The sequence below is a fragment of the Dromiciops gliroides genome, chromosome 3 (genome assembly GCF_019393635.1).
Source record: "Dromiciops gliroides isolate mDroGli1 chromosome 3, mDroGli1.pri, whole genome shotgun sequence".
NCBI classification, from domain to species: Eukaryota; Metazoa; Chordata; class Mammalia; order Microbiotheria; family Microbiotheriidae; genus Dromiciops; species Dromiciops gliroides.
The window spans coordinates 260,184,818-260,395,076 of record NC_057863.1 but is presented as its reverse complement, the minus strand read 5'-3'; the positions used below and the strand labels follow the sequence as shown (position 1 = coordinate 260,395,076).

General features: G+C 37.1%; 3 protein-coding genes and 2 pseudogenes across 6 annotated transcripts; 3 read left to right on the top strand and 2 right to left on the bottom strand.

Annotated features, from left to right (window-relative positions):
- The first annotated feature begins 1,630 nt into the window (after window positions 1-1,630).
- On the top strand, window positions 1,631-23,192 carry NDUFV3 (NADH:ubiquinone oxidoreductase subunit V3). The gene is made up of 4 exons (XM_043992730.1): window positions 1,631-1,845; window positions 2,839-2,959; window positions 18,460-19,419; window positions 22,950-23,192. The coding sequence occupies exons 1-4, from the start codon at window positions 1,798-1,800 to the stop codon at window positions 23,099-23,101; spliced, it is 1,281 nt and encodes a 426-aa protein (XP_043848665.1). The 5' UTR covers window positions 1,631-1,797; the 3' UTR covers window positions 23,102-23,192.
- An 88-nt stretch (window positions 23,193-23,280) lies between these two features.
- On the top strand, window positions 23,281-191,840 carry PKNOX1 (PBX/knotted 1 homeobox 1). 4 transcript variants are annotated; one of them, XM_043992727.1, is made up of 12 exons: window positions 37,370-37,460; window positions 101,131-101,255; window positions 113,221-113,330; window positions 135,760-135,887; window positions 142,863-143,034; window positions 150,051-150,221; window positions 153,577-153,676; window positions 155,324-155,421; window positions 170,972-171,100; window positions 174,994-175,070; window positions 179,847-180,019; window positions 189,587-191,840. In XM_043992727.1, exons 3-12 carry the CDS (start codon window positions 113,280-113,282, stop codon window positions 189,796-189,798), a joined length of 1,311 nt encoding a protein of 436 aa, XP_043848662.1. In that variant the 5' UTR covers window positions 37,370-37,460; window positions 101,131-101,255; window positions 113,221-113,279; the 3' UTR covers window positions 189,799-191,840. The 4 variants fall into 4 exon arrangements, with proteins under 4 accessions (XP_043848661.1, XP_043848663.1, XP_043848662.1 ...); XM_043992728.1 differs by lacking the exon at window positions 101,131-101,255 and having other exon boundaries at window positions 37,362-37,460; XM_043992726.1 differs by lacking the exons at window positions 37,370-37,460; window positions 101,131-101,255; window positions 113,221-113,330 and adding an exon at window positions 23,281-23,539.
- Window positions 70,123-70,587, bottom strand: LOC122746783 (annotated as a pseudogene).
- On the bottom strand, window positions 82,942-83,170 carry LOC122746784 (annotated as a pseudogene).
- Window positions 191,841-205,859: 14,019 nt separating the features above from the next.
- Window positions 205,860-206,261, top strand: LOC122750822 (40S ribosomal protein S12-like). Its single transcript, XM_043997643.1, has one exon. The coding sequence runs from the start codon at window positions 205,863-205,865 to the stop codon at window positions 206,259-206,261; it is 399 nt and encodes a 132-aa protein (XP_043853578.1). The 5' UTR covers window positions 205,860-205,862.
- The last annotated feature ends 3,998 nt before the right edge of the window (window positions 206,262-210,259 follow it).

Genomic DNA, 210,259 nt, shown 5'->3' with positions numbered 1-210,259 from the left:
TTTTGGTCACATGAGTTCACTGTGTTGCTTGGTTTTGCTTTTTTGTTATTGTTCTTTTTTTTTTTTTTTTTTTTGGTCGGGGCAATGAGGGTTAAGTGACTTGCCCAGGGTCACACAGCTAGTGTCAAGTGTCTGAGACCGGCTTTGAACTCCCGTCTTCTTGAATCCAGGGCCAGTGCTTTATCCACTGAGCACCACCTAGCTGCCCCTGTTATTGTTCTTTTAAAGGGAAGGATTACTGGGTGGGGTATGGGCAGGAGAGATGCATTTGTAATTGACTGTGATGTAAATTTCTAAAAGTTATCAATAAAACAAAATCTAAATAATTAAAAATGTACCTTTTAAAAACTTGGAACTTGTAGTTAGTGTTAGTTGGTATCCATAAAATATTAAAAGAATCAGAGGATGTCTACAAGAGCACTGAGGTGTATGTTCTACACATTTGTAGAATGACACAGAAAAGTGAACAAAAATGGGGTTCTCCATCAGTGGAGGTAGTATTCACACCATATGAAATCTTGGAGCCCTACTTCAAGTGACCATAGTGTACACAAAGCATTCTTCTAGGTGAGGAGGGGTGGGGGAAGCAGACAATTTAAGTGAAAAAAAAAATACTAAATAAGTGGAGTTCTCCAGTTTGTTTGGTCTTGGGGGCAGGGAAGAAAGGCCCATAGAAATCAGAAGTGATGTTTATTTAGCTTTTTAAGATTTTGAAAAAGACATTATACCCTCTCCCACTGGAATTGACTCCCAACAACCATGGCATAAGGTAAGGTGCTGCTAAAAGCATCTTCCCCCTGCCCCCAGTTACATGTAAAAATAATTTTCAACATTTGTTTTTATAAGATTTTGAGTTCTAAATTTTTCTCCCTCTCTCCCCTCCCCATTCCTCAAGACAGCAACCAATATGATATAGGTTATATCTGTAGGTATATATACATATGTATATATGTACAATCATGTTAAACATATTTCCACAATAGTCATATTATGAAAGAAGAAACAGAACAAAAGGGAGAAAACCTCAAGGAAAAAAACACAAAAAGTGAAAATAGTATGCTTCGATCTGCATTCAGATCCCACAGTTCTTTTTCTGGGTGTGTATACCATTTTCCACCATGAGTCTTTTGAAATTGTCTTGGATCACTGTATTGCTGAGAAGAGCTAAGTAGACAGACAGCTGATCCTCTCACAATGTCGCTGTTGCTGTGTTCAATGTTCTCTTCGTTCTGCTGTCTTCAGTCAGCATCAGTCCACTTAAGTCTTTCCAGGTTTTTCTGAAATTGGTCTGCTCATCATTTCTATAGCACAAAAATATTCCATATACCACAACTTGTTCAGCCATTCCCAGTTGATAGGCATCCCCTCAATTTCCAGTTCTGCTAAAGGTATTTCTTAACTATACCTTCGTTTTTGTTTTTGTGGGTTTTTTTAACCAGAGATTGACTGATTTCAGAGACTGTCTACGTCCCACTTGTGTCCCCAGCACAAACCAAACCTGGGACTACCTGGCTGTCAAGGCAACCAGCTAGCCTTTCTTTGGGGGAGGGGTTAGTCGTGCGATTCGACACGCAGAAGGGGGTGGAGCTTCCCTCCCAAGGACTCTGAGCTGTCACGTGCTCCCCCCCACGCCCCACCCCGGAGGCAGGCGGACTGTGTCCCCGCCCCCGTTTTGGAATTGGCCAGACGTCCTCGCACCTAGGCGAGCGGAAGCGAGCTCGAGGTGTAGCTGTCGGGGCGCCCCTCTAACGTCCTCTGGACGGGTTAACCTCGGCTAGTCCCCCCAACTTTAAAGCCATGGCCTTTTCCTGTATTCTGGGACTGGGCCGAGGGGCGGTACTGAAGGTAAGGTCGAGAGGGGCTTGTGCAGAAAGAGGGATCCGTTTGAGGCTCCGAGCGGGGAGCCCCGCAGGGGATCCTTTGGTTTAGGCTGGGGCCGAGTCTTCTACGGGGCGCGTCGGGACTGGAGGGAGAGGGGAAGGGGGGAGAAGCCATTTTAGTAGTTCCTGTGCGCATGTGCTGCGGGTGAAGAAGGGCGCCCTCTGCCAGAGGAGATGTCACGTGAGTTGTCTTGCCGGAATCTGTAACTGTGTCCGCTAATTCGACTTTGACTCTTTTGACTCTTCCATTAAAAGGAGAATGAATTCCACCTAAATCAGGGCAAGAACAAAATTTTCCCAGCCTATTTTACATCCTTTTCTTTAATCACAGGAGTTTCGTGTAGTTTACAGGCAGCTTTGTCAGTCCAATTAGCTCATGATGATTTATGTGATTAAAATAGCTTTTATCTTCTGTTTAGCAAGGGGAGAAACTGAAGTCAGGTTCGGTTAAATCAGTTTACCCAAGGTAACAACAGCCAGTCTTTGGCAACAACACACCTTGTTTTACAACAAGCCAGTGAAAAAGAAGAATGTGTTTGCCCAAAAGAGCCTACTATAAAATGTGAATATTGTGTCAGTAAAATCTGGGCTCTTAAGTATACACGTAAAATGGTTTGTTAATAGGGGAAAGGAATAAAATATAAGATAGCTGTCAAATCACAGACAATAATTTGGTTTAGAGCTTATAAATTTTTACAGAACACCAGCTGGGAGCTTTTTTGAACCATTCATATTTTCTGTATAGAAAGCCACTTTACTCTTGATTTTCTAATTCACTTAAGTTAAAAGCAGAAAGAAGTGATACTATTTTGAAGGTGAACCTTAGGTTTTTGTCAGTAAAAAGATATGTTTAAAAGTTCCTCCTTATACTCAGGGAGTACAAAACACCAATAATAGCCAGAGTAAATGAAATTAATTGACTGAAATTGTATTAAGAATTACCTATACTTTTTTTCAGCCCATACAACTAAAACCATGGGGGCTTCGAGAATTTGCTTCAACAGTTTTTCTCTCTACAAAATCAGGAGGCAATGAAAAGGAAAAACAAAAGAAGTCTAAAACGCAACAGCCACCACAAAGTAAGCCTTTTATGGTAATAAAAGGAAGATTCTACAAAGTAAATAAGTCTTTATGCCATGCATAAAATAGTCATTTTAAAAGTAGCATTAAGTTATGAATCTTCATTTTCTGTATATTATTGTCCATGTTTTAAAGTCAGACATAAAATCTTAACTGAAATTTAAGACCATACAAGTCAGCGATATATTGATTTCCCATTCAGCTTTTAGCACTGTTCTGAATCGTTTCTATGTATTCTAAGTGTAATATTATTGTATATTACAACATAATATGTGTTATGCCATCATTTATTATGGAATTCCATTTTACTATGAACTAGGCCTCTGGTTAGCCTGCTTTTTTTTTCTTCTAATCTTGAAATATTTGTGTCCTTCAAACCTCATGTGCCATTTTTTTCATTATTAGCCACTTCTCATTAACATATATAATATTCTGTGGAGGATTTTGTGGTATTTTTGTAGTGTGAGGATAAAATAATCTTGTGATTCTTTTTTTGGTTAGTCTCATTATACTATCTCCTCTTGGTTCCTTCACCTGCAGTTTATTGTAGTATATGTTTTAAAGACATTGGTCGAAACTTAATTTCTCTCATACTGCTTTCCAGTTTTCCCAGCAGATTTTCTTGTCATGATTTATTAAGCATTTACTATGTGTCAGGCACCATGCTGTGTGCTGAGTATGCCAAGAAAGGCAAAAAAAAAAAAATGGTCCCTGCTCTTAAGGAACTTATATTTTAGTAGGGGAGACAACATGCTAACAACTATGTAGATACAAGATGCAGAATATGAAGGTACAGAAGTTAATCTCAGAGAGAAGGCACATTAAAGTTGGGGAGATTGTGCTAAATCTTGAAGGAAGCTGGGGAACCTAGTAAGTGGACCAGAGATAGAGCATTCCAGGCATGAAAAACAAGTGAAAAGGCATGGGATTGGGAGACAGTGTAATTTGTGAGGAACATCAAGTAGCTGTAAGGGGATATGGGGTAGGAAGTAAAGTGTAAGAAGACTTTGGAAAGGTAGCAAAGAGACCACGTTATGGAGGGCTTCAAATGAGAGTGTTTTATATTTGATACTAGAGGTAAAAGGAAGCCAGTGGAAATTTACTAATGACTAGACAAGGTTAGTGACTTTGTCAGATCTGCACTTTCCGAAAATTTCTTTGGTAGCTGAGTGAAGGAAGGATTGGAGTGGATAGAGACTTGAGGTAGGGAGAACAACCAAAAGTCTATCTATGGCAGTAGTCCTGGTATGAGGGGATGAGAGATGAGGGCTTACACCAAGGTGTGGAGGCTATTTAAGCAGAAAGTATAGGTTTTAATCTTTGTGAAGGTAGAAGCAATACAGTAAGTATTATTTAGTCTGATGCAAATTTCAGGGTTTTGTTGGAGTGAGTGGGGTGGGGCTAGGGGTAGGTGGGCACTAAGCAACTTGCCTTTGTTCCTGCAATTATCTTGGCTGGCATTTGAAAGCTATTGCCTTTTACTTCTCTTCTTCCAGATTGTCCTTTCATTATGCCATATTTGTATTCCAGCTCTGTTCTCTCCCTTTTCATTTCTTTGGGGATTCTTAGTATTTTGCATACATGTTTTTCTAATCTTCTAATTATTTATGCCATTAGGCCATAAATTTTGACATCATCTTTTGAAAAGAGAAAATTTCTTTTGTAACCATTCTGGAAATTTTTAAATATCTTTTTTTGTTTGTTTTTTTGTTTTGTTTTGTTTTTGTTACAGCTAATAAGTGTCAAGTGTCTGAGGCCAGATTTGAACTCAGGTACTCCTGAATCCAAGGCAGGTGCTTTATCCACTGTGCCACCTAGCCGCCCCTCTTTAAATATCTTTTTTGAAAATTTTTTTTTCCTCTTTTGAACCATTCTGGAAAATCCTGTTGTGCTTTCCTTCTTTTTTGTGATTCCATAGTTTTGAACCATCTGGTATTGGTTCAATTTTCTTTGTCTTGTAATGCATGTCACACAGCTAGTAAGTGTCAAGTGTCTGAGGCTGGATTTGAACTCAGGTCCTCCTGAATCGAGGGCCAGTGGTTTATCCACTGTGCCACCTACCTGCCCCTCATAATCCTTTTGATGTTACTTATCCTTATTTTATTATCTTCTATGTTAATTTGTCTGCTTGTACTGTAGTTTTTAAAAAATAATTTTTATTGATAGCTTTCGTTTTTATATCACTTACATTTTCTCCATGTCCTTCCAATTCCTGCTCTTCCAGAGATCCATCTTTTATAGCAATATTTTTTAAAGAAAGGGAATAGGAGAAAAATAAGGCTATTTTGATCAGTTTGAAAAAAAAATTCTGAAAATGATGCAATGTGCCACACTCATGCACTTCGCACATCAGTAAAGGAGATATGCCTTTTCATTTGGAACATATTTATTATTTGCAACATTTATTTTTAAATTGTACTGTGATTGTTCTTTCCATTTACATTGTTGTAGTCATTGTGTGTAAATCTTTCTCATCCTTCTCTCTTCATCTTATTTAGTGTTTCTTACAGCATAATAGAATTTCATTACATTCAGGTACCACTTTTTTTTTAGCCATTCCCCAGTTGATGAGCATTTACTTTGTTTCCAATTCTTTGCTACCACGATAAATGTGATAAATATTTTGGTGTTTGTAGGAACTGTTCTCTTATCAGTAACCTTCTAGTAGGGTTGTCTCTGGGTCAGTGACATTTTATTCAATTTAATTACATAGTTTTGTTGTTTTCTAAAATGATTATACTGATTCACAGTTATATCAACAAGTGTGCCAAGTGCACTAGTGTGCCAAGTACACCAGTGTGCCTGTCTTCCTATAACCCAACACTAACTATTCCCATCTATTGTTTTTGCCAATTTTCTGGGGTATAAGGTGACAGTCTTTCAGGGTTTTAAAACAATTTCCATTAATTTTATTCTTTGGGAGTATTTTTTCATGTCTGTTAATAGTTTGAAATTCTTTTAAGAACTTTTTGTTCATATCTTTTGTTGGTTTTGTTCAGTTGTTTTTCAGTTGTGTCCAACTCTTTGTGACTCCATTTGAGGTTTTCTTGGTAAAGGTACTGAAGTGGTTTGCCATTTCCTTCTCTAGCTCATTTTACAGATGAGGAAACTGAGGCAAATAGGGCTAAGTGACTTACCCTGGGTCACATAGCTAGTAAATGTTTGAGGCCAGATTTGAACTAAGGAAGATAAGTCTTCTGACTCCAGGCTTTGCCAGCACTCTATGCTCTATACCAGGGCTTCTTAAAACACTTTCCTTTTTGGCCCAAGAAATTTCTGACTCCAAGTATATAAGTATCTAAAATAAATATACATAAACTTTTACTGATGCCAAATTTTTGTGATCCCACATTTTTACTTGACCCTAAATGGGATCACAACCCACAGTTTAAGAAGCTTTGCACTATAGCACCTAGCTGCCCTTTGACTACTTATCTATTCAGGAATGGTTGTGTTCCATATTCTTAAATGAAATTTTTCCCTCAAATCTTTGGTGGTTTTAGCCATTTTCTCCTTTTATTCATTCTGTCACTCACAGTCTGACTTCTCGCCTTATGATGCTATGAATGCTGACTGGAGTGTAAATTTCTTGTCTTCTTCCCACACTGGGCAGTTTACTTGTCATTGGTCTATATACTGGTATCATTCACTTCCTGAAGTAGATTCTAGGTGGGGACAGAACTAGCCCCAGGTAGATTCCAGACACCTTTCCTTTAGGTTTAGTGTAGCCTGCTCCTTCCCATTGATCCCCTGCCTCTTCCATCTCTGATTGTGGTTCTTTCCTTTTCTGGCTTGTCTGAATCAGGGGAGGATCAGTGTTCTACTTAGAGCCTCTGTAGCTTTGGGGTTCTGTAACTCTAGGGGTCTCCCCAGGCAAAAGGAAATTCAGTTATCCCTTATTCAAATTCCATTTCCTACCCCCAGTCCTTCCCTGGGGTATGCTGGCAGGGTCTGTGTAACTGAGGGGAAAATACTGGAGTTGTGGATCAGTTACCCTACAAAAACAGATGCTACTGATGGGGGCATGGAGTACTGAGTGCCTTAAGGATTAGTTCTCCATTGTTAATTGATATTGGGCTTCTTGGTGGGGTGTGTGTTTTGGAGGGGGGTGATTTAGTAAGAATAGGAGAATATGGCCTCTGCCATTTTATTGGTCACATAACTAACTTTTTTTTTTTTTTTGGTAAGGCAATTGGGGTTAAGTGACTTGCCTAGGGTCACACAGCTAGTAAGTGTTAAGTGTCTGAGGCCGGATTTGAGCTCAGGTCCTCCTGAATCCAGGGCCAGTGCTCTATCTACTGTGCCATTTAGCTGCCCCCAGCATTTTTTTTCTTTAAACAAATACCAGGTTCTTTGATTATTACAGCCATCTAGTGTAATTTGAGATCTGGTCTTTTTTTTATTCCCCATGCCATTCTGCCTGGATGCTTTCCCCAGTGCTACCAAAAACTATCTTCCTGTGCTGACAGATCCAAAAAAAAATTGACCCTCTGTGATTTTTTTATTGCCTTGCATTCATTATGGTACTGTTCTTCAATTTTTGTTGAATTCATCATGGAAGAGAGCTAGACAATTACTGCTTCCTCTTCTCTATTTATGCCTGGATCTCTTTTTCCCTGATGTTATTAGAAAAGTCTGTAATATTTCTCTATTATGAATAAATACTATTTTTTATTTTTTGATAGATTCAGCTTAGCAATATATGGAAAGGTCCATAATAAATAAAATGTATGCTTGTACGTTTATATGCTTATATTTATTGTTATTAATATAATCTCTTAAATTTCTAGTTTTCCTATCGTTGAACTAACCCTGTATTCTTGCTATAAATTCATTCTGATCATAGTAGATAATCCTTTATTCAATATTTTTGCATTAATATATATTAGAGTTAGTGGCTTACAATATCTTTTTCTGATTTATTGCTCCCTATAGATATCGAGGCTTTATTTGTTTGATATAAGAAAATTGATGATACATTCTTCATATTTTTCTGAACAATTTATATAGTATTAAAGCATGCTATTCTTTAAAAGCTTTATAGAATTCCATTTTTTAACTCAATTTTACAAAAAGATTCACATTTTTTTGTTCCTACTTTCTTCTTCCCAAGCAAGGAAAAAAAACCTGTTAAACATGCAAAATGTGTTTGTCAGTCAAAACAAATTTCTGCATTGGCTGTTACCAAAAAATATATACCTCAATCTTTCCCTGAATCCATCACCTCTCCATCGCTTAGTGGTTGGCATGCTTAATTAATCATGAGGCCTTTGGAATTGTGTTGATTAGCGGTCCCAAAGTTGTTTTTCCTTTAAAAAGTATTGTATAAATTGTTCTTTCTCTCTGTTCTGTTCACTTCACATTGAATTAGTTCATACAGATCTTTCCAGGTTTCTCTGAAACCATTTCCTTCATCCGTTTCTTTAAAAACAGCCATATTCCTTTCCCCTCATATATCCTAACTTATTCAACCATTTCCCAATTAATGAACACTCCTTCAGTTTCTACTTCTTTGCCAATACAAAAAAAGGCTACTATAAATATTTTTTAAATCATTTATTTATTTTAACATTTTTTTAAATGTTGAGTTCCACATTCTCTTTCTTTAGCCTTTCCTCCACCCATTGAGAGCAAGCAATATGTTATCAATTATATATGTAAATCATGTAAAACATTTTCATATTTGCCTTGTTGCAAGAAAAATAAAGTAAAAAAAATCCTCAGAGTTCATCAGTTCTTTCTCTGGAGATGGATAGCATTTTTCTTCATGGGTTCTTTGGAATTATCTTAGACCATTGTCTTGATCAGAGTATAGAGCTAAATCTTTCACAGTTGATCATCCTTACAATATTGCTATTACTGTGTATAATGTTCTGGTTCTCCTCACTTCACTTTTCATCAGTTCATATGTCATCCCATGTTTTCCTGAAATCATCCTGCTTGTCATTTCTTATAGCACAGTAACATTCCATCACAATTATATACCATAACCAGTTAACCATTCTCCAGTTGATGGGTATCCACTTAATTTCTGTTTCTTTGCCACCACAAAAAGAATTAGTGTAGATATTTTTTTGTTCATATGAATCCTTTCCCTCTTTTTTTGATCTATTTGGGGTAAGGACACAGCAGTATTGCTTGGGCAAAGAGTATATACGATTTGATAGGTTTGGGGACATAGTCTTAAATTACTTTCCAGACTGGCTATAACAGTTCCACCAGCAGTACACTAATCCGTCTATTTTTTAAAAAAATTTTTTAATCTGCCTATTTTTTCATTGCCTCTCCAGCATCTGCCATTTACCTCAGCCAATCTGATGGGTATGAGATGGAGATTTAAGGTTGTTTTAATTTTAATTTCTCTAATTATTGCCATTTTTTCATTAGCATGTCTTATTGATAACTTGGATTTCTTCCTCTGAAAACTGCCTGTTCGTATCCTTTGACCATTATCATTTGGGGAATGGTTCTTATTCTTATAAATTTGAATAAACTCTTTCTATATTTGAGAAATGAGACTTTTATCAGAGAAACTTATTGCAAAGAGTCTTTCCCAGTTTCCAGCTTTTAAAATTTTATTAGCTACGTTGGTTTTGCTTGTGCAAAAACTTTTACATTTTATCAAAATAGTACATTTTACTTCCTGTTATACTCTGTTTAGTCATGAACTCTCTTCTTCCACTTTCCATAGATCCAACAGTTAATTTCTTCCATGTTCTAATTTATGAAGTCACCCTTTATGTCTAAATCATGAACTTATTTGGAGCTTATCTTGATAAAGGGTGTGAGATATTGTTCTGTACTTGGGTTCTTCCAAATTGCACTCCAGTTTTCCCAGCACTTATTGTTGAATAGTGAGTTTTTGTCCCAATAGCTGGGATCTTTAGGTTTATCAAACACTAGATTATTGTGCTCATTTGCTTCTGTATATTATGTACTTAATCTGTTGCATTTGTTTGGGACAAAATTGCCTCAGCTTACCCAAATAACTCAAGGAGACCACCAGGTCAAGCAGAGGCAGATTTATTACATTCTCATGAGAACAGGCAACCCCATGCCAGGGATGAGGAGTGTGCTAATGGGCTCATGAATTGGGTTTTTATGGAAGTTTTTGGGGGGGCTCCCCTCGTGCACAGGGTGAGCTCACAATCTAACATCCAATCCTGTCTCACCCAGGGTGCGTGTTCAGCTCGTGATCAGGGTATGAATGCATGCTCAGCTATGTCTGAGCGCTGGGGGGAAAGGGGAGGGGGAAAAGGTCAAACCATGGGAGGGGTGAAACTACCCCAAACCACTCCACCTGGGTAAGGAGGGGCAAGGGGGAAGGAGGGAGTGATGGTACCAGGATCTGATACCAGGGGGAGTTAGGACTTAGGAATGCAAAAAGGGAGAGGTAGTATCTGGGTGGGGTCCGCACTAGCAAGAGACATCTTCTCCTGCTTGGTAGCAACAGCATAACTAACCCATAACAAGGACTGGGGTTTGGAATGTAGGCAAGGGGGGAAAAGAGGTACCAGGGTACATCAGGTTCAGTAAGGCGAAATACATGATTTCTGCTATTAGCAATGGAATAAAACATGAACAGAATAATCTAACAATAACAGGGACTGGGGGCTGGGTACTTTCCAGACCCCTATCTCAGAATCTGAATTGACTCAAGTCCACCTGTCCCGTACACATTGATCCACCTCTCTCTTTCCAACCCAGTACTAAATTGTTTTGATCATTACAGTTTTTTAGTATATTGTGAGATCTGCTACTGTTAGGTCCCCTTCCTTCTTAGTTTTAAAAAAAATTATTAATCTCCTTAATATTCTTGACATTTTGTTCTTCCAGATGAATTCTATTATTTTTTCCACTTCTATAAAATAATCCTTTGGTAGTTTGATAGGTATAACTGAATAAGTAAATTAATTTGGGTAGTATTATTATTTGTTGTATTGGTTTGGTCTGTCATTGAGGGGATTAATATTTCTTCAATTATTTAGGTGTCTTTTTTCAGATAAATAATGTTTTAGAATTGTGTTTATAAACATTCTATGTGTTTTGGGGCAGATAGATTTTTTTTTTATGAGATATTTTATTTTTTCCGTTACATGTAAAGATAGTTCTCAACTTTTGTTTATACATGCTTTACAATTTCAGATTTTTCTCCCTCCCTCCCCTCCCTCCCCCCTCCCCTAGACAGCAGGTAATCTGGTATAGGTTATATCTATATATCTCTATACGTATACATATAGATATATATATATATACACACACATATATATATACACATAATAACATTAATCCTATTTCTGCATTAATCCTGTTACAAGAGAAAGAATCAGAGCAGTGATGCGAAACCTCAAAATAGAGAAAAAAAAAACAACAGCACCCAAAACAAAAGAAATAATATGGTTCAATCAGCATCTATAATCCACAGTTCTTTCTTTCTTTTTTTTTTCTTGGATTTGGAGATCCTCTTCTATCATGAGTTCCCTGGAACTCTTCTGTACCATTGCATTGGTGAGAAGAATATAGTCCATCACAGTAGGTCAACACTCAATGTTGATGATACTGTATACAATGTTCTTCTGGTTCTGCTCATCTCACTCATCATCAGGTCACGTAAGACCCTCCAGGTTTCTCTGAACTCTTCCTGCTCATCATTTCTTACAGCATAATAGTATTCCATTGTATTCATATACCACAACTTGTCCAGCCATTCCCCAATTGATGGGCACCCCCTCAACTTCCAATTCCTTGCTACCACGTAAAGAGCAGCTATAAATATTTTTGTACATGTGGGTCCCTTTCCCCCTTCCATGATTTCTTTGGGCAAAAGACCTAAAAGTGGGATTGCTGGGTCAAAGGGTATGCACAGCTTTATCGCCCTTTGGGCATAATTCCAAATTGCTCTCCAGAATGGTTGGATCAGCTCACAGCTCCACCAACAATTTATTAAGTGTTCCAATTTTCCCACAGCCTCTCCAACATTTATTATCTTCCTTTTTTGTCATTTTAGCCAATCTGATAGGTGTCAGGTGGTACCTCAGAGTTGTTTTTATTTGCATCTCTCTAATCATTAGAGATTTAGAGCATTTTTTCATATGGGAATAGATAGCTTTGGTTTCTTCATCAGAAAACTGCCTGTTCATATCCTTTGACCATTTCTCAATTGGGGAATGACTTGGATTCTTATAAATTTGATTTAATTCCCTATATATTTTAGAGATGAGGCCTTTATCAGAAGCACTGGCCTCAAAAATTGTTTCCCAGCTTTCTGCCTCCCTTCCAATTTTGGATGCATTGCTTCTGTTTGTACAAAAATTTTTTAATTTAATAAAATCAAAATCATCCACTTTGCATTTTATAATATACTCTATCTCATGTTTGGTCAAAAGCAGATAGATTTTTGAGTATTTTTATTGCCTGTAGTTATTTTAAATGTAATTTATCTTTCTATTTCTGCTTGCTCAATTTTGTTGGTAATATATAACAGTACTGATGATTTGTGTAGGTTTGTTTTATATCTTATAACTTTGCCGTAGTTAATTGTTTTATGCTTTTTTTTTTAAGTGAGGCAATTGGGGTTAAGTGACTTGCCCAGGGTCACACAGCTAGTAAGTGTTAAGTGTCTGAGGCTAGATTTGAACTCAGGTACTCCTGACTCCAGGGCTGGTGCTCTATCCACTGCACCACCTAGCTGCCCCCGTAGTTAATTGTTTTAATGAATGTTTTAGTTGACTCTAGGGAATTGTGTTCATAAGTGTTCTATTTGTTTCTAGGTGGATAGATTTCCAAGTGTTTTATTGTCTGTAGTTTTTTGGGTTTTTTTTAATGTAATTTCTCTTTCTATTTCTTCCTCTTGGATTTTGTTGGAAATATATAGCAGTGCTGATGATTTGTGTGGGTTTATTTTATATCCTATAACTTTGCTGAAGTTATTTGTTTCAGTGCTTGTTTTAGTTGACTCTAGGGTTCTCTACATAAACCATTATGTCAACTACAAAAACAGATTATTGGTTTCTCCTTCCTTATGCTTATTCACTAAATTTCTTTTTTTTTTTAATCTTCTTGTTATGACTAGCGTTTCTAGCACTGTATTGAATAGTAGTGTTAATAATATATTTCCTTGCTTTGCCCCTGATCTTATTGGAAAGGCCTCTAACTTATCCCCAGTGCAGAAAATTCTGGAACTTGGAATTAGATAGTATTTATCATATTTAAAAAAAAAAAGCTTCTGTGCTTTCCAGTGTTTTGAACAATAATGAGTATTGTGTATAATCAAAAGTTTTTTCAGCATCTATTCAAATAATCATTTGGTTTTTGTTGTTTTCTTTTTATTTGGCCAATTATGTATACTTTTCCCAACATTAGAGTAGTCTTGAATTCCTGGTATAAATCCAGGCTACTCATAATGTATAATCTTTGTGTTATATTGCTGTAGTCTCCTTGCTAATATTTTATTGAATATTTTTGCATCAGTGGCCAAGAAAAGGCAGGGACTTGCCTGAATTCTCTGAAATTCCCTTCCAAATAACTTTGAATTATGCCTCAAAATGAATTCTGGAGCAGCAGAACCCAAGGAGTGAAACAATTTCTGAGGCCAAGACAACTTAGAAGGTTGACAGAAAAGATCTGTTGCAGCAGGATGAGAGTGGAACACACTCCAGAGCAGAATGGGCCAGTGCAGGCTACATCCCAGAAAACCAGCAGCAGGCCTTGAGGGAACTGAATCAGCAGTAGCTGCAGTTTCCAGAGCCTCAGTCAATAGATAGCAAGGGGGTCAGACAGAAGGAGATTAAAGTGGTACCTCTGCTTGTACTGGATACAGGACTATTGCATTGCTCCTACTTGGATCCAGGTTGCAGTCTTGGGTTGCAGTGCCAGGGCAAGGAAGAGCACTAGCACACTAGAGCTTATGGCTACAGGGGGTCGGTCCCTGGTCACAGTTTCAGGGTGGAAAAGAATTCTTGAGGTCATTCACAGACCAGAGCACATTCCAACGATAGCAGTGAACACATCTCTCCTTAAATCATACCATTTCCCCAAAACTGAAAACTTAGACACCTTCAGAACTATCTCTGAGAGCAGCAGCAAGAAAGGTGTGATACTTGGAACAGTTACCCTGCCACCCAAAGAGCAGAGCTCCACTTTAGTCAAGAAATAAGCTGGGAAAATGAGGAAACAACAAAAAAGGAATCTGACCATAGAAAGTTACTATGGTGACAGGGAAGATAGAAAAGTCAAAACTGCTACATCCTCAGCCTCAAAGAAAAATATGAGTTGGTCTCAGGCCCAAAATATTCCTGGAGGAGCTCAAAAAAGGATTTTTAAAATCAAGTAAGAAAGGTAGAGGAAAAATTGGAAAAAAATGAAAATGAAGCAAGAAAATCATGAAAAAAAGAATCAACAGCTTGGTAAAGGAAGCACACAAAAAATATACTGAAGAAAATAACACCTTAAAAATGGAATAGGTTAAATGGTATGAGAAAATCCACTGAAAAGAACTTAAACTCCTTAAAAAAAAGAATTGGCCAAATTGAAAAAAAAAAATTTATATACACACACACACAAATTCACTGAGAGTTCCTTAAAGAGCAGAACTGACCAGATGGAAAAAGAGGTACAAAAATTCACTGAACTCTTTAAAAAATAGAATTGACTAAATGGAAAAGGAAGCATAAAAGCTTAATGAAGAAAATAATGTCTTAAAAATTAGAATTGGGCAAATGGAAGCTAATGACTCCATGAGACATCAAGAAACAATAAAACTTTCAAGGAAGGTGAAGATGTTCTGCATTATTGCACAAGTATGACATATTGAATTGCTTGATCTCATAGGGAGGGTTGAAGAGGGAAGGAGGAAGAAAAATTTAGAACACAGAATTAGCTCAAGAAACAATAAAAATAGAAAAAAAATTTAAGCAAAAAAAAATAGAAAAATAAAAAAATGTGAACTATCTCACTGGAAAAACAACTGACCTGGAAAATAGATCGAGGAGAGATAATTTAAGAATTATTGAACTACCTGAAAACCATGATTAAAAAAAGAGCCCAGACATCATCTTTCAAGAAATTATTAAGGAAGACTACCCTCTAGAACCAGAAAGGCAAAATAGAAATTAAAAGAATCCACCATTTACCTTCTGAAAGAGATTCCAAAATGAAAACTCCCAGGAATATTAATCAAATTCTGGGGCTCCCAGGTCAAGGAGAAAATTGCATACAGCCAGAAAGAAACATTTCAGATATTATGGAGCCATAGTTGGGATAATACAAGATTTAGCAGCTTCTACATTAAAGGATCAGAGGGTTTGGAATATGATATTCTGAAGGGCAAAAGAGCTAGGATTACAACAAGAATCACCTACCTAGCAAAACTGAGTATATTTCTTCTGGGGGCAGGGAATGGATATTCAATCATAAATAGGAGTTTCAAGCATTCCTGATGAAAAGACCAGAGTTAAATAGAAAATTTGACATTATAACACAAGACTGAAAAGAAGCATAAAGAAGTAAACAAGAAAGAGAAATCATAAGGGATTTATTAAGGTTAAACTGTTTACATTCCCGCATGGAAAGATGATGTTTGTATGTCCTAAGAATTTTCTCATTATTAAGGCACTGGGGGTGGGGAGGTGGGGAGGTGGACTTTCCATACCATGCCACCCATCCTTGGCTTGATCATGGAATCTGTGTCAGCATTCTCTCAGTTATGCCAGTAAGCTCTATAGCTGGTAAAAAAAAGTAGTGGATATTAATTTAAAGTTTGAGGGCCCTTCTAATAGAATCTATATTCCTATATAACTTATTACAAAATATGGGCTAATACATTTCTTATTCTTATACCTATTATTAGATGCCTGGTTAAATATGTATTACTAGATGAATATATTGAAATAATTAATAATTATTACCCATTATAGAATCATAATAAACTGATTCAATTTGAGTAGGGGTCCTCAATGAATCATCTTTCACTACACCCAAAGGACTATAAAGCTGTGCATACCCTTTGACCCAACAATATCGCTAATAAGTCTGTATCCCAAAGAGCTCAAAGAAAAGGGAAAAGGACATACATGTATAAAAATATTTATAGCAACTCTTTGTCGTGTCAAAGAATTGGAAATTAAGGAGAAGCCCATCAATTGGAGAATGGCTGAACAAGGTGTGGTATATGGTTGCAATGGAATACAAGCAGGATGGTTTCAGAAAAACTTGGGATAACTTATATGAACCAATATAAAGTGAAGCAGAACCAAGAGATCACTGAACACAGTAACAGCAATATTGTAAAGATGATCAACATTAAGACTTTGCTACTCTGATCAAGACGGTGATCCAAGATAATTCCAAAGGATCCATGAAGAAAAATGCTATCCATCTTCAGAGTACAGAACTGATAAACTCTGAGTCCACATAGAAGCATGCTTTTTTTTGCTTTATTTTTCTTTTTGTGTATATGCATGTTTTCTTTTGCAACTTGGAAATATTTCGTATGATTTCACATGTGCAATCCCTAAATTGCTTGCCTTTTCAAGGTGTGATGGAGGAGAGGGAAAACATTTTGAAGCCAAAAGTTTTAAAAATCAGTGTTTAAAATTTTTTTAATGTAATTGGGAAACATTTAGCAAAATAAAATAGTATGTGTTTGTATATTACATATATGTATACATACATACACATATATTTAAAAACCAACCAAATGAATAAATCCTATTTTTTAAAATCTTACCTCCCTGTTTGATCCTTGAAGAAATTTTATATTTATTCTGGAGAAATACTTTTCTCCCCTCTCTGTATTAGAATGTTAGCCCTTCGTTTTTTAGTCCTTTCCAATTCCTCAAATGTTTATAGCTTTCTAGGTTTCTCACGTTTCTTGTGTTTGCATTTCAAAGATTCCCCACTCTGCTCTAATTTTTTCACAGGAATATGGGAAAGTCCACTATCCTAGTAAAAATCCATTTTCCTATCTCTAGAATTATACTTGGTTTTCCTGGTTGAATTGTTTGTAGTTGTAATATTTTATCTTTTTGCCTTGGAATATGATTTTTCTTTTCTTTCTGGTACCCAGGTTTCTTGTTACATGAAATTTCTCTCTGCTGGTAATGGTTTTTTTTCTTCGACTTGGAAGTTCTTGATTTTGGCTATGACATACTTGGGCATTTTCAATTTATGGTTTCTTTTGAGAGGTGATTTATGAATTTTTCCCTTTCTTTTTTTTCAGTTTTTTCCTCTGATTCTAATAGATATGGACAGTTTCATTCATAATTTCTCAAAATAATGGTATTACAGTCATAGTCCTCATAAGTTTGATGCTTCTTTATCTCTCATTGACCTGTTTTCTGGGTCTTTTTTTTTAACATATCTTAGTTTTCTTCATTTTTTTCCAGTCATTTAACCTTATTTTACTATTATTTTTTAATTCTCTGTAAGAATACATTCCTTATATATTAGTTTTCATTTTTTTAGTCATTTTAACTTATTCTATTGTATTTTAATTCATATGACTTTATTATTTTTATTCTCATGGAGCCATTGAGTTCAGTTAGTTTCATTTCATTTTTCACAGTTGATTTCTTGGCTGAGATTTTATATTTCCTGTTGTCGACTATTTTTTTTTCCCCTTTCACTTTTTTCCTCCTGAGCTCTGATTTCATTTCTTTATCCCATGCTTCAATTTTCCTTTTTTTTTTTTGGTGGGGCAATTGGGGTTAAGTGACTTGCCCAGGGTCACACAGCTAGTGTCAAGTGTCTGAAGCTGAATGTGAACTCAGGTCCTCCTGAATCCAGGGCCCAAGCTTTATCCACTGCGCCACCTTCATCCTTCAATTTTCTTAGCAATTCAAAGAAGTCTTTGTGGTCAGGCCATTTTTTTCTTCTTCTGAGGCTCTGCTTCTTTTTGTAGGCTTATACTTTTCTGAGTTTTCTTTTTGTAAAATTGTCCTCTGACCCCATAATATTTCTTCAATATTTACTTATATTTTACTGTAGTGGAGTAAAGTGTATGGGTGGTTGACTAGGCACTTACTAATTAACTCATAATTAACTGTTCATTGTTACTATTTGGTATAAGTATACTAATCACTAAGCCTTTTTTCTTTCCACTGCTAAAGAAAAATATTTCAGTGAAATCTGCTATTGTGTAGTATGTAGTCATAAATTGTGTTTTTTGCTATTCCTTTTTATTTATGTTGAAAAAGATTTCCGTTGATTTTTTTTGTTATGGAGGCAGTCCTTTAGATATACCCAAATGAATATAATAACATGTAATAAAAACATTAGGGTGAAAAGTAAACTTCCTGATTATGCTATACATGTGTCCTGACCTCTGAGCAATATAGATATTAGTCTGATATCTAAATAAATGTTTTAAACTGACTTTCATGGGTTATATACATCTGAGCCCACTGGGCTATGGTTTAGTTTACATTAAAAAAATTAAAAACCATATTAACATAAGAAATATATTGGAAAGATTAATATTCCTTTTTATGCAATTTCCTAGATGTAGTGGCACCAAAAGGAGGGGTCAACCCAAGAGCTGAATTTCCTAAAAAATTATCATCACCTAATTCTTATCCATCAGCTGTGAATAAAGGCAAGACCAGAGTTGTTAATATTAACTCTGATGACATCAAACAACAGACAGCTGGAGAAATCAGTAAACTTTTGCCAGGAAAGACTGTAGTAGAGTTCCCTCAAAAAGTTTCAACTTCTTCACTCAGAGCAAAAGATACTTTAGTAACCCACCAACAGACCAAGAAAACAGCTGAAGTTGATTTATCTTCCTCTTCATCTGACTCAGATTCTGATAGAGAAGATAGTGTCTCAGAAATTGTCTTGAAACCTCAGATTGCACTCAAAACCAAAGAAGTGTTTCCACAATGGGAAACTTTTGAGACTAAGACCCAGAGACCTTTGAAATTAACCGAGAAGACCCAGTTCCAGAAAGCACACATGGACTCTACACATGTGGAGAAACCTCATCAATCAGAGATGAAATTGACTGTTGAACAATCAGAAGCCTATAAAGAGCCTAAAATAACCAAATCAGAAGTAGTAGAATCTTTTAGAGAGCAAAGTATAAAAGAAGCACAGATGCAGAAATCTATATTTAAGTTGAATGAAATGACTAAAGAAAACCAAAAGTTAGTTGAAATTCATAGAAAGTTATCTGACCAAATGGAAGGAGGATCATCAACCCAGTTAGATGTAGGAACAAAATTGTTGATAGTGAAGAAGGAACACAGGGAAGAGAAACCAACAGCTGTTGATTTTACAGCAGATCATTTTGAGAACAAAGATGTTTTGGAGGAACAGGTACCCACCCTCCATTTGGAAGCACCACCTCCTCGGACCCAAGAAGACATTTTAGAGGAAAATATGCCAGCAGTAAACACTGATACAAAGGAAGAAGTCTTTCAAGGGTTGGCAGTGAAGTTGAAAAATCAAGGCATCATACCGGGTACAATTTTAATTTGATTCAAAGCATTATGTCATTGAGGGGATTTCATGATCAAAAGGATTTTTTAAAATTTATAAATAATTATGTTAACTACTTTAGTTGCATTCTGTTACCAAAATATGGCTTCTTAGAATGTCTTTGGTTAGCAGATTTAATCATCTATTGCCATAAATCTTATATTTTGGACAGATCTACAATGTTTTTAATGTATGTTTCCATTTGGAGAGGAAAGGTGACAATAGTAGTCTGGATTGTATAGCAAATATAATTTTTGAACATTAATAGCTTTCTTCTCTGACTTAACTTTCAGGTGTAGGACATAGTCATATGTTTTGTCATGTCATGTCATGTCATGTCATGTGACTGATCAACTTGTTGAACAATATCATTTAAGGACTGGATGGTGTTTGGTTCCATTAACTGTTGTGTATGCTAACTAGTTCAAAGTATATTTCACCTAAGCTAGTATAGCAGTGGATAGAGTGCCTCACCTGAAGTCAGAAAGACCTGAAGGGATCCTTATTAGATGTGTGATCATTGGCAAGTAACTTAACTTCTGTCTGCCTTTGTTTTCCCACTTGTAGGAGGATAATGACAACACCTACCTCAAGTTTGTTGTGAGGATCAAATGAGATGTTTGTAAAACACTTTTCAAACCTTAAAACGTTATATAAATGCCATCTATTTTAATCTCATAACACCCCTGAAAAGGAAAAAAAGAGAGGGATCTCAATTCTAAAAGGTTCAAGACCTGTGGTTGCAGATTACAGGGTGTTAGTGTACTCTATGCTTTATTGCTTTCTCTGGTTTACTACAGAAACACCATTGGAAACTTGATTTTTTTTCCCCTAAGATTTATTTTTATATTAAAAAAATTTGGATAAAATATTTTTAAATAGAGCCAAATGGTTAGGAACAGCTTTCTTGCTCTTGCTTAAAACTTTTTTTTTCCCTTTGAGCATGAAACTGGAAAGCTTCCTATAACTTTAGGTATGTGTACTACTTTAAAAAAGAATTTCAGGATGAGGTGTTTAATACAGTACTTGCTTGGATTGTATGTTATACTGTTCTGTGTGTGTGTACATACATATGTACATATACTGCTCTCTTGCTCTTTATCTAAATAGCCCTAAGTACTGCCCTTTTATATTACTCTAAAATACAATATTTACTAATAAGATTTTTTGCTTCCTCTATATATAGCTTAGTTTAAAAAATCTCTTCTTGCCCACTAATTTATATGTTATCTAGGATATTTCTTTTGTAGATTGTAACATGTTTACTAAATTTACATATTTTCTGTGCTGTTAGGGTTTTTTTTAACTTATTCTAACATTATTATGCAAATAGTGCAATTAGCTTACAGAACATTACAGGATTACAAAAATAATATTTTCTGATGCTTCTGTTTTAATCCATCCTCTGAATTGGACAGGAATATTAGAAACTATGGAATTAAGATTAGTTATATTGCATGAGTTTGCTGTGTTTTTTTTAATTAGCAAAAATTTTGTTGGAAGAGGAGAGGAAATTTATGTAAAGAAGATTCTTTGAGGATATATGTTCCTTGTAAGAACTCTTTTCTCCCCATCTTAAATCTAAAGAAGACATGAAAATTTAAAGGGGGAAAATATGTAGCATTGACTTTCATAGTAATAAGGTTTTTTAATAATTGTGAGTATTTCAAAATGACAAAGCTATATTAAAGCATTGTTTGAGGATTTAACTATGCAGTAGTAAAGACACTGGGTCTATTTAGTTAATGTTAAATGCCTTTTAAACAAAGCAGTACTTTAGGAACAAAGATTGTAATATCTGGGTTGAGGCAATGTGGTATAATAATAGATCGGGAGCACTGGAGTAAAAGTTGATAGGAATCTGAATTCAAATCTTGTGGACTCTAGGCCAGAGGTGTCCAACCAAAGTATCAGGGGGTACTAGGGCCATAAAATCCCAGGACTAGAACCAGATTAAAATGTAATTGAGGATATTTAACAAAATAAATGAAAATACAACATAAATAATGTTAATTTGTGGTTTTCAAAGTCAATATGTGGGCCCTGAGTGTAGCTTATTTTTTAGTTTAACACAGGCAGTTCACTTACTGAGCTTCTGTTTCTACATCATTGTGTTGTTTAGGATCAAATGTGAGACTATATGCAAGGCACTTTGTAAATCTTGAAGTGCTATGTAAAAAAGTCAGGAATTGGGGCAGCTAGGTGGCACAATTGATAAAGCACCAGCCCTGGATTCAGGAGGACCTGAGTTCAAATCTGGCCTCAGACACTTGACACTTACTTACTAGCTCTGTGACCCTGGGCAAGTCACTTAACCCTCATTGCCCCGCCAAAACAAAACAAAACAAAAAGTCAGAAATTATTTTTACAAAGATAGGTTTCTTGGTTTCAAGAAATAGAAATGGAAGAGAAAATTTTGATGAACTCATTAGTCTCAGATACCCAGAATCATTAATAGCTGTAGTTTAAACAAAAAAGATAATGTATCATATCATATAACTTTGGTTTATTCTCATTTTATGTGGCATGCTCAAATTCTGGAAAGCATGTTATTTCTCAGATTTCAGTGGATTTGCAAGTAGCAACAAGTAATTTAAATATTTAGTTGAATGAAGGTATGAAAACATTAAGTGATTCCTATGTGCTATGCACTGGGGACATAAATAGAAAAGTGAGACAGTCTGTTCTCATTAAGTTCATGTTCTAATAGGGAAGACAGTACATATGGAAAGTTTCGGCTTCATAAGATAAAACTTTGTTGGGAGGGGGTGTATTATTTAAAATGTTTTTGTCAAATTGTATTCAGATATTTCACTGTGTACTTCCATTTTTTTTTAATGAGAAAATAGTTATATTCTATAGAATTTTAAAACTATTTGCAAAAGCAAAGAACACAGGCAAATTCAGTGACTTTATTGTTAAGACTAGTGATGTTAAAGAAAAAACTGATTAAATTATTATATCTGTTATTGTAGTTATAACCTAGAAACTGTTTTAAAAACAGTTTACTGATGAAACTTATCTAAATGTTCTGTACTCATTGAGATTAGGAGAAAAATAGTTCACCTTTTGTTGGCTTTTTAAAAAATACTCCACTGTTGCTTTATCTGCATTTTTAAGCCTGTCTGCCTTTTCAAAGCATGCTAAAAGTGCATCTCTCCATTTTCTTGGCTAGTGTAGGAATAATGCAGCCAAATGTTACTAGTAACATATATGGTTATTATTAATAAGGCAAAATTTAATGATATAATCCAGTCATAAATATTTTATCTTTGAAATGTTTCTATTTTTAAAAATATAAGATTAATTTCATTTTGCTTTGGTCAGTTGTTGCTTTTTAAACTAAGTAAGCATTCTTTTAAAAAAAATTAGTAATTTTAAATTACATTGTACTAGATTAGGTATTTGGAAAATGTTTTAACATCTAAGTGGCTGAATACTTGTTTATTGACTTATCCAAATAGTAATTGATTCTTCTATTCTTAACTCACTAGCTTTATTTTTCTTCTGCAGAGACTGAAAATGCTGAGCCATTTGATAATACTACATACAAGAACCTTCAACACCATAACTACAACACTTACACCTTCTTAGATTTTAACCTGGATCTTTTGAAATTTAGGTTGCCTCAGCCATCCTCAGGACGAGAGTCACCTAGACACTGAGTGTAAAGTTAAAAGAAAACTTTCAAGTTTCTCTGTGATTCAACTTGTTGCTGCATTTTCTCCTCCATAAATAAAGCCAATTCAACAGAAACTTGTATGAATATTTTATTTTGCCTCACTTAATCTTTTAAAATTAATAACAGTCTGGGCACCCACTAGCTGCACACTAGGGTGGCTTCTCATGAGAAGAAAATAAAGCTTTTGTCACTTTGCTGCTGAGTTCCTGAGAATTATTGAGAAGAGGATGGATTTTTCCTTCACAATTGGAGGTCCCATCGAGATGTAAGGAGCTGGGGGGTCCCTCCCTCCACGTTCCAGCACTCCCAGCACTCTTCGCCAGCAATGGTTGGAGCCCGGAGGGGGCCACCCCCAACTCCTGAGTCCAGGGAACTCAGCAGGGATGTCGAAAACGCAGGGTGGAGCATGCTCACCAAGGGGGTAAGAATTTATCAAAACAGGGACTGCTATGGGGAGGAAGGAAAAGCTAGTGCTCTGGTTTGTTAGGCTTATGGTGGGGAGTCACTGCTATCTGTCTTTTGCAGGGGTATTGGGTGAATTTATGAATGAAAGCTTACCTCCCAGGATTGTGAGGATAGAGCAAAATGTTATTGGGGTTTAGTATAATGTTTTGTTTCCGGGGGGGAAAGCCAAGAGAGAGATCCCTGAATTTCATCTCATGAGAAGAGAGCATGGTGCAGAGGTGTGGCTCTCTGGGATGCCTTTCTCCCTGAGTAGGAGACGAGCAGGCATTTGTGTGTGTGTGTGTGTGTGTGTGTGTGTGTGGTGGTCCAGTGGGGTCATCATCTGACTGAAGGGGTACCTTGTTGGGGGAGGACCATCCCCCACTGGTGGTGGACCCCACCAGTGATGAAAAAGGGGAGGGTCCATTCACGTTAGGGACTAGGGTATAAAACAGGGCCTGCAAGCCCCCTTTCTGGGCACCCACTAGCTGCACACTAGGGTGCCTCCTCATGAGAAGAAAATAAAGAGCCTTTGTCACCTCAAATAAAAAAATAAAATTAATAACAGTCTTATCTGTGATTATTAAGAGTTTACATTTCTTTGAAAATTTTTGGGACAGCTAGGTGGCACAGTGGATAAAGCACTAACCCTGGACTCAAGGGGACCTGAGTTCAAATCTGGCCTCAGAGACTTGACACAGACTGTGTGACCCTGGGCAAGTCACTTAACCCTCATTGCCCTGCGAAAAAAGAAATAAGAAAATAAAAGATGAATAGCATAAAATGTCACACCTTCTAGAGACATTTGTCTTTTGATATGTCTTACTAAGTTTTAAACTAAAAGAAGAAAACTAATTGGATATAAGGCATTAACCAGATGCTTGTGGGAATGGTGTTTAGGAAACAGCAAGGCATTCCTAGAGTTCCAGAAAGCATAACTTAAAATCAATTAAGCTTTGCCTATGTTTAAATTCAGTTTCATTTCTTGAATTTGCAATGATTTTTTAATTAAACAGTTCCTGTTTTAAGAAGATACAGATACACCTAGGTTATAGACAAATAGTAGGACATATGAATTCAGTTTTAAACATACTGAATTTGAGATGTCTTTAGGACAGTCAGTTTGGAACATCCAACAGATAATTGAGGGTGCAGAACTGAAGCTTGGGAGAGATGTGACCGAATATTTACAATATAATCTGAGTCGTCTGCATATAGGTTTAAATTTAAAAAGAGGGCTTTGGTCAGTTAGGTAAGAGGAGAAACTGGAGAGAAGTCATAAAAACTAAAAGAATAGAGTCCAAGAGAAGGTGGTCAGTGGTGTCAAATGTAGTAGATAGGAAAGATGAGGACTGAGAAGAGTATCAGATTTAGCAATTAAGAGATTGCTGGTAACTTTAAAGAGAGCAGATTTAGTTAAGTGATAAAGTCATAAGCTAGATTGCAAAAGGTTTTAAGAAAATAAGAACTTTGGGGACAAGAACTCACTATTTGACAAAAATTGCTGGGAAAACTGGAAAACAGTATGGCAGAAACTAGATATAGACCAACATCTCACACCAAATATACCAAGATAAGGTCAAAATGGGTAAATGATTTAGACATAAAGGGTGATCCCATGATCAAAGTGGGGGGAAGCATGGGAAAGTTTACCTGTCATATCTATAGAGAAGAAAAGAATTTAGTACCAAACATGAGATGAGGTTTACAAAATATGAAATGGATCATTTTGATTATATTAAAAAGATTTTGCACAAAAAAACCCCAATGCAACCAAGCTGAAAAGGAAAGCAGAAAACCAGTCAGGGGCAGAATTTTACAGCAAGTATCTTTGATAAAAGCCTCATTTCTCAAATTATATAGAGAACTGAGTAAAATTTGTAAAAATACAGGTCATTCTCCAATAGATAAATGGTCAAAGGATATGAACGGGCAGTTTTCAGGTGAAGTAATAAAAAATGCTCTGAATCACTATTGATTAGAGAAATGCACATTCAAACAACTCTGAGGTATTACCTCACAGTTGTCAGATTGGCTAATATGACAGAAAATGAAAATGATAAATGTTGGAGAGGATATAGGGAAAATTGGGGCACTAATGCACTGCTGAAGTTGTGAACTGATCTAATCATTCTGGAGAGCAGTTTGGAACTATTCCCAAAGGGCTATATAACTACATATCCTTTGATCCAGCAATACCTCTATTAGGTCTGTATCCCAAAAAGATAAAGGAAAAAAGGGAGGAGGGAAGGACCTATTTGTATAAAAATATAGCAGCTTTTTTTGTTGGCAAAGAATTGGAAATTGAGAGGATAGTGATGAAAAAGTTGAGTTTTCTTTTAAAAAAAGTTGTTTTCTTCCACAACATGACTAACATGGAAATGTTTTATAAGATTGCACATGTATAATCTATATTAGATTACTTACCATCTCAGGGAAGTGGGGAGGAGAGAAAAGGTTGAGAATTTGGAACGCAGAGTTATAAAAATGGATGTTAAATGTTCTCACATGCAATTGGTGAAAAATAAAATGTTATTTAAAAACCAAAATACATACGCTTACAAAAAAAAAGTAGAGACTTTATAGACAGTCTTTTTAAGGAATTTTGCTGAATAAGAGGAGTGATACAGAATCCTAACTTGAGGGGATGATAGAGTCTACTAAAGGTTTTTTCTCTTTTTTTTTTTTTTTGTGGGGCAATGAGGGTTAAGTGACTTGCCCAGGGTCACACAGCTAGTAAGTGTCAAGTGTCTGAAGTCAGACTTGAACTCGGGTACTCCTGAATCTAGGGCTGGTGCTTTATCCACTGAACTACCTAGCTGCCCCCTACTAGAGGTTTTTTTTAAGAATGTGAAAGGCTTGGGTATTTTGAAGGCAACAGGGAAAGATCCAATAGATAGAGAGAGGTTGAAGATTCAAGAGGGGTTATGGTTGACAGTGTGTTCTTGTGGCAAAAGAAAAGAAAATGAGAGCAAAGGCCTGTGGAATGGGGTTAGTTTTGGTGAAGAGGACTACCATATGGTTAGGGTCTAGAAGAAAGGAAGACAGTCAGAGATGACATCAAGGGGTTTTGAGATAAATACTAAAGTTCTTCAACTTGTCTGACCACTTCTTAATCTATGCTGCTTCACATCACTCCAGTGAACTATAGCCAATATGGCCGAATAGAGCAGACTCCCCAGTTTACATATACTACAAAAAAACCCTGAATTTATACCAGACCAAATAATGATTAAGAAATCAAATTAGAAACTACAATAAGTGATTTCTTTTTGGACAATAGGAACAGGAGCGACTAGCAAAGTGAGTGCCCAGATATGCAAAAACAAAAAAACCCCAGCCTCACAGTTCAGCGAAAGACAGAGCAGAGCCCAGTGACTGGGCAGCAGCCATAGTGGCAGGGCAGTTCTTAGACTGGGCCATGCCAGATTCATAGCTTCCAAGGTCACTGGCCTCTGACTTGACATGCCAGAAAGTTTCCTAAGGATTCATCACAACCTCAAAGATTCAATGGGGATTAATCCCATGAGGTAGAAGTCAAGCACAGGAATTCAGGGTGAGAACAAGCAGGGCAGATAATCTGACCTCTCCCACAAAAGCACAACTTGGTGGAACCTGACCTTGGCACAAAGATCCAAGACAGGAACTCTAGCTGGAGAGATGAGTAAATTAAATTTAAAATAGTGTAAAAATTACTGTAGATCCATGACTCCATGAGTTAGGAAGAAATTAAGATTTTAAAAATAAAATGCAAGAGCTTGTAGTCAAAACAAACCAAAAATCTGACCTGAAAAAAAGTAAAAAATAATTTAAGCATCATCAAAATCTTTGAAAACAAAAGCCTGGCTACTATATTGAGGTGGGGGTGGGGGGGAAGGGTGGTGCAGAATCATAAATGAAAATTGCTCAGATTTATTAGAACCAAAGGACAAAGTGAATATAGAAATAATACACCCAACAAAACAGTTGATGGAGGGGACGAGGGGGACATGAAACCTTTGCAGCAAGTTTCTCTGATACAGGTCTCATTTCCAGAATATATGAGGAATTAATGCAGATTCAAAAGAATAAAGGCATTTCTCCAATTGATAAATTATCAAAGGATATGAACAAGCTGTTTTCTTTTTTTTCTATTTAGAATTTTATTTTCCAAAGTACATGTAAAAACAAATTTTGACATCAATTTTTTTAAATTTTGTATTCCAACTTCTCTTCCTCCCTCCCTCCTGACCCCCCCACCCCTAAGAACTCAAGCAATTCAATATAAGTTATACATGAGTAGTCCTGCTAAGCATCTCCACATTAGCTAGATTGTGAAAGAAAACAGACAAAACCCAAAACTTCAGATTAAGGAACTATCAAAAAAATTATGCTTCAGTCTGTTTTTAGATACCATCAGTTCTTTCTCTGCAGATGAATTGCAATTTTCATAAGTCCTTCAGAGTTATATTGGATCATTGCATTGCTGAAAATAATCACATCCTTCACAGCAGATCATCTTGCACTATTGCTATTATTTTGTATATAGTACATTTCACTCTGCTTCAGTTCATGTAGGTCTTTTCAGGTTTTTCTGATAGCATCCTGTTCATCATAAAAATTATATTCAATAATGGAAAATAGAAAGAGATTAAAAACCAACTGGAGGGGGCAGCTAGGTGGCGCAGTGGATAAAGCACTGGCCTTGGATTCAGGAGTACCTGAGTTCAAATCCAGCCTCAGACACTTGACACTTAACTAGCTGTGTGACCCTGGGCAAGTCACTTAACCCCCATTGCCCTGCAAAAATTAAAAAAAAACAACTGGAAATTAGATAATCTAATACTAAAAAACCAAGTGGGTCAAAGAACAAATCATAGAAACAATGATTTCATTAAAGAAAATGACATTGATGAGACATGTCAAAATTTAAGGAATATATCCAAAGTATTTCTTAGGGGAAAATTTATATCCCTAACTGCTTGCATCATTAAAATAGAGAAAAAGCAGATCAATGAATTTTGTATGCAACTAAAAAAACTAGGAAATGAACAAATGAATAATCCCCAACTAAACACCAAGTTAGAAATCCTGAAAATCAAAGGAGAGATGAATAACATTGAAAGCAGGAAAACTATTGAATTAATAAAACTAGAAGCTTGTTTTTATTTTTAAAAAACCAATTAAATAGATAAACTTGGTTTATTTGAGCCAAAAAAAGGGAAAGAAGAAAACCAAATTACTAGTATCAAAAATGAAAGGGTTGAACTCACCACTAATGAAGAGGAAATTAAGACAATTATTAGGAACTATTTTGCCCAATTATATGCCAATAAATTTGACAATCTAAATGAAATGGATGAATATCTACAAAAATATAAATTACTCAAATTAGCAGAAGAAACAAAATATTTAAATAACCCAATTTTTGGAAAAGAAATTGAACAAACCATTGATGAATTGCCTAAGAAAAAATGCCCAGGGCCAGATGGATTCACAAGTGAATTCTACCAAACATTTTTGAAACAATTATCTCTGGTAAAATGCCTCATTTCTCAATTATATAGAGAACTGAGTAAGATTTATAAAAATACAAGTCATTCCCCAATTGATAAATGGTCAAAGGATATGAACAGGCAGTTTTCGGACAAAGAAATCAAAGCTACCTATAGTCATATGAAATAATACTCTAAATCACTATTGATCAGGGAAAAGCAAATTCAAACAACTCTGAGGTACCACCTCATACCTGTCAGATTGACTAATATGACAGAAAATGAAAATTATAAATGTTGGAGAGGATATGGGAAAATTGGGACACTAATGCACTGTTGAAGTTGTGAATTTATCCAACCATTCTGGAGAGCAATTTGGAACTATTCCCAAAGGGAATAGTTATAATAACTGCATATCCTTTGATCCAGTAATACATACATATACACTCACATATATTTTATAATCAACATTTTTATTTAAAGTTTTGAGTTCCAAATTCTATCCTTCCCTCCTTGAGGTGGTAAGCAGTCAGATATAGGTTATATATATGCAAATATGTAAAACTTTACTATATTGGTAATTTTGTATACCTGAAATTCTGCTTTTTCATTGAAGTCCCATTTTTTCCTCTGAAAGATTATGATGAGTTTTGCTGGATGCGTGATTCTTGGTTGTAATCCCAATTCCTTTGCCCTCTGGAATATCATATTCCATGCCCTCCTGTTCTTTAATGTAGAAGCTGCTAGATCTTGTGCTATCCTGACTGGGGCTCCACAGTACTTGAATTCTTTCTTTTTGGCAGCTTGCAATATTTTCTCCTTTACTTGGGAGCTTTGGAATTTGGCTATAATGTTCCTAGGAGTTTTCCTTTTGGGATCTCTTTCAGGAGGTGATTGGTGGATTCTTTCAATTTCTATTTTACCTTCCACTTCTAGAATATCAGGGCAATTTTCCCTGACAATTTCTTGGAAGATGATGTCTAAGCTCTTTTCTTGATCATAGTTTTCAGGTAGACCAATAATTTTCAAATGATCTCTCCTGGACCTATTTTCCAGGTTAGCAGTTTTTCCAAGAAAATATTTCATCTTGCCTTCTATTTTTTTTAGTCATTTGGATTTGCTTTATTGTGTCTTGGTTTCTCAGTCATTTTGTATAAAAAAAAATTTGAGTAAAAGAAAAAAAGAAAGTGAAAAATAGCATGCTTCAGTCTGTGTTCAATCAATACCAGTTATTTCTTTGGAGGTGGATGGTATGCTTCATCATTAGTCTTTTTTTTTTTTTTAGGCAATGGGGGTTAAGTGACTTGCCCAGGGTCACACAGCTAGTGTCAAGTGTCTGAAGCCAGATTTGAACTCAGGTACTCCTGAATCCAGGGCCAGTGCTTTAACCACTGCGCCATCTAGCTGCCCCCATCATTAGTCTTTTGGTATTGGATGACAACAATATTTTAAAACCAAAGAAACATTAGGAACTCTGATCAATATAATGACCAACCATAATTCCAAAGGACTAGGTGACAGACTCAGAGTACAAAATGAGACATATTCTTTTGACATGACCAATACATAAATTTGTTTTGCTTGACAATACATATTTTTAACAAGTGGTTTTTGTTGTTGTTCTCATTTGGGATGGGTTTGAGGTGGGAAGAAGGAGGATTTTTGCTGATTGAAAAAAAAAATACTAGGGGCAGCTAGGTGGCACAGTGGATAGAGCGCCAGCCCTGGAGTCAGGAGGACGTAAGTTCAAATCCGGTCTCAGACACTTAACACTTACTAGCTGTGTGACCCTGGGCAAGTCACTTAACCCCAAATGCCTCACCAAAACAAACAAACAAAAAAAACTAGTAAGTAGTCTACAACAACATATTAGAAAGATTATACACTTTGGCCAGGAAAATGTTATACTAGGAAAATGGGGTTGATTTACTACCAGGAAGATTATGAACATAATAAATCATATTAATGATATAAATGACAAAATCTATATGATTAGATTGAAAGTTGCAAAGACTTGGAAAAATCAAGCACTCATTTTGATAAAAAATTTAGAAAGTATAAAAATAAATAAGCCTTTCCTTGATATAATAAACAATATCTTCCTAAATCGAAAACCAAAGATTATATTTAATGGAGAAAAATTAAAGGCCTTGCTGTAGTAATGCCAAGAAAGAGAAACTGAGGAAATAAGCATAGGCAAAATGTAAATTATTAAGTTTTTTGTAACATTATAATATGATAGCACACTTCGAGAACTCTATAGTCAAGTAAAATTAATTGAAATAATTAGTAACTCCACCAAAATTGGATGACATAAGTTCATATAAATCCTCAGTATTCATATATACATATATATGCATGTGTGTATATCCATAAACACATGTGTATCTGTGATAAATCCAGCAAAATATAGCATGAAGAGCTGGAAGGATAAATTCCATGCAAAATAACTATAGATACTATAACATATTTGGGAGTGTGACCACCGAGATTTGCCCAGGAACTTTATGAATCTAACTATCAAACATTCTTTGCAGGAATTTAGATAAATCTAAATAATTGGAGAAACACTGATTACTTATGGATAGATTGAGCCAATTTAAGAACAATTAAAATACTACCTAAATTTGTATATTTAATACTGTATCAGTCAAGCTACCAAAATAACATTTTATTAACCTATTAAAATATTAATGAAATTCATATGGAAGAATGGATAAATCAAGTAACTAAAGTATAATAATAAAATAAACTATATCAAATCTCAATAGTATTATACAGTAGTAATAATTAAAATGATTTGGTTCTGCTTAAAATAGGTTGATTGCTGTGTCAGATTAAGATCTACAGCATACAGAAGCAAAGAAAAAAATTAGTTTTTGATAAATACAAAGACTGTATGAAAGACTCACTATTTGGTTCTGGTAGTTATTAGGTTTAGACCAACCACTTATACCAGACATCAGGATGAGCTATAAATGAATACATGACCTAGATTAAAAAGTTACATTATAAACAAGTCAGAAGAACAAGGAAAAAATTTCCTTTTAGAGTCATGTATAGGGGGAAAGTTGGGGACTAACAAGTTATCACAGGATATAAAATGGAAAATTATCAGTATAAAACATTGAAATTTCATTTTTTGACAAACAAATCTAAAATGGTAAATATTAGAAAGGAAGCAAGTAACTAGGAAAAAATCTTTTAACAAATTTCTCTGATAAAAATCTCATATAAAAGATATACAAAGAACTAGTTCACATTTATAAGACTAAGAGCCATTTCTCAATAGATGAATGGTCGAAGTATGAACAGGCCATTTTCAAAGGAAAAAATCCATCCTATCAACAAGATATGAAAAAATGATATAAATAATTAATGGAAAAATGCAAATTGAAGCAACTTTGATGTTTTAACCTCACCTGTTAGGCTGGCAAAGATGATAAAAGAGGAAAATGGTGAATATTAGTGGGGTTGTTAGAAAACATACACATGTGCATATAAAGACATCAGGTTATTTGATTTAGCCAATTTTTATGCACTTAGTGTTTTAAAATAATGCTTTCTAGAAAAGTCTAAGCAAATGTCACAAAATTTAATTCATCTTACTTTTCCTTGGTTCAGACTAAAAGCATCATAATCCATCTTCAACTCAAAACTAATCAATGTAAAAATGTTTTAGCAGGATTTGCCTCATATGATAATGAATTGCACTGATAGGTTTCCTGGGACATGTCTTGAATTGGTCCTCATTAAGAATGAAGGATGGGGGGGCGGCTAGGTGGCGCAGTGGATAAAGCACCGGCCCTGGATTCAGGAGTACCTGAGTTCAAATCCGGCCTCAGACACTTGACACTTACTAGCTGTGTGACCATGGGCAAGTCACTTAACCCCCATTGCCCTGCAAAAAAAAAAAAAAAAAAAGAATGAAGGATGGGGGCGCAGTGGATAAGGCACTGGTCCAGGATTCAGGAGGACATGAGTTCCAGTTTGGCACTATCTGTGTAACTCTGGGAAAGTCACTTAACCCTCATTGCCCTGTGAAAAAAAAAAAGAGAAAAGAAAAGAAAAAAATAAAGAATGAAGGATGACCACCACCATCAACACCTGTGCAGCCATTCCAGAAGCCAATTTTGAACTATTTTCAGAAAGTTACCAGTCTGTAGTATGATCCTTCTATAATACAAGTGGTCCTATGGGCCAAAGAGATCAAAGAAAGAGGAAAACAACCCAAAGGCACAAAAACAGCAGCTCTTTTTGTAGTGATAAAGAACCAGAAACTGAGGGGGCATCCATGAATTGGGGAATGGTTGAACAAATTATAGTAAATGAATGTAATGATCATTGTGTTTTAAGAAACAATAAAAGAGAACTTTTCAGAGAAACTTGGGAAGATCTGTGTGAACTGAGCAGAATCAGAAGAACAATTTATGCAATAACCACAACGTTGTAAAGATAATTGCAAGGCCTAAGAACCGAACTCAATGCAATGACCAACCAGGATCACAGTGGACTAACAATGAAGTATGGTATCTACCTCCTGATAGAAAGGTGACATACTCAGGGTGTAAAGTAAGAGGTATTTTTTTGGATATGGCCAATACATAAATTTTGTTTTGCCTGATTAAGAATATTTATTATAATGGGTTTTTTTATGAGGCAGGGAGGTGGGAGAGAGATGGGTTTTCCCAAGTGAAAAATTTTTAAAATATATAAATGTATAAAAAGACATAGCTCAACAAAAGTGGTTTCCATTGTGTTGGAGTAGATCCAGTATAGAGTTCAAGTTGAAGCTCTATTACTCATAAATGGTGATGTCCTCCAGGTTCGCTGTTTACTGGTTGTATCCAGTTTAGAAATACTGAAGAGTTTCCTAAAAGAGATTAGTAACCTCTCAGCCTGAGAATACACATTAAAAAAGATCCAAGTGGATAAAGAATGTATATTGCCTAGACTATGACATGGGTTTTTTTGTTTGTTTGTTTGTTTTTTGGTGGGGCAATGAGGGTTAAGTGATTTTCCCAGGGTCACACAGCTAGTAAGTGTTAAGTGTCTGAGGCCAAATTAGAACTCAGGTCCTCCTGAATTCAGGGCCAGTGCTTTATCCACTGTGCTACCTAGCTGCCCCGACTATGATATGTTTTTATGGACAAACTACAACATTTGTTCATCATCATGTGTAACTGAAACACTTTTCATGAACAATTATGTGGGGTAAGAGTTGAACAGGAGGAGAGCAATTTGTACAGTCTTTGAGAAATTGCAAAGCAACTTTAATGGTCCAAACTTCTCCTAGAAACAAAGTTTCTTCTTTTTAATAGTAACATTCTTTTAGCGTTGCTGCATGGAAATGAAATGTGGGATACAAGAGTTCCTGAAGAATAACATTTTTTTAAAAGAATAACATTTTATTTATATATAAGTCTTACAAAATACTTTATAAATATTACTCAGAAAGCAGTGGAGAGATATATGGTAGGTATAAGCACATAGCAACAAATAACCAATAAAGAACTCCAAAGAACAATAATAAAAACTGTCATCAAGGAAATGTATGCTAGGGAAAGAAGATGAGCTGGTCACATAGTGGGACCAAGTCATTAGTAATGGAATTAGAGGGCTCCACAGAAAATCATTGTAGTATCAAGCCAAAGTAACGATAGCTTCCCCCTAATTGTGAATTTATGGGAGGATACAGATAAAGTACTGAACAAGATGGGCAGGCATTTGTGTAATCTGCACCCTTGGAAGGAACTTTCAAATTAGTGAGATCATATATGCATTTGATCATTTGGGGAAACAAAATATTGCCCTTTGTTTCAAGAAAATTAACTTCATAATTACAAGCATAGAGTTTTCGATGGTCTTCTGCTCTCTCTGCCTACTCATCCTGGCTTACTATTTCTTGGCGTTTTACTCCTTCTTAAAGTGTAGCGCTGCTTCAAGGACACACTGTTCATGCTACATCATGGCCCAGGGGGTGAATTGGGCTTCTTCTCAGCCTGCCTGGCTTGTGAGTAATCACAGCCCAAGCATAGAGTTTTGTTTTGTTTTGTTTTTGTTTTTTTGCAGGGCAATAAGAATTAAGTGACTTGCCCAAAGTCACACAGCTAGTAAGTGTCAAGTGTCTGAGGCCGGATTTGAACTCAGGTCCTTCTGAATCCAGGGCTGGTGCTTTATCCACTGTGCCATCTAGCTGCCCCAAGCATAGAGTTTTAATGTGGTTAGGTGGCTAGATGGCACAGTGGATTGAGTGCTCATCCTGAAATCAGGAAGATCTGAGTTCAAATTCTTAGACACTTAACTAGCTGTGTGACTCTGAGCAAGTCACTTAACCTCTGTTGGCCTCAGTTTCCTCAAATGTAGTAGTAGTAGTAGTAGTAGTAGCAGCAGCAGTAGTAGCAGTAGTAGCAGTAGGCCTCCACCAGTCACAGACGACCATGGATCAGTGCCTTGAAGAGCCACAGGCCACAGTGTGGCTCTGCAGTCCAATATGGGAGCCGAAGCTCCTGAGTGGCTTATAACGGGTAACTGCCTCATCCTGTGTTGTATCTACCCCATGAGGAGTAGCTGTAAAGTGGCAATAATATTAGCACTTACCTTCCAGGTGTGTTGTGAGAAAAGATGCTGGTTTCTTTCCTTTCATTATAAACCCAAGATGAATTCACAATGTAACATGAAAACAAAAAAAGTTAATCCTATCTTGGATATAGTTTCTAAGCTATAAAACTAGGTAAAGGGGCAGCTAGGTAGCACAGTGGATAGAGCACCAGCCCTGGATTCAGGAGGAACTGAGTTCAAATCTGGCCTCAGACACTTGACACGTACTAGCTATGTGACCCTGGGCAAGTCACTTAACCCCAGTTGCCTCCCCAAAAAATAATAAAATAAAACTAGGTAAAGATAGTCCAGTTATACTCTATATATACACACCACCTATAGAGTGTTTCTGGATTCCACCATTTAGCAAAGACATGGGCTGGATGGTGAAGGACCTTGAGTTCATGAGTTCATGAGACAACTTATTGGAAGAACTGAGGAAGGCTTAGTTTGATGAGAAGACTTAAAGTAAACTGATAGCTATTCTCAAGTATTTAAAGGTTTATAGCCTGTAAACGGTAATAGACTTATTCTTCTTGATCCTAGTAGATAGATATAGGAATAATGGGCAGAAATTTTAAAGAGGGAAATTGTGGCTTCAGGTAAGGAAACGTTTCCTAACAATTTAGTGTCATTCAGAAATGGAACGGGTTGCATTTCCACAGGGTGTTCTTCCTCATCGGAGATCTTTAAGCAAAGACTGGACCATTTGTCCCATAAAGGGGATTCTTTTTTCAGGTACAGGTTGGACAAGATGGCCATTTAGGCCCATTTCAATTCTCAATCTCTCAAGAAGAAATGCAGCCCAAAGTTAGAACCGAAAGGTTCGCAAAGCTCCTCTAGAATTTTGTCTTGGTGGTCTTGTTCAAAATCACCTTAGCGATTACTTTGCAGTCAACTCGAACCTTTAATTTTTTTTTAAGTGAGGCAATTGGGGTTAAGTGACTTGCCCAGGGTCACACAGCTAGTAAGTGTTAAGTGTCTGAGGCCGGATTTGAACTCAGGTACTACTGACTCCAGGGCCGGTGCTTTATCCACTGTGCCACCTAGCTGCCCCCGAACCTTTAATTTTTAAGGAATCTACAATAATTTGTAAAAGGTTGCTCGGTTAATAAGCATTGCAACTTGGGCTGGGAAGAGAAGAAAACTAACCGATTTTTTTCAATAGGGTGAAATTCTGTGTTTGGGGGGAAAGCACTATATTGGTAGTAGTCCCTCCTCTCTAGTCCCCCTCCTCCCGTTTGAGGAAGAAGGTTTCATCCACCTAAAGATCTTCTCTCTACGGTTTTGCATAAACCTGCAAGGTAGCCAGGAGATTACGATTAAGAAAGGAAGGGGACTGAGGCGATTGGGTAAAAGAAGCGGTGGAAGAGGACTTTAAGTATCCACCCAAACAAACACATTTTCAAAACCTTCCGAACTTTGGCCAGACAGGGAGTGGGCGTGGCCAAAGTCTCCTCCCTCACTGCGCAGCAAAAAAAAAAGATGGGGGTGTGGCCTGTTCATCTTAAGCATGGAGGCGGAGGGGGGAGGGGCAGGAGAGCCTAGAAAGGAAAGGATGCGTTCAGAACTCCCTCCCAGTCCGCCCCTTCTCCTGGAGTCCCCACCCCCTGCACGTAGACTCACGGGGTGGGAGGAGCGCCTTCTGCGAGGGCCCCGCCTCTTCTTTGAATATTGATAAGGTGAGCGTCGGCGTAGCCCTCCTTCCATTGAATGAGGCTGTGTCGCGTGGCCCGGCGTCGGCGTGACGGTTGGACGCGGGTGCGGCACTGCGGGTCCCGATTGCTGCAGCCGCTTGTCAGTGTGATGAAGATTGGCACCCAGGTAAGCTGTCACTCAACCGCTCCGCCGCCGCCGCCGCCGCCGCCGCCGCTCTCCGCCGTCCCTATCAATCACACCGGCCTCCCTGCCGCCGCCCCACTGCTGCCGCCCAGGTCGTTCGTGGGGAGAAGAGATGCCACATAAACCGCGCCCAAGGGCATGGAGCAGGGACGGGGAAGGGGAGGGGGGCCGCGTTTGAATGCAGGAAGGATCGGAAAGGCGGGGGGAAGAGAAGGCAGAGGGAGGTGGTCCACCCTGCAATCTTGATAGGGTTTAAACAGTATTTGTTTTAATACGTGAGCTTATGGAGGAGGAAATTTCTGGAAGGAGCCGCCGCGCTGGGCCCCGCTGAGAGGCGCGCGCTCCTAAACCGTCCCTTGTGGAGCACTGCGCGCGCTCCTGCACGGGGCGGGGAAAAGGGGGAGGCGGACGGCAGGGGAGGGGTGGGCAGAGCCGGGGAGGGGGCATAGGGAGGCGCGCTCGTCCGCGCCGCGGGGTGTGGAGCTCGGCGGGAGGGAGCTGGGGAAGGAGGAGGGGACGAGGGAGGGGAGGCCGAGGGAGCCGGGGTGGAAGCGGGCGGCAGCTGGTCGCCGCCTCCAGCCGAGCGGTCTTCGCCGCGTCCGCTGGGGGGTGCGCGGGCCTGAGGGGGGGGGTGGGTCTTTTTGAAGGTGTTGGGGAGCAAAACCATTTAAAGGGACTGGTTGGGCCAGAAGTTCCGTTCCTTTTACTTCCGTTGACCCAGTTTGGTGCAGTCTTTTAGGCTTTGGGAGGTTTTTTTTGGGGGGGGGGCAGGGAGGAAAGGAAGCTGGAGGACAGCGAGGGCAGTGGGGAGAAGAGAGGTTGTGTAATGGTGGAAGGAAGAGTTGAAGATGGCGGCTCCTCCTGCTCTTAGGATGGGGGCAGGGAAAGCCCTGGAAGAAGGAGTAGCGGGGTGGGAATCACCTCCCTGGCTTGTGTACGGACGGGTGATTTGGGTGCACCAGTTTTGTGAGGATTTTTTCCCCCTTCAGCTGTGATAGTGGTTATGGGTAGGAGTCACCATCACAGTATCTGGCATATAGCAGGCTTTCCGACCCTTGCCATGGGACAGATTTCAGTTTAGTTTGCCTTGTCTGTGGCCTTCCCCCTCTTAGCTTAGGCCATTAGCTTCCACGTGCACCATCATGGGATGTGCAATTTGTTCCCATCACTAAAGCTTTGCACTAGATGGGAAGCTGTTTACTAAAATGTGTTAATCACAACAATAATAGAAATATGCCAAGCCCTTGAATGGATCATAAACATTGAAACTTCATCGCATCCTTCATGATTGCATAATCCCTATTCTCCAGATACTTTTTTTTTTTTTTTTTTTTTACCAAGGCAGATCATTAAAAACGAAGAATAATTTTCAAAAGCTCTTGTACCTCGTGCCTCACAAGTTGCAATAGGCCCCTTAAAGCTCAGGTATTAGAATTCAGGAAACTAGTCACTAATCAGTGGAAATATAGACCCGACTGGAGGGAAAGTTATTGATCTATAGTTATGATTCCAAATAGAATCTGGTAATTTTCATCTTTGTAAGGCTGATTCATTTAAACATTTTAGGAACCTGCTGTGCAGTGATAATAGCTGAGATATTGCATTTTATGAAGTTTGTAAAGTGGTTTGCATAGATCTCCGTTATACCTAACATGTGGAGTAGGCACCACAAGTATTTGTATCCCCTTTTTACAGGTAAGAAAACTGAGCTCAGATAATAGGTTAAGTGACTTGAGCTACCACTTACTACTAATAAATGTGGCAGATAGGATTTAAAACCATGGTGCCTTCCTTATTCCCAAGTTTAACGCTCTTTGGAAACTTCAGCCTTTTCCAGCCTCTCTCCAAGGCCAACCTCTCCACATTTGCCCTCAATCTCAACATCCTTTTCTTCTTTAGCTGAATTTGACTCCATTATCGTTCTTTGGCTCTCCAGTATTCACCTTATCTATTGATTTCTTCTCTACTCTACAAACCTGCTAATATCTCCGGTCTTAAATTCCTCACTAGACTATCAGCCCTGCAAATTGTTAATTCTGTTTAACTCCTTGAACCATATATGTGCTGCCTCCACTTTATGTGCTCTCACTTGTCAATTTATTAGTCTGGCTTCCTAACTCATCCATTCAACAGAAACTTTTAAAATTCACAGTCTCTTAATTTTTTTTGAATACATTTTTATTGATATATTTCATTTTAAAATTTGTTTACTGTATCCTTCTCTGCCCAGAGTCCTCCCTTGCATCATAAGGATCAGGACTCAGGACTGGACCCGTGATTCTCTCTACCAATGCAGATTGGCATCTTCTCAGTAACTTTATATTTTTAGTGAGTCAAGTGACTTTAATGAAAAAAAGAAGAAAAAAAATTGTAAAACTAGGCATCATATCAAAAAGGTTGGATATATGCAGTGTTCTGCACTTATGGTCTCCTCTGCTAAAAATTTTTTTAAAAATAGCAAAGGAGTCTTTTTATAACTCTTCTTTGATAACCAAGAGTGGTCAGTTGTTCTTACCATTTCTACTGTCATTGTTTATATTGTTTTCCTAGTTCTGTTTTTGTCCCTCTGAATCAGTTCACTGAAGTCTTTCCATCATTTTCTGAGGAGCAACATTAAGTTTCCATGAAGTAGTGACTTCTAAATTGCAAAATATGATGACTTTATCTTGGTTCTTATCCTTCTTCACTTATTAACAACAGCTGACACTGATTGTTATCTCCTATGGGATACTATCTCCTCTCTAGGTTTTTGAGGTGATTCCTTCTCTCCTTATTGCCCTCCCCTATCCCTCTTACTCTTTCCCCTTCCTACCCAGGCTCCCCCCCTCCCCCATATTGTTAGAGTTTATCATTCCTTTCATGACTCACTTACAGATGTTCTCCAAGACTCTATCCTAGGACTCTTTATCTACACTTTTCTGTTGGTGACCTCATTAGCTCCCATAGATTTAATGATTTTTATGCAGAGGAACTCCAGACTTAGATTATGCAACCTAGTCTCTTTCCTGAATTCCAGTCCAGTCCATTATTACTATCTGCTCCAGAACAGAACTTATCCTCCCCCCATCCACCACTCCCTCCACAGTATTTAAAGCTTCTGAGAGGTCTAGAAGGTTGATTGAAAAAAGGCCTGAGGGGGCTGCTAGGTGGTGCAGTGGATAAAGCACTGGCCTTGGATTCAGCAGGACCTGAGTTCAAATCCAGCCTCAGACACTTGACACTTACTAGCTGTGTGACTCTGGGCAAGTCACTTAACCCACATTGCCCTGCCAAAAAAAAGAGAAAAGGCCTGAGGTCATTAACTGATTATTAGTAATTTCAGTAGAGTTTCAATCTAGTGAGTTAAGAAGTCAGATGTCATGGGGTAGAGAGGGAAAGAGGTGGTCAGGAGGTAGAAAAAAGGGATACCTCAGTTTGACAGTGAAAAGGAGTAAAAATTGAGGAAAAGTCGAGATTTGAAAGGTTCGGGGTAGTTCTGAGCATATTAGTAGGAAACAAAGAGGGAAGGAGCTAGATTATTCCCCTTTTCCTCTCAAAAAAAGGCTTACTGATTTTTGAAAATAACTGGCATTTCTCAGTGGTCACCTCAAAAATGGGAAGTATCCCCTGTAACAAAGAAAAAGAAAAATTGGTCATGTCTGATAAAATATACTTCAATCTTCTAGTTGAATTTTTCAGGAATGCAGCTCACTATTAGAGACAGCATTTTTTTTAATTGGTGTGATACATCTTCCATTAAGGAGGTAGTTTGATGTTTTTATCCTCAACTCAAGAACCACCAGATCAGAAGAACAAGAAAAAAGAGGATTGTACATGAAATTATGAATCTCTTAAGTACAGCTTGCTTTACTTTTTAATCATATAATAAATTCAACATGTAACTTTCCAAGCTGTTTTACTTGGCTGTGTTTCATTCTGGCCTTCCTTCTGTTCTCTTCAGCGCATTCAAAAAAAGTTTCAAGAATCCTTTTTTCCTTTTTTTTTTTTTTTTTTGAGGTAAGGATAGGAAGCAACCCTTACAGCAAATCCCTCCCCCCTCCAAAAAAAGAAAACAAAAATTCATCTAATAAATATGCATGGTCCAGCAAAATAAATTCCCATGTTGACCATGTCAAAAATGACTTTTATTCTGCCCCCTTGAAACTGTTGCCTCTCTGTCAGGAGGTGGGTAATATAGTTCATTTTCTGTCCTCAGGAATCATGGTTGATTATTGCATTGATCAGAGACCTTAAATCTTTCAAATATTTTTTTCTGTATAGTGTTATTATTCTATAACTATATTGTTCTTTTCATTCTCATTTTACACTGCAAGGAAGACTCATGTCTTCCTAGATTTCTCTTAAACTTATTTTTGTCATTTTTTGTGGCACATTCATTCATATTTCATTACATTCAAATTCCATAATTTGTCAAGTAGATAATATGAGGTAGAAGACAGCAATTGATCTTCATATTGAAAGTCAGGAAAAAACATGGCTAGAGCCTTCAGAATTCCTTGATCCACATAAATCTCTGGAAGTGGCCAAAAATTTGTAGATCATACATAAATTGTACATCAAAGACATGTAAGATGCATTTATATACATAGATACATTTATGTGTATTGTGTGTATGTGTGTACATATAACAACGTTTATGAATTAAGTTTGCATCAATATGGGCAGGTTTGTGGTGCTCCAAAACAATTACAATAGTTAACATCAAAAATTGCTGATCAAAGATCACCATAACAGATATGAAAAAGTTTGAAATATTGTAAGAATTACCAAAATGTGACAGACATGACATGAGCACATGCTGTTGGAAAAATGGTACCAATAGACTTGCTCAATGCAGGGTTGTCACAGACCTTCAATTTGTAAAAAATACAATCTGTTTAGTGCAATAAAATGAGTTATGCTTGTAGTATTATGGAAAAATTTTTATAGGAATGAATTTTTTTAGATGTGCCTTTTCTACTTTAATGCAATAGAAACAACTTTATTAAATGTTTTTATTGTTTGAACATATTTAGACAGGGTCTTGCATATTGTGTTTTTCTTTTAACACAGAAATTGTCTAGAAAAATGTGCTAGTAAACTTATTAGTAACATGATCTTGTGGTAGAAGCATTGATTTTGGAAGAAGGAATACAGTTTCAGTTCTAGATTCTATTCTTTCCACAAGCATTTCAGTACTTAAGATGCCAGGAACTGTGTTAATTAAGGTTGAGAATTCAAAGACAGAATCCATATAGCTCCTGCTGTTAAGGAGCTTATGTTTTCCTAGAAGCAATTCTACTCACTTGATATGAACCTTTCCCCCAGTTTCCTCCTGTTAAGGGCTAAAATTCTAGCTAGTCTGTCTAAAATATCTAAGGAGTGGTCGCCAATAAATTATAAGCTTTAGCAAGAGTTAGATTTTTAAGCATTTATTAAGGAGAATAAGAATTTGGTAAAGAGAGAGAAAGGCCTAGATTCCTATCTATTAAAGGGAGAGCACATTTCTAGCTACGCTCTCCACCAGAGTCCAAAGGAAAGAGCCCAAGACAGAGCCCCCGTCTCTTCCTTCTTCCTCCCACAAGCAGATGTCACTTCCTGACGCCAAAGAAAAGACTCCTGGTCTTGCCCTCAAAGACCTTCGCTTCATGGACGGAACTCTTCTACAGTAAGTCTCCAGCAGGTGGCGTCATTCCAATCGTTACACTCCTTAAAAATGAAGATGAGAAGCAGCTTATAAGGATATTTCAAGCAAAAAATTATATGTGTTTGGAATAATGTCAAGTTATAGGCAGCTGGCTATATGGATTTAAATATTTTAGGGTGTAAATGAATTGTATATCTTGGTTCTTTCCCTTTAATGTTTGCATAAAAAAAATAGCTTTTTTAAAACTATGGATGCCAGAAATTTGGTATATTTTTAGTTTCCCCAAAGTACAGGAATTAGGCATCAATACTTCACTTACCCAGATGTCATTTAACTGTCATCTCTTTGGAACTAAAGCAGATGCCTACAAAATATACATAATGATATTTACACTATTTCTTATAGGAAAAATTCCTCCCCCCAGGCTCTTAACTAGAAACTGTTTACTATTATTTTACACAGAATTCTAATAATTTTTGTTTGGTTTTTCAGATGAGACAAATTAGTTGGGGTCAGATGTGCTGACTGCATTAAGTGACTTCTGGCAACAGCATGACTGATAAAAAGGCAGATCAGAGAGCAGGAAATATTGGAGTGCTAGGCCTAGAGTCCTCTCACATTTATTGCTTGTGTGACCACAGGCAAGTCTCTTAATTTCTGAGCCTTAGTTTCCTTGCCTGTAAAATGAACAGGTTGGACTAGTAGGCCTTTATTGTTTCTTTTAGCTCTAAATCTATGATCCTAACTGTAAAAACAAAGTAGAAGCCTGGAAAAAGCAGGAGGAACCATATTTATTTCCCAGATAGTGGCCACCTAGGGATCAACTCCTATTGACCATCCCAACAGCTGTCAAGGAACTAGCCCTCTTCTTTCTTACACTGCTCTAGTAGAGGTCCTCATTATCTTGCACTTGATTATTGCAGTAGTCTGCTGGTGTGTCTCCTTGAGACAGTCTCTCCTCATTCCAGGCCATCTTCCACTCATCTGTCAAAGTGTTCTTCCTAAAGTGTGTCTGACCATGTCACCTTACTATTTAGTGACTACTTGTCACTTCCAAGATCAAATATGAAATCCTTTGTTTGGCATTCAAAGACCTTCATAGCCTAACACCCACCCTCTGCCCTTTTCAGCTTTCTTACACTTTACACTCCATCGTGTATTTTGTGATTCTGTTACACATTTCTCCTTGTTCCTCCAGTAAGACTTCTGACTCTGGGCATTTTTATTGACTGTTTTCCATATTTTAGAATGCTTTCCCTCTTCATTTCCACTTCTTGGATTCCCTGATTTCTTTCAAGTTCTAACTAAAATGGTATCTTTTACAGGAAGACTTTCCTGAATCCCCTTAATTCTAGTTTCTTCCTTCTGTTACTTATTTCTGGTTTATCCTGTATGTAGCTTATTTGCTCATTGTCTCCATTAAACTGTGAACTCCTTAAGGGCAGGGACCATCTTTTGCCTTTCAGCACTTAGCACAGTTTTGGCACATAGTAGATACTTGTATGTTGTTCAGTTGTGTCTCTTTGTGACTCCATATGGGATTTTCTTAGCAAAGATATTGGAGTAGTTTGCCATTGCTTTCTTAAGCTCATTTTATAGATGAGGAAACAGGCAAACCAGGGTTAAGTGATTTGCCCAGGGTAATACAGCTAGTAAGTGTCTGAGGCCAGATTTGAATTCAGGAAGGTGATTCCAGGCTGGGCACTCAATCCACTGCACAACCTAGCTGCCCCCAGTAGATGCTTAATAGATGTTCATTAACCGTTTGTTATTTCTGATCTTTCCTTCCTCTTTTACCTGCAGTCTTTGAGTACTGTTAGAAATTCCAGGCCTGGGGCAGCTAGATGGCGAAGTGGTTAAAGCACCGGCCCTGGAGTCAGGAGTACCTGAGTTCAAATCCGGCCTCAGACACTTGACATTTACTAGCTGTGTGACCCTGGGCAAGTCACTTAACCACCATTGCCTGCAAAAAAAAAAAAACAAAAACAAAAAAGAAAAAGAAATTCCAGGCCTTTCTATCTCCCCTGCAGCTGAATTTTACATGTGTTACCACCTCCATTTGCAGTGTGAACCCCTTGAGAGCAGGAATTTTCTTGATTTTTCTGTTTGTATCCTGAACATTTTACACAGAGAATAGCGTACAGTTAACACTTAATAAAATACTCTTTTACTTCATATAGTAATGGAAACATGGGATAGTGGAATGGGAGCTAGGTTTGTGGTCAGGACATGTGTTCAGACCCTAGTTCTAATATCTCTGACCATGGACAAATCACTTAACCTTTCTGACCTGTTTCCCATCTGTAAAAACAGATAATGATATTTGTACATTTTACTTCATGGGCTTTTGAAGAAAGTCTTGTATAAATGTGAGTTGCTGTTTACTGTGGGGGAAGAGAAAACAGCTCTACCAGCCTCAGAGTTACATTGTACCACATAATTGTTATACACAGTGTATGACCCCAAATTCTCAAAAACAAAAATACTTAAATTATGTTCAGTATGCTTCATTTAAGAAAGTAGAAAATAATTTTCTGTAAAAATGCTTAAAACAAAAAGAAATTGGGTGCTAAATTTGGTAAGCTTCTGTTTATTTGGAGAATTTACAGAGTGCATAAATGAGGCATTAGTATAGTGGAAAATAGGAATAGGATTTGGAATCCTAGCTCTGTCATTTATTATTATCTGTTTGATCTTGACAAAACATTTAACTCCTCAAGAGCTGCAGCTTGTTTCCTACTAGTAGAATGATAACAGTGCTGAGTGTTCTTGAATTGCCTCCTCCCTAGTTATAAAGCTTATGTGTGAAAAGCCTTTTGTAATTGTTCAGTATATACAGTTTAGGAGAAAGTCAGGAGAGTAAATTCTTTGTATTAATTAAAAATTTAGTCTCTTCTCTTTGGCTTTCTGAGGGAAGGAATTGATTCTCTCTGACCCAGCCTGATTGGATCTTTCGGCACTAGTAACTATGAAAGGACAAGTTACTTATGTGTTCAAATTAAATGTCCTCTTTGCTTTGGATGATCAAATCAGTAAAATCTGCTTGTAGGCTGGGCAAACTAAACCCCTGGAACCTTTACAATTTGGATTAACTAACATTTAATTGAAGGATCTGAGAGAGACAGCTTTTACTTTTAAGTTGAAGAGGGCACAAGTATGGTTTAGATAAATATCTACATGATGTTTCATTTTATTTAATTTCTTTGTTAGAATTAATGTCAGAATGGGGAACATCGATTCTGTTGTGTATATTTTGGCAAATGAATTGAAAATGTATAACCTTATATAAAAAATTAAGCAATTTGGTTCATAAAGGTCTTTTCCAGCCCTAAGGCCTATGATTTTGGTACTCATTTTGATGTCTCTTTTTAGAAACTAGTAAAACTATTTTTAAAAATTCATGGTTAATTTGGTTGCTTTTTACTGTGCAGATATTGTAAAATGTTATAGTTGCTAATATTCAATTATTCCTTACTCAGATGCTGAAATGGATTTGTTATCTCATTATTACCAGTATTCTTAGAAATATTGAAGATCACAATCCAACTGTGCCTGCCTATCTTAATGCAACTCTTGTAGGAGTCCTATGGCAAGCTTGCCAAGAATGGGTCCACCCAATGGACTATAGACATTCCTCATTCTTGCTATTTGTTACCTCTTGCACTTAGGTGATGTAGTGGATAGAGTGCCAGATCTTCCAGGGTCAAATCTGTGTGACCCTGGACAAGCCACTTAACCCTGTTTGTCTCTGTTTCCCCCTTGTAAAAGGAGCTGGAAAAGGCAGTGGCAAACCATTCCAATATCTTTTCAAGAAAACATTAAATGTGGGGCAGCTAGGTGGCGCAGTGGATAGAGCACCGGCCCTGGAGTCAGGAGGACCTGAGTTCAAATCCGGCCTCAGACACTTAACACTTACTAGCTGTGTGACCCTGGGCAAGTCACTTAACTCCAATTGCCTCACAAAAAAAAAAAAGAAAAAAAAAGAAAACATTAAATGCAGTCATGAAAAGTCAGGCATCATTGGAAAACGACTTGCTTTTCCCATTTGATTAGCCTATCTTTTTTTAAATTACAACTCTAACAACACTTCTTAATTTCTTTTTAGTCATGTATTACAGCCTGCTTATGTCCACTGTGCCCCTTTCCATTGCCATTTGAGTGATCTTTAGTTTCAGTTTTTCAGACTATAGCATTCCATGACTCCCAGCCATACAACATTAGAAGAATAAAGGGTTTTATTATAGGAAGAAGCTTGGTGCCATTATTAAGAACTTTGTATTTTCCTCAAGGCATTCCAGCCTCATTTTATTCTGTTTTAATTCTGGGCCCATTTTATTAACTATATGCAGTATTTATCCAAGGTGAATAACTTATTTCTGATCCCATTATACTAGAACTGTATTCTCCAAAGTTAGCAACAATCTGTTAACTGACATGGGCGGTTTTTTTTTTTTTCAGTCATCCTTCTTGGTGCTGTTGATATTTTTGACCATTTACCTCCTATTACTTCAGTATCTTTTTTTTAAGTGAAGCAGTGTGCCTTGATAAAATGTAACCACGTTGAAGAGAAAATAGACTGAAGCTATTGAAGCAGTGACAAGAGTTTAAGTAGATTAAAAAATACAAAGTAGCACAAATGCAGAAGATATGATTTTTCTCTATTAATTTGTATATAGATAACTTGTGTGTATCTACTTATTTATATATAAATTATTGGTATTTACAAATACTGATGAAGAGAAAAGACTACTGTTTTTGTTTTGTATGAATGCTTTAGCTCCAGATAGCATGAAAACCAATAAGGTAGGGTCTTTAATACATGCAAAATAAATTGACCATTTTCTTGAGAAAATTAGATAATATTAAACAATAACTACATCTGTGACATCAAAAGGATTGGATATAAAATTTGCACTTCAGAATTTGGTCTTATTCAAGAATGCTTAATATATTTGTTTTGTGATAGGACATTGGAACAAGCATTTGGAACTGAAAATCTTCATTTTTCTTGGCTGCTGGTGAATTTATGGTTTATTAAACATGAAAATAAAAATTTTGTTTCTCATAACATTGGTGTCAAATAAAGTTTTGTAGGTATGACAACATAGCAATCTTGATTAGTGAAAAGAGTTATGAGTAACAATAAGTAACAATCTCATCAGTCACACTACATTTTGGAGAACTCTTGAGCAACAATATCAACTACTGCTTTACCCATAATGTGATTATATACTTATGTTGCACAAATTGATATTGCAGAGAATTTTGTCAAAAATAGATTTTGTGTAAAATCTGTTATATAAAATTGTAATAAATTCAATTAACTCTAATAGATTGTTTTAAAAAGGAGTATGTGACTTTTTTGGTTGTTTAAAAAAAAGGTAGGCATTGCTACATAAAGTTTCAAAATCACTCCTTTAGAATGATTATGGATATAATTTAGGAACATCTCATATATTTTTGGGCTTGACAATTAACAGTGTTAACCAAGAAACAAGCATCTAGAAGACCTATGGATAGACATCCCTCAAGTTGGACTCTGCACTTGATCTTTTCCATGATAGTGGAGAGAATACCTTTAGAGTACGTATGACCTCTATGAATATTAGTGATCACAGAGTCATTGAATAAGCTAATTTGTTAAATTTTGAAGGGCTCTCCTTTAAGTATGAAATATAACTACATACTATTTTCTTTATTTTAATCTACTTGTTAGAATTTTAAAAATTAAAAAATGGTGATATAATGGATGGAGGGAGAATATACAGGTAGAAGAGTATATCCAAACAATCACAGACTCTGAGTTGTTAAATCAAGTGTAGAACTTTATATTCTTATTATATTTCTTTGGGGGGGAGTTTTAGAGCTATTTAATAATTTAAAATAACTTCATAGCATCCTAGAGCTAGAAGGTTAGGACCAGTCCCCTAACTCCATATAAGGTGAAACATCTCTAAAGCAGTATGGCTGATCATTCTCTTCTTAAAGAGAGATGGTATATTTTCTCTGATCACTTATTTGTTTTTTTAAAAAAATTTTGTGGTTATATTTTAAGTTCTGAATGTCTCCTTTCTCTCTTAACCACTCACTAGAGAAGGTCAACATTTCTCTCATATATGCACTCATGCTTGCACCAACCCCCAACACACACCCATACTATACATGCTTATTTATTATTTATTATACATATTATACATATTTATCAGTTCTTTCTCTGGAGGTGGATAGCACCTTCCTTTGTGGTTCATCTGAATAGTTATAATACTCAGAATAATTTGGTTGTTTACAGTTATTCTCCAGTAGTATTGTTGTTACTGTATACAGTGTTCTTTTGGTTATAATTCTGCTCATTTTATGCTTCATAATTTCATGCAAGTCTTTCCATGTTTTTCTAAAATCATCCTGCTCATCATTTCTTACAGCACATTTGTAGTCAATCATAATCATAAACAGCAGCTTGTTTAGACATTCTTCAAATAATGGGCATCCTCTCAGTTTCCCGTTCCTTGCCACCACAAAGAGAGATGCTATAAATATTTTAGAACATATGGATCCTTTTCCTTTTTCCCTTATCACTTTAGGAAACAGATCTAATTGTGCTACTGCTGGGTCAAAGGGTATTTACAGTTTTATAACTCTTTGGGCAAAATTCCAGATTGTTCTCCAGAATGGTTGGATCAATTCACAGTTTCACCAACAGTGTATTAGTGTCTCTTAAATTCCATCTTACTGGATTTGGCATATTGTTTTAGCCTGAAATACTTATCCAGTGTACTCACCAACTTTGTCATCTACAAATTTGAGACCTATCTATCTATATCCATTTCTATATCTATATCTATATCTAAACACACACACAACTCGTGTGTGTGTGTGTGTGTGTGTGTGTGTGTGTGTGTGTGGCAATTGGGGTTAAGTGACTTGCCCAGGGTCACACAACTAGTAAGTATTAAGTGTCTGAGGCCAGATTTGAACTCAGGTCCTCCTGAATCCAGGGCTGGTACTCTATCCACTGCACCACCTAGCAGCCCCCACACACAACTCTTAACTAAGCCATAGCTAAAAATCTTAACACAAGGGCTAAACAGATTCTTGTGGACACAAGAACTAGACTTGCTCTACCTGGCTCCAGAGAGCAGAAATAATAATGTGATAGAATTACAGAGTAAAATTGAGGCTTGAAATAAGAGGGAGTGGGGGTGTGGGGAATCCAAATAAGGTATCCAAAAGTTGAATAGACTGTCTTGGGAGAACACTGAATGACCACTTAGTGATGTTAAAGAAGGCATTCTTGGAATGTGTTTTGATAGTACAATCTATACCTGACCAAGATTTGATTTAGATTTGAAATTCATCCTGGCTGCTACAAGAAACTTATTTAAACTTATTTATTTATGGCGTAAATTGAAATAAAGACTACTGGTTGCACATGTGTTGTATAGTATTTTTGTAGCAAGACAATCTATTTCACCTTGCTTAAGGTGTTATTTGAGAGCTAAGGGAAACCCCTCTTTTAAGTTTTTATTCTTTTTAAAATTTGTTACAATCAGCATTCACTGACATACATTCAAGCGTACAAATGAAAGCTTCCGTTCTTTTTATTATTAATATATTTAAAGAATGAATGGGGGCAGGCAGGTAGGTAGCACAGTGGATAGAGCACCAGCCCCAGAGTCAGGAGGACCTGAGTTCAAATCCAGCCTCAGACACTTGACACTTACCAGCTGTGTGACTCTGGGCAAGTCACTTAACCCCAATTGCCTCCCCCCCCCCCCCAAAAAAAAAAGAAACCCAGAATGAATGTATTGACTTTAGTTCATTTGGTCATGTTTGGTTTTGTGTACCCTTCTGGAAGCCTCTACTTTTAGTTGACTTTATCTGACTTTCATACATATAATTTATATAATTGTAATGCAGCTTGAACTGTCTTCCACATGTAGCATGGGGATGTTGTGTGCCTTGAAGAGGGGCAGAATAGACATCACTAGCCTCTTCTCCAAAGAGGACTTTTATTTCCTGCCAGAAGAAGCAGGTGGTTAAGGCCAGAAACTTGGCCACTCTATTCTCAGAGAAAGGGGTTAACTAGATTAGAATTATAACTACTTGTTCCCTTAAATATTATAGTCTAGGGAATGTGGTTTCCAGCTTCAAGCTAATTTCTGATTGCTGTTTTGTTAATGGGAGAAGAGGACCTCAAGCTTCACATCCAGGGCTTGACTCTTCCCAAATACCAGTTCCACAAAGAACACACTTGACAGCAAAGAAATCCATTTAGCCAAGTTGAGTAGCAAAAATTGAAATCAGAGAAAGTATACATAACAGAATATCAGATGATACAGAATGAAGGATCTCTCCCATTGGGAGTGAGGTAACTTAGCTCAACTAAGAGAGAGTCCTAGATTTCACCCAAGGGGAAGTTCCTTACAGTCTCTCCTATAGCAAGCTGGGGACAGGGACATCATGGAGACTGCTTCTTCCTTCTCTTTTTCCTCAGCACCTTTAAGTGGACCTGCTATCTTCTCTCTGGAAACTGGAAGCCATAAACACCTGAAACAACCACAGAACCTGAAGAAACTGAAGCAACACTAAAGAGAGCCAGAAGAAGCTCTACAATTTGAAGAAAACTGAAGAACTTTCCTTTTCCTGTTCTCACCAACTCTGTGACTCCTTTCGAGGGTCATAAAAGTCCTGTGCCAATGGGCTTTGGGCCTCAGGTTACAGGAGTGAGATGTGTCATTTCATGTATGTCTTCCCATATTTGTAAAGTGCTCTTTCTTGTAATAATCTATTATTTTTATATGCCACTATTTGTTTAGCCATTCTTCAAAAATGAGTGAATGGGTTGTGTTCATTTAGTTTTTTGTCAGAATTATGTTGCTTAGAATTTTTTTTACAGATATTTTTCCCCCATACTTAAGGTTTTGTTTTGTTTTGTTTTTTGGGGGCAATTGGGGTTAAGTGACTTGCCCAGGGTCACACAGCTAGTAAGTGTCAAGTGTCTGAGGCCAGATTTGAACTCAGGTACTCCTGAATCCAGGGCCGGTGCTTTATCCACTGCGCCACCTAGCTGACCCCCATACTTAAGTTTTAATTATGACCTTTTAAGAAAAAGATATCTGGATCACACTCTCTGAACTTATCTCACAGCAATGTATTGATGTCAAGGCTAATATCTAGTAAAAGAATATGACAAGACTTGCCTGTTGACTTTACTGACATCATGGGAGAATTTGCTTGGGGAGGGGTGAGGGTTAGTAGCCTGTGAAAATTGTAGTTGATGCAGTTTTGTCCATATGCTTTAGCTTCAGGTGATGGAATTTCCATTACTGTATCAACATACCATCACAGGCAAATCATATAAGCCTGTTAGGTACATCTGAGTGATATGATGTATTTGGTGCCTTGTCACTACGTCCTGTGAATTTATTAATCATCTTTGGCTTTTTTTCGTCCTTCTTCATTTATGTATTTCCTACTGACTGGTCTGGAGGGGAAGGGGGTGTGGTGGGTAAAGTATGAATAACCTGCATGGTTCTGTTGGTTGAGTAGTCTCCTTTGTGGAAAGATCAGGTTGAGATGTATTGCTGGTGTTGGGGAAGGGGAACAGAGGTCATCAGTTGTTTCAGCTTCATATGTATATAAGGGACCTTGGCTATAGTTCTCTGCTGATATGTTTTCTTTAGGCTTAATGTGCTGTGGTTTGTAAGTCTCTTCTTAGCTCCAGAGGAGGGATATCGCTCTTCTAAACCAATTCTGTTAGCCAGTGGCTAAAGCATTTATCTTCTTACTGATGACTTTTGTTCTCGTTGCTCCCAGGAACACATCCCAGCCAGGTCTCTCTCCTTTTTGTTATGTGCTCACACATTTCCATGTGGGTAATATAGGTCTGGTTGCTTTTTGTTAAAATTATCTCTGATATGAAAATGATTGTGGATTGTTTTTTTCCTTAGTGTCCAGAGGAGGCCTAGCTTCTAAATTTTTAATACATTGGCACATTGACAACCTATGTCTAATATCATGTGTCTCACAAATCTTGGTTCAGGGATTTAGGGATTCTGCCATCCACTGATCTTATAGAGAGTTTTGACAAGTTCCAGGAGGTAGGCCTAGGTAACTGGATACTACAGGTCAAGTCAACAAGCATTTAAAAAGTACCCAGTACTTGCTATTGATAAACTGCATTCTTTATCCAGAAGACAGCATGAATGGTGAAGGACCTTAAAATAAAGGAATTGCCCAGAGAAGATTTGCATGGAGGCATGATAGCTGTCTCTTCTTAGCTTCAGAATAGGAATGATAGGTGCACAGTTTTGGGGAAGGGGGGATAACAATAGTACTTCTAAAGGTTGTTGTGAGAATCAAATGAAGTAACTTCTCTAAGACTTTGTTCATCTGTAAAATGGAAGTATTAATATTTTTTAGCACATCTCACAGGCTTGCTGAAGATCAAATGAGTGCTCTGTAAGGCAGCTTGTCATAGTGAATAGAGCTAACTTTGAAGCCAGCAAGACCTGGGTTAAAGTCCTGCCCCTGACAATATTGACAGTCTGACCCTGGGAAAGCAACTTAATCTCTCAGTGCTCTAGACAACTTTCTGACTATATGTTAAGCCAGGTGGCACACATGTGAGATGTTAGAGGGATTTTCCTTACTCAAGGATTCGGTATCAAAATGAAATCATAAGTCTAGTCCCTTTCCCTGTAAACTATAAATGTCAGTTATCATCATTGATTAATTTGGTGTTCTATTCTAGGGATAATTCTTTTTTTTTTATTATTTTGGTGAGGCAATTGGGGTTAAGTGACTTGCCCAGGGTCACACAGCTAGTAAGTGTCTGAGGCCAGATTTGAACTCAGGTACTCCTGAATCCAGGATCCACTGCACCATCTAGCTGCCCCTCTAGGGATAATTCTAAAAGAATCTAGAAGCTTAACCCTTTAAATGTCAAATTTTTAATTTCTAGATGGCTTTAAAAAAAATTATGTATCTCTGAATCCAAAAACATAGTATGCTGATCATAATATCTTTTTCTTGATAACGTAGGGTCATCAAGGGCATAGTATTTTATATTATATTATTTATGTAACTGACAATGCTGATTAGATGCATGGCTCAGTGGATAGAATTCTGGGCCTGGAATCAGGAAGACCTAAGTTCAAATCTGGTCTCAGACACTTATTTAACTGTGGCACCCTGAGCAAGTCATTTACCTTGTTTGCCTTAATTTCTTCATCTGTAAAAGGAGCTGGAGAAGGAAATGGCAAACCATTCCATACCTTTGTCAAGAAAACTCCAGATGAGGTCATAAAGAGTCAAACATAACTGAAAAAACGACTGCCTGACAACAACATATTATATTATTTATATAAATGACAATGCAGATTAGATAGTGTGGGACATAGGTCCTTATTTATTTTATATGTAAAATGAATGTAATAATACTGTACTACTTAACCCATAGGGTTGTGAAGAAATTTATGTAAAGTCACCTGCTTTTATAATTCTAGGGTGGAAGAGGCATTGATCCTAGGAGTTTGTCTAGAACTTAATTTCTTTTCATTTTTTTTTTTTAGAACTTAATTTCTTGAAAAAGGTTCTGATATCCTGCTTACTTTTTGGTCATTTGACTCTTTTTCATTAGTTATAGGGATAGTATTATGGAAACTATTGCCCATTTGGAAAATTAATTATTGAATCAAAGGCTGAAATGGTATTCTTCCCAAATAATAATTTAGTCCTAGGGGAAAAGCAACAACAACAACTTCCTAGTTTTTTCTCTATCCTTTGATTTGTCAGTAGCATTCCCAAACCATCTAATTTATTATAAGCTCTCTTATTACATATGAGATCTTATGTAACACCTATATATTGTAACACCTATTATAACTATCACTAATACAATGAACCTACATTCTTACTAACTTCTATAAACTCTAATCGGCAGTGGTTTTTAAATAGGTGGTGAAGAAAAGTATATTTCAGGAATTACTACTAACATATTCTGAGGTGGGCTTGCTCCAGAAACCTGTAGAATTTTACAATTGGAAGAAAATTAAGCAAACATGATACTTCAGCTTCCCCTCAACGTTTGACTTTGCTCATGCCTGGAATTTCGTTCTGTCTTAAAAATTGGAATATTAATGTTAAAATAAGATTTAAATTCTGTTTATTGTTCAACTTTTTCCCATGAAATCTTACCTAGAATTAAGTTGAAACATTATCTCAGTGAGATTGTGCTGAAGGCATGCAAAGACAATGAAAATTAGTCAAAAAAGATTTCTTTTTTTCTCCATTTATATATTATTTACCTATAGGTAAATGTGTGATAACTTTAGAAAATTTTGCCTATTTGTAATTAGAAAAGATTTTCTTTTATGGGAATCCATAGCTTTAGCTTATGTAAAAAGTAATTTTCTCCTTATTATGCATAAACCCAAACATATTTGATTAATTGGTACACCTGTTCTAGTAGAAATTGCCTAAATAGATGAGTTTCATCAGCACTGGAATGTTACTTGAGGAATAAATAAATTCTTTGTAAAAATTAAAAACCTTTTTCCCCCTGCAGCTTCATGATGTTAATTTTTAAATTAGATGTTTAAAAGAGAGATGCAAGGGGCAGCTAGATGGCGCAGTGGTTAAAGCACCAGCCCTGGATTCAGGAGTACCTGAGTTCAAATCCAGCCTCAGACACTTGACACTTATTAGCTGTGTGACCGTGGGCAAGTCACTTAACCCCCGTTGCCTTAAAAAAAAAAAAAACAACCCAAAAATAAAAGAGAGATGCAGTGCCATGTCTTGCTTTGAAACAGTGAAGCCATAGATGAGAAAATGAGCATGCATTATCCACTTCTCTGTCAACTGCATTTATTTATTTCAAATGATATTTTATTGATGCCTTTTGTTTTTGTACTTGTCATTTCCACATATGCTTCCTACTTGGTCAATGATCCCTCCCTTATAACAAAAACAGGCAAGCCAAACTGGTTGATCTAACAGTATATGCAGCATCCTGAAATGCTTCCTGAAAATGTATTCTGAAAAGGATTTTTCAAAACCCTTTGCATTTTCTGTTAGAATTGGGCCAAAAATAGGTCTGCTTTTTCTCCTCAAACTGTTGATATATAGTGTGATTTAGGTAGGCTAATTTAGCAGTACGAAGCAGTTTAATGGTACTTAGCAGAGTCATAGAATCAAGTTGGAAGGAACCTCAATATCTGAAAAAGAATCCTAGCTTCAGCAGACCTGAAAAGTGGTCATCTTGCATTTGTCTGAAGATTTTTAGGTGAGGCAGTTGCTATGATATTTCACTTTTTTTTTTTTTTTTTTTGGTGAGGCAATTGGGGTTAAGTGACTTGCCCAGGGTCACACAGCTAGTAAGTGTTAAGTGTCTGAGGCCGGATTTGAACTCAGGTACTCCTGACTCCAGGGCCGGTGCTCTATCCACTGTGCCATCTAGCTGCCCTGATATTTCACTTTTTAAAATACATTAACTAGTGGTTAGAAATTTATTCATTGTAGTAGAACCAAATTTATCTTTTGCGGTTGCTGTCTCTTGCTTGCATTGATGCCTTTGAGGCTAAACAGAATTTTATTCAACAAGTGCTTATTGAATATCTACTTTGTGCAAGGAGTTCAAAGACAAAAAATCCATGATATTAAGGAACTTATGTTCAATTAAGGGAATAAATTTACATAGAAAATGAAATACAATTTATGTGCAAGGGAATTTCTAGAAGTCAGGCAATGGTGTACTGTGAAGGGCATTTGATTGCATAGGGCATCCAGACAGTTTAGTGAAAGAGTAGAGCAAGTATGATAGGGACAAGGGAGAGATGGGCTGACGGGTGGATATGAGGGATCAGAAATGAATAGATAACTAACAAACTCAGAATCATGGGGATTCTGAGTACAGCAGAAAATTGGGTAGTGTAGGGACCAATTCTTAATTGGGGAGTGTTAGCTAGGTAGCTTGCCGCAGTATTGGGGCAAGGAAGGAGGCCAACAGCCCCCCTCAAAACAGAGCAGGATTTATTTAACAAGAACGAACTTTAAAAATCACAAACAGGATCAGTAGGATTAAGGGAAAGGAAATAAAAATGGGGAAAGGAAAATAATACAACCCGAATAACACCACCACCCAGGAATCAGCTGAGAACACACGGCAGTGTCCCGTCACCTTCCATCTTCAAGGTAGAACGGCGAAAAACCTCCCTTCTTCCCAGCAGACCCCAGGCTGACCATACACAGCCCCAAGCCAATTGGCTGGCAGCTCTGACTGACTGTCACATGACTGCCCTCGCTGGGCTTCCAGTCATTATAATTTTGCCAGGCCCATGTAGGCATCTGCAAGTGGTGATGACATGAGGTGCCTGCACCATGGTTATGGCTACAACCAGTGAGTGGAGCACCATACCGTTTGCGAAGGTGCTGGGCTGAGCCCCAGGCCAGTGCACACGCTGGGGTTTTAAAAATTCTAGCCAAAAGATGGGGTCATAAAAACCTCAAATAACATTAATTCTATCTAATAGTAAATTGTGACCTTTACCTTAGTAGTATTAATATTGATTTGATTACTAATCTTTGAGCAAGACATGGAAAGGGTGGATGGGCAGCTAGGTGGCGCAGTGGATAAAGCACCAGCCCTGGATTCAGGAGGATCTGAGTTCAAATCCGGCCTTGGACACTTGACACTTACTAGCTGTGTGACCCTGGGCAAGTCACTTAACCCTTATTGCCCTTGGAGGGGGGGGGGAAGAAAAATGAAAGGGTGGGTGAACATGTTGACTCCTTCATCCTGCCTTAGGGTCGGGACCATAATTTGTGAAGTCCTAAGTCTTAAGTTATAGAAACATGTTGCATGTTTGAGACATTCATCTAATCCTCAACTACATGAGCACTTCACCAGGGTTTAAGGGCAGTATCATATATCCCAGGCAGGTGGATTAGGATCTTTGGAACTACACTGGCAGTGTATGAAAGGGACAACAGAAAAGCAGGTGGCTATCCCCTGGTCCTGCCTGTTACGTGGACAGTCTTGGCACCTGGCTTGAAATTCTCAAAGGCAGATATCATGTTGCTGGATCACATGAGTCTAAAGATAGCTGATATCAGATTAAACTGTAGTCTTGGAAAGTATAGCAAATACAAATAGCAGGGTGCTGATCTGTACTAAAACTACTAAAAGGCGAGTCAAAAAATAAAAATCTGTAGGGGGTCTTGCACTGTCTAGGGAAGAGAGTGCTATGACCAATTTAAATGAATATCCTGTACCGCTGCACAAGTATGTCTATCCCTGTGGTTTAAAGTGGATTCATCAGGCTTTTATGTTTTAATGGCAACAAAAGTTATTAAGCTCCCTTGTATTCATCAAACAATGCTCTACTTTTGACTTGGATTCTTAAGTAGACTTCTCTCTTGGGAAGGATATTGCTGACCAATTTATGGAAGTATTCCAGTCTATATATCACTTCTATTTCATATGTAAAATAATAAATTGATGTTGTGTGTTTTTAAAAAGGCATATTTTATCTCACACACACACACACACACATCTTTTCTCCAGGCTAACCATCCCATATCACATTGCTTTCCCTTGGACAACCTCCACTTTATAAATTCATTTCACAAAATGTGGTGACCAAAACTGAACACAATACTTGAGAATGTGGTTTGACCATGACAGAGTTCAGTGGGACTATTATTCTTGGGTGCTTTTCTCAGTACAACCCAAGATCATGGAAGCTTTCTGGGCTGCCATATCACATGACTGAGCTTGCAGTTTACTAACCTCTCCTCCCGAGATCTTTTTCTAGCTTTGATTCCCCATCTTGTTATTTGTGCACTTGATTTTTTTTTAATCCTGTTGACTTTCATCTTAGGATCATAGATTTAGAGCTATAAGAAATCTTGAATTAAGTGCAGCCCCTTCATTTTACAGATGAGGAAACTGGCAGTTTTCTAGTTAGTGTGTCAAAATCATTTTGAGTGATGACTAGAATCTAGTGTATTAGCTATTCCTTCCATATTTGTGTCATTTGTAAATGTGATAAATAGGTAGCATTGTGCATTGATTGTAGAAGGTGTTGAGTCAGAGGATCTTGGTTTGAATACTGGCTTTGTTACTACCTATGTGACTTTGGGCAGTCAGTCAAAAAACATTTATTAAACACCTGTTTGCAGTCACTTTGCTAGATATGAGGAACACAAAGATGAAACTGAAACAGTATTTTTCCCCAGGATCTTGAGAGTCTTGAGGAAGACATGTTAACAAATACACATACATTCACACATATACACACACAAAACCCGTACTTATTTTATATGTATACACACACACACACACACACACACACATATATATACACATAGTTATAATGTGTGTTTGTGTGATCCTAAGATGTGGAGGTAAAGAAGAACTACATTCCAGGAATGGAGGACAACTGGTACAAAGGAAAGATTGTGTATCAGTTGTGAGGAATAGTAAGGAGGTCTATTTGGCTGGACCTTAGAGGGCAAAATAACCTTTCTGGGGCTTGGTTTCCTTGTTAGGGATAGTGGGTGGACCAAGTAACTCTTCAAGTACCTTTCAGTTCTAAATCTCTAATCTTACTGTGTGATATGTGCCCTTATTCAAGTCATTGATTAAAAATAGCACAGAGTCAGGGTGGAGCCAAGATGGTGGAGTAGCAGAAAGAAGTTCAACAAGCTCCTCTTCCCACTCCCCAACACATCTAGAAAATGTACCATACTAAATCCTAATGGGAAAGTTCAAGAAAAAGTCAAAGCGAATCATTTTTCTAGTCCAGATCAGCATAAGGAGACAGAAAATGGAGATGGAGTCTGGCCAGGAGCACGCTATACAGAGCATTCTAGTGCAGGGAGAGACTGTGTTCCAAGGCAAGAGGAGGTCCCAGACCCATATGGGCACCATGACCTCATGCAGGAACAGGTGGCCACTGGCAGCTTTGTTGCTTACTATCCAGTTCTGGGTCAGAGATCCAGGGTTGACAGAAGAGGGAACCTTGTGCCTAGGCTGTTAGTCCAGGGTGAGGAGTGGTAGGAGACCCTCAGCTGTGAACTGATAGAAAATTGAACTTAGAATCCCAGGAGTAGAGCCAGATCTCAGATCCAACATCTAGCCAAGTAGGGGGCCTGCAGAGGAATAGTCAGGGATGTAGTTTTGTTACTGTGAACTAAAAGAGCTTCCCTGCTGGCTGATAGTGGCAGACTCTAGCAATAGTCTCCTGTTGCTCCCAAACCTAGGGTGGGAACCAGCAGAGCTCAGAAAAGGGGGGCAGTGATCAGATGGGTCCTGGGTCAGTGCCACTTTCAGCTGTACCTGAAAGCCTGAAATAACACTACACTTAATACCCCAAGAACTTAGTAACAGGACTAGGTTAGCATTTTTTCTCCAGAAATATGCAGAGCTTGGCCCTAACATTAACTCTAAAATCAAGAAGTAGGCTGAAAGGAGAATGAATAAACGAAAAAGGAATCCCATGATAAAAAGTTATTAACCCTGAAGAAGAAAATTACTCCAAAACATTTAAAAGTAATGCTTCGGGGGCAGCTAGGTGGTGTAGTGGATAAAGCACCGGCCCTGGATTCAGGAGTACCTGAGTTCAAATCCGGCCTCAGACACTTGACACTTACTAGCTGTGTGACCCTGGGCAAGTCACTTAACCCCCATTGCCCTGCCAAAAAAAAAAAAACCCAAAACAAAACAAATAAAAGTAATGCTTCAAAGAAAAACGCAGCTTGGACACAAATTTCTCTAGAATTCCTGGAAGGATGAAACAAGAGTTAAAAAGAAGTACAATAAAAATTGTTATGAATGAAACATGAGTGCAAAGAGGAAAAGGGAAAAGAAATGAAAGCTATGAAAGAAAAAAATTGAAAAGGGAATTAACAACTTGGCAAAAGGCCTAAAACACCTTCCCCAATCAAAAAACTCCCTGAAAATTAGAGTGGACCAAAGAGAAGCAAATGATTCCATGAGACAATCAGAAATATTTCAGCAAACAAACAAAAAACTGAACAAATGGAACAAAATGTAGGATGTCTAAGAAAAACAACTGACCTGGAAAATAGTAAGGTGAAAAAGAAAATAAGAATCATTGGACTACGAGAAAGCATTACCCCCAAAAAAGAAAAAAAAGGGGTCGGAGCCAAGATGGCGGAGAGGAAGCAGCAAACTGCCTGAGTTCTCCTTCTGTTCCCTCAAAAAGAACATTAAATCAAGCCTCTGGACGGATTCTGAAACTACAAAACCTGCAAAGCAACAGAGAGACACAGTCCTCCAACCAGAGATAATTTAGAAGACTTCAGGAAAAGGTCGGTCTGACTCCGGCAAAAGGGAGGCCCAGCGCAGGGCAGCAACCCAGCACCGAGGGGGTCAGGGCAAGTCAGCAAGAGCTGCGGGCCACAGCCAAACAGCTGAGGCCCCTGGAACCTGGTTCAAAAATCTGGTGGCCAAGAAGGACAGTGGAAAAACCTACATGCACCGGCCGGGAGGGCGACGAACAGGTCAGGTGGGAACAGACGCCAGGAGCGGGCGCCTGGCTGGCCGAGCGCACCCAGACAGGAAGTGCAGGGCAGGGGATCTCCACACACCATAAAGGCCTCAGAGTAAAAAGCCAGTCACACAGCATCTATACCCCTGCACAAGAAGCCCAAAACAGGGACCCTGGTGCCCCCAGAGCAGACCTCAACTTAAAAAATAAATAAATAAGCTGCAATAATGAGTAAGTAAAAAAGAGCCCTCTCCATTGAGAGCTTCTGTATCAATAGGGAAGAAGCCAACGCAAACTCAGATGAGGACAATACCCTCAAATTGCCTACATGTGAAGCCTCACGAGGGAAGGTGAATTGGTCTCAGGAACAAAAAGCCTTCCTGGAAGAGCTCAAAAAGGATTTTAAAAATCAATTGAGAGAGGTAGAAGAAAAAATGGGGAGAGAAATGAAAGCAAAACAAGAAAACTATGAAAAAAGAATCAGCAGCTTGGAAAAGGAAGCACAAAGATTGACTGGCCAAATGGAAAAAAAAGTGCATAATTTCACTGAAGAAAACAATGCCTTAAAAAATTCAGTTGGCCAAATGGAAAAAAAGGTACATAATCTCATTGAAGAAAACAATGCCTTAAAAAATTCATCTGGCCAAATGGAAAAAAAGGTGCATAATCTCATTGAAGAAAACACTGCCTTAAAAAATTCACTTGGCCAAATGGAAAAAAGGTACATAATCTTACTGAAGAAAACAATGCTTTAAAAATTAAAATTGGACAGTTGGAAGATAAGGAATCCATGAGACACCAGGAATCTGTCAAGCAGAACCAAAAGAATGAAAAAATAGAAGAAAATGTGAAATACCTCATTGGAAAGACAACTGATCTGGAAAACAGGTCCAGGAGAGACGATTTGAGAATCATTGGACTGCCTGAAAGCCATGATCAGAAAAAGAGTCTAGACACCATATTCCAGGAAATTATTAAGGAGAACTGCCCTGATATCATAAAATCAGAGGATAAAATCATCATTGAAAGAATCCACCGATCACCTTCTGAAAGAGACCCCAAAAGGAAAACCCCAAGGAATATTGTAGCCAAATTCCAGAATTATCAGGTGAAGGAGAAAATACTCCAAGCAGCCAGAAAGAAGCAATTTAAATATCATGGAGCCACAGTCAGGATTGCTCAAGACCTGGCCGCTTCAACATTAAAGGACCGCAAGGCTTGGAATATGATATTCCGGAAGGCAAAGGAGCTTGGATTGCAGCCAAGAATCTATTACCCAGCAAAAATGTGCATTTTCTTTCAGGGGAAAAGATGGACATTTAATGACATTGGGGACTTTCAATCTTTCCTGGTGAAAAGACCAGGACTGAATAGAAAATTTGATCTCAACATACAAGACTCAAGAGAAGTTTAAAAAGGTAAACAGAGGGGGAGGAAAAAAAAAAGGTTACCCTATTAGGTTAAACTGTTTATATACCTACATGGGAAGATAATACTCATAACTCTTAAGAATTGTAAATGTATTTGGGCAGAGAGAAGGGACTTTACACAGAGGGTATAAATATAAATTGTCTTTGATGTGATGATACAAAAAAAATTTTAAGGGGTTAAAAAGGGAGTCTCTGGGGGGAGGAGAGGAAAGGGGAGGTGGAAGGGGATGAATTATATCATATGAAGAGGTGAAAAAAAACTTATTACAATAGAGGGAAAGAAAGGAGAGGTGAACATTGCTTCAACCCTATCCTCATTAGATTTGATTCAAAGAGGGAATAACATATACGTTCATTGGGATAAAGAAACTTAACTCATTCTTTAGGGAAGCAAAAGGGGAAGGGAAAGGCGGGGACTGATAGAAGGGAGGACAAAAGCAAGGGAGAAAGGGGTAAAGAAAAGAGAGGGGGGTAATAAAAAGGGAGGGCAGATTGGGAGAGGCAGGGGTAAGAAGTAAAACGTTGGTGAGGAGGAATAGGGTGAAAGAAGCGGGGGAAAGTACAAAGGGGGTAAATAGAATGGAGGGGAATAGACAGGCAGTAATAATAACTGTGAATGTGAATGGGATGAACTCTGCTATAAAATGGAAGCGAATTGCAGAGTGGATTAAAAACCAGAATCCTACAATATGCTGTTTACAAGAAACACATTTGAAGCAGAGAGATACACACAGAGTAAAGGTAAAAGGCTGGAGTAGAATATATTATGCTTCAGCTAAATTTAAAAAAAAGCAGGGGTAGCAATCCTTATCTCAGACAAAGTGCAGGCAAAAATAGATCTCATTAAAAGATATAAGGAAGGAAATTACATCTTGCTTAAAGGTACTATAGATAATGAAGTAATATCAATATTGAATATGTATGCACCAAGTGGTATAGCATCCAAGTTCTTAAAGGAGAAGTTAAATGAGTTACAAGAGGAAGTAGATAGTAATACTATACTAGTGGGGGATCTGAATCTCCCCCTCTCAGAATTAGATAAATCTAGCCAAAAAATAAATAAGGAGGAAGCGAAAGAGGTGAATAGATTACTAGAAAAGTTAGACATGATAGATGTCTGGAGAAAATTGAATGGGAATATAAAGGAATATACTTTTTTCTCAGCAGTACATGGCACATTTTCAAAAATTGACCATGTATTAGGGCACAAAAACATCATAGTTAAATGTAGAAAGGCAGAAATAGTAAATGCATCCTTTTCAGATCATGATGCAATAAAAATTACATGTAAGAAAGAGCCAGGGAAAAGTAGAATGAAAATCAATTGGAAACTAAATAATTTCATTCTAAAGAATGAATGGGCCAAACAAGAAATCATAGAAATAATCAATAACTATATCCAAGAAAATGACAATAATGAGACAACATACCAAAATCTATGGGATGCAGCCAAAGCAGTGCTTAGGGGAAAATTTATAGCTCTAAATGCTTACATGAATAAAAAAGAGAAAGAGGAGATTAATGAATTGGGCATGCAACTTAAAAAGCTAGAAAAAGAACAAATTAGAAATCCCCAATTAGACACTAAATTCTCTAGATCCTGAAAATCAAAGGAGAAATTAATAAGATTGAAAGCAAAAAAACTATAGAATTAATCAATAAAATTAAGAGTTGGTTTTATGAAAAAACCAATAAAATAGATAAAATATTGGTTAATTTGATTAAAAAAAAGAAAGAAGAAAACCAAATTACCAGTATCAAAAATGAAAAAGGGGATGTTACCACCAATGAAGTGGAAATTAAATCAATAATTAGGAACTATTTTGCCCAACTGTATGCCAATAAATTTGACGATCTAAATGAAATGGATGAATATTTACAAAAATACAAACTGCCCAGGTTAACTGAAGAAGAAATAAAATCCTTAAATAAACCCATATTAGAAAAAGAAATTGAACAAGCCATTAATGAACTCCCTAAGAAAAAATCCCCAGAGCCAGATGGGTTTACGGGTGAATTTTACCAAACATTTAAAGAACAATTAATTCCAATATTGTACAAATTATTTGGAAAAATAGATAAAGAAGGAATTCTACCAAATTCATTTTATGACACAAATATGGTGGTGATACCAAAACCAGGCAAAGCAAAAACAGAGAAAGAAAATTATAGACCAATTTCCCTAATGAATATTGATGCTAAAATCTTAAATAAGACATTAGCAAGGAGATTACAACAAGTGATCACCAGGATAATACACTATGACCAGGTGGGATTTATACGAGGATTGCAGGGCTGGTTCAACATTAGGAAAACTATTAACATAATCAACCACATCAATAAGAAAACCAATCAAAATCATATGATTATCTCAATAGATGCAGAGAAAGCTTTTGACAAAATACAACACCCATTTCTAATAAAAACACTGGAGAGTTTAGGAATAGGGGGAGCTTTCCTTAAAATAATAAACAGTATCTACCTAAAGCCATCAGCAAGTATTATATGCAATGGAGATAAATTAGAGGCCTTCCCAATAAGATCAGGGGTGAAACAGGGATGTCCATTATCACCCCTATTTTAGAAATGTTAGCTTTAGCAATCAGAAAAGAGAAAGGAATTAAAGGAATTAGAATAGGCAAGGAGGAAACAAAACTATCACTGTTTGCAGATGATATGATGGTATACTTAAGGAATCCTCGAGAATCAACTCAAAAATTACTTGAAACAGTTAACAACTTTAGCAAAGTAGCAGGATATAAAATAAATCCACATAAATCATCAGCATTTCTATACATGACCCACAAAGTCCAGCAGCAAGAGATAGAAAGAGAAATTCCACTTAAAGTAACAGTAGATAATATAAAATACTTGGGAGTCTACTTGCCAAGACAAACCCAGGAACTCTATGAACACAACTACCAAACACTCTTCACACAAATCAAATCAGATCTAAATAATTGGAAAGATATCAATTGCTCATGGATAGGCAGAGCTAATATAGTAAAAATGACAATACTGCCTAAATTAATTTATTTATTCAGTGCCATACCAGTCAGACTACCTAAAAATTATTTTATAGAGCTAGAAAGAATAATAACAAAATTCATCTGGAAAAACAAAAAAATCAAGAATATCCAGGGAAATAATGAAAAAAAATTCACAGGAAGGTGGGTTAGCGGTACCAAACCTGGAGCTCTAATATAAAGCGGCAGTCATCAAAACCATCTGGTACTGGCTAAAAAATAGAGTGGTAGATCAATGGAATAGGCTAGGCTCAGGAAATGCAGTAGTAAATGACACTAGTAATGTAGTGTTTGATAAACCCAAAGACTCCAGCTTCTGGGATAGGAACTCAGTATTTGACAAAAACTGTTGGGAAAACTGGAAGATAGTCTGGCAGAAATTAGGCATAGACCAACATCTTACACCTTATGCTAAAATAAGGTCAAAATGGATACACGATTTAGACATAAGAGGTGATACCATAGGTAAATTAGGAGAGAAAGGAATAGTCTACCTAACAGATCTTTGGAAAGGAAAACAGTTTTTGACCAAACAAGAGATAGAGTATATTATAAAATGCAAAGTGGATGATTTTGATTACATTAAATTAAAAAAATTTTGTACAAACAGAAGCAATGCATCCAAAATTAGAAGGGAGGCAGAAAGCTGGGAAATAATTTTTGAGGCCAGTACTTCTGATAAAGGCCTCATCTCTAAAATATAAAGGGAACTAAATCAAATTTATACGAACCCAAGTCATTCCCAATTGAGAAATGGTCAAAGGATATGAACAGACAGTTTTCTGATGAAGAAACCAAAGCTATCTATTCCCATATGAAAAAATGCTCTAAATCTCTAATGATTAGAGAGATGCAAATAAAAACAACTCTGAGGTACCACCTGACACCTATCAGATTGGCTAAAATGACAAAAAAGGAAAATAATAAATGTTGGAGAAGCTGTGGGAAAATTGGAACACTAATGCATTGTTGGTGGAGCTGTGAGCTGATCCAACCATTCTGGAGAGCAATTTGGAATTATGCCCAAAGGGCAATAAAGCTGTGCATACCCTTTGACCCAGCAATACCACTTTTGGGTCTTTTTCCCAAAGAGATCATGGAAGGGGGAAAGGGACCCACATGTACAAAAATATTTATAGCTGCTCTGTATGTGGTGGCAAAGAATTGGAAATTGAGGGGGTGCCCATCAGTTGGGGAATGGCTGGACAAGTTGTGGTATATTAATACAATGGAATACTATTGTGCTATAAGAAATGATGAGCAGGAGGAGTTCAGAGAAACCTGGAGGGTCTTATGTGGGCTGATGATGAGTGAGATGAGCAGAACTAGAAGAACATTGTACACAGTAACATCAACATTGAGTGTTGATCTACTGTGATGGACTATATTCTTCTCACCAATGCAATGGCACAGAAGAGTTCCAGGGAACTCGTGATGGAAGAGGATCTCCAAATCCAGGGGGAAAAAAAAAAAAAAAGAACTGCGGAGTATAGATGCTAAAGGAACCATACTATTTCTTCTGTTTTTGATGCTGTTGTTTTTTTTCTATTTTGAGGTTTTCCATCATTGCTCTGATTTTTTTCTCTTATAACATGACTAATGCAGAAATAGGATTAATGTTACTATGTGTATATATATATATATAACCTATATCAGATTGCCTGCTGTCTAGGGGAGGGAGGGGAGGGAGGGAGAAAAATCTGAAATTGTAAAGCTTGTATAAACAAAGGTTGAGAACTATCTTTACGTGTAATGGAAAAAAAATAAAATACTTTATTAATTTTTTAAAAAAGCCTAGAAATCCTATTTCAAGTAATCCTAAAACAGCCTAGGTCTCTTAGAACTAAAGGGCAAAGTAGAAATAAATTCCAGTGGGCATTGTTAGAAAGAAAACCCCCAAATTCAAACTTACAGAGCTTTCAAGTCAAAGAAAAAAAATATTGCAAGCAGCCAAAAAGAATTTAGGTATTGAGGAGTGACAGGTGTGTCATCATAATTGAAATTCAGTTTAGTTTTATTGTTCTTTTTGTTTATATTGTAATCAATTAATATATTGTTTCCCTAATTTTACTTAATATACATCAGCCTATTCCCATGCTTTTCTGTTTTCTTAACATTCATCTTAGACCACAACAATATTCTATTACATTTATGTAACATAATTTGTTTTACTTCTTGGCTACTATGAGTACTATTCTAAATATTTTGGCATATATAAGTTCATTCTTTATATTTGGATCAAAAAATATCAAAATTTTTGTCACTTTCTTTGCATAATTTCAAATTGCTTTGTAGGATGTTTGGGCTTATTTATAGCTCTTTGCTTCTCTACCCTTATTCACTTCCTATATCTAGTCACTTGTCAAGTCTTATGAATTCTACCTCTTCAACATGTCTTGTATCTATATACATCTCTATGTAACACAGTCACACTAGTTTGTAGTTCTCTATTGTTTTTTGCCTAACTTATTGAAATGGTCTAATTGGAGTCCCTATTTCCATTCTTTCCTCTCCAAACCATCTTCCACATAGCTTCAAGACTGGTATTCCTAAATTACAGGTCTGACCATGGCATTCCCATCATTCAAGGTTCAGTAGCTCCCCATTACATTTAATATAAAACACAAACTTTCCATTTAGCATTTAAAGCCCATTACAATTCCACTTTTCTGACCCCAATATACTATATAAACATAAAAATGCTATAGTCTTTGCCCCCAAATTGAGCTTATATTCCTTTAGGAGAAAATAACATACACAGGAAAGAGGAAACTATGCTTCTGTCTATATTCTGAGTTCAGGTTTTGTTTTGTTTTGTTTCTGGACATAGTATGTTTCATCATGAGTACTTTGGAATTATGATTGGCATTGTGTTGATCAGAGTTTCTAAGTTGTTCTCTCCCTCCTTTTTAAAAATAATATTTATTTGGGCAGCTAGGTGGCGCAGTGGATAAAGCACCGGCCCTGGATTCAGGAGGACCTGAGTTCAAATTTGACCTCAGACACTTGACACTAGCTGTGTGACCCTGGGCAAGTCACTTAACCCTCATTGCCCCGCCCCAAAAAAAAAAGTAATAATATTTATTTTTAAAAAACGTGGGGCAGCTAGGTGGCGCAGTGGATAAAGCACTGGCCCTGAATTCAGGAGGACCTGAGTTCAAATCTACCTCAGACACTTGGCACTTACTAGCTGTGTGACCCTGGGCAAGTCACTTAACCCCAATTGCCTCACCCCAAAAATATATATATATATATTTTTCCCCCAATTGCATATAAAAACAATTTCTCACATTTAGTTTTTTTTTTAATTCTTTCCCTCCCTCCTACTTCTGACCCCTCCCTGACATGGTAACCAATTTGACATAGGTTGTACATTATAATCATAGAAAACATATTCTACATTAGTCATATGAAAGAATTCACAACCCCCCCAAAAAAAACACACCAAAAATTGTATGATTTGATCTGCATTCACACTCCATCAGTACTTTCTCAGAAGGTGGATAGGATTTTTCATCATGAGTCTTTGGAATTGTATTGGATCATTGTATTACTGAGAGTAGTTGTCATTCATAGTTGATCACAGTATTGCTATTACTATGTACAGTGTTCTCCTGGTTCTGGTCACTTCACACTGTATCAGATCATGTAAGTCAACATTTTTCTGAAAATTTTCTGCTCATTCTTCTTTTTTTTTTTGACTGACCAAAGTGATTTATTGATTGTTAGATTCTTTCAAGGGTACACATTTGCCCAGGATGGATAACATGGAAAGAGAGAGAACTTTGACTGGAGACCTGTAGAAACTTTGTCCAGGATGTTTGCTTCTGCAAACATTTGACTTGTGTAGTAGAAACATAACTTGAGGATTCAGAAGGAAAACTAAAAAGGTACATAAAAAATTGGGGAGGCCTTCAGTATAGTATAGTCCAAATTCCTTTTGTTTTTCCTGCCTTGTTGGTCAACTGATCTGGAGAGTTGAATATGACTGTTCCTAATGTTCATGGCTTAGTTTCCAGTCAGTCCTCACAGAGATCACTTGTTCTCGAGAGTTCCATTTATATGGACATGATGTGTTTGACAAAGGCTTCATAATTGATGCAGCCATTGGAGTCTTCTTGACCTGCCATCAGGGCTTCCACCTCCTCTTCCTTCATCTTTTCACCCAGGGTAGCTAGCACTTGGCGAAGTTCAGCGCCCGTGACTGTGCCATTGCCCTCCTTGTCAAACACACGCAGCCCCTCAACAAAGTCTTCATAACTTCCCTGGTCCTTGTTGTTGGAAATAGCCTGCATCATGGGCAGGAACTGCTCAAATTCAATTTTCTTAGCATTCATCTCTTCATTGCTGGGGTTTCCCAGAACCTTCTTGACCTCTGCATTGGTTGGGTTTGGTACCCAGAGCACGCAGGACATCACCAACCTGGCTTAATGTGATCTTGCTCTCGCCAGTCCTGTCAAAGAGGAGGAAGGCCTCCTTGAAGTCAGCAATCTAGTTAGCACTGAAGGACATGAAGGAGATGTTGAGAAGCTGGCGAAGTGAGCTGAGGGCTGCTCCTGTCCCTGAGTGCTCATTTCTTATAAGCACAGCAGTGTTCTATTAAAATCATATACCACAGTTTGTTCAACCATTCTCCAATTAATGTACATCCCCTCAATTTCCAGTTCTTTGCCACCACAAAAAGAGCTGCTATAAACATTTTTTGGTACATATAGGTCCTTTCCCTTTTTTCTTTCTTTGGGATACAGAGCTAGTAGTGGTATTGCTGGGTAAAAAGGGTATACATGGTTTTATAGTCCTTTGGGCATAGTTTCAAATTGCTCTCCTGAAAATGATTGAATCAGTTCACAACTTTACCAACAGTGAATTAGTGTTCCAATTTTCCCACATCCCCTTCAACTTTTATCATTTTTCTTTTCTTTCTTATTAGTTAATTTGATAAGTGTGAGATGGTGCCTGAAAATTGTTTAATTTGTGTTTCTTTAATTAACAGTGATTTAGAGCTTTTTTTCATATGACTAAAGCTACTTCTGATTTTTTCATCTGAAAAACTTCCTGTTCATATTCTTTGAGAACTTATCATTTGGAAATGATTTTTATTCTTATAAATTTGACTTAGTTCTCTATATATTTGAGATTTAGGTCTTTATCAGAGACATTTGCTATAAAAAATTATTTTCCAGCTTTCTGCTTTCCTTCTAATATTAGTTGCATTGATTTTGTTTGTGTACAACCTTTAAAATTTAATATAATCAAAATTGTCCATTTTACATCTTGTAATGCTCTCTGTCTCTTGTTTGATCATAAATTCTTCCCTTTCTACATAGATATGACAGGTAAACTGCTTCTTGCTCTCCTGATTTGTTTATGGTATCACCCTTTATATCTAAATTGTGTATCCATTTTTACTTTATCTTGGTATATGGTGAGATAATGACATATGCCTAGTTTCTGGTATATTGTCTTCTAGTTTCCCTAGCAGTTTTTGCCAGTTAGTGAGTTCTTGTCCCAAAAGCTTGGGTCTTTGGGCTTATCAAACAGTAAATTAATATATCTGATATACCTTATATATTCCACTGGTCCACCACTCTATTTCTTAGCCAGTACCAGATTGTATCACCTTATAACACAGTTTGAGGTCTGCTACTGCTAAACCACCTTCTATCACGTTGGTTTTCATTAATTTTCTTGATATTCTTGGCTTTTTGTTCTTTCATTTGAATTTTGTTACTTTTTCTAGCTCTATAAAACAATTTTTTGGAGGTTTGATTAGCGTGGCACTGAATGGATCAGTTAATTTAGGTAAAATTGTCATTTTTATTATCTTGGCTCAGTCTACCTGTGAGCAAGTAATACTTTTCCTTTTTGTTTTGGTCTGACTTGTGTGAAATGTATTTTGTTTTCAAATAATTCCTGGGTTTGTCTTGTTGGGTAGACTCCCAAGTATTTTAAATTATCTGCAGTTATTTTAGAGGTTTGGGTTTTGGAGGGGGGGGGGGCATGAGGGTTAAGTGACTTGCCCAGGGTCACACAGCCAGTAAGTGTCAAGTGTCTGAACATAGATTTGAACTCAGGTCCTCCTAAATCCAGGGCTGGTGCTTTATCCACTGCGCCACCTAGCTGCCTCTATCTGCAGTTATTTTAAATGGAAACAGTCATTTTTTAAATGGAATTTCTCTATCTCTTCCTGCTAGACTTTATTGGTAATATATAGAAATGCTGATGATTTCTGTGGGTTTATTTTATATTGTGCTACTTTCCTAAAGTTAATTATTTCAAGTAGTTTTTTATTTGATTCTCTAGGATTCTCTATATGTACAATCACATTATCTGCAAAGAGTGGTAGTTTTGTTTCTTCATTGCCTATTCTAAATTCCTTAAATTTCTTTTTCTTTTCTTATTGCTATAGCTAGCATTTCTACTACAATATCAAACAATAGTGGGGAGAATGGGCATCCTTGCTTCACCCTGTATCTTATTGGGAAGTCTTATAGGTTATCCCCATTACAGATAATGCTTGCTGATGATTTGAGATAAGATACCACTTATCATTTTAGTGAAAGCCCCATTTATTTCTAAGCTCTCAGGCATCTTTAATAGGAATGGGTGTTATGTTTTGTCTAAAGTCTTTTCTGTATCTGTTTAGATAGTTTCATGATTTCTGTTGGCTTTATTATTGATACGGTCAATTATGCTGATAGTTTTCTTAATACCAAACCAGCCCTGCATTCCTTGTATGAATTCCACCTGGTCATAGTGTATGATCTTTGTGACATATTGCTGTAATCAATCTCCTTGCTAGTATTTTATTTAAATTTTTTGCATCAATAGTCATTAGGGAAAGTGGTCTACAATTTTCTTTCTCCATTTTGGCTCTTTCTGGTTTAGTATTAGCACTATATTTGTATCATAAAAGAAATTTGATAGGGCTCCTTCTTTGCTTATTTTTCCAAATAGTTTATATAGGATTGGAATTAATTATTATTAAATGTTTTATAGAATTAACTTCTGAATCCATCTGACCCTGGTGATTTTTTTCTTAGGGAGTTCATTCATGGCTTGTTAAATTTCTTTTTCTAAGATTGGGTTATTTAAGTGTTCTATTTTCTCCTCTGTTAATGTGGGCTATGTAGATAGATAGATAGATAAATAGATAGATAGATACTTGTCTAAACCCTTATTTGTTTGTTTTGGGTTTTTTGGAGGCAGTTGGGGTTAAGTGACTTGCCCAGGGTTACATAATAACTGTATGAGAAAGAATTTGAACTCATATACTGATGATTCCAGGGGTGGTGCTCTATTCAATGGAGGGGATACTGTGCTGCTGCTTTTTACTTCTGGGGATATGTAAGTTTTTGGTTCTCCCAAGGTGATATGAGCTAAGAAGTGGTATGGTCACTGCTCTCCCCACCTGTACTTTGCTCTGTGAGTGAGCACAAACACCGTTTTCTGTTACAGACTTATGACCAGGATTTTTGCTGCTCTGTCAGCTGTATACTCTAGGTGCTAGTGATCCTCCTCACCCTGGGACTGTGGTCTGGCTGTGACCTGGACTTCTATCTGGGCAATGCAACAGAGTCCTGCATGCTGTGCCAGCAAAGGAAGATATGTAGTCTTCTGTCCAGTTGTTTGGCCTCCTTATTGTCTGTTGCTGAGAGCTCTTAGAATCACTGCTATTGATTCTGTTGCCACAAAGCCTGGATTGGTTTGCCCTGGACTATGCTCTACTTTCATGTCAGTGAGTCAGACCTTTTCTGTCGACCCGAGCTCCCTTGGCCTGAAAAATTATTTAACTCTGTCCTTTTTTTTCCTTCCTTCCTTTTTGTTTTTTTGTTTTGCCGCTTCAGAATTCATTCTGAGATGTAATTTTAAGGTTTGGAGGGGAATTTGGGAGAGCTCAAGCAAGTTCCTGCTTCACTTTGCCATCTTTTCTTCACTCTCAGTTTCTTAGTTTTCAAAGCTGTTTACCTTTCCAATGTTCTTATTATATAAATTGTTGTCCTGGTTCTAATCACTTCACTTTGTGCCAGTTATAAAGGCAGATAGGTGACACAGTGGATCTATATCTGAGATTTTATCCTCTCTCAGAGGATAAAATATCTTGTGTTACCCTGAGAAAATCACTTCACTTCAGTTTCCTCAGTAAAGTGGGGATGATAATAGCACCTACTTCCAAGGTTGTTGTGAGGCTCAAATGAGATAATTGTAAAGTATTTAACACACTTCCTGGCACATAGCAAGCATTAGACATACAAATGTCAGTTATCATTAGTATCATCATCATCATTATTACTATTTTAAGTTGTCCCAGTTTTTCTGAAACCATCCCCTTAATTTCTTACAGAAAAGTGGTATTCTCTTACAACATTCATATACCATAATTTGTACAGCTTGTTCCTCAATTCATGTTTCTAATTTTTTGCCACCACGAAAAGAATTGCTATAAATATTTGTGTACATATGAAACCTTTTTCTTTCTTTTTGATATCCATGTAGTATAGAGACCTAGTAGTCATATTGCTAGATTTTGGGGTACAGTTCCACAAATTGCTTTCTAGAAAGTTTGGACCAGTTCATAGCTCCACCAACAGTTGATTAAAGTGTGTGTTTTCTCATCCTCCAGCCAGCATTTGTCATTTTCCTTTTTTTTTTTTTTTGTCAGTTGAACTAGTCTTATGGATGTGAGGTACTACCTCAGAGTTAACTCAGATACATTCTCAGGGAGAGGGGGAAAAAGCCTAAACTGGTCATTTTCTTCTCTATCCACAAAGGGTGGAGACCTGAGATGCAGCCTAAAGACAAGTAAGCAGGGTCTCTGCCAGGCTACTCCAATAAACACAGTGGCAGGATTAATATTCTTACAATAAGGCACAAACAGCATGATGCTGTCCCTATAGCCAGGAGAGGGGCATTTTACAATCAGCTACTCCCATATGCCCCATTCCTAACACCCCAGCCCCCCAGCAAAAAAAATTACAGCTGTAGTGCTGTCACTTTGACACCAATGGACAACATAAGACACACTAAGCTCACTCAAGGCCATGACAGTCTTTTTGTAAGTACCCAGAGTCTAGTGCTAACACAAAATCCCAGTCCAGCAACTAAGGATGGAGGAATGAGTACACAAGGATAAAGAGATGTTATGATGCCAGGGATGCTGAAGACACAATCCAAGAAGAACGACTCTAAAACAACTCCAAGAATTGAGAAGAGAAAAAAAGTTTATAATTAGAATTCCTAGAAGAAATAATATAAAAGTTTAAAAAGAGTTAAAATACTATATAAATGAAATGAGATAAAGAAAAGAGTTTAAAAAGAAATGAGAATTCTAGAGGGTTAAGTGACTTGCCCAGGGTCACACAGCTAGTAAGTGTCAAGTAGCTGAGGCTAGATTTGAACTCAGGTCCTCCTGAATCCAGGGTTTGTGCTTTATCTGTTGTGCCATCTATCTGCCCATAGAACTTTTTGTTTCTTGTATCCCTTTGGCAGTCTGATGATCCTGCTTGGGAATGTTTTTAAATGCATAAAATACATAGGATTTAAAAGGAAACTGATTGTATTGGGATAGTTATAAAATATCTAAAAACTAAATTGTAGTGGCATATATATGTATATATATTCAGGTCCTCCTGAATCCAAGGCTGGTGCTTTATCCACTGTGCCACCTAGCTTCCTCCAGCTTATATATTTTTGAGGTATTAATAAGTAAAACATTAAATTTAAAATATATGGAACTTAAAGTTAAATTTGATTTTTTTTGAAGATATATCAGTTTGAACACTATTGCTTAGCTTAATAAGAACATTCAACTGTGGAGTGGTGTTTGACTCTTGAATGTTATATACCCTGTCTATTTCAGTCTTTTTATTTTGGTGGTTACAAGTAGTCCCCATCCAAATTCACAGAAATATGTTGTTATAAACAGAATTAAAGCCCCCAAGCTTGCTTTATAGTTAATAAGCTTCTCTTAAGGAACAACAGAATTTTCAAAAAAAATTTGAGTTACTATCTAATTGTAGCAAGTTTTTGTCCTTCAATCCAATGAGCTCATTGTTGACTGCGGCTGATAAGATTTATATCAGAAAGCTAAGGTATTGTGAATCCATGTTTCAATTTTATTTTCACCAAGATAAAAATAACTTTTTTAAAGAGTTGTGAGAGATTTCCAGGTATACTCTGTTTCTTTGAAAACAGAAATCAGCAAATATTGTATCCTTATTTCCTCTTTGTAAAGCACTTCTCCCTGTATTTCAAAGCTAGTAAGAATGTCCACCTCTATTCTCTTCTTCCATTTTGGCAACTTAACCAGGAAAGTCTGTAATTGAGGAGTAAAGCCAAGAAGGTTAAGAAAAGCCAGGGGCTTGCCTGAGCTTTCCTAAATTCCCCTCTAAACAACTTTAAATCATGCTTTTAAATGAAAACTATTTCACCCCACTAAGGGATGGGGTAAAATAGTTTTTTAGCCCAAGACAACCTAGATCAGCAGGAAAGGTCTTTCCCACCAGGATGAGAGTATAGCATAGTTCAGTGCCAGTCTAGGCAACTCTTAGCAAGACAGAAGCAGACCTTGAGGGCAGTTGAATCAGCAGCAGTCATTCTCAGAGTTTTCAGCCCACAGACATTAAGGGGAGGGGTGTCACACAATTGGTCAGATGGAGATTACAGAAGTTTCTTTGCAGCTGCCAGGTGCAGGACTTGGTTATATTGGCCATACAAGGATCCAGTTCACAGTCCTGCATAGCAGTCCCAGGGTAAAGAGGAACATTAGCACACCAGAACTTGCAGCTACAGAGGAATGCGAACCCTGGTCAAAATTTCAGGATAGAAAAGAATGTTTGTGGTCACCCACAGACCAGAGTACAGGCCAAGAGAGTAGTAAGCACACCTCTCCTCAGATCATACCACTTTAGAAGAACTACAAATTTACAGATCCTCCAGAATTAGCAGTTGTTTAACTGCACAGAAAACTTGAAGCTTTGGATGGTGCCCCATCTACCTCAGGAACAGAGCCCAACTTTAGCATAAAGTTAAAAGTCAAGAAACAGACTGGGGAAGTGACCAAAAACCAAAAACAGCACCTGACCATAGAAAGTTATTTTGGCAACAGGGAAGATTAAAACACAAACTCATAAAAAGACAACAAAGTCAAAACTTACATCCAAAGAAAAATGTGAATTGATCTCCTGGAATAACTCATAAAGGATTTTTTAAAAATTTAATGAGAGTAGTAGAAGAAAAATTGGGAAAAGAAATGAGAGTGATTCAGGGAAATCATGGGGAAAAAAATCAACAGCTTGGTAAAAGAGGCACAAAAAAATACTGACTAGGCCCCTTAAAAAACAGAATAGGCCAAATGGTAAAAGAGGCACAAAAATCCAATAAAGAAAAGAACTCTTTAAAAAGCCAAATTGGCCAAATGGACAAAGATGTACAAAAATTCACTGAAGAAAATAACTCATTAAAAAGTAGAATTGGAGGGGCAGTTAGGTGGCGCAGTGGGTAAAGCACTGGCCTTGGATTCAGGAAGACCTGAGTTCAAATGTGGCCTCAGACACATAACACTTACTAGCTACTTAATCCCCATTGCCCCGCCAAAAAAAAAAAAATAGTGATTCTATTTGGGGGCAGCTAGGTGGTGCAGTGGATTAAGCACCGGCCCTGGATTCAGGAGTACCTGAGTTCAAATCTGGCCTCAGACACTTAACACTTACTAGCTGTGTGACCCTGGGCAAGTCATTTAACCCCCATTGCCCCGCAAAAAAAAAAAAAAGTAGAATTGGCCAGAAGGAATAGGAGATAGGAAAGCTGAAGAAAACAATTCCTTAAAAATTAGAATTGTGCAACTGAAAGCTAATGAGTCCATGAGACATTAAGAAACAATAAAACAAATTTTTTTTAAATGAAAAAAAGAAAATGTGGAATATCTCATTGGAAAAAAAACTGACCTAAAAAATAGATCAAGAAGGGATAATTTAAGAATTATTGGACTAAGTGAAAGCCATAATCAAAAAAAGAGCCTAGACATTAACTTTCTTTTTTTTCTTTTTAATGTATAAGGTATTTTATTTTTTCCGTTACATGTAAAGATAGTTCTCAACTTTTGTTTATACAAGCTTTACAATTTCAGATTTTTCTCCCTCCCTTCCCTCCCTCTCCCCTCCCCTAGACAGCAGGCAATCTGATATAGGTTACTAGACATTAACTTTCAAGGAATTATCAAGGAAAACTGCACTGATATTCTCTTGCTGGAGAGTAAAATAGAAATTGAAAGAATCCACCACTTACCTCCTGAAAGAGTTCCCAAAATGAAAATTCCCAGGAATATTATAGCTTAATTCCAGAGTTTCCAGATTAAGAAGAAAATATTATAAGGAGCCAGAAAGAAACAATTTAAATGATCATGGAGCCATGGTCAGGTTAACACAGAATTTAGCAGCTTCTAAATTAAAGGATTTGGAGAACTTGTAATATAACATTCTAGAAGGCAAAGAAGCTAGGATTACAACCAAGAATTACCTACATAGCAAGACTAAGAATAATCCTTCAGAGGAAAAAATGGTTATTCAATGAAATAAAGGACTTTCAAGCATTTGTGACTAAAAAGCCAGAACTGAATAGAAAATTTGACTTTTAAATACAAGACTCAAGAAGAAGGAAAAATGTAAACAAAAAAGAGAAATAAGGGATTCAATAAAGTTAAATTGTTTACATTCCTACACAGGAAGATGATACTTGTAACTCCTTAAAATTTTATCATTACTAGGTCACTTACTAGAATTATACATAGAGGGCATGGGTGTGTGTAGATGATGCATTCATAGCTTAAAAAAAAAATAAGAGGCAAGAAAGAGGAATGCACTGGGAAGAGGGGGAAAGGAGAGGTAGAAGGGGATAAATTATTTCACATAAAAGAGGTGTGAAAGAACTTTAATAGTGTAGGGCAAGATGGAGGATTTTGGGGAAAAGTGCTTGAACCTTACTTATTAGAATGGACTCAAAGAGGGAATAGCATACACACTCACTTTTGTACCTGTCTTACTGGAAAATAGGAGGGAAAAGGAATAAGAGAAGGGAGGGAAGATTGGAAGAGGTGGTAGTTAGAAGCAAAACACTTTTGAGGATGGACAGGGTGAATGGAGAGAGAATAGGATAAATGAAGGTGGGATAGAATGGAAGAAAATACACAGTAATCATAACTGTGAAAAAATGTTTATAGCAAGTTTCTCTGATGAAGACCTCATTTCTCAAATATATAGAGAACTGAGTTAAATTAAAAAAAAAAGACTTACATGATCTGATGCAGAATGAAGTGAGCAGAACCAGGAGAACATTTTACATAGTAACTGCAATATTGCATAATGATCAACTGTGAATGACTTGGGTATTCTTAGCAATACAGTGATCCAAGATAATTCTGAAGGATTTATGATCAAAAATGCTATCCACTTCCAATAAAAAAACTGAAGGAGTCTGAATTTAGAGCAAAGCATACTTTTAAAAACTATTTTTGTCAATGTTTTGGTCTGTTTTCTTTTACAATAAGAACTATATTTTATATGACAGCACATGTATAAACTATATAAAATTGTTTGCCTTCTCAATGAGAGGTGGTAGGGGGAAGTAGGGAGAGAATTTGGAACTCAGATTTCTAAAAAATGAATACCAAAATTGTCTTTATATGTGATTGAGGAAAAAGCAAAATATTAAATAAAAAGATAACTATTGCATCAGAATGCAAATTGAAACACATGCCTTTTTAAACTTTATTCTTGTATATTTTTAAAATTTGTGTTTTCACAACATAACTAATGGAAATATATTGTTCATGACTGAATATACGTAACTTATATCGATTGCTTGCCTTCTCAATGAGGAGGAAGAGGGGGCAGGAACAAAGGACAGAATTTGGATCTCAAAATTTAAAAACAAATGTTAAAAGTTGTTTTTACATATATTTGGGGAAAAGTAAAATACTAAATAAAACTACGAAACAAAAAACCATTGAAAGAGTTTGAAAAGTGGACAACCAGTAAGAAAAAGGTCTTCAAAAGGGACCAGAGGCTAGTAAAACATTTTTGAAAGTAGTATTTTTGAATTTATTAAAATTTATCAAATACTTAAAGTGTTATGAAATGGGTGAGGGGGGAAAGCTTGTGATTTTTCATTAGCATCCATAAGTGACTTTAGGACTTTGAATTGAAATATTTGTCTCTTTCATATGCTTAAAATAACTCTCAACTATGTCAACCAGTGAATCGAATTCTTTACGGAATGTTTCAAAAATGGGTTTTCCTTTTCTTTCAGAAAATGTGAAACTATTTAGCTTGAACTAATACTTTAAAACTTGTCCTCTTAAAAGCCTTCTTTTGTACATCCATGTAATAGAGAAGTACTTCATATTCTGTTCTCATTTCCTGCCAAAATATTTTTTAAAACACTGTAATTTTGAGACCTGCTACTAATAAAGTTGATGATTTTATGGAGGTTGACAAAACTTTGTTTCAGGGTTGTTGGAAGGATCTTTGTTTCCAGTGTATGCCTGTGTAAAAGGCAGTAAGTAGCATTGTATGCAATGATAAGCATCTTTTATCATTAATGTAGTAAAACCAGATTTATCACCAAATATTGCAGAAAATACATTTGTGCAAATAGTATGAACCTTTTCTTTTGAATAAAGTTTTGCTTGGCCAAAAAAAAATCTTATTGTAATTTAAAACACTATGTGTAACCCATATTGCAGCACAATTGATTAGCCCTAGTAAGAAGTTACTTTAAATAATACACTTGAAGCATTAGGTCAACTGTCAGACATTTTTAAACTTGCCTTGTCTACACTCATATTTGATGGGCCTATCTATGTTACAAAGGCTGACTTATGGAGAGTTAAAATTTTTCATTAGAATGTCCAGTTTTGCAAAACTTAAGCAATGAAAGTAACACTCTTCCTTCTATTTACTGGTTAACAAACAATTGTAGACATTCAATAATGGAAAGCAATATAGATCTCTGGGTCACCAATGTGATAACACTATGTTACAATTTGGTGGCTATCTGCTCAGCACAGATTGAAGTCTATGTTCCTATAGACAGGACTATCATATTCAGTCTAGATATGGGTCTAATAACTATAGTAAATGCTATTTCAGGATATTTGCATCAGTATATCTATAATGTGATATGAAAATATTTTTGATCTCTGTTGGTAACACTGGTACTGCTAATACTATTATGTTTTGTTGCCTACATTGATAATTGAAGGAAATGCTAAATTTCATTTTGAGGTTAGTGAAAAAAGATATAATTTTTTCCTGTCCGTGTTCATGGACAGGAAGTTTATCATAGACTATTTTAAGAATTTAAAAAATAAAGGTAGTGATTACGATGTAAGTGGAGAAGAGAGAATGGATGAGGGCTGTTGTCAATGTAGAACTAATAAGATTATTGAACTAGTTGAATGTTAGGGATGGGATAGGAGAAAAGTGGCTGGGGAAACAAGCATTTATTAAATACTATTTGCTAAGCACTATGCTTAGTGGTTTACAAATATTATCTCATTTGATCTTTACAGCAACTCTTGGAGGTAGATCCTATTATTATTATTCTCATTTTACAGATGAGGAAACTAAGGTTGACAGAGATCAAGTGACTTGATCAGGGTCACAACATATAGTAACTGTGTCTTTCTGACTTTAGGCCCAATACTCTATCCACTTCCATATCTAGCTGTCTTGGAAGAGCTGAGATTGTTTCCAAGGTTGTGAATCTAGGTAACCTGCAATAATGATAGTACCCTCAACAAAAATAGGGAAGTTATGGGGCAGCTAGGTGACGCAGTGGATAGAGAACCGGCCCTGGAGTCAGGAGGACCTGAGTTCAAATCCGGCCTCAGACACTTAACACTTACTAGCTGTGTGACCCTGGGCAAGTCACTTAACCCCAATTGCCTCACTAAAAACAAACAAACAAAAAATAGGGAAGTTATGGAGAGGGGAGAGGGTTTTTGGGCAAAGATATTTAGTTCTTTTTGGACATGGTGGGTTTAAAAGAGGGAGTAGAGACTGGCATTTAAAGAATTCCCCAAAAAGGAAATTACCCCTACCATATCAGATCAACATCTTTTCTTCTATTGATTAGCAGTGAAGGTCAAGTCTATGTTTTTTTCCTTAGAAAGCAGAAAAAATTAATTTATTCTAATGGGAGATAAAAATTTAATTTAAAATTCTTTGGATAATGCAGCTTGATAGAGATTCAGCAACTTTTAGGGTATACTTTTTCTCTGCACGTGATCTCTTGGCATTCAACAAAACTGTAGCCATTCATCTTGCTGTAAGAGTCCTAAATACTTTATTTGGGGTTTTTTTTTTGGGGGGGGGTTGCAAGGCAATGAGGGTTAAGTGACTTGCCCAGGGTCACACAGCTAGTAAGTATCAAGAGTCTGAAGCTGGATTTGAACTCAGGTCCTGCTGACTTTATTTGTTTTTAACATGGTAAATGATTGGGGGAAGGGGAGTTCTTCAAGTTCTTAGGCATGAATGGGGAAAAGAGAGTAATATATCTCATTAAGATCACATTCTTCTGCATCTTAAGAGTCCATATATCTTTGTTGTATTTGGCATGTACTTTAGATAAAGTATGCACACAGTTTGACAGGGTAAAATTTTTTTTAAGTATGTAACAAAAAACCCAAACCCTGAATTTTAGAGTAAGGTGAAAATTCAAATATAGTGTAAATATTTAAGGCAGCTGGTTTCTAATCAGATGACTTAAGGCAGTCTTTGGATTGAGAAGTGCTTTAACATCTAGAGGATTTTTTTTCTTCCTTACCTAGATAGCAGAGAATTGCATAGATCATCCTATTACTCAAGGCTAGTGATACTTGAGATACCAGTTGGTTTAATTTTTTAAACTGTGGTCCATAGAGAAGGTTGAACTGGGCTAGAATAGCAATTGGCCAAAAGAGATACAAACAACATAAGTTACCAGCATGGTGATGATAATGCTTCAATTGGGACCTTTGGAGATGAAACAGGGGACTAACAGCCTCCCAGAATAGGTTCATCACAGTTATGGGCACCATGAGACCTGGGTACACCATGACTGGCTGTGATGATCCTTCCTTGGCTCAGCTCTGTTCACCAGACTCCAAAGTCTACATTTCTTAAGCAACATTTTTGGATTCCATGATGTTTTCATTTAACTAGTTCTACCCCCACCTCTCTTTTTTTTGGTTCTTTTTCTTTAAAACTTTTAAGTTAAAAAATTCCTACTAGGCAAGTGGTATTCTTCAAGATTTCTAAGTCTCTGTCATATTGTATTATGGTTTTGTTAGTAAATTTGGAATGAAAAAATAAGCAGCTACTATAGCTGAAGGTTTGGGTGAATAATTTCTTTGCAGCTTCAGAAGTGCTGTGAGGGGGATGGCAGATTATGGCAGCCACCCAGCTAAACTCTCCCAACATTTAATCCCTTCAAACAGCTTTAAAATAACATCTTAAATTAAATTTTTGAGTAGCAGAGCTAACAAAAGGTCAGGATAAGACATTTTTCTGGCCAAAGAAAACTTAAGATGTAGGTAGGAGAAATCTGTGATATCAGGGTGGAGCTCTGTCTGGAACCCACATTTGTGGCAGCAGTAGCAGTCACTTTAGCAGCAGCAGCAGCTTTAGGAACTCATAGCCTAGAGATGAAAGGGGGGAGAAGGGGCCCTGGTCACAGTCCCAAAGTAAGGAAGAGCTGTAGTGCCTGTGGCTGCAGGAGACCAGGAGTGCTTCCTGGGCAAAGACCAGAGTGCAGACCAAGAGAGCAGTGACTATAGCTCTCTTTAGGATTATACCACAGTGGAAGCCTTGAAAACTTACAAACTCCCTAACCCCCAAATTAGCTCAGAAAATAGCGGCATGAAAAAGTGAAGCTTAGGACAGTGCCTTCCCAAACCGGATGAGCAGAGCCTAATTTGGACATAAAGTTCAAAGGCAAGAAAATAGACTAGAAAATGAACAAACAACAAGAAAAGAATTTGACCATAAAAAGCTTACTATGGTGGTAGGAAAGACCAAGACATAAACTCAGGAGACACCAATGTGAAAATAGCTACCAAAAAAAGCCTTAAAGAGAAATGCTAGTTGGACCTAAACTCAAGAATTCCTGAAAGAATTAAAGATAAAAGTGTTGGAGGAAAAATTGGGAAAAGAAATGAGATAATGCAAGAAAATTATGAAAAGAGAATTAACTTGATAAAAGAGGCACAAAAATACTGAAAAAAATAATACCAAAAACAGAATTGGCCAGGTGGTATAAAAAGGGGGGGGGCATAAAAATCCACTGAGGACAAGACCTTACAAAGCAAAATTGACCAAGCGGAAAAGGAGGTATACAATCTCACTGAAGAAAATCATTCATGTCAAAGGTATTGAGGGCTTGGAATATGATATTCCAGAAGGCAAAGGAGCTAGGATTACAACAAAGAATAAACTACCCAGCAAAACCAGCAATCCTTCAGAGGGAAAAATGGATATTTAATGAAATAGAGGACCTTCAAGCATTCCTGATGAAGTAGAAAACTTGACATTCAAATACAAGACTCAAAAGAATCATTAAAAGGTAAAAAAGCAGCTAGTGGATAGAGCACTGGCCCTGAAGTTTGCAGGACCTGAATTCAAGTATAACCTCAGATACTTACTAGCTGTGTGACCCTGGGCAAATCACTTCACCCCATTTGCCTTAAACATCTGGGGCCATCTCTAGTCATCCTGATAAATATCTTGCCACTGGACCCAGATGACTCTGGAGGAAAAAAGTGAGGTTGGTAACCTTGCACAGCCCTGGCTCACTTAAATCCTATTCACTGCAACTCATGATGTCCACCCCTATGTCATGGTCCTCTTTGAGAACAAAGGACAAACAACAAAAGGTAAACATGAAATAGTAATCATAAGAGACACAGTAAAGTCAAACTGTTTACATTCTTATAAGGAAAGATGATACATATGACTCTTAAGAACTTTGTTATTATTAGGTGTTAAAGGCTAAAATTCTAGCTAAACTATCTAAAATATCTAGTGAGTGGTCGCCAATAAATTATAAGCTTTAGCAAGAGTTAGACTTTTAAGCATTTATTAAGGAGAATGAGAATTTGATAAAGAGAGAAGAAAGGCCTAGATTCCTATCTATTAAAGGGAGAGCACATTTCTAGCTCCGCTCTCCACCAGAGTCCAAAGGAAAGAGAGCGAGAGCGAGCGCCAGTCTCTTCCTTCCTCCTCCCACTAGTCCGCGTCACTTCCTGACGCCAAAGAAAAGACTCCTGGTCTTGCCCTCAAAGACCTTCGTTTCATGGGCGGAACTCTTCTACAGTAAGTCTCCAGCAGGTGGCGTCATTCCAATCGTTACATAGGGTAGTCAAAAGGAGTTTACATAGACAGGTCATGGGTGTGAGTTGATTATGTTGGAATGATCTCCAAAAAGGGGGGGAATGTGAAAGAGTGATGCATTGAAAGAAGGGGGAAGGGAGAGGTGGAATGGGGAAAATTACCATGCATGAAAGAGGCACACGAGAAAAACTTTTACAATGAAAGGGAAAATACAGGGATGGTATGCAATGCTTGACTCTCATGGAAATTGGTTCAAAGAGGGAAGAATAGATAAACACAGTTAGAAATGTAACTTACCTAATAGGGAAACAGAAGGGGGATAAGAGAAAAGGTGGGGGAGAGGAAATGATAAAAGGGAGGGTAAATTAAGCAAAGCAGTGGTTAGAAGCAGAACAGACTTTTGAGGAGGGAGAAAATAAAAAGAGAGAGGAAGAAGCAGAAGAAAATAGGATGGAGGGAAATAAACGATAATCATAATTGTGAACATGAATTAGATGAACTTAGCCATAAAATGGAAGCCCATAGTAGAATGGATTAGAAGTCAGAATCCCAACGATATGTTTACAAGAGAGGCAAACTTGAAACAGAAACATGCACACAGAACTAAAATAAAGGACTGGAGCAGAATATAATATGCTTCAGCTGAAGTTAAAAAATGCAGATGTATTAATAATCATGGTCTCAGACAAAGCAAAAATAGACCTATTTAAGAGAGAAATTATACTATAAGGTATCATAGATAATGAGGTAATATAAAAAATTTACAGTAAGTTTCTGTGTTAAAAGCCTCATCTCTTAAATAGATACTTATAGAACTGAGTCAAATTCATAAAAGAGCTATTCCCCAATTGATAACTGATCAAAGGACATATAGAGGCAGTTTTCAGAAGAAGAAATCTATATATGAAAAATGCTCTAAATCACTATTGATGAGGGAATACAAATTAAAACAGTGCTGAGTTACCATCTCACACCTATCAGAAATGACCAGTGCTGGAGGGGATGAGGGAAAAATTGATACACTAATAAACTGTTAGTCAAGGTGTGACCTGTTCCAACCATGTTGGAAAACAATTTGGAACTATGCCACAAGGTCTATAAAACTGTGATCCAGTGATACCTCAGATAGGTATGTATCCCAAAGAGATAAAAGAAAAAGGACCTTTATGTACATGTATATGTATATATACTTATACATATATGTGCATATAATATATGTAGAGAGAGAAGGTGTACGTGTGTGTGTGTGCTCTTTTTGTGGTAGCAAAGACTAGGAAATGATGGGAATGTTCATCAATTGAGGAATGGCTAATTCCCCAGTGATGGCATTTGGGGTGGGGGGAGCAATGGGGTTTAAGTGACTTGCCCAGGGTCACCCAGCTAGTAAGTGTCAGGTGTCTGAGTCCGGACTTGAACTCAGGTCCTCCTGAATCCAGGGCCAGTGCTTTATCCACTGTGCTACCTAGCTGCCCCCCATATTTTTTTTTAATAAAAGTATTTTATTATTTTCCAGTTACATATAAGGATAGTTTTCAACATTTGTTTTCATAGGATTTTTGGTTCCTAATTTTTCTCCCACCCTCCCTTCCTTCCCTTCCCTTAATGTGTAATCCCATTAAACATATTTCTTCATTAGTCATATTGTGAAAGAAGAATCAGAGCACAAGCGGAAAAACTCAAAATAGAAGGGGGAAAAAAACCAGGTTGGCATATGATTGTGATGGAGAAAATGATGAAGTGAGGGTTTTAGAAAAACATGGCAAGACCTATATGAACTGATACAAAGTGAAATGAGAAGAACAGAGAAATTATTGTGCATAGTAATAGCAACATTGTAATGATCAACTGTGAAAGACTTGGCTACTCTGGTCAATTCAATGATCTGAGATAATTCATAAGTACTCAGTGGTGAAAAAATGCTGTCCACCTCTAGAAAGAGCAATTATGAATTCAATGCAAATTGAAGTATAATTTTCTCATCAGAGTTAGCTCAAAGACCTTAATCTCATTAGAATTGGCTCAAGGAGGGAATAATATACACACTCAATTGGGTGGAGTAATCTATCTAACCCTGCAGGAAAATAGAAAGGGAAGGGAATAAAGAGGGAGGGGCAAAAGAAGGGAGGGCAGATTGCAGGAGGGGGCAGTCAGAATCCCTTTTGAGAAGGGATAGGATGAAAGAAGATAGATAATAGAGTAAATATCATGGGTAAGGGAATAGGATGGAGGGAAACAGTTAACAATAGTAATTGTGAAAAAAATGTACAAAAATATTTATAGCAACTTTTTGTGGTGGCTAAGAATTGGAAATCAAAGGAATATCCCATCAATTGGGGAATGACTGAAGAAGCTGTGGTATATGATTGTAATGGAATATTGTGCTGTAAGAAATGACAAGCAGGATGGTTTCAGAAAAACCTGAAAAGGCTCTCATGAACTGATATATAGTGAAGTGAGCAGAACTGGGAGGACATTGTGCACAATGACAGCAGTATTGTTCTATGAGTAATTGTGAATGACTTGACTACTCTCAGCAATGCAGTGATCCAAGATAATTCCAAAGGGCTAATGATGGAGTATACTATCTACTCCCAGAGAAAGAACTGATATTGCTTGAACACATACTATTTTTTTTTAAAGCACTTGTGCATTGTACATATATAACCTATATTAGATTGGTTGCTGTCTCGTGGAGGGGGGAGGAAAGGAAAGGAGGGAGAAACATTTGGAATTCTAAATCTTATGAAAATGAATGTTGTGGGGCAGCTAGGGGGCGCAGTGGATAGAGCACTGGCCCTAGATTCAGGAGGACCTGAGTTCAAATTCGGCCTCAGACACTTGACACTTACTAGTTGTGTGACCCTGGGCAAGTCACTTAACCCAATTGCCTCACCCAAAAAGAAGAAAAGAAAATGAATGTTGAAAATTACCTTTACATGTAACTGGAAAAAATAAAATAAATGTTTCTTATTATAAAATTTTTTTCTTGCTTTTAAAAATGTCTAATATGGACATTAGTTTTGCATGATTTAACATGTATAATTAATATATTGCTTGCCTTCTCAGTGGGTGAGAGGATATGTGAAGGAGGGAGACAATTTGGAACTCAAAATTTAAAAAGAAAAGAATGCCAAAAAATAATAAGATTTTAAAAGAGATATTGTGAGGTAATAACCAGTAGAAAATTTAAAAGTGGGGGAAGATATAGGATTTGAAAGTTTTTAAAGCAATGATTAGTTAAATGAAAATGTAAAAAAAAATTAATTACAGGCATACTCGCTTATGAAAACGTAGTTCTTTTAAAAAATTTTTCAAATTTTATTTTAGATCAAATTTATTTAACATAATTTACAGATTTGTTATATTTGAAATGCCTGAATTTCATCAATAGGGTTAAAAAAATAAACATTTTTATTTATAGTTTTGAGTTCCAAATTTCATTCCTCCCTCCTTCCCTCCCTCCCTTTTCCCTGAGGTGATAAACAATCAGATATAGATTATGCATATTACCATATTAGTCATTTTGTATAAGAAAACTTGAATAAAAGAAAAAAATGAAAATTGAAAAATAGCATGCTTCAGTCTATGTTCAATCAGTATCAGTTATATTTACATGGATACACATACACATATATAATTTATCTCATGTTATTGTAGACATACATACTTGTCTCTAAAATTGAGTCATACAACAAAAGTTACAAATACTTAAATACCAGGATTCCATAACTAGATTGATAATTAAACAGCTTTGGTACTAGAGCATTTTTTGTGTTCAGAGGATCCTGTTTTTAAATGACATATTTAATCTTTTTTTGCGTTGAATACATAAATCTAAGTGACATTGCTAAACACTTATACTAACTTCCACAATACACTTGCTCACCTGAGCTGTTGGCGACATCTGGTGGCTAGTGTGAGGAACCATCTGTCTGAATATATCTTGAATCAGTTGCTGCATCTTGTTTTTACCAGGATACATTTCTTTCATTTGTGTTCTTCTCTACACCTATACAACCACTACCGTACTTCAGGCCCTCATATAGCCCCTCACGTAGACTGTGGCAATAAATGTCTTGTCCCATAATTCAATCCTTCCTTCACAGATTTTCTTTAAGTATAAGTTTGACCATTTCATTCCTTTACATCAAGGATGTGATATAAATGCCCTGGTTTAACATTTAAATTCCTTTATAAACTACCATTAATCTACTATTCCAGCCTGATTACACATTATTACACATACTCTAGTGTGGAGTTATTCTCACTTGATTACTGCTGCTCATACAAAGCAAACTATCTCCTACCTTTGCACAAGAAGTCTTCCATGTTTGGAAAGTACTCCCTTTTCATCTCTTTGTTTTGGGATCCTCTACATGAAGCTTCTACAATTAAGCCTTTTCTGATGATGTCAGCTGCTAGGTCCTCCTTCTATCACTTTGTATCTGATTTGTTGTAAGGGTAGAGCACAGATGAATAAATCAGATCACTCTACCCAATTTCAATGAAATGATGCCATAAGGAGAGAACATATTTCATTTAAAGACTTTAGAGTAATCTAAGTCTTTGATCAGCCAGAGTGAGGTTATATAGTAAATGTGTTCAGCTTATCTGAGGAAAGTTGGTTATGCCAATCTAACAAATATCTGGCCAACTTGGGCTCATGAGATTGGAGCAAGGTGAGCTAGGAGAGTGTTCAGCAAAACCCCTGATGAGGAAACATTTTGGGGAAGAGGAGAGAAGAGTGCACCTCAGCTTCTATCTATGCCAGAGAAGGACTTCAAGATCCTTTGAAGGGCCTAGAGAATTTTCATCTTCCTGTCACCATCCTAACATCCTCTGGGACAGCCACTGATGATAGCAATGTCAACATCTGGAACTAAGAACAGACTGGACATGATATGGGAAGGAAGATTCCTGGCTACAAGAACCCAAGAAAGAAGCTACATCATGCCTAAGGGGAACTTCTTGAACACCCTTAAAATGGGATTTTTTTCCCCCCAGGAAGCCAGAGTTAGGAGTTGCCTCTTTGCCACATGTGTTTTCTGAGCTTAAGCCTATTTTGATTTTGGGAAAGGATACTTATATCAACTTATCCCCTATATTTCATTATAGTATATTTGCATTATCTGTTGTATATATATTTTTTTATCACCTTCATAAATACTCCTAATTTTCTGGAATCATCATATAATCAGGAAGGAAAAAGCAACTGTGAGGCCTGTGAACTGTATTACTAAAATAGATGTCCCCCAAGCTTTCAGTACTATTCCTTAGAATCAATCCTGAGGGAAGGTGTAGTGAGAATGGAGGTTGGGATAAGTATCCCTAGAGTGCTACATTGTATATACTTATATGTGTCCATGTTATTTCTTCCAACACCATGTAAAAGAAGGGAAGGAAGTTTTGTCTTTGTATCTTTTGCACTTAGCCCAATGCCTAGCATGTTGTAGTCATTAATAAGTGATTGCTGGTTGGTTTTTATTAATTGCAGAAATTTACAAAATCTTGTTACTTTTATTTTGTCGTCTCATTTTGCAATACATTAAACTTTTATGTTTATATGTTTTTCATAGTTTTGATTAAATAATATTCTATCACATATGAAACATTTAAGATTGTTGGAGGAAATTATGAAATTATTAGGTGTCTTGGATGTTTCCTTTTTTCTTTTGTTGTTTTAAATGATACTTTAAAAGATTTTGTGTACAACTAGATCTTTTTTTTCCTCTGATAAGGGGAAAAAACATCCTTAGGAGATTTCTAATAATAGAATAACTGAAGAAAAGAAATAACTGTGTATCCATTGTTATATAATCCTACATTTTCCCCCAAGATGAATATAATTTTACATTTCCAAAAATGTATGACTGTACAGAAGTTTGGTAGCAAGCCCTTGATTTTAATACTCTTTATCAATTTCATTTTATTGCATTGTTTTGATTTATATTTCTTATTAAAGAATTTAAACACTTTCTGATTAATGATTTGTGTTCTTTCAAAAAGCTGCATGTTCATATCATTGGATAGAGTGCTGGATCTGTTCAAAGGAAGAATGGATTTCAATCCCACCTTTGACACCTTCCAGCTATGTGACCCAGAGAAGGTCACTTAAGCCTCTTTGAGCTTCACAGAATTGTTGTGAGGTTCCAAAGAGAAAAATCTTTATAAAACTTTAAGTGAATCTCTGTTAAATCCTTTAGAGGTTTTTGTTTTTTACACACACACACACATACACACACACACACACACACACACATTTATTTTTATCTCCTATGATTTTTAACAATTTTTAAAATTTGAAAACATTGCTTTCTCTTTTCCCTCTTCCATCTTTTTTTTTTTTCTTTTTTGAGGCAATTGGGTTTAAGTGACTTGCCCAGGGTCACACAGCTAGTAATTGTCAAGTGTCTGAGGTCGGATTTGAACTCAGGTCCTCCTGACTCCAGGGCTGCTGCTCTATCCACTGTGCCACCTAGCTGCCCCCATCTCCTTTTTAAAAAATCCTAGTTTCTGGGGCAGATAGGTGGTGCAGTGGATAAGAGCACCGGCCCTGGAGTCAGGAGTACCTGAGTTCAAATCCGGCCTCAGACACTTGACACTAGCTGTGTGACCCTGGGCAAGTCACTTAACCCCAATTGCCTCACCAAAAAATAAATAAATAAATGAATGAATGAATGAATGAATGAATGAATGAATGAATGAATGAATGAATGAATAAATGAATAAACAAACAAATTAATTAATTAATTAATTTAGAAAATCCTAGTTTCTTCTATATGATCCTAGTGGTACACTCTTTGCTGCCTCCATGTGGCAGAAAATTCTGTGCTCTACCACAAGCCTGCCAGTAACACTTTTATTCATAAATTACTCTAATTCAAGCATATTTCTGCTGCTTTTTAGAGAGGAAAGTCCAAAATTGGCAGTCTTATCATGCTTTTGTAAATCTTTTATACAAAGCACTTTGGTGTTAAAATTTATAGATGGAGCAAAAGCTCAGAACAATTGTAATTGAAAACATTAGCATAACCCAGAGGAGGGTGTCTTCCTTTCCATTTGGTAAAAAATGGACTCAGGAGATAGATATATTCATTAACTGAAATAATCAGAGGTCTTCTTTTAGTCTTATTATTACCCTAATCTAGTCAAGGAAAGAGTAGAGAGGATATTGCTCTTTTGTTTTCAGGGCAATTGGGGTTAAGTGACTTGCCCAGGGTCACATAGCTAGTAAGTATCAAGTGTGTGAGGTCGGATTTGAACTCAGGCCTCATGACTCCAGGACCGGTGCTCTATCCACTGTACCACCTAGCTGCCCCCTGAGGTTATTGCTCTTAAGTGGATCAATACTTCCCCACTGTCCCTTACCACCCCATCCCCATCCCCAGAGAAAACAGTTTATTTCTTAACCTTCTCCCAGTTTTTTCAAAGAAAATGGCCAGACCTTTGGTAAGGGGGAAAAATTAATTTGGGGGCATTAGTGTGTTTTTTTGTTTGTTTGTTTGTTTTTTAATTAATAAAGTATTTTATTTTTTTCCCCGTTACATGTAAAGATAGTTCTCAACTTTTGTTTATACAAGCTTTCCAATTTCAGATTTTTCTCCCTCCTTCCCCTCCCTCCCCCCTCCCCTAGACAGCAGGTAATCTGACATAGGTTACACACACACACACACACACACACACACACACACACACACACACACACAATAACATTAAACATATTTCTGCATTAGTCATATTATAAGAGAAAAATCAGAGCAATGAGGGAAAACCTCAAAATAGAAAAACATCAGCACCAGAAACAAAAGAAATAGTATGATTCATTCAGCATTAGTGTGTTTTTTAAAAGTTTGATTAAATACAGATAAAATATCTCATTCAGGTGGACTAAGGATTTTAGGGAAACACTTGTTAGTATTTCAAAGGGGAGGAGAGACTTAGTGTGCTTATATAATGTTGAGGTCTTTTGAATATATAAAAATTTCAACAATAAAGCAAGAAATCCTACTTAAAATAAAGTTAGCCAAACAAAACAATAAGAACAAAACAACACAGAACAGTAAAAAAATCTATATTTTGGATAAGCTTTCAATTTGTAACATTATTATAATCAGTCCATTTTATGCCTACACAGTTTATGGCATCAAAGTTCCACTTGATTCTTCTCCAACTTTAGGGAGTTTATTATAGATGAAAAGTTATGCATTCCATCACAATTGCTCCAAGTTCCAAATTAGTAAAATTTTGTAACACCTAGAGAAAGATTGGGTTTCTCTGCTTAGTCTTACAGCTATATCTATCTCTAAGTAAGCTCTTGGCCTCTTTATGATTCAGGCAAAATTTAATTGACTAAAAACATTTTAGTAATGCAATAGCAAATTGTAGTATAGTATCTGTGGAAAGAAAGACATCAAGAGAGAAAGTTGGGGAAAGAACATATCTTTTCTTGGGATTTGCTTCAGCCAGGAAAAGGTATCAGACAGATGTTGAGATCCTTTCTTGAACTAAACTACCAAGCTTTGAAGCTCTATCTCAGAGAGCACCATTCCATTGGGCTGGCCATGTTGTTTGAATGCTAAATGCATACTTGCCTAAAAGACTGTTTTACAGATAATTAACACAAGCAAGGCAAGCACTCACGTGGTGGTCAGAAGTCATACAAGAACAATCTCAAGGCATCTCTGAAGAACTTTGGAATTGATTGCATGACATGGGAGATGCTGGCATAGGGCCATCAAGCATGGTTTGCCCTCATCAAAGAAGGTGCTATGTTCTTTGAGCAAAGCAGACTCGACATAGCTCAAAAGAAACGTGAGATGCACAAGTTTAGAGAATCTGCCCCAAATGTTCACATGGACTATTTGTGCCCAACCTGTAATAGAGAATCCCAAGCTCATATTGGTCTGATAAGCCACAGTCAAGACATACTGTAACTTGACTCTAACATAGTAATGACATTTTGGTTCTCTTCCAGAACAAAGGATGACAACCAACCAACATATCTATCTCTAAGTAAGCTCCTGGCCTCTTTATGGTTGAGACAAATTTTAGTTTAATGGAAACATTTGGGTAATGCAATAGCAAATTATAATATCTGTGGAGAGACACCAAGAAAGGAAGTTGGGGAAAGAGCATAACTTTTCTTGAGACTTACCTCATCCTGGATCCTCCTCTATAATGTCAATATATATAATGTCAAGGATTTTCCTCATATCTCTCTCAGCTAATCCAATATATGTTTTGAACCAAGATGTTCAAAATCTTCCCCAGATTTGGGGGGGGGGGGCGGCACAGGGCAATGAGGGTTAAGTGACTTGCTAGTGTCAAATGTCTGAGACCGGATTGGAACTCAGTTCGTCCTGAATCCAAGGCCGGTGTTTTATCCACTGCACCACCTAGCTACCCCCAAGTATGCCATTCTTTTTACAAAACACTTCTGATTCCAGGCATTTTCATTGACTGCACCCCCCCCACACACCCCCAAGCTTGGAATTCTCTCACTCCTAATCTCTACCTCCTGGTTTGCCTTGCCTTAAAGCCCAAGTCAAAATCCCACTTTCTCCAGGAAGAGTTTCCTAATCCTCCTTTTTTTGGTTTGTTTTTTGTTTTTTGTGGGGCAATGAGGGTTAAGTGACTTGCCCAGGGTCACACAGCTAGTGTCGAGCATCTGAGGCTAGATTTGAACCCAGGTCCTCCTGAATCCTCCTTAATGCTAGTGCCTTCTCTCTCTTGATTATCTCCACTTCATTCTCTACATAGATTTTATTTTACAAAGTTATTTGCTTGATGTCCCCCACTTTAGACTGTGAGCTCCTCAAGGGCAAGAGTGGTCTTTTGCTATTCTTTGTATCCCCATATTTTGCATAGTGCTTAATAAATGCTTGTTTACTCACAGTGGTTGCTATGGTTAAAGTGTAAGGGTACACATTTGGCTTTGATGCCTACTTTAGCTACACTCTTTGCGATTAACACAATCACAATTGAGTATGAACAATGTAGAAATAGATTATTTTTCTCAGTAATTCTTGACCAGAAGACTGTCATTTACCTTATGAGATAACATATTTGAAGCTCTCTGCTCACTTGTATTGATGGTTGCTAAACTGTGTGATTCTAAAATTTATATTGGTGGCTGCTAAATTGTGTATGATTCTAATAACTTTGTTCTTGAACTCTTTCTGGCAATTTGCAGTATTTCACAGGTTTTCCCATGAGGAGCAAGTAAAACAATTGGTGGAGGTTTTGTGGCATGCCCTGTGTAATTTAAAATTCTAAATGTGGGTTCTAATCTGTTCCCCCAGTTTTGGGGAAAACTGACTAAAATCACTGATAAAGTGAGTTTAGATTTTTAAGGGTTTATTGAAATATAGAAAGAGAAAGATTGAGAACAGAATTCTTACAACCTCACAATCCTATCTTTCCTCAGCTCCTCTCCATTGTTCTCTGCCGTCACCACCAAGTCAGGAACCAAAAAAACAGCACTCTTAGCTCAGGCTCCCCTTTCCTCCTTCCTGTCCCCTCCCAGAATGGGGAGGTTCTTCAAGCTAGTTGGTTGATTGGGCCGGAAGTTGAAAGCTTTTTTAGATTCTGAGAACCATGGTTTCTTAAGTACTCTCAAGTACCAGCCAGATGTGCTTAGAATCTAGTCAACTACTAATCCAGTCAAATCAGCCAGTAATCCACTCAGGTGGGCTCCTGAGTATCTGCCAAATCTCATCTATCACATTCCACTATCTTGGCAGCCCCAAGGCAACAAATATTTTATAGGATCCTTGGGCATCTAAGCCATTGGTTTCTATAGTGGAATGCATGCCCTTCAAGATGTTGTAGATATGTAGAAAAAATATTAGAAATAAAGAAAATAGCGTAACCACTGTTTTTGTCTGTTCCTGTCCTTTCCTGTGCAGACCATATAGAGTAGCTAGATCTATGTGTACCACCTTGGGTATGCATAAACTCAGCCTAACATGCCCCTTTCCTCTCACTCTTGTTACATGAAACTACAGTAACATTGCACTGTTATATCTTTATTCTTTCACTTCTTCTGCATATTGAACCCAGGGGGCTCAGGCTGCATCCAGTATAGACAGGCCCTGTTTTCTTAGGAATGGGGATGCTTGCTATCCAACCAGACTTTTTCTTGTGAGTTGTCCAGGTTCTGTAGTGTAGGAATAGGAATAGGAGTGGAAGCAAGCAGCACTAGCTAGGAAAAGATGCCAGGGGCTTAAGTAGCTAAACCCAGAATTCTGTGCATCTAAGATTCATCTCCTACCCAGATACTCCCTTGTTCCCAAATAGCCATGAAGTAGTTTGGTTGAAAATGAAAAAGGCTTTCCAGGGCCCACCCAATCATCTTGCTATCTACTTTGCAATCAAATTTGTCATCTTACCTGTAACAGCTGCCCCCTGGACCTGGCACCTACCCTTGAGAGACCATCTCTTTCTTCTCTCCTTTAGCTCCCTCATCAGGGAAGTTGGAAGCTTACTTGACAGATTTCAACCAAAACTTATGCATATCTTCTACAAGTTTGGATTGGGAAATGAATATCATGATTTAGCAGATGGCAACTATTGATCCCCTTCTTCTACTTGGATTTACATGTCTTTACAAGGCATTTTAAAGAAGAAAAAAGCTATGACAGTCCTTAAGACCAAGTATTAAATTAACCAAACTTAGGGGCAAACTTTCAGATCATTATATCACTGAGTATTAAACCAAGATTTTGAAAAATAATGCCTGTTCTAACACATAAAATTTTCTGTACCTTTAATTTTATTATGTTTATGGTTTTTATGTACATAGTATATTCCTACAGTAATATATGTGTATAATTTATAGATAAATACACATATATTGGTCATGCGCTTTTTGGTGTTTTTTTTTTTTTTCACTATTGGGATACATGATCAAAAAGTTTGGTGGCCACTGATCTAAACTTGCAGTGCTCATGATGAGCTTAAGCAAAAAGACTACCATGAAGCTTTTGAGCCAAGGTATGTTATAGAAGGTAAAGATGTAGAAAAATTCTACAGAGACGTTTAGAATCACCGATTTTCATAGTTGGTAAGGATCTTGGAGGTGATCTATTTCAACCTATATCTGAAAAAGGGTCATCTAGCCTTCCTCTAATAAAGAGGAACCATTACTTTTTTTTGACAGCTTTGTTAGGGAATTCTATCCATTGCTCCTACAGGGGTTTGATAAGGGTAAAATTCTAGCTAGTCTGTCTAAAATATCTAATGAGTGGTCGCCAATAAATTATAAGCTTTAGCAAGAGTTAGGCTTTTTAGCATTTATTAAGGAGAATAAGATCTTGGTAAAGAGAGAAGAAAAGGCCTAGATTCCTATCTATTAAAGGAAGACCGCATTTCTAGTTCCCTTCTCCACCAGCGTCCTCAGGAAAAAAGACCCAGTCAGAGCGCCAGGCTCCCCAATTCTTCCTCCCACAAACAAATGTCACTTCCTGACGCCAAAGAAAAGACTCCTGGTCTTGCCCTCAAAGACCTTCGCTTTATGGCAGAACTTTCCTATAGTAAGTCTCCAGTAGGTGGTGTCATTCCAATCATTACAGGTTCTGTCAGGCTAAACAAAACAGGTTTATTTTGTCTTGCACATGATAGCACCTCAAATACTTGATGACTGCTATTCTTTCTCCTCTGTTTCCCTTTCTTCTAGATAAAAATACTTAGATCTTTCAACTGTTGTTATGGCATGATCTCAAGGTCCCTCACCATTTTGAGTACGTTTTCTCAATATTGTCTAGTTTTGATATCTTTCTTAAAACTGGAGTTAAGACCATAACACAATATTCTCAGTGACTAGGGTAAAGTACAGTAAGTGGAGTTATCCTTTCTCTCATTCTGGATACTATATTTCTCTTAATGCAGATAACTTAAATTTTGTTTTTTTTTAACCTGGCATGTTGCATTATTGACTGACATTGACTTGGTAGTACCTCAAATTCCTGGGTCTTTTTCAGATAAATTATTGTGTAGAGAAAGGAGCATTTATATAGTGCCTATTATGTGCCAGGAACAGTGCTAATAGCTTTAAATTATTTCATTTGATCCAATGAAATAAGATATAGCCACCTCCAAATTTGTCCTTGGAATTTATTTTATTTTTGCCCAAGTATATGACTTTACATTTATAAAATATCATCTTTTTAGACTTCGTCCAACACTCTAAAATGAGGTGAATTTTTTTTTTTTGGATTCTGACACCATCATCTAATGTATCACTTTCAGTTTTTTGTAATTATCACATTTAATAAATTCATTATCTGTTTTTTTCATATCATCATGAAAATGTTAAATGGTACAAGACAAAGTGCAGAATCATGGGGTGTTACACTGAGTCCTCTTTCCAAGTTGGTATTGAACTATTTAGTGACATTTTGAGGGACAAGGGTGGAAGGATCTGGCTTCAAACAGTTCTGAGTTATGACTAGCCACATTTTCATCTCTCCACAAGAATAACTTAGGAGATTTCTTCAAGTTTTTTGATAAAACCCAGGCAAAAAATTGTCTACAGTATTGCCCTGGTATGAGTCAAATAACATTGTTTTAAGAAAAGCAATGTTAATCTGAATAACTCAACAAGACCCTCTAACTCTCATGACTTCAGTAATATTGGTGGGCAAGCATAGTACAGTCCAGTGAAAAAGATGTTAGAAAATAAGGGAAACTTTGGTGTGATACAAATAAGCTAGATCATACTTAAGAGCACTAATAGATGATACTGGAAAGAAGACAAAAAAAAAAAAAGCAAGAGATGCTTGCATTTCCATAGTGATTTATTTTTAACTTCAATGATTGTGTGAAACTATCATATTTGTATTCATACTTTTTTCTTTTGTATACTCTATAAGGAAGGGAAAATAAATCATAGTTAAGAAAATGAAGGTAAGAGAAGCATCTAGACCCAGTCAAGTACACACAATGAATGTTTACTAGAAGTGATACAATTTTTAAAAGATTAAGCTTGATTTTCTTTTTAAAAAATATTAAACCATATTTGTTCATAGGAGTTTAGAGAAATATATGTAGTATTAATTGTTCTTTGAATGTTTATAGAAGTCATCTGTAAACCCATCCTGTCCTAGGGTTGGTGTTTTTGTTTTTGTTTTTTAGTTAGTTTCTTTGGAAGTTCATTTATACATTATTTTTGTTTGAGTTTGAGCAACTTAAATTTCCTACTTCTTGTTATGATATTCTGGGTATTTTATATTTTTATAAAATTCTTTCATTTCATTTAGGTTATCAGCCCTTTGGCATAATTCCAAATTCTGCATTTGTTTACGAAGTTTTCATGCTATAACACACAGTAGATTTTCATGAGTGTCATGTATTGTTGAGAAATATGTACATTCCTTTTTATTCCCATTCACTAATTACCAGCAATGTATTATATCTAACTCTTCTAAAATTCTATTTTTTTTTTTTTTTTTTTTTGGTGAGGCAATTGGGGTTAAGTGACTTGCCCAGGGTCACACAGCTAGTAAGTGTTAAGTGTCTTAGGCCGGCTTTGAACTCAGGTACTCCTGACTCCAGGGTTAGTGCTCTATCTACTGCGCCACCTAGCTGCCCCCTAAAATTCTATTAAAAGCTGTTTTTCCTTTCTTATCTTTTTGTTGCATTTTTCTAGTCCTGAAAGAGGCATATTGAGATCATCAGCTATTTTAATTTTGTTGAATACATGTCTCTATAATTTGGTCAGTTTGGTAGGTGCTCTACCATATTATATAATGTATAAAATATTGATTTTTCTTTATAGTGCTTAATTTCTTTTTTAACTATGTCCTTTTTTTTTTTTTTTTTAGTGAGGCAATTGGGGTTAAGTGACTTGCCCAGGGTCACACAGTTAGTAAATGTTAAGTGTCTGAGGCCAGATTTGAACTCAGGTACTCCTGAATCCAGGGCCGGTGCTTTATCCACTGCGCCACCTAGCTGCCCCAACTATGTCCCTTTTTAGTTCCCTTATCTGTATTCTTGTATTTCTCACCATAATACTCTCTTTTACTCCACCCCCCTATATCTTTGCCTTGCCCCTTTTTATAGAGACAGACAGTGGTGAAAGAAAAAGGAATGTGATTAACTTTAGAAATCTACAATTAAAGCGTTCTGATCCCATTTTGGGCCACCTGCTCTCTTCAACTTGTTTTGACCCTCTTGACACTGTCTCTTATACTTTCTCTTCTTTTCATCAATCCACTAAAGTTAAACTTTTCCATATTATTATGCTTTCTCTGACTACCCTGTCTGTCCCTGTGTGTTTCCATGTTGGGTTTAATGCATTTCTACATCCAATTCTGTTTCTCTATCTAACCCTCTTTTACCTGATTCAGGTAAGACTGAGATTCATGAGATTCCCTCCCCTTCCCCCTTCTTCCTGGTTTGCATACTCTTCTCTTGCCTCCTAACTATGTAAAACTGTTAAGTACCGCCCCTCCCCTTCTTCCTCATTTCTTCCCTAAACTATTCCTTATTTCTTCCATTTTCTTTTTTTTCTTAAAATTTATAATCTAGAAAAGAACCACCCCTAGGCTCTGTGTTCTTTTTAATTTAATCTCTCTGTGACCCTAAAGATAATTGGGATTTTGAAAAGACACTTGTATTTTCTGTATTAGAATATAAACATTTCATCATTTAGCTCCTTCTAATTGTTTGAATGTGTTTGCTGTTCTAGGTTTCCTGTGTTTGCATTTGAAAGATTCTACTCAGCTTAAGGCTTCTCATCAGGAGTGCTTCAAAGTCCTCTGTTCTGCTAGAGGTCCATTTTTTTACTTTGTATGATTAGCTATATTTTGTAGGGTAAGTTATTCTTGACTTTAAGCCTTTTTCCTTTTCCTTTTAGTGTATGATATTCTAAAATTTTCTCTCATATAATAGCTGCAGCATATTCTTTGTGATCCTCCCTGTGTTCCTTGGTACTTGAACCCTTTGTTACTGGCTTTTTGCAGTATCTTTTCTTTTACTTGGTGTCTCTGGATTTTGGTCAGTATGTGCCATACACTGTGCTAAGTACTGGGGAAACAAAGAAAGGCAAAAGATAGTCCTTTCTCTCAAGGAACTCACAGTCTAATAGGGTAGATGATTTGTAAACAACTATGTATGAACTATATGCAAGATAGATTGGAAATAATTCACAAGGGCAAGGCACTTAGCATTAAGGGGGGATCAGGAAATGCTACTTGTGCTCTGTGGGATTTTAACTGGGACTTAAAGGAAGCTAGGGGAGCCAGGAGGAAGAGATGAGGATTGAGAGCATTCTGGTCATGAAGAACAGCTAGTGAAAATGGCTAGAGTCAGAAGATAGAGTGTCTGGATTGAAGAATACATGATGGGGTATAAGGTCTAAGAAGACTGGAATAATTGAAAACCACCAGGTTATGAAGGACTTTACCAAACAGGAGGTTTTGTATTTGATCTTGGAGGTGATAGGAAGTCACTGGAATTGATTATGTGGTGACGTGGTCAGACCTGAATTTTTTGAAGATTATTTTGGCAGTTATGGGGAAGATCAACTGGAGTGGGGAGAGACTTGTGAAAAGTTGGCTAAAACAGTCATAGGCTATTGCAAAGGTCCAAGTGTGATATGAGGGTCTGCACCAAAGAGGTGTCAGAGGAGTGAAAGGGAAGATAATATAAAGGTACAATTAATAGGCCTTGGCAACAGATTGTATATGGAAGATGAGAGAGTGACGAGTTCAAGATGATACCTAGATTATGAGTCTGGGTGACTCATGACAGTAATAGGAAAGTTAGGAAGAGGGAGTGAATTTTTTTGGGGGGGGGCAAAGATAATAAGTCGAATTTTGGACATGTTGAGTTTAAGATATCTATAAGACATTCAGTTTGCTTTAAAAAAAATTTTTTTTGGTGGGGCAATGAGGATTAAGTGACTTGCCTGGGGTCACACAGCTAGTAAGTAGTACATTCAATTTGAAGTGTGTCTTAAGTAGTTGGAAATGAGAGCATGGAAGTCATTAGAGAAGTTAGAGATGGATAAATAGATTTGAGAATGATCAAAATAGAGATGATGATTAAATCCATGGGAGCTGATAGGATTACCATGTGCAGTGGTGTAGAGAGGAAGAGAAGAAGGCCCAGGGTGGAGCCCTTTGGCACACCTAATGTTAGAGAGCATGACCTGGATGAAGTTGTAGCAAAGGAGGCTGAGAAGGAACAGTCAAGTAGGGGAAGAAAAAACAAACTAGGCAAGAATGGTGTCCTGAAAACCTAGAAGGAAGAGGGTGAGCAGCAGAGTCAAAAGCTGCAGGGAGGACATAAAGGATGGGGATTGAGAAAAAGCCATTGCATTTGGCAATTAAAAGATTATTAGTAACTTTGGAAAGAGCAGTTTTGGTTGAATTATGGCATCAGAAGCCAGGCTGCAGAGAGTGAAGAGTGTGAGAAGAAAGGACATGGAAACACTCTCTGACCTTCTCAAGGGGTTTAGCTACAAAAGGGAAGAGATATAATAGCTAGCAGAGATGGATGGATCAAGTGAGAATTCTTTGAAGATGAGGAGCACAGCCATATTTGTAGGAAGTAGGGAAGCAGCCAGTAGTCATGAAGAAATTGAATTTAGGTGAAAGAATGAGGATGATATGGGGGCTGTCTGCAGCAGGCACAAGGATGGAAGGAAACAAACATTTATTAAATGTGGCAGGAACTATGCTAGGTGCTTTACAAGTATTATTTCATTTGATATTCAAAACAAGCCTGGGAAGTAGGAGTTATTATTTTCCCCATTATACAGTTGTAGAAACTGAGGTAGACAGGTTAAGTGACATGCCTATAGTCACACAGCTCTAAATATTTGAGGGTCTATCTACTGAGCCACCTTGCTCCCTCTAGATCAAATGGAACTGATCAGTTATGCATGTGGAAGGGTTTCCCTTGGCAAGGAGAAGGGAAGCTCATTATGTGAGACAGGAGTGAAGGAGGAGGTGGTAGCAGAACATAAGGCCATCTGAGTGATATGTGATATGAAGAAAGAGGTCTTGGCAAATGGCCTTATATTTTGGTGAGATGAAGGGCGAAAAATGTCTGGAAGAGGTGCTTTGATGAGTAGGATAATGAGTTTATTAGGGAGGTGTCAAAGGTTTGCTTTGTGTAAGTGAGGATTCAGTTGAAATTATTTAACATAAATTTGTAGTGGACCCAGTCAACATTATTTCATGATTTTCTCCAGCTTCATTCAGCAGCACATGTCTGTGAATAAAGACAGCAGATGGGGAGAATGATCCATGCTGAGACTTGGGAGGGCAAGATCTATGATACAATAAGAGGCAAGGGAATCGAGAACAGTGTAGAGTTGAACTAATTCACCAAGGGGTCAAGATGGTTATGGGAGGAGAGTATGGTAAGGGAGATGGCCTGGAAAAGTATTAAAGGGCCAAAAGAATGGAGGTTACAGTATGGATGAAGAACACAGTTTCAGGTTTTTTGTTGTTGTTGGTTTTTTTTTAGTGAGGCAATTGAGGTTAAGTGACTTGTCCAGGGTCACACAGCTAGTAAGTGTTAAATGTCTGAGGCCAGATTTGAACCCAGGTACTCCTGACTCCAGGGCCGGTGCTCTATCCACTGCGCCACCTAGCTGCCCCAGTTTCAGGTTTTAAGGCAAATGGAGAAATGGAATGAAAATAGACTGTGATCAGATGAGAGAATTCCAGAGTTCATGAACATGGACTTTGTGCATTTTAGAATGATTTCAAGATCAAGAATATGACCAACTCTGTGTGTGGCTGAGGTGGGATAGAGGAAGCAGAGTTTGTGAATTGAGCAAGTTCAGAACCTAGGATGATTGAGGGAAGATCAGTATGTATTTTGAAGTCCTCTAGTATGAAGGCAGGAGTTGTGGAGGAAAGACTATGAGCCAGGCACTGAATGAACTGTTTGAGGAAAGAAGAGGACTGTCCTGAGTGTTGGTAGACAACAGCTACCAGGATTTTGATGAGGTGGTAGGTATGGATTGAGTGAAATCTCAAGTATCATCTCCTGCATGAGGCCTTAGTGTCTTCTCCGTTCAAAATTTCGTTGGCTATGACATTTGTGTATGCTTTCACTTTGGAGTTTCCTTCAGGAGGTAATGAATGAAATCCAGTGGTTAGGACTAGGCCCCAGCCTCTCCCAAGGTCTTTACATCACCATCATAAAAAGAAGTCCAAATCTTTCGTTTTCCAAGTAAGGAAACTGAGATGCAGATAAGTATAGAATAATAGATTTAGAGCCCATTTAGATTCTTATCTTCATTTTATGGATTAGAAAATGGAGGCTGAGAGATTATAATGGGTAAAGTTTTTCAGTCTACAAGTATTTATAGCTATTTCCCGGTTAGTAAGCATTAGGAATCCTGTGAAGTATTTGCATTATTTGAATTTGCACTGCACATTTCCATTGAGCTGAAACCAGTTATTATATTTTGTGCATTTATAATTTCAAATAGTGTGAATTCAAATACACATGTGTATTTAAATATATGTGTATCTGTATGTATATGCAGGGTAGCTAGGTGGTGCAGTAGATAGAGTGCAGGCCTGAAGTCAGGAAGACTCATCTTCCTGAGTTCAAATCCTTTGCCTTCCCCCTACTTTGATCTATTCATACCTACCTCTCCTATATCTCTCTTCTCTTTTGTGTTCAAACTTCTTGAAAAAGCTGTCTACAGTTGGTGCCTTCATTTACTTTCTTTTTACTTTATTCTTAACTCTCTGCAGTCTGGTGTCTGACCTCAAAATTCAACCAAAACTACACTCCCCAAAGTCATTAATAATCTCTTAATTGCCAAATCTAATGGCCTTTTTACAAGCCTCATTCTTCTTGACCTCTCTGAAGCCTTTGACAATATCAACCACTTTTTTTGATACTCTGGAGTCTCTACGTTCTCAGGACAATACTCCATCCTTGCATGCCCTACCTGTTAAGCTGTTCTTTCTCAGTCTCACTTGCTGAAACTTCATCCAGGTCATGGCCACTCACCTTGGGTATCCCACAGGACTCTGTTCTGGGCCCTCTTCTCTTCTCCCTCTATACTGTTTCACTTGGTGATCTTATCAGCTTCATGAATTCTATTGTCATCTCTATGCTGATGATTTGAAATCTATTCATTCAGCCCTAACCTCTCTCCTAGCCTCCAGACACACATTTCCAACTAGATGTGCTGTAGACATCTTAAACTCATGTGCCCCAAACTTAACTCTTTATCTTTGCTCCTCAAACCTTTTCTCCTTCTCTATTCCTGCTGAGGATACCACCATACTCTCAGTTACCTAGGCTCACAACCTAGGTATCTTCTTTGATCTCTCTCTCTCTCTCTCTCTCTCTCTCTCTCTCTGTATGTGTATGTGTGTGTGTGTGTGTGTGTGTGTGTGTGTGTTTATCTGTTTCTGTCTCTGCATCTCTCTGTCACTGTCACTTCCTCCTTTCCTCTCTCTCTCCTTCCATATCCAATCTGAAGTAAAGGCCTGTTGATTTTACCTTCATAATATATCTCATATACATCCCCTCCTCTCCTCTGACATTGCCACCACTGTGGTACAGATCTTCATTATCTCATGTCCAGACTACTATAATACCCCACTAGTTAGTTTCCCTATCTCAAGTTTCTCCCTATTCTGTTCCATCCTTTATTTAGCTGCCAAGATAATTTTCCGAAAGCATGGTTCTGACCATGTCATCCCCTACACAGTCAACTCCAGTGACTTTGTTACTTCCAGGATCAAATATAAAATCTTCTATTTTGTGTTCATAGGCAGCTAGGTGGCACAGTGGATAGACACTAGCTATATGACTGTGGGCAAGTCACTTAACCCTGTTGTTTGCCTTAGTTTCCTCATCTGTAAAATGAGGTGGAGAAGGAAATGGCAAACCTCTCCAATATCTTCACCAAGAAAACCCCCAAAGGGGTCATGGAGTCGTCAGGCATGACTGAAAAATGACTTAACAACAACAGTAAAAGCAACCACATAAAAGAATATGCCAAGTCACTACTAATAACAATATAAATCAAAACAACACTGAGGTTTCACTTCATGAAGCAAATTGGCAAAGATGCAAGATGGAAATAATTGACATTGAAGGGGTGTGGGGAAGCTAGGCACACTGGTACTTTGTTGGGGGGAGCATGTTTTCTTAATATTTGTATACTCTATTTTATTGGTTTATTTGGCCCATTTATGTTGTTTTTTTTTATCTTTTTTTTTTTTCATTTTTTTTCAGTGAGGCAATTGGGGTTAAGTGACTTGCCCAGGGTCACACAGCTAGTAATTGTTAAGTGTCTGAGGCCGGATTTGAACTCAGGTACTCCTGACTCCAGGGCCGATGCTCTATCCACTGCGCCACCTAGCTGCCCCCCCATTTATGTTTAAAGCCATGAAAGTTAAGTTTATTTTCCTCTATTTGTCTCTGTTATTGCTGTTTTACATATATTTTTTAAGTTTTTACTTTCACTTTTATTACTTTGTCCTTACGATTAATTTTGCTTAAATGACTTTAATGCAAGCCTAATCCAGTAGGCTCTTACTCTTTCTCAATCTTTAATCCCAGTTGTGTCAATTATTTTCTTAATTTGTAATTTTCCTTCTTTTATGTAATTATATTTTCCTCATTCTTTACCCTCCCCTTCTTAGTTAAGTGAACTAATGCCCTTTCTTCCTCTCCCCAACTTTTTCTATTTTTTATGATTTGTAGTTTTTTCTAAGAAGACTTCCTTTAATTTGTTTTTTACCTTTAATTCTCTTCCTTTCTATTTTGAAATTTTATTCTCTGATTTGTGGTTTATTATTTCTTTAATCTTTTTGTGATCCTCATGGAGTTAAATTTTCTTAAGGTACTGGGTTTGAGTTCCCTTTTGAATTCCTTGTAAGACAAGGTTCTTTGTTATTGCCTTTCTGTATCTTGTCACATTATCCTTTTTTCCTGCTGTGCCTCACTCTTAGACACCTCGATTTGTGAGAGAAGTAAAAACGTTGATCAAAGCAGTACATGATGGTAGAAATTAATCTCGTATTGCAAATCATGGAATCTAGTTCTCCCCTCTCCCCTCTCCATTTTTATTTTTCTTCTTTTATAGATCCATGCCTCTAAATCCTATCCTTCTGATTACCAAATATCCCTAAGAGTTCACATTTCCCTTCTCCTCAGGTGGGATTATTGTCCATGGAGATAAACCACTTTCCATGTAGTTCTTCCTTCCAAATGATCTTTAATTAACTTTATTATGTTTATCCTGTATATAATTGTATGTGACCTTGTCTCCTCTATTAGAATGTAAGCTTGGGGGCAGCTAGGTTGTGTAGTGGATAAAACATCGGCCCTGGATTCAGGAAGACTTGAGTTCAAATCCAGCCTCAGACACTTGACACTTACTAGCTGTGTGACCCTGGGCAAGTCATTTAACCCTCATTGCCCCACCCAAAAAAAAGAAAAAAAAGAATGTAAGCTTCTTGAGATTTTCCATTGTATTTGTATCCCATCATGTACCGTAGTATGTGGCACATAGTAGGAACTTAATGAATAATTGTTGATTTATTAAATTCTTCCTAAGGAAAAATCCATATCTCCTATTTTAGCTATTTACCTTTTCCTCATGAGAGTGCTTTTCAGTAGGATCCATTCCTTCTTTTGGGTTGAGACCCTACTCTCTCATCCTTAGTCCTTATTTATTTTTTTTTTCAGAAGTTCATAGCACTTTTACCATATTTCCCCTGGTATGATAGTATTTTGGTTTTGGTTTGGGGGTTTATTTTTTCTTTTTTTGGTTTTGAGTAGTCATATTCTTCAGGGAAGTCTATGATCCTTAAGTTGTCTCATAAATCCTGTCTTTAAGGTCTGTGGCTTTGGTTTTTATAGATCACGTGTTCTTTTTTTCCTTCTGTTTCCCCAACTTTATTTTTTTCTACTTCAATTTTCTTTTCTTTTTACTCATTTATTTATTTATTTTGTTGGGGCGATGAGGGTCAAGTGACTTGCCCAAGGTCACACAGCTATTAAGTGTCAAATATTTGAGGCCAATTTTGAACTCAGCTCCTCCTGAATCCAAGGCCAGTGCTTTATCTACTGCGCCATCTAGCTGCCCCCTATTTTATTTTCAATATCGTATTCTCTTCCTTTTAATTTCCTCCTACCCCACCCTTTTAGAAAGTCTATAAAATCCATTACAGATGTATGTAGTTAAGCAAAATAAATTACTTCATTGACATGTCTACCAAAACAAAATGCTTCATTGTGTACTCTGAGGTGATCTCACCTCTATCTGGAGGTGGATAGCATGTTTAATCATCAGTCTTTTGGAATCGTGATTGGTTATTGTGTTGATCAGAATTCCTAATTCTTTCACAGTTGTCTCTTCCATTATTGTTGCTGTTGCATACATTGTTCTCCTGGTTTTCCTTACTTCATTTTTCATCCATTCATACAAGTTTTCCCAGGTTTCCCTGAAACCATTCCCATCATGATTTCTTAGAGCACAGTATTATTCCATCATATTCATATACCATTACTTGTTGAGCCATTCCCCAATTAAGGAACAATCTCAGTTTCTGGTTTTGGCCAAAATGAAAAGAGCTGATATAATTATTTTCATATATATGGGTCTTTCATTTCTTTGGGTTATAGACCTAGTAGCACTATGGCTGAGTCAAAGGGTATTCATAAGGTAATAACTTTTGGGGTATAATTCACAGTTGCTTTCCAGACCTTCTCATAGTTTTAAGAATAGTGCATTAATGTGCCTATTTTCCCACATTCACCTCCAAAATTTCTCATTTTCCTTTTTTTTGTCAACTTAGTCTGATATATGAGGTAGAATCTCAGAGTTATGTTAATTGGCATTTCTCTAATCATTAAATAATTTAGAGCATTTAAAAATATGGCTAAGGATAACTTGGATTTCTTTCTCTGACAACTAACTATTCATATCCATTGACCATTTTTCAGTTGAGGAATGGCTTTTATTCTTATAAATTTGAATTAGTTCCCTATGTATCTTAGAAATGAGAACTTAGAAAAACTTTCTGTGAAGACTTTTCTTACTTCCCTTAATTTAGTATTCATTTTGTTTGTGCAGAAACTTTTAATTTTATATAATAAAAATTGCCCGTTTCTTTTCATGTTATCGCATTTTGTTTCTCAATTGTTAATTTTTAATATTTTCAGTTATTTCTTTGCAGAAACTTCAAACCATAGATTTAATTTTTTAATATCTTGTTATTTGAGTTCTCACATTTGTTCCTTCCTAATTTCTTATGACTTTCATTTTTCTTTTGCACTATTTTGGAATTTCTTATTGATATCCCATGTTTTCTTGGGATTCCAGAGGATTTTGTGTTTCATCAGACATTGGTTGACTTTCTTTCCTTTGTCTTAGAACATTTGTAGAGAGCTTCTAATCTCTTTGAGCATTTGGACTTCATGCTTCCTTCTAGTTTTAGGATCCTCTCTGTTGATTTATTTGTGTTCTGTGAGTTTTCTTCCTTTTGAAATCTTTAATGTTTCAGCCTTTTTTCTTCATATTTCTATTTTACTCACTTTTTGACTCTTCTTCCTGTGCTGTTGACTGCACCCCTGAGTCTGGACTGCAATGTTGCCTCAGCCTTCCCCCACACTGATGGTCTCAGCCTTCACTGGCCTTTGTCAATTAACAAGCATTTATTAAACCAGGTACTTTGGCTAGTAGGGAATGTATTTTCTGTTATAGTCTGCATTTGAGTAAGATTCAGGTATTGTCATTCATATTGATACTAATGTTGCATCAGTATTAAAGCTTATGGTTCTGATATTGTATCTTATGTGCTTGACGTTGGATCATAGGAACATAGATATAAAACTAAAAGGAACCTTAGGTTGGCAGTATTAGTATGTTCTGCTACAGGCCCTTATCTCTTCTTTTCAGGACTATTGCACTAGCCTACTGATTGGTCTGTCTGCCAAAAGTCTCTTCCCACTCCAGTCTATCTTCCATTGGGCTACAAAAGTTATTTTTTTTAAATGCAGGTCCTACTGTGTCACACCTCCACTCAGTAGACCCCAGTATCTCCCTGTCATCTCCAGTATCAAATACAAAATCCTCTGGTGTTCAAAGACCTTCATAACCTAACCCTCCCCCTCCTACTTTTTCAGGCTTCTTACATCTTCCCTCAATTCCCTCCCACCCCTACCCCATGCTCTTCCATCTGGTGATACTGGCTCTATTTCACAACTCTGACACTTTCACTGGCTGTTCCCTGCCTGGAATGAGCTCCTTCCTCATTCCTGCCTCCTGGCTTCCCTAAATCCCAGCTAAAACTCCACTAGAGGGAACCTTTTCCAATTCCTCTTACTGATGGTGTTTTCCATTTATTGTTTATTTCCAGTTTATTTTGTATTTCGCTTGATTGCACATAGTTGTTTGCATATTATCTCCCACATTAAATCGTGAACTCCTTTAGAATAGAGATTGTCTTTTGTCTTTCTTTTTAACCCCAGTCTTTAACATATGCCTGGCACATAGCAGTCATTTTATAAATGCTTATTGATTGGTGTAGACCAACCTTTTCTTGTATAGGAAATTTAAGTCCCAGAAAGCAAGATAAGATGAGTCAACAAGCATTTATTAAGCACTTACTGTACCCCAGGCACTGTGTTAAGACCAAAGTACAAAGAAAGGCAAAAACAATCTGTGTTCTAAAGGAGCTCATTCTGATGGGTAAGGCGTCATTTAAACAGCTAGATACATATAAGATATATACATAAGAGATGAAAGATAATCTGAGAATAGAAGGAACTAGGAGCAGAGGGTTGGGGAGGGAGGGAAAGGCTTCCTGCAGGAGATAGGACTTGAGGGAAGAAGTCAGGGATATTTGGATCTGGAAGTGAGGAGTCAGAGCACTCCCAGGCATAGGGGAATAGCCCCAGTGCAAATGCCCAGAGATGGAAGTTAGAGTGTTATGTGCAAGGAGCATCAAATAGTGTAACTGGACTGTAGCAGTCCTGGAGGGGGAGGAGTAAAGTGAAAGAAGTCCAGAAATGTAAGAAGGGGCAGATGATAAACAACTTTTAATGCTACAGAGAGGAGTTTATATTTAATCCTGGCAGTAATAGACTGCCACTGGAGCTTATTGAGTGGGATGTTACATAGAAAACCACTTTGGTAGCTGAATGGAGCATAAATTGGAATGAGAGAGACTTGGGAAAGGCAGAAAGAGGGCTATTGTAGTAATCCAGGGTCAGAAGTAATGAGGGCCTGAACTTCAGCAGTGACTATGTGAGTGGAAAGGAGACATACCAGAGGTGGTGGAGTCAGAAATGACAAGATTTGGCACTGGATTTGATATGAGTGCTGAGAGAGAGTTGGGGCTTGAGCTTGCAACCTTGGTTTGAGCCTCTGTGACAAGGAGCCCTTGACAGTAATAGGCAAAGAAGAGAGGACAATCCGGGGGAAAATAGTATTGTCTTGGACATATGTTTGAAACGCCTATGCAATACCAGCTTACTGCGTTCAAAAGGCAGCTGGTGATGGGGACCGGTAATTCAGGTGAGACTAGAGCTAATCTGGGAATCATCTGTATGGAAATGATCTTTGAATTCATGGAAGGTGATGAGATAATTAGGTTGGCCCTTGCTCTTAAGAACCTTTGGGGGTTTAAGACTAACTCCAGCTAGTTCTCAGGTCCCTTTCCTTCAGGTTCAGTGTGGTCACTGATGTTGACTTTCCTTGCCCTATTTCATTCCTCTCTTGGCTTTCATCATTTCATTCAAACAAGAGCTGGGGTGAATTGGCATTTGCCACTTTTTTCATAGTTGGGGGAGGCCACAGAGGCCTATGCCAGGCAGAAGGCTGCATGTTTTGTCCCCATCCTCCCTAATGAGTGGGCAGAATCAGTATCTGCCTTTTGTTATGAGTTGTGGGTTTGCTTGTGGTGAAGTGTTGGCAAGGCCTGTGAAATGGGAGAGCAACCCAATGTAGGCAACTCACAGAAGCCTGGAGGTCAGTTTATCCTGGTTGGTATTTCCCTCAGATACTGTGTCTGCTGGGAGAGTGATACTGAGTGAGCTCTTAAGGATTAATATTCTCCTTTGTTAATTTATAAGGATTTTACCTTGTTGGGGTTCTCTTTGTCCTATAATTGCTTCATCAGATGTATAATTTCTTTTAGGTTGGGTTTTGAGAATTAGTGGGGACAGGAAAAAGTATCTAGTCTACCATCTTATTGTTTACTTGACCACGAGCCAAACTCTTCATCCTAACTTCATATAACTGAAGGATTTATAATCTTTTGATAATAAAAAATAAAATGAGGAAAGCACAAAATTAGAAAACTGATGAATGTATACAAAGGTGGCAGATAAGTGAAATGCATAGGAGCCAATTGGAGGCTTTTAGACATTCTGAGTAAAACGTTGCATGTAAGTGGATAGTTAATTACAATAATTTTTTTTCCCAGGTGCTTTCCATTTTTCTGCCAAAGGCAGCAGAGTTTCCCACAAGAATGAAACATTTTCATAGTCTCTCTGGGTAGAAATAGCTAAACTACTCAATACTTTGCAGGAACGTCAGCTTCTCTAGAAATACAACAAAACAATACAGATATAGAACCCTGATTCTATAGAAAGTCGTTCTTTAAATAAGTTGCAAGTCATTGACTTTAAGAATAATATTATATCTGGTCTCCTGAATTTCTACTGACAAATGAAGTACATTTGTTTTTAAATCATGTGGTATCTGGGTGGTAACTAGGGAAGGATTTCTAAAATTACTATTAACTAATATCTTTGTGCTTGTTTTTTTTTCCAGAATACAGTTGCTTTTGATTTAAGATGATTTGATGCCTTATAATAAAAGCATCATTAACCATGATGGCCACACAGACATTAAATATAGACAGCTATCAAGATGGTCAACAAGTGAGAGCTTTGTAATTTTCTTAAATGTTTTTATCCGTTTTATTGACTAGAACCTTTATAGTGTTAAGTACTAAATCAATTTGTGTGATTACTTATCTTTTAATTATATGCTAGTATTGACAGGTTAATTAAAAAAACTTTTAAGTTCTTAAGTGAATATCAAAAAAGTAGTTTCAAAATTGTTAGCAACTAGATAGTAATTGTAACTTAGAAATCTGCTTAAGTAAATATCTAATTGATATCAGCCTAAATAATTCTATTGATTTTTTCAAATTAAGCTGTAAATGTGAGATATTTGCAGATGAAATCTTTGTTATGTTGTATATATTGCTAATTAGAATGTGGAACTTCAATTTTTTGGGGGGCAGGGTAGGGCAATGAGGGTTAAGTGACTTGCCCAGGGTCACACAGCTAGTAAGTATCAAGTGTTTGAGACTGGATTTGAACTCAGGTCTTCCTGGATCCAGGGCTTGTGCTTTATCCACTGTGCCACCTAGCTGCCCCCCAATTTTTTTTATTATAAAAGTATTTTATTATTTCCAGTTACATGTAAAGATAGTTTTCAACATTTGTTTTCATAAGATTTTTAGCTCCAAATTTTTCTCCCTCCCCAAGACAGAAAGCAATCTGATATGGGTTATATATGTACAATCACATTAAATATATTTCTGCATTAGTCATGCTGTGAAAGAAGAATCAGAACACAAGGGGAAAACCTCAAAAAAGAAAAATACAAAAACAAAAGTAGAAACAATATGGTTCAATCTGCATTCAGAATCCACAGTTCTTTTTTCTGGATGTGGAGAATGTTTTCCATCATGAAGAACTTCAATTTTTAAAAAATAGGAAATCCATTTTCACATAATAAAAAAATCCCCAAACTTATATATAGAAAACAACATTCAACTTGTTTATCTTCTTGATTTTAATCCCTTGAAGAACAAGAGAGATCTTTTAGTATCATGGAAATTAATGATCTATTGTTATAATTTGGATTATTGTTATTCATGTTGGCATCAGTGCACTATCAGTGTTAATGCTTATGGCTCTGACATTGTTATGTTAGGCGCTTGACATTAGATTTTAGGATCATAGTAACAAAACTAGAAGGGTACCTGGGCTGGTATAAGCCAACCTTTTCCTTTTATGTGAGATTTAAGTAACCAGAAATAGAGGTGAAGTGAGTCAACAAGCATTTATTAAGCGCTTACTGTGTCCCAGGCACTGTGTTAAGACCAAAGTACAAAGAAAAGCAAAAACAATCTGTATTCTAAAGGAGCTCATTCTGATGGGTAGGGCATCATTTAAACAGCTAGAAGGGGCAGCTAGGTGGTGCAGTGGATAAAGCACCAGCCCTGAATTTAAGAGGACCTGAGTTCAAATCTAGCCTCAAACACTTCACACTTACTAGCTGTGTGACCCTGGGCAAGTCACTTAACTCTCTTTGCCCCAGTGAAAAACAAACAAACAAACCAAAAACCCACATCCAGCTAGATACATATAAGATATATGCAGAGGAGATGAAAGATAATCTGAGAATAGAAGGAACTAGGAGCAGAGGGTTGGGGAGGGAGAGGAAGGCTTCCTGCAGGAGATAGGACTTGAGGGGAAAAGTCAGGGATATTTGGATCTGGAAGTGAGGAGGCAGAGCACTCCCAGGCATGGAGCATCAAACAGTGTAACTGGACTGTAGCGGTAGGAGCATAAGTTGGAATGAGAGAGACTTGGGAAAGGCAGAAAGACCAACCAGAGGGCTATTGTAGTAATCCAGGGTCAGAAGTAATGAGGGCCTGAACTTCAGCAGTGGCTATGCAAGTAGAAAGGAGATATGCCAGAGGTGGTGTTGAAGGTAGAAATGACAAGATTTGGCACTGGATTGACTATATTGGAGGTAAATAAGAGTGAGAAGTCAAGGGTATCCAAAAGGCAGTTGGTGATGGGGTCTGTAGCTGAAGAGAGACACCAGGGATGACTATATGGATCTGGGAATCACCCCCATGGACATAATTGATCCTCTGGAAGTTAATGAGATCACTTAGTGAAATGGGATTGAGCAAGAAGAGGAAGAGAGCCTAAGACACAGCCTTTGTACACCAGGGTTAGTGGGTATGACATAGAGAAAGAGCTATCAAAAGACTAAGAGAGAGCAGTTAGGAAAAGATTTCTAAGAGATCAGTACCATTAAGACCTTGAAATGACTTGCCCAATGTCAGGTCTAAGAAGCAGAGCCCAATTTGAACCGAAGGCTTCTGAATGATAATCCAGTGCAGTGGCAGTACACCATGCTACCACTGGAATCAGACATGTTTTGAAGTAAGCAAAATATTTTCATTTTTACATTTATTTTAAATTTATAAGAGCAAGTTATTTTTATCCTTCATGTAACTATTAATTCAGTAGTTTCTGGTGAAAAGATGCTTTATATACATTCTCAGTTTATCTTCACAAAAATCTATCAGATAAGTAGTACAACTATTATTATTTCCCCCGTGAATAAACAGTCTTAGAGAAATCAAGTGATGAGAAATCAAGTGACTAATCCAAAGTCTCACTGGTAGTAAAGCCATGAACTCAGATCTTCTGACTCCAGATTCATTGTTTTTCCACAGTTGATTGGAGATGGGAAAGAAGAGACTCTCATCAGTTAATTCTCCCTTTATACTTTTGGTCTGTACCACTTTTAAAGCTGTTGTGTTACTGTAGTACAGAAATTTAGATGTACCCTGTACAGCTCTGTCTGAAGTGAAAACCAAATTGAATTCTTGCAGATGTAAATCTCTTTTCTGTTTGCTCACAAACTCATATTGATAGTGTTGTCAGATACACATGTGGTAAAAGATTTATTTCTCCCAGTAACATAGGGTTTGACAGCAAGCAAACAGCTGCCTTAGCTATAAATGGACCTGCTTTCCGTACAAGAATTCGTCTGAGGCTTTCAGTTTTTCTGTCAAAGTTGACACAACAAGGACAATTAGAAGATGCTATAAGTATGCTCAGGATACAGCAAATAGTTTAGTGCCTGACCTAGAATGGGTCTTCAATAAATCTTTGATTAGTTGAATGAACAACTTTGATTTTTGATATATTTTATCCAGAATTAAGCAGAAAACAGCTTGATAAGCCAAATTTGCCCTCTAGGCTTAGTTCTTTTCTCATCCTGGAACTGAATGTAAAGAGAGATAAACATTAATTAGAAGCAGCTATTATGTGCCAGGCACTTTGATATGAATACAGGAAATCAAGAGAGTCCCTGCCCACACAGAACTTACATTCTAATTAAGGAGGAAGGGTAAAAGGTGGTATTGAGATAGCTGGGATTTGGTGTGGAGGCCTGCTTCTAGGGAAGATAGGTTGAAAATCCCCTTTTTAGAGCAGGAGGTCCCAGGAGCAGATTGTGAAGGGAGATGAGGGTGAACTCTTTAGTGCCAGCGGCATGATGAGAAGAAGACTAGAAAGAGCCATGAGGACTATACAAATAATCTTTGCTTTATAAAAAAGGCAACAGTTTATTATTAATGCTTCAAGGATACATGACTTTCTTCATTAGGTATTCCCTCTATTGTTACAAGCCAAGCCAAATTTCTCCGTAGTAAAGGGTTTATTGCTTTGGCCACAAGAATTAATTATGTAGTGGCCCAATTATTTGGTCATGAGACTGTCCTATGTTAAGCTCTTCCTCAGGTATAGTCAGTCTATCACTTGGCTCATAATTGAAGTCTTTCCAGATTGGTAGCACTATGAGCCTGAGTTGATGGTCTGCTGACCCATAGCCTTTAAGAACTGAGGCTCTTTTCCATGTCAGAGGAAGACAGAAAACATTCACTTTATATATAATCTTGCTGAAATGTCGCAATACAAAATAGATAATAGTCTGACAAAATTATATGTAAAGTGAATTAATTTAGAGTGAATTAAATTGCTCATTGCTTCAATTATGTGAGAATTGGAATGACACCTCCTGCTGGGAGGGACATTGTGAGTTCTGGCCATGAAAAGAAAGCATGTGACTTTAGCACCCGGAAGTGATGTCTCCCACCCATGGGAACTGTCAATCAGAGTTACCAGCCAATTAGCTTGGAGCTGTGTGTGTGTGTGTGTGTGTGTGTGTGTGTGTGTGTGTGTGTGTGTGTGGCAGGGGGGGGGGGGGATGGCCCTGTTTCCTGTTTCACAAGAGGTTCTGGGAGAAACTGCTGTGGAGCGGCCCTTTCATTTGCGGGACCTTAGCTTGGCGGCAGACGATGCAGGGACAGGCAGAATAGGGATACTTTATCCATGTGTTTCTCTTTACTAACCCCTAATATACTTTAATAAATACTTAATGCCCAAAGATTGGTGCTATACATTTTCTAATTTAAGGCGACCACTCATTAGATTTTAGACATCACAGCTAGAATTTTAGGCCCTTACAATTATAAATTTGGAATTGAGTTAATATAGGGAAATTCTTTTAATAGAAAATTTAATTACTTGTGGTGAGACATGTTAAATTGATAACAGCCATATAGCATGCTGAACTATCAATAAACAGTAATATGTGATTTTCCCAGAAGTGGTATGGATCTTTTTAGTCAACCATCCACAATCTTTTGTTCATTTGCTTTTTTGTCTAATGGAACTCCACAAAACTTTACTGGTAAGAATTAGGGGTATAATCTTTCACCATGGATGAACATGCAAATAGCCTATTTTCAAAGGTTTTTTTTTTCCAGCTACATATTTTTTCTGGTTACATATAAAGACAATTTTTAGCATTCGTTTTTTATAAAATGTTGAGTTCCAAATTTTCTCTCTTCTCTTTCCCTATGACAGTAGGCAATTTGTTATGTGTGTGTGTATATGTATTATATGTGTGCGTATACACATGCATACAAATATACACACATACATACATGTATGCAATCATGTAAGACCTATTTCCATATTAGTCATGTTGTGGAAAGAAATAGTTTACAAAAGAAAAAAAAAGTGAAAATAGCATGCTTCAATCTGCATTCAGACTCCATCAGTTCTTTCTCTGAATGTGGATAGCATTTTCCATCATGAATTTTTTTTAATTGTCTTGGATCATTGTATTTCTGAGAAGAGCTAAGTCAATCATAGCTATTCATTGCACAATGTTGCTGTTACTGTGTACAATGTTCTCCTATTTGTTTACTTCAGTTTGCATCAGACATGTTTCCAGATTTTTCTGAAATCTACCTGCTCCTTATTTCTTATAACACTAGAGTATTCCATCACCATCATATATCACAACTTGTTCAGCCATTCCCCAATTGGTGGACATTGTGTCAATTTCCAATTTTTTGCTACCACAAAAAGAGCTGCTACAAATATTTTTATACATGTAGGTCCTTTTCCCTTATTTATGATCTCTTTGGGATACAGACCTAGTAGTGGTATTGCTGGATCAAAGGGTTAAATAGCCTATTAACATCAAACATTTGACTTAGTCTTCATTAGCATTTCACTTTTAGCTAATTAGACATGAAAGTATACTGAATGATTTTTTTAAATTGGGTGTCTTTAGTATAGAAAAATGAAGGCTCCTGTTAAAAATGTTAATGTTTCTTTTGGGGCTGAGAATGAGTTAAAATAGATTTGGGGAGTAGAGATCTTAAATTCCCCTTCTCACAGTATATCCACATTGCTGAGGATGGACTCTCTCTTGGATCAGTTATGTAATGAAAAATTACTTGCAAAAAAGAGTCTTTGAAAGGATATCATCAGGCAGCTAGGTGGTGCAGTGGATAGAGCACTGGCCCTGGATTCAGGAGGACCTGAGTTCAAATCTGGCCTCAGACACTTAACACTTACTAGCTGTGTGACCGTGGGCAAGTCACTTAACCCCAATTGCCTCACCAAAAAAAAAAAAAGAAAGGATATCATCAATGTGGACCACAACTCCTTCAATCCTCATTATTTGCCTCTACTATATATATATATATATATATATATACACACACACACACACACACACACACACACACACACACACACACACACACACACATACATGATTTACCCAAAGCACTGGAGTCTTTCTACTAGGCCTTTTAATAGATTACAGTATAACATTCTGGCTGACCATCTAAATTTTTGTTGTTGTTTCTCTTATTCTTTGTTTCTATTTCTATCATATTATACATAATATATATTTTTGCCATATATCCATACATATTGGCTTATACATATATGATCTCAAAAATTAACAAATGGGATAGGAGTTTCTGTTGTATAAACAAAATAGAATCTGGAATGCAGAATAATAAAATTTTACTTTAAAACAAAAGAGAATCTCTCAATTCCTCTTTCCCTTCAGTCTCTGGCAGTAGCTAATGTTTACATAGTTCAGTAAGATTTGCAAGGCACTTTACATATATTATCTCATACAGCTTCCAGAGAGAAAATATATTGTTTTTTCATTGTTTAAAAATACTTTATCACAGAAAATTAATTGAAGTGAAATTCATCAAACCTAAATTGCCATCCTCCTACCTCTTTACTAAAGTTGTAGGACTTTGGACAAGTCGTTTAACATTTCATGGCTTTCATTTGCACTTCTGTAAAATAACTTCTAAGGTCTCCAATAGCTCTAAAATGTTCTCATGTAGAATTCAACAACATTCCCATTTTTTTCCCTTGAAAAATGATGGCAACTTATTTAATAGCCAGTAAGCTTTTATTTTAAGGGAGTGGCTTTCGTTTACTTAACAAGCATTTATTAAGCACCTCCTATGTGTCAGGCACTGTTTTAGATGTTAGATGAGTATTTCCTTTTTAAACAAATGAATGATTTCCTAATATTATTAGGACTGACACAATGGTCATATAACAACATCTACTTTTTATATTTCCTCATTTACTATAAGTATTGTCAGTTTAAATTTTTTTGTTCTGAACTTTGCAAACACACCAAAATATTTTATAAACAAATACTCCAAAAAATACATAAAGTAGAACAGAAAAAAGTGTATTGAAAGCACGATCTTCTCTCTAGAGAGAGTTTGTTTGTTTTTTAAAATATGTAATAAACTTAGCTTGTTTTTTTCAAGGCTAAAATTCTTCTGAAATTCTTTGTTCTCTCCAATGCATTTTAAATGCTTCAATTGACTTCTTCTATTCCTTTTTTTTTTTATTTTGGCAGTTTTCTCTAGCTTCCTCCTCCACCCCCAAGTTTCACCCACATAAAAAAAAAAAGAAAAACTCAGTACTTATAAAAATTAGCATAGGAAATCAAAATTAATCCACGTTTGTTGCATCCAAAAATATGTGTTAGTGTGCACCCTGAGTTACTCACCTCTCTCTCTGTAGGTAGACAGCACTTTTTGCTAAACAGAGCTTAGCCATAGAATAGAGGAACAGGGGGAACAGGATAGGAAAGGCAGGACACACATATACTTTTGTGACAGAATTCAACTTTGCACCCCTACATCCATCCTCCCTGAACTCCCCATGTGAAAGAGATATAAGTTCCAAATGGCAGAACTTTTCTGAGGCTGCAATAACAGTATGGTGGGTTCTGGAGCACTGGTCTGGAGAATTTAGTAACCAGTTCCCCCTGAGTGATCTAGGTTTCATGATCTCCAGTAAATCATCTATCCTTTTGTGGGGGGGGGCAGGTGTGAGGCAATTGGGGTTAAGTGACTTGCCCAGGGTCACACAACTAGTAAGCGTCAAGTGTCTGAGGCCAGATTTGAACTCAGGTTCTCTTGACTTCAGGGCCGGTGCTCTGTCCATTGTGCTACCTAGCTGCCCCAAGTCATCATCTTTCAAGTTGAAATTAACTCTGAAACTCACACTGCCTCAGCACCCGCTGCCCCTGGGGCTTTGCCCTTCCTCTGATTGAAGGTAGAGGAGGTTGAAGAGCTCCTCCTAGATCTGGCATTTAAGGAGGGCACCCAGGGAATTCACCTCATCATTTCCAACCCAGCTGATCTCTTGGCTTTCATGATCTCTAGCAACTCATCATTCAGAAAGATGAATTTAACTCTAACACCCCAGATTATTTTCTACCCTTACTGCTGCACTTTATCATGCCCTCTGCTAGATACTCCCACACACATTTTTCAGCTTCTTTTTCATGTGTTGTCTTCCATCGTTAGATTGTAGCCCCCTTGAGGTCAGGGACCATCTTATACCCTTTTGTTGTTGTTGTTGTTGTTGTTGTTGTTGTTGTTGTTGTTTACCTATAACTTAACACAGTGCCTGGCACATAATGGGTCCTCAATAACTGTTTGATTGAAGGGGCAGGAAGTGTGTGGGGGGGGGTAGTAGATGCCACTCCACTAAGCCTGAGGGAAAGAGCTCAGCATCCACCTGAGCTAGTTCTTTCCCCCCAGAAGTCACTTGGGAAAGAGACAAGCTCATGAGCTGTAGATTATCCAGTTTGGGAGGAAGCAGACATTCTGAAATCCAGCCCATAGGGCAATCATCATCATAGGGAAGGGAGTTTAAAAGTGAGAAATGGGGAAAAAACTGCAATTATCAAAGATTTCAGGAAGGAAACAACTCAAAGAAGTTGAGCGTGAGCAGATAAACCAATAGGAAAGGAAATATAATCTCCAGACTAAGTAGAAGAGTTCAGGCATCTTTGAATAAGTATTGAAGCAAAATGAATCAACAACTAATGGAGCAGAGGTCACTGGATTCCCAAGAGAGCATGGAACCGTAGAAGGGTGTTCCTGAATTTAAAGGAAAAATAAGAATGGTAAGAGCAGAAGTAATTAGAGTAGAAAAAGTTCAATCTACAGTGGCAAGTCTCACCAAAGAAACAAGAGAGAGGAAAACTGGCAATGCAAATACAGAGCAGTGAAAGGACCATAAGAAAAGCAAAAAACATTAAAAAAAAAAAAAGCATGATCTCCCTGCTTAATATCAAAGACAGAATAGAGGAAACTATAGAGGACTAGAAGTCTTTCAGAAGAACACAAGTCAGAAAACCATAACACTATACATATTGCAAGAAGTAATAGAAGAAAACTGCCCAGAACTTAGGAACATATGCAAAAAAGTATCAATCAAAAGAATCCAGTCAGGAGTTTATTAAACAGTAAGTTCCTACTATGTTCCTACACTGTGCTAATCACTAAGGATACAAAGAAAGGCAATAAAGGTTCTTCCCTCAAGGAGTTCATGGTCTGGGGAGCATGGGGGAGGGGTGGGTGACAATATGCAAACAACTATGTACAAACAAGCTATGTACTGGATAAATTGCTAAAAATCAATAGAGGGTGCACTGGATAAAACACTGGCCCTGGACTCAGGAGGACTGGAGTTCACATCCACCCTCAGACCCTTGACACTTACTAGCTGTGTGACCCTGGGCAAGTCACTTAACCCTCATTGTCCCGCCAAAATAAATAAATGAATGGAGGGAAGGTACTAGAATTAGGAGGGATTAGAAAAGGTTTCTTGTAGAAGGTGAGATTTTAACTGGAACTTGAAGAAAATCAGAGAAGTCAGGAAGTAGAGATGAGAAAGTAGAGCATTCCATGCAGTGAAAATGTCCAGAGTGAAAAGGTGGAATGTCTGGTTCAGGGCACAGTAAGAAGACCAGTGTCACAGGGTCAAATAGGACATCAGGTAGCAGTGGGGTGGGTATAAGATGTAAGACAGTAGAAAAGTGTTGGGAGCTGGGGGTGGGACATTAGGGGGGTAGGTTATGAAGGGCTTTGAATGCCAAACAGAGGATTTTATATTTGATCCTAAAAGTTATAAGAAGCCACTGGAGTTTGTTGAGAGAGAGAGAGAGAGAAAGAGAGAAAGAATGTGTGTGTGTGTGTGTGTGTGTGTGTGTGTGTGTGTGTGTGTTTTAAGGAGGAAGGTAACTTGGTTGGACCCATATTTTAGGAAAATTACTTTAGCAATAAGTTGAGAGTGGATTGGAGTAGGGAGAGATGAGGCACAGAGACCAACTATCAGGCTACTTCAGTAGTCCAGGTATGAGGAGATGAAGGCCTGCACTAGTGTGATGAGTGTCAGAGAGAAGAGGATGTATTTAAGAGATGTTACAGGTCAAACTAATAGGCCTTGGCAACAGATTGGATTGGAATTCACAGATTGCCTTCAGAAAGCTTGCAGATTCCCAGCCTGAACTGGAATGATATCGAATTTGAATGCTGTATTTTTGGGGGGCAATGATGCTCCCTTCAGATAGCAGTGACTCCAGGTGATATAAAACAGGACTAAGCATGGTCCAGCCATTTCCTTCAGAACTGAGAAGAATGGAGCCCTAACAAAATCCAAAATCAGAATAAAGGCTGTATGCTGAACAAACAAAAAAGGATTCCAGTATAAAAAACTATTAACGTGACAGGGACGTGCAAGACCCAGAAGAATAGAATGACTCCAAGACATCCATAAGAGAAGCCATAAAGAAAAAACAGCTTGGCATAAGTTCAATTAGAATTATTGGAGAAGATGAAGCAAGAGTTTTTGTGGATTTTTTTTTAAGTTTTAAAATTATTTTTTAAATCAAGTGAGCCTTGATGGGAAAAAGAAATGAGATTCATGGAAAGAATTGGAAAGAGAATTCACAACTTGGAACAAGAGGTACAAAACCTTACCCAAGAAATAAACTTTCTAAAAATTAATATGGCACAAACTTAAAAAAGAGAGAGCTCAGAGAATGTATCTTATACCAAAAAACAACTTTTAAAAATACCTGAAGGAGAGATGATTCAAGTGCCACTGGACTACCTGAAAGCCAGGATGAAAAAAAAATCTTATTTCAGGAATTCATTTTATTTTTTTAAAGTCCTCATCTCTTAGAACCTGAGGCTAAAGTGAAAATATAAAGAATCAACTGGTCACCTCCTGAAAGTATCACAAAAACAAAAACTCCCAGGAATAGAGAGCTTGAAATACAAAAGGCAAGCAATACAGGACAACAACCAAGAGAAACTGAGTATAATCCTTAGTTGGTAAAAAAACAAAAACCCTTTAATTAGAAGATTTCTAAGCATTTTTGATGAAAAGACTAGAACTTTATAGAAACTTTGAAATTCAAACACCAGAGTTAAGAGAAGTATAAGAAGGTAAACAAGAACAAACAACCATAAAGAACTGTTTACATTGTAATAGGGGAAAATAATACACATGTCCCCTCAGACCTTATTATCAAGGCCTTTCGAGGGAATTTAATGATACATAGCTCTTGGGAGTGGTTTTGTTATGTTTTGCTGATCTTAAAAAAAAAATGAAAAGTGAAGGGGAAAAAATACCCTGGCATGGGGGAAGAAGAGGAAGGATGGGGAAATTATCTTATAATTCAGGTGCACAAGTAAAAGTCTATACAAACATGAAGGGGTGGGGGCAGGCAACACTTGAACCTCACTTTCGTCTGTTCTGGTCATAGGGAAGAAGGCATACACACACATGAGTATAGGACCACAACAGGAAAATAGGCAGAAAAGAGGAGAGACAGGGAATTAAGAGGGATTCGTGCTAAGCAAAACACACTCAAAGGAGGGTGGATCTTGAAGAAAGATTTAATATAAGAAAAAGGATAATTTGACTAAGGGTAGGTTTCAGGGAGAGGGATAGGAGTAAGGGGGGAAAGAGAGGCAAGGGAAGAGAAATAAACTGCACTGGAACAGAGTACATTCTGCCTTCTTTATAAAGAGAGTGGAAAGCAAACAGTACAAAAAGAAGAGGATTTAGGGAATTGCAGTGATTTTTGTGAATGTCAATGGAAAGAACTCACCCACAAAACAAGAGCATAGATCAGATTAGAAGCTAGAATCGAAAAATGTTTACAAGAAATGCACTTGAAACAGAAAGCTACATGCAGCCAAAATAAGTACCTGGAACAAAATATAATGTGCTTCAGCTGAAATTAAAAGATGGGGTAGTAATCATGACCTCAGATAAGGCAACAGCAAAAGCATAGTTAATTAAAAGGGATTTAAAAGGAAACTACATTTTGCTGAAAGGTACCATAGAAGATGAATTAATATCCAGTGCTTAAGATTCATACCAAATGGCAGGATCTAAATACTTAAAAAGGAAAAACTAAATTAATTATACAGAGAAATAGGCAGTAAAACTGCAATGGCCAGGGATCTCAGGCAGCTATGGCGTGTGGTGGATAAGAGTGCCAGGCCTGGAGTAAGGAAGACATCTTCCTCATCACCAAATCTGGCATCAGACACTAGTTGTGTCACTTTGAGCAAGTTACTTAACCCTTTTAACCTCATTTCCCCATCTGTAAAATGAGCTGGAGAAGGAAATGGCAAACTACTCCAGTATCTTTGCCAAGAACACCCCAAAAGGGGTCATGAAGAGTTGAACACAACTGAACAACTATTTATCATGTGTTCTCTGTCTGTCCTGGGTATGTAGCTGCAGGTTCCCATCTAGGCCATGTCATAGAGGGCTGTTAATTGGCCTTCTTTACTAGACCTCCCTCCCCACTGCCTCCACTGTGATTCTTATTTCTCTGGCCTGGAAAAATGACTCACTGTGGGTTTCTTCTTGTATTTCCCAGTCACTACTAAGTCTGTTGCTCCTCTTCAGTCTTTATTGGAGTAGTTAGTGAGCTAGGCTGTATATTTCTGCTGATTCTTCTCATTTGGTGCCCTTGAATCCCAGCTTCTGGAGTGTTTCCTTGATGGGAATGACATTCTTATTTCCTGAAGATATAGTTACAAAACATAATATGAGAAATAACAAGCTGTTACCTGCCACTTTGGAGATAATGCCTTTCACCTGCAAGACCAGAGTCAATAATTAGGCTTCTAATACTCAGATCAGGACAAAAGCCTTACACATTTGGCCATCAAGTTGTAGGGACCCTGATAACCGTATTCTATCCTGTATTCAGTGGCTCTTGAAGGAGAACCAATATTGCTCTTTATCATCACAGGACCTTCGAGGGGTGGGACCCTAGTTAAATGTTATTATATACTAATCCAATAACTAGTTAACTCCCATTTCTTCCTCTCCTAAATCTTGTGATTCAGAGTTGTTAGTTGCCTGTGTCAAAACCGGCTTCCTTGCTATCACTCCCTCATATTTATTCCACCTCAGTCCAACCCCTCTAGAGTTCCTAATTTGCTAACCCTTCTTTACTTTTACCCTCTTGTATCTCTGTCAACAAAATTCTTTCTTTTCTTTTCCTTTTTTTTCTTAAGACAACTTTCACATTCCTTCCACTTTTGATCTTATGATCTTCATATATAGATAGATGCTTGGCTCCCTCTAGAAGGTATTTTATCTCTGATCCCCCCACTCCACTGCCAAGGGCATCTTTTCTGTTTCCTTCCAATAGTTTGGATTAGGGGACAGGGATTAGAGATCGCAATCTTAGATCTAGAGGTGGAAGAATATCAGAAGCCATCTAGCCCCCTAATTTTATGGATAAGGAAAACTGAGGCGGAGAGAAGATGATGGATTTGAAGCAGTACAGTGAGTTCCCTTCCAGAAACTCCTTCAAATATTTAGAAAATATACAAAATCCTGATAGGAAAATCCAGAAAAAAAAAATCATAGTCATCTGTGTAGCCCAGTGTGGCACAGACAAAGAAGGGAGGTCTGAGGATACTAGGAATGGGATCTGGCCAGGAGAATGCCTTGTTCAGAGCCCTACAGTACCCACGGAGAGGCTGTGAACCAAGGCAAGAGGTCCCAGACCCATTGGAACACTGCAAAGAGGACAGGTGCAAACTGGTAGCTCTGTTGCCAGTGGTTAAGTTCCATGTCACAGATCCATTTTGAACAGAGATGGGGACCTGCTCAGGGGAATGGCATTCCTGGGTAGAGAAACCCTGGGCTATTTATGGAGAAAGAAGGAAGTTCAGAATCTAGCAGCAGTGGTGATGTTGCTCACATAAGAGGTGCAGAGTAGACTCTCACTTTCCAGCTAGAATCTAGCCCAGCCAGCAGAGGAGTAACCAAGACCGGACTCTCAGACCAAAGAGGAGCCTAAATTCTGCCTTTCGGAACCAAAAGAAGCTTTCTGGCTGGCTATAGGGCAGAGTCCAGTGGCAAGTCTACTCTTATACCAACCCAAACACAGGTCAAGTTCAGACTGGGGTGAGAGGAGAAGGACAGCAATCAAACTTTGTCCTGGATCAGACCACTTTAGGAGCACTGAAAGCTTGCTCTCTGCCTGTCTGAAATCCTAGCTCAACACAACCCAAAAAAGCAGGAACAAGATCAGGCCAGACTTCCCTTCTAGAAGTTCCATCAAGCTCAGGCCTAATTCCAAGTCCAAAGTCAGGAAGTAGGCTGAGCAAATAAAAATCCCCACCATAATTCCATATTATGGTGGCAGGGATAGTCAAGATGCAAATGCAGAAGAGAATAACTCCAAAACATTGACCAGCAGTGCCTCAGAGGAAAAAACAACTTGGGCATAAACTCGATGAGAATTCTGAAAGAAATTCAATGAGCTTTTTAAAAGTTTAAAAACATTTTTATAAATGAATCAAGCAAAAAACAAAAAGGAAAGAGAAATTTGAGCTATAGAAGAAAGAATTAGAAAGTGAATTAAGGTACAAAACCTTGTTCAGGCAAAAAATTCCCTGAAAATTCAGATGGATAAAATAGAAGCCAATGATTCCATGAGACAACAAGAAATATCTAAATAAAATCAAAAGAATGAAAAAAGAAGAAAAATGTAACCTGGCTCAGCAAAAACTGACTTGGAAAACAGATTGAGGAAAAATAAAAAAAAGAATCATTGAAAAAACTGAATGCCATGACCAAAAATATAAAGCCTTAGATACACTGTTTCAAAAAATCTTAGAAGAAAATTCTTAGTACCTTCGGACCAAAAGGCAAAGTGGAAATAGAAAGAATGTGCTTGTCATATCCTGAAAGAAACCCCCAAAATGAAAACTTCCGGGAATATTAGGGCCAAAACCAAGAGTTTCTCGGTCGAAGGAAAAATAGTATAAGCAGGCAGAAAGAAAGAATTAAAATACCAAGGAACCTTTGTCTGGAGCACTCATGATTTAGCAGCAACCACCACTTCAGTTAAAGGAGCAGAGAATTTGGAATACTGTGTTCTAAAAAGCAAAGATTATGGGGCTTGCAGCAAAGAAGAACTTATCCAACAAATTGAATATAATGCTACAGAGGAAAAAATGGATCTTTATTGAAATAGAGACTTTCAAGCATTTCTGATGAAAAGATTAGAACTGTGGACAAACTTTGAAGTTGAAACGAGAGTGGAGAGAAATAGAACAAGATAAACATGAATGAACAATAATAAAGGACTAAACAAGGATAAACTGTTTATATTCAAATAGGAGGAGATGATATATGCGTCCCATCTGATCTTTAGCATCATCAGGGTTTAGGATCTAGTTAGACAAGGCCTGAGAATCGTTCTACAAAAGAATAGAAAAAGGAATACACTGTGTGTAAGAGAAAGGGAGGTTGTCTCACATAATCAAGGTACACAAACATACATATATACAAACAAGGAGGAGGGGAATGGCTGACATTGAACCTCTTATCCGAACTGCTCAAAAGAAGGAAGAAGCAGCACACACTCACTGAGTTAGGTACAGAAATATATTTCACTTAATAGGGAAATAGGAGAGAAAAGGAAGGAGGGGTAATTAGATGTAAAGTAGATTAAGAGGGAGATTAGTCTTAACCAAAACAAACTGTAAGGAGTTTATACCAAATATGCCAAAACCATAACTTTTCGAGGTGGCAAAGCATGGGAATCTGAGAAGGTATCCACAAACCGGAGAATGGATGAACAAATTATGGTATATAAATATGATGAAATACTGTTGTGATGAACTCTAGTCAGTACAGTGAGTGACCAACTGGGATTCCAGAGGACTAATGATGAAACATGCTCTCTACCTCCTGATAGAGAAATGAAAGACTTGGGATACAAAATGAGACACATTGGGGTGGGGGAGAGAACATGGCCAATGTGGAAATTTGTTTTGATTTACTATACATGTTTGTAAAGGGTTTTCTTTTTTTGTGTGTGTTTGCAGTTGGGAGAAGAAGGTTCAGATGAGTGGGTCAGAAGGCTTATTTTTGGTTAATTAAAGCAAATAAAATATTTACAGATGAGGAAAGAGTCATCAAAATTAAGTTACTTGCCCATAATGATGCAGCCAATGAGTGTCACAGGCTTTGTTATATTGTTCTTTTCACTTATTTGTCACTGAGTATATCTTTTTTCTGGTTGTTTGCTTTGTGTCAGTTCATATAAGTCTTCTCATGGTTTTTAAGGTTTGAATTATCCAAGCATGAGGTGAAAAATTGGAGTTCTTTGAATTAATGAATGAATAGAAAAGCATTTGTTACATATTTACTATGTGCCAAGCACTGTGTTAAGCCCTGGGAATATAAAAAGAGAATCAACACAGTCCCTGCTCTCAAGGAGTTCATATTCTAATGCAAGGCAACAGATAGAGGAGTTCAGCTGCAGGATAAATGGGATGACCCTGTGTAGCAGCAATACAGATGGTAATACCTATTTCTTGGTGTCATTTCCCTTGATAAAGCCCTATCCTTTCATTACTTCAAACCACTTGATACCGGTGACTCTTTCCTGGTCTTCAGTAGCTATGGCTGTTGTGGGAGCTGCAGCACCTGCACAGGCAGTTTTGGTCCAGGTTCTGGACAATTGCTGTAAGAACCAGGCTGGAAGCAGGGCAGTTGGCCTGTAAAATACTGCTATTTCTGGGGCTTTTCGGAGTTTCCTAGCTTTGCACATGCTGTTTCCTATCTTTCTCTCAGGGCTTTTGTTATTTTGGCCAGGCTGGCTTGCCTGGATCACTTTTAGTTCTGGTTCTCTCTCTTTATCACTGAGGTAACCCTTATTTGTATATTACTTAGGTTAATGGGCTTTCTTTTTTACATACATTTCTTTTGTGACTGCTCTTATCTGTGATGATGAAAATTAGTAGTGCTACTAGTGATTCACTTTTAGAGACTGCATAATAACTTACAAATAAATTTCATCATGACTGTCTTGTAAAGTAGGTTTTATTATTCCCATTTTTACCTTTTTTGCAGAATTTTAATTTTTGTTATTCCGAACTTGACAAGTATCAACAAACATGAACACTTATTATCTCTATTTTACAGATGGGGAAAACTAAGGCTCAGAAAGGTTAAGTGATATGCCCATGGCCATTTCATCTAGTAAGTGTTGGATCAAGGATTTGAATCCAAATTCCTAGTGCTCTTCCATGCTACACTGTTACATCTCTAATAGGGTAATAAGCTCAAAACATCTTAATATTCTTCCCATTTTATTTTCTTCATCATGCTTTAGTGAAGTTGAGCCATTTTGTCCCCCATTTCATAGATGCAAGGAAAGGGGGAAATGTCTTGCTCATATTGCCAATTTTAATAGTAAAGCAATGTGTAGAATGCAGGTTTTTTATGTTTCAGATTAGTGCCCTTCTTGCTATACTTTGTTGTCTTCCTTTACACTCAATAGGGAAATCAGGAAATTTTTAGTACTCTTGATTTACCACTTTCATTTTTAAAAAGTAGAAATGCTTTAGATATTATTAACAGCATATTGAAGGAAGCTTGCTTTGATGCTCATGATACACAACCAGTCAACCTTTTTACAATGGAACCATTTTGTCAAGACATCTGTTATTTTCAAAACTGATCCTATTAGTTGTTGAAGTTGATCTGATTTGATGGGTTAAATAACCAGGATTATCAGATTGTCCATATTTTGATCAAGAAGGAAGCATAAAATGATGAAAAAAATGAAATAAAAGTAGGCCAGAAGAGGCAGCTAGGTGGCGCAGTGGATAGAGCACCGGCCCTGGAGTCAGGAGGACCTGAGTTCAAATGCGGCCTCAGACACTTAACACTTACTAGCTGTGTGACCCTGGGCAAGTCACTTAACTCCAATTGCCTCACTTCAAAAAAAAAAAAGTAGGCCAGATTAATTCTTATCATTTACTCTCATTTTGCCCAAGGGTGCAATAATGTGCAATTCATAGCATTTCCTGCCACACCTCCCCAATGATCCTCCTGAAGAGCTGCATTAGAGACTGGAAAAAGCTGTAGATGTGCCAATTAAGATGATTTTTTTTCAACTAATTTTATATTTTCAATGATGTATCCACATAAGGGAATAAAGACAGAACAAAGTCCTATCACAAAATTTTATTAGTTTAGCCCTGTCTGAGGAGCATGACCAGCTTTGAAAAGTTTAGAAAACTAATGTTAAAGGCACCGGTACTCACCAGCTTGCTTAAGAATAATTTCATTGATGATGCTAATGATTGAAATGAAGTTAAAGATACTCGGGAAATCTCTGAAATAACTGAGGAAACCAAAAATGATGATATGTTCTAAGGTGAACGTGATGGTGAAGGCAATATTCAGTTACTTTAATACCAGTTTATAGGTGAAAGGAACAGAGGAGCACTATTAAGAGAATCAAGCCAATATGAAACAAATACTGGGTCGTTATGATTAGTGCTCTCCTATTTCCACAATGGTGGGATACCATATGACTTTATCATCAGCACTACAGTGTTCAAGGTGAACAAAGCCAAGATAATGTACTTGAAGGATAGGAACACCATGAAATGCCACTATACTGTAAAGTTTGGGGGCATATAGCATATGAGCAGTATGGCACTGATAGCAAAGTCTCAGTACATGCCCTCTTCTTCTCCAGGTAGTACTCTTCCATCATTTTGTCCTCTTGCCCCTGGAAGGTGATGATTATTAGGGCCACCATAAGGTAGACCACATAAAAGATAGGCATTTCTATGCAGTTGCTGTTGCTCAGGCCCTGGTCTTCCTCAATCACATCCACAGAATTCTAACTTGTGGCCAGCCCTCTGTGGACACAGTGTGAAGAGTCAACTAGATCCAGATGATGTTGTCATAGTGGAAATTATGGTGTTTCCATTTACTCTTCCATCTTATTTTCTCATGATCTGCATAGTTGATTATGCATTCCTTTCCATGTGTATGAAGTTTTCTATAAAATAAAACAATTTCCCCTTGAAGAATTGGAATGTGATGATAGCAAAGATGAACATCAAGAGCTTATCAAGTTTTGTGTTTTTGTTACTTAGTGGTTTTGATCAATATTTCATATGGTTGTTGATAGTTTGCAATTCTTTTAAAAACTTTGTTTACAGGGCAGCTAGGTAGCGCAGTGGATAGAGCACTGGCCCTGGAGTCAGGAGGACCTGAGTTCAAGTCTGACCTCAGACACTTGACACTTACTAGCTGTATGACCCCGGGCAAGTCACTTAACCTCCATTGCCCCACCGAAAAAAAAAAAAAAAACTAACAAAAAACAAAACTAACAAAAAAAACTTGTTCACATCTTTTCATTGCTTATTTATTAAGTAGTGTCTATTGATTGTGTTAATTACCTATAAATATAGATAAAATTGCTGGCTACCCACTCCAGTATTGTATAACCTTTCTTCCACTGTACCCAATTGAAGCTGTCCTCTCCAAAGTTACCAGTGATTTTTTTTTTTACTTAAAGAAAAATTCTCAATCTAGGTGCCACAGAAGAGTAGTTCCATACACATAACAGAACAAAAGGGATTCTGTATGATATTCTAAGTCTGTTTCATTCCATTTGCTTAATATACATATGTGTATATACATAAAATAATTTTTATACATTACTTTAAAAACCATCCTTATTTTTGATTCCTTATAAATGTGCTTCTGTTTATTTTTTTTTTAATGTTTCAATGGTCCTCTTTTTTAGGAGTCATAATTGCCCTTCCATTTAAAAAAAAAGGGAAAAACATTAAAAAATTAGTATAGTTGAACAAAACTAATTAGCTCAGTAGACATGTCCAAAAATATTTGTCTCCTTCTGTCCTCTACATAATCATCCACCCCCTTCCAGTTACTCAAATTTATTTATTTTAGATAACCTCTGAAAAGATATGCTAACATAGAGATGGTACACATACATATACACAGGAAGATACATGCATACATACATATGCATATTTATACATTTTTATAGACAAACTCTTTGGAAATATATTTATGCATAATGTATGTATATATCTACATACACACATATATCTTCTATATTACAGGCAAAGTTTTTGGAAAAGCCATTTACAGTGGTCGCTTCTATTTCCTTACATCCCACTATTTGCCAATATGGATTTTCAGATTTCTCTATGACAAATAAAGAAGTATCATCATTCTTCCAGTCACGCACATTCATGATTTTAGAATCACCCTCAACTCTTTCCTCTTCCCCACTTTTCCCACTCCATTCCAATCAGTTACCAAGTCTTGACAGTTATATTTCCATGCTATCTCTTACATCTATTGCCTTCTTTTCAATCACATAGTCACCACCACCCTAGTTCAAATTTTCATTATCTCTTACCTGGATTATTGCAGTAGCCTCTTCATTCACCTACATGCTTCTAGTCTCTCCCCTTTCATTGTCCAAAATAAAGTCTTCTAAAAGCTCAATTCTGAATACATAAATCCCCCGTTCAGGAAATTTCATTGGCCATTAACAATAAAACAAAAACTGCTACATGGTGTTTGAAGCCTTTCAAAATTTTATTCCGGGGGCAGCTAAATGGCACAGTGGATAAAGCACCAGTCCTGGAGTCAGGAGTACCTGAGTTCAAATCCGGCCTCAGACACTTAACACTTACTAGTTGTGTGACCCTGGGCAAGTCACTTAACCCCAATTGCCTCACTAAAAAAAAAAAAAATTTATTCTGCCTTACCATTTTAAGCTTCTACACCATTGTTCTCTTTCATATACTTTACAAGCCAGTCAGACTCAGAGGGACCTCAGAGGCCACTTGAGCTAAGGTGTCCTGGAGATCCCGGTATTACAGATTTTGAGCTGGCAGGATTGTAGATTCCATCTTGTCCATTTGATAGGTGAGGAGATTGAAACTTGAGGAAGTTAAGTGACTTGCCCTGGGTCACACAAACGATGACTAAGGTTGGATTTAAGGCTGTGACACAATGGAGAGTACTGGCTCTGGAGTCCAGGGGCTCAGTTGAAAACCTTTTACCTCTTCTCTGTGTAATCTTGGGCAAATCGTTTAACCTCTCAGGACCTTAGTTTCCTTGTATTGGATCTGAGGAGGCTGGCCTAGATGCCTCTCAGCTCTAAATCTGTGTGTAATCTAGTGATTTCAACTCAGGGTTTCTGACTCTAAATTCGCTGAACTATGCTGCTTCTGGACCCAACAAATCCAAAGTGGTTCATCCAAACTTTGTCTGAAAACCTCTACTGAGGGGAATAACTATTACATACTGAAGCAGCACATACCACTTTTGGATGTCTCTTTAAAGTTTTCTTGGGGCAGCTAGGTGGCGCAGTGGATAGAGCACCGGCCCTGGAGTCAGGAGTACCTGGGTTCAAATCCGGCCTCAGACACTTAACACTTACTAGCTGTGTGATCTTGGGCAAGTCACTTAACCCCAACTGCCTCACTAAAAAAAAACAACAACAACAAAAAAAAGAAGTTTTCTTTACTTCTGGCCTAAATTTACCTTTCTTGCAATTTCTACCTATTACTTTGAGTTTTGCGCTTTAAAACTATAAAAAAGATAGTAACTAAATGCTAGCGTTAACAAATAACTAATATTTCATTGTGGGAAAATTTTTGTTTATTCTATAATCCTAAATTTTAAGAATATATCATAGGAGTAAATTTCAGTCTTTTTAATAATTTGTAATATATTGCATTTTAAACTTTTTAAAATAGAACATACAACTTTGACTTATTCATTTGTTCTTTGTTATTATAGTATTAGGAGTTATCAAACACTAGTCTCCAAAAAATTAGAAATGAGTACTATATAGATGCAATGGAGAGAGACATGATATATATGAACAAGCTGCAACAATGAAAAAAGTTTTTGGTATTCCTACTGGATAGATGTTTAATCTGTATTCTCTAGAGGTACCCTTGAGATGTTGGGAAAAAAATGAAGGAGTTCATTTGGTCAACTCCTTGAAGGAAAGTATGGAAGAACATAGACAAGTCTCCCATAGGAGGCTCAGGCATGAATAGCTTGCGATCTATACTATTGAAGGAAACCTCAAAAAAACAATGAAATCATTGATACAATTAGTATGTAGTGACAGGATATAGTAGGAAGAATAAGGTTTGGGGGTTTTTTTGGTGGTATGATGTAGATGTCTTTTCAAATGTTGAATTATGTTGTATTTGAGCAAATTAAAAAATAAGGAACATACTTCTATATTTCCCATGCAGTGGTAATTCTAGTTCTTAAACAGAATACTGAAATTCTATGATTGTTATTTTATTTATCAAAAAGTGACAGATTAAAAGGAGTGAGTGTTGGGCTTTTGGGTATAATTGCTATATTATATCAAAGTACTAGCAGCTTATTACTTTTTATTTGATAGTTATTTGAAAAGTAAACACTCTTCATCAGTTTGTCAAAGGTGACAAGGGATATCCTTCTCCTTTTACAGATGCAAGTAGTAACAGAGTTTAAAACTGAGCAGGAGCCAAACTGTTCTGACCCTGATGCAGAAGGAGTGAGCCCTGCTCCTGTGGAATCCCAGACACCAATGGATGCAGATAAGCAGGCCATTTATAGGTAGCTGCTTCAACTAAAATACAATGTATTTGGTTTTTTTGGTTTCAGTTATTTTTTATTTTAAATATGTTGGGGTAGGGATAGGGGAAATACGTAGAGCATAAAGCATTAATCAGGATGAAGATGTTATGTAGGTTGTTATAAAAGATAAAATGACCATATAAGTGAAAAAATCAGATTTTAGTATTTCTTATATCTGTTCATTTTGAAATATATTAATTGTGTTAAATTTCAAATTGATATAAGTATGATATCTTTAAGGTTAGTTAAAATTTAATTACTATAATTCAACTTACAATGTTAACTTTTTAATTTTTTTATAATGTTAACTTTTTAAATTATAGTGATTCATTTCATAAGATAGCACATTTTAAATAAGCTATTAAACATATGCTGTTTTTAATTTATGAAGTCATATTTTGGGGGGGGAAATTACTGGGGGCCTGGATATATTTATTTCTGAAAAAAAACTACTATCCTTGACATAGTCTTCCAATTTCATCACATAATTTTGTAGTTTTATTGAGTTTTAGATAGTTTTCCCCTAGGTCTTTTGCAAGACTGGACATTTCTTTTAACCATGTCAAATTATAATTACTTGATTCATTTGTGGTCTTCTAACTTGTTTTCAAGGTAAAGAACTTTTTTTTCTAGGTCTTCTGGGCAAAAGTGAGTTCATTAATTTGCTACAATATAAACTTTCTTTACCTTCACAAAATTATAGTTAATGAAATAAAGCTAGAAAAATAATTAGCTATGAACTTTTAGTAAGTAATTTTTCTTTATGTCTGACTCTTAGTGACTGCGTTTGGGGTTTTCTTGGCAGAGATACTTCTCCATCTCATTTAATAGATGAGGAACTGAGGCAAAGAGGGTTCAGTGACTTGTCCAGAGACACGTAGCTAGTAAGTGTCTGAGGCCATATTTGAACTCAGGAAGATGAGTCTTCTTGACCCCAAGCTCAATATTGTATCCACTGTACCACCTAACTTCCCTTTTAATAACTAATAGGGAGTGGCAAAGAGTGTTAGAAGTAAAATTTAAGCAAGGATTTCCAACAAAAATAGTGATGTGAAAGATTCCATATAACAACCCTGAAAAATATAGTCTCTGAAAAATAAATAGAGATATCAGGTGAAACAAAGTAAAACCAAAGAGAAACACCAGTAGGTTACTTCATACATTCTAGAACTGCACAAGAAGATGGTCAGAAGCCTGAGGCCACACAAAAAGGCCCTGAAGGCAGCTCCATCCTTCACATGTCTTGTCTGAAGCCACAGGGATCTAAGTCAAGACCTTTTGGAGCCATAGCAAGAGATATAGTCAACTGCATCTAGATTATGCAATGAAACCAATGACCGATATGCCCAGTGTGCCTTGAGGCACAGCAGGAGGCCAGCAAGATTTCTGATTTCTGGTTGAGACCTGTCAGGGTCAATCCAGGAATAAACCAATTGCCAGGAGGTGACTACATATTGGAAAAGGGAGATGAGGCCAAGGCCAGTGCCAACATTGAGCTCAAGAAGAAAGAGGCTGACAGCTGGACTTGCTTTATTCCCCTGGCCCGGCTCCTTGTCTAAAACTAAGCCTGTAGAAGAAAGCAGGAAGAGGATCAGGACCCAACTACCCTATTCAGTACTACAGTAGGGTGGGAATATTGGTATCCAAACTACAGTGGAGACAGGATCTGGGCCTGGCCACTCTATCCAGCAGTGAGAAGAAGGACAGAGCCTGACTGTGGCATAAAGTCCCAATTCAGCAACTGAGGCTGGAAATGAGAGCAAGCAGAAGAAAACTCTAAATACAATACTATGGGTTAAAGAAAGCCAAAAGCCAGAAAGAGAATAACTCCACAATAAAGACAAGCAGAGGCTAAGAAAAAATGACTCGGCCTCAAGGACTCCAAGAGTAGCTTAAAGAAATGAAGCAAGAGATTGAAAAAATGAAATTAGAATGCACGAGAAAAAAACCATTGAAAGAACAGCTTAGCACAGAAAGTGAGAAGCTTTAAACAAGCAGTAGGCAACCTAAAAAATAGGAAGAAATACCAAATTGATAGCCATAGAATAGCAAATTATGGCAATTCTGAGATTCCTTTGACTTGGCAAAGATGAGAAAAAATAAAGATGGCGATTATTGAAGGAGCTATGGGAGGGCAGTCATAATAATAAACAGCATATTGATGGAGATGTGAATTGGTCCAAACTCGTCTGGAAAGAAATTCAAATTTTTACTCAAGGGCAGAGCCAAGATGGCCGAGGAAAGGCAGTGATTTTCCTGAGCTTGCCCCAAGACCCCTCCAAATTCCTTCAAATTATGCTACAAGACAATTCCTGGAGCAGCAGAACCCACAAAAACACAGGGTGAAATAATTTTCCAGCCAAAGAAAACTTAGAAGGTCAGCAGGAAAGGTCTGTTGTACTGGGGTGAGAGTAAAGTACAGTCCAGCACAGGCCATGCTAGTACAGACCCAGACCCAGCTCCAGCAAAACAGGAGCAGGCCTTGGGAGCCTCTGAATCAGCAAGGGCAGCAACTGTTTCTGGAAGACTTAGCCCACAGACAGTAATGGGGTCGAAAAGTTGTCCAGAAGTAGATTACAGAAATCTCTTTGCTACCACTGAGGCAGGACTGTTCTTTTGCTCATACACAGATCCAAGTTGAAGTCTTGGATGGCGGTCCCAGGCTGGGGAGGAACACAAGCACACTGGAGCATGTGGCCACAGTGGAGTGGGACTCTGTTCATAGTTCCAGGGCATAAAAGTAGTTCTTTGGTTGCTTGCAGACCAGAGAGAACAGGCCAAGAGAGTAGTAAACATGCCTCTACTTAAATCTATACTCAAAAATACTGGGCTTACCTTTTTTACTTAACAATACTAGTGCTGGACACATAAAGAGTTCAAAATCCAAGGGAAGGTACTCCTATGTACAAAAATATTAATAGCATCACTTTTTGTTGTAACAAAAAAACCTCAAAAGTGGGAACCCATTGACTGGGTATAAGGCAGAAGAATGAGCCAGTCTCAAAGCCAGAACATGTGGATACAAGTCTCATAACCTCTCTGATCCAGGCAACTCTCTAAGAAAAGTTACAGAGAAAAAACTGACCTGTATTGGTTAGAAACTGTAGTTTCTTGCTTGGGGTAGGAAGAAATGAAATTAACAGATGAGAGTAAAGATGCTCTCAAAGTCAAGAGAAGCAGGACTTGAACCTGAGGAGGTCTTCGAACTTAGAACTGGGACTGTGTGTGCCAGTCCTACTGGGAACTGAGCTAAACTGTAAACCTAATCCCCTTCTTCTTCCTCTTCCTCTTCCCCTTCCCAGAGAATGGGTTGTGTAGGGGGAAGAGGATTATGCCTCCCACGTCGGGGGGAGTATGTTTGTATATTTGCGATTATGCCTTTGAAGTAAATTTTCCTTTGTAAAATCTAATATCACTGGTAGTAATTAAATGGAACTGGGGTGAAAGGGCTACCTCCTATATTTGGGAGAACACCATTGGTTGGGGCTAATGCCATTTTCAGAGAGCCTGAACATTCCTGTGCTCCTTAAAGATTTTCAGAGGATCCTGGAGGAAGGGTAAAAAAAATATATACCTGGTTTTACAAGCAGTGGGGGGGGGGGAATCAGGGTGTTATATATAATACCATTTACATAGCACTTTGGGGGGGGGCAATGAGGGTTAAGTGACTTGCCCAGGGTCACACAACTAGTGTCAAGTGTCTGAGGCCAGATTTGAACTCAGGTCCTCCTGAATCCAGGGCCAGTGCTTTATCCACTGCACCACCTAGCTGCCCCCTACATAGCACTTTAAGATTTGCAAAGCATTTTACAAATTTGTCTCAGTATAGCCTCACAATAATCATGCAAGATAGGTACTATTATTATGCCCACTTCAGAGGTGAGGAAACTGAGGCAGACCACTGTCAAGTTCATTGACTTGGCCAGGGTATCACAGCTAGTGTCTGAGGCAGGATTGGAACTCAGTTGCCTCTAATAGATATGCTATAAGAATAAGGCCCTGGGATGGTACAGTGAATGAAAAAATACTTCTACAAACCCACTTTCTGTTTTTAAATGTTTCTGAAGGTCAGTCTGCAAAAAGAAAAGCAAGATCTTATCAGTGCTTTTGGGACCAGACTGAAATCTGTAGACACATTTTAACAAAAGCATAAGTATCAGATAAAGAAGATCACGCACATGCGTGTACACACACATACACACACAGAGCTGGAGAAGATGTCGAAAGGGATATTACACATAATTGAAGCATATATGTAAATCCTGAAATGAAAAAACTCACACTATCATCTTAACTGAAAAAGCAATAAAGCCTAACCCTTATTTTATCAAATCTCATAAGACTATATAATCTGAAGACTGAGTGGGTCTCTATGAGATTTGGATTCGTATGTTAGGGGTAGAAACTAAAAGAAAAACTCAAGCTTTAATGTTCTTGAGATTGAAGACTGGTAAATAGTAGAATAGTAGAAATCTTTAGGTCTGGTTGACCTAAACTGATACAGAGGACAAAAAGAAAAAGTTCTCTGAACTTCTCAATCTGAAAGATGGAAAGAAGGTGACAAGAAATTTGAAATGTTGAAAAAAATTTTTTTCCTAAAACAATTCTTTTACTTCCCTGAGTGCTGTTTAACTACTGTGTTTTTTCAGATGAATATTTACTCACATTACTTCAGTGTTCCATACTAGTATATGTGTTAGCTAAATGAGTTACCTATGCAAAGAATTTCCTGTATAAGGGTTCTAATGTAGGATAAATTCATATTGGTTATCGGTTAAGTTGTGCCATATTAAAAGAGCCAAAATAAAATACATCATTCAATTTTGCATTTGCCCATGCATCTGGGCTATTTGTGTCATTTAAATTTTAGCAATGGACATTTTTTGTTAATATCTCTAAGAGTTGTCTCAAGGTTTTCATAGCTTGTTAAAAAATCATATTTTAGACATGTCCCCTGACAGAAATGGAATATTTGCAGAAAAGGTAAACATATGTCTTTTTTCATGATAGAGATTGATATGAATTAGATAATCTAAATTTGACATAATATTTAGCTTGGTTTTATGACTTCCCATTGATAATGCTTTTAAGGTGTACTATCCAGGACTTGATCGGTCTTCTCATGCTGCCAAAAAGTAAAGACTGTGTTTAGTAAAAATAATCATTCATTATTCTTTAAATTGTTAATAAATATCAATATAAATTAAGTCATATGCACCAAAAAGTACTATTATTTTTAATTTTTTAATAGATAATTTTGATTACGTGAAATTGAAAGGCTTTTACATAAACACAACCAATGTAATTAGGATGAGAAGAGAAGCAATTGACTGGGGGAAAAATGTCTTTGTATCAAGTATCACTCACCATGGTCTGATATCCAAGAAATATACATATGTATGTTTATAAATACACACATACCTACTTGTCTAGATAAGAACAAAAGCCATTTCCTAAAAGATAAGCGTTCAAAGGATATGAACTAAATAGTTCTTAAAAGAATTTCAAACTATTAACAACCATAAAAGAATGCTCCAAATTGCTATTAAGAGAAATATAGATCAAAACTACTCTGATGTTTCACATCATGCCCTGCAGATTGACAAAGATGATAAAAGATGACAGTAGTCAATGTGGTAGGGGTTGTGAAAAGACAGACACACTTATACATTGTTGGGGGAACTATGAATATGTCGGGCAACTAGGTGGCACAGTGGATAGAACACCAGGCCTGAAGCCAGGAAGACTCATCTTCTTGAGTTCAAATCTGGCCTCAAACATTTACTAGCGATATGAGCTATATGACCCTGGGTAAGTCACTTAACCCTGTTTGCCTCAGTTTCCTCATCTGTAAAATAAGTTGGAGAAGGAAATGGCAAACCACTCCAGTATCTTTACCAAGAAAACCCCAAATGGCTCACAAAGAATTGAACACAACTGAATGACATCAACAACAAATGCATTTGTCCCCCTAATCTGGAAAGCAGTTTAGTATTAAACAAAGAAATTGATGCAGAGATATACCTGTAGGAAGTCAATGACCAAAAAATGTCCTGTATAGACCAAAATATTTCTAGCACCTGGAAACAATGTAGAGGCTCATTGATTGGAGAATGGTTAAAAAAAATATGGGGAGGGGCAGCTAGGTGGTGCAGTGGATAAAGCACTGGCCCTGGATTCAGGAGGACCTGAGTTCAAATTCGACTTCAGACACTTAACACTTACTAGCTGTGTGACCCTGGACAAATCACTTAACCTTCATTGCCCTGCGCAAAAAAATAAATAAATATAAATATATATATATATATATGTATATGGGGAGGGAGGAGGAAAATGCAATGAGAAATGCAGTTGATGCAATGATAAAAGATATCAATAAACATTTTTTTTTTTAAAGAAAGACTTAAGAACCTTGATGCAATTGTGACAGAAGACTGATGACTTCCAGTTCGGGGTAGAGTAGTGCTAGACGAGATGTATAGCACAAGGAGGATGTTTTCAGGCAAAGCTGATATGTAGATTCCTTTGGCTTAGTTATACTTACTTGTACCCAGGAAGAGCTTCTATTTGGGAGGGGCAGTGGACAGTTGTTGGGTAGTGAAAGGAACACAGATGAGTAGCTTTCTTATTATTTTGTTAAATTTAACATATGCTTTTTAAAAAGCTACATAATCTCAGTTTTATATATAATCCTCATTTCTGTTCTTTTCATATTGAAATGTTCCTTTGCTGTTATGTATTTGGTTTCTAACAAAAAGTTCTTAAAAAATAAAAATAAATAAAAAACGAAGTTAATGTTTATATAATATAGCTTTTACAAATTTACTTATAAATTATGTATCATAATTCTATAAACCAGTTTAACCTTTTAAGACTCATTGGTTTCTGTGAGTATTTCTAATATTTTTAAAGTTTAAAATGAAATATGAAAATTTATTCCTTTTTTTTCTTCAGACATCCACTCTTTCCATTATTAGCATTGTTGTTTGAAAAATGTGAACAATCTACACAAGGCTCAGAGGGCACAACTTCTGCCAGTTTTGATGTAGATATTGAAAATTTTGTTAGGAAGCAAGAAAAGGAAGGAAAACCTTTTTTTTGTGAAGATCCAGAAACTGATAATTTGGTAAGTAAAAATTAATATAGCAAGTCAATGTTTTTATATAGCAATTTTTGTTTGTTTGTTTTTGTTTTTGTTTATTTTTGTTTTTTCAGGGCAATGGGGGTTAAGTGACCTGCCCAGGGTCACACAGCTAGTAAGTGTCAAGTGTCTGAGGCCAGATTTGAACTCAGGTCCTCCTGAATCTAGGGCTGGTGCTTTATCCACTGTGCCACCTAACTGCCCCCTCACTCTCTTTTCTGGATATCTGTAGTATGACTTACTGCTTCATCATTCAACTGCAACTGCTCTCTCCGAAGTTACTAGTGATCTATTAATTGACAAATCTGCTGCTCTTTACTCAATCCTCCTTCTTCTTGACCACTCTATAGCCTTTGACGTTGAAGATCACTCTCTTCTCCTTGATATTCTTTCCTCTGCAGGTTTTTGTGACATTGCTCTCTACTACCTAACCACTCCTCAGTCTCCTTAACTGAATCTCTCTCCAGGTCACACCTGTTAACCTTGGGTGTCCCACAGGCCTTTGTCATGGGCCTTCTTATTCCTCTATACTATTTCAGTTTGTGATCTAATCAGTTACCATGAATTCACTTATCCTCTCTTTGTGGGTAATTCTCAGAACAATTCATCTAGTCCCATTCTTTATCTTGACCTCCATTCTCACATCTCTAACTGCCCATAGTCATCTGGAGCTGGATGTCACATAAGTATCTTAAATTCAACATGTCCAGTATTTAAACTCATTAGCTTTCCCCCCAAACCCTTCCTTCTTCCTAAATTTTATTTTGCTGTTAAGGGTGCCACTATCCTTCCAGTCACTCAGGCTCATAGCCTAAGTGTCCTCCTCATCTCCTCACTGTATTTCACCCCCCATGTCCAGTCTGTTACCAAGACCTGCCATTTCTACCTTTACACCATCTCTTCTATATGCTTCCTTCTCTCCTCTGACACTGCCACCACGCTGGTATAGATATCACGTGGATAGTCGTAGCCTTCTGGTTGATCTCTCTGTCTCAAGTCTCTCTTCACTGCAGTCCATTTTCCATTCATCTGCCAGAGTAATTTTCCTAATGTACAAGTCTAACCGTGTTTTCTTCCCCACCCCACTACACAGTAGACTTTAATGGTTTCCTGTTACTTCCAGGATCTAATATAAAACTTGGCTTTTAAAGCCCTTCATATCATTTCTACCTTTCCAGTCTTCTTAGCACTTTCCTTCCTCCACACACTCTACAATCCAGTTCCCTTGGTCACTTTTATGTTCCTTTCACAAGACTCTGCATCTCTGGACTCCATGCCTTTTTGTTGTCTGTCCCCCATGCCTCATTGTCTCCACTTCCTGACTTCCTTAACTTCTTTCAAGTCTTCTGTAAAAAATCACCTCTCAGCATTAATTGACTTCTTTGCAAATTTCCACCCATTGCGTGTGTTTTTTACTTTGGGAATCAAATAGACAAAGTTTAATCCCTTTTTGACATAACAAAAAAATATGCCCTCTAATATACAGTGCATATTGTTACCTCCCTTTTCACCTGCCCTGTTTCTTTTGCATGACTCTTTAGTCATAGATTTCATCCTGCCAAAATCTCAGTGAGGTCAGATTTGCTGCATTGTGTCATAATCTCTGATTTTTCTTGCTTGTTGTCTAATGTTTAGGGGTTTGTGTAGAGGCATTTTTTTTTTTTTTTGCAGGACAATGAGGGTTAAGTGATTTGTCCAGGTCACACAGCTAGTAAGTGTCAAGTGTCTAAGGTCAGATTTGAACTCAGGTCCTCCTGAAGCCAGGGCCGGTGCTCAATCCACTGTGCCACCTAGCTGCCCCCTGTGTAGAGGCATTTTGAGGCCAGGGACTTTAGTAATTATTGGGATTCATCTTCGGAATGTCTCAACTTCTATTGATTCTAGCTATGGTATCAACCTCTGAAGAATATATAGAGGCAATCTTTTTGCTTTCACCTTTTTTTTTAAGTGAGGCAATTGGGGTTAAGTGACTTTTACAGGGTCACACAGCTAGTAAGTGTATATTAAGCGTCTGAGGCCGGATTTGAACTCAGGTACTCCTGACTCCAGGGCCGGTGCTCTATCCACTGCGCCACCTAGCTGCCCCTTTCACCTCCTTTTTTAAAGTTCTTTGGACTAGATTTGTAAGGTTTCAGGAAAATACGTTATTATAAGCCTTGTCAGATATATTCCATCTCTGGCCAGGAATCCATCATCCCCACATTTCAAACTATGGTCCAGGAGTCTATGTCACTTTCTTGGACTCTTCCCAAAAAAGTTTTTCTTTTCTGTTTCCTTTTCCTTCAGTGGGCAATGGTGAAGCAAGAAAAACCTGTTCCTCTGTGTTTGTCCACAACTTGGTGATCTCTAACTGCACTTTTTAGGTTTCTTTTGGGAGTGTCATATATGTCCAGCTAACATCAGAAGCATAGGTAGTTGTCATGCATTTTGATAAGTCTTTCAAGGTTCTCTGTTATGTCTTGGTTACATGCCACTGCTAGATATTAACCTTCCTATTTTTATCAAGTCAACAAATAGCCTTGGTACTCCTGAGCAGGAAATTACCAGCTACTGTTACCTTCTTTCCTTTCTCTAACCTTTACCAAATAGTTTCTCAGCTGTTAACTTCTTCACTTGCAATATAGTATTCTTGGAAAAACAAGCAGCTGCTTCCTCTTTGAAGCATCCAGCTTCCCATTTTTAAGAGGAGCTTCAAATCTGTGTTTGAATTCCAAGTTTAGAGTTGTCCTTTTCCTTCTGTTTTTTCATCCACTCACCAAACTCCTGACAAATGTTGTCTTCTGTCTTCTACCATAAATCCCTTTTCCCCCATTTGAATCTTTGCTTCTATTTTCTTTATTCTCCTTTACAGGCTTGGAGGGTGTCAAAACAGTCTTGAGTCCCTTTACCTTCTCCTCCAAGAGGGAGATTACCTACATTTGGAACCCAGATAACACTCACTCAACTTCGGTATCAAATCATTATATAATTTTTCTTTTCCATACTGGTTGAAATTTTCATCCTTGTCTTTTTAAAAAAAACTAGTTTTGGGTGTTTATACCTCAAGGGTAAGCACATGGTGAAGTTTTTATAGCTAGTTATCACCTCTTAATAACTTAACAGACCCACTTATCTTTTTTTCCAATTCTCAGCACCAACTCCATAGTTGCACCTTACCTTTTATCAACTTCCTATTTATTTCATCTAGTTTTAGGGAGCCAGTTTACTCAGTGGATAGAGCATGAAACTTGGAGTAAAAAAAGACCTACATTCATATTCTGCCTCAGACAGTAGTTATGTAACCCTGGCCAAATCATATCTCAGTTTCCTCATCTGTAAATAGACATAATAATAGCACTTACATCACAAGCTTGTGCGCGGATCAAATGAGATAACATATATCTGCACTTTGCAAACCTTGAAGGGCTATATAAATGCTAGCCATCATCATCATCATTTCATCAAGTTGCCCAACTTAATAGTCCATTTTAGCAATTTCTTTTCCCTATAATTATTCCTCTTATAATTTCTTATTTATCTCATGTAGTGTTGATAGCATTGTTTTACTAAACTAAGCTGGTTCCCCTTCAAGAGCACAAAGAGGTCATCCTCATGATTTTGTTGATCCTAGGAACTAAGCCTTGAACCATTAGTATCACTTTGTTTTGTCCTAAGGCATAAAAAGTCCAACCTTTAGACAGCTGGGAATCATGGGGTTTGATGGTCTTCTCACTGCCATGTGGTATGTCTTTCTAACTCAGCATTGCTGCTACAGGGAATGGGGGGTAGAGTGAGAGAGGAGAGCAGTAACCTCTACCTTGAGCAACTTTTCTTCCTTATTGATCCTTTTTTATGGTTGACTGAGCTTCACTTTACCAAATATTTTATAGCTCATGAGTGTCTCACTAAATTCCATTGCCTAGCCTGAACCACTGACCTGGCCTGAGAAGACCTAGCTCATAACACCTAGTTTTGCAAAACCACCTTTTCTTTTTCTTTCTTGATTTTCCCTTCATGTTCTACTCTGTAATCCCCCTTGATATTCTTTGATCATTTTGTGGTCTTTCTAATTATCCTTGACCCTTCTCTTTTTTCAACCTAGAATATATATATGAACCAACATTTGTATTTTAGAGAATATATGCCTTCAAGTTTTTCTCTACTGGATTCAAATTTTACCTCCACAAATTCAGTTTCTGACAGACAATTTTCTCCCTCACCAGCCCTTTGGTTCTCTTTATTATCCATCTTCCTTAGTATGTATCTTGAATGGTGGGCAGAGACATTGGAAATTTGGAGTTGACTAAAGTGCATTAAATGTGGAGTATTTGTTTCTTTTTTGACTCATTTCAGTCTCTACCTGTCTCAGAACTGGGTGGGGTTTGATGGGGATGAGGTTTGATAGCCTCTTTCCTGACCCCTTACATGAATTCAGATAGTTTCAAAGACAAACCATGACAGGTCTACCATAAAAAGTTAGGGTCAGAGTAGCTCACACACACAAACAAACAGGTATATGAGAGTGCTACAAGTAGGGCACATGTGTGGTAACATCCAAGAATAAAGGATACTGCCTTGGTTAAACTACTCTGGTTAGGGTCATAATGCTATAGCAAACTCTGTGTATTCTCCTGTAGTCAAGGTATCACTTTACTAAAATCTTCTCTGCCTCTTTGGGGAATTAGGACTTGGAGGTAATCTCTGGCCAGTGTTGTGACCAGACTTGTGGGCCTGGACCTTGTGGTGGGACCAAGTAAGTCTCAGGTCTAAACCATCAGGTCCATGTCTTATATAATGCCAATTTTTTGTAATTCACTGAGGGGCTCTTAATGCAAATAGGTGACCCGAAGCAGGAGTGGCACCAGGAACATTAGAGCTATAGCAAACATGATGACATTTTCTGCATAGTTACCAGTCCTCATCACAGGTCATCCTGAAGACAGTGCAAGAATTTCTTTGCATTGTTAGTCCCTACCAAAGGATTCATGAAGTCCTGGCATCTTGAATTTCATGCTATCATCACTTTGTGTTCCACTTCCATGTTTATAGATTCTGAAATGTTTTATTGGTCCATAACCTTCTGTCATTTCGTCTTTCCTGTACCTTACTAGTTCTAGCATTGTTTCTCATTCTCACCTTGACCACCAAACTTTTTGCCCCTTAGTTCTTTCTGAGACTTCACTCTTTCTTCTCCCACTTGAAACCTTTATAAACCAGTTTAATTCTATTCTCTACTCTCAAGTCCCTTGTTCCCTTATTCTGTTGCCATTTTCAAACCTGCCAAACCCCATCTTTGGATTACTTCCACTACCCATTGCCTTTGCATGTATTGCTAAATGAAGCTAGAGAAAACCATGAAACTGCGCTTACTGGATATACTACAAATTTATATTACATAATCTCAACTCAGTCTTTACTGCAGCTAGGCAATCATTTTACACCTCCGTGATTAATTCCCTATTCTACTCACCACAGTAACTTTTCCAAACCTTCTCATCCCTTTTCAAACATCCAATGGCACAACCAACCCCAACTCTTTCAGTTGAAGATCTCTCCTCATACGTCATTTAAAAAGTTAAGGCCATTCACCAAGAGTTCCCTCATCACATCACTCAGATATCTTCTTTTATTTTTTTTAATATGTTATTGTTTCCCAGTTACATGTAAAAACAATTTTTGACATTCATTTTAAAGCTCCTTTTTTTTTTTCGTGAGGCAATTGGGGTTAAGTGACTTGCCCAGGGTCACACAGCTAGTAAGTGTTAAGTGTTTGAGGCCGGATTTGAACTTAGGTCCTCCTGAATTCAGGGCCGGTGCTCTATCCACTGCACCACCTAGCTGCCCCTTGACATTCATTTTTTAAAAATGTCGAGTTCCAAATTCTCTTCTTCCCTTTCTCTCCTCCCACCTCCCTGAGATGGTAAGCAATTTGGTTTAAGTTATACATGTGCAATCATATAAAACACTTCTGTATACCCCACAAAAAAACAAAGTGAAAAATAGTATGCTTCAATATGCATTCAGACTCCATCAGTTCTTTCTCTGGAGATGGATAGCATTTTTCATCATGAGTCCTTTGGAATTATCTTGGATCATTGTATTAATCAGAATAGCTAAGTCATTTACAGTTGATCATAATACAATATCACTGTTACCATATACAATGTTCTCCTGGTTCTGTGCATTTCACTTTGCATCAGTTCATGTAAGTCATTCCAGGTTTTTCTAAAAGCATCCTATTCATCATTTCTTATCACACAATGATTCCATCATTGTTTCTGTCCAATAAAAGATGTAAGTTTAAGGATTGATTTATATTTTCAAATAATGTATTCCTTTGTTGTTGTTGTTCAGTCTGTTCAATTCTTCATGACCCCATTTGAGGTTTTCTTGGCAAAGATACTGGAGTGGTTGCCAATTCCTTCTTCTGCTCATTTTGCAGATGAAGAATGAGGCAAAAAGGGTTTACGTGACTTGCCCAGGGTCACACAGCTAGTAAGTGTTTGAAGCCAGATTTGAATTCAGGAAGAGGAGTCTTCCTGACTGCAGGCCTGGTGCTCCCTCCACTGCACGATCTAGCTGCCCCTAGACAACAGTAGGGGCTCAATAACATTTGTTAATTGACTGTTCCTTACATCAAGCTAGTACAGTAAGTGCAGGAAATTTTATTATTCCTATTATACAAATGAGGAAACAAGTATAGAGTCATTGTGAATTCCCTATAGTCAGACTTCTTGTAAACCACAAGGCCAGTGTTCAGACCCAGGTTTTCTGACTATGCAGTGAGTGCTCTTACTGGGGCAGAAGTGTAGTACAGTGAAAATAAAGTGCTGCATTTAATTCATCCTGCCTCTGCCATTTGTTACCAGCGTGACCTTAGGCAAGTCCCTTAACCTCGAGAGGCTTCAGTTTTCTCATTTGTAAAATGAAGGGTTGAACTAGATGACCTCTAAGGTCCTTCCAACTATAAGGTCATGATCCTCTAACTCATATTTCTGATTTTTTTTTTTTTTTGCTTGTAGATGGTAAAAGCAATTCAGGTTCTACGTATACATCTACTTGAGCTTGAAAAGGTTAATGAACTTTGCAAAGATTTCTGCAGTCGTTATATTGCTTGTCTGAAAACTAAAATGAACAGTGAAACTCTGTTGAGTGGAGAACCAGGAAGTCCTTATTCCCCTGTGCAGCCCCAGGTACAGTTAAAGCTAATTTTCATGGGATTTCACAATGACTTGTACCAGTTAGATGCGATATAGGAGGAATCCTTATGGTTTATTTACTTGAGATACCACTATATTTCTGACTTCACATTATTTTTGGAAGAATAAAGTAGATTAGTTTACTGATATGCATCATTTGTTACAAAGATGTGTCTCATAGCATTAATAGCTTGTTTGAATATTCTTGACACCAAAGCATGTGAATGTTTTTATGACCGGAAAGAGAGACAAGTTCACTTAAGTACTTTTTAAAGCACTTCAATAATTGTCTGCAAGATGGTCATCTTTGAAGTCAAACAATTGAAATGGATTTGAAGTAATAAGTAATAAGAATTGTAATTCTTTTGATAGACTGAAGATCTCTAAAGTAATCTATTGTAATATTAAGATCAAGGAAACAGTTTATGCAAAAGGCTACTATAGCTTGTGTCAATAATTAGTTTTATAAAAAGGTAACCTGGAAAAATAAGGGCACTAGAGGTCATTCAAGTTTTATATCTTGAACTCAAAGCAAAAGACAAGAAATTCAACTAATACTTGGGATTTAGGACATGGAAAAAACAAAGCAAAACAAACTAGGCCATGCCTTAGTGCGGATAGAAATTCAGCTTCATGTCCCAAAAAGTTTATAGCAATAATTGGTTATAGTAACTTTAAATCATCAAAGAAAGGATTAGTTTGTGTGTGTGTGTGTGTAACTATAATAATATGGACCTTTCTGTCAGCAGGAGTTGGGGGTGGGGAAAGGTTGGAATTTTAAAGGGTTAAACTTTACATTATTCAGGATACTTTTTATTCCTCAAGAATACTAGATAAGGCTTTAACATGATTTCTAATAATAAGATTTTATATTTTCCGAAAAATCTGAAGTAAAAAGTAGTAGATTTTACTCAGAGAATACCAGTTTACTTGCTATTTTTCTTCCATAGTTGCTGGACTCTCCTCATTATAGACACAAGTAAGCTCAGCAGTATCATTCTGGTTATGCAGACTGAGAGCTCTCCACAAACTCAAGGGTGGCCACAAGTTGCCTCCAAAATATCTTGAGACAGTGTCTTTCAAATAGGGAGTCCTTGCCAAGCCTAGGGCAAGGATAATTTTTGGACTATTTTGGGCATTCTGATCCATTTTAGAGGACTTCTGGTTGATTTGACTCATTTCTAAGAACTCTTGAACAGTTCAGATTTGCTAGAGTATCAGAAACTTTTCTGACATTATGTAGTCCCTAAATCTCTAAGGCTAGAAATGGATTCTCTCTAATACATGAAATGGTTCTTCTGGGCCTTTTCTGGTCCAAATCTGTACCCCAAGGAAATATTTGGGGACTTTTATAGTATGACATTAGTACTTGGGATCCTGGGACTCAAATATATTATGTTGGGATCCCTAAAGGGCATAATAATATTAGTAAGAAAAGGGTCATAAAAATTTTAATTGATCCTTAAGTCAATTTTTTTTTTGAGGCAATTGGGGTTAAGTGACTTAACCAGGGTCACACAGCTAGTAAATGTCAAGTGTCTGAGGTCAAATTTGTACTCAGGTCCTCCTGACTTCAGTGCTGGTGCTCTATCCACTGTGCTACCTAGCTGCCCCCTAAGCTAATTCTTTACTTCTAATGTTTGAAAATTAGTTTTATGAGAAGAAAAACTGTTTCAGTTCTTTTTGTTATATGATTTTAGACCACAAAAATCTCTCCTCTCTGGACCACCATTTGTAAGATGATTTATTAAGAAGTATATGGAAGGGGGGGGGCAGCTAGGTGGTGCAGTGGATAGAGCAGCAGCACTGGATTCAGGAGGACCTGAGTTCAAATCCGGCCTCAGACATTTGACACTTACTGGCTCTGTGACCCTGGGCAAGTCACTTAACCCCAATTGCCTCACCAAAAAAAAAAAAAAAAAAGAAGAAGTATACGGCCCCCAATTTTTTTTCCAATCTTAATAGTATTTTATTTTTTCCCAGTTAGCATGTAAAGATAGATGTTTGTTTTTATAACATTTTGAGTTCCAAATTTTTCTGCTTTCCTCCTTTTTCTCCCCGCTTCCCAAGACAGAAATCCAATATAAAGTTATAAATGTAAGATCACATGAAATATATTTCTACATTAGTCATGTGAAAGAAGCCTAATCTTTTTTTAACATGATGACCTATAACCAGGCATTTGATGTATTCGTGGTTATTATATACTTAAAATATAGTAAAAGCGATTAAACTTAAGATTTACATTAGAGTTAAGTTTAGTCAGTTAAGTTTTCATTTCAGCTTTTAAAATTCAATTCACCAGACAAATATCTATGGCAACATTTACTGTGTGACCTTTTTACAGTGCTACGTGGTTTTGTTGGGGGTTTTTTCAGTGTATGAATGCTCCTATGATTTTGTTTCCCTGTCAAAAATATATATATTCTTCAGGTCTTATTAACCCATTACTAATATTAATCCAGTCTCTTTGAATGTGATATATTTGGACATCTTCTAAGACTAGCTATGCTTCGCCTTTTATATGACAAAGATTGTATTTTGTTCTTATGATGACTTAGCTTGTGGTTTTTCTGTTCAATATTTAAAGTTCTTTGCACTGGAAATGTCTCAAGGATACAAAGTGTGATGACTCTGCAAATAACTTTTAAAACAAGCAAAAAGGAATTTTTTAAAGAGTGCTAAGCTTTTTAAATGTACCTTTGGCAACCCAAATACTCACTGCAATTAGGGAAATTGCTCAGAATCTTTTTTAAATTCTTTAGGAATTGTTTTCAATTTGGAATTGCTTTTCATTTTAGAATATCCTCAGTAATAGAGTAGTAGAAAATCTTTTTATGTTGAAGGTTGACTTGGTTTTCAGAAATATCCCCAAACTTTGGAAGGAGGATATTGAGGAAATAGAGGCAGGGATGGATCCCTAGAATAATAGATTTTTTTTTTGTACAGCTCCTGAAATGTGAATAATGACTATTTTAGAAAAGGAATTTGTGTATTTTTTAGATAAATACATATATATAATAATCTCATTGCTTTTTAAACCTCATATGAAAGTAGTTCAAGCTATTTTCATATTAATAATTATCTTTCAATTGCTGCAAAATTGAGTGCTTTTGAGAAGGGTAATAGGAAACCACATTAAAAACTATATTTCATAATCAGTAAATTTTAAATCTGTTATGTAATGATGTTTATGTTATTTGCTTTATAATTTTTATTAACAAGTTTATTAATGTTTGCTTTAATAAATGCCTCTTTTCATTGTTGATCACATGAATATGCTGATTTTTTAATCATGGAATCTTCTTTGTATTGAATAATAATTCCATTTTTACCTCATAACTTTTAGCAAATTCAAAGTGCCATCACAGGCACACTCAGTCCCCAAGGAATAGTGGTGCCAGCATCAGCATTGCAACAAGGAAATGTAACCATGGCAACAGTGGCAGGTATGACATTAAGAAAAAGTGAATGAGGGGGGCATCTAGGTGGTACAGTGGATAAAGCACCGGCCTTGGAATCAGAAGGACCTGAGTTCAAATCCGGCCTGAGACACTTGACACTAGCTGTGTGACCCTGGGCAAGTCACTTAACCCCAATTGCCCAGCCAAAAAACAAAAACAAAAGTGAATGGGTTTTATTTCATTTGATTGGGCGTTTTAATATTATGTACCAAAGAAATAAATGCATTTTAATAGCTTTTTATTTGTTACTTCCAGATGCAGCATGACCGAAATGAATGCTTGACTCTTGTCCTTGTTGTCTATCAAAATGTTATATAGCAAAAACCTCTCCACTATTTTCATATAATTTAGTTCCTAGAGGAACAGTATAAGCTGACTTCAGAGTCAGGAAGACTCTTGAATTCAGTCTTTCCTCTTATTTACTGACTTTGTGACTTTGGGAAAATCAATCTTTCAGAGTCACTAAAGAACTCAGTTACATTTCTACACTGATAGAGGGAGTTTCCTTATTTGGAGTTCTTTATACCAGTGAAATAACAATAACAATAAAAAGGGTTTCTATTTGTATTATTCTACTGATATCTGAAATTCAAATACGAAATGAATTGCTGCCACTTCATAGAAAATACAATTAATTAAAATGCATGGTTCTAACATTAAGACTACAATAGCAAAGCCAAAATAGATACAGAAAAGCTGACTTATTCTAGGTTTCAGGATTTGAAGTATTGATTACAACCAACCTGTGTTCCTTCATCTAAGACTATAGTGACTGTGATTTTCTACTTTTACATTCAATAGGTTGACTGATAGCCATAGACTTATTTTGAGACTTGCTTTGTTGCAGCAGCACTTATTTCTCAAGATAGTAAGAATAGAATAGGTAAAGAAAGAAGTTGGAAAGAAGAAAAATTTTGGGAGAAGAGCAATTAGGATCAAACAGGAAACAAATTCGCCTAGAGTCTCTCTAGTCATTGGCAAGATAGTCATTTTCATATCCTCAGCCAATCAGAGACAGTGGAGAGAGCCCTGTTTTCAGAATTAGATTTAGTTCCAGTCTTAGCCCTGCTTCTTACTGACTGTGTGGTCTTGGGTAACTCACTTCAGCTCCTAAAATGTATAGGAAGGTGGGGCAGCTAGGTGGCACAGTGGATAGAGCACCGGCCCTGGATTCAGGAGGACCTTAACCTTAATTAATAACTCACTTAACCCCAATTGCCTAAAAAAAAAAAAAACGTATAGGAAGGAATGATCTCTCATGGAGTACTCAGGTTGTGCAGGGTTTTGTTTTTAAAGTCATAAGAGAAACAAGACTCACCTTCAACCTCCTCTGTTCCCAGGTTTGTGTTATTTGAATATTTGAAATATTTTTTATTTTCAAGGAATTCCAAAACACCTTTTTTGGTGTTTCCTGGAGTTTCTGTGGAAAAAGTTATGTGATCAGGGTTTACCCTTCTACCTATAGTAAGTACTTAATAAATAATTTTGTTAAATTACTTAATTTTAATTTTTTAAGTGCTCTGTTACCTAGCAATTTGTTGATATATTAATATTGATCCATATTAAAAAGCTACTAAACAGGCAAAGCAAATATTATAAAGGTACGAACTTAACATTTTTTTCTTTTTTAAGGTGGCACAGTATATCAGCCTGTTACAGTGGTCACTCCACAAGGTCAAGTTGTGACACAGGCATTGTCACCTGGAACCATTCGGATCCAGAATTCGCAGGTGGGTTTAATTCTCATGAAAGAATGTGAAGGTTGGTTTGGGTTTTGGCTGGTGTAAGTGGAATGACCAAGTATTTAAGCAGTACTTTTGTGATTAGTATTAAATCTGAATTTCATCTAAGTAATCTCTGTTGTAAATGTTAGTTGGACAGTCTAGCTGATGAGATTTCAGTTCATGCAGCCTGGAACTTTAAAGGGCTGCTGTGACACTCCAGAGAGCTTGCTTTTAAAGCAGTCGCTAGTATACAAGAGAACTGAACAGACTCGATAGTCAACAAATGTTTTTACTTTGACTACTTTCTCTTAACTTTAAGGAAGTATTGATAATGGAAAGCTACTTTATAATGAAGTGATATTATTGAATAGTTTTTAGTTTTGATAAAGATTAAATCAGAAGGGTCAGCTAGGTGGTGCAGTGCATAGAGTCAGGAGGACCTGAGTTCAAGTGTAGCCTCAGAGGCAGCTAGGTGATGCAGTGGATAGAGCACTGGCCCTGGATTCAGGAGGACCTGAGTTCAAATCCAGCCTCAGACACTTGACACTTACTAGCTGTGTGACCCTGGGCAAGTCACTTAACCCCAATTGCCTCACCAAAAAAGAAGAAGAAGAAGAAGAAGAAGAAGAAGAAGAAGAAGAAGAAGAAGAAGAAGAAGAAGAAGAAGAAGAAGATTAAATCAGAAACAAAGTTTGTAGTTTTTGGTCTTTTCTATTAGGAACATTTATTTTTTCTGTACAGAAGAGGCAGAATGGCATAACGTATGAAGGACTAGCCTTGGAGTCAAGAAGGCAGGCCTCAGACACAAATTGACTGTGTCATCTTGGGAAAGTAATACAATGTCTCAGTGTCCCACGTAACACTTAAGAATGTTAAGTTGCAGAGAAGATGCCAATCCACATGTCAGGAGAAATTCCTCCTGTGGTGTTCCCTGCACTGATGAAATTACAGATCCAATCTCCTCCCAAAATGTCTCATATAAGACATATGTCTGTAAACACACAGAGTAATTACTCTTGTTACAAGCTTCTTATTTTAAATTTCAGAGCTTTTGAATGTTTATATTTTACTATATATAAAATTCTCAGATTGATTAAGAAGCTAGTTTTAGGATAATGAGAAAGAACCCATAAGAGAAAAGTGACAACTAGAAATTATATTCCAAGAGTGGTTATAAAATATTTTTTGAATATGGAGTTCATAAGACAAAGCATATTCTCATTGTATTGAACAAAAACTTAAAATCAGGGGTCTCATATAGTAACTATCTCATAGTAACTTACTGTCACATTTAACTGACATCATTGGAGAAGGTATCCCACAGAGGAACATTTTTCAGGTGACTAAAACAATCATGTATTTTTCTGCCTTCTTAAATAGTGTACATTTAACTTTTTTTTTTTGGCCCCCTCACAGCTAAACTACCTAATTCTCTGTGGTCAGGGTCTATTATGCTTCTGTCCACTCTCAAGTCCTCCTTGGGTTTCAGGGGAAAGGTAAAGCTGAAGTTAAGGGAAGTATCCTGGGAGAAAAATGCCTGCATTTGGTGCTTTTTGTGTTTGCCCCACAGCTCCCAGTAAAGCAGGAGTAAAGATGAATCCCTATAAAGATGAAAACTTTGCCCTGTGGTTGTGCTGGGATTAGAGTGAGCAATAATATACCATCACCACCTTTCCTTTTGTCCCTGTGGTTGTAATTAAGGCAGTGTGAAGGGCTAGAGAGACCCTCCATTTAAGTCAGCTGGTGGTGATGGAGGGTTAAAACCACCACTGCAAAAAAGCCAGTCCATTTGGCAAAAGATATGGCCAGCCACTCAAGGTGGTCTTAGAAAACTTCCATTCCTGTGTTCGATAAGGCTTTGTACCTAAGAATGATAAGGCAAAGGAAAAGGCTGGGCAGGCGATCTTATGTGATTTGGCCCAATCTTGCATAGCTCTATAGATGAAGTGTGTATGGGGTTACCCTGAAAAAGTGTCAGTGGAAGAAACGGCAAAACAAAACCTATCATCCGATATAATACACTTGCTGGTTGTATACTGTGTGAGTCTCTCAGGGGATATGACTATCCTGGCGGCAGAGCTAGGGCTAAGAAAGCTGACAGCCTGGTATGTCTAGGGCACTTCATCACAGGATAAAGGGATGACATGATCCTGTGCCCTCTTGAATTCTGCCTTCATGACTAAAGCAAAGATTCACCAAATGAGAGAAGGCAATGATGAGAGTGAGGTTTTCCAGAGCATAATTCTATTCCCCTGAAGGAATATGGCAGGGAGGAATGGGGAAGTTTTAATGCTGACATTGACCCACCCAAGTACCTAAAACTCCAGGTTTCATCAACAAAGTTCTGCCATTAGTCTTACTCTCACAGGGGAGGCCTCCTTGATAGTCTAGCTTTTGAGCATCCAGGCATCTGACCACTTCTGAGGCCTATAGTGAGAGCCCAATAATCCATGTAATTGATAACTTGCTCCTTCCTGATTTTCAAAAAGGGTGGCCTCACCAGCTACTTAGACAGGCTAGAGTCTCCCCACTAGAACTACTTCTTAGGGACTCAGCTAGAAACTCGGCGGAGTGTACTAGAGAAGCAGTCTCACAGGGAATGTCTGTAGTGCCTGGAGCTGTTGGTGGAAAGGGAAAGGACAGTAAAGACGTCATTCTCAGGAGTACGTTCTCAGTCAGCAACCATTTTGTGGAAAGTGCTGGTGCTCCTGAGTCTGGCTTTGTTACATTCTTGAACATATCATTTGTACTTGACAGTAGAGACTTCCTGAGTACTGCCGATCCTCTTAGAGTCTTGCATAACCTTCTTTAGAATGAGAATATTTAGGTGCATCGAAAGAACACCTCCATGCGTTAGGCATTTCCTAGTTCCCAATGCCCAATAGCTAATTAGATGCCCAGTAGCATCAAAAAGGGGTCTCTCTAGGCAACCCCAGGAAAGCAGTGGCCCTAGAAACCCAAGGGCCATCAGTTTGAGGTCCTATAGGGATCTACCACAGGCTCCATTTTGAATTTAAATTGCAGTAACTTTCAGGGGTTTGAGACCCTTTTGATCATAAGGATCCAAGGGAAGGGCATGCTGAACAGTTTCCTTAATATCCTCTAGGACCCTGAATGAAGGTGGCTGATTTTCTGATGATCTTATAAATAAGGGGGAGAGCACCCAAATGGAGAACATGGGGTCTACTAAAACCTAAAAAGTCCCAAGTGTTAGGACTCCTTTTTGTATAGCATGGCAGCCAAGGACTGGAATTTACCCTAAACAGAAGTGAATGTGCGCTAGGTGTGCCCCTCCATGGCATTCCCCAGATTTTACCCATATGGAGGGCCCCTCTGTTTTCCGAGGCTTGTTTGATTTTTCCATCCACAAGAGCAAAGTTGGGGAACTACTTCACAAATGACAGTGGGAGGGAGTAGCTGCTGAGGCGTTTCCACCTAGCACATTATCGGTATAATGACTGAGGGAAACCATGGTAGAAAGGGCATGCTCTCTAAATCTTACTAGACAATATGGGGAGAATTTATGTTCTGCTGGGGGAACACTGTAAAAGTATATTTGGGGGGGCAGCTAGGTGGTGCAGTGGATAAAGCACTGGCTCTGGATTCAGGAAGACTGCCTGAATTCAAATCTGGTCTCAGACACTTGACACTTACTAGCTGTGTGACTCTGGGCAAGTCACTTAACCTCATTGCGCTGTAAAAAAAAAAAAAAAGACACAAAAGTATATTTAGACCCTACCAAGGTAAAAGTGGATTGTTCTTGACTGCTCTAGGTGATAGGAATAGGGATAAAAAAGTGTTTGACAAGTTAGTGACACTATCCCAGTCACCTGGGGACTGGTTGGCAGTCTCAGTAACTGCCACTGAATCAATGACTTTGAGGGGGACTGCACACTATTCACCTAATAAGGCCACCAACTCTAATCTGCTTCCCACACTAGCCAGATAGGGTTGTTGTAGGGGCGTGTAGTATGACAGAAACCTGCTCCCTTTTATGGTCTGCTGTGTGAGTGGAAATTTCAGCATTATCCCTGGGGATTGCAGTATTGCTCAGTGTTAGTGATGCAAAGGATAAAGAGGTTTCCACACAGCTTTCCTTTCTGTGTTGTGCTTGGCCAAACTGTAGTCTGAGCTTTGCAAGTTCTTGACCCGGTTTTGGGTCTGTGCAAGAGTAGACTGTTGCTGGACCCATCTTGTATAAGACAATTAGAAAGTTCTGTTGGCTTAGAGTGGAAGGGTTATCAGCTCCCTTTGGTGTAGGATTCCTACCTTGGTGAGCTGCAGATGAGCTCTGCCGGTGAGCTCGATGCTGAAAGTGAGACCCTGCTCTGTCCCTATCATCTGTGCCATATCACGGCTGCTGGCTTATGAACTTCCTCCTTTCTCCAAACACAGAAGAGTCTCCCTTCATGGAAATACCAGGTCCCTGGATCTCTGACTTGGAAATCAGTAGTAGGTGACCAAGCTGCCCATTCATATCTGGCTCTGTCACAGTGTACCAGTACACATCCAGGGGTGCCCTGGCCTGGGTTTGGGACCTCCTTTTGCCTTGGTTCACAGACTCCCTGCTTGCTGGAGTGTTCCATGTGGCATGCTTCTGTCTTGACCTGTTCAGTGTCCACAGACCTTTTTGTCTTTTTCCCTATGCCAGCCTGGGCTAGACAAATGACAGGATGACTTTTTCTTAACGCTCTCATGCCTGTGTGTGTGTGTGTGTGTGTGTGTGTGTGTGTGTGTGTGTGTGTGTGTGAACAAATATCTAGACCCCAGTGGTAAAGTGGTCCCAAGGATCTGGACAGTTTTTAAAAGAATTTCCAAGTATTAACAACTATATGAAAGAATACTGTCAGTCACTAATAATAAAAGACATTCAAATCAAAACAACACTGCAGGTGTGGAGACACCTACAAATTGGCCACAATGACAAAATATGGGAAGAGTCAATGTTGGAGGGTTTGGGGAAGACAGACATGTTGGCACATTATTGCTAGAGCTATGAATCAGTACCACATACATATATATGCACTTATAGATCTTAATTGTTTATATGTCTTAGATACCAAACCTTTTTATCAGAGAAATTTGATACAAATATTTTTTCCCCATTTGACCACTTCTTTTCCTGAATGCGTTATTAATTTTGTTTGTTCAGAAGGTTTTCAGTTTCATAGAATCAGTTTTCTATTTTACCTTTGGTATTTGCCTCTGTCCCTGGTTTGGTTAAGAACACATTCCCTAACCCAAGCTGTGAAAGGTATATGATCCAGGTCTCTTCTGATCTTGTTTTTTTGGCATAATCTTTAATATTAAGGTCTCGTATCCATTCTGATTGTATTATGGATTAGGGTATCAGGTCTAAGCTTAATTTCTTTAAAACTGCCAATTTTCCCATCCATTTTCATCAAATAAGGAGTTTTTTCTCCTAAGTAATTTGTTATTTCCTGTTTATTCAAAACTGGGTTATTGAGTTCTGATGCTTCTGATTCTTTTTTTTTTAAATCCGATCTGTTCTACTGATTTACCTCTCCATTTTTTTTAACTGATACCAAGTGTTTTTTATAATGGCTGCTTTGTGATATAGTTTGAGTTCTGAAAGTGCTATTCCTATCCATCCCTACTTTTTTCATTATTACCATTGCTATTCTAGATCTTATTTCCCCAAGTTAATTTTTTATGTTATTTATGAAGTTCTAGAAAGTAATCCCTTGGTAATGTGATTGGCATAGCATTAAAAGTACAAATTTATTTTGGTATTACTGTCATTTTTTTTATTTTGGCCCTCTCCATCCATGAGCACTGAATATTATTAGTCCAGCTATTTAAGTCATTTATTTCTTTAAAGAGTTCTTGGTAGTTGAATCTATGTAAGAATTTTGTAGGTTTTGCTGGATTGATCCCCAAATATTTTATACACTTTGTACTTGTTTAGAATGGAATTTCTCTATTATTGCCTCTTGAATTTTTTAAGTTATGTGGAGAATATGTAGAAATGTTGTTGATTTTGGATAGTTTGTTTTGTAGCCTGCAACTCTGCTAAAGCTGTTGTCTCAGTTGGTAACTTTGCTGATTTCTTAAGATTTTCTAGGTAAATCATTGTGACATCAATAATATGCATAGTTTTATCTCCTGTTTATCTTTATGCTTTTAATATATTTCTTTTGTCTTATTGCTACAGTTAACATTTCTAGAGCAATATTGAATAGTGGGTAGAGTAGGCATCTTTGCTTTACTCCTCTATTAGGATACTTTTAATTAGATAGGTAACTTTTATCATAATCAAAAAAAGTTCCTTTATACTTTGTAAGCATAAATATTATACTTGCTGTAAGTGTTATACTTTGCTAAAGGCTTTTTATACATCTATTGAAATAATCCCATAGTTTTGGATGTTTTTCTTTTTAATATGATTATGTTGATTGTCTTTCTAACGTCAAACCGTCCTTGCATTCCTGGTATAAATCCAACTTGATGATAATATTTTTGGATGAATTCTGTAGTTTCTTTGAAAATTTGTAGTTCTATGCTTTATCCTTTCCTAGTTTAGGTATTAGGATTATATCTGTCTCATAAAAGGAATCTGATAGAATGCTTTTTTTTTTCTCCTCAGTTTTTGGAAATAATCTGACAGTTTGATAGAATTCTTCTGTTAATTTGAGATTAGCGAGACTGGGTTATTTATTTATCTCTAGTTGGCATTCTCTTATTTTAAGTGTTTTATATAATTTTTCCTGATTTAATATTTTATTTTTCCCCAATTAAATGTGAAAACATATTTTAACATTCATTTAAAAAAAAATTTAAGTTCCAAATTCTGTTCCCTTTTTCCCTTCCCTCCCCCCATTCTTTATTGAGAAGACAAGAAATTTGATATAGATCATTTTGTGAAAGAAAACACACACACACACACACACACACACACAAAACCCAAAGACCAAAAACCAAGAAAAATAAAGAAAGTAAAGGAAAAATATGCTTCAATCTGCATTCAGACTCCATCATTTCTTTCTCTGGAGGTAGACGGTTTCATCATAAATCCTTCAGAATTGTCTTGGATCATTGTATTGCTGAGAAGAGCTAAGTCATTCATAGTTGCCTTGTAGATCTTGTTTCTTTCCTCACTTTTTTTATGTTGTGCCTCTCTTAGATGGATCAATTCCTGCAGGATAGAGAAGATAGAAACATTTCCCCATTGTATGAATTTTTTTGTGTCCCTGATTGTGCAGTTTGTCACTATCCTCCATCATAATTGTTTTTCCCATTTGCCATGAAATCTTCTCTCTGCATTCATGTCCTCCGTTCGTCCATTGCCCTCAGTATCTCTGATTCCTCTATTTCTGAGTCAGGATACTGTCCATGGAGGTATAACACTCTCTGAGGTAGTGATCCTTCTATATACCAGATCACTGCAGATTATATGCGTGTTAAATTCTCTATTCTTCATTATAGTGTAACTCTCTCCTACCATGGAAGTGTTCTTCATTGAACCCCCAACTGCTGAATTGAGATTTCCCCCTTTGGGGCCTGTTTCAGCCCTCCCTTTTGTTTCTCTTCTTCCATATTGTCCCTTTAATCATCCTTCCTGTCATTTGTTCTCTGTTATTTTGTTTTATTCATGAAATTTGCCTCCATGGATTCAAGTTTTCCTTTTCTGTTGATTATCTCTGCTTTATAGGCCATAAATTCTACTGTCATAATTATTATTTCTTTCTTGAGCCATTTGGGAACATACTGCTCTGATTCCATGCCCTTTTTGGAATCCACAGTTTCATAATACTTCATCAGGTGTTGATTTATTTTACTTTATCTTATAATATTTATTTAGCAATGTTTGGGCTTATTTAAATAATCCAGAATCCATATTCTTTTTCATTGTTAATTTCCTTTCTATTGGTTTATTTACTCATGTTCAATATTTTATTCATTCATTCATTCATTCATTCATTCACTCATTCATTCATTTACTTATTTAGTGGGGCAATGGGGGTTAAGTGACTTGCCCTGGGTCACACAGCTAGTAAGTGTCAAGTGTCTGAAGATGGATTTGAACTCAGGTCCTCCTGAAACCAGGGCCGGTGCTTTATCCACTGCACCACCTAACTGGCCCGCCTTCATGCTCAATATTTTAAAATTAGTTTTCTTCCTCCTGAGATCTCTGGTAAATTCAATTTTTTGTTCCCTTTTTCTCACTTTTTTGACTGCTTTCCCTTTGATGGCAGATCCCCCAAGGCTAGACCTTAAAGCTATCTCTGCTTCCTCCCATGCTGGAGCATTCACTTTTCACCGGCCTCAGTCTCTGCCCCAGTTGGTTTCTGTGAGGACAGAACTAGCCTCATTTTGGTTGCCACTCCCTTTTCCTTTAGGCCTCTTCCCCTGCTAATTCCCCCTCCCCCCATCCCACCCTCAACACAGTTCTCTGGCTGGACACTGCAGCAAGGGCATCAACAATGATGTTGCTTGCCCCAGGTAGAGCATGCTGGGGCTCTCCTTTACCTCCACCTCCACCTCCACCTTCTCCTCCCAGGCTGGGGATAGACAGCAGAGTTGAATCCTGGTCCTTGTTGCCACAGAATGCTGGGGTGAGCACAGGGGCAGAGGAATGTGCTGGAAGTGATTACATAAGGAGCAAGGAAATTGGTGAGTGAATCCCACAGCACAAGCCTGTTTGGTCATGTGGTTGGACCTTGTCAGAACTGGTGGGGAAGGGGTGCTGAGTGAGCATATTAGGGATTAGGAATTAGCTTGTTGTTTCCTTAGGGTCCTTGATGGTCTAGCCTTTTGGAGATAGCTGCAGTTGTTTTACCTTTTAGCCACAGTTCTTATTTTGGAGAGCCCTGATGAATTATAATCAATATAGGAATGATCTTAATATTAGATACTACCAACCCAAGGACAGAATATGTAATTCCTCACCTTCTTCCCAGGATCGAAAGGAAAGGTAATTCCTAACATACATATAGCTTAAAATCTTTACTTAAAGACTCACTGAAACCTAGGTTGAAGGTGAGATATGGGTCACAAAAAAGGCAATTGTTCATTTGTTCAGTCATCTTTTTAAAAATGCACAAAGAATAGTGTCAGCCCATATTGTTTAGTGACCATCTCAATAGGATAACAACCTGTGACCTTTATCAAGAGGCAAAGCTTATGCATTTACCCCAAGATTAACTTCCTCCAAAGCAACAGATATATACTTTATTTTAACTTTTTATGTGAATCAATAAAATTATCTTTGTTGTAAAAGGTTTTTATGTTAAGACATGAAGCATTTCCGTTATATAAAATCAAATTTTAAAATAAAACATAAGTCAAATAAATTTTAAGTTTAAGAAATAGAAAATAAAATAGAAGCATGGTGACATACTCTATAATCATGTAATTTCATAAACAAAAATCTTTAGGCCATTTGCTGTAATAGAACTTAAACCATAAACTGCCTCTTTTTGAGAAAAGATGTTAGTTAATAATACAATTTTCCATATGGACTTAATATACAGGATTATTTTGAAGCTGTGTTAGATATTCACAAATTATTCCAGAGATGCTATTAATGCTAACCATGTGGTTTATAAAAATGTACTTGGAAAAGTGGCAGTATTTGGTTTTTAAGGTTACTTAGTTTATTGACCAAACGATATTTTTATTTAATATTTATATAACAGGTTGACTGCTCTGATCTCTCATAACAAATTCTCTAAAGATTTATATTTTGTTTTATTAATACTGTATTTTGAAAGGTTAAGGATTAAATCATAAGACCATTGGACAGTTAATATTTGAATCTACAATATAAGCAGATAAATAGACTAAGGCCAGTATTTGCATACTAAATTTGCAAATACTAGGCATATTGAGCTTCAGGACAGCTTTCTGGCTTCTTAGCTTTGACAGATTTTAGAAAATCTCATGCTTACTGACTTAAATGTGGCTGAATAAATTCCTTTTATGAACCTCAAAGTACAAGTGACATGAGATTTTTTTCAGGTATCAAATTTATTTTTTTTTATTTCACCAGTTATTGCCATCTGCACAGGTGATTTATCTGCTTTGTTGTTAACAAAGTAATATTTTCATCACCCAAATACAGCATTACTTAGATGTAGATACAAAACCATAATTTGGGGTGGGAAAGATTAAAAAATTTTAAAATATATAAAATATCATGTATCCTTTTTGTATTATAGGAACAGTAATTACTATAGTTATTACTAAGTTAATTTGTCTCTTCCACATAAAATGTTTTACTGGTTACTTGTTTTTTGTTTTGTTTTGTTTCGGTGGGGCAACAAAGGTTAAGTGACTTGCCCAGGGTCATAAAGCTAATCAAGTGGCTGAGGTCAGATTTGAACTCAGGTCCTCCTGAATAAATAAAGCTGGTGCTTTATCCATTGCGCCACCTAGCTGCCCCCTACTGGTTACTTGTAAGGCTACGTTAATTTATTTGTAGAATAGACCTTTTTAAAAATTATACCATAAGTATTCAAGAAAAATTTATTATGAACTTCCTCTCTTTTGAAACAGATTCAGTAATATTTTCAAGCAAACCATAAAAAAGAGGTTTGAAATTCCAGCATAGTAAGAAATATGAACTTTTTTCATATTGATAAATAAAATAAGATGCAAATTTTTCATTGTTTCCCCTTCTGTTATATATTGAAATGAATGTGCTCCTGTATTTTTTTCTATTGCACACCCAAACCATTTGTTACTTGTGAAACAACTATGTCAGTTTTCAGTTCTTATTCTTATTTATGAATCTCTAGCACAAGAGAGACATAAAGTCTATGCCATCTCACCTAGACAAGACTTTTTTTTTTTTAACTTTTCTTTTTCCAGCTTTAGGTTACTCATGGCTTTTTCTTTCACACTTTTCCCACTTCTTCCTCTTTTCTTTTTTTAGAGCTTCTACAATACACAACACCTTAACAAGCTGTGCCGCAGCGTCTTCTGGCATATTCTTCCCATCATCTGTTTCTCCTTTTAGTTTGACATCTACTGAAAGTGAGGAATGTAGCCACATATTTGGTCTAGGAGGTGAAGCTGAGGGTTTTGAAGTGTACACAGATACCTTTAGTTGGGCACTTTTATTTTTCCCTTTATTAAACTTCAAGGATTTTTTTTTCCTGAGCTTTGTATTGCAGTATAACCTCTATTGAAGTGACCAGGCAACCTTCCCAGCTTTAGTCAATTTGCCGTAAGATATAGATTATCTAAGGATGACATGACATCGACATTTATAACATCTGTGTCTTTCAGTTCCTTAGTACAGATGAATCTAACTCTTGATTTTGTTCTACACAATAATTGTTCAAAAGCTGGTTTCATTACTGACTCATTTTGTGTGTCTGATGAAATGGTAGGAACCACCCCATTTAAAGATAGGAGGTTCTAGTGGTACAATTGGTTTTTATGGTCACTTTGACTATGTCATCTCTGAGCATCTCAATAAATTATTGGCACTGTTAGGAGGAATTTGTTTTTGGTTTTGTTTTTTTTTGTTTGTTCTGGTTTTTGGTTTGGTTTTTTTTGGTAGCTGGAGAACAGCTAACTTTAAAGGCTTTTGCACCCCCCACCCCCACCCCAGCTGCTTTTTCACCCTTTTTTGAAGGTCTGGAAGAAAAAGAGTTTTCTATAATCCCACTCCACCAACCTTCTTCTCCTTTTTCATTACTATCAATAAAATCTTTGAGTTTGAACTATATTTTGTCCTAATTCTGTGGGATATACCCCAAAGAACTTTTTTTGGCCATTTCTCTACCTTGTTCTTAATACTTTTGATCTTGAACTTGAATAATTAATCCATTATGTATTAAATTCATAGTCATTCTCTCCAATATAGTCAGCAGTGTTGGGGGTTCTTGACCTGATAAGTCAGACTTGGGTGGCTTCTCCTTCTTAGGTAGCAGATGTTCTTGTGATACTGACTTCCCCTTCCCAGAGGCACTCAGAGAAGAGAAGTGTATCCCATCTCCTGTGACTCCTTCCTCTCCCATCAGTTCAACTTGTTAGGAAGAAGGCACTATGGGGGCTCCTCTACCTCAACAACCTAGTCCAGTCAGTTGCTAAATGCCTTCTGTCCATCCATTCCACCTCCTTTGCTATTGTCCTCTTGCCTTATTTTCCTCAGGATTTGGATGTCATAATGCTGCTTTTGGTTGTTCAGTGTTTTCTAGGCTGACATTCACCTGTCCTTCCTCCAAGTGCTCAATGCTACAAAATTACCACTATAGTGATCTTTCTGCCACATCAATTCTTCCTCCATCTCTTCTTTAATCCTGTTGCACATTAATCCTAAAATCATGAACACATTTTGAAAAGTGTCTCAAATTTGCTTATTGAATCCAAACATTTTAAATAACAAGCAGTTTGTTTTCTAACATCCCACATCCCTTACACAGAAAAATCCAGTTGCTCTTTGTAATACTTCTTCAATTTGTCGATACCTCTGTGATTACACCAAAGATAGGTCCTCCTTCCAGTGATACAGATCTCAGTCCTCTCTCACATTCTCATGTGGGTTACATTTTCCTTGTCCCCCTATGACTCTTCCCTAGGGAATTGACTCAAAAGTGCCAGGGACCTTCCTTTAGGTTTCTTGACATTGAACAGATACCACTGCAGCATCTGACCTGTCCACTGGATTATCCTTCATTTGCTGCATGACTAGATATCTCACCTTTTCTGCTCACAAATCTCTCTAATGGTTCCCCAGTCTCACTTGTCCTGTATAATCCTTCTTTGGTAATATGCTGTAGCCCAGTCATGCCCACCATCTGTCTACACCAATTTCAATTATTCAGAAACTGTGGTATTCCCTCACTTGAAGCCATATTTCATCAAGTGACAAGGCTAAATGGATGGGAGGGACTTTGTTTCAAGGAAAAGCACGGCATGGTTAAAAACACCCGACAAAAGCTAGGCCCTTTTCTTTCTCTTATTCACTTGTAGGCTCAGTTTATTTTCCATACCTAATCTAAGATATATCTACTGATGAAGCATCTCTATGGATTTTCCATCCAACTGCATGTAATCGTCTCAATAAGAGACTCTTCATCCACTTATCTTGTCCTGTGTTGGATAGTTAGCAGAACTCCTTTTGTGAGGATGGGTCTCATTTAGGAGGCTCTGCAATGTTATGGACTTTTGGCAGGCAGTATTTTGACATCCAACCAGAGGGCTACCTGGAGGACTTCACCATGTGGAGAAAATCTCTCTCTTCCACTTGGAATCTGTATTGCACAGCTTTTGTGACAAAGCAAACCTCTTTGGCAACAGTATATCTCCTGACTACTTGCTTTGATTGATATTAGTAATCAGAGGGTTGTTGAACAAAATTTTCTTTGTCACAATTGTCACGGGTTGTGAATGATTCTGACATATGCCCCATTCCCACTGACAGCAACATTATACCCTTTTCCTGATATGGCCTAGTTGTGTTTCTCATCATAATTTCCTTTAGCTGATTTTTTTCTCCATTGCTTTTCACTGTACTCTGAGATGGATACAGTTCATAATCTTCTGCCATCTTTGCCTGTAAGATTTTGCAGATGAGTATACAGTCTAAACTTGCCTTGGCTGCCATGTCTCTTGGGAAAAACGCAAGTATTTGTTAGCTAAGGCAAGTTTCTGTCTCTTTTGTTCTCCTCACAGTGATGCTTTATTTACATTGGTTTTACTTCTTTAGAAAATAAGCATAGAATATATATATATATATATATATATATATATATATATATTTGTTTGTTTGTTTGTTTGTTTGTTTATTTTGCAAGGCAATGGGGATTAAGTGACTTGCCCAGGGTCACACAGCCAGCGTCAAGTGTCTGAGGCCGGATCAGAACTCAGGTCCTCCTGAATTCAGGGCCAGCACTCTATCCACTGCACCACCTAGCTGCCCCCTATAAGCATAGAATATTGCTTAGATATGTTGTTTTAATGATTTTAGATTTTCAGAAAACTTGCTTGTTTATATAGATTGTTTGAATTTGCTTCTGTTATGCTCTATATTTTCTTTTTCATAGACTTTTAATTTGGGATTTTTTTTTGTTTTGACTTATCTGTGGTTGGATTATACATGGATGACTAATTCAGAAATTGTTTTTAAATAATTACACAGACATTTCCCCTTTTTAAAAAGAGCCATTTTCATTTTTTGTGGCATAAGGGAGGAACAAGGTAAATTATAGGGAAAGGTAAAAGGGATAAAGAAAAAGAGAAAAAGAAGTACAACTGAGGGAGGTTAACAGAATGTCATTAGAGGAATATTTGTGTTAGCAGAGAGATTTATGTTTGTTTGCCACTGCCATTGAAAATACCCAGTACAAAATCCATGTATAAAAGAGATTCCCTACCTATGATGAGCAGGGCCTCCAGATGTTCACTGTTTAAGGATGACATCTTGATTGCATCAAATCCTGGAACATGAGCTCACTTAGACAAAGTACTTTTGCTTGACTGTCCACAGTAGAATAATGAAGTGGATGAAGAATACTGTATATAAGACTGTAAGAATTAGCAATATAGGGGCAGCTAGGTGGCGCAGTGGATAGAGCACTGGCCCTGGAGTCAGGAGTACCTGAGTTCAAATGTGGCCTCAGACACTTAACACTTACTAGCTGTGTGACCCTGGGCAAGTCACTTAACCCCAATTGCCTCACTAATAAATAAACAAACAAACAAACAAATAAATGCGGTGACAATATACAGCCCTCTTTAAAAAAAAAAAAAGAATTAGCAATATAGCAATGCTGTTATCTAGTCTGATTTGTAGCTGTATGGATAACTTGTTTTGCTGGTCTGTTAATTGTGTTATACAGACACTGAACGTCATTGATGAGCTGAGCCCAGAACTGAACATAAGGAAGAGAACAGATTTAATTGTTTTTAGGATAATCTATATTACTTTCCAAGAATCAAACCATTTTTTGGGGAAACAAAGGCCCATTTTATAACCCTTTGGTCAAATTTGAATGACAAAGCTCTTTTGAATATGCCTAAAATAAGAGTAAATAGGCTGTTAATATACATAGTTAAATATTCATATTTTATTATGTTATGACTAAAATACATGAGTCCTTGTTTATTGCACATGATAACTATTCTATCTGCTCTGATGCATATTTATCTTATGGCCACATTTATGGCTATGTTTTTTTTTGTTTGTTTGTTTTTTGTTTTTTGGTGGTTTTTTTTAGTGAGGCAATTAGGATTAAGTGACTTGCCCAGGGTCACACAGCTAGTAAGTGTTAAGTGTCTGAGGCTAGATTTGAACTCAGGTACTCCTGACTCCAGGGCCGGTGCTCTATCCACTGTGCCATTCAGCTGCCCCGGCTATGTTTTATATAGTAAAATAGGTGAGGAGTTTATTATATTATTAAGGTCTCTATCCCTATAGACTATGTTATAAAAAAAAAGATACCGGTATTATTATAAATGTTGTTTAAATGAGTCACCCTTTCCATTATAAATATTCCATGTAATTTCTTTAACTAGAGTTTTAATGTATGTTATGCATGTATTTTTTGTTGCTTTATAACATTTTCTTTCACTTATTTAAAAGCTTCAGTTACAGTTAAACCAAGATCTCAGCATCCTGCATCAAGAGGATGGCTCATCTAAGAATAAAAGGGGAGTTCTGCCAAAACATGCTACAAATGTTATGAGATCTTGGCTCTTTCAGCATATAGGGGTAAGATTTTGTGATTTTGCAATCAATCTTAGAAGATTTGGGAACAGTTTTTTTGCGTGGCTTGATATGTTTCATGAAAAAAAAATTTTTTTTCCATGAACTACTAGACCTAATTCTAGAAGCAAGTATTTTTAGAATAGTAGTCAGTTTTGGAAAGGAATTATAAAATATGAAGCTAACACCCTCAAGAAGCTAATCAAAGAGATTAGAGTAAGATAAAAAGAATGTGGGAAATTTTAAGTGCACATTGGTGTATAAAAATTAAAATAGTATACTGCATTTATTTCATAAGTGCTAAAGAAAATAGAGTAAACATGATTGGAGTTAGGTGGGTTTAATTATGAATGAACAAGATACACACTGATCAGGGTCTTGAAAAAGAAAGGGTAATGTAATATTGAGGAGAGAACATTCCAGGTTGAAATATATTGCAGTATAACTGGCAGATGTGGGTCAGTTAGCAGGTTTCCTTCACTGTAATGTGTAGTCTGTGACAAAAATTAATGCTCTCATGCTTATTTCATGTGAATCTTCCATTTTCTCCCAAAGAGATGGGAAGTTATGTCTTATGTCTTCTTTTTTATCCCATAGCAGATTATAGAACATAGTAAGAGATCAATAAACTCACTGATTGATATAATATGGATGATAATGTGTTCAAATTTATTTTGTCATGAGTTGATTATCATACTTATAAAACTGTGATAATTTTTTTATATATTAAGAAAGTTTAGTTACTGAGAGGTCCACTCTGCTGGCAGCCTTTGACTTTTCCATTCTGTTTATCCCAGAAGCAAGTGCTCTGGTCTAGTGGGATTCACTCAGGGCAGGATGGTAGGATAGGGTAGTAGGAGAAGAACAAGTCCAAGGTAACTCAACTTGCTACAGTCTGACATCCAACTGAATAAAAAAAAAAACGAGGGTAGAATATTGATCCAGAAGCAGAAGAGCAGAAGTCCATTGGACTCACAAAGGGAAGGAGATGCCCTTGGGTCCTTCCAAAAATCCTTGGATCAGGAGCAGCTACGTGGCACAGTGGATAGAGCACCGGCCCTGGAGTCAGGAGGACCTGAGTTCAAATCTGGCCTCAGACACTTAACACTTACTAGCTGTGTGACCCTGGGCAAGTCACTTATCCCCAATTGCCTCACCAAAAAAAAGTAATGTCAAAAATCCTTAGATCCTTAATCCAAATAGCTGGGTTTCCAGCATCTCTAGAAAGGGTCACCCATGGTTTATGTACTCTACAGTGGGCTCCCTTACAGAAATGTCACCACCCTGGAACGTGGGATACAGTGAACACTAGAGCTGAAAGGCTCTGATTGACTTAAGTCAAAGGTAGTCCCTACTTTCTGCAGTGGTAATTGTGGCATCTTCATTAAGTGGAAAAACTCATTATGTTTCCTGGGTCTTAGGTTTCAGCTACAAAGCTAATAGGTCTAGGGAAGCAAAACTCCAGGGGCAGAACTGTCGCAGAAAGCACTATGTTTCATTCCTTTTCTCCTCCCTGCTGGAGTTGGTCTTCCATATAGTAATATCCTAATAAAGCTTCCTACCTTAAAATTTATCCCATACTTTATTGAAATTCTACTAGTTAAAGATTCTTTTGGTTTAACTGTACCTAATATTTATTCATTTCGATATCTTAGTGTGATTAACTTAGCCCAAAGCAATGTGATAGTGATTGTGGTGGCAGAGGCAGAAGAACTTTTGGGGAAATAGGAATAAGAGACTCTATAGTGGGAATCATAAAGACAGGCCTGGACGATACCAATAGTAGATAGCCAGAGAAGGAAACTTATTCATGAGGCTGAATGAGAGAATGGTGTAAGGTAGAGCACTCAGAAGAAAGAACAGTTATGTTTTAGTTCAGATAAGGAGGGGCGCATGAAGATTCCAAAAGGAAAAAAACAAAAAACTTGCCACTTAAAAATTCTGTCTAGGGTTGATTCTGCTTTTCTAAAACCCAGTGGGATAGAGATCTAGGGCTTCTTTAGCTTTTCCCTTCAGAAAGTGAGGTGAGTAGACCCCACAGTTCTCTCCACCCTTAGAGAATCTGAGGTAGCAATAAAAGATGAGATGCGGCAAATCAGATCCCCAATCATTTATTCATCAAACATTATATTTACAGCATAGGAACTTGGAGGAAAATACCAAGAGAAATAAAACACTAAAGAGCTTATGATCCTAGAAGAGTCTGCCAGAGGATCTGACTCTCCAAGCTTAGGAATTCCACTGATCCTCCTCCTCACCATTTTAACAAGTACATTAATAATTGTAGATCAGTAGCATCCATTTATCTGAATGTCTTAAGAACAGAATCAAATTTAAGATAAAGTTGCTTCCCTGTTCCCTGCTCTACAGGGAAGCAAGAGCTACACAGGATAGAACTGGACTTGAATCAGGAAGATGTGGGATCATCTTCCTCTGGCCTTGCTGACAGTGTAACTCGAGGCAAATCACTTAACCTTGAAGTCCCGCCCCTTGTCTCTTCACCCTCCCATCTCCAACTCTCACCCCCTACCAACACCTACCTCCTCCCCCACCGCCACCCCGCCTGCCTCCCCCCCAAGCAGTTCTCTGAGATTCTGTGCTGCAGATCTGCATTGGTTGAAGGACTTCCCTTGCAGTCTTGCAAAAAAATTTTCGTACATAAACACGTACTTGCATACATGTCCATAAACGCATATGTGTAATACTGAATAGTATTATATATATATATATGTGTATAATGAAATATATATATATATAAAACATAATGAAAACATATTTTTGTTTCTTGTACAAAATTACCAGTAGTCTGTTCTTTTATGCTATTACAAGTTATATAAAAAGCCCCTTTCTCCCTACTTAGTCTCTAAAGCCTCAGATACTATTTGTTCAGGTCAGTAATTCCAATGGAAATCATATTCAAAGGGTCAAATATGAAGCCTGATCAGTTATTCATCTTATTTTTTTCTAAGTGCTCCTGAACTTGTGCCCTGATTCTGCATTCAAGTTCATCTTCTATAAAATTAATGTCCTACCCTTTCCTATGTTTCATTCTCTTTTCCCTCCCTCAACTACAAAAGAATGCATCTATTTTAAAAATATATTGGAAGAACCATCTTTTTGTGTAAGTCAGGTAGAGAAAGTTAGTCCTTTATATTCTGTATTATGGGAAGCTTTTAAAAAATCTGTTATCCCTAGTTAGTGGTAATTTAATTTAAGATATACAAATTTTCTAAATGCTATTCTGAAAGCAAAATAAGCTGATGAAAAAAACAGTTATTGTATTAATACCACTTATTGACTGACAGCCAAAAAGTTCATGTCCAAAGCAAGTAGGTTATTATATGTTTAGCATATAATAAAATGGTTGTTTTTTTCATCCAGACTCTAATAAGTAGAGCATAACACCTAATTGTATGTAGAAATGTTTTCATTGGGCAATGTTTGAAATTTGTTCCAGGTTTAGGTTTTGGGTTTTTTTTAACTATCAGCAAATAGAAGTATTTCTCATAATTCTTAAAGCAATATAAACTTCTTACCCTGATCAGTTTGCTCTAATTTTATTTAAGCACAAAAATGTTTGGCATTACCCTTATATTGCCAAACTTTCAAAATTTTAAAAATTTTTTGAGAAAAATACAAAATGGTGCAAAGTTCATTATATGTCATATTACCAAACTTTCTAATTCTTATCACATGCTTTGCTGCTCATGGATTAAACTGGCAAAATAAAATTATGGCATTTCCTAGGTAAAATCAAAAATAGTTTTTGTTTAAAGCTTAATTGTTATTTTCCAGAACTTTGTTAATAATAATTTGTATTTATATTTTACCTCAGTGATTCTCATAGAGTTCCCATTTTTTTACATTGAAACTTATGGGTAACTTAAATTTTTTTTTAGCATCCCTATCCAACTGAAGATGAGAAAAAGCAGATTGCAGCTCAGACCAACTTGACACTACTCCAAGTTAACAATTGGTAAGATAAAATGTCAGTTTATAAGTATTGCTGTGAATCCAGAAGGCAGCTAGGTGACTCAGTGGATAGAGCACTGCACCTGGAGTCCAAAAGACTTCAAATGTGGCCTCAGACACTTAGCTGTGGGACCCTGGGCAAGTCACTTAACCCTGTTTGCCTCAGTTTCCTCATCTATAAAATGAGCTGGAGAAGGATATGGCAATCCACTCCAGTATCTTTGCAAGAAAACTCTAAATGGGGTCACGAAGCGTTAGACATGACTAAAACAACTGAACAACAACAAAAATGAATTCGGAAGACTACATTGAACTATTTATATCAGATAATATAAAAGATTAGAAATCTGAATTCCCTTAATTTGGAATAGAGGGAAGATAATGAAAGAGTATCAAGATACAGATAATGCCTACATGTGTTTCCCATTCAAATTTTTGGTATTTGGTTTAGCCCTTTGGCCTTTTCAGCAAGGCACCATTTTTTATCTTAGCATTTAAGACCTTCCACAATCTAGCTCATTACTTTTCCAGTCTCATTTGTCATTTTTAAACAACACACTTCTCTTTGCACACTCTGTATTCTGTTTCCCAACTCTGGACCTTTTGAATTACCTGGCCCAAGTATATCCCTTTCAGTAAAATATTAATTCTTTGGGAGTCAGCAATTGTATCTTTTGTTCTTATTTTATCTCTTTTCGCACAGTAGCTTGAACAAACAATAGTCACTTGATAAGTTTTTGTTTAGTTGAAATGAGTGAATTTCAGGTTTTAAAATGTTCATTTATAGTTTAGTCATGCCCCATTCTATCCACATTTAAGAGTTGGGGTCTGTTGATCAATTGCAGACCGAGTTTCCTTCCTGACCTTATTACTCCCCACCCCAGGAACATCATTCAAGCTATACATCCTTGATTATTCACACTGAACACAAATATGAGAATCCAGTTTACATCTTACTTATAGTGACCTTGATCCCAAGCAGGACTCTTAATGTTGGCATCCTTGCAGAGAGAGTTAATTTGAAATTTCAGAAAGAAATATTATTCTTACCTAACGTTAGAAATTCACAAAATTAGGAAAAGAAAGGATGATTGAGGGGAAAGAGACACTGAGCTGAGTTTCCAAAATCACATAGTAGTTGACTGTGTTGTGACTAATGTTAATTTGTGATGGAAATTCATAATTTGAAGATGTACCATTTTTGCAAGTGTGTGGTTTTAGCCTGTAGCAAATGCAGGCAAAAAGTTATATTCTGTACAAGATTTTTGAAGAAATTTGTAAATGAAACATGTTCTAGGTTTGACTTCTCTACCATTAATAAATGACTTAGGTCTACAACCTCTGAATTTTTCTTATTCACAAAATAAGGATAAAAAATATGTTTCCTCCCTAGCTTATAAAAATTATACCCATACAATTACAAAGTGCACGTCTAGATTTATATTTTTCACTTTAATTATATATGATTTTTTTTACCATACTTGTCCAGATGATAATATACAATTTTGCCTATTAAACTCAAATGGTTTGTATCCACAGATAGATCTTCAATTTGTGATGATTCTCTCATAATAAAATTAACATTCATTTAAGAAAAAAGGTAACAAATTCTGCCATAAATGTCAGTATCTTCATACTTTAAGTTTAAATTTATAGGTAATTGGAATAAATTTTAAGGAAAGTTTATTCTCATAATTTTACAATTCCCTATAAATGCACTCAGATGCATTTCTATCTTAAGGAATAATTCTATGGAGTATTGCATTAAACATTTCCATTATCATGCATTATGATTCAGTTAAGAATAATGAATGATTGAATGGTTTCTTTAATACAATATATTGTCAGCATTATATTCATAATGTGTTGAGTGTGTTATTTGGTAGTATATTCTAACTAAAACTTTTCATATACTTACATATATTCAGTACATTATTATCATTAATATTGTTGTTATTTTAGTGTGGTTGATTTTGGTTCTATAGTTACCGTTTTTGTAAAACAGAGATAAAATCCTTAATCTATTTATTGATTTCTTTTTCTTCATCTGATGGTCTTATTTATGTTCTCTAAATTGTTTTATTGGTTTTTTGCAGCAGAATTTCTAGAAGATTTAAAAATAAATTCTGAATTAAATTTCATTGGATATTTGCTACTTCTTTGATTCTTTTTGTTTGCTCTTCCTTTGTTTCCACAAAAGCCCCTGCTTGGAATGGAGACCTATTGAGGAGACGGTTTGACTAATATTAAAGAAGTGAAAAATGTTGATAAATAGCAATGGAGCTTTTCACGAGTAATTGTTAATGTAATCTAGAACTTCCATAGTACCTTTATTCCTGGAGTACCAATTTTAAGCCGTGCCTATGTTAAAATGACAAAAAACTTTCTTCTTTAAAAAAAAAAAAACTGTGGCATTACTCTAACAATATTTATTCCATCCCATCTAGACAGTTTAGTAATTTCCAGTTAGTGCATGAACAGTTATCTGATCATCTAATGCAATCTTTTTTTTTCTTTCTTTCTTTTTTTTTTTTTTTTTGTGGGGCAATGGGGGTTAAGTGACTTGCCCAGGGTCACACAGCTAGTAAGTGTCAAGTGTCTGAGGCCGGATTTGAACTCAGGTACTCCTGAATCCAGGGCCGGTGCTTTATCCACTGCTCCACCTAGCTGCCCCTTAATGCAATCTTGATGTATGATTTTTCTCAAAATATCCTTCATTCATAAAGCCTCTCATTTTGTTTTGTGTTAGTGATGATATTCAGAAATCTCAACTTCAAGGACATGAATTTTCTTTTCTTTTAAAAAAATTTTATTGATGGTTTTTTAATATCATAGTTATAACCTGGTATGCCCAGACCACCATAGAAAAAATTAAGTAAAATTGAATTTAAATGACTTTCTGATAGTGTAATGGGACATTCTTTCTCCCCTAATCCCTCACCTCTCTGCTGAGAAAAGGGGAATTTTTTCTGTTCCAGGGGACCTGTTAATCATTCTTTTTAATCTGACCTGTCTTTTAGAGTTGTTTTCATTTATATTATTGCAGTCATTGTTCTCCTTGTTCTGTCTTTCTCATTTGGCATCAGTCCATGGGATTATAGAAGATATTTACTTAGAAGAAACTTCAGAACTCATACAAATCTCATAGTTCTCTAAATTCTTTGTGAATATTACTTCATACTAGTATTCAATTGAATTAACATAACACAGTTGTTCAACCATTCCCTTATTGATAGGTTTCCAATTTTTTTTGCAACCACAAAAAGTTCTGATACAAATATTTGAGTACATATGAGACCTCTCTATTTTGACATTTTATTTTTACAGAATACAGACCAGAAATGGGACTATTGAGTGTGATAAGTTTAGTGAGTTTTAATTACAAATTGTTTTCTAGGATGGTTGCATCATTTCATAGCCACTAACAATGTAACAGTGTATCTTTTGTCCTGCAGTTCTTCCAACATAGATTATTTCCCTTTCTTATCATCTCTTCCAATTTTATGGATATATGAAAATTCAGAATTGTTTATATTTTCATCTCTCTTATTAGCAATTTGGAGCATTTTTACATGGTTATTGGTAGTTTGCACTTCTTTTGAAAACTTCATAGCCTTTGGTCATTTGGCTGCAGAATTTTATAGGAGATATTTAAAGAAAAAGTATTTCCCCCCAGTCAGCAGTTTCTCATAGCTGTGTTGGTTTTGTTTTACAACAACTTAAAATTTTATAAATAAAATAAGTAATTATGCTAGTAAACATATTCCCTTTATTGATTCAGATTATAATACCTCTATAACTTGTAGGATGGTCTTTATGAGTTTATGTAACTAACACTTCTTCATCCTATTATAGTCTGTAGATGACTTTCTCCCAGCTTAGGTAAATAGGTCCTCAGACAGTGGAAATAGAGTCTATCTTCGGGCTTAGACCAGCCATTTTATGTCAGCGCTTATGTTTTCTCAGCATGGATTTCAAGCCAGATCAGCTTCATTCCACAGTGTGGCATTGGAGTGGGACTTAAGTAGAGGAATTCTTTGGAAGTGCTATCTTATATTAAACTGCATTATATAAAATTCAACTTTTTCCTATTATTCCTGGTGTTTGCCTTTGGGGTCACACAAATAAGCCTAATCTCTCCTACACATGACACTTTTTCATATGTTTGAAGCTATCATGTCTCCTTCCCTTCTCTTCTCATCACCAGAATTTTCCTAATTCTTTCAACTGTGTCTTATATGACATGGTTTCGTGTTCTCTCTCCAGCTACCAGCAAGCTGAAAAGGCACAAGGTGAAAATTTCAGCTGAAAGCTTCACTTGAGATCACACGAAAAGGCATATTCCCTAGCTGCAATTGCCAGTAAAAGTTTCCTTAAGTAGTTTGAGAGAAAATAAAGCAAGGCAATAATGCCTTTATGGTATTTTCTACTTAGAAGATAATTTAGATCCTTTATTTTCTTTAGCTATTAACCTTACAAATAAACACACACACACACACAGAGAACAAAAGTAAATTTAGTAGGTGAGAAGTAGGGAAATAATGGGAGAAACATCAGGACCTATAAAAGTGAAACATTTTGGAAATTTATTAATACCACATATTTGTAAGGTTTCAGGATATGCTTCTCATGAACTGTTTTCTGTATTTTATTATTCAGATTTTTATCACTCTTGACAGTAATAAAGAAGAAACCTGACTGATAATCCTGTGTATTAATCTTGGCAGGGGATTTGTTTTTTAAGAACCATTCTTATCTGAGATTTTTATTTGACGATCAGGTTTATCAATGCAAGAAGACGAATTCTCCAACCAATGTTGGATTCCAGCTGTTCAGAAACTCCAAAAACGAAGAAAAAAACAGCTCAGAATAGACCAGTTCAGAGATTCTGGCCTGACTCTATTGCATCAGGGGTTACTCATCAACCACCTAATGAACTCACTATGTCAGAAGGTAAGAGAAATAAAGAGTCTTATTGTTTTTATATAATGATATTACAACTATCGTAATGAAAATGTATAAATAAAAATGGCTCATGGGTCCCAGATGATGGCACTTTTTGAGAGGATGCATTTATGTCTGAAGGAATTGAGGCTAGCCAATAGAAGTCGTCTTAGTCTTTAATTTGTCGGGTCTAAAAATTCTAAACTTAGAAATTGTCAACATATCACTACAGAAATGAATAAAAAACATAAACTGCAATAGTTACTGCTTGTTTTTAAGTGCGTATTTACTTCATGATGCAAATAATTAAAAGGTTCTACATGCTTCTACATCCCCTTCTGAATTTTTTTCTGTGCATTTTTTTTTTCAGATTTTAATGTCCTTTTTGTGGAGTTGTAGTCATTGTATATGTTGTATTATTATATTATGATGATTCAATATAACACTTCATAAAAATCTAACTATAATTCTTTGGATTCATCCTTTCCTATGTTGCTGTGATGACCTATGACATTTATACAAGTACACATCATTTAGTTATTGGCTAATCCTTGGAAGTAGTCATTTCCAATTTTGCTGTTACAAACAATGCTGCTGTAAATATTTTGTAAAGACCTTTCTTGGAGGAGGGGCACAAAGGAGACTTGGGTTGGGGTATTAGACCTGTGATTTCATCAGTAGAAAGGGCTTCCAATGAGGAAAATTCCTCTACCAATATAGATTGCCACCCAACCTACAACTTAGACTCACCTAGAACCCTGAGAAGTAAAATTACTTATCTAGAGTCACATAGCCAGTATATGTTAGAGGCAGGATTTGAACACAGGTCTCCTTAACTGAGGCTAGCTCACTATCCCATATACCACACTCGTCTCTAGATGGAAACTTTCTTTTCCTTTCACTAACAACACAGAATCACAGAATTTGACATTTGAAAGGGATCTCAGCAACCATCTAGTTCAGCCAGTACCCAAATCCACATTTTAATCACCAAGTCTTGCAAGCTGGGTTTCATCCTCTGCTGCTCCCTTTCCCTCTTATATGCAATCAGTTGCCAAGTCCTGTTGTTTCCAGGTTCATAACTTGCCTCACATGTGCTCCTGTGACCATGCCACACATTGGTGTAGGCCCTCATCACTTCACACCTTGTCTGTTACAACAGTCTGCCGGTTGTCTCCCCACCTCGGGTTTCCCTCCCAATACAGTGCGTCCTACTCTCAGTCATCAAGCGGATCTTCTTGAAGCATAGATCTGACCATGTCACCTACAATTCAGTCAATTTCAGTGGCTCTTTTATCTCCTGGATTAAACATAAACTCCTCTGTTTGGTTTTTTAAAGTCCTTCATAACTGGTCCCTTCCAGTCTTTCCAGTCTTCTTACATCTTACTCCATCCCTCCCCACCCCCACATATCCTGTGACCCAGTGACACTGTCCTCCTGGCTGTTTCTTGCACACAACCCTCCATCTCCTGACTCCATGCCTTTCACTGACTATGTCCCATGCCAAGGACTCTTCCTCCTCTTCTATACCTCCTGGCTTCTGTAGCTTCTTTCAAGTCTCTGCTAAAGTCTTATCTTCTGAAAGAAGTCAGTCCTCCTTAATCTTGTGCCTCACCCCTAAGATTATTTCCAGTTATCCTGTATATATCTTGTTTGGACATAGTTGTTTACATGCTATTCCTCCCTCTTCCTCCCTCTGCCCTACCCCCCCCAAAAAAAAAACCCAACAAAACAAAACTGAGAGCTCCTAGAGGACAAGGACTGTTTAGCCTTGCTTACTAGAGTGCCTGCCACTTAGTAGATCCTAGAAGGTTTATTGGCCTGACTATAAAGTTGCATCCGAGGCTGCCCACTGCACTTTAGGAGAGCTCTCATGGTTGGGAAATGTTTATTGACTGCAAAGCCAAATCATATTACCAGCACTTAGCACAGAGCCCGGCGTGTAATTGGTACTTAATAAATAATTATTGCTTTACTTCTTCAGGACCATGTCACACTCATGTTCATCCCTTGTTACCTGACCTTGCTTCTATTTTCTGTATATTTCTTTTTAAAATCTGTTTTACTCGGTGAGTTCCCTATGCATCAACATTAGTGTCTTCAGTCTTTCTCTTCATTGGAATTGTTTCCTTTTGTGTCCTCAGAATTTCACTCACGAACAACTCCAGTCTCTTCTGGGCTGACTGCCCCTGTTGCATTTCAACCCATGGGATCCTATCAATCCTTATAAACCTTATGATTTTGTGCTTGCCCTAAATTTAAGGTATATGTCAGACTGTGTCTAGTTTTCCTCTCTTTCTCTATCACAAATTCTAAGAGGGTATTTTCTATCATTTCCACACCAGTAACCAGTTCCTTTCTGTTAGTGAGAAAGTAAAAATCACATTTTATTCAAAATTGCATTTATTCTTCTTGGTTCTTCTACCTTTTGAAGAATAAAATTATCATTAAGGTAAGTCAAGAAGTTGTAACCTACTTTGAGAGACACAGACAAGCAGAGAGAGAGAGAAGGCAAACAAGTACTCCTGAAAAATAAGGAAAATATTCCATCACCTTCCTTTTCTTTGTATGTATTTGTTTGTTTGTTTATTTATGTATTTATTTTAAGTTTTGAGTTCCAAATTCTATCCCTCTCTCATTCCCTCCCTCCCTCCCCAAGGTTGCAAATAATCAGTATAGATTATACATGTACAAATTTTTTTTGTATTTATTTATTTTAAAAGACCTGTGGCTTCTGTTTTTGGTTTTTTTTGTTGGGTTTTTTTTTTTTTTGGCAAGTCAGTAAGGGTTAAATGACTTGCCCAGGGTCACACAGCTAGTAAGTGTCAAGTGTCTGAGTCCAGATTTGAACACAGGTCCTCCTGAATCCAGGGCCAGTGCTTTATCCACTGCGCCACCTACCTGTTCCCATCACCTCCCTTTTCAATAAGGTACAAAACCATGTTCTTGTCATGGGTTTCTTCCTGTCAAGTCTCAGCGAAGTCAAATTTGCCTCCTTATGTTAGCATCTCTAGTTTCTCTTGCTTGCTACCTAACTTTTGGAGGTTTATGCATAGGCATTTTGAGGCCAAGAGATTTAAAATTGACTAGTTTCATGGGTTTCATCTCCTGTAAGCTTCTGAATGTGTCAACTTCTCTTCATTGTAGCTACTATCTGTGGGATCTAGCTCTGAGGAATACACAGAGCTGTCTTCTCCCTTTCCCTTGCTTTTTAGAAAATACATTCTTGGAGCAGCTAGGTGGCACAGTGGATAGAGCACCAGCCCTGGAGTCAGGAGGACCTGAGTTCAAGTCCAGCATCAGACACTTGACAACTTACTAGCTGTGTGATCCTGGGCAAATCACTTAACCCCAATTGTCTCATCAAAAAAAAAGAAAAAGAAAATACATTCTTACAAGTCTTGATTAGCTATATTCCATCTCTGACCAGAAAGCTGTTTTCTCTACATTATAACCCTGTTTATATTTATCTGAAAGCAGAAAGGACTAAGCTATGGATGTAGCTTAGGGAAAAAAATCTTATAATTACCAAGAATGGGAAATAATAAAAATATCAATTTCATCCAATGCACATTTCCATTTTGACAATAAAGTATTATGCCCATTTTTCAAGGGCAATCTTGATTGAAGATATGAAAACAGAACAAGACAGCTTTTGCAAATAATATTCTACAGCAGATGACAGATTTACAGTAAGACAATACAGTAATTAAAAAGTATAAGAAATTCAAGATTTCACCACACTTATTATTTGGTGACTGTTTGTTAAAAGTCATTTGTATCAATAGAAAAAAACAGTCTTAATAAGCCTTTTCCAAAAAGTTGCCACATTGTATATGTCAGAATCATTCAAGACCCCTCACAATTGTGACAGAAAATTTTGTTCTACAACCCTCTGGTGATGATAAAGTTCTGAGGTGTTACTCCCTATGTAACAATTTAACTTTGTTTAGTCCTTTATGGTTTTGTACTTTTGTTTTCTTTTTATGCTTCTCTTAAGTTCTATATTTGAATGTCATATTTTATATTGAGTTGTGGCCTCTTGATTATCTCCCTCTGTTATCTCCTGTATATAGAGGATAAATTGTGGATAATCAATTGAGGGAAGCCAGAGTGACCAGGAGGTAGAGTTAAACAAGAAGAGATTTCCAAGCATATAAGACTAACAGTGAAAATAGCTGGTATCAGGAGATAGAGTATATTATCCAAGGAACAACAAGGAGGTCAGTGTCACTACATCCCAAGAGTGTGTTGGCAGGGAGTAAGTGGAAAGGCATATAAACAGCTTTGAATGCCAAAGCTAGGATTTTATATTTGATCTTAGAAGAGATAGGAAACCACTGGAGTTCATTTTTTATTTAGTACTTTATTTTTCCCAGTCACATCTAAAAACAATTTTTAACATTTATTTTCAAAAATTTTAAGTTTCAAATTCTCTTCCTCACTCCCTCTTTGTTCTCTCATCGTGAAGGCAAGCAATTTGATATAGTCATGTTGTAAAAGAACATACAAACCAAAAAAACCTCAAGAAAAATAAAGTTTAAAAAAGTTCACTTCGATCTGCATTCACACTCCATCAGTTCTTTCTCTGGAGGTGGATCGTATTTTTCATCATAAGTCTTTTGGAAATGTCTTGGATCATTGTATTGCTGAGAATAGCTAAGTCATTCACAATTAATCATTGTACAATATTGCTGTTACTGTATACAATGTTCTCCTGGTTCTGCTTATTTCATTTTGCATTAATTCCTTTAAGTCTTTCCAGGTTTTTCTGAAAGCATCTTACTCTTTTTTTTACTTTTTTTTTTTTTTTGGTGAGGCAATTTGGGGTTAAGTGACTTGCCCAGGGTCACACAGCTAGTAAGTGTCAAGTGTCTGAGGTCAGATTTGAACTCAGGTCCTCCTGACTCCAGGACGAGTGCTCTATCCACTGTGCTATCTAGCTGCCCCCTACTCATTATTTTTTATAGCACAATAGTATTCCATCACAATCATATACTACAGCTTGTTCAGCCATTCCCCAAATGAAGGGCATCTCCTCAATTTCCAATTTTTTGCCACCACAAAGAGTTGCTACAAATATTTTTATACATACAGGTCCTTTTTCTTTTCTTTTTCTTTTTTCTTTTTTTTAATCTCTTAGGAATACAAATCTAGTGGTGGTATTGCTAAGTCAAAGGGTATATACATGGTTTTATAGGCCTTTTGGTATAGTTCCAAATTGTTCTCTAGAATGGTTAGACCAGTTCACAATTTCACCAACAGAGTACATTAGTGTCCCTATTTTTCCACATCCCCTCCAACATTTGTCATTTTCCTTTTCTGTCATATTAGCCAATCTAATAGGTGTGTGGCCACTGGAGTTTATTGAATAGGTAGGTGACATGGTCAGATCTGTACTATTTTAGGAAGATCATTTTGACCTCTGAGTGGAGTATGGTCTGAAATAGGGAGAGACTTGAGGCAGGGAGACTAACTAGAAAGCTATTGTATCTAGTGACGAGATGACGAGGTTCTGCATCAGGGTAGCCAGGGTATTGATAGTATTAGAAGAAACAACAGTAATAGGGTAAGAAGAAGATGGGGTTAAGTTTTGGAAATGTCTACAGGACACCCAGTTCAAGGTGTCCAACAGGTAGCTGGAAATGTGAGTATGGAAGTTAGAGAGAGGTTTGTTGCTATTCAGTCATTTCAGTCATGTCTGACTCTTCATGACCCTGTTTGGGGTTTTCTTGGCAAAGATACTGGAGTGGTTTGCCATTTCCTTCTCCATCTCATTGTACAAATGAGGAAACTGAAGCAAACAGGACCAAGTGACTTGCCCAGGGTCACACAGCTATCAAGTGTCTGAAGCCAGATTGGAACTCAGGTCTTCCTGACTACAGGCTTGACACTCTATCCACTATACCACCTAGTTGCCCCAGGAGAGAGATTAGGGCTAGATAAATAGATTTAAGAAACTTCACAGGGTTATTAATCAAATGAATTAATATATGTAAAGCACTTTGTAAATGTTAAAGCACTAAGTAAATGCCAGCTGAGGGGAGAGAATAGGACTCAGAAGTAAACTTTGTGGGATGCCATATATAGGCAGGGGAACAAGAATGATGATCCAGCCAAGGAAACCAAGAAGAGAAAAATATAGACAGATGAGAGGAAAACTTGAAAACAGTGGTGTCATTTAAACCCAGAGAGTATATAGTATTTAGGAAGTAGAGATGGTTAATAGTCCCAATTGTACATATAGGTCAAGGAAAAAGATTATAATCTTGGAGAAGCCATGCCTCCCTTTGTCCATCCTGTATTTCTGTTAGTTTTTTTGGCTACTATATCACATTATTGACTCATAATGGTGAGGCAGTTGGGGTTAAGTGACTTGCCCAGGGTCACACAGCTAGTAAGTGTCAAGTGTCTGAGGCCGGATTTGAACTCAGGTCCTCCTGAATCCAGGGCCGGTGCTCTATCCACTGCGCCACCTAGCTGCCCCAAGAGTTAGACTTTTAAGCATTTATTAAGGAGAATAAGAATTTGGTAAAGAGAGAGAGAAAGGCCTACATTCATCTATCTATCTGTTAAAGGGAGAGAGCATTCCTAGCTCCACTCTCTGCTAGAGTCCCCAGCAAAGAGCCCCAGTCAGAGCGCCAGGCTCCCCCCTTCTTCTTCCCACAAGCAGACGTCACTTCCTGACGCCAAAGAAAAGATGCTTGGTCTTGCCCTCAAAGACCTTCATTTCATGGCGGAGCTTTTCTATAGTAAGTCTCCAGCAGGTGGCATCATTCCAGTTGTTACAACAATTAACTACCAAGTCCTTCCAATGGTCCTATCATCTAGCTTTCTTCTTTCCATTTTTTCCACAAGATGAAGAAGTGATCAGAGACGTGGAGCAGAGATTCTGCAATGCTTTACCATTCCACTTGCTGAAATCTAGGTGTGCTTTCTCCTTAGCATTCCCCTGATCAACAAGTTTTGTAATGTCATTTTAAAAGGGGTTGGGGGGAAAGAAGAGAGAAAGAAAAGGAGATGGGGTTATTTTGTTCTTGCTGAAGCTGTCCAGGCTTTGTATTGTTGTTACTTCTTGGTTCTTAACCTCTTGTTAAATAATGCATTCTAGAAGTCTACCACAAATAATCAGCAGCTCACTGGCCTTTAGTATCTTCTTTTTTAAAAAAGTTCTGACGATATTTGTCCTGTGATCTCTGTCCCTTTCTCCCGAATTTTTCACATGTTATTGGCAATGATCCATTATATTATTTCAGTTCACCTGGGCTAGATAGCCAGAAGCCATCAAGAGCAGCCAGGTACATATCATCACTCTTCTCATCTCAGAAACTGGCTTCTTCCCTCATGACTATTTTTGTTCTCCCTTTTCCAAGCAACAGATCCTTCTTTCTGGCAGAGAAAATGAGCGAAATAAGGATTGAGCAGCTCAGCCTGCTCTTGCTTCCTGTTACCATGGAGCAGCTGTCCTATTTATTCTTAGATTATCTTTTCTGAATTTTTGCTGTCCTTGGCTTTCTGCAACAAATTTAGCGCATTCTCAACTTACACCTTAATTCCTAATATTCCTTTCTTAATTCCCCTTGCATCCATCTTCTTAATGTATCTTTTTCAAAATCTTTTAAGTTGGTTGGAGGGTTATGTGTATCAACCTCTTCCAACAACTCTCATTTTCCTCTTCAGAATTGTTTCTCAGGGCAGCTAGGTGGCGCAGTGGATAGAGCTCTGGCCTTGGATTCAGGAGGACCAGAGTTCAGATCCAGCCTCAGATGCTTGACACTTACTAGCTGTGTGACCCTGGGCAAGTCACTTAACCCCAATTGCCTCACCAAAAAAAAAAGAAAAAGAAAAAGAATTGTTTCTCTCTGTGCCTCTCCCAAAAACTTTCCCTGATTCCTCTAGTTGTTTGTATTAGCTCCCCTATAAAAATTATCATGTGCATTCTTGTTTAAACGTTTCCCTTTGGTTGAATGTTCTTGCAGGCAGACTTTTCTCAGTTCTTTATATCCCCAATGCCTAGCATAGTGCAGTAGTAATATTTTTCATCGAATAAGGAATATTGACAACAAAACATAATAACAGAAAAGGAGGTAGGGCTAGTCAGTCATATGTTGATTAAAGGATAGCAAATAGATATCCTAAGTGCTACTAATATAAAACCCTAGAAGAAGGCTGCTAGCACACAGAGTAGATCCTCTGCCAAAGATCTATGGAAGAAAGTAGACAAAAATCACAAAGGGTGAGGAGAACATGAATAGATTACAGTTTCTCCCTGTGACAAGCAAATCCACAGCAGTAAGATTGTGATTCTAGGGGCAGCTAGGTGGCGCAGTGGATAAAGCACCAGCCCTGGGTTCAGGAGGACCTGAGTTCAAATTCGGCCTCAGACACTTGACACTTACTAGCTGTGTGACCCTGGGCAAATCACTTAACCCCCATTGCCCCGCAAAAAAGCAAAAAACAAAACAAAACAAGATTGTGATTCTTTAGGGAAAGCAGTGGTTAAAAAAAAGGGGGGGGGGTCTGTACTTGAGTCAGAAGAAACCTGATTTTAAATATAGCTAGCCACGCGACCATGTGCAAATAATTTTATTTCAGTGAACCTCAGCTTGTGTTTTAGTTTAGTGATGTCTGACTCCTCAGGACCCCATGGACCATAGCACTCTGGGCCCCTCTTCCATCTCCTCTGCTGTCATACCTTGCTACTGGAAGATCCATAGCTTTGACTATATGGACCTTTATGCTGTCCGGATTTGCCATGGTTTTCCTTCCAAGAAGTGAGCATCTTTTAATTTTATGGCTGCAGTTTTCATCCTCAGTGATCTTTGAACCCAAGAATATAAAATCTGATGCTGCTTCTATTCTTTCCATTTCTATTTGCCAGAAGGGATGGGACCAGCTGCTTAGATGTTGGGGTTTGTTTTTAATCTTAAGCTTCAAGCTAACTTTTTTTTTATTGGGGGGGGGTGGCAATGAGGGTTAAGTGACTTGCCCAGGGTCACACAGCTAAGAAGTGTCAAGTGTCTGAGGCCAGATTTGAACTCAGGTCCTCCTGACTCCAGGGCAGGTGTTCTATCCACTGCACCACCTAGTTGCCCCTCAAGCTAACTTTTACACTCTCCTTTTTTACCCTCATCTTCCTCACCTATAAAATGGAAATAAAACTTTTAGTACTTTCCTTACAGGGTTGTTGTGAGGATCAAATGAGCTTGTGTAAGTAAAGTATTGTGTAAACCTTACAGTGTGATATTATTATAATTATTCCTTGATTTTTTTTTCCCCTTCAAAAAAGACTGTATTCCCTATTCTCTAGATTCCTATGGAAGGAACCTTCCTTATGCAGAGAACATCCCAGAACCAACATAATCTGAGACTCCATTTTAATCGTTTCATGTTATACATATACACATGCATATAGAACATTTTATTTAAATTTACAAGAAATTTTACATTGGTGTACTATGTGATTATTTATGCTAAAGCTACCATATGCTTATTTATACTGAAGTTCCATAGTATGTTGTTTCTCAGAGAGTATTAATCTTGAAATAAATATTAAATGTGAATGTATCCCCCAGGAGCTGTTGTGACCATTACTGCACCAGTTAATATGAATGTGGACAGCCTCCAATCTCTGTCATCTGATGGTGCTACGTTAGCAGTGCAGCAAGTCATGATAGGAGGACAGAGTGAGGATGAATCCGTGGATAGCACTGAAGATGATGGAGGAGAACTCACAGCAACAAATATTAGTGGCCTGGTATTGGATAACAGTGATTCTCTGCAGTAGGAAGCAAGAGAATGTAGTTAGGAAAAAAAAAATGGACTTGACTGACTTTTTATAGTTTGCACAGCAAACATTTTACACAAGTTTTATTTCTAATGTTTTATATGTAGATATAGAAGGGTGCACTTTTTGTATTTCATAGTAAGCTTAAACAGTCTTTGCAGGTACAGCAACTTCTTTCAAATGTGTGTGTGGTTTTTTTTTTGTTTGTTTTGGGTTTTGTTTTTGTTTTTTTCTTTAAAGGTTTAACTCTAATATAATGAATGACAAACATCCCTTGAGTCCCTTTATTATATCAATGGAAAGTGCTACCATTTCTAAAGAATTATGCTGTTTTAATTTTTCTGTGTACTTTAAAGCAGATCTCAGTGGGCTAATTTAAATCTATAGCCAGTGAAATTGGATGATTATATTAGGCCCATCTATTTAGAAGAAGCTTTTGCACCTTAAAACTGCCAGCATGAGGTGAGCAGCAACACACCAATAGAAAAGAAGGATGATTAAGTTTGATTCTGCGGCATTTTAATTTCTCTCATTCAGTGAGCCTGTTCCATTGGTTATTTTTTAAAAAAAGAAAAACCTATTTTTACTTTGCTGGAATTACTGGATAAAAACTATTTTTGTAAATTGATAACTGATTGGGATTATGATTATATTATTGAACATAATTTCTAGAGAACAATGCATATTTAGTATTTCAAAATGGAAGTTTCTAAGCTGACCAAATTTAATAAACATGCCAAAAGTTAGTATTCTATGGTTCTCAGAATATATCTCAGATCTCTCCCAGAATAATAATTTACATTTAGTAATGAAGTAAGAAACAACCATCATTTAATGAAAATTGTAATATCTTTGAATACTAGTGTATATGTTATGGCCAGATGCATTTCACACTTGATCTAAACTTATATCTAAAGGCATTTGCTAAATATATATTTAAGTAAATTAAGTGAAAATGATACCCAGTAATAGATCTTAAACAACTCAGTGTCCATATTTTTTCTCATTTAAGTATTTTTTATTCATTGTCTACCACATTAACCATGTTGTTGCTTTGGAGTTAAAAAACAATGCTATGTAAAATATGTGACATTCTCTTCAGATAGTTCAGGACACTATGACAGATAGCAAATAATCTCCTGCAAGTGAAAAACATTCATGAACTAGTGATAGAAATTAATTTCATTGTAATTATGGTTTGATTACATATTTTCCATCTGGTCATCTGTGCTCTTTGGTGGTTGTTCATGTGCAATTGTTTGGTTTTGATCCTGAAAGTCAATATCTCTTCATTACATACTGTTTGAAGCATGACTTCTAAGTACTGTCAACAGTTTTGAAGTCTGAAAATAATTTTCTCCTCTTGATTTTATAGTAATGCTAGATTTGAAATAATTTTAGAGCTTTTGACTTCTGAGTTGACTTACAGCTAGTGAAAAGAAAAAACATGCTTATTCTTATCTCTTCCAACAGACCAACTCATTTCATAGTGTAGAAGGACATTCTTTAAATGATTTTTTCTAAAGGAATGCCAAAATCAGCTTAATTTGTTTATGTGAGATAGTTATATGGTTTGACTATTATCAGTTCTTGAGATGCAACTGCAACCAATTGGTCATTGAACAATGATTGTGTAATGAAGTGCTTTTTTTATTGAAGATTTGTTTTTTCTGGCACCATTACCCCCTAGTAGATATTAAATTTATAATTTGGTCTTCATTAAATTACTGCATACTTTTAGCCTTCTAAAGAGAATTATTTATTTTAAAGATTATTTCAAAAACTATCTTAAAATTACTTATTCAATTTAGCAAGGAAAGAAATATACTTTTTTAAAGCAGGGATTATCTTCTTGTAAATTTTAGTAAGATAATTAAAAATTCATTTTTCATATCGACTTGACTTAAACTTTGAATTGCCCAGGTTATTTTTTTTTTAACCAGAAACTGCAGAAACTATTTTTTCCCTTTTAAAATTATTTCTAGGGGGGCAGCTAGGTGGCGCAGTGGATAGAGCACCAGCCCTGGAGTCAGGAGGACCTGAGTTCAAATCTGGCCTCAGACGCTTAACACTTACTAGCTGTGTGACCCTGGGCAAATCACTTAACCCCAATTGCCTCACTAAAAAAAAATTTTTTTAAATAAATAAATAAAATTATTGCTAGTATTCTTTGCCAGTTTTTTGGTTCAGTTGAACAATTTTGAATGTTTGCTTAATTATTCCAGGAATTTGGAAATCATGTTAAATTTAATAGATTCATTAGATTGTGAGTTAAGGGTGCTTTGTGCTTTGTTGGAGTACCAAACTACAGTAGTTTGGAGAATATAAAGTTATTTTCACTTTGCAAACTGAGAATCAGAGTTCCATGACCGTAAGTGATTCACAGTGATTCAGACTAAGTGAATTATGGGGTTTTTTTCTCCTTTGCATTTTTTTTAATGTTTGAAATTATTTCCCTTCAAACTAAAATCCTTAATCGATACTTTAAAAGAACAGGCAAAAGATAAATTTCGGTTTTAGGGGGACATGCCATCAGAAACTTTTAATCATCATTACTAATATGCTTTAAACATACTTGTTTTACAGGATAAGCCATTTTGATTGATTAACCATTTTTGGTTTTCACTCAGTAATTCATCAATAAGTATCTCAAAAACATTTCCTTTCCATTCATTCCATGTATCTAAGAGAATCTATGAGATACGCTTTTCAAATGAACAACTTGAATCCCAAACTCTATTCTTATTGAATTCTTGACCTTAGGAGGATCCTTCCAAATGTGTTTTAAAGTCTGACTTCTTGAATTTTGTTGTTGATGTTGTTACTGTTGTTCCCTCATAGATCAAGTAAGTTAGGTTGGCTTTGCCAAACCCAAATAAAACTCTCAACTGCTGGACTTGCTAAACTGCTTCAGTGTTTTGGGGATTTTTTCCCCAGGTGGTGAAATATATTACTCCTTTTATCCAGTATGTGAAATTAAACTGGGAAAGAGCACAAGTATGCTGTTTAGACAGACTACCAAACAAATATTTGTTAGTAAGCTGTTGTGTGAAAGCATACAGCATTCTTTCTTTGAATTAGTTCCTTGTAATCTGTTAAATGATCTTTGTTTCTAATCTGTGTAAGAAAGTAATAGGTCATTTTTTTTCTTTTTACACAAATTTAGACCTATCATCCAATAACTGTCCGTAGAGAGAGCTGTCTCTGGGCAGATAGTGACAAAAATATTCCAGCAATTCTTCTTTGTTTTAAATATATTTGGTCTATGAAACTGACAATCTTTAAAATGTGAATACTGTAACATTAAGTTTTTCTTGGATTGTTGTCTTTAAAAAGCATTTTTGTGAAGCGACTGATTTATCAAAGAAAATAATTAAAAATAGAAAGATGCTCTGTGGATGATGTATTATTACATGAAAATGAAACTCATATCTCTGAAAAAACACATTTTCTATTTTAAGTAAAGCATTCAGATTATTTTAGAACTCAGTCTCTTGACATTTAGGAATTTCACATAATCCCTGCACATAACAAAAATCAATGTACCACTGAGATTGTTGGGCTCAAATTACACAATTGCAGAATCTCAGAGATGGAAAGCAACTCAAATCCCATCAAATCTAAGCTGCATTTGAACAAGAATCCCAGCTACAAAGTCCCCAACAGGTATTTCATCATTCAGTTTTTGTTTCAAGACTCCCACTAAGGGGAAACCCACTGCCTCTTGAAGTTTCTCTTTCCATTTTTGTATAATCCTCATTCCTAGAAACTTTTCCCTTACATCAAGATATGATTTGTACCTGTCATTTTCACCCATTGCTCCTGGTTCCGCCCTGAGGGACCAAGCAGCACAAATCCAGTCTCTTGTTCTTTCTTTGGAGATGGTTCTTCATTTGCTGGAAGGCTGTCTTGTCTTCCCTGAGTCTTCACTGCTCCAGATTTAACATCGCCACTTCTTCCTCATATGGCATGATCTTAGGACCCTTTGCCATCCTAGCTGCCCTCCTTTAGACACTGCAGCTTATGTAAGTGCTTCCCAAAATGCACTGTGCAGAATTAAACGCAACTCTGTAAATTATAGTGATACTATCTCTCATTCTCCTTGGTTTTCATTAAGCAGAAGGGAAAGGGGAAGTTTGTTTTTGACCAATACTAGAAAAAACTTTAGATGAGGATAGGGACCAGGATAAGGTCTAGACTGGTCATTTCATTGGTATGGGAAACTCCCAGGTAAAGAAATTCCCTTTACCAATGCAAGTTGGCATCTTTTTTGCAACTTATAGTCTTAGAAAGTTGACTAGAGCACTGAGAGGGTAAGTGACTTGTCCCAGGTCACATATGTCAGAGGCAGGATTTGAACCCAGGACTTCTGATTTCAAAGCCAGCTTTCTTATTCATTATGCTGCTATGCCTCTCAGATGAAGATAACAGTAGCAAAAATACTGGACAGATTTTTTATGGAACTTAAATTTGATAAAACATTTAATGCTCTTCCTACTTTGTTTTAAGCAAATAGCATCAAGGAAAATCTAGATGGCTAAACAAAATAACTTGGTTTCCTTAACCCTAAGTATTCTGCCTTGTAATTCTTGCCAGACCTAATGTTATTAAAAATAACCTTTATTCGTTTTCATTTTTCTCAGTTTCTAAAATGTCTTCCCAAAATAAAGGTAAAGAAGATATTTGTTATGTGGATATTATTTTCTTGTCAAAGACTGTATGTAAAAAGTCTGTAATTTTGGGGCAGCTAGGTGACACAGTGGATGAAGCACTAGCCTTGGATTCAGGAGGACCTGAGTTCAAATCTGACCTCAGACACTTGACACTTACTAGCTGTGTGACCCTGGGCAAGTCACTTAACCCTCATTGCCCTGCAAAAAAAATGAATTTTTTTTAAAAAGTCTGTAATTTGAAGGAAACATACATTTTTCATTTACAATGGGCTATATTAAACCACTTGAAGAGAGTGTACCAAATTTAACAGTTAAAAAGATATCAACAGGCTAGGATGTTGAGTTGTCTAATAAAATTAAATGTAATAGAGATAAATAAATGTAAAGACATGAAATTGATTTTTTGAACAAAAGTACAGGCTTACAGGGGAGAGTTTCTCTTTTAATATTATGTATGTTCTATTGTATTTTTATTTATTTTGTTAAATATTTCCCAAATACATGTTTTAATACTCATTTTTTATTTTGAGTTCCAAATCTCTCCTTCCCTCCAGCCCCCTCCCCCACCCATTGAAAAGGCAAGCAATATGATACCCTTTATACATGTAAAGTCATGCAAAACACACTTCCATATTAGTCATGTTGCAGGAAAAAAAAACAACACACACACACAAGAAAAATTTTAAAGTGAAAAAAATACTTCAATCCATACTCAGATTTCACCAGTTCTCTCTCTGGAGAAGGAATAGCATTTTTCATCATGAGTCCTTTGGCATTGCCACGAATCACTGTATTTATCAGAGTTGCTAAGTCTTTCACAGTTGGTTATCATTACAACATTACTGTTACTGTGTACAATGTCTTCCTGTTTTTGCTCACTCTTCTTTGCATTGATTCATATAAGTCTTCCTAGGTTTTTCTGAAGCCATGCAGGGAGATAATAGCCAGTTCTGAACAGCATCTGGGGGTTTTAGAGGATTACAATCCCAATATGAGAAAGAAGAAAATAATGCAAATATTAAAATAAGAAAATAGATCTCTACTTTTTTCCTCTCCTTTGTTTCAAGGGAGTACCAACAAGCAAAACAAAGCTTTAAAAAAAAAAAAAAAAGGAAAACCGAAGAGAAAAATAGGATAAGAGAAAAACCTTGGGATAATCAGAAGTATGTATTTCTATGGTCACAAAATCATTTGACATTTCATAGCAAAGAATGATAACTAGACATTTGTGCAATATGAACCATTTGCAAAGTATTTTTTGTTTATCAGATTCTTAAAAGTAGGGAGTTACAGAATTTCAAATGGCATCCAGGAAAACCCACACCTGAAAAAGAATTGCTCCACAACACAACTAGCAAATGGTTATCTAGCCTTTGCTTGAAGAGTCTGAAGGTGAACAAACTATCTCACAAGACAGCCACTTCTGCTGATAGATCATTTTCATTTTTAGGAAAGTTTCCTTATGTGATCTCTCAATTTGCCTTTTTGCCATTTTGACCCATTGCTCCTGGTTCTGTCCTCAATTCTATTTTGTCTGTGGCAGTTCCTCAAATAACTGAATACAGCAGTTTTTCCCCCCTTAAGCCATCTTCTCCTGAATACACATTGTCATGTCCTTCAACACTTCAACACTGGTGTGGCCCTTCACCATTTGAATTGCCCTCCTCTGAATATTCTGTTTACCAGTGTCCATCCTAATATGTGGCAGCCAGAACTAAAAACAGTAATTCAACTGTGCCCTGACCAGATCACAATGGGCCCGTCCTCTCCTTATTCCTAAAAGCTATACCTTTGTACCCTATATATCTATGTATATGTATGCCTTTGTACCATGTACCTATGTACCCTAAAACTGCATTCGCTTTCTTGGTTGCCATTACCACACTTTGGCACCTAGTGAGCTTGCAATTAACTGAAATTCCCAGAACTCTTTTCAGATGAACAGATGTCTAGTCTTGCCTCTCCATTTTGTAAATCTGGTGTTTTTAATCCAAATATAAGATCTCTTAAGTCTAATCTTGCTTAATTTGTAAACATTCGTTGAAAGAAATGATGGATTTTAACCTAGAGAAGACAGAACTTGGTGATGATAATGAAGATTTTGACTATCTTCAAAAGTATTTGAAGGGCTACCATGGGGAAGAGTGTCTAGAGTTGTTCTGTATAACCATGGGGGTAAAACCAGGAGCAATGATTAGATAGTTGCAAAGAGACCAATTTAGAACTGATGTGATAGAAAATTCCCTACAATTAGAAGTATCCAAGAATGGAATGGGCTGCCTCAAGAAATGGTAGCAAAGGGGCAGCTAGATGGCGCAGTGGATAAAGCACTGGCCCTGAATTCAGGAGGACCTGAGTTCAAATCCGGCCTCAGACACTTGGCACTTACTAGCTGTGTGACCCTGGGCAAGTCACTTAACCCCCATTGCCTCACACACACACACAAATAATAAATAAAAGTGGTAGGAAGCTTTGCTGGATGACCAATTTTTTAATACATTATAGTGGATGGTTACAGCCTTGAATGAGTTGAGCTAGATCAGTGGTCAGCAAATTACAGCTGGTGAGCCAGATAAGACCCATTTCCTGTTTTTGTATGGCTCTTAAGCTAAGGATAGTGTTTATATCTTTAAATGGTTTTTAAAAATCAAAAGAAGAATGGTATTTTACAATACATGAAAATTATACAAAATTTGAATTTCAGTGTTCATAAACAAGTTTTACTGGAACACAGCCATGCCCTTTTGTTTACATATTGTCTGTGGCTGCTTTTGTGCTGCAGTGTCAAAGTTGCATAGTTGTTATGGAGATTGCATGTGGTAGAAGGATTACTCTTTGCAGCAGGTTATCCATATAATTGGTGCTAGAGCCTTGAACCACTGTCTGACCATTGGACAGACATTTGAATTAAGTTAGTTTTTTGTCTTTTTTTTCCTTTCTGCAGAACCCAAGGTTCCTAGATTTAGTATTTTGCACTGCTTCTTGGCTCACTACAAATTGCAGTGACATAGTTATAACTTCACAGTGTTTCTAGTACCACACATATTGGCATGTGTGTATGTATATATATACATATATGTGTGTATGTATTACCAGCATATACCCATCATGTCAAAACAAGAAGAGAAAATTGGATTTCAAATGTCATGCTTTTAAGACACACTGGAGGGTGGATTTTTTTTTTTGTCAAATTGATGGCAAAGCATTATGTTTATTAAGCAGTGACATTATAACTGTTCTAAGAGAATATAAAATCATTATTATTAAAATCAACATTATTAGTCTAAACATTCATCACAATATTGCTACAAAGCAAGTTTCTGAGTAGCTCATTTATTAGTCAAGCAAGAATTTTATTTATGGTAAGTTAATTAAATCATGTTTGATTGCAGCAGCTGAATCAATGTGTCCACAGAAAATAAACTTGTTTAAGACTATTAGGCTTTCAGCTTAATTAAACCCATATATTTATTCATGGATTGATAGCAGTATTTGTTAGTACTTCTCGGTGTGAAAAGATATTTTCAAAGATAAAATATGTAAAATCTCATTACAGATTAGCATTAACAGGTGAACATTTGCAATTGATTTTGGTGATAGAGAAAACTAACTTTGAACCCCAATTAAGTAAAATGTTACCCTCCCCCCCAAAATTCCATTTTTATCATTATTAGACCTGTATTACAAAAAATGTGCCCATTATTTTTATATTTTGAATTATGGTCAATAAAAAATTTGGAAATTGGTTCTCTCTTGTGTATAAGTACCTACATGATATTTTACCTCATGATATTTAGCCTAAAACTTTTGCTATCTGGCTTCTTGCTCTTGACCCCTGGAAGAGATAGCCACAAAGGTTCCTTTCAAATCTGAAATTCTGTGATTTAGACCAAAAGTTTAACAAACATAAATCAGTTGATATAACAAGGAGATCAAAAGAGCCTAAGAAGTAACTTAGCAGACACTTGAATTACTTGCCAGGTAGAGACAAAAATAGCAGCCAAAAGCAATAGTTTCCAAAAAACCATTTTTAAATCTTATGGAGGCATTCTAGGTCATGTGACCAACAAGATGGGGAGCTAGACATTTTCTTTTATTTTCAGGATCCTTCAAATCTCTCCACAATAGAAATTAGGCACCAGAGATAAGGCAATTTCAGTTGTCTCCACAGTCTGGGACCAAGAATGCAAGGAAGGTAAAAACTCAAACTAATGGTCCCTAATGGGTACTCAAGCATCCTCTACCCCACTGTGGACCATAAAAACAAATGCAGAAAAGTAGAAATATTAAATATCCTTTAGAGATTACAAAACAAAATTATAATCAATAAGGAAAATTTGGAGAAAGGATAAATTCAAAAGAATTTGTAGGTCAAACAACACATAAAAATAACAAATATTTTCATTTTTTAAAGGCAAAAATATAAGTCAAAACAATCCATGGGGGAAAATTCATCTTACCAGATCAATGTGTTGGGCATGAACAACCCCCCCCCTCCCAATAGAGATAATCAAAAAAGAAATTTTGAAAACAAAAAATTGAATTACTTAATTTAGTTAAGCTTTTTAAAAAGCTAATACCTGTTTTTAAATAAAATAGCTCATTAGCTAATCTGATAAAAAAAATAGGGGTGGGCACCAAATTGTGAATATTAAAAAGTGAAAAAAAGGAAAATTCGTAATGAAAAAGAAATTATTAGAAACTATTCCTCAACTACATGACAACAGAACCAGCCATTAAATGAAATGGGAGAATATTTACAAAAATATTCAATCCCCAGATTAACAAATCAAGATATAGAGAATTAAAATGATAGAACATCAGAAAAAGAAATTGCATAATTCATAGATGAACTATCAAAGAAAAAACACCAGGGACAAATTAATTTGCAAGTTGATAAAATATTCAAAGAACAATTCCAGTCACACAAATTTTGCTAAAGTAGAAGAAAAAAATAAATTCTAACAAATTCCTTCTATGAATCAAATATGATCTTTAAATCAAAACCAGAAGATAAAAGAAAATATAGACCAATATCCCAATGAATATTGACTTAAAATACTGAATAAAATATTATTAAATGTACAACAACCGGGGCAGCTAGGTGGCACAGTGGATAGAGCACCGGCCCTGGAGTCAGGAGTATCTGAGTTCAAATCCGGCCTCAGACACTTAACACTTAGTAGCTGTGTGACCCTGGGCAAGTCACTTAACCCCAATTGCCTCACTAAAAAAAAAAAAATGTACAACAACCTACAAAACAATTATACATTGTGACCAGTTAGGATTTATACCACGCTTAGCTCAATATTAGGAAAATGATGAGCATACTAATAACATTAATAATAAATAATAAAATCACATATCAATAAATACAGGAAAAGTTTTTGACAAGACAACACCCATTTATATTAAGCACATTATAAAGTATAGGAATCAATGTACTTTTTATATTATGCTAAAGTATATCTATCACAAACCAGGAGAGAGTATTTTCTATAATGGAAAAATACTAGAGGTCTTTCCAATAAGATCAGGGTAAAGTGAAGATGTTATCACCACTAATTTTTGATATAGTTATAGAAATAATAGCAATAGCAATAAGAGAAGAAAAAGTTAAAGAAAAAAAATATGAACAAAAGAGAAAACAAATTTTTCACTTTTTGCAGATGATATGGTTTTTGCCCTTCATTCTTTAAGAGGACCAAAATGACATTGCTATGTTGGAATTAAGGTACAGTGTGCCCCACTATGTATGTCTGATAAGAACAACGTGAGCTCAGAAGGTTCTACCACAAATCTGGCACAAATAGTTCATATGACATTTGGAGTGAAGATGTCTCTAAATTTGCCCGTCTCATATTTCTTTTGAGCTACTGCAATTCTGCTTTGCTCATAGAGCACAGTGCCTTCTTTGATGTGGGCACGCCATGCTGAGCAATCCTTTGCAAGTGTTTCCCATGTCACTCAGTTGACTCCAAAGTTCTTCAGAGAGACCTTGAGAGTATCCTTGTATTGCTTCTTCTGACCACCATGTGAGCACCTGCCTTGCCTGAGTTCAACAGTGTCTATTATTAGGCAAATGTATGTTTGGCATTCAAACTATGTGGTTAGCCCAATGGACTTGCTCTCTGCAGTAGAAATTGAATGCTTGGCATTTTAGCTCGAGAAAGGACCTCAGTGTACAGTACCTTATCTTTCCAGATAATCTTCAGAATCTTGCTAAGACAATTCAAATGGAAGCAGTTCAATTTTCTGGCATGGTGGGGGTAGGTTGTTCAGGTTTCACAGGCATACAATGATGAGGTCAGCACAACGGCTCTGTAGACCTTCAGTTTGGTAGGGAATCAACTTCTTTCCCACATTTTCCTTCAGAGACTCTCAAACACTGAACTATGTGTGCATCAACCTCATCATCTATGTGGACGTCCCAGAAAAGTATACTGCCAAGAAAAGATGATATGATGGTCTATTTAGATAACTGTTAAGATTTAATGAAAACTAATTGAAACAATAACTTCAGCCAAGTAACAAAATATAAAACAATTCAACATAAATTATCAGCCCTTCTGTAGAAGGAAATTCTATTTAAAATAACTACAGAATATATACAATATCTGAAGGTTCTCCTACACACAGGAACTATATGAATACAACTACAAGGTTTTTAAAAAATTATTATTTAACATTCATTTTTTTTAAATTTTGAGTTTCAAATTCTCTCCCTCCCTCCTACAAAATTCTTTTTTTTTTTTTGGTATAAAAAATAAACACATCTAGTTAATAGAAAAGATATGATTTGTTCATAGTTAGGTCATGACAATATTTTTTAAAAATGACACCACTACTAAAATTAAAGATTCAGTGCCAGACCTATCAAATTCCCAAAATTTAGAAAGAAAACTAAATGTATCTGGAAGAAGAAAAGGTCAAGAATCTCAAGGGAAATAGTAAAAAAGAAATGTCCCAAGAAAGGGGAGGGGCCTAACAGAGATCTCAAATTATAATACAAAATAGTAATCATCAAAATTATTTGGTACTGATTAAATATAAAAGTTGATCAGTGGAAGAGGTTAGGTACTTACAATTTCAGGAATAAATTAACATAATTTTCAATAAACCCAAGAACCCAACTACTGGAGTAATGACTCACAATTCTATAAAAACTGCTGAGAAACCTGGAAAGCAGTCTGGCAGATATTAGTTTTAGATGAAGATTTTTGCCATATCCCACAAGAACCTCCAAATGAATACCTGAACTAGATATGAAAGGTCATATAAATAAATCAGAGATACAGAGAAGAAGATACATTTTTTTAAAAAAACAAAAACCAAAAACTTTGATATAGTACTTTAAAAATTTTTTTTCTTTTTTATTGTTTTGAAAATTTTAAGCTTTACAAACATCAAAAAAGATGAACATTTCCATATATATTGTAGAATATATGAGATTATACATGAAATTGTGACTATTATATATAGCTTTCTTATTAGGAGTATAATAAATTAAATGTAATTTTTTAAAGTCTTGCTTGTGATTCCTTCATGTGTTCCTTCAGTTTTTTTCTGTGCATTTTAAACACTTTGATGCCTTTTTTCTTTTCTTTCTCTCTCTCTCTTTTTAAAAGCAATCTTATCCTTTCCCCAGAGGAAGCTATGTGGCTTTGTGCCTAGTTTCTTAAACTGTGAGTCATGACCCCTTTGGTCATGTAACTAAATGTGGGGGTTGTGAAAAATTTGGCTACAGTAAAAGGTTCTGTATACCTATTTCATTTTACCTATATACCTGCGGTTGCGTATTTCTTGGGGAAAAAGGAGTCATGAGTGGAAAAAGTTTAGGAACTGGCTTAGTGAATAGAGCATAGGGTTTGGTGTCAGGAAGACCTGAGTGCAAGAAGATTTCAGACACTTATTAGCTCTGTAACCCTGGGCAAGCCACTTAACCTCTGTTTACCTTAATCCACTGGAAAAAGAAATGGCAAACCATTCCAGTATCTTTGCCATGAAAATCCCCTGGAGAGCATTGATACGCTTTGGTCCAGTGGAGTCACAAAGAGTCAGACACAACTGAACAACTTGTCCCTACCATCTTTGCTTTACCAACCACCCCTCCCCTCAACTGAAAAAAAAAAAGAAAACTATATCAAATATTCATAGGAGAGCAAAAGAAATTCCTATATTGTGTCCAGAAGTGTATGTCTCATGCTTCAACTTGAGTTGATCCCTTCTGTCAGTAAGTGGATAGCATGCTTCATCATTAGTCTTCTGAAATGGTAGCTGGTCATTGCATTAATCAGTATTCTTAAGTCTTGCAAAATTGTTTCTCTTTACAATGTTTTTATTGCATAAATTCTTTTCCTGGTTCTGCTTATTTCACTCTGCATCACTTCTTACATGTCTTCCCAGATGCCTCTGAAACTGTCTCAGCATTTCTCACAGATAGCTAGAGCACTACTTTCTCCTAGTTCTCCTCTTATGTATCTGAATATTCTTTCTCAGTCTCCTTTGCTGAATTTTCATCCAAGTCAGGCCCACTAACTATGGGTGTCCCTTAGGCTTCCGTCCTGGGCCCTCTAGTCTCTTTTTTCTCTATACTAATTATCTCATTTGGTGATCTCATCAACTCCTGTGAATTCTATTATAATCATATTCAAGGGAAGCACAGTCTACAGTCTTACCTTACCCTTCCATTGAGCTCCAGGAAGGAACCATCTGAAGCCACCTACCACTAACTCCTCAGAGCCTGCCTTCCCTGCTCCTGCTCTTCTTATCATCCCTACCCCAACCCACCAGCAAGTGATAATCTACTTAAACTCATTCCTCAATGATTAACATACTTTCACCCCCGTTCATACTTTCTCTGTCCCAGTGATTTTTTTTTTTTTAGTGAGGCAATTGGGGTTAAGTGACTTGCCCAGGGTCACACAGCTAGTAAGTGTTAAGTGTCTGAGGCCGGATTTGAACTCAGGTACTCCTGACTCCAGGGCCGGTGCTCTATCCACTGTGCCACCTAGCTGCCCCATGTCCCAGTGATTTTGAGTAACCCATTGTATTTGTTCAAATCTTGTCCTCAGTCCTGCACTGACCACTTTCTTATTCTCAACCTCTAAAGCCAAGTCCTCCAACCTTTCACTCTAAAGGTACTCAGCTCTTCTGCTATGCTCTCTGCGACACAGGTAACAAACTAGCTTTCCTCTTAAATCTGTACCTTTCTTGCTGCCTTCATCTTCATGCACTCATTTAGACTTGGCTCCCTCCTGATGATGCAAATTTCCTGGTCTCCCTTTCTTGCATTGCTTGCACTTTCACTTGTTAACTGGTAACTGGAGGGTGGGGAGGAGGTGCAGAGAGGATTGGAATATTCCTTTTCTCCCCCTTGCCACTTCCAGGATCTCCCTCTACCATCACTCACCAATTTCTCCTTCTTTGAGATTCATTCAATATATATTTATCACCCTATTAACCTTCTGGAAGCTATTGTTTGGACAACCAGGTGGCATAACGTATAAAACACCAGGCCTGGAGTCAGGAAGACATCTTCATGAGTGCAGATCTGGCCTCAGAAACTTACTAGCTTCGTGACCTTGGGCAAGTCACTTAACCCTGTTTGCCTCAGTTTCCTCATCTGTAAAATGAGCTGGAGAAGGAAATGGCAAACCACTCACTCCAGTATCTTTGCCAAGAAAGCCCCAAATAAGATCATGAAGAGTTATACATGACTGAAACAACTGAACAAGAAGAAGCTAGTTTCTACATTCATCTCTCTGCTTCTTTTTCTGGCCAAATTCCTTGAGAAGCTTATCTACAACAGGTGCTTCTGCTTCCTTTCTTCTCATTCTCTTCTTATCCTTTGCAGTCAGGATTCCAATATTACCATTCAACTGTAACTGTTATCTCCAAAATTACTAATAACTTTTTAATCACTATATCTAATAGCCCTTTCTCAGTTCTCATCTTTCTTTTTTTTTCTTTTTCTTTTTTTTAACAACAAACATTTATTTTATTTTTTCCAGTTACATGTAAGGGTAGTTTTCAAAATTCATTTTCATAAGATCTAGTTTCAAATTCCCCCCCTTCCTTTCCTCCCCCCTCAGCAAGACAGCAACCAATCTGATATAGGTTATATATGTACAATCCACAAGTGCTCTTTATCAGTTCTTTCTATGGGAGTGGACAATATGCTTCATCATTAGTCCCTTGGGATTGTTTTGGATCATTGTACTGCTGAGAGTAGTTAAGTCATTCACAATTGTTCATGGAACAATACTGCTGTCACTATGTACAATGTCCTCCCAATTCTGCTCACTTCACTATACATCAATTCATATGAGTCTTTCCAGGTTTTTCTGGGATCATCCTGTTTGTCATTTCCTATAGCACAATACCATTTCACTACAATCATATACCACAGCTTCTTCAGTCATTCCTCAACTGATGGACATTCCCTTGATTCCCAATTCTTGGCCACCACAAAGAGTTGCTATAAATATTTTTTGTACAATTTTCCCCCTTTTCTCTTTTTCACAATTACTATTGTTAACTGTTTCCCTCCATCCTATTCCCTTCCCCATCATATTTACTCTATTATCTATCTTCTTTCACCCTATGCCTCTTCAAAAGGGATTTGCTTCTGACTGTCCCTTCCCCAAATCTGCCCTCCCCCAATCTGCCCCTCTCTCTTTATCCCCTTCCCCTCCTATTTTCCTGCAGGGTTAGATAGATTACTCCACCTAATTGAATGTGTATGTTATTCCCTCCTTGAGTAATTGCTGAGGGGGGCAACTAGGTGGTGCAGTAGATAGAGCACCAGCCCTGGAGTCAGGAGGACCTCAGTTCAAATCCAACCTCAGACACTTAACACTAGTTGTGTGACCCTGGGCAAGTTACTTAGCCCCAATTGCCTCACCAAAAATAAATAAATAAACAAAGGAACAGATAGATAGATAAACAAACAAAAGCCACCTAGCTGCCCCCCACATCTAGCATTTATTAAGCATTTACACTGTGCTAGGGATACAAGTGCAAAAAATGAAATAATCCCAACTTAAAAATATTTTGTAACTCAGGTCTCCAGGTCTCCAATGCCAGATCTCTCTGCCCTATGCAATGGTTCTTTCTGCTATTATTATTTTCTCATTAATGACACTTTGAGGCAATTTAGACTAGATTAAGGACCTTTTTTTCCATTTAGCAAAACTGAAATCTTTTGCAGTCTCATGATTTACCAAAGCTCACTTAGCAAGTTAAACCTTATACCCTGTAGGCTCACCCAAATCCCTATTAGAACATAGCATAGCTCTTTCCCTGTCGCCGTTGAATCGAGCAGGAGGCAGAGGCTCCTGGGTGTCTCCTGGGTGTTTTCAAGATTTAGCTTCACCGTGAACCGCTGCCATGGCCGAGGAAGGCATTGCTGTTGGAGGTGTAATAGACGTTAACACCACTCTACAAGAAGTGCTGAAGACCGCACTCATCCACGATGGCCTAGCTCGTGGAATTCGTGAAGCCGCCAAAGCCTTGGACAAACGCCAAACCCATCTTTGTGTTCTTGCTTCCAACTGTGATGAACCTATGTATGTAAAATTGGTTGAAGCCCTGTGTGCTGAGCACCAAATTAACTTGATTAAGGTTGATGACAACAAGAAGCTGGGTGAGTGGGTAGGCCTCTGTAAAATTGACAGAGAAGGGAAGGCCCGCAAAGTGGTTGACTGCAGTTGCGTTGTTGTTAAAGACTATGGCAAGGAATCTCAGGCCAAAGGTGTCATCGAAGAATATTTTAAATGCAAGAAATGAGTAAATAAAAGCCTTGGTCTAGGAAAAAAAAAAACATAGCATAGGGGGTAGCTAGATGGCACAGTGGATAGAGCACCGGCCCTTGAGTCAGGAGTACCTGAGTTCAAATCTGGGCTCAGACACTTAACACTTACTAGCTGTGTGACCCTGGGCAAGTCACTTAACCCCAATTGCCTCACCAAAAGAAACCCAAAACAAAACAAAAATCAAAAAACAAACATATAGATACACAAGGACGGAAATAAAGACTACATAAAGTATATGTTAAAGAAGCAGGAAGAAAAATGTCATCATAATAAAGAGAGCCTAAATTATCTAATTTTATAGAACAAATGAATCAACCAGAGATATTTTTTTTATCATAAGCTGTGATTCCAGTGAGCATTTAAACAACATTCCTTGAATTATGGCGAGCAAGCTAACATCCTTTTTATTCTGTTCACATTATAAGAATGAAGGCCAGGGGCAGCTAGGTGGCACAGTAGATAAAGCACTGGCCCTGGATTCAGGAGTACCTGAGTTCAAATCCGGCCTCAGACACTTGACACTCACTAACTGTGTGACCCTGGGCAAGTCACTTAACCCCCATTGCCCCACCCACCCCCCCAAAAAAAGGATGAAGGCCAGTTTATGAATTATGAGCTAGACATTCATTTAGAGCATTGAAAATTTTTAAACTGAGAATGTGTCCAACTAGGTAATAAAGTCACTATTCTAGTTCTTGTTTCCCATGGGTTGTGAGGCACCTGCTGTTTTTATTCATTTGTCTTTCCTTGCAGAACCCTTTTTCTTCAACTGTTCCAAAGTCATAGAGCCTAGAGATGGAGCAGGAAGTAATCTCAGGGGCCATCTAGTTCACCCCTGCCCCTCTCCCCCCCCCATTTTATAGATAAGGAAAGTGAGGCTGGGGGAGCTGAAATGACTTGCCCAAAGTCAGTGTCAGAGGTGAAATTCGAAGCCAACACCCCTAAGACTACTGCTTCCTCCTCTGTATGACATTGGACATTCCTGAATAGAGACTTCTAAACATGATTGACCCATGACCTTTCCTAGGCTCCTATCAATTCCTACTATGATATGATTTTTGTCTTATTAAGACATCTTTATGTTTGAATTGTTCCTCCTGTAATCTTTTTATTTTGTAATCATAGCATACACCTCAATACATGTTCAACGAATCTGAAAAATTATGTCTGTGGTGAAAGGACATTAAAAAAACCTGCTACAAAACTCATGGAGCTCAAGGAAATTCACTTGCAGCGAATTCCTAGCCAATAATATCCCTGGAGCTCCCCCCTCCCACCCCATCCCTAGTCCAGCGGGAATTTTCCTAAGGTGGTTTATTGTCTATTTCATCAAAGTAACTGCCACATTGCACTACCCCAGATTTATTTCTATGGAACATTTGTCAGTGAGGGTCTCCTTCATTTTCTATTTGTCTCTACAATTCTAATACAACCCAAACTCTAAACAGAGAATGTATTTCATTCTGCTGATAATAGATGTTTAAAGCAAAACACAAGCAATGCTTGGTTTTTTTGGTTTTTTCCTGACTTGAATCATATATATCCCAAGTAAACTCCAGTAGGACAGTATAATCTGTAATAGCTGAAGGAGCATGAGTTATAGAAAGCAACACAGCCATCTTTGGTGGTGTGGTGGTTGCCACATTAGTGTGTGTATGCGTGTGCCCCCACGTACATCAGTCACATTATTTGCATACTTTTTTGATCTTCTCAACCTCCTTCCTATTTGATTACTTTATCCTACCATGGTATACATGGGCATGACATTACTCAAGTATCTGTTACAGGGCACTAAGGCCTGGGATACATGTAAGAGTAAACCATGTCTCCTTTTCCAAATGCAGCATTCAATAGCTCTAAACTTAGCTGAGTGTCACTTGTAGCCTTTTTTTGGTTCTGATTTTCTCTACCAGACTAGCTTCAAGTTGTTGCTCTTTTGCTTAGCTGGGTTGTCTCCCTCAAGGACATAATGCCTTTTCCATAAGGTCACCTCATTGCTGGTGTATGGCAAAGAGATCACTTGGTTGTTGATCTGGCTCTTCACCAAGCTCAGCTGATGCCATCTTTGACAAACTCAGAACTTTTCAGATAAATGAGAATCCAGATATGAAACTGACTAGTTTATGATCTTATTAGTTTCAAAACATCAGAAGAGCCATCAGAGGTGCCTTCAGCAACAAGAACCATTCTGAGTGCTCTATAAAGAAAGGCTTTAATGCAAAAAAAAAAAAAAAAAAAAGGGGTGGCTAGGTGGCGTAGTGGATAAAGCACCGGCCCTGGATTCAGGAGTACCTGAGTTCAAATCCGGCCTCAAACACTTGACACTTACTAGCTGTGTGACCCTGGGCAAGTCACTTAACCCCCATTGCCCTGCAAAAAAAAAAGGCTTTAGGAGGATTTTATTGCTCTACCCTTCAGCCCTCCAAACAGAAAAGAAGCAACTGAGGAAGCAGAGAAGCCAATGAGTATCAAACCTGAGTCAATCAGCATGATGAGATTTCAGATGATCCACTTTTCCCCGGGGGAGGCATGATACTCAGTAGAAACAAAACAACTGCTGATGGAAATGGAGCTACCATAGACATTTTGTGGGGGCAGGGGGGTGGGGGTGGGCAATAAGGGTTAAGTGACTTGCCCAGAGTCACACAGCAAGAAAGTATCAAGTGTCTGAAGTCAAATTTGAACTCAGGTCCTCCTGAATCCAGGGCTGGTGTTTTATCCACTGCACCACCTAGCTTCCCCTGCCACAGACATCTTAAACTCAACTTTTCCAAAAATGAATTTATTATCTTTTACCCCAATCCCCCCTTTCTTCCAAACTTTCCTTTTATTGTCACTATCAGCTGGAGCTGACTCAGGCCCTTTTGAAGATGCCAACAATCCTATATATATACAAATAAGGGGGAAAGTTTCTTCCTAATTAACTGGAATTGCATAATATCCTTACATGCACTTCACAAGGCATCACGATTCTCTTTGTAGTTCCCTAGCAACCTCAGCATGGAGGAATGAATATACATATACATACATGTGTATAGATGTAAATATATACATATATATTCATTTGCATGAATATACACATGTTTGCATATATAATAAATGTATACATGTGTATTTATTCATTTATATTTGCTTTGAGATTCTTGACCAAGTCAATTTTGTTATGGCCCTAAACATGTAGAGCTTGATAGTACAGTTACCTTCTTTATCTTGGTCTCACCTAGCCATCGATGATGAATCATCCCTAACTGTATTTCTTTTCCTTTTTTTCCTGCAAATAGTATCTTATAATTATTTTTATAATATATTTTATATAATTTCCTGTCTAGGTTTATGGATTTTGTAGCTAGCTTGAATGGAAGCTCTCTCTTTCCTTCTATTGGATATTATTAATAATATACAGGATGGCTGATGATTATAGGTTTCTTTTGTATATTTCTACTTTACTGAAAGTATTATTTCCATTAAATTTCTCATTGAATATCTGGAATTCTTTTTTGGGGGGGAATTCTTTAAGTAAATCATATTGTCTCAAAATAGATAATTTTGCTTTCTCTTTGCTTATGCAACAGTCTTCAAGTAAATATTGGACCACCATTTGTTGGGGTCAAAGAAAAGAATATTAATGAAATGTAGATTGAACTGGATAGTCTGTAAGGTCCCTAATGGCTTTTAGATTCTGAAAAGAACATTGTCCTTAATTCCTCCTTGAAGTAGGTGAAGTTTTTTGGGAAAGGAGGGGATAAGCATTTATATAAAACAACTACATGCCAGGCACTATGCTAAATGCTTTACAAATATCATCTTGTTTAATCCTCAGAACAAACCTATGAGATAGGTGTTGTGATTATTCCCATTTTAGTTGATAAAACTGAAGCAAACAGAGATTAAGTGACCTGCCTAGGGTCACATAGCTACTAAGTAACAGGTCAAATTTGAATTCAGACCTTCCTCATTCTAGGTCCCAAGTTC

Bases quoted from the DNA above. Each gene is read 5' to 3' on its own strand.
- NDUFV3 (XM_043992730.1), top strand. From the start codon at position 1,798: ATGGCCTTTTCCTGTATTCTGGGACTGGGCCGAGGGGCGGTACTGAAG. The intron at 1,846-2,838 runs GTAAGGTCGAGA...ACTTTTTTTCAG, and splicing joins GCCGAGGGGCGGTACTGAAG to CCCATACAACTAAAACCATG. The intron at 19,420-22,949 runs GTACAATTTTAA...TTTCTTCTGCAG, and splicing joins AAATCAAGGCATCATACCGG to AGACTGAAAATGCTGAGCCA.
- PKNOX1 (XM_043992726.1), top strand. From the start codon at position 23,444: ATGGTTGGAGCCCGGAGGGGGCCACCCCCAACTCCTGAGTCCAGGGAA. The intron at 150,222-153,576 runs GTACAGTTAAAG...CATAACTTTTAG, and splicing joins ATTCCCCTGTGCAGCCCCAG to CAAATTCAAAGTGCCATCAC. The intron at 155,422-170,971 runs GTGGGTTTAATT...CTTATTTAAAAG, and splicing joins TTCGGATCCAGAATTCGCAG to CTTCAGTTACAGTTAAACCA.
- LOC122750822 (XM_043997643.1), top strand. From the start codon at position 205,863: ATGGCCGAGGAAGGCATTGCTGTTGGAGGTGTAATAGACGTTAACACC.